Raw genomic sequence first — 288,358 nt, 5'->3', positions numbered from 1 at the left:
ATTAATTGTTAATCAAGTAAAAATATAATGCTGCTTGGAGCTTGAACTTAATTTTAAAATAGTAACTTAATTCCAAGTGTAAAAAAAACACTGTAAAAACCTATATTATGTATTATGAATTATGATTAACACTGTAGTATGTTTTCATTGTTTTCAGTTTCAACCATTTCGGCTGAATTTTTATGAATACCAACTTGCTGTCCAAATTTAATCTTTATCGTTAAGATGCCTACTGCGGACTGCGGTATTATATAAAGCGAGATGATATTGCTATACAGTCCGTTTTTATTATTAGTACAACTGGCATTGTTAATCCTACGTTTAATTATTTTTATTAATCTGTTAATATTTCAATCTTTGACATTCTACCCTGACGATATTTCCTATTTTTCGACACCTACTTCGACTGTCAGCATTTTACCCTGTTGGTATTATAACTTTCGACGTTTCGTAGATACCACACAAAATAAAGTATATTGTATATTTTTATATTTGAGTTATATATTAATAAATATTTCTATGTAATACCTATTGTAATATTAAATAATTATTCACCAGTTCTAATTTCTAATATTTCTATATAACTCTATGTAAGTATAAAGAAATTAAGTAATTATTACTTATTAGCTTGTATAGTTGTCTCGTATTTAAAAATGCATTATAGTATCTAAACATGCAAAAAATAACAAAAATATGCTATAAAAAACTAGGTAGGTATTATTCTAATTTAGCAACTTATTTTACGATACCCGGTTTTTTCAAAGTATGTTCTATAACGTATTATATAAGAATGTAAAAAAAAGTTCAACATAACTTCCAAAATAATAAATATGGTAACTATGCGAATAATTTTTATGTGCATTATGTAGTATCTAGTTAGCAGTATTTATATACTAAATTCTGATACCGTAAAATATTAAATTCAAGAATAAAGTTTATATTTGCGTTCTATATTAATAAATTGAATGTAAGTAGGTGATGGTGTGATACTAATATTAACTATACTTAAAATCGTAACTGCAGAGTACAGAGCTTTAGAAAAACATATTTTGCTGTGTGTATATGTATATATATATATATATAGTTTGTTATACCTTATACATAATAAATAAAATATAAAGTATAATAATTAAAAAAATGAAATGAAACCTGATAATGGACGAGAGGAAAGAGGAAATGAGAAAGGCTAAATTACAAGTTTATTATGAATATCTATATTAATTTAGATATTTCGTTGATAGTTGATACAGTAAAATATGGTTTAGTATTAATTAAATCTTGAGTTTCTTATTAAGTTTTTGAAAAAAAAAAAACGAAAATGCGACGTTCTTCTTTTTCCTTTTCCTTTTTTTACTTATACCCACTTAAAATGAAACGATAATATTTACGATGTTTTCGATGTTTTAACGTTTCATCGTTTCATCACAGATTATATAATCTGTGGTCTCATCGTTAATCGTTATCGCGGTAGTGAGGCCGCGGCGGCGGCGGCGGCACGTTCCAATTCCGACGCCCGAACGTCACTGATTATCAGCTGATGACCTTATTCGTATCATACGCAGTGACTTTTCCCTTATCACATAATGATTTCCATATCATTGGAAATCGTTCTAGTGTTTAATACATTTCATCATAGCGACTTGCGAGTAAGTTGCGACTCTCCATCGACGTTCTACTGAACGGCGTGTCGCCTGTAAACAACAAGCCAACAAACGACAATCACTTTTGTAGTGCAAGTCGTTTATTATTTTTATTTTTAATGTTTTTGTTTCAACAAATTATCTGCTTTTGTTATTATTTGTGTTTATTTTTTTGATTCTCAATACTTTCTAATGTGTTTGGGTTTACCTTGTAAATTCTTCGTTTACATGGCTGTCGTCTTGAAGGTTCCACAGACCAAGAGGTAGGTATAGACGCCAAAAAACGTTTTAGTTTTTCAGCTCACCATGAACGGCAACAGATTGCTGTGAACGCTTTAGTTATTATTGTGTCCTCATTTCAAATTAAAAAAAAAGAGTAATGGTTGTTGTTTTCTCGGTTGCTATTAACCCCATTCTACAACAATCATAGTTCTGTTTACAGTAAAATGTATTTACTAATGCCCAGTGTCCCTTAAATTATTCTACATAATATCTATACTTTATTACCCACTTGTTTACTTACATTGTTTCTATTTTTCGAAAATGTTATTTCAGTTCAATTGATTTTATTGCACGTTTATACGTATGTATTGATTTAAATTAAATACCTATATATATATTTTTTTTAAATTATGTATGCAAAATATTAGAAGGTATATTAACACATTTGTTTTCTCCTTACAATGACCTACCTAGTTGCGATTATTTTGGTGTTAGAATTACAGTTTTGCCTTTTTATAAATCTCTTTTTATTTGAACTTGAACATTCTTTCAAACACATATCATTTAACACATTTATTTGGTTCTTATATATTTAAAATCTCTTTTAATCAATTATAATTTTCTATTAGAACATATTAGAAAATAATATACATTACATATCAGATAATACCTAGGTAACCTCATGAATTTTTTTTAAAATTTTTATCTAATTGGTACTTATACAAATATTTTATACATAATGCTTACACATCTCTGTTAGATTTCAGTTTTTGGTATTGAAAGTATTTAAAAAGTTTAAATTGCCTGTTAAAATATAAACAATATTGATATTTAATGACCTAATTTTTTTCATTCTTCTCCAGCAATAATAAATAATATAGGTACCAAGTAAAATATTATTAATTTTTAATTTTACATAACCAATAATTAAATAATATATATATTTTTGATTTTACAGCTTATTATTTTAATATAAGGAACTTAAAAAAACAAATATTTAATGTTTTAATTGATTACACAATTATGAATATTGACGACATGATTGGCAATGACAAAATGCATTCCTTTTGTTTACCTGTTGAATCATGTGTGGTATGTGGAGATCGAGCATCAGGTGTGTTAACAAATTCAGTTAAGCTATATTGCTTAAAACAGTAAATATTTTGTGATATTAAAATTGTATTTATATGTTTAGGCCGACATTATGGAGCAATAAGTTGTGAAGGATGTAAAGGTTTCTTTAAAAGATCTATTCGTAAGCAACTAGGCTATCAATGTAGAGGTACTAAAATGTGTGAAGTAACAAAAAATCACCGTAACCGCTGTCAATATTGCAGACTTCAAAAATGCTTGTCTATGGGAATGAGAAGTGATTGTAAGAATACATTTTTATATTAGAGATTAAGAAATAGTCATCTAATATTTCTTTTCAATTTTCAATTTATAAACTATTATTTTTTAGAAGTTATTACTGGAGGTGTGTATTTAATGTCTTAAAAATGTCTAATTAGGGCACATAATTTATAATTCTGTGAAAATATCCACTTTAATGATACATAATATATGTGACAAGAGGTATATAATATCATATATAAATTACAATTGCATAAAAAACAGTCATATACAGTAAAAAAAAGTGTTTTAAATATTTCCATTAGTAAAAAAAATTATATTGTTTATGATTTAAAATAACTTTGTGTCACACTAGTTATGATATATCACTAAATTTCATCAATCATCAATGTAAAAAAAAAAAAAACATATTCACAGCTTAGAAATATTTGGTTTGTATTTTCCATGGTTATACAATATTACTTGATTATAGAATAGTGAACTGTATATTGATTGTTGAAACTAATGAAATAGGTATAATGTAAAAAATATAATTTGTATGTTTTTTTTTTAGCTGTGCAACATGAAAGGAAACCAGTTACAGATAGAATAGAAACCATTCATAATTTGTCAACTAGCCCGGACAATAATAACATTCCTACATTTTCATATGGAAATAATTCATTTATTAAAAATGAAATGCCATTTATTAAAAATGATATGCATTTTATCAAAACAGAAATTCCATATGCAGGAAATCGTTCCGTATATAATGATCAAACAGCATTGAATTTACTACAAACAACAAGTAATTTACTACCTATTAATAAAGTCAGTTAATCTCAGTATCCCTTTACTCATAGACCGGCCCATCCGATACCAAATATATTGATAGTTGCATGGTGCAGTGATGCATATATAGCTAATATATTTTCATTTATATTGTATTGTATCGGAGTAACTTTGTAAATAAAAAGCTCCATCTATCTTAACACAATGAAAACATGAAGAGAGCCAGTCTATTAGTAAAAGGTCTATGATTTAATAACTTAATATATTTATCAGTCTTACGCAAAATATTGAGGTTAATTTTACTGTTAAATCTCACTTACTAATAAAATTTTTTTTTAGATGAAAATGATTCTTCTATCAGAAATCAGAATTATATGGATTATTATATGGCTGAAGATGAAGATTCATCGGTTAGCCGTTCTCCAAATAACGAACAGGACATCAAACCATTTAATCAAGACAACAAAAGCCTATTAGTACTTACATTGGATTCTATGACAAATGTTACACAAGTAATGTATTTATAGCCACTTGTTATCTGGTTGGCTGATTAAAAAATAAATAAAACTATTTATTATTTAATTTAATAAAAATAATATTACTCTATTTAGCAAAACTCTAATGGTACTGATTCATCATATGAGGTTGAAGTGCAGAGTAACGTTTTAGATACTTCGGAAGACGTGATGCCAACTGTTAATGTTAACTTTCCATTTCAATCACCCAGTCCCAAATACGCATACTTAAATCTACATTTTATCTGCGAAAGTGCTTCAAGATTATTGTTTCTGTCAATAAATTGGGTTCAGAACCTTCCAGTTTTTCAGCTGCTAACGTAAGACTTATTATTATTGTTGTTGTCGTAAATAAAAATGTGCAAGAATTTATCAATTAATTTAAATAAATTTTTAGATTTGAAGTACAACTTAGTCTGCTGAAAAATTCCTGGTCACAACTGTTTATTTTGGGTTTAACTCAATGCGCACAAGCATTATCATTGATACCAGTACTTAGTTCTATGATAACTCATTTACAAAATGATGAAATTCACAACTCACCCAACTCCAGTAAAGCTAAAGAGGTAAATAAATAAATTTAATAATTAAAGTAGAACTTGGATAAAAAATACAAACTAATTAAATGGTTTTCCGAGTCACTATGTCACTATTGTTACCATGGTAACTACAGTGGACGCCGCTTATAAGACTCACTTTGGGACCTTCATAAATTGGGTCTTATAAAGTTATAATCAAATGATTCTTATAGGCGAAGTGGAAAAAAAATACAAAATACTTATTTATTTTATTTTATTACATATCTAGCTTTTATTTTAAACGACTTTAATGCATACATATTACTTATTAACTCGAAACTTTATGCGCTAAAAATTACTCAAATATGCGTTAAAATACATCAAAATATGCGGTATGATATGCAGTAAAAAAATAGAAAATATGCAATTTATTGAACGAAATACATTTTACATGCAAAATTTATAATTTAAATTAGGTAACTACTTGAGAAAAAACATTAAATGGGAAAGATATTAACACTGCATCCCTTATGTATAAATTGCTGTGTCATCCTGATGGTATACAATTTGTATCATCATTCATCAAAATTATTTCCTACTAAAAAAGTAAAATCAATTAATATTTAAACAATTAGAGAAGTTGTTTTATTTTTACCTGTGTTGCATTTAATTAAGAGGTGTTTTCTAATGTTCTCGAGTTTAAAAGATCTTCGATTGTCAGTCAAGAGATTTTTGTAAATCGATAAAGATCTCTCCACATCAACTGATGTAATTGGAGCATACTTGTAGAAACTTAGATCATTTGTGGTAAGATATTCAAGTAGACCATCAATATTCTCTACAAAGTATTTTTGATATCTGTTTAGTATTTTTAATCCGTTGTTTTTGTTTAAAACTGTTTTATATTTCTTAAATACTTTTTGCCCATCATTACCCTGAGCCAATTGTAACTGTACTTGAACTTTTTGGAGAATATCTAAAGATTCAAACAAAGGCATTTTTTTTTTTGTAATTTTAAAATCGAATCTGAAATTACTTTGAAATTTGATTTTATGTACACCAGATTATTTTTGATACTATTTTTTACCAAATTTTTTTTTGCTATTTTTATACATAATGCATCTTCTGAGTCTAACATTTCCACAATTTCACAAATTTGTTCTTAATATTCACAATAATAAATACTACCATTTAGCCACGTGCCCCAACGTGTAATGACTGGCTCTGGTGGTAAGGGGATATTCGGGGCATGTGTCATGAATTTATTTTGGTTGTTATATATCTAATATTTTTTTTTTAAACTATAAATTTCTAAAAAAAAAAATTGTTTTCGTTAAATCTATGAAATACGCATAAAAATGTTCTTAAACCTAAGCTATGCGTATTTGTACAATAAATAACGAAATATGCAAAATTATGCAACAAAAATTCTGTATTTAAATTATGCGTACGATGAATCGAATTTGCATTGAATCAGAATTTCAATATGCACTTTCTAGATAAATATGCAAATACCTAAAGTTCCGAGCCTTGCTTATTAGTGAATAAATGAAAAAATTATAATTAAAATTGTACATACACACATTTTAAAGCATAAATCGAAACCAGTAATAATCAACAAAAATATGTTATTTTTTAAAACAAATTTATTTCTAAATTTTTATCAAAAATATTTATTTTCTACATTTTTTTTTTTTACAAAATTTGAATCTTATAACTGAATTTGTTATAATGTTTTTGGATATGTCCGGACCGTTCTTGACGATTTTAAGTCAATTAAGTGACTAAACCTTATATCTGTGAGTCTTATAAGTGGTGTCCACTGTATTTCCATAAGTTTTCTGCATTTTCTATGACTAAATAAATAGGGTATTATTAAAACTGTGATCATACCAATTTTGTCATGTATTTTAGCGTTTTAGCAAAAATTCTACTACACATGATAATATTATGTATCTCATGAATTAGTCTTACAGACAAGTGATCGATTCAAGCAATTTGAAATATCTATAAAATCAATGATTGAGTTAAAAGTGGTACATTATAAATGTATAATTAAATTGAAATTAACATAAAACTTATAAGCTACTTAAATAATAGTACTTATTAGTTATTTATAAGGAGGTATTTGCAAAAAAAAAAATATATGTCACAAAACACTGACATGACTTGAATGCTTTTAGAAAGTTTTCAAATAAGTAATGACATATTAAAATTGAAAGTATAACTTTTTAGTTATATTTAAAAAATATTACTAATGCATATGTATTTTTAGCTCATTGATTACCTCAATAGAATACAAGATTATATTACTGAAATGGAAAATATTGAAGTGAATGAAGTGGAATATGCATATTTAAAATTAATATCTTTATTTAACAGTGGTAAATCCTAAATATTGAATTATAAATAAATAATCTTAAATTAAAATATTGCAGATAATATTGAATATCCATATTTTGTTTACAGATAATCCTTCTGAAAGACAACAGTTATACAAACTACAAGAAAAAGCTGTCAAAGAATTGAAACAACATTTAATTAAAGAATGTAACGATGAACACCGTATAGCCATATTACTGTTACGACTTCCAACTTTACGATCATTACAACCTAATATCATAGAAGAAATATTCTTTTCTAGTTTGTTGGGTAGTTTTCAAATTGATGCAGTTATACCTCAAATTTTAAAATTAAAATGTTCGACTACAGGTAAAATAATATAATATAATATTAAATTAAATTAAAATAATCATACATTTAATTTGTAAATTCCTAGAAATTAAAAATCTCGAATAATTATTGATGTAACATTTCATTATAATGTATTTTATGTTTTTTTTCAGAATATGAAGATTTTGTTTCAAAAAACTTTATATCATAATAATTATGCTTAATCATATATATGGTTAATATTTCCATTATATGTATTTAAATTTCAGTTTTATCTGGGCTAGTAAAATATTCATAAAATAGTTTTAGTAATGTCTCTATTTTCATGATTTTATTTTAAAGGAAATTAAGATTATAAATCTTTTGGTTTTTCTTAATACCTCACTATTTTATCTGAATTAATAACAGTAGTGAAAAACCAGACATTTGATAAAACATAAGTTTTTTAAATATTGTTTAATATCTAAAAAATAGTGTTTCAGATAATATGTCAACAATTATTCTCTACCTTGCTAATTGCTTTGAATATTAAATATTGTAATCGTTATAGGTTAAAAATAAAATATTAAAAATAGTTGGTAGAATGTTGTTTTCGTTTGTGTTGTCTTTGTCTTATAAACAGACCAAATAGTAAATTTGCATTCATGGTTCCAATTTTGTGATGTTAGCTTTAAACATTTATTCAATGATATTATATAACTATAATCATCTCATATTTTCTATTTTCTTAAAACTGTATATACTTAACTAATAGTTAAAAGTTAATAAATATAAATGTTTAAACTTTTCAATATACAAAAATAAATTAATGTTGTGTTAATTTTGACAGTTTAATATTAATTATTTAATAATTGTATTATGGATAATAAAATATACATAATATCTCTTGATACCGAACAAAAGATCCATTTTATTAGAAATTATTAAATTTGTAACGTATACAACAATAGATACAAAAATTGTTTTTACTAATAAAAAAAAAATGGCCTTTATTGTAAATTTACTGATAAATCTACTTATATTTTTTAAATGTAAATTCTCCATCTCTGTATTAAAACAAATTATGATTATTAATATAAAGTTTTTATATTTTATATTCACATCAAACATAACTGGCTTAAAAATTAAAATTTTATGAAAACAAGATAGATAATATAATTCTTATAAGCTAAAACCACATAATCATAACTGCTGGAATCAATCTTGCTATGTTGTGCATTTGTAAAATAAAAGACAACACACGAGTAGACGTTCTTTTAAATCAAAAATTATAATCATAGCACTTATTTCACACTATAAAAATAACTTTATTATTGTTTGAGAAATTTCTATTGTGATAATTAGGTATAGTTTATGAAGTGTAATTAGGTCTTAGGTCTTAGTAGACAATAGACATGGTGTGTCATGTTGGTAGGTGTTTATGAATATTCGCTCATCAGAAAACAAACATTAATTGGGAGGTTATTATACCATCACTAGTTACAATAATTGGTCTGTTTATTCTGCTGTCATAACTTCAAAATAATTGTCTGTGAGTAATTATGCATAATATTCTCTTTTAATTAATTATTCAGAAGAGAGGGGAGTAAACTGAATTTTTGTTTTAATAAGTTCTTTATGTTTATAAATAAGTTTTAATAGAATATCAATATTTATTTTATTTATATACATATAAAATAATTCTGGAATGATTAAAAGTAATTAAATAACTAGTTTAAATTTAAAAATGAACTAAAAATTACATGTGTACGAAAGTAAAATTGATAATTTATAAATAATAAACAGCAAAATGAAGTAGTAAGAGTAGTGGTATATCATGTATACTAGTAAATTTATTTAAGCTAAAAATATATTTTTAAATTCCTTTTAATAATTGAATTTTAATTTATAATTTGATGTATCAGTCTTCCAAAAAGTTGATGATTTCTTAATTCCAAATGTATATTTATTTTGGATATTATTATAAATAATTTATAAGTTTGTGGATATTTTGATTCATAATTCAATGTAGATAATATGTAAATATTTTAAAGGCGTGTAGAAATATATATTATAGATTATAGTTAATGTCTTTATCCAATTTTTGATACTAATACAGTAATATTTTAAGTTTATATTTTGATTATACTCACAATACTTGCTTTATTTTTTAAATCACAATAATGTTTAAATATAAATATTAAAGAAGCTTGTTTATTCAGATATACTAGATGTGTCAATGAAATTGTATCAAAGGAGTTAACAATATTGAAATATTAAACTGAAATATATTATGCTCATCATTTTGATATCAAAGATAATTATCAGATATTTTATCAAAATCTTTTTATACATTTCTTTAAGACTTCTTAAATAAAAAGCTTTTTTATATCAGCTTAAAAAAAATTTATCAAATTATAAATTCATTAAAAATGTAAATTTGGAAATTTTAAAGAATGAAAAATATTTTTCTGAATACCTTATTGGTCAAAAAAAAAAAAAAAAAAAAAAAATACTAAAGGCTTCAACAGATTTACTGTAATTTTTTTAGCTAAATCAATACATTTTTATTGTTACATATATACAATAAAATTACTTATCAGACTATATCTGGATATATACAAGTTTCTATATTAATAATAAAATAATAATATAATATTTGAAAAAATTGATCTTTGTTGAGGACTATTTTGTTTGTGCAATTAAGCTGGGTTAGCTATAAAAATAATGAAATTATACTTTTAGTTTTATATTTGTTTGATGTATTTATCAAATACTTGATACATCAAATATTGCAAGGAAATAAAAATAAAAATATTTTTTTAATTTTTTACTATTTCTATCAATATTATTTTAATTTAATTCTATATTTAAAAATTTGTTTTGCTTTTATTGGTTGGGCTTCCTCTAGAGTTAATATTTGACTTTCACATAATTCTACTAATTATTATATCAACATAATATTACAATAAACCGCGCTTTCTAAAAAATTTTTTTTTGTATGCAATTAAAATGGGTAATTTAATTCATTTTTTAATGTGTTTAAAAATAGCAATCATTAATTTATTGACAATAATTATATTTTCTTTTTAAATATCATATTGATTATAACTGTATAATTTTAACTTTTTTAAATATTCTTAACTTACTTTTCGTATTTAATTAATTACTTATATTGTTTGAGAAATTTGTTATTCTAGAGAAATAATTATTAGTACAAATTTTAAATAGCATACATTTGTATGTATAATACATTTTTAAAACTTCATATTTTAAATTGGTCTTTTTCACATTTCCTAGATTAGGAAGAATTTCCTATTATATAATATATTGATTTATAATATATGTATAATGTATATTGTTTATTTTTAGCTAATTATACCTAACAGTTTCATCAACTTTCATGTATACAATTTGGCTTGGGATTTTGTCATGATATTCATTAAAGTATTCTGAAAATATAAAAATAATTATGCTTATAATTATATATAAATTATAAGTAATTTACATATTATACTTTTTTTTACAGGGTAAAATACTCTTATAAAACCCTATAGGTCAATCAGTTCACTTTTATATTACCCCAGGGTTAGAAATCAAGACAATAAACATAACACTACATTTGTGTTGATATAATATTATTGGATTAAATAATAAATTAGATATCCAGTTTAAGTATTTTCTGTTAGTAATATATTATTATATTATACGAGTAAACTATACATTAAATTTAAAAAATGTATTGTTTTTTTTTTTTTTTTTTTTTGTAATATTAATTTTAAGCATAAGTACTATAAGTTAACTATATTTTAACTAAAGTACCTATGCATAGTGATAATCAATAACATTTGACAATAAAATGCTGTGTTTTAAAATATGTAATTAAAATTTAAGGTAACCATTGTATTATAATTTTACTCCACTGTTCTTTAAAATTAAAATAACTTCTTAGGTGTTTTATTAGATTTTAATAATTATATAAGATACTGTACATAGTGATTAGTGAGTATAGCACACAAAGTTATGTTCAAAATATGTTTTTAAATGGAGACAGTCCGACATAATTAACATTTCACTATTGCCGTTATATTGCAACTTTGAAATTGGTTTGTTTATTCACTACAAATGTGATATATTAGAGTATTATGCAAGGCAAAATAAGTTTGGCTAGAATATTATGAATATTTATGTTATTTTTATTTTGTCCTAATTATGGTGTAAAATCAGTGGCAAAGATGATAATTTTTTTTCTGATAGTGATTATTGATTATGTTATATATATATAATTATAAAATTACAATTATTATTCCTTCAGTTTAATAATACTTTACTTTAATAAATTATTTAAGTAGCAACATAAATTCTATTTTACCTATCCTGTTTACTTTGCCCAATGGAAGGAATCAACTTTAACATACTTATCAATTCTATCACCTATACTTATAATTCTCTTAGTTGCTGGTTTTGCTAATAGTGATATTCTAAGATTGTAATTTGTTACAACTTTACAAGAAATAGATATGGGAATAAATTACAGTAATCTTATTATAACATTCATTATAATAGTATGATTTAGATTTTAATTTTAAGTATCACAATCACTATTTTTATTATTATTTGTTGAAGTTTGTTTTGTTTTATTTTTATTTTGAATGAAAAAATTATTTTCGATTGTTACCATTGAGGTTTAATTTATACTTAGCAAAATGCAATCAATGTTGTTCTGATTTAAAATTTGCTTTATATTAATTAAGTAGTTTTTTTTTTTTATGAAACATTGAAGCCTATTATGTTTTATGTACCTTTACTACAGTTTTAGTCATATAAATAAAGTTACAACTATATAATTGTTTGTTAAATTGTTGATTCTCTTATGCTAACCAACAAAAATCCAATCTTATTCCAGACCCAAAACATGATTTTTTTTTGTTACTAAAACAATTAAACATATTTAGATCTTACTTAACTACTATTATAGGTGAAAGATTTTAGGTTACCTCACTACCAAAAATAATATAAACTGAATGTATAAATATATACCCAGAAAACTGCCTATATTTTTGAAAATTTAAAATTTATCGGGAACCTTAAACTAAATGTTAAAGGTTTATACTGTTATTATTTATAAAATTAAAAACATTAATAATAAAAAAAAAAAACTATATAATTTCAAATGTATTATAGCTCTAAAAGTGCTAAAATATTTTTTAAATTAATCCATGTCTAGAATAATTATATAAGGGTTTGATTAAATTTCTGAGTATCTACAGCTATTAAGGAAAAAACATACAAATTTGGAAGTATTTGAAAATATCTATAAAATACATATTTAAAGTATTTTTATTTATACTTGGATACTTTAAAAAAGTATATTTTACAAAATTGGATGCTCGTTATAAATAAATAACATCAGGTTAATACCTGAGGGCCCAGGCAGGAATTTTTTTGGCGGCCCAATAATTTAAAAAATGAAACCAAATATCAAAATAAGGAAAGAAAAGTGCCTATAATTTTTTTGGAATACATTTTTTAGTTCATGAAAATATTTAAATTTATCTTTATTAAAACTCAGTTTTTTAAATTTTGTATTATCAAGTAGATAATGTTAAATAGTAAAATGTATACTGATATATACATTAATAAATTATTGAAGTAGCCTTTTTAATTCCATTGATGATTTGGAAATTTCATTTATTATAATAATTATCTTCTTTATTTATTTTTTTAGTTAGATCTTTTTCTATGGGTAATAGCATTAATGGAGTAAGAATATTTTGAGAATGTGTTTATATCAGTCTATTATTAATAATTTTTAATTTAGAAAATACTCTTTCACATTTTACTTGTGTTAATGGTAATATTAAAGCACATTTGAAAACAATATATAAATTATTGAAAAGACCAGACTGTTTTTATAATTCCACTCTTAATATATGCACATATTACACTTATCACAATGAATGGATTCATAGTTAACTTCTGATTCAGATTCTGAATTAATCATTATTTCATTTTTTTCCCCTTGTTCCGATATATTAATCTGGTGTTCTGGAATAATGGTATACTATGATAGTAATTTGTAAATTATTTTAATACCAAGAGTACTGTGCTTCTTTCAACATAAGCTAATTTTTTTTTTTTTTGATTAAATACATTATCTGGAATTTCATTAATAGTTTGTAAATCACAATATTTTTTTGGATCCAACCAGCCACAGTCTTTCATTCATTGTTCATTTGGTATAAATCTTTCAGAAATAATAATTTCTAAATTATCAATGATGGAAAATACTATATATTTGAATTGATTAAATGATGTCATATTTCTTTACTCATCTGTTGCTGTTTGACCAGGAAGTATCTTTTTCTGTGAAACTCTTTTTTCAATAAAATCCTCATCAATATTTATTAATAATTCTTTAATTTTTTTAATATATTCTTGGGATCTTTTATATAAATATAAAACATGTTCATAATTTCTAAGTTTTTTTATTTTTATTTTTTACATTATACTAATCATTGATCATGCTTTTAGGTCATCCAAAGATTTTGATTGTAAATAAATTTATACTGGTGTGGCAATAGAATATATATCAAGAAGAACAAACGATATAAGTATAGTCATAAAAAGTGACAATTTTTCAATTAGAGTTCTTGCCATAAACTTGGTAGACAAATTGAAATTGCCGTTATTTATTTCTATTAAAAATTGTAATAATCTAATTAATTTACTTTCTTTCAACAGGTCAGTTTTAGTCGTGAATTCTTTATCTATGATAGAAGACAAGGCCTTTTCTTTACTCCACCATCTAGTTGTGCAAATTTTTTGGAGTCTATATAATTTATTACGTCCTGAATGGTTTTTTCCAGTTACAGATTTCCAAACTTCCATTCTTTTATAAGAATCTGATAAGAAAACTGCTGTTGTGATTTATTTAACTATGCTGTATAGTGTATTATGGGGCAACCGCAACACAGTACAAAGACCCACAAACTATAATACGGCAAGGGCCCAGGCAGGAATCCCGGCCCTCAGGCCCTGGTCAGACCGACCTTGAACATAATTAAGTAGGTATATTACATATATTGAGATAAGGGTGGTATTGGTATATCTAGATTCAAGAGTACCTGAATTGTATGGTTTTTAATTGACTAAATCCAGCATCTGCATTTCCTATGATTCTACTATAATTGCGGCGTTTAAACTTTAATTTCATAATGATTTCTGTTTATAATTTATTTTACCTCAGAATGAATAATAAATTGTTTGTTTTACAGAACACATGTACATATGTGTTTACAAAACTGAACATAATGTATTTCATTGATACAAATTGTTTTGAAAAAGCAATCAAAGTGCTTGTCATAATTCATCAGCATCAGCTATTTTTGAAAAAATTTAATTAATTTAAATATATTAATTACCTATTTGTTGACCAAATAATTTAAGCAGAATAACCTGAATAAGTTGATTAATTTTTATAAGTGAGGTATCACCGCCTTATCATGTCTCACTATAGTTATTTTGCAGTGTGAGAGCTGTAGGTGTGTTTACTGTAAACAATTGTAATAAGAAATTTGATTATAATAATTTATATTAAATAGGTAATAACAATGTTTTTTTAGTCTGTACTTATATAACAATTATATATATTAAGATTAGGCTAACCAGATTAAGTATAAAAATATACCTATTAAAGAATTCATACATACAGGGCTTGATCTATATTCAGTTGTAACTTGAGACAGTTTTCAAAAACTTTTATGTTTTTTTTTAATATACTAAGATTTGATTTTAAAATTCACATATTAAAACAATAAATTAATATAACATTGTAACTAGTAACTACTACTTAACTGTTAACTACACGAGTTGATGTTTACAAAGCATGTCTGTGCAACAATATCTTCTTTATTTTTAATTTGCATTTTATCATAGAAGAATTATAGCAAAGCGATTACAAAGTGCAACAATATCAATACAATTATTTTTAAAATTTAAATTGCTAAGAATTGAAACTTCAATAAGTACAAGATTTCACACAAGATATGTGATTGAAATTAAAATAACAACTTTCCTTATGTCAATATTTAATTTCTATTATTTAGTTAATTACTATTTTTGATATCAATTGTATGGATAGCAGCTATAGAGACGTACTAAAATGTGCTTTACCAATATTTCCATAAATTACCTACATCTACCTAGTACCTATTTATCATTAAAATAAATTTAAGAACACAAAATCAATTTTGTTAGGTTATTATAATGTTATATAACTATGGCTTTTGCCATCATTTATATAAGTATTATCCACATATTATGCCTATACCTACTCTAATAGTTTCAAGTACTCACTAAAATTGTTTTTAAAATAAATAACAAAAAAATACTTAAAATCATCATTCTTAGTTTTAGTATGTAATTTCATCCAATTTTAAAATAAAAATAATTTTAAAAAAACTTTGTTTGTATATTTTTATAGACCTTTTGATTACAGAAAGAACAACTTACTATAATATGTGTGGGAAATTGTTTCAATGTTTAATCCTTAGATGTACCTACACACTAAAAATGTTTTACCTTTTACACCAAAATAATTAAAATTTTGTTTTCTAACTTCAGATCTTCATAAAAAATTAATGTCGAAATGACTTATAAAAGGTCTATCGCAGCTACTTAAGGTCTAAGGATAATATAGAAGTATTATTTGATTTATTTTATTAGAATCAATTGTTTGATATTTTTATAATTGGTTCATTATCTGTTTTATTATTTATATAAGTATTTTCAGACGTTTTATCATGTAATAAAATATTTTCATTCATTTAATTTGTTTTATTCGCTGATTTAATGATTTGATTAGGTACCCAAAAATCCATGTTATGTGTAAAAAAAAAAACTAAAACTTATGAAAATGTGCTCATTCAGTTTGTCTTGAAGAATAAAGCAGTGTTTGCAATTAATTGACAATTGAGATACTGCATATTTTCTAAGTAAACGGTAAACTGATTTTTCTATGCATAAACTGCGTGTTCAACTATATAGGCTATAATCATCGGCTGACCCAGAAGACCAAAGAGGGGTTTGGGAAGTCAGAAGACATTTTTTTAAATGACAAATTACATTACATTTTTTATTTGAAAAAAAAATTAAAAATGTATTATAATGTAATATGTATAAACGTTAAAATGTTCATAAAGACGTGAAGACTGAGTGTTGGAAGTATAAATAACGCGTATGAAATCGTGCTTAAACTCGCGAACTTAAATAATACGTACCTATTTAAATTGAAAAACAAGTATATAATACGCTAATTATTAGCGTATACGGCTTATGACATATACGATGTGTGCGCTGGTTTTTATCAGCATTTTTATTCAAATAGGTACTATAGAAAAATATAAAATATGTGGTCTTAGAGAAACGTAACAATATGAATTAAGAAGAATTCAATTTAAAAACGACAAAACATTATTCAGGAAATAAGTAAAATTTATTTATGGAAACAACACACGGTGGGATTCCAAATTCAAATAGCTAATAGGGGATGCCGGATAGGCCTCTAAAACTAATAATTCTATTATATTTCAAACCATTTAACCAATTTTTAATAATAATTGAATATAGATTAAAATATATAGGCCTTATAACAATAATTTTACTTTCTTTACAATAAATAATAATAATACATTATTTAAAAATTGATTTGAATTTTGAATAACCTTTAAAAAGCTGAGGTTATAATCGTAAATATTGCTTCGAAAGTAATCTTTCCACTTGACTTATTTTATATAATATCACAGACGACAGTGTTGTAAGTCGTGGACGAAAACAGTATATTTTTAAATAATATAACAATAATAATATTATATCGTATAATATTATAAACAACACGGCGACGGCGGCCGGCAGACGGCAGCGTAGTAATTCCTATTTATATAAATACCTACTGTTCCGTATGTTTCTTAGAAAATCAAAATATAATTTTAGGTATGATTATTATCGTATTGACGTATTGTTTATGATATTTTCGGCCCCATAATTCGTTTGTTCGACCGGACCATCGGGAAATTTCCCGATCTTCCGATCTGCCAGTCAGCCCTTGTGTGTCCTTGCGGCTGGCGGCTCTGTCGCTCTGATACTAATAACCTGTAATGAATAATCTAAAATGCATAAACAAAAAAAAGAATGAAGTTTGTGATTTCAAGATGAATAACGAAGATAATAAATAAACAAAATAAATCGAAATAATTTTTCCCAACATTTCAATTTTTGGAGGGTACTGTATCTAAGTTTAAGGGTATCTAAGTTACTGCTCGTACTACTCGTTCCGGAGTGTGTTCCACTTACACTGGATTTACGCTACGGACTCCGTGTACCAGGGTCGGATGCATTCTCGCTACTATTCTTCGATCTCGGTGACGGCGCGGCGGCGGCAGTGGTCGTAGCCACTCATTCGGCGGCCATCACGTCACAGCATACACTCCTGGTACATGTGTTCTAGATCTACCTCCATCATGATTCCTACAATGTCCCTATAACATCTCTAAAACGTCTCTATAACGTTTCTACAACGTTGAATGACATACTTAACTGAGTAAAAAAACAGACGTTGTTTTTAGCAACTTTTATCATCCAAATTACGCTCATCATTACGATGTAAAATTATATAATATACCTTATTAAATGGTACTTTCAATTATTATAAATAATTTAATTTGCATATTATAAATCGTGGGAGTAATTATAGCCAAATCTACGTCTACTAGGTACCTAACTTATAGGTACATGCGAATACAATTCAAAAGTGGGTAATAACAATAAGCTCTGTTGTACAGTGGAGGAGTCACTTAAGGATGTGTTAACTTTTATTTATGATGAATTTTATAATACTATTATACATAAAAAATATTTATAAAAAAAAATAACGCGTATGTATTTCTAAATTATTTAGAATTGTATTATTATATTTAATATTATATATTATATTATTTTTATATTATATTTTATTATTTATTATTATATTTTATTATTTATTTTTATTTTTTCTTATTTTTAAATAATAATTTGTAACAACATAAAATGAAGAACCAATTATATTATTTTTTCAAGTATTTTGAGTTTTGTCAGAAAAAATTATATAACTTTTTAAGCATCTACGGTTATTCGTTTTAGAATAACAACAAAATAAGAAAATCGTTCCACTGCACTTATCATTTGGAAACGTCTCGTATGTTGGTGTCTTTATTATATTATTAACTAACATCATATAGACTATTGGTATCTTTTGTATAATGACAAGTAGACAAAAGAGCTATAGAGTATATACTCTGTTTGCCGAGAGACCAGGACCGTTTCACACATACGAGATACGACTGAGACTGACAGTGGCGGCAGGAACAGTTACGAGTTGTATTGGGTTTCTAATTGAATTTATAAAATATCCTCTAAGTTTGTTTCTTTTTGAAAGTGGAATTTTTGATTTTGCAGCATATCTTGGACTCATTTTAAAACAATAATTAAATAATGTTGTCTAAAAAAAACTAAACTTGACGGGATGTTTGTCGACTGTCGAATGATAATGCTAACATTCAATAGCAGAGGATAATAATATAGAAAAACAAATATTATACCTATCATACCTATATATCTAAGAAACATTAAGATATAATTAAATCTAAATATATGCATTTACTATTAGGTATTATTTTCAAATTACAAAATCGATGCGGTATCTGATATTTTCTAGGAACGCAACGGCGCGAGGCGCGACACGGCGGTAATATATATTTTGATACTTACGTAGAGATACCGACAATCTTGCACGCACTCGCACGCACATGTCAGAAATTAATTTTGTGATCGCGAAAAAATTCTGTTTTTTAATGCAAACAGACAATTCTAAATCCAATAATACGCCGAAACGACTAGGTACCTCAATTTGCATCCTGACAAAATATTCTTATATTCCAAAACATGTACGAGGGATCTATCGAGGCACATTTTTATGATTTTATTTAGTTGATTAAATATTGAAATTTGAAATTTTTCAACATTTCGAAAATTTCAACAGCGTTTATTGCAATCTAAATTAAAAAATTTTTAAATGTGGCCAGATCGATCTCTTCTACATATTATGGAGAATTCGAATATTTTTTCAAAATGAAAATCTTGATAAATGTTGATACGTATCGTTGGAATTAGAAACAGTAGTTTTTCACAAAGAAAATGCTCATTTATGAGGCCCCTTAATGGATATTAATTATTTATGTAGAAAAAAACATATTTTATTGTTTTAAATAAAAACGAAATTCATCTACATTATTATACCGATTAATTGCTACATTTTAGTGGTATCGAGTACTTTTTAGGAAATCGATTAGATATGGTATTGGATGGTCAACATTTGTGGTTCTTTGTATTTTAGAATACGTACAATTACGGGCAACGGTCCATATAAAAAAAAACCTTTATGATCATAAATAATTTAAATAAGTTTATTTAATTATTTAATTAAGTAAATAAAATTTATAATGTTTGTTGTTTTTTGGGTTGTAAAGTTTAACCACAAAAATTGGTGACATTTTAAAAAGAATTAAAAAGGTAATAAACAATAAGAATAGTGTATGGGATTTCTGTAGGAAAAAAAAAACATGAACAATTTTTCTTTATTAAGTAAAATTTTATTTTTTTATAGTTATAAACTTATTCCTTATAATGTGGTAATAATAATAACACGTTGGGTTGATTTTATGAAATAATTTAGTTATTTCGAATTGTTGAACCATATTAGTTTATAGTTAATGATAACCTATAGTGATTCGATGTTTGTTTTAAACTCAACAAGTAACCTAACCGTCACAATACATAGTTTTTTATATGGAAAAATACTTTGACGTGGCCTCCTTGGAATTTTTATACCTACTAATAGTCTGATGCACGCTGAACAGTGGACACTATTAATTGTGTCGATAGATGCCGATTTACGACAATTTCCAAAGACTATCGTTTTAATGGGCGACATGCTTAAGATGAAAATATTTTTTTACATTTTATTCATCTATACATACATAATAAAAAACCAGTCGGGGTTTGGACAATTTTGTTGTGTAAAACTGATGATAATGGAATATGTAATGATACCTAATAATAAAAAAATTAATGAATAACTTAAGGTTTTTCTATATAATGAAATTTGTAATGCCTACCTAAAGTAGATAATGTTTATTATTATTATGTTGAACTGAATTAATTTTAAGTGACGCCCATATTGCACTATTATACGCATACGCATAAAATATGGACTATGGACATTACGAGTGTGTATTACGTATATAGGTACCTATATTCTGAATTTAGATAATCTTAGTCTATAGGAAATTCATAATATTTTTATCAAAACTTGTTCATTTGATTAAGCGGTAATGGCTTTTTCACACTTTGAAATTACATTTTATTATATGAACGTTTTGTGACGTTATCACGAAGTGGGAGAAATAAATTTTATTTCAATTGGAATATTATCCCTCAATACTACTGTTTTATCCGAGATTCTTTGGTATCAGGTAATCGTACGATTTAAACCAAGTTTTTGTGGAATTATCTGAGTATCTATCGGTAATTGTGTATAAAAATAATATAAAAGTAGCTTGATATAATTTATAACTTGTACATTGTATTAATTGGTTTGTAAATCGAACAGGTAATTCAAGATAAAATATCAAATAATTTAATTTAATACTTAATTAAATAAATATTTAATTATATTATATTATATCATTTATACCAATCAACTATTGTATGTAACAATAGTATCACACAATGTAAAAAAATGAATTCCACCCATTTCATAAAAAGGTTAAAAAATTGTATAGTAAATATTTTTTATTACAAATTGAATAATACAAAAATATATACAGTATGATGCATACTATACGTCCAATTGTACATCATTAGTACAACTCCCCCCCCCCACATCATAATTTTGGCCCTGGTACAGAGCTTAATCCGGGGGCGTATATCGATTGTGTTGTGCCGAAACTACCTTTTTACCTTAAATTGTCCTGTATTGACTGTATTGTAAATTTTTACCTGTATTGATTCCGCCGGCTATCGACTCCGCCGAACTTAATTGCATATTTGCATCGGTTTTCATATAATATCTTAATCAATATAACCTATAAAATTGCAGATATATTTTGTTACACGTAGGTACATTTATATTATTAGAAATGCATAATATTAGGGAATGCTCAATTCAACAAAGCACATTCTAATATATTTTTATTTACGCATGTATTAAATTTAAAGATTAAAATCGATACATATATAACAATAAGAGGGTTCGATAATAATAATATAAGTAAAAATAAAAATAATGAAAGAAAAGATAAAGAACATTTTTGAAGAATATTTAAAAAAAAAATTGATAGATTTAAGTATATAAAACTTGCATCAAAGCACTATTCTGAAAAATAAATCAATTAATATAATTATTATTACATTTTAATTACTATTAACTATTATTTATTTTATTTGTACTAAATTATTTTTGCTGTTTTGGCGTTAGCTAAATAAATTTAAAAACAAATTATTATTTTACTATTTTAATAAATTTTACTTACGAGAATGTTTGAATTGTTTTTTGAAATGTTTATATTTAAATTTAAAAAAAATATGATAAACTGGGTGATCTTATGCCTACACTATTGATTAAAAAAAATACATTCAGTGGAATCAACATAAACAAATATCCACCGAAATTGATAGCCGGCGGAATCAATAAATAAAAATGCAAGTGTCCCGCTCAATGTAATAATAATAATATTATTATTATGTAATTTTTATATTTAAACTCAACCACCACTGTGAACCTGAATTGTCCTTGTACGTCTTGTTTCATATATACACTATTATTATACAGGTATGGCATATTATATTTGTATAGTCTAATATTAGATATAAGTCCATCGAATATGAGTTAAAATAATGTTCAACACGTTTTACGTGGAGTGCAACTACGTCACATTTTAGACAATATTTCCATATTATTAATTATTTAATTAATATATTTTAATATTGGGTGGTGTCCACGCGCATACAATATAAATACTAGCTTGTACCTATATCATGTCCGGCAACGCCTAATTTTGTGTCTGCGTTTTACAATCGTTATTATATTTTATTTATTTGCTTAAACAATATTATTAAACTGTTGTACAGTGTGACTGGTGCCCTCCTCGACCTATACGATCAATGTCCAAGGTCATTGTCATGTCATAAGCATAATATAAATATATAATGTGTATATTGTATAGGTATGCATGATCCGGATTTTGTCCTTTCGGCAGGCAACGCCCTGTGCATAGGTAGGAGCCGGAACACTCTGGATACCGGTAGATACCGGCAATTTACTTATAAAGACTGCCGTAATCGGCATCGGCATCACACTACATCTCCTCAAATCCCGAGTACACACATCGACCACAGGTTGAAGTTTGCAGATTCGTTGTAGACAACGTAAGAAGAAATCACCAAACACGAAATGGCTTCTTTCAAGTATCTGGTGAGTGACTTTAACAACACAATATTATATTATTATTAGGTACTACACCGCAGCTCAAAAATGTTATTGACTTATGATTGTATGCTTATTGTGCACTTATTGTACACTTGTACGTATACGCGGCTGTTAGATTTTTATTTTTGTACACCTACATACAATGTATACATACGATTTAATGGTTGTCGATCGATTATTTTTTATGCGAATTCCAATTCAATTTCAGTTATACCGATGCCATATTTTTCGTATAATACTCGATTCTTGGTCTTGATAGATTATTGGTATGATATAATTTCTCTTTGACGAACCCCGAATGTTTTGTTATAATATAAGCGTCTAAACAAGTCGGAGACCTTCAAATAAAATATTAAGTATTAGAAATCTTGTTGGTGTGATTATTGATTAGGTTAACCGTTAACAATACAATAACCGTCATTCTATGTTGTCCGAACATGATTAATCATAATTCATTACTATAATTGTAACTAGATTTCCTAGATCTTTACTATAGGAGTATGCTGTCCTTTTTGACAGGGTGGACCAAACCAATTATGATTTATATACTTAAAGAGACACTTTAAGATATATTCAATTTGAAATAATTCAATTTTTCAATGTATTCAATTAATTATTATCATTGAAGTATAACGAATAAATACAATTAGTATAATTGGTAATTTATTATTCAAGTTTCATGATAAAAAGTTATCAGGTCGCAATATGTATAACAAGTACAATACGGCTCTTAGGGTGGGCCATGGCCCACCTGACTCATTCCGTGCGCAAGCCTATGGTTTTAACTGTTTACTAAAATGTGTGTTCAATTTTGCCATTATAATATTATTATAATTTATAATGTGATTGCTTATAAAATGTACACGACTTGAACCAACTCGCTTCTATTATACTAAATCAATTATTGTCTAAAGAATGAAAAACATCAAAATATTATGTCACATACAAATATATATTATATTTGTGCTACAAAGACTTTCAAGTCGTGTACTTATATTTACCTTTAATTATTTTTTATCTAATATGATGATATCGGATATTCTTCTGCAGTTTTATTGTACTACACAGTTTGTAAGTTTACAATTTAATAGTTACATTTCACATTATGTGATTCGTCGTTAAAACATTTTACACTCTGTGCCAGCACCTATAAATTACGTCAAATATCATTATACTAAAATAATATTATATTAATATAAATTTTATTCATGACATCAAATACGAATTATTTTCAATTATTATTTCTGTTTTTTGTGCTAAATAGATATTCTTCGCCTTGGCCGTGTACTCAGTTTCCGCCGAAGAAGGAGTAAGAGCAAAAAAACACGCTTACATCGCCGCTGCTCCAGCTCGTGAGTGCTAATAATATACATTTTAATACAATAGAGCACCTATACGTATAGTACCTATGTCCTATATACACCGTCAAATTCAAATTAGTTTTTTTGTGAATTTAAAATTATTAAATAAAAATAAAATCTTATAAATATAATATTATAGCGACGTTAAAATGATTTTTTTTTTTGTCCTCAGCGATTTTGAGTTATTCCGCCTCAGCCCCTGGATCATTCTCATACGCTAGTTACACCAGTTACCCGTACAAATATCCTGCAACAGTAGCTGCATATCACGCACCCGCCACATACCCGGCAGCAACGTACCCAGCAACTGCTTATGTGGCCGCTGCATACCCGAGCTACCACGAAGACGACGGCCAATACTGGCCTGGCAAGTACGAAAAGTCTTACGTGCCAGCCTACAAGGCCGCATACCCGAGCTATCCCGAAGACGACGGCAAATACTGGCCTGGCAAATACGAAAAGACTTACGTGCCAGCCTACAAGACCGCATACCCGGTCGCCTACCACTATTGAAAACTCTCACAAAAATGATACTCAACCACCCTTCAAAACAATCGTAGTTCTTCGATAAGACTTTTAACAATAAAAAACGTGATCTTAATTTCGTCATCAATCGATTTTGTTGTTATTTATCAATCTCCATTCCTATCCTGCAGATATATAGCGTCATTCAGTATCATATAATATGATATTAACAACGCCTATTTGTACTATACTATATTGTCTATATTATATTATATACTATATATGTATATTAGCTTAAAATTTAAAAGCACTTTTAAATACGACACACACCTTAGACTTTAATAACTATATGTAGTACCTACTACTATTGTAGGTAGTAGCAGCTGCGTAATTGCAAATGTTTTATGAGAGGGGGTATGGATATTTTGGCGGCATACTTGCTGTCATAAGCTATATAATATTAAAATACATGATTGCAATTTTAAATGGTGCATGCCATTAGTCATTATGGGTAATCGTTTTAATATTGTAACACTTAATTAATTCGATTTCTATAGTTATCTGAAGAGTAAAAAAAAATATTATTAACACAAATCACAATACAATAATAGATTAATAGATATAATATATATTATATAGAAATATTATATTTTATAAATGTTAAATGTTTATACACATTATTATATTATTGTACGCGAGTATGGGGTAATAAAAAACAAAGTCATTTGGAAAGTTCCTTTTGAACTCAATTCCCGTTAACGACGATAGTCTGACGGCTAGTGTGCCAACGATATTATGTTTATATAATATTATTCACATAAATATACATTTCAATTAAAATTTAAACGCGACAATGCGGAGCTTCGTTGGCCGTTTTACGTAGGTATAGATAGATAGGTACCTACTCTTAAGTTATTCTTACTTGATATCGTCGAGTTCCACAATTAAACATATTATTACAATCATATACACTCCCTCTGTCGTTATCGATTATAGGTACCGGTCGCCTGCAAATAGCTTATCTATTCCACAGTACACAATTACCTACTTCGGTCGAACGGATTTAACTGATTTTAGACGGCAATAATTATTATACGTTCATTGCATTATTGTGGCGCTCGCAGTGTAGTTCGTTCTTCGATTGTTCAATCTCTAAGCATTTGAAATGTCCAATTATACTTGTAGCCGCAACAGCAGTACTCTATCGTCAGCCATATCGCGTAAGTTGTTCACGTAGAGCGTGTTGTATATTGTTATAATCACAAAATATCATGTCGTACGGTATTTTATACTAGGTATGTCTAGTACTAAGGCACTGAGAAGTAGACGCGACAATAAATTCAATCTTATTTTCGCCTTTGCTGTATGGTATACTTGTGACGCGACTTGACTTGCGCCGCTCGAGCGCAACAGTGTGTCTCGTGCATCGTCGGATCGGTATTATACGAGCTGTTGCGCGATACACTCATGATTTAAAGCCGTAGTCATAAGCGAAAATAGAAAATCGCATTAGGACACAGGCCAACAATGATAAATGTGAAGAAAAAAATTCCAATCACAAAATAATATAATAAGTTTTTAATTTTCTAACGTAACCATAAGCGTGCTCAGACATTACTGGCAGGGTAGTTCACACATAACATGTAAACACACAATACGTATATAATATCTATATATTCTTAATCGCCACTAAGGGCCCGTATTGCAATAGTTGAACTCCGGTTAAACCACGGGATTCGGCCGGTAAAATCAGCGGTTCAATCATAACAGAGGTTTAAACTATGATTGTAAAACGGGTCCTTATAGTTGTAAAAATGTATTTGTCTATGATTATTTCTTAGATACTGTGACGATATTGAATATTGAGGGGGAAATGTTCGTAGAGTAGTGATGCCTAGTGCCTACCCTGACTACTCCGTGTGTGCACGCTTGTGATTATAACTCTGCAGAATATTATCCAGTCAGTATTAGGTCAAGCCTTTTAGTTTTGCCTATGGTCTCAGAACAACGAGTTGTCCTCTGTGATTTTCCGTTCTTACATATTATTATTATAATATTATGATGTATGAATATAGTTGACGCTGGAAAACAATTACCTATTTACACGGCGCGGTCAATCTCCCGAAAATTATTATCATAGACGCCTGCTCAATGGTTGTGTTGGTAAAACGCGATTTTTGTACAAACGTGTAATGAACGAAATATTAACAGTCCACGTAAGGTTTATTTTTATAGGTAATTACGTAAATGCTGAATGTTTGATTTGTTTTTCTGTCATTCACTTACGTAATCAGATGTATCTCTATAGTCTATATGCGTTTTAATATTGTTACCCAAGTCCTAATTAATAAACGATAATGTTAGGTTAGAGTAAACTCATTAATAATAATATTGTTCAGGATTAACCGTTATTTATTAGCTGAGTTTATAAACCGCTAGGCACTATAAAACCAAGATTATTGTAGATTACATAATATTATATATAGACCGCGCTAATAACGAATATCGATTAAGCAATAATTATTTTATTTTTATATTAATATTTAATATGTGCAAGAAATATTATGTCTTCGTGCTTATTAATTTTAATGAGCATCTTTCTACCTTACTGCCTTCCTTTAATTATTTTTATATTTACCTATTTTAATTTTATTATATATTTTTGCCTTATTGATTTTAGCTACATAACGATGTTCATTTTTTATTCGACTCTTAAGTATTTTTTCGTATTTATTTAGCAGAAAGTTAAAACTAAAACATTTAACGGATAATTAATATTGTTATGGAGTATATTTATTTTTTTGATTTGCATATATCAGTTGTAATTTAAAATTATACGTGCCTAAACATATTAAATATATACACACACACACATAGTTTGATATTTGTTTATGATATAGTACAATAACTAAACAAAAACTTTTTTTTTAATGTATAGAGTTAAAAGCAAAGCCGACGGAAATGGAGAAGAAAATTATTGCGAAAATGTTAGATTATACCGACTTAACCTGCTCGATATGCTTCGAAATTTTTGAAAAGGTTAGTATGCAAGTAAAATTTGTATGAGTTTTATTTGGTTTCAATAAGTACCCGTATAAAATGTTTTTTATGATATCATATAACTCCGTGGTTCAAGGCGGTAATCATAGACGGAGACTTGATTGATTTATTTTTTTTTTGAGAGAGGGGTTTAAATCATTCTCTACAAAATAAGAAGTAAGGCTTTGCAAATGTTCAATAATTTTTGGGGGCTTCCATATGTTTATTCTTGTTTATGCTCTCTCAATCTAACCTAACCTAACCATGAACCCTTGCCGTTAAATATTTACCTAGGAGAAGTAGTAGATATAGCAATGGTTCTGGCTGAGCCACATCTAAAATTTTAGTGTTTTAAATAAATAAATAAATAAATAAAATTGCATTGTTATATCTTAAGAAATATTAATAAATAATGTTTTTTTTACAGGTAGGTATCTTTTAGGTATAAGTACCTTTTAGGTACAAAATATACTAAAAAAATTGTTTTTAATTTGCTAGATAATCATTTACATTCTTCACTGTATTTTCATGAAATATCAAAAATATATGTTTCAAAATAATTTGATCCCTCGCGTTTTTAAATTATTAAATTATTATCGTTTTTATATAATTTAAAATAAAAGATGATATTTAATCTAGTATAGGTACAAATAATAGTTTTAACTTCTTAATTGTTTTAAATGTAAAGTGTATTGAGTAGTTAATAGCACAACATAGATAAAATTTAAAAAAATAGCCCGGTTAGGTTGATACCGTAAAAGTTAACGCGTATGTCATATGAGCATCCCTGGTTAAATAATAATATTTTATTGTTAGGGAAACAATTTAAATGTGCATTTTTAAGCACCAATTTCAACGGTCAATTTCAAATTTAACCGAAATTGGGTAATTATAGATAAATATTGAAGATAAAATATTTTGTTGTATATTTTATTATTATCAACCTAAACTTAATAATTATGGCTCAAATATCAGTTTTGATAACATCGCGGAAACGTGAATTCGTTATAGCGTGAATGTTAAATGTTAGTTAATGCGTTTAGCGTAACAAATATATATGGATATTAAAATTGAAAAACGAAATAAAACAACGCATTATACGATTGAAAATTATGTTTTTAGTAAATCTAACCACTAAGAAGTGGCGCCGAACCGCCCGAACCCTATGCTAAGGTCGTGCCAAGGCAGTAAGGCACGACATATTTTGAAAATTTAGGATAGTGCCGCTTATTGACCACTTTCTTCTCCACGGTACGCTATTTTCGCCGATATTAAGGTATTGGGACTTTTAAAAAATTTTTCGTCCTATTAGATTTTTAAGACTTCGACGCCACTGCGGCACTAAAAACGAATCTTTTCGTTTTCGGTTGTGTGGTTATGACGGTTATGTCGTTTCAAAATCTGTCAAAATAAAAGGGTAATGGATTTAAAAAAAATACTGTTCAAACACATCACAAGTTATTGAAAAAGGCAAAAGGTTTCAAAAACCAATGGCGTATAGTATTTTTTAATCATGGAGGGGGGAACTTGAAAATTATATTTCAATTTTTATTTCATCCGGTCTTATAACTTCCGATATTTAGATAAGGTATTTAAAATGTTTGAATAACTTAAACTTCTGAAATTTTCATGTAGAAAAAATGTTCATGGTTATAAACTTTGATGGAAGATTTGGAAACTAATTTGTTAATCTGAAATATTCCGGAAAATAATTTAGTTAGGTTATTCTTTTTAGATCGCTTCGCATGTATTATATTTTCCATTTTAGATTTTTGTTCTAAAAGTTTTAACAAAAAATTATTCATTCGGGCAAAAAACTTAAAAATTTAATACAAGGTTCTAGGAACCTGGTTCCTCATAAGTTTAGAATTTAAGTTTAAGAATTTAAAGTTCAAATTTTGACAAAATCATAATTAATTTGTAGTTAACAATTTATGAAACATATAAACGTGTATAGCTAAAACTTGAAAATTGAATACAATGTCTTTCATACGTGAATTTCATACTTTTACCAAACAATTACTGATGATTTTAGGGAAATTGGTTTGCTGTGTATTACAATGTTTTTGTAAAAATTAATTTATCACCTACTTAGGTAAACTTTAAGAATTTTGTCTTATTTTTAAAATTATTTTTATGCAAATTTTTTGATATTATATAGCATTATGATTTATTATAATAGCTCGATAGATAAATAGAATCTTAAATATAAAACCATTGGAACAATTTTTTTATGCAATCACTGGCTTTGGAGATAACCACTAGATAGCGCGACACCTATCAATTTTGAAACGGTCTGTCATCAAAATTATAAAATTGATTAGCTATTTAGCTATAATTATTTATTATTTACTATAATTTATTATACTCTTCAATATAATTATAAAGGCACGTACACGTTTCAAGTTTCCACGAATAATACTTTTGGACGATAAAAAAATATCTCAAAACGATTTTCTATATTTAAATATCCATTTTTGTCAAAAGAGTATATTTTGTAACTGATAGGTGTATTTACTTAATAACATGTTTTAAAAAGTGTGATTTCTGTAGGTCGTATTATAATTGTCTAAAACGTAAAATATAAAATTAAGATATTCTTGTTAATTATTGAAGTAGTAGTCTTATAAATTATAATTATACCATATAGTTATATAATAATGTTCTAAATCAGACAAAAAATGTAAATCGTAGGTCATTTACAGAAATGTAGGCATACCTACTTGTAGTATAAAATAGTAAATTTCACACTTATACAAATATATTTTTAATATAAACTGTTATGTAAAACATCTAATTCAATACTAGTCTATTTTTTCGGTTGTTACCTATAGTAACAAGATGATATATGAATAATATTAATCATAAATTTCAGAAAGAAACAATAGAAATCAATAATTCATTTAAAATGTGATGCTCCGACACTACTGAAGTGATTTTAAACATTTCAAAGATAGCAGCAGATATTTGTTTATTATTTTGCATTACCTACCTAATTAAATTAAAAGCTAGTCTTTTATGGAGATAAAAATTATAAAATATAATATATAGTATATAGTACTTATATAAAATAAAATATAATGTTCGCTCCACTTATCGGCCAACTTATCGGTGTTAATAATAAATTCATTTTAGTAACATTTTCCGCAATATTTTTGTTTATGATGTTCTCACAATCAAAAAAATCTTAAATATTATCATATGTTTTCGTGATTTGTGAATATAAAATGTTTGTGCGTGTCTTTATGACAGTGTGCTAGCATGTTATTAAATACTGACTTTAAAATATGTAGTCTTTGACAAAACAAATATCATGTGTTTGCATAACTCCTATAAAAACTCCGGGAGTTCGGTATGAGTATACAGTATTATAATACACTGTGATATACTATACATAAGATATGAATTACGTAATTGCTTTAAACGATCCAAAGGTCTCGGTTGTGGTTGTTTTATTAAAATTATGAACTATGCATGATATCAGGATATCTAATATTATTAATTGTGTCGCGTAAGGTACTTAATATATATTTTTTTAAATGTACTTAACCATGTTATATTGATATATACACATACCTATATAGTATATACTATAATAATGTAGTGTACCTATTAAATCAGTTGTATCACGTATCGTTATAGCAAAATAGCGAATTAGTGAATTTACACTAACATCTCATTAAAAATAAATAATAATTATATTTCATATAATGTTCGGCTTCAAATATTTTATAAAATATCTGAAAATATATAGGTACCTGGATGGTAATACTGCTATTTATTATTATTTTAAAAAATTAAATGAAATAAGTACCAGTACCTATACTATTATACCATCTAGATTAATCTTATGTATAATAGTGATTCACCAAAAACATACTTACCCAGGGGTGTATATCGATTGTGCCGAAATTACTTTTTTACCTGTAAAAAATCTAATGATTTCGCCGGCTATCGACTCCACTGAACTTTTTTATATATTGATTCAGCCGCGGCTATCGACTCCACCGAACTTAATCGCATCGGTTTTCATATATATTAATCAATATAATCTATAAAATTGTAGACATATTTTGTTACACGTAGGTATATTGATTTTATTAGAAATAAAAGTAAATATAATTGTATTTATGAAACATCAAAATTTAATCCAAAAATCTAACAAACTACAACTTAATGCTCAATTCAATAAAGCACATATTAATATATTTTTGTTTCACATGTATTAAATTCAAAGATTCAAACTGATACATATATAATAATAAGAGGGCTCGATAATAATAAAATAAGTAAAAATAAAAATTACGAAAGAAAAAATAAATATATAGAATATAGAAATAATATTTGAAGACTATTTAAATAAAAAAAATGATAGATTTAAGTATATAAAACTGGCATCAAAGCACTATTCTGAAAAATAAATCAATTAATATAATTATTATAACATTTTAATTACTATTTACTATTATTTATTTTATTTGTACTATATTATTTTTGCTGTTTTGGCGTTAGCTAAATAAATTTTAAAATATATTATTTTACTATTTTAATACATTTTATTTACGAGAATGTTTGAATTGTTTTTTGAAATGTTTATATTTAAATTAAAAAAAAAACTATGATAAACTGGGTGATCTTATGCCTACACTATTGATTAAAAAAAAGACAGTCAATGGAATTATCATAAACAAATATCCGCCGAAATTGATAGCCGACGGAATCAATAAATAAAAAAGCTCGCTGAAATCGATAGCCGGCGGAATCAATATAAACAAATATCGGGCGGAATCGATAGCCAGCGGAATTGATATTAAATCGGCGGAATCGATAAAACCCCTTACCCTGTAGTAACAACCCAATCAATACTCAGTTTTGATTTTTTAAATGTAAGTAAGGTACTTAAAGACTAGATTTCTTGAAATTTTTTGTGGTACCTACTGAAGTCAACTCTGCAGTGATAAAAACTTCAAATGAGAACCCTTCTGCAATCTGCTTTTCTGAAAGTTATTAAAAATTTAATACATGCGATTAAAAATTCAAGCTAGTAGTTTTTCAGTTATTGAAATATTTATATTGAGGATAATTGCAGTTCTCAAAAATGGTTTTACAATAATACAAAATATATATAATATTGTATGTTGTATTTTCAAAAGGTTCTAAGACCATTTTTTACAAACTATTGATATTGCAGATAAATTAATATGAATCACAATATAGACTCATTATCTTCTATTATCTCTCATTGACATCAAACTATTATTCTTAGTACTCAAAGATAAATAACTCAAAAGCTACTCATTCAAAATTAAATTTTGATACATCTGAATTTTCAAAAAATTTGTCACTAAATAATTTGAAATAAACAGAGTTTTTATTTGAAAAACAGAAGCTTGTAATTGCAGGACTTCACTCTTTAAATAGTACAAAAAAATCCCAAGAATTTAAAAATGTGCTTTTTAAGTACACATATAAAAAATTAAAAATTAAAAAAATCAGAATTTTAATAAATTCATCATTAAATAGAAAGAGAGTGTGGGCCGTGGGCGGCGACTGGTGAGCATGCTTGCTAAATCTTCAGTGTATAAATTTATAAGCTACAAAATACAAATCAAGTTACTGAAAGAATATGATTTGATCATTAATTGTAGTTTATAAATCAATCATAATAAATAACAATAATATTTTTATTTTAACCATTTTTTACCTAACCAACTTTTTTAAATTTTTTTTTGCATATCTAGTAAAGAGTAGTGACTATACTGACGTTGGTATAACTTGAAAATGTTTCGTTATAATTTTAAAATATGTATAGGTATTTAAATTAATTTTAATCATTATTTTTTATTTATGATTTTATTAGCCATCAGAATTGAAATGCAGTCACGTTTTTTGTTTCAAATGCATTAAAAATTGGATGCGTAATAACAAGTCATGTCCCATGTGTCGGCGAAACACAATTGATCCGCCAGTTGTGTGCATAATGTTGGAAAAACTTATTTCAGAAATGCAGTCAGTTTCTGTACCTGTTGTAAATCGACGCTACACAAGTACGTTACACATTAGGCGTATAAAAATATTATATTCTAAAGAGTTCTAACTTTTCAGTATCTTTGAATCTTTGAATGATCGATTTAGATAATAATAATATGTTCACTAATATAATATCTTACTAGCAATCAGTGTGCATTTGATCGAAGACCTTATTTAATAACACATTTTTACTGACACATTATTACTAATTGCTAATAATATATTTTTTAATTTAAAACAAAAAAAAAACAGCATAACAAATAATACCAATATTGATACAATTATATTGGCAGTCCTAAGTCTGAAAAATGAGAAGGAAAATACTGATTTTAATATATTATTGATACAAAATATTTGGGTAGGTACATAGGCGCACATTCAGTCTTAAACTTGGGAGTACTAAAATCTTTTACCTCAAAGTGACTAGTGGGAGACTTTGCTCTCCACACACCACCCATACGGTTAAACTTACTATTTCAAAAAATTACCACATTTCTACATTAAAATTCTCAAATTAATGAATCTGATTTTCAATATATCCTATAACCGATTATTATAATATTATTAAATGAACAAGTGTTAATATTAGGGTTGTCTACATTTTCACTACTTTCATCATTTTTTATTTTTTTTTTATTTTACCCAATTTAAATGTATTGGAAATATTGAAACAAGTAATATAATGTGAATAATATAAAATATTACATTTATTACTTGACATTGAATTAATAAATTGTTATTACTGTATTACTTGTATACTTACTTAGTACTTGTATACTATCAAACTAAATAATTTTAGTTTATATCATTATTTTCATATTAATAAATCATCATTCCGATAGACATTGCAGTATACGAAAACAACATTTTTAGTAAAAATTATTGCATTACCAATATAAACTGGAAATAATACATTTTAAATGCAAAATTACACTTAAAACAAAACTTTTAATTCAAAATAATTTGGGGGTGCTAATTTAAGACTTAGGGGTGCTAAGCACCCCCTGGCACCCCCGTATGTGCGCCAATGGGTAGGTAATAAAAATTATACCCAGACCTCAATTTACGTATGTATAAAATATAGCCAGGCCGCAATTTACGTATGTGCAAAATATGCCCAGGCCGCAATTTTCAGCGACCCCTCTTATCGCCCGGGAATCAACTCAACGGGGGATTTATTGATTCCGCCGAAATTACCTGCTAAGGAAAAAAGTTTATATTGATTCCGCCGGCTACTGTTTATAATATCTACACATCGATTCCGCCGGACACTGTTCATCCTCCCCCTTCCCCATTCTATATGTATTTTAAAACGTATAGTCTATTTAGAAAGTTTCTAAGTTCACTTATTTAAAATACGTGGCCAAATATTATCAAAAGTAGTTACTTATATACTCGTACATTTTAATTTATACCTACATACAATTATTTCTATCAGTTTATTCAATTTAGACATGTGACCAAATTTGATCAAAAGTAGTAACATTTATATATTTTTATTTTGAACTATATAATTATTATCATTTTATAAAATTTAGATTATACATTTTATAATATATTCACATATTAATTAGATTATGCATTTTCATTTTGAATACTATAACTATAGTATAACTATAATATAACTCGTACGCAGCCATATGTATACATTTACTTTTATTGTTTGCCCTATTTCAGTAGGTACAGCTTATAAAGCGCACGAACCCTTAACCGCAACACGCCCAACCGGTAGAAAAGAACTTATTAGTGGTCGTCCACCATGGAGATAGAAAATGAAGAACAGTAATAACATTATATATATATAATAATCTATATTTATATGTTTTTAAAGTCAATAAGTTTGTAATTTTTATTATTTTAACTAAATTAGTAACTTTTTATATTATCATAGACTCTAGAACCTATAGATAAACACAGTCTTGAAGGCTAGTTATATAGAGTAGACTATAAATATTTTTATGTTTTAATGGCTTAATGGCTTAATAATTATAAGATAGGTAATATATTTTTAACTTTTGAATATTTTTATATAGCTTTTACAATGATTCTTGATTCTTTTTTATCAAATATAATATAATAATATATAGTTAGAGTATTGAAATGTTGCACATGTTTATTGAACTAAAATTACAAAAATCACAATTAACTATAAGAACTATATGTACCTAATGTTACCTTGCGTGTTACCCTAGCTGGAAATAGTACAATATATCCTACATATCTAGTACTTGTACCTAGTACCTACCTATACTATCTACTATTAAACAAAACATTCGATAAAACTGATAAAAGTGAATTTTAATTGTAATTCTGAATTTTTTTTTTGTTTCGCCATACAAATACAGGCAATGGCGTCGATCACATAATTTTTTTTATTAGAAATAAGCCTCGGCAGCGGAGGCCATTGGCTGACATAGTTTACATTGTTTAGGAATAAATAAGAATTATTATATACATAATTTACATACACATATTATAATATAATAAATTATAAGTTGATCACATAATTTATCTATGATTATATTAATATGTATAATCGTAGGGTACTGCAGGAATCCCGCTGCGTATCCCTGCAGATTTTATGTTAAGACGTACAAATAATAAAAGATTAAACGTCGCATTAGGTATGTGGTTTGTTTAGCATTTGATTGTTAAATTAAGAAATAGTAGAATGATGGAGAGTCCTTTTGTGTTTGATGTCATAGTATATTTTAAGCACTGCGGAGCCACAGCAAGTAAATTATAATTAATCCTCTTCTTGAGGATTTCATATGGTTTGACATGGATATGAACATAGACGAAAAGTATAGTTAGATGATATTTGGCAAAATGTTTTTGTCCTCATTCCTCGTATAAAGTTGTGAATAAGTAATGTTAAAGTCCAAAAGTCATTGTAATTTATGTCGTAACAGTTTTTAATAACATTTATTTAATTTATCAGGTAAAATAAAATATACTGAATAGTTATTCGGAAAGTTATTTAGTTATTAATGTTTTTTTTTTTTGTCAATTACCTATTTATTTTAGTATTATATTTAACTTTTAAACATTTTTAAAATGGGATTTTTTTTTGACTTGACCTATTTAATTATTTTTAGTACTATATATTAAAATATAAATAGAATTACGCTATAAAAATATATCGTATTAGCTATAAATGTGTTCAATTTTTAGTGTAAAGTATAGAAAATAAAATGAATAGGTATTTTAGAGCAATTTAAACGAGAAGCATACATTTTTGGTCACTATAGGTAGTATTTTTTTTATAGTGAAACCGATTTGCTTTGATCAGCATAAATCAAAATACAACTACTCTTTTCCTGGAATCAATTATTTTATAGTTTGAGAATAGATACCCGTTCTAATTTTATCTAGTTATACCGGCTAGTACTTATATTAGTCGTTTACCCATATTTTCTAAACTACCGCCTGCAGCATGTTTTTTTGGTTGAAATCTATACAGGTACCTACCTACTAATGCTAATACGTTCTAAATTAAAAACAACAAGTCATATTATAGTAATCTTATAAGAATTAATTAGAATCAGCAAATAATAAGCAATTGCTCTCCGTAGGCCGTAGCCCATAGGACGTGTTATTATTTATTATTTAATATTTAACAACGAGGTCATAAGAACATTAGGATTTCTCGTGTTTAAAAAAAAAATATATTATTCTATACCAAACTAGTGATATAATAAAGAAGAAAATTGTTTGTTTGTAGGTGTTAATCTCAGAAGTTAAAAACCGATTCTGAAAATATTTTTATGGTGAGGAACAGCTACGCTATCCCGGATTAGTATATTAGGTTATATTTTATAAAATAATGGTTTTAATAATAATAATATTGTTATAATAGCATGGCGCGAGGAACCGATGATGTCGATACGTATAGTCAACTGCTGTCGTTGTCACGGCTCAGTTTTGGTGCGAGAACCTACACATCCATGTCATAAACATGGTGGCACTTAAAGTGTTAATAAAACATTTAAGACATTTTAAGAATATTGAGAAAGCAAAACAATCGTTTCTGTCGTTTCTGAGTAAAGCAGACAAATATAATATTATATTAAGAGGATGTCAGCGCACTGTTTGGTTTCTCTCTCTGTCCCACGCGCAACACAGACAAAACGTATTTATGCAGAATCACTTTTTTATGTTATTGAATAATCTTAAAGTAAAATCACTTTTTATGAAATCGGTAGAGCATAATATTACCGAGAGTATGACATCGATTTGTCTAAATAATGTCTCAAAACAATTTAAATATCATTTAAATTTTAAATTCATAACATTCATTATTTATTTTGAAAACCGAATAACAAGTAGGTAAAATAAAAATAAACCGATATGTCATACCTAAAAAAATATTATCCTCTATAATTTCTTGTAAAAGGCGATTTTACTCTAAGGTTACTCAAAAATCCTAAAATAACGTATTTTAGGTGAAAGTCCGTGAGTCTGAGAAAGAAAACAAATATTGCATTGATATCATTTTAAAGGTTATGTTCATTACAGGAGAAAATATTGATCTACACCAATATTGTAAATAGACAAAATTGTTTTTATGGAGTAAAAAAAAAAAAAATATTATTATCTGTTACTAATACAACATTTTTATTTATTATTACAGATTTATAATACTAATATTCTATAATACGTATTAATTTATAAATTGTTGTTTGTAATGGATAAAATCAAAAGCCTGCACCGACCGATTTTTAACATATTTCGCTAATTCGCTTATATACAAAGCTAAATAATATAAAAGAAATATGCTATATTTTATTTTAAAAATTATGATCCTTATGAAAATAAAAAGAACACAGGGATATCGATATATTTAGATCACGAACAAATAATATGTTTTTGCTTAATATAATATGATTGCTATTATAGTTACAGAAAATGTATTATTGAATATAATTTTAGACCTGTATTATTGGCTGTTTTTTGGTAAATATTTGATGATAATATATTGCTCGCATAATAACAAGTAAGTCCCATGGGCGATGCCGGGGAAATAATTTAATCGACTGTGTCGTGACTTACTCACTATACTGCTAACGTACCTATATAGCCTAAACAAGTTTGACGCTTGCAATTTTCACGGCACCTTTTGTACCAGCATATAAGTGATGTGCATTAGGAAACCTTAGTTAAATATTAATACATGTGGGGTTCAATTTCAGAAATATTGTTAACCGAGGCCGCATTTTTATTTTTGCCAATACCTACTTTAAAATTATTATTTATCATATACATAATACGAAATTAAGGAAAAGACAAGTCACAAGTAAAAGAATTTAATATTTGCAATGAAAATAAATATTTGAGGTGTACGATGCTTAGACAAAACTTGTATTTAATATGTTTTTGTCATAATAAATTGAAACTCCGATTTCATTGATTTTGAATTAAACTTTTCTTAGACAAAAAAAATATTAATTAAATGTTAATATTATATTATACTATACGTTTTGAAAAATTATTGAAAATTGGAAAATTTACACCAAATTTGAAATAATTAACTTGTAATTTTCGTTCGACCGTTAAAGATAAGTAAAAAAATTTAAAAATTCCTTAAAACTTTTAAAAAATGATCTTAAAAGTTACAAAAAAAAAAAAAAAAAACTAATCTTATAGATTTGTTATCGTCACATATTTTAAGCTTGGAAAGTATCGTCTATTATGTTCCACAAAAAGACGCGAAAATACTTAAGACCCGGGAATTATCATATAGTTATATTATTTATTGTAAATTGTGGGACAAAAACACCGTACCACTGAGTCATCTAATCGTTATTTAAATCATAATATCGGAGGTTTGGTAAGACTAGTCGTAACTAGTAACTTTCCAGACGCGTGTCTTTTGGTGCAGAAGTTCTGAACACGACCGTGTGTGATCATAGAAAACCGAAGTGACCGGCGCCGTGCGTATCATTGCAGCCGCACATATACCACAACACTCGTAAATGGGTGAAAGCTAATTGCTATATTTTCCGATGAGGCGTTGACTGTTGGCTAAACTTGTATGAAAAGGGTCGTTTTCTCGGCATCCGTCATGCCGATTTTTGATCAAACCGTTTTCTCGTCGCAGTCCACGGGTGTGCGTATTCAAAGCGTAAGCGTTCTGTGTGCAATGTGACCACATTCCAGCGAAACGAGTTTTGTTCGTATAGAGGTTACCTGCGATTTTGAACCAAGCCACAAGCCATCATCACCTCTGATCCGACAAAACGCGGTGGCTCTGTTTTCCGAGGATTCGCGTATCCCGAGATGTTCAAGGATACGTACGCAGGACGGTGCACATTAGTCACGTATACGATATTTTATTACACGTGTACGTAAATTATTCACAGGTTCAAGAATAAGTGGCGATGGACTGATTCAGTAGTAATACGAACAGATTCAGTGCTTGAATTTAAAAAGAATTAAACGGAGGACACAAAAGTGTAAAACAAAATATGACATGCCTGAGGATTTAAACGTCTAATTGATAACAAGATATAACTAAATCAAGACAAGGAGTACCTACGCCAAAATATTTTTAAAAACAACGAACCACCGTGTATCTACACCCATTTTGAATAGGTGGTTTAAGTGCTGCTTATAGCTATCGATCGTTATTCATATTATAATTTGTGCATTTAATATATTATTGGTTTGTATAATCCTAGTAAAGCCTTGGTTTAATAATTAATATACAGATCACCTTATGCACCATTCGATTATTTTGAGTTATATAATCTATTATAAAATTCTAGATTATAATTGTTTAGATACTTCGCCAAATTTCTCAACAAAATGTAACACATATTATATCAATTAACTCGTTTATAGGATTTTGTATTTGTTAACCGTTTACCCATATTAATATAACTTATAATTTTTATAAAAGTAAAAATAATATAATTTCCACTGTTGTGATTAGGTCTGGACAGGAAAAAAATTCTTATAATTTCTTCGCAACATTTTATTTGATATTATATATTAATATTATAACTTATAATAATTTTTAATAAATACATTTTTTTTTATAATAAGGTTTATGGTTGGTTCTTCCCTCAAGTCTCTTAAGCCGCTACATTATAAATGTTTGGTGTTTACATAACTATATGTATAAAATATTATTTTATATTTAAAATTTTTATCATAGATTTTCTCTGCAAGTTTAGGGGTTAAAATTTATTACAATATATTTTACAAAGTTATATATTCTTGTGCATAACCTATTATGACAATTTGAATTCCAACAGTTAAAAAGGTATTCATTAAATTTATGTTCATTATTGATATTATGATATTATGCATAATATAATTTTATTATTTTACAACTTATACCTTCAGTACACACAAGGCCAAGACCAAACATTGATTTATGTTTTTAACATAGTTATCAGCTTTACTTACCTACTTCTAAACAATTACATGTTTTTACGCATGTAAGACCAGTTTACATAATATGTGTTATTGATATTTACAATTCAAATATCATATCAAATTCCATTAAATTTCTTTCCTGTAAATATAAGAATAGGTATTATAAAACATTTTATTTTTATACATTCATATACAGTTATGTTGTGTTACTGGTATCAGTGTATGACGTTTATTAAAAAAAAGTTGTTTATAAGTAGGTAGGTACTCTATACGAGTTTTATTTCTTTAATTCATGATATTATATTATTATGTTATTATTTATTATAAATTATAATGCATACCTATAAAGATAAAGAAATGAGTTTGAAATGTTTGAGTTAAAGTTTTATAATTAAGTATGCGAAATATTAATTTATCATTATTATGTAAAGACACGAACAACTCATAATAAGTGATGCAATGAATGCAACCTAACCTGGAAATTGGGATGCAGTTTGGTTACAAATTCGAAGAAGTCTATTTATTATAAGTGATGGGAACAATCGAGTGAAAATAATCGAGTAACTCGATTGTTAGGAAAAATAATCGAATGATTTGCTCGGTCTCGATTCTCGGAACCAACTGAAAAATTAAATGAAAACTTGTTTATTACTAATTTTAGTAGTAGTTATTCAAATTGTGATGAGTATAAAAATAATGAAATAAGTAGGTAATAACTACTAATAGTAATATGATACTTGAGTATTTTTATTCTATTAATCTAGTAATCTCTAAACAATCTCTTAACACTATTAACAGTCTTAATATAATTCATAAAATACACGAAAATAATAAAAAGGTATTTTGTTTTTATAATTTATAGTGATAAATGTAGTGTTATTTAAATTTTCAATTAAAAATATTACTACGAATTTTTATTAATAAGTTGATAGATTATTATTTATTAGTTTATAATATTTTGATTATTATAATCGAGTGAATCCAGTTATGAATTTAATTCAATTTATGATGGTTATGTAATAAATTGCATTCTATATAATATTTCGATTATTTTAATCGATTGAATAACTCGATTATGATGATATCTTGATTACTAATTTCTCGATTATCGAAATCATTCGATTATTCCCATCACTTACTATTTTTGTCGTATTTCGTCAGAGGGATATCCAACCTTTTGTAGTTAAAAATGTATGCATTTAAAAATTTGTGGAGACCACCAAAAGAAAATATATTTTTATTCATATCTTATTTTATTAAATTATAGATTAATACCTATTAATTTATCATTTTTATAAGTTGACGATCTGATTAACTGTTTCCCAATGTTTCCCACAGCCTCATTGTTGTTTAAAAAAATACATATTTATTATCATTATGTATTCTAATAAAGGGTTCGTAAAAAAGATTCTTAGGGCCACGAGTTGAATCATCCTATACTCCAGGCATATAAAACTGAGAGTATCAAGTGGGCCAAATATATTGAAAAGCTTAGTATGCGAGCCGCACATAAAAATTAAAAAAAAATTTATTCGATTAGTTTATCAGAAGATAAGACAGTATAATAATGTATACCAAAAAAGCCTTTATTTAAGAATCTAAGAAAGTTGTGACACGGCATTAATATTTTATTTTATTTTTTTATTATTTTATGTTTTTGTTCATCTATATTGGTAGCCGTGGGTCACAAAAAGCTCATGTTTGATAGGTCACGGGTTTGGTATGCCTGTTATACTCGATGATACTATAGTAACTAGAATATTAGTGCTTTCGTTTTTTGATAGAGTTTATAGACTATAAAGACTACACCTAGCTACCTAGGGTTATTATGGACTGCACGAATGGCAGGCGGTGTTGGACCTCACGACGAAGGCGTCGTAGACGAGGAGGATGATTGTAGGAGGTGTATAAATCGGTCAAAGCGCATGATCATGTCTTTTCACATAGCCCAAGCCTTATCAGGATATGGATGCTTCCAATACTATCTGCGAAGAGGGGTAAGGAAGCTGATCCTTACCGAAGGACATAGTGAAATATACTTTGATAAATTTGTACTGGGTGGATGGTAGTCGTATGATAAAGCTATGCGTCGGCCGGAAACTGCGGCTCGAGGATGTCTAGGATATCATTCTGGTCCCGGAGCAAAAACTTTCTCAGATGAGGGGTAGACAGATTGAAGCGTTTGGCAGGATGGTGGAGCGATACTCAGGCGGAAGGAGAAGGCTGCAGAGCGTGTTAGATAGGCAAGAGGTGGACGAGTAGGGTAAATGTGATGTAATTATGTGGGCTGAAGACCAGCTATTCAGGGTGATTATAGAGGCCCCCATCTATGTATAATATTCGAAGTAAAATAAATGGTACGGGGCCGGGTGGCAGTATTGTGATAAATAGGTTCCACCTAGTCCTTTTTTGGGGGAATCGTAAGTTCCTACACGAGAGTAACAGGTAGACAATTACATACGTTAATTCCTACATATGTGATGTGTAAGTTCCTACACGAAAAAAAAAGATACGTATGTTAGTTCCTACACGGCGGAAGACAGGTGCCTATGTTAGTTCGGAATAGTTCCTACACGACGAAAAACAGGTACATGTGTAAGTTCCTACACGGTAAAAAAAGGTACACGTGTAAGTTCCTACACTAGGAATATTATAAGTTATCAATCTAATAACAGTTATATCATTATTTTTAAAATTATTAAATATTATATAGAATGGATAATTTATATTTATATTTTTTTCAATAAATGACGAATTATTATTATATTATTACAATTATTATTTTTAAATTATTAAATTGATAATATTTATAAGGTAAATTATTAAATATTATAAAGAATTATATATTATATAGAATAAAATAAAGGGTTAAAATATATGATAGTATTAAAATATGATATATCATTATAACTAATATCATATTGATAACTTATAATATACTTAGTGTAGGAACTTACACATGTACCTAATTTTTACTGTGTAGGAACTTACACATGTACCTGCTTTTTACTGTGTAGGAACTTACACATGTACCTGGTTATTACTGTGTAAGAACTTACATATGTACCTTATTTTATCGTGTAGGAACTAACATATGTATCTTGTTTACCTGCTAGGTCTCGTGTAGGAACTTACATTCGCCCCTTTTTTGAACTGAAAAAAAGCTATATTATGGAATGAAATAATTTTGTTTGTATTTTTTTATATAATTGTATGGTTTTGAATTGCACTACAAAGTACTAATAATACAGCGTGTACGTTTATAGTAGTACATTAATCGTATATATGTATACCTTAAAAAGTTAAAACCGTTTCCCTGATATTCTTGTCATGCCTCGGGCGTGACTAATAATATTTACCGAAATGTAATCAGTAACTATAGCAGTGTTTTGGTGACCTAACCCAACCCAACACGACTGTTTCTTCGTTGACGGCCTGAAACGCGTTTCTATTTCGTTATAATACATGCAGTTTTATATGTAGTGCATTAAAACACGAGTCTATACTTCGCCTATTTGCTCTGTGCATAATAATATAATAGATAGTAGGTACAGTAAGTATGCGCGTACAAGGACACTCGTGGATAGAAATTCAAGATTAACTAGGTATATGTATGTGTGCATAATTGGTTTGGTTCAAACATAATATACTAAGTTATATAGTTAAATGTCTATTTATATATTTATGGTGCTTTCAAAACTACAGATTTATGTACTATAATATTAGCTAGGGGGAATTATCCACTTCTCTTAGGTATCTACAGTGTGAATTGCTATTTTGGATAACAGGTAGTTATAAAACAGATAATTCCAATTCCCCGAACTGCTGAACTCCTGTTTTCGTTTCGTGTACCTACGGGTATCAATTTTAATTTTATCCAATTTTTGAAAGTTGTTTAAGTAATTATTATTTTTATCAATCGTGTACCCCAAATGAAATACCACCATTAAGCTATTCACAATTCACATATCTATATAGCCTATAGGCTGTCATTGAGATAAACAAAAATAAACGTCCAACAATCTTAAATCTCGGGATGACTCCAAGGACGTTTATTAGCAATATACCGCAATATACCGCAGCATCTAATAATAATTTTTTTTCAAATATTTTTATTTTTATTTTTTGTGAAATCCGACCGGTTCGTCACACATATAATATTATGTTATGATTATAATGTTGTACACGTATCCAATTTTAACCGGTGTTAAAAACGAATAGAGAAAGAGAAAGAGAGTGAGTGAGAGAGATGTAGCCAGGGGGACCACAGGTACAAGATAATGTGTGTGTACACAAGGATTTGGCCGCGTACAGTACCTATTAGTAGCTATTTAAAACGAACGAATATCTTAACGAATTCTTTATTGACCCAGCGGTAGTGATATTATGTTGTCGGTGGCGTGGCATGAACTAAGACAACACTGCATTTATTGTCGTATCACCCAAAATGAGACTGCTCGGCATCTTCATATAACGTATAATCACACCGCACACTATTAAAATATGACTATAATATACAATTAACACATTAATGATATAATGGTCGAACATTTTTATTTCCCAATGATTTGATTGATGCAAGCATGGGACGTGGTTTAATTATTATTATGTTACGGAATACGCGTCATTCAAATGTCTTTTGTAAAACAATGAAAATTATAATATGGAGTCCATATTATGGACCACTATTTAAATATAATTTGTATCTTTATTTATTATGATTTAAGCGCGTGGTATAGTATTAAATCATGATTACTACATAATAGCTCGTTTCTGATCGAACGAGATACTGAAGTCAAAAATCGAAGCACTTTTACTGCCCCAAAACGTGGAGACAGACACAAGTGAGAAAAACACACATCATGGTAAAATCAATAAATTCATCGCTCCGCTCAGAATCTAAAAAATATCCGTAAAATAAATAAATTAAGTGTTACAATTATTATTTTGTGATATAACATGTAAAAAATTAAAGCATAGAACACATAAAAATATATTATGAATATTCAAAAAAGAAACGAAACCCACGATTTTCCCACTTTTACTCCGCAGTTAATCACAACAAATTAAATTGAAGTAAAATGAAAAACCGACTAACTTTTTAATGCTTAATCAAGAGCACCAAACAATTATTTTAACAATAATACTAAAATGTTAACAAAATATAAAAATAAATGTAAATTATTAATTTTACAATGATGCGTGTTTGTTAGGTAAAAACTTTATGACCTAATTAATGAAAAAAAATGCATTGTTTTATTATTTAATGGTATATTCACTTGATCCAAATTTTTAACTTGGAAATACTCAAATACAATCCAAATAAAACTATAAAAATGTTTTAAAATCATTACTAAAAGTTAGACACTATTAAGTGTAAAGTATACCTTGACAATTGACATTGAGTAAGTCAGTAGTTACTGTAATTATTAATTGTATGTTTAGTTTTTAAATTTCGAAAAAATAAAAAATAAATATATTGATATTTTATGTAATATCAAAAACAAATAATTGCAGATACATGAAATGTTAATATTATCATTTTCTATGTATGGTAAAAATTTTAAAATATTTAGAGACTTTTTTAGCGATGTACTCCTATATATACATTTATACTTTTAGATTTTTAAGTTTTAATCTAATTATTATGTCAGCTCGATTAAACAAATTGGGTTGTGTATGTGACACCTCATTAAGTCCACAACATTAAAACCTCCCTGCATTTGGAGTATCAGGTCCGTTAATGGGAAATATTTTATAATTATAAAATAATATAATATACCTATATTAAATATTTATAATTTTTTTTTTGTGTTTGTGTCATGGTCATGACTTTTAGAGTAGAAATTTGTCAAAATCATGAAAATATGCAAATTATTTTATACCATCAGGTAAACATTAATTAACAAAAATTTTAATATTCATACACCAGGATTGAAAACGTTACATAAATATACAATATGTTCCATATAAGTTTTTTTTACAAGAATTATAAAAGAAAGTTGAGTAGCATTACACAAATACTATTGCAACAGTCGTGACTTTTTTACAAAATTGGATGTTCATGCATACCTATAATAAAATCCATGATCAAATAATTTTACTTGTTTTGATGTATTTCAAAAAATGTTAGTCATAAAAGCTTGATACAATCGGATTACAATAAAAATATTAGATTTCTACTCGGGAGACTTAAATCACCAAATTTATCAACACAAATGGATACATATACTATATACAAAAATAATCAAAACATTAAATTAATGTACCTATATAATACTTATTAGTAACTATACTTAGTCCACCTTTATTTTAAGTACAGAATAATAAAAAAATACTAATAAATAGTACTTAAAAATCATAATATTATAGATAAATGTACTTTTACATTATATCATTGTTATTAATGATAATAGTAATCATAAATTGTATTGCACTTATCCCACATTAACATATTTAAACAGTACATAACGTTTAGGTACACTGGTCATTGTTCCACCATTTGCAACCAGTAAAGTTGTTATAATGTCTTTTAATATCTATAAATGAATCTTTGGATTTGGATTTCTTAAATGCATTAATTAAATTATGCATAATGTATATCGTATATGAATAAATAAATAATAAAATAGTACATAATATTATATCATTTATATCTAATCGACGCACAGAAAAAATAAAAACAGAATAAAATATATAAACAGTTATACCATCGGTTCATCGGTATTGTCAAATGTAAATTATAATTCTGTTGATAGATCAAACGACTTACAGGTATGACGTACCTATCAAAGTAAATAACATAAGCTACAAAATTAATTTTGTTGATCTAAATTATTCTGATATAATCAAATTTATATTAAAATAACACATACCTATAATGTGGCTGTTACAAAATAGAAAGTAAATATTCAATGTAAATAGGTACTGTGTAAACGTAAACAATATAATGTTTAAACTGGTATTTGTTTCTGTAAGGTTTTCTAGTATATACAAGTATAATATATACTATATAGACGCGACTAGTCACTGAATTATTTGTTATAATCATTCTAGTAGTAACTTTTGTTTCAACCAAGTTGCTTATTATCTGCATCTGACAATACTAGTGGACACAACAGCTATACAAATAATGTCAGTAACGGCTATACAGAATTTATTATTGTTATAACAACTCGTTTGATAACTGTAATCAAATACAGTTTATCAAAGGTGTATTGTAATTTTAACCATCTAACCACGCACTGTTGTTCACTTGTTCACAGTTGCAAATTAAAATTCTAGTAGTATTTAATATATGAATTATATACGGGCTATTTTTATAACTTAGCTAACCGTGTTTTTTTTTTTAATGGTATAAAGTATTAAAGTAGGTAACATTTAATTTACTACTAGTAATACATGCATTTGAAAATATCATTGCTGGTATAAAATAAATAATATAGGTGCCTGCGTTAAAAGGTTCAAGTCCTAACAATTAACATTTTTGAATTTAAAAAAAAACAATATAAATTGTCATTTTTCATTTAAATATCTAATTTCGTCTAAATTTGAAATTATAAAGTATCTACAAAAAACAAATTGTGCTCAGGTATATATTATTTTAGATTTTTTGATTTCGGAACAAAATACATATAAGGAACCTTATATAATTTATAATAATTATCAAGTTTAAGTCTTACCTATAAAAATTAAACAAAAACAAAAATTGTAAAATAATATTCAAACTGTCATAATTTTAACGAATTTCGTTAAAATTTGAACTAAAATGTGTATATGAAGGAAATATTTCTTATGTATTTATAATATTTTTAAATAGCTAAGATAAGAAACCTGCATGTACCAGGTACATTGTACCTGCTTTAAAATTATAAAAATTTTTTCAAGCAATTTTTTTATCGACTTTTACAGAACAAAAAAAAATGGAAAATGTCTATAATTACTCGTAGATCAAAAAGTGTATTAAAAAAATAATTTTAACACTATATCATATTCAGAAATTATAATATTATTATAAAAGTTTGGTAATAAATTCAAGTGTTTATATAGTTGTTAGTTTTTGAATTCTAATAAAGTTAGATAATTGTTTTATTTTAATCTATCTTATTTTAAAAAATAAATAAAACTATCTAATAAAAAAATAATCATTTTTATATTAGGTAAGTATAAAATATGTTCAAAATATTTAGAAACGTTTTAATTACTACTTGCAAATCTTTATACCTATTCCTACATAAACATTGTAAGAACAGATAGCACTATCCTACATATTTCTTAGGTAAAATATTTAATCACCTCATAATTATATTATCATTTATAAGTCCTACTATTACCCAGTCTAATGGCCTTCCTAAACTGTACCTGACCTATATAATAGAATGTGCATAAAAAATGTTAATACCTATAGGTATGAAAATACCTAAAAGGCTAAAACATACAGGGAAAATGCATTGATATCTGAGTCCTATTACTGTAATATTATCATTAAATACGCACATTGAGCATATACATAAATATGAAAGTTTTATTTTCACATTAATCTAGATTTTAACCAAGATGGGCTAAAAATTAAAAACGTTAAAGAGTTAATAGTCTAATTGTTTCAAATCCCCATAAAAAATATTTAAATTACATCAAAATAACTAAAAATGGTTATTCTTCATTTATTAATAATTTTGATTTTGAAATATGAATTTAAAATTCTTATAAAAAAACTCATGTCTATGACATAATATGTAGGTATCTTTATAATTGTTAAATAATTATAATCACAAATTATGATGCACTTAAAATTGTATTCTTAAGCTATTTGAGTGGGTGGAAATATTTTGTCGATATTATTAGAAAAAAAATTTTAAATAGTCTAAAAAATAAAAATAGTTAAAATATATTGAAAATGATTACATGTATAAGAAATGTTAATATTAGCGTTTGTTAAACATCTCAATAGTACCTACCTATCCATTATTATTCGGTTTTACAACAAACCAAGTACTTTAATTGATTTTGTCGAAAACTAGTCTTATGACATTTGTGAAAAGATTCCGTTTTCTTTATTTTTTTTTCTAAAAACTTGGATGCGTGTGATGTGCCATTGCATTTTTTTTACTCATCAGTTGAGTATTTACCTTACAAAAGATTCCGATTTCGATTTTATATACTCTTTAAATTACGATATAGGTAATTTTGTTGCAGTGAACTTTTCTGGTTATTATTATTATTATATGATTAAACTTCGTAAACTTGACAATTGAGTTAGTTTGAGTAAGTGTTAGTGATGCAATTAGTGTTGTGATTCTTGCAGATTTAATCCGATTTATAATGGAGCATTACTGTGGGATATTTTTCAAAGAATATAATTCTAGACGAATAACTTGTTTATAGTTTTTAAAATCGAAAATCTCACAATAACGATTTAATAATTATTGTACTAAAATAAGAAAGGAATCAAATGTCGAGGTTTTTTCAAAAAATATTTTAAAGAAAAATATAAAAAGGAATTCAGTTGGACAATTTAACTAAATTTAATTTAATCTTTTTGAATTAATGTAAAACAAAAAAAAATAGTTGTCAAAGCTAATCGATAAACATACATTTCTATATAAGTACAAGAAATCAATTTTTTTACTTATATTGACGTAAATGAAAAATGCAGTTGTCGTTTGAATTTGCAGTAGAATCGCTGAGCTATAGTGAAGTACTAGTTGTCTAGTTATTATAAATTCCAGCAATACTATCAAAAAAATTGACAAATATAAGTCACTTTTTTATTGTTGAGATATGAAAACGATGTTGTGCAAATAAATAACAATATCATTTGCGTATATAAAGCATCTGGAATTAAGAGAGTCCAATCACTTGACTATAAAGCACATGTAAATGCTGAAAATAATTGGGCTTAGATAACTACCTTGAGGTAGGCCGGTTTTGTGAAACGTATATTTGGAACGTATATTGGTAGAGTCAAAGGGGGTAATACAATTTTGAATTCTGTGAGAGATTTTAATCCACGCTATTTTAATTAATTATTGACTTATTTTATTCCTAATTTAACCACCAGGTGGTGGGCATTAAAGGCTCTTCATTTGTATTCAGACGTGGTAATATGATATTATTTATTATATTTATATATATTTGATATACAATGCTATCAACTCCTTTAGGCCTTTTTGTCTTAAATACTAGTGCAGTCACTAATCTAGGCTGACCTAACTGCTCCAATTACACTATTGATATTTCATGGCCAATCCACATAGTTGCGACCATTTCCCTATTTTAATTGCATTATCGCCAAACTGCCATAATCACTATCAACATCCCCAGTAACCCTTCTCCTAATGTCTGCTCTACGGCAACGTTGATCTTGCAATTTAACCTAAACAAAACTGATTGGAAATTATTCTCCGATATTATAAATTGCAACATTACTTCAATTGATAACATGTCCTGTCTGGTTGAAGTTTACAATCAGCTTACTCAAACCATCTTAGATCCTGCCAAACTATCAATTACAATCAAACAGCAAAATCTATCCTCCCTCGCCTTCTTGGTGGGACTCCACTTGCACCGAAGCTGTTAAAAGTCAGAAAAAACTATTACAAACATATCGCCACTCTGGTTCCATACATGATTTTTACAGATACAATAACGCTTGTTTCTATACGACTTGTCTACTTAAATCCAAAAAATTAAACGGCTGGAAAAAATTCTGTAATGACCTCTACCCTTCCTCTTCTATAACTTCACTTTGTCAAACCGCTAAACGTTTTCGCTATTGCATTCATCCTCCTTCTCACCCTTATAATGATGAGCAGTTAAACGATTTTTACTCAAAATTTGCACCTTGCTATGTTCCTTCGGAAGAAGTAACTAACACCAACCCCTCAACCACATATTCACAATTTTCTCCTACCCTCTGTTTAAATGTACCTTTAACTTTTTGTGAACTAAACAGCGCTATTTTCTCGTGTAAATACTAAATACGCTACCTCCGGCATTCATTGTAGCAATTAATTAAATATTAAATAATAACGATTCCATTACTTATAATAATTAAATATTAAACATTTTGATATTTATCAATAAAAAAATATAAATAATAATGTAATATTTTTCGGCTGCATCCGAATTGCATGCCAAAAAAAAAAAATGTCCGAATTGCATGCGATTTCTTAAAGGGGTCTGTCCGAATTGCATGCCACCTCATAAAGGGGTCTGTCCGAATTGCATGCCGTGTATCAGCAATAGTTTATTATACACTTATTCTATTAGGTATAACTTAAACTTTTTTTTGAACTTTTCTAATTTAAAAAAAACCGCATGTATAGAAACGCTCTGTGATATGGTTGTTACAACTGGTTAATTTCTAGATTGAAATATTTTAAACTTTAGTTTTATTTTGAACTATATTATTTATTTATTTATAATTTTGTGACTATTTCTTGGAAACTTATGTAATGTCTGACAGTTTATTTCCACCGTCTATTTGGGCTGAATTTTCTAATTCTACGATGCGAACGACTAATGCTTGCGAATCATTCCATTCCAAATTAAATAGCATTATATTATTATTTATTGAAAATAAACTAAATATAATAAAAGCCCGTTCTTTCAGTGGAAAGGTAAGTTAAATTAGAAAAGTTTTAAAAAAAGTTTAAGTTATACCTAATATAATAAGTGTATAATAAATAATAATCCATTAACCTGATAATCTGATGGCATGCAATTCGGACAAACCCCTCGATGAGGTGGCATGTAATTCGGACAGAACCTTTCAAGAGATGGCATGCAATTCGGACATCCCAATTTATGTTTTTTTTTTTGACATGCAATTCGGATGCACGCTATTTTTCGTCTTACCTTCAATTGTACAGTCACCTAAATGTCTGGGCTCTTTTAAATTTTTTTTTTATCAGTGATTTCGAAAAGTTCTTTTAGTAACTGTTTCTGATGGCATCTTAGCTCCAGTTTCATTATCCAAACTTTCAAGTTCTTCACAGTAAATCTCAATTGGATTTGTAGTCGTAGTTTTTAACATCAATTAAATCTTAAAAGACTTAAAGTTTTGACTAAATTGTGGGTAATTAAAACGTTGTCTAATTTTAACTCTGAAAAATATTTGAATTCAGTAGAAATTAGAAAAATATCTACAGATTGTATGAAAATCTTTTAAAAAATGATATAATATAATTTTCAACTGTAATTGAAATTTGAAAATACCTATTTATTTTGTTCAATCAAAAACTTACTAAAGTACAGTGTACAGTTAAGTATGATCTATAGAAACGAACCTTAATTTTGTCAAAACAAGTTGCCGTAAAATTTGTATGGTGTGAAATGTATTTTGTAAAGAGTTATAATAATTGACATATGCATATGCGTTCAAGAGTGTACAATGCCATCGCCGATATCTGCAATGAACCCATTTTTACACAATATTAATCAATCACGACTAACATATAAACTTCTATCGGCTACAACGAGATTAAAAACATCAGTATTGTTACCACTTAAATAAAAATCATGAGGAGGCCAATCAACGGTTACTCATAATCTTAAACTCGTCTTATGTTCGTCTTAGTACCAAACAAAATTGATTTTGCGTAAAAAATCCCATTTTTTTCCGAATAATTATTAAAAAAATCACCTTTTGACCTTGCTTAGTATCAATTAAATTCACTTTTCTACAACAGAAAATCTATTATAGAAGTTGAATAAGAAAGCATTTTTATTACTCCAAAAATTGACGTCGAATCTGAGCGTGTCAATATAAAATATATGTATAAGTATATTATATAAAATTAAAACACAGATAATATAAAATCTATGAGCTTCGTTTTCATTTTTCATTAATATAGATCAATGATAATCGATTGTAATTTGTAGTAGATTTCGACGATTATCCTTACGACCTTGCGTTATCATTTTTTTTATCGTCATACTAAAAAGTCACGACTTATGACACAATTTCCGTTTAAAATGTTTTTTGATATTATTAGGGTATTACAGCGGTTAGATAGATCTAAGCAGAATTTATATATAAATGTTTTTTTTTTTTTTAAATTTATTTATTTAACGAAGATATCTTTATGGAGTAAATTATTTTAAAACATGGGATTTGTTTATTTTACATAGACATTTGGATTGGAACATTTGGATTTTGTGAAGGCGTATGATATAGCTTGGCTGAATTCTTGTAAATTTAAAGATCACATGCCTTCAAAAGAAGTTTATGTGTGAAAATATTTACAACTGTAATAAATACGTAGGTATACCTGTACTACTATAGGTATATAAGTAAAGTTTATTTGATTATTAAATCTATAAATTCGATACATATTACATTATAATATTTATAATATAAGTAATTTATAATTTATAGTATTTGTTGTTAATGTATAGTATAAGTACTATATACATTATAATGCCACGTTTATGTATTTAATATTCAATTATGTAGAAAACTGGAAACAGAAAATAATATAATACTATAATTAATTAATTAGCAGTCAGAAACATATTTTACTCTTTATTAAAACGTTGTGGAACACTGAAAACAAATGTGGTTACACAGCATTTCGATCATCAGCTCAGTGTCCTAGTAAAATAACGTAGTTGTGACACATTGTCACTGCTGCGTGGCTTTGTCATACAGAAATTAAACGTTTAAAATAAATTAATTTAGCTTTACATTTTTGATAAATGTATTGAATATATAATAGAAATATATAATACATACTACTAGATAGTGAAATACTCAAATACCTACAGGCTACGATAAATTTATGTACCTATTTACACCGTTAAAAAACTCTGTAATTAAAATACTTAAAATAATTGAATGTGAAAATAACATTTACTATACTATATCAAAAAGTTATATAGTTGAATTAAATCCATACAATTAATGAGATGTAGGTTGAAGGTATGATTGCCGATAGATTTTTGTATTTTAACAATTGGATTTTTTTTTTAACATACGTACCAATTTATTATTCATATAATATTTGTAGTTTGTTATTAGTCATGTATGAATAATTATTATGAACTTTATAAATACACTTTCAATGTAAACTAATTCCGAATGCGTCAAGAACATTATTTCAATTAATTACCAAATAAAAATTTTAATAATTATATAGGTAGGTAATTTTATTATACTGCTTATATTTGACATTTATTCACTAAGTTACCCGGAGAGTTCATCAGTAACTTCTTATATATACTTAGGTCAAAAGTATTCTAATAGATATTTAATACACTAAAAAACATATAATATATTATCTATTATACCTATGTATTTGTTACACACGTTAAAATTTAATTTAGAAAATATATTCTAAAAAATTCAAAACATGAAGAAAACATTCAATTTAAAATTCTATAAATGTACGCATTCAAGCTAAGTTTTTTTTATTTAAACAAAAAATATAGGTAAAAAATAATATTATAACATTTTTGTTGAGGCTTTCTCAAGATTATGTTTTGTTGTTAAAACTTATTATAGGTGACTTTTTAAAAACATTCAAGATTTAGAAATCTATCAAGCTTTGTTTTTAAACTTTAATTTGTAAACCGACAAAAATTGAGCCTTAAATATAAAATGGAAAATTGCTCAGAATAGCACTGTAGTTTGATGTACATCATTATTGATCATTGTATTCAAAATTAAAAACAATAGTCATTTCTGTAACAAATTAGTTCACTTGATTGTACGTTCACTCGCAGTCAAAGGCCAGCTCTAAAATAATATCTTCACTTCTTTCGGTTAGGTTGTTTCGGTTAATTCATAATTCATAATTAGCTCTAATGAAGACACTGTTTGTTCTAAATCATTCTCAGAATTTAGTGTTCGAGTATATTCTCAGGGAGGGCACTAGAAGTGAAGCCAAGTTGTGCTTTTCTGCCTAATAATACCTTAAATGGTGGCTGTTTGAAACCAGAGTGATAGCTATAATATGTTAGATTGCACAAAAGTTTGGAAATAGAACTCATAAGAGTAGTAGTCGCGCCCACGTAGGGTGCCAAGTGATGCGATTGCACTGGTTTCTCGTAGGTCCCGGGGTCTACATACATTCGGGGGCCCCACTCTGGTCTCTTAATCAGACACTATAAATACATAACTATTCATCTGGTCCATCTGAATATTTAGATCGTTGAATAAAGCGTAAAGAGTTGGCAGTGCCAAATATGCAAACAAATAAATTTGGGGTCCTATAGTTATAACTGCACTGGTGCGTGGAAAACCTGTGGGTGCCACTGATAAGAGATAATAATATTAATACTGTTATTACAGTTTCACGTATTTTGTTTTATATCACAATAATACATGTGTACAATGATTATTGTGCACATCGCATAGGCGCACATAGTGTGTGAATTTAGGGGGTGCTGAAATAATTTATAGTACACAGACCCGTGGGGAGCGAAGCCCCCCACTACACCACCCTAATCCTATAATAATTGCATTGCAATAATTATAAATTTTATTAAAAATAAAAATAAATATTTTGTAATTATATTACAAGTTATAATAACATGTAATCATTAATTATTAATGTAAGACAAGATTTAATTTTCTGTTTGATATTGCAAATGTTTGCACAAACAAAATTTCCCCTTCTATTTTATTGGTAAGATCACTCTCAATGCTAAGCGTAGATAGCTTGGTAAATCTTTCTATCTTTCTTGGCCCATATTGTGCGTAACAAGTTTTTCAATCTACGCATAGCTGAGAAGGAGCGTTCACACGTTGACGAAGAAATTGGAATTGTTATTCCCAATAGCTTACAGACATTTGGAAACGAACTTTTATAACATTGATTTTTCATGCCTTCATATATAAAGCTGGCTGGTAGACTATTAATTAAAACCATCATTTCTGCTGATAAACTAACTGTTGATATTTTCAAAATATCCTGATATACATAAACAGATTTATATAATAATATTTCAAAAGATATGACTATGTAATAAATATTTTAAATAGTTTATGCGGTGCTAATTTTAAACCTGGGAGTGCTAAGCACCCCCAAGCACCCCCCTATGTGCGCCTATGGCACATCGCGAATAATTATATTGTGTATCTTGTACAATCTAGATATCTTTGTATAGCAACATTGTACCATTCACAATGTGTACAAAAATCACTGTACAAATTGCGAAACGCACAATTATTAGGACAATATTATTGATTGAATCATAATAATTATTGTTCTCCTTGAAGGCTGCGTAAATGAAACAAATCATTAATAAATTGTTATTTGCAACATTACACATTGCTTACCAGCCAAATAATAATAATTACAAGCCCGTAAATAAAAAAACTTAAATGCAGGCACGTAAATATCGTAGGTACATAATATATACACACACACACACACACATATATATATATATATATATATATATATATATATGTAGGTATATGTATAATAATATATTAATGTTATAAAAAGTGTGCAGTGTGTGTGTATGTGAGGCCGTGAGGGTATATATTATTATATATAAGTTCCTACGAAACATACGTTTTGCTATATTCGACGTTACACAACGGCAACAGGCTGCAGGACGCAGGTACACATAATTTACATAGCTGCAGTGCACGTTGTGAATAGTGCTCTCGAATTCTCGGAAACGTTTTGCTTCAACGTCTCGTCACGGCTATACATAGCCTGCGTCATTCATGATTTAACATTACTAGTTTCTTTAAAATAATTATAATATACGCATTAAACATGGGTAGTTCAGTAAGTTGGTGTATACCTTCTTAGTTTCTAAATTATATTATTCAATTATTGCTTAATAAAATAACCGATAATCGCGTTGGGTTATAACATGTAATTATAATAAAATATATTATATTATAGACTGCAAGCTAACTATAGCAATGTTCGTATATAATACCTATATTAAAATTTAAAATCGGATTTTAAGTTTCTAAAAGCTTAAAATATAATGCCAATATTATGTTTTAAATATTCCTTAATCTTGTATTTTTAATATGCAGTTATAACATGATTTTTTTTTAAATAGTTCAATAAAAACAATATGAGTAAATCATCACTATGCACTAATCCTTTAGTGACAGATGAATTATTTAACCATAACAAATGTTATTAATTGAGGGATTATTAATTTTAATCATTCTTAAGCCAAATTATTTTTTTGGCTAAGAAAAAAACGGTTGCTGGGAAAAAAATCAATTCGAGAAATTATCAAAATGTATAATTTTATATGAACAGTAATAATAAAATATATTCTAAAATATGAAAAATAGACTAAATATGATGTTCAAAATAATTTTTTTGAACTCTGTAATGGATAAATCGTACATATTTTTATGGGCGGATAGGCCTACCGGGCAAGCAGCCATTTCCCGGTGGCCCCCCTTCGTATTTCGGTAATGGGGCCTTTTAATAAAATGTATTATTAAATTTTTTTTCATGTGATGGTCCCTTTTTTAAATTTTCCGGTAGGCCAAAAATTGCCTATCCGCCCATGCACATTTTTCATCCTCGTAAAGTTGCATTAAGCCAGTCTAAATAGATAATAACCTTGAGATCCGCTCTCTATTTGTTATTGTATTATATCGTGTGTTTAGTTCGATAATAATATTATACATGAAAACAATATTAACAACTACACCCTCACGCGAGTTTAGATTTCGCGTTCGCGTGCAAGTCGTGTTCTTCGCGTCGCCAAATCGATGGATTTTGTTCCCGAAAAAAAAAAGGAAAATAAATTTAATTTGCAGCCACACACATACGCGTGTATACCGCATACCTGGTATCGATATTATAATGCGTGTCGGCGGAGCAGGAGTACGGCGGTCGCGCGTCGACAGCTTCCGCCGCCGATCACCTCAGTACCGGCGACGGCGGCGGAAATGCGCAAACCTCGCGCAGAGACTGCGGCGAATGCGAGAGCGCGCCGGCGGCCTGTGGGCGGGTGGACTCGACGGTGTGGGACTGGCCGGCGGACACTCCGACACGGCCGCCCCCCCGTTTCGGTTCGCGCGCGCATAACGCCTGGGCGAGTCGTCGTCACGGACCGGCACTGCGCGTGCGTGCGTCGGTGTATCGTATTCACGTCGTCGCGACCGGTGTGGTGGTCGACGCCGCCGCCGCCCGTCCACCGTCTGCTTCTCCGTCTCGCCGCTCTCGTCTGCGTATCGCCGCGCCACGAGCGCTTTTCCGCTCGTCGACCGTCTCGCTCGCACACAACCGCCGCCGCCGCCGCCGCCCGTTTTACGCGCACACGCACTACTTACTGCTTACCACTACTACAACAGTACTCTACTACAGTACTACTACTACAGTACTACTACTACTACTGCTGCTGCTGTTGCCGCCGCCGCCGAAGCTGCTTACTATACTACGACGACTCATTTCCGCGCGCGCGTTTCGTGATAACGCGACGACGAGACGACCACGACCACCGCCGCCGCCGCCACCGATGCCGCCGTCGGCTATGCACTCAGTACGCGTTTGATATCCGTCCCCGGTGCAACTGCAGCCGTTCCGTGTTCTCCACACGTGACCACGCGTTCGTTGCCAGACCGGCCGTGCGCACAATATTGTACACTTACAATATTAAAAATAATAATAAAAACAACCCGACGGTTTATATCATTAATTACACATGCGAACCATACGGTGCACTGTCGTTGTTTGGATTTTTTTTTAAAAAGAAAAATACCGCTGACGAAACGGACACCGTAAAATCACACGGCAGTGATACGTTATCATATTTTCATAACGATTAGCGATATTATTATTATTTTTTTTTTTTTAATTTAAATTTTTATCCGATCGCGATTTCCCTGACGGGAAATCCCGAAACGGCTACACGCTGCAGCCGTTGTCGCCACCGACGTCGCCTACTCCGCCTTCACCATTTCAACGTAGTAATTCACACGCTAAGGTAAAGAGGAATAAAAAAATTTCGGTTAAAGTTATTGAAAATCGATATATATTTTTCAAACGCGTTAATATTACCATTCGAAATATATTTTATGAATATTCGTTGGTAAAAATAATTAATTTCCTATCTGAGAATGTCATGATCGGGGTAAGCATTAAAGACTTATGTCATTTAAAAAAATAAATTTCGTTCAGTTTAAATAAAGTTTCTTTATATCGCAACAAAAAAATTTTTAGAAGTTTGTACTTTCTTAGCAGCGCTTACCATTTCGGATATCACATTATGTTTTCAGGTATAAAAGCGTTTTCTAATGATTTTTAATTGTTTATTAGTAGGTACTTAACGACAATAAATTTTTTTTTTTTAATTTTTTTTTTTTGTTAATATTATTATCAATAGTTTACTGTTTTATTGGAGTGATAAATATGTTAGAGCTAATTCAAAGACAAAATATTGTTGGTAAATTATGTCTGTGTTGTCAAATATTTTGACAGTAACATTATAATTTATTTTTCAGTATATTAGTATATAAAATAATTACATTTGCATATTTTGTTAAAAAAAAAACTCTACATAATAACTGTAAAATAAAATAAATTGTTATGCGTATAATTGATTAAATTCACATATTATGAGGTATAAAAACACATTTTATCTATAAAAATAAAATTATACAAGAAATAACATTTAAATAAGTAATTAAAAAAATTGTATAAATATTAAGTCAAAATTATTAATATATACCTAGGTATATTATATATAAGTCATAAAAATATTTTTTGCTTGACACAATCTAAATATATTTTAGCAGATATACCTAGTAGATACTCGGCTTATGTAATAATTTGTAACAATGTGTCTATTATAAAATAAAATAAAATGTATTAGTTATACATATTTGGGACCTACTTAAATGTACAATTCAACAATAATAGTTAATATTATAATAGTTTAAGACATTTTTAAGTTACTTACTAACAAAATTGATAACTATATGATTTAAGACTTAACAAAATAGAAGATTTTAACTGTCTTATAAAATTACTCGCAACACATAAATCATTGTTTATCTTGCTTTAATTAGATAAAAAGTTCCAATACATCTAGGCAGGTTATCAGACATGAATTCGTGATAATATTTGATATTTGAATTTGGAATTCATTTATTTTCTAAAACTACATTCAACTACTGTTGGTTGTAATTGAATTAACAAATAATTCTAACTATAATAGGTATTAATGTCCACTTTTATACTTTTTTCACAATTCACTTATGATTTATACCTAATTTCTATTATTTTTAGAAATATATTTTGTGTTTTTTTTCGTTCGTATAGAACGGATTGTTTTTATTGAAGAGTCTAGGTTTTTAATAACTAAAATATTTTTTTAAATTCTAATTTAAAATTGAAGAGTAATGAATAAGATAGTGTTATATACTAATACTCTAAAATGACATTATCGTCTACGTTTCAAAATTAGATAAGAAAAAAATCTGTCAAATGATTTCCGCTTGATTATTTGTTTAGTCTATATATTATATACATTTTTTTTAAATAATTATTTGTACGGAACAAATTCATCTTTATTCAAATTTAGAATTGTCTTAAATATTACCCAAACGCCTTATTGCAGTTAATGCTAGTAGATAAAAAAGCCTAATTTACTTAACGTTCTAATTTTCCAATAGTAATTATTATAGTAATACCATTACCACCTATCGGCGTTGAAACAAATTAAATTTATATTTGAATTTTGAATGTTTAGTTTAATAAACCTGTTTTTAGTTGTTCAGCATAATATCTATTTTGCATTATTCATAAGTAATTAATAAACAATATAATCAATGTAAATATTGTCGTGTAAACAGTCTTTTGAATACAATTAAGAAATTAAAAACTAATTAAGAATTGAAGTGTTTGATAAGGTCAAAAATAATAAATTTGAGTTTTTTTATGATTGGTACACTTGATTTAAGTTCTAATTAAAGACCCACTGAGTAAAATTTTGTAGGTATATGTATATTTAGCTAGTTCGTTAAGAAAATCAAAAATTAATATTTGATGACCGGATGCATAAGCGTCAAATTGACCATTTCAAGAATTATTTAGAAAATTTCGATTAGCCGCATTTCTTTTACATTATAATATATTAATATTATATTATTCAGGTTAATACACAACTATCTATATTACTCTCATCGAGTTACAATATGTTTAATATCTTGCAACAACAGAGAGTTAATTTTAATATAAAAGAAGAGGTAAAAATTAGTTAAATATATTATACTTTCTTATATTGCCTCATTAGTTTGTCGGTTGCTATTGGTCCACAACTCTTAACAACTCACAGTTGGCAATATATAAAATGTCATGTTTATAGATTCTGATCCAGAAATAATGACCCTGAAATATTTACACACCTTGAAAAACATCATCACTTCCGTTTTTAGAATTAGAGCACTGAAAAAAATGCACATGATATATTTACGAGTCAATGAAACCATAAACTGAGATTTTAACTACCACACATCTATGTAGTGTTGATATGCTTATATTTTGTTCTGTATTTTTTTTTCATACTACCATTATACTATTTTACACCGTGCAAACTTGACCGTGCAAGGGGCAAATAACGCGAATTGCTGCTTATTATATGATAGTTAGGTACAGCACTATTTTCTCTGCACCTACTTATTTAGACAATTATTTTTTTTACAATTTGTTTTTTATATCTTGGACATTTCAATTTCAGAGATTATTATCTGTGTTTTTAGATCTTTAAAATGTATACATTGTTACTTTATTTTTATGAGCAATTTTTGGCTATTGATAATTTATAAAAATTACTGTAGGTATTTACATAATCATCATCACATCATCATAATCATAATTTACATAATATTAAACAAATATATTCGTGTCAGGTGTAAGTATAAATAATAATAAAATACTAAAAATTAACAAGATGATAATACAATAAAATAATAAATATTAACAGGAAATATAAACATCGTATAAAATACAATAATATAAATCGCGGTTTGCTCTGGTGATATCGTATATAATATTATTATGTTAAACAGTCTTCGACTAGTATTGGGCTACGTCGATGAATTTTTATTTATTAAGCGATTAATATTGTGATATTATTTTCAGATGGAGCATTCGCCGTATTCGCAAAGTCCGAGTCCATCATCGTCATTGGTAAACTTTCCGACACCGACAAACTTACCAGATATCAGATTACACAGACCATTTAGTCAGGTAAATATTATAAAATTTTCAGTATAAACTAATTAATGATAACAAATGCTCTCTAGTAATAATATGCAATTTGTATAATAAAACCAAATTACAACACTACATAAGTGTACATCATAATATAGCTTATCTCTACTTTGAAGCTTAACAAATGGGAATGTCACCACTCTAAAATAAGTACTTAAGAACTTCTCGAGTTCGGAATCGATTTAAAAATTATGCAACGCGTTGATAACTAGTTAGATGTCGTATTTAAGCATCATAAAACATATTATTAATAAGATACAAAAAAAAGCAGGTATTTTCTTTAATGACATTATTACCTATACAAAAAAATAAACATTTAAAATTCAACAAACAATAAGATAGCATTAAGCAATTATTACTTTAGTCTTAAAATTTGAAATAGCACAGTTCATTATGTTATATTACTAAGTTATTAAATTTTATAATACTCTACGATTTACAAATGTAATTCATGATTTTACAACTACACATTTAATTCTATTCGGAAAACGGTTACATAGAGAACCACAATTAGGAATCAACATAACGTAGATATCATATTAATAAGACTATTTTTATGTTAAATTAAGGAACTATAAAATAAAGTATGTTATAATTAGTATAATTGATAAGCCACCGTAGTATTTTACTGTATTTTATATAGCTAACACGGAAAAACGAATTACCCACTCTTTTATGGAACACACAATTTATTGTTGATAATAATTTAAAATACCTATATCATATATAAATCAAAATCTTTATATATTTGTATTAATGAAAACTAAATATAATTAAATTATCTTATTAAACATAAATTATATTCAAGTTACAAAGGTACCATAAAGTATATTTGCTTTGGAAATCATACATTCAACATTATATGAATACAAACTATGGTCATTGAATTTGTTTCAATATTTTTCAAAATAAAATTTACATCAAATCATTCATAAAACATAATATTATAATCTAATTAAGTGATTGAATAACTAACTGATTTAAAGACATTTTTATATTCTGATTATATTATTTTTATGCTAAAAAGCTGATGTTTTCTTAGCTGACTTTGTTTATAAGTAACAATTTTTTGTGTGTACATTCGTATAAATACATAGCCATGTCAAGGTGTTTTTGGAGAAAATTACCTAATATAACTGTCAAGAATTTTATTTCTCAAGTAGGTACTAGGTACCTAAATGTTGTTCAACTTATCAAATCACTAGAATTATTAAGGCCTTAACCCTTGATAAGATAATTTAATATATTGGAAAAATATTATATTTTACGCATGCAGTTAAACTACTTACTTTTTATGAACATGTAAAACGTTTTATTTGCTTAAATTTATAATTATAATACGAAAATATTAATGTTCGATAAATAGTATAGGTACCTATAGGTACTTAATTTTACAAAAATAGTATAATATAACTTATAAGTGGATAAATAATAAGGAGTTTATACATTAATAAAATAATAACATTATGAAACATTTTAGATTCGTGTTCGAGATAAAAATATTTAAATAATGAATGATGTTAAAATCAATCATTACATTAACTAGATAGTAAAGTTTGTTATAAATATGATCGAATACGTGCTTATAATGTAATGTACCTAACTATTTTGTGAATCAACAACAATAATTATCATTAATATTTCATTAGGATAATATAATTAAATAAGACTACATAACATTACGAATCATTATACATTATTGTGATTTATGCCAAGTTAATAAATTCATTTCAGGTAAAAACAGTTTTTTTTTTAACGAATTATGACATAATCTATAAAACTATATTAGGCTTTCTGAAACTTTGAGACAACCCTCTTAGGTAGGTATTCAGTAAACCGCTGTACAAATCCACAAGGATTTATCCATTTACACAAAGCTACAATCATGTACATGTATGTTTTATGTAAACATTTGTGTTATTTCCATACAAATAGTATTTGGTTTGGTATGTGGCCATTTGTTCTGGCATTTTTATCTTGTCGACAATCCGTAAATCTTTCTAAAACTCCGTTCACTTTCGCCGTTGTTATCACTGGCACAACATCTTCCTTCTCGTTATTCTACACAATATTCGTGGTAATCAATCTTGTCCACTGCATATGACCCACCACCCTTTTTCTGTTCAAATAAAGCAACTACGAACGTTGATCATTCCCTTTAAATAGGAACTGTAGGTATGACACTAGTGGCGCGTTTATTCTTTTATAAAATATAAATATGTTAGTTTAAAACTAAAACGTAAAATAATAGGCAGATGTATCTCCTTCATGTGTTTTGCGCTAAATAATATTAAGAATTTACATAAATTATTGTTTTGAAAATTATACTAATAAATTGTTGTGTGCTCGTTTGACGTCATGTTAGTGTCATTAAGATAATTGAATTTTGTATTGCTTATAATAATAACAGTATTTTTATTTAAATTTACTACACACAATAATTGTTTTTGGTTTTGATTACAATATTTATGGACAAATTACGTTTATAAATTAATAATGAAAATAAAACTTATAGATTTTATAAGGTTGAGTTAGACAGTTAGTGTTGACAAATAGTATAGGCAACATTAAATTTTATCTTTATAATTTTATATCATCGTAGTTTATAGCTGATTAATCAAATGCTTGCATAAAACATAGCTTGTTTGCATGTTATGGTAGTTTTGTGGCTGGTTGTCAGTATAAAAACCTAGTAATAAAATTTACACATGATGACAAAATTTAAATTTCAAATGCTCATTGTAATGCATCATCGATACGTCGACAGAAGTTATATCAAATATATTACAATTACAATGCATATTAGCATTAATAATGTATTGATACTAAAAGTTAAATCCAATTCCGAACATGTGTATAGGCCAGTGGTAATAATCAACAAACGTTAAGTATAGAATACCTGATCTGTGTTATATGATTATTTGAATAATATACGATTAGTGCGATGTATGGTTATAATATTATGATTATTATGAGTACACTGAACTAATTAGTACTGTTGCAAATTTTGCAATTAAGTATTTAAATTAATTGTGATATGATGAGTATGTATATATTTTGTAGATATATAATTATATAAACACTAAATAAATAAAAATTATATAGTTTTAATACAATTATTGAATTTTAAAACTATTTACAAACGTTAAACCATGAATAGGTACGTCAATTGAATTTTAAAATACAATTTTTTGAGTACATATAACTGGTTTTTTGTGTGAACATTTTGAATTTAATACAACTTTAGACACACAAAAACTGTAAGTGTACACTCAACACTTTTTATTGATTTTAACAGACTATGATATAGTGAATAATACCTATATTTATTTTATAGTTAGATTTAGCATGTGATTCTTAGAAAATGATATGCAATTTAGTATAAACAATTACAACTACATTGTAGTATATCTATACTGTATATTATACTTACTATAGTAGCACGTAATGCATAAATGCATACCATAGAAAAATATTGTTTGTATGTATATTATTTATTTTTTATTATAATTTTATTGACAATAGCTATGACGCCATTGTAGGTAGCAAATAAAAGAAGTTTAAGCAATTGGATGTAAATTAAATTTCATTTTATATATTATTGTACAGGATACAGATTAGAAAGTTTGAAATATTTGAATAACTTAATTGAAGCAGTATGGTCCGGACTGATGGTTACTTGGAGGTGGGTGAAGGAAAGAGTTTCTTGCGATTATTGCTAGAAAATACGGCATTCATTTGATACGTATTTTACCGTGGATTTTTCACCACACGTGTTTTGAATTGTTGGATTGTCCCTTAAGATAGGCATCGGTAGGCTAACGTTTGTGTTATATTTTGAGTCGGTTGACCATTGTTTCTTAACTTCTGAAGAGATCGCTGTAAGAAGAATAAGGGATGATTGACATTTTATTTTGATATAGTTCGATGTATATAGTTTTAAGTGTTTTAACCAAATTCAGCAAAGAGTTGGAGTACCTATATAACTTTTTATAACTTTTTTAACGTCTATGTAGTAAAATATTTAAGTATAATAATAACTGTGGAGAAGGAACAAGTGAGTTTAGCAGGTTGTTAAGTTGTTCGACTCTAAGAGCCGGCCAGCGATATTAATGTGTCTAGGAATCTACAAAAAAGAGGTTGATTGAAATATGTAACAGTTTATATATATATATATATGTCATGCAATATTGGTTAGACTGTGTGCTGTGTTGTAAATATTAGTCAACGTAAGTATTAAGGAATTCGCTAAGTATGGTTCGATTGTCTTCCATTGATTTAATTGTATATTTTACAGTCACAAGTAATTATAAAATGCTTTTGCAATTATATGTATTGAACATTTATTTAATCATTTTAATTGAATTTCATTGTCCTAGCTATATATTATGATTACTGTTTCAACTCTATGGTCTATACATCTGTTAACTTCCGAGTGTTAAGTTAGACTTGAATTCTTCATTATAACCGTTATAAAGTTTTTGACTGGTAGATTTCTTAGGAAAGTTAGTAAAGTTTGAGATTAATTTCTGATTAAATTGGAATTGTCACAAAAATACTTATTTCCGATACTATTGCGTATTGAAGCTTAATTTTTTCATTTAGGTTTTCATTTAGGAAATGAGGAAATTGGTAACGGTAATTTCGACAGCAAGTATATAGGATGTTTGTTCTAACCATTGTATAAAGGGTTAGATAGGGTATTATTCTGAACGCTGTAAATCAGGATGCTCCCATTGAAAGACGTATGTCAGAATTTTGCATATTTTTAAAACAAAATGGTTAGCTGATGATATCGATCCATAATCTATAGTTTTGACGATACGAAGGTTATGTTTATTGTTTATTTTGAGAGGCACATTAGTAAGTTAGTAAGCTCCCTGTGATGCGTAGAATTGAATTTTTATTAAATTACGTTTGTAAATTGTATGCACCACACAAGATACTTTTGAGTTAGCCTAACCTTTTAAAAAGATATAACTATAAGAGTTAGTTTATCATGTATTGTAGAAAATGTTTTATAGTTATGTGGTTATTGATGTGATATATAGCATAGGATTATAAAATAATTTGAGTACAGAAAAGGAATAATTATTAGTTAGGCTTTGGTATTTGCTCAGATATATTGTTAATAGTTGATAAGAAAAGGGTTACGTACATTTTTAGCCTTAAGGAACTCTATTTTCTTTTATATAGGTACATTTGTCAATGGTTATCTTGACGTTTTTACTTGAAATGTGTGAACGTATGAAAATTGTGTGTGAAGTGAAACAAATCACCTTTTGGCTTTTTATACTATTTTATTTAGTATGTGATAATTATGTGTATTATTTTAAGTCTTCAATCCAGGTCAATTTTAACATTTCATACTGTATCACTACCATGCTGATCATACCCATATTTTTTATTCTCTTTTGGTGTTTCAATCTCTTTTTTTATTCTCATAAGATTCTTTTTCGGTGGCAGTCATTTTGTTTTATATGGTGAAGAGTTTTCTTATTTCATGAAACTAAATAAAACGAAGATTGATCATTTTATTTAGAAGTTTACATAAGTTATTGAGGAAGGTAGTAGGGCAATATCGTTCTATTGTAAATCCGTTCTTGCTTAGTTTGAGATTAGAGGTGGATATTAGAATTATTATTATTATCATTATTTTTGGATATTAGGCGACATGCATGTCCGTGTGTCTCCGATCTTTTGGTTAGATTAAAGTCCAAATCTTCGGAATTGCGATATCGTGTTTTTTTCTGTTTTTAAGATAAATTAAATTAAATTAAAAAATCTCATTAATTTTAAACACCTTTTAAAACAACAGAAGAACTGTTCAACACAAAAGACACTTTTTTAACTGTTATTAGTGTAATTATTCTACTATGCAAGTTTATGCCTTAAAATTGTAAAGAAAAAAAAATGATTGCATATTTAAACATATAAGATGTATTATATTGAAGTTAATAATTATTTTTTTAATTTTTAAAAGCATATTTGTAAGTTTTTTTTTAAGAATACGAGTGTTAGCATCATATTTCAGGCGTTTTAAGAGAATGTGAATATGGAGTATTACTTATTTCTTTATAATATTATAGTTTATACATAATAATTAACATATATATTTATATATATTACCATATTCAAATTTATATTTTAGATTCTGAGGTGAGCAAAGACTATTGATTTTTCAATAATGTGTAATTTTTTCGAGTCTATCATAACATTTTAGTATTTTGGGGCAGTTTATTGGTTTTTTCCTTCATATATTCGTCGTCGCTCGGCTTCAAATTATCTGTACACCACCAATGATCGTCCCTCAAATACCCAAGGTTGCACTTAACAGTAAAAAATGTCTTGAACAACAAATATTAAAAGAAAATGATTAGAGCTGCATGTAGGTACTTACATTATTTTCCGAGACGAATAGAGGGACACTACGAGATATTCATTGCAATTCAATGATTACTTCGTCAGTATTATATGAATAATGTATCGCATTTGTTTATGACGTGACCTACCCCTCTTATACAATATTATATATACATACATTGTTTTGGCTAAGGTGTTTTTCGCGATTTTGAAATAATACGCAAATGTCAAATCACTGTACCTGCCGTCACGATTACGTATTGTTGTTATGTGTGTCGACAGATGCACGACCTCAAGCACCTACACATCCCGTTCAATATGCGGTTCATGGAGAACTACCCGGCGCTGCCCGCGCACTTGCTGCACCATCTGCAGCCGCCGTTCTTGCATCCGGCGCTGGACCCGCGGGTGTCGTTTTCGCCGGCGGGCGTGTTCCAACCGCTCGGCTCGCCGAGTCCACACCACCAACACCCGCACCACCAACATCATTCGCATCACGCGGCCGCAGCGGCCGCGGCCAGCCTCAAGGGGTTCACTTCGGCGTTCGCACCGCCGTCCAAATGCTACAAAATGGACGACAAACAGACATCGCACGCCGAAGGAGCGGCGCAACAACAACAACAACAACAACAACAGCAGTCGGGTTCGCTCCAACAGCACCATCAACAACAGCAGCATAAACTCCAGCAGCAGCAGCAACAACAACAACAACAACAACAACAACAACAACCGGTGCCACCGTCGTTTCCTTATCCGCCGAGGAGGAGTCCTTGTTCACCGGGCAACATGCCCGTGTCGCCGCCGTCGTCCAGTGCAGCGGCGTCAATGCACCAGCAGCACAAGGACGAGTGCTCGGACAGGGACACGCCGAGTTCGGGTGCGGTCTCCGAAGACGGCAGGATGATCAGAAGTAAGTGCATTTTATTTTTTTAAATATAGTTTATAGTTACGTTCGTATGACCTCGCGCAGTCGGCATCGCGAATCAGCCGACTGGGATTTCTTAAATATTATTGATAGGTTAATTTGGTCAACGACGACGACGTGCCTTGCGCGAGGAGTAGGCACAAACTTTGCAGGCGTGTATAGATATTATTTGTATCACCTCGTAACGATATAATATATACCATGTCCGTCTTCCGTTTTGGACGCGATTTTTTTTATTTTGGTAAGTACCTATTACATAGTTACTTGACCTATTGATCATAGCGCGAAGAAGTCTGGTGCATTATGTGCACCTATGTGCAGGTTATACCGTTTCTAAACCGCCGCGGTCCCCTGCCCTCGCCCTGTCATATTTTCCACTGGACGTGAGTTTTCATCATCGTCAAGTACGTCATCTGTAGCAGTTATAGACGAACGGGTCAACAACCTTTATAATTATAATATGATATAAGCATTCGAAGGCGGTGACCGATAACTCGGAAGTAAACGTATGTTATATTATTTATGTGACAGATATTAGTCGCGAAATGTATAATATGAAGACTCGGCGGCGTACCGTTTTGTTTATATACAATATAACAATAATGATAATATTGTAACGACCGACCTCACGCGCGAAATTCTCCAGTAGAAAGCCGTTGCTCTGTTGTCCGCAGTCTCGTAGTACCTGTGTAGTACCAATAACGAATAGTGGTAGCAGTGGTAATGGGAAAACGATCGATATATTTCTTTTTGACCGTTGAAAAGCTTCTCCACAGTTTCGGTTATTGTTGTGATCTCATCATTGCAGGTGTATATGTATACGATTCGGTTTACTAGTATGCATATATATACCAGCCATATATACCTACTGGTCACTATAGTACACATCATGTATAAAGTACTACTCGGACATTTATGTGTCATCGTCAAATAACGTTTGTTATGTGCTGTTTAGATAACTCAGACACCAATACCTATTTTTATACACACTACGTGATTCTTGTTATTTTGCAATCACTTTTCGGGCGACAGTATCGTATCACATTGCATCGGATTACGGTACATAGATATCATGATATTATAATGTGGAAGCAAGGTGGATTTAAAAATAAAATCTACCTTGTGTGGAAGTATTTTAACGTTTAGCGATTGCAAGACAATTGATATACCTTACCTATGTATAACATAATATTATTATTATGTATTCCACGCGGAGATTGAGTTATGATATGGTATTATAATGTTGTCGATTGCGTGTTTGCAGTGCAACGTAAAAATTCTTTGCAAACATTTCGGAAAACAAATTGTTTTGATTTACTTCACGTGCTTAACAAATGCGTAGATATACATTTTTTATGATACAATAATAATCGTGTGTGTGTGATAAGTAAACCGATTCATTTATTATATTTGAGTAGGTATATATAAAATTCTATTTACGTATCATATTATTTACGTTTAGAGCAAAAATTATTTAATACTGGTAATCAAAACTCATACTAAGATTATAAGCAACAGTAATTTTTTTTCAACACAAAATTCAAATGTTAAATATACCTGACATGATTTCAGATGTATATTTCTTCACCATAAATATATATTATATTTATATGCATTACTAAGATAATTAAAAAATACGCATCATATTGCACTGCAGACTAAGACTAACTGATATAAATATTTGACTTATTCAGTTGTTACTTAATATATGGCATTAATGATATTATTAATAATGAATTTGTTTTTTAATCTAACGATATATTTGTTATTTAATAATATTTTACTTCGCGTAAAAATGTATGATAAATATTATTTAATAAAAACATATCCAATACCTAAGCCAATATAATAATTATATTAAACGTGAAAAGTAAAGAGCAATTATTACTTTAAAGATTTTGAATGTTTCACACATCATACTGGATTACAGAAAAAGTATGAATACGATGTGTGTGACGTAATATTACATATATAAACAACATTATGTCCTCCACTTGTGATCTCGTAGGTTTTCGCTTTTCTTTTCCCCAAACGTTTAGTCTGTTGTAGGTACCTATATAGAGTTTAATGGTTTGTCAGAGAAAACGCGTATCGTAGGAATTCACAGATAATCTTGTTGTTTTGTGTAAAAGTTTCCGGTAACGAGATTGAAGGGTGAACTGGTATAATATATAGAGCGACCTGAACGGTATAGAGGGGCGTCCACTAACAAGCGTGACATTACGTGCCTCATCAATAGCACATGTGTTGCCGGGAAACTTTATTATAGGTTAACATCAACTTTTCAACGTAAACTATTATACGGGTACAATTTACCCCTTTCTCGGTACAAAACTTCTGTATGCAACTGACTTCCGGTATCCCTTTACCGGTATACCGACACAAGTGGCTAATATTCCAGGTCGTTATGCATTGTAACAAACAAAAACTACCGCTGTCGGCCGTCTGTCTCTTGCAAACTGGACACGATAATAACGGTTTATAATGACCGTTTTGATAACCACATTTGGAATTTGACATAACTACTGCGCCACCGAATCGCGGAGCCTTTACTCGGTATAATATATTAAACGGTCTATTTTGTTCTTACGCAGTTGACGAAAACTTAACCTTACGTACGTTCAGCTGTTGCTGTTGTCGATGGGGAGCTTGTATAGTATTTTTTCTTAAATGGTTATTCGGGTGGGTCCATCACGAGGCCACGTGTAGCAAATTCCCATATCGCGGCACCTATTCACTCAAAAGGTACCCGACACATTAATTATATATAATAAAATATGTATAAAACGTATACAAGCCGACATATAATCATGCCGTTATAGGACATACATTGATATTCGTGTACACAAATAGTTCCTCTCGTTAACATGCAGTTATTAATAAGCTGTTTATGATACTTAACTTCCCATTGATGCAGCACATAACATAATATAAGTGTATATTTTATTGTACAGCCTAGTACTATGGTACTATAGCAGTACATCGATGCAGTTGAGATATCTAGTTATTATGATGGCTGTAGGTATAGTGACGATAATGGCTGATCTCATTCTGTATTTATCTGAATTTACAGGAGGTATATTATATAAGACTGCAGTAATCAAGAAATAAAATAATGTAACTTTAAGCTAAACATGCCATTATTGTAGTTTTTAATATTTTTATGATGGTTGTACATGGCAGTTTATTATTTGATATTCAAGTAAATTAAATATGGATTGACGTTTAAAATATATGCTTGATTGAATGAAATAAACACTGGGTATTAAATAATTTTCCGTTAATATCAAAATATTAAAATTAAATACATTTTAATTTATTTTAATTTATAATATATTCGATACATATAGAATATATATATAAACAAAACAATAATAAAAATATACATTTCAAATAAATGTTTATAAAAATCCTATTGGTAAGCTACTATAAATTAAAGTAATGCAAAAACATATAAAGTAAACTTTTAAGTTTTAATAAGAAATAAAATAAGTAGGTACGTATATATCACTATTATTTATTAATTTGTTACTAATATCAACCAGCAATCTAAAACTGTGTAAGCACAATGTACCGCGAAAAAACAACGAATTTGGTGATTTTAATATTAACTCTGCGCATTGTGCATAATAAACGTCTATCTAAACGCAAGAATTAGGTACTATACTTATGACATTATAGCAGGAATACAAGATTATCTAAAATAACAAGGAAAATCATAAATAACCTAATCCAGCTAATCCTCCTTATTATTTAAATAAGAGTCTTATCTTTTATTTATGCTATTTTCAGTAACTTGTAAATTATAGCTAGGTATAATATACTTAAACATAATATAATATCCTAAAATCAAATAAAAGACATCTTTTTACACAACGTCACTTAAAACTATAATCATGTAAAGCAGGTTACAAATTTGATAATTTTATTTAACAAGATTAACTCTTTGTGTTTATTGACTAAATCTACTTGTATAGCATAAACACTCAAGTTCGGATAATAAATATATTATGTAGTCATCAAATGTGTAGTTCTAGATATAGTACTTAAGATTTAGTATTCAATAATTTTCTTGTAAAAAAAAAAAAAAAAATGCTTTAATCTTATATTTAATCGTGTCACAGTTTTTTTCTATTTTGAGTGGCTATGAATAGATTATTGTTTTCTAGAAAGCTATTTGTTTTATGTCTTTGTATGTAAAACGTGCTCAAAAATTTTTATATAATTATTTGTAAAAGATACATTTTTCGAATTAATTCCTAGTGGTAAATGAAAAAATTTATTAAAAGATCTAAAAATTTTCAATTTAGTCATTTGATATGGCATTTGATTGTACGCATCGTTCGATGATCACAGAGATTTTAGCGGGCTAGAATTTTTGTTAAGTGGTTCACCAAATTATAAATAAATTTATTTTAAAATAACGTTTAAAAAATGCTGGCTATCCTTCAGTCCTGGACAAATTTGTTTTAGACAAATTGGATTCTTAGAATTTTTGCGAATTAATGATTTTAGTGATTAGCGTCTAGTTAATGCAATTTTAATCACATTCATTATTGGGCTTCGAAAACGTTAGAAGCTGTTACACTACAACGACAGTATACATCGAACTGCGAGCATAAAGTTTCTTTTGTGAATTAAAAACTTCTAGGTACCCATGTCATAATAACGTCCACTACGTGGTTTTCAAAATTCATTTTAGGTCGTTATATTATACGCTATTATTTATTACTACGACATTCGTAGCAATCGGAGTCCCTGTATCTATATATGATAAATAATGAAGGCAGGCATTGACCAGTTATCAAGTTAGCTTAATTAAATTTTCTTTTTTTAAACATTTTTACTTAATGAGTAAGTACGTTAAGCTTAAATCATCCTTATACGTACGTGGTACATATCTATAACTTATCAAGTACAATTGTCAATTAATTATGTATTTTTTATTCATGTATGCTATGGATGTATATAAAAAATGAAGAGTTATATATTAAATAACTATTTATTTATTCCTTGATTTAGACCCAAACGTTATATAGATTATATAATAGGGGGCTAGGGGGTACACAATATGATTTTTTTATGAAATCACTACACATCTATTTATTTAGAAGGAACTGTATATTATTCATACATAATAATTTAACAAATAATATACTACAATCGAACACAAATATATAACACAAAGTAATCATTTAATACCATAGGTATTTCACAACATTAATTATTATCATATTCTGTCAAAACACTGCTTTTACTGCAAACAGTAAAAAACTTAATATAATACTGAAGGAGTTGTGATCGAAATGTCAAATTGTATAATTTATAACAATAAACTGATTTTATTTTTCTGTTAATTCGTTCAATAATTTTTATGAAATGTCTAATATATATAGTTTATATTTTTTACTAGTATACTACCATTATGGTCGATCTATAAAGATAATTCTATACCAGCGGACAGTGGTTGTCATATATACCACGGAATAAGAAAGTTATTTTTTATTTAATATTTAAAAATTGTTAGTGTTGTACTATAGGAAGAAATTAAATAATAATTACGGTTAACTTGTTTCAAACAGAGTATAGGTAATCAGCATAATTTTTCTCTTCGTGTGTTAACATTACACTTTTAAAATAAAATGTATAGTTTTATTATCTGTTTACTGAAAATAGTCAAAATTTGACTCAACGATGCCTCACCTGGTCAAATTAATTTTGTTTGTAATCGTCTTCTTTGCAGTCAAACACCGCGAGATTTAAACGTCCATATCGATATCGCCTCCGCCGATCGTAATATTATTAAGTAGATATACGAAGTGGTGGATCGATTAAAAACCGTACGACGGCATAACTGCTATGCAACGTGTCCCTAAATAGGTCACAGGGCATATCGTTTAGTGTAATAAGCATAATAATTTTATAACAGTGATTAAAACATTATATTAATATCATTAAACGTTGTACGCACATTACATTTATGACGATAGTGACGACAATGGTGTAATAATAATAATAATAATAATAATATAACATAATAATAGTGTCTAGGGACTTATACGGCTGGTTTTCGGCATGACGGAACTTCGCTGCGACGACCACTTGTAGCGCATGGCACACATAATAATAATAATAATAATATTATCATATACCTAAGTATACCTACTGTTACAATACACGCGGTCGATAGCTGGAGCGTCGGCAGCGTTTGACGGACGGTCGTCGTAGTCTTCTCGTCGGTCGGCAGCGGCTGAACACGTCGCGTCCTGTCATTTCGAACCTCGTCCGCATAGACCGGGACAGGAGTCGTGTTGATAATAATAATTATTATGTTGTTTTGCGACGCGTTTTGCATGGCACTACTTATGTGTACCTACACGGTGTGTGTGTGTGTGTGTGTGTGTGTGTGGTACTTTAATGTAAGGCCGCTGCCGTTGTACCGTGGTCGTATATATGTATAATAACATGTTAGTCGTGTATATAATATATATTTATTATAATATATAAGTATTGAATATATGTATATAATAATATGTAAGTCGTGCGCATAGTGTTGGCTTGTTTCCTATGTATATACTCAATTGGGAGCAGTGTTTTATTCCACGTTTTGTTTTATTCACTGCGTTTGATTTTCTTTTTTTTTCGTCTTTTTATCCATTCGTTACGTTTGGTTTGTTGTCTTTTTTTTTTAAATAGTATTCGCGGCTCCGGTCTTACAATGGTTTTTAACAAGCTGTGGGTGATGGAGAGCTCTCCGCATGTCGTGGAATGTCGTAGAATGCTAAACGCCGCCGCCACCGCCACCACGACCACGGTCATGTGTGGTGTCGTGTACCTACCAACGTTTTATTATCGTGTTTTCTGTTATTGAATCGTATGCCGCGCGAACATCTCGATTTTCTTCAATGTTTTTATATTTTGACGTCTTCATATAATATTATTGTTGTGTGTACCCCTACCAACCCTCCCTCCCCCTCGCAATAGAATCGTTTTTATTGCACGGCTGAAATAATAATAATATGTAAATAACGTTAAATTACTCCCTAGCTCCTGCCTCTTTAAAGTTTCATTTATTTTGCACTTGCTATAGATACAGGGATCTTGAACTCTATAGCTAGAATACGTTTATTCTCTGTAGTAAAGATCTATTCTAATATCCCATGGTTTGACGTCAATAATTTTTAAAATGACAATTACATTATTCTATAATCTTTTATGTCTGATCTTATTTTCACGATAAAGGTGCCTTTTCGACAGTATACAAAATTAGGTATTAATAAGTGAGTTGGCTGAAACACTATAAGATCAAAAATGGCATTATATCCATTACCATACATCAAAACGTATTACTGGTCGTATATATATATAAATATAGGTAGGAACTCACTACTCACATTATGTTGGTCGCCATGAACGCAGCATATGCGTTTTAAAATAAGTATATACAAGTTGTATCATATTTATTATTTTGATCAGCCCAAAATTAAATAGATGACTGGTACCCTTTCATTTCAATACATTATAACGAGTTTGCCAATTAATCTTCTCACAATATTACATACTTTAAATAATTTATAATCAGCTATTACAAATATTACCTTAGCATATTTATTTTACTACCTACGTTTTTGAACAGTTAAATAGTTCCATTAACAGAATAAGGTATTGTTGACTTCAACAAATGAAATTATTATTTTAAGAGATGTATGTCAACCAAACTTAAAGATTCGATGATAATTATTACGAAAATAGTAATACCTAATTAATAAGTATTTGCAAATTTAAAAATATAACGACTATATTATCAAGTACCTATAAAATATTATAATATTATTTATGCTATACCTACACCGTTATTGTATAGTATATAATATATAGTCAAAAACTATTTTAATTATAATATTACTTGTATATGACATAATTTAAGAAAAGCTAATCAAATTAACTAATACTTTTAACTTATTAAGTTAATTTTTTATACAAATATGTGAGTTAAGCTTAAAATTAAAAACTTAGTCGGTTTGATTTTTTTTAACTGGATACAGAGCACAATTTGTGAATTTTATACCCATAGTATACCTCCCTAAGTCACAACAACATTAAAAATAATATATTCATATATTTAATAGTTTACAATAAAATAACAGCATTGTAGGCAATTAAATGAGATAAAACAGATTAGAACCATATATTTACTGTATAGTTATAAGTTAGTTGAGTTAGTTTCTGGTTAGTTAATTTATAAGACATCGTGGTATCAATGCATCTTTAAACGTCGAACCAAGTTACCTGGTGGTGTAAGATTTTAATTTCCTATAGACATTTCTATGGTTGTATTTATAAGTAAATTATTGTGAAGTAAGGCAATTTAATTCTTATCAAAATGTAGAAAGGCATTCAACTTGTTAACAGTCTACAATTCACCATTCATATCACATGTAATTTTAGAATATTTTTTTTCTATAAAAACAATAATTTATAAAAAAAAAAATATATGTCAAATCTATGACGTTCGTATCAAAAGAAAATAAATAAAAACTTAATTTGGTAATGACATTAGTTGATTGATCGGTAACTATATATATCATCGGACATTTTATTCGTAAATCAACAAAAAAAAAAAAATAATTATAATATCATCTCAGTTACAGCCATAAAAGTAAGTTTAGTTTTATTTTTTTACTCGTTTATTTCCAGCCTTGCAATTATGCATCTATGTTAAAAAAGATTCTATCAAATTTTACTATTTCATTATATGTTTTTGTATCAACAATTCCGGAACATACTACATAATATTACACAATTGTATTCTTTTACGTATGTTTTAGATTATTTTGAAACTTTTATTATACATTTACAACTGTGTTCACCTTAATTGGTGAAATGAGCCATTAAATTTCATGGCGTTTAATTAAGACCGGGGGATTATGGGTTAAACGAAACGGATTATGGGCTCTTTATAAAACAGGATTTATTTAGTGTTACCCTCTTCCTACCTTTCATTGCAATTTGGTACACCGTGTTTTGTGGACCAAGTATATATGTCTTGTCATCGGTTGTCTGCCAACCCTATGAATTATTCAAGGCGTGAAACAACATATAGTAGTTTATAAAACGAGGATTAATGTGTGATGGTGGTAGTCGGTGTTCAACTACTGGTCATTTGGGGACCCGCAGTACCACCGATAATAAGCGCCGTAATTCCTCGCGATTAACCGACCACAAGATTACTTCGACCCTTGTCGGGTAACGTCAAAAAGCTCCAGTGATCTGTGCCAAAACGCCCTTATTCCCTCTTAGTAAAGTATTACCTTTTTTTGGCATCCTACGTCATCAAGGTCATCAATAAATTATATGTCCCTCGGATGAACACACTCACATATATATATGTTACATACTCACACGTGGATCATGAATGTAGCTTGTTTATTCCTTCTATTGGATTTATAAAACTTAGTTATTAACATTTAGCCAAGTCTTCCGTTCCCGCTCCATATTCGTATAGATTATTCATTTAATTTAAAAAGTACTTATGTGGACCACGTTCAGTCATAGTATTTATTCTAAACCGTTAAATTTTAACTCGTTTCTTTTTATTGTAATTAAAAATTAATATTATCTACATTTTTTTTTTGAGATTTAAAAAAAACAATTAGATTATACTATTTTGTAATATATTGTCTATTATATAGATAGGTATATTAATAAATCCACTCATTGAAAAATAAATGAAACAAATAGTTTATATTTTAATTTTTTAAACGAAAATTGCTTATTATATTTTATATTTATATAAACGACTGTCGACTATATGTTGACTAAAATGCAATCAGAATAAAATATGAATACTTTTATGCTATAAGAAATATTTAAATATTTATTGGGATATCTTCAATGTACAATATAATATATTAATATGATTTGATATATCATAATACTAGCATAAAAATATTCATATCCATTAGCTTTAAGCGTAATATGAAAATTTAGAAATTTAGATATTCATTTATTAAAAAATTGATGCTATCTTAAAAGTTTAAAGTTTAAATTATAGGTACGTTATAACTAACAATTATGTAGACACTTACATATTTTGTTTTATATTATTGATGTTTACATAACATGTACCTATAACTAATATGTTGTTATTATGTTAGACATAAGACGTTAGTAAATAATAGACATAAATAATCTTGCCATTTGTAAGAACGAAAAAACAAAAATTGTTGAAACAATTAAAATGAATGTATAAAAAAAATATCATATTTTTAAGCACTCGGGTATTTAAAAAAATGATATATCTTATTGTTTTATTATAATTGCTGATATTTTACCATGATAATATTTCATTACCGTTAACAATATGATATGCTTTTAAAATTCACAATGATAACTGTCGAAAAGTAGGATTATGTCACTGTGAATCAGTCAATACTATAGAAATAGACACAGAATTGTGGCACAGTATTATGAAATGGAAAAATCAAATCTCATGGGTCTATTATAACAAACTGAAAAAAAAAAATTTATAATATAAAACGATTACGTGACATTATACTTGCTAAAGATATTAGATTAATTTCCCTAGTACTTGTTGAATATCAAATCACATATTATGGTACAATATTATAATAGGTTGAGATGGAGCCTATGATAATATTTTTAATCAAATATGAACTTGTTAAAACGCTCTGATTGGAATCATACGGTGAAAACAGACTAGAAATATCTAACCGAAACATTGTTTAACGTTTTAAATATTAAAGACATATTTCATAATAAGCACTATAAATATATAAAAAAAAATAAGTTTTTATATTATTATTTATTATCATTTAAAGCATAATGTTGATATTAGGTATGCATTAAACAAATACTACTGAATTTGGCGAAAAAACTACCTACTGAAAGATTTTTGATGTGTTTGGGATTATTATTTACAACTCTTTTCTATGATGACTAGCTACTTAATAAATATACAACTACCGCCATTTAAGAAGCAACATTTGACACTGGCTAATGCATCAATATGGTTATTTAATTATCAAATAAAACAAATATTAAAATTAATTGTTGAGGTGGTATATTTTGATTTTTGAATTCATCTATCAATTGTATTCATTACTGAGTACAAGATAACAGTGAACGATAATTTAAACTAGTGCAAGCTGCGCAATTGAGTTTTGTTATATAATATATATGATCTACCTAGTAACCGCTATTTATATTTAAAAAATGAACCTATACGTACAATGGACAAGTGTCCCTTTCTGCTAACCCTATATAGCTTACCTAGAGATTATAAATGTTTTTTAAGTATGTCTATTAAAAATTATTGGTAAACGTATTAAACTATAAAAGCTAACGATCCAAAATACAAATAAAAAATAATATAGTCAAAGTAATTGAAAATTACTTTTTATCGTGCTTATTGACACATTAAAAACGTCTGCGTAGTATTTGTTAAAATTCAATTAAATAAAACGCCATAAAAAAATATAACATGCCCATACTCATTCAGAATATATAAAATAACCAACACCAAAAACTAAAAATAATCGGATGATTAAAATAGACACAGACATGAAACAATATAGTAAGTATAGACACCTACATAATTACACAATTACCGTGTTGGATTATGAATATTTACTAACGTTTTCGCAGCTTAAAATCTTTAAACAATTTTAATATAATATAAGGTCTAAACATCTAAGATTATATTTAAAAAAATTATCATTGGAGAATATTCGTATATGTATCATGGTTAAACGTTTAAAATTTCAAGATTTCCGTACATTTTATTCATATTTATGTTTTGATTAATAATAATTTGATACGCACTTGAGTTGTTTTCCTGCACTGTGCTTTTTTCGGGCCTCCGATCAAATTCACAGAATACGACGCGTGGCTTGGAAAAGCAAAAGGGTACCGGGCCTTTTATGGTAAACTCGATATTAATATTGACGGGTCGGTTTGGCACTGTTTTGCGGAACACATCACCACCTCCGCCACAGATTTCTGCAGTGCACCAGAAGAGCTTTTTAGAGGCCACATTGGTTACCCGACTGGAACGATATGCCGGGAATGTATATCTAGGGGTGTTGCTATATTATTTTCATATTTCCAACAACGTTTTGTTATTATTCAATTTCCGAACACAGTCCCCATCGCGTTTTTACTCGACGTTGCACAAAGTGCATTCGACTGATAATTTCGCATCAAACGGTACATGTGCGTCATGTACATTTTGTACAATCGTTCTCGGTTCAATAAATATTTTGCTAACAAGCCGAGGCTAAATTGCAGGTTAACCAATTTCAACCTCGGTTTTAATTGTATCAATAATATAATCACCCGTGTTGTATGGAGTCGAGAGTGACTCGGTGTTCCTATACTTGGTTTAAAATATCGTGATGCCGTCTGTATCATGATACCTATGTATATGACGTCTCGATGGATCTATGATGCAGATTTCAGACGGACTTAACTGCGCGATTGACTGCAATTCTGCACAATATTTACAATACAATTCTCCTCGTGCATGGTATATGGTTGGTTATCCCGATATACCTGTTATATAATCTTCTTCACTTTTTCCCAGCACAAATTAGGTGACAATTATTAATAATTGTTACGGACTCTACGACGACCATCAAAGGGTTACCTGCTTGCTCACCTCATATTGTTTATTTATTATACACGTCATGTTTATACCATGTATATACACATTGCAGCTAGTGTGTAGGATGTCATCGTGATAATAACGACTAAATTTATATACGCGCACATAATAATATTGTGTTATGCAAAACACACCATCCCTACACGGTTCACGCGTCGTTGACCGTATCGGCAAAATTTCCTGTCGACCGTGCGGTGCAAACAATCGTTATTACCTCCTTAATCACAATCCCACTCCCACAATCATCGCTGATAATTAATAATAATTGGAGCTTAATCATATCACAGTGTCTTTGATGCCTTGGTTCCAATAAAGGTAATATAATATTACTGGTTACATAATATACATCATGCCGCCACGTTGTACACTAACATAAAATAATATATCAACTGTAGAATGTGAACGTCGAATTGACAAAACTATAAATTATCTAATACATAGCTATAACGCACTATAACTTCATATTTTTCGGAATTAATTAATTGAATGTCTCATCCGCATTCGCCAGACAGAAGTGTGTTTAGCCGTTTACTAAAATCCACTATAATAACAACATATTGATAATCTGTGATTTTATAGGTAATCACAATTTTATTGTAATTAACCTTTTATAATTAATAGGACTTTTATATTGAAATAAATACTGTTTGACTTGGACATAAGATTATCATCAAATACTTTTAGAGTATTATTATTATTTATTTTATTATTGTACATTTTAAATAGCTATAAAATGTACATTATGCATGTAATAATAATGATGCGCTAACAAAAAAAAAAGTGAATTAATTATTGGTTGACACAGTATTTCCTCACGATATTCTCCTCTTATATTTGTACAGGTATATTTAATGTTTAATGACTGGTTTTTATCATTATAGGTATTAATATTATAAAAATATATTACATCATTAATGTTTTATTGTTTTACCTATATAGTTTAAATTATTGTCTGTATTTTTCCCCCAAGGCTATTATTTTGGGATAAAATAAAATAAAGATGTGTGCTTAAATAATATTAGACAAATATTAATACCAGACAACAATGTTTAATTTTAAATACCTATACTTATTGAATGTTAACACTGTCGTCTGTATTCGTTCATCTATGTGTTATTTACTTATTTATTAATGGTTAAAGACTTTAAGTTATAGATATACCATGTCTATTATTTGCGAATGGCTAATATGTTATATATACTATTGTTATACGTGTTTAAGTAATAACTGATAAGTCCTGCACATACCTCAAATATCGTTTTTATAATAAAAAAAAAAATTGAACAATTAAAAACTTTTAATCCACATAAAATATTATATTTGTGACTTGTCTGTAGTTTAGTTGTTTAGTATGGTTAATGGTGGTATCAAAATGTTTCTCTCGTGGTATCGAATTCTAATTTATATTATTCACACTAATACTACCTATACCTAATATTTATACAGGTGATGCATTTATAGTTATCTATATTAAACTTTACGTGGGCATCTATGCCAAACACAGGGGAATTATATGATTTATGACAATGCATTGTTATTGTATTTTTTACGATATTAATTTACAACATTTCATGAAATAAACAAATATAGGTATATTTTATAAAATTAAAATGTTTATAAATGTATAGGTACTATAAAATTATACATGTAGTGAACTAAAAAACATCCCGATCAATATTCCGATCAATATTTCTCATTGAAAATTTCTATTTAGTATTTAGAAATGTAATTATTAGTACACATTTTTATATTCAGTACAATAGCACATTTAAAATAAATATAATTAATTCATAAAATAAGTTTTATATTTTTATGTTTTAAATTGTATATTGTTTATTGAAATTTTTAGAATAGAGCATAGCATAATTCAATTTAGTTGCATTTTAATTATTTTAAAACACTGTGGGTGATATAATATTGTAAGTCAATTAAGTAAGTTAATTTCATTAAAATATTTTCTATTTTATTGTACACGATCTACCTTTGTGATCTTTCCAAGTTAAATTGGTAAATCTTGATGTTCAGAAATTTAGACTTATTTTCAATAGACCACCTACGAAGTATATTACTTTACGTCTATTACTTCTAATAAAAACGTAATTTACCACTAAGTAATTCGCATTAAATAAAATCAATAAAAAACGCGATTATAAAAATCCTGTTTTTTTTTATCAGCTATAGAACAGGTTTTTAGGTATAACAAAAAGGAAATAAAATACTCAAAATTTAATTGTTTTATTCATATATAAACTTCAACAGTCATATACATGCGGATCAACAAAGAATTGAAAAAATTAAATGGGGCATAACTTGGTAGATTTTACTCTAAATATATTATACCTACCAAGAATCTAAATTTAATATAGTTATCTCAAAATAATATGGTTACATTTAATTTGATTCATTCGAAAACTAAATCTTTATAATTTACAGTAACAACGACCATAATATAATAATATAATTTTTTTATTATTATTATTACAGCATCAACATCAAGGTTATTTGTTTACAATTAGGCTAAATATTATTTTATATAATTGCTGGGCTTGAAAACTAAATCATCATAATATCTAAATGCATTTTTAACTATAGATGTAAGGTAGAGGATCTGGATATTTCAAAATTCATAAATTATACAATTAATATATATATATATATATATATACATACTTGGTTATATAACGAAAATTTTTTTACTCATAAACTTAACAATTTATGTTTAAAAAAACGTCATTGTATTATATTTTCTAAAGCGAATTGTATCTGAATACCTATGCAAATGTTATATATTGTATTATGTTTAATAATTTAACGCGTCTAAATTCAAATTTAAAAAAAATATACATAAAATATATTACCATAGATTTTCTATTATAGCTGTTACAATAATTGTTTTTTCTCTTCCTTTTCGTATTGTAACCGTTACGCGCCGCAGTTCCACAATATTACCCCTGCATATATTGTTACAAGTTACAATAAAATGTTAGCATGTGCAGTTAGTATGGGCTTACCGATTATTACTTGTAAAAAAAAAAGTCCAACGCGCTTGTATCTTCGTCGTATGAAATCCGCACTTGTTTACACATTGATTGGCGATAAATCCTCGGGACTTTCGAGACCGCATGAAAGGGGAGTAAAAAAAAAAAAAAAAACAGATCAAATTATACGCATAATACGAACGAACGGGCTTTGCGCGCTGGCGTAGGGCGGATGTGTTGCACCACTCGAGCGGGTGAGAGAAGACAAGATTTATTAACGGGCGACCGCTAAAGTTTAATAACGTGTGAAAACAGTTCCAACGGCGGACCCTTATTAAAAACCGAAATTTATAAGCGTATTATGCTAACGATTTATTGGAAACCAATAACTGACTGGGACGAGTGGTCGGAGTTGTAAGCCCGTCGAAACGTGCGGGGAAAAGAAAATCGTATACATATTATATTATTATGAACACAATATGTGTGCGTGTACAGTGTTTTTTTTTTTTTTTTTTTTTTTTTGTCGTTTTGCAATGCAACTTATTATTTGGCTGGATCCCAAAACCGCGGGTGTTGCAAACGTTGCACTGTCTTATTATAATTCAACGATCAAAATGCGAACAGCGCGAGTATAATATGCAACGACAAAACAAAAGTAGGTAGGTACAGATATATTATATTGCATTTGGCTCGACCATCACATACCGCCGGAAATAAGATAATATTTTAGAAATATCTAAGTAATTATTAAACCTACTAAAATACGTTATATTGTTATAAATATCTCCGAGAGTTATAAAAAAGCATTTGGATTTTATATGATTATTATTTATAATACTAACATTTTATAGCCATTGCATTCTATACGATGTTTTAAATACGATTAATTGAAACATTTCACAATAGGTACCTAATATGCTGCATCACACGTGTTGCCTTAATTTGAAATATTTAATTATAAATTATTTTTAGTGTTTCTATTTTATGTTAGGTACTAAGCTTTGTTTTGCAATTTATTATTAAATAATTTCCTTGTTTATATTATTAGCACTATAATAGGTTAGGTATCTACTCATATCTGCTAATATTACTTTGATTATAAATTGTATTTTAGACTTATAACCAAAATATTATACGAATAATTATTATATAATAATATATACCAATAAATATTGCAACTTTTATTAATACCTAGTCTTATTAAGATTTATTCATGCATTATCAAATATAAATCACTCAATATTAAATAAAAGCCAAACAGATGGTAAAAAATGTTTTTAAACTTCAAAAGAATAGTCTTTTACACATGAAGCAATAACTATTTAATATTTATATTAGAATGCATTCAAGCATAAAGTGCATGACAACTTTATATGTTTAAGTATTATAAGAAATAAATTGAAATAATTAAAATATTTCTTAAGTTAAGTATAGAACTTTGATTTTGGTTTTGAATAGTAAATTTTGTAAATTTAAAATATATTGTTTGTAGGTACCATACAACTATCAGTTGTTTATAAAATATAAATTGTTGAACTTTTTCAAAGAATGTTTTCATTCATCGTAACACTATTGTTTAATTTCTATACTTACTCATCTATACTCGTGTTGGTTGATTCTGTGAACGTAATATAAAACTAGCTGATATTATGTTCAGGAAGACACGGCTGACGACACCTTAAATCTTTACAACATCGATGAGGTAGGCATTTCAACGTTTGATTTGTAAGAGAAACCCGTTTCTGCGTCCTCTGATTGGTTAGGTTACACTGTTACGGGATGAATGCTCGTCGCCACAATTTTACGGCTCAACAGACACATTGGATGGCTTGGCAGCGACCGATGGTAAAAATGCATATAAATTGTGTTCGAATCATATAAATGCATTATTATTCTCTTTTTCTTTTTGTTACTTAAGTTCGGAATTTCGTCCACTCAGCTCGCTCAGCCAATTAGACAGACTTTCGCCACCCCAGCACGTGCCGCAATAAACTATATTATTGAGAAATATCAAAAGCATTGTGCCCATACCATAATATTGCGTCTAATGTTTAATAAGAGTGGGAGACTTACTTTAGAGCTACGTTGATTTTTTCGAGTGGATATAATAATATTATGTGCACGTAATACGTGTCAGCTATAAACCCGCCTTGTGTTGCACACGTTAATCTTTTTAATCGTCATTGATAATCGTTAAAGTAAATAATCTTTTACTAAAAATCGAGACTAATTACGTTTTTATTCAATTCAAGTTTAAACTTTATTCGATTAATTAATATAAAGAAATATCATAACTGTATTGAGCATATATAATTTTAGTAAGTAATTTAAAATATTATATCATATAAATGCGTAACGTGGATAGTGTTTTTGGCACACACGCATATAATATAATACCTACATTCCTGCATCAGAGTTTTATATTTTATGACATAATTAATTAAAATTATACTCAAATAACGAATACGTGTGAAAGTATGAATAATAATAATAATAATAATAATATTAAATGAGTGAGGGGTAGTTGTCATCATTGGTTTTTTCGACATCACAGGTTCCGACATTTTTTCACCCTATTTTCATGTTATACTTGCATGTAATAAAAATGTTAATTAATTTTGTACGAATGGACGTAAAATCGTCTACCGATTTAATGTTTCTATAATTGCGTGGCAGTCTGCGGTCCATAAACGAAATGGAAGTGTCACAAACACTAAACAAACGCATCAGAATTGATGGGACATTTGTATCTAAATAAGTTGAGAGGAACTCAATATAAGGGGGAAGAATGTTTTGATTTTGTTACTTTATGAATAATTAATGTAACGCGTGTACAATCGGTTTATAATACTGTTATGTTAAACAACTGATTAACATATTAATATATAACGTTACAATCCGTAAACTTAATTGATTTGACATCATGGATTGTAAAATTGTTTATTTCTATGAAACCTTTACATTAAAATTTTTAAATTACGTCCGTTCAATTAATGATTAGTGTTTCTTAACAGCTCTTTTTTTGTGTAAATTTAGAACCTAAAAAGCTCCTTATACTCTTATAATATTTGTACGTAATTTATATTTTATACATGTGAGAACATAATTATAAATTCCTATTATGAATCTATCGATTTCTCCATATTTCCCACAAAATTCAAATAATATGCTGTAGCGCGGTGAACTCAATTTAGGTTACTGAGTTTTAGAGTTTATAAAGTTTATTACCTAATGACGTCATTCGTACAATAGGATAGTACGAATTATTAATATTGATTTTTGTTTTTCAAACAAACGGAATATGTTATTCATTATCATAAATTATAATAAATATTTATTTTGAGGGGAAACATAATTGTCGATAATACCTAAATAGTATTAAATGCAGATATTTTATGAAAAATAAAAATAAATAGTTAACTAAAGTTAATTAATAGTAATTGTTCCAAATATTTAATAAGCCGTTCTTAAATTTAAGTGTTCAACCTTCATGTTATACATGTTTTGTATGTGTTATAAAAGTACTCAAAACGTATTACAACATTAAATGTTAATTAGTTTTGACATTATTTACTAGATAGATGCAAAAGTTTTAATAAATGTATAGAACAAGAAACGTAGTCATTTTCATTATTTCATTTTAGTTATGTTGTTTTTAAAGATTCATAGACATATATTAGTTGAATCGATGTACACTTGCATAGGTACTGCAGTATGATGCAGTACCTATATATATGTGTAAACCTTGTAAGAAATGAATAATATTTACTATACGTCCTACTTATTAAATTTTCAATATTTTAATCGAATAATTTCAGTTTAAATATTCTCGTTTACGACTAGGTACCTATAATAATATCGTGAAACGAATATCATTGGATCGTAAATGAAAAAATTTCATTTTAGCCATTCGACTATGATCGTAAAGCCGTAGATGAGTCGCCTACAGTAATGGCGTCAGATATAATATATATATATATATATATATAAAGATAGACGATACTATGAACATTATTTCTTCTTAAAAAGCTCTCGTGCGACAATGCACACACACACGTAAAAAAACACATACACACACAAGCCCCTGGAAGCATTACAATTCGTTACAATGTTTTTAATGTTCGACATAAACGAAATTTGCATGGCCTTTGAGCTATTAAAGCGTCGCGCGGGGACGTAAAAAAAAATATACATATATATACATATGATAAATATATACATAAACGCGTTTGTATTAAAAGTGTTATACGTTTGGCGTTTTAGTGGCGGCTCGTATAGGGACTGAAATGGAAATTGTCCCGTTTAAGTATTTATGTACGACGCATATATAATGATATATATTATAGTCTCGCTCTGAGCCGTATAAACCGCGTGCTGTGCGGACGCTGCAGAAAACGGTCGTTTTCGATTGGTCGTCCAAGGTGGTTGCCAACGGTTCTCGGACGGATATGACGTACCTATAACGCCGATTATGGTCCTCGACAGTAGGTATTTAAAGTTGTCTGCTGCAGCGATGTGAACGAGAAGGGAAGAAAAACGTGTGCACGCGGGCGTAGAAGGGTCATACGATTATAACTATGCGGAGCATACGCAATGAGGACGAGTGAGGCGTGCGTGTAGGTGTGTAATGTATATATACGCGTACAATACTATTATATATATATATATATATTAAAAGTGTGTGCGCTCAGCGTCGCGGCGACGAGCGTGGTGGTGGTGGTGGTGTGGGGGGGAGGGGTGGAGGGTGTGTTTATGACTCGTAAAAGTAAGCTCTATAAAAGTGAAAACATCTTGTCGTCGTCTTCTTCTTCCTCTTCTTCTCCTCGGCCTCCTCCTACCCCCCTCCTCCTCCTACCCCCCTCCTCCTCCTTCACCACTTCCAACTCCTTCTCATCATCCTGCACCATCACCGCCTTCCGCGGTTCTTGCACCGAGGAAATAATAACAATATATGTTGTGCGTTTGAAGGTTGTGTCGGAAAAGTTTTATTATATGTATACCTACATCACATACGCATATCATACTGCGCCGCGGTATACCGTTACCGCGGTAGCATGGTGCGTGGTGATAGGTGACGGATGTGGTACGCGGGGAGGTGGAATATTCGCTCAGGGTTTCGGGTCAACGAGAAAAACGACGACGATAATAATAATTTTCCCCGGAAGCCTCGGCGAGAAAATAATAGCGAAATACCCCCAAACACGTACTCCGCTGCAGCATCCGATCGTCGTCGTGCAGTCTGAGTGTGTACGTCGTGCACACGCCACGTGTATATCATAACCGTCACGACTGCATACGACGTCGACATCAACGCGATAAGAATATATATATTTTAAATATTATAATAATACCACGCGCTACATAAATGCAGTACAAACACGATTCCGTCGTATATTGTACACATCACATAGATATAATATACTGTCGAAAAAAAAAAAATTAATAATATTAAATTCTGTTCGTATATAATATCGTATTACTGCGGCATAAAGTCGAGTTGCTCGCGTGCATATACCTAGGTATATTATTATTATGGCGAAATAATCGCGCGTTTTTTTTTTTGCCATCGCAATTTCGTCGCGGTCCTGCAGACTATAATATATAACATATATATTATACGGAACCGATGGAATATATACCTGCTTGCAGCTCCTTACGGATGTTTTAATATTTTATTATAGACGACTCGTCGTAAGAAAACGACGTAGTGATCGTTGAACGCGCGTGTAATGCCGTCTACATCACGTACAACTGTATACCAGTGTAGTTGTATTTGATAATAATTGTTCAATTATTTGTTTAATTTAAATTAAGCCTCAACAACAAAAGTTATTGGCTATAAACATTAATATTTTTTTTAACACAAGTATGAAGCATTAATAATAATTATATACATAACAATAATAATAGTATAAAAAATGAGATTGATATATACCTAGATTATATTATAGTTTATATAGTTTAGTTAATTTTAAATAATTAATTAATTTTTCTATGTTGATTGGCTGCGGACTTAGAGCTTCTTCGGGGTTGTATTCTATATTGAGCTTAGATCTGATGTCGGTGAATTTACGGCAGTGATGGCATATTAGGTGTTCAACCGTGGAAGTTTCACCGCAAGTTTGGCGTTGGTCAGGTTCAGATCTGTTCATAAGGTGTTTATGAGTCACCCACATGTGACCTATCCGTAGTCTGTTTAAAATTACTTCTTGGCGTCTTGGTAATGAGAAGAATGCCCATGGGGAGACTGTGGATTTTATTTTATTGAGCTTGGTGTGCAGTGTTGACCACAAGATCTGCCATTGAGTTAAAATGTGGTTGTCAATGACGGATTTTAGATCCTGGAAAGTATAGATGTGAATTTGGTTAGAGAGGTGGGAGGAGATGGCTTCTTTTGCATACCTATCAGCCATGTTCAATTATTATCAGTAAATGTATAGTTTTTCCTACAGTATTAGGTATCACAATATTATCACTAAGCCTTATTGCATCTGATGCGTGTATATAGTAAATGGCGGTCTTAATAGACCCATCACTGAATTTAATATTTCTTATATACCCGTCATTGCCCTGGTGGATTTAACGTTGCCAGTCGATTTGAATTTTTATCCATCGATATATTATTTGAACGTTTTGAATTCATAGTTCATAAATCATTTTATAAATACTATATCATATTTTATCGCTGCAGTTATATTTTTCTATATGAACATCTCTGATGTTTAGATAGATTCTATTTAGTTATCTCGAGGATTGATCAACCACAAAATGCTTATGAAAATGTTTTTATAAAAAAAAAAGACGATTCATGACTTCACGTTTAGGAGCGGTGTGGATCAAACGAGTTATCGAAACACATTAAACATAACACCAAAATCGTACGTTGTTGTCCGATAATATAGAGTTGCAATGGCGTGTAATTGGTGTTGTGGTATTATTACGAAACTGCTGTAAGATATTTTTTTTATGAACGACTGGTGTTTTCTTCAACAATATTTTCTCTTGTCTTATTAGAAGCGTAGTTGTTTCAAAGGAATTCTAAATGTGATGTTTCTTTTATAAAATGTTTTCGTGACAGAAGTATGTTGGAAAAAAAAATTGTATTATCTATATGATTACCAAATGTGTTTCAATAGAATACTTTGATTGAGTAATGGTACCAATTATAATGAAGCATGATTATCATTAGTGTAGTTTTAGACTTTTTATAGCATATAACATTCAACAAAACGCAACTTAATAATCATTCACACGTGCACACGAACGTTCTCGCAATTTTTAACGTTAAAATTCATGAGTTTAACTATTTTTATATGTTTCGTGATATAATAAAAAAAAAACACTGCGAGTTTGAAAAATTATTTTTTCGTTAGTAGTACAATATACTTCCAATAGTTATAATAACGTAAATAACAATAATATATATATATATTGTGTACATATTACATAGTCAGGTATAATGCATATTTCAACATATTGTATTAGTATCATAAAGGATAGTTCAGTAGATAGACACCATGCCATTAAACAAAAAAAATCTTATCAAAAACTATCTACACAGTAGTAAACGAATAACATAAATAAATTGATAACCTATTGAATATATATATATATTGTACAGTATATTGTTTATAGTCATATAACACTTTTGTAGTTGCAGGGTTCAAAAATCTTAATTAGGTATAGGTATAAAAACGTAATAATAAATTAATATAGGTACGAACATTTTATAGTATTCGTTTAAGAGAGGTTTTGATATTACTACTATTGACCCGTTGACGAAAATTGTTTATCATAATAATCATAATGTGTTAGTATTTTTCTGTATTGATTAATAACAATTATTGTCGTCGCCCCCTACGCAAATGTATACAAGTGCTTCTTCCATCACAATATCATTATCTGACATTAGGTATTCGTTTAAGAGATCATAAATCCATAACTATTATAGACGTCAACAACCGTTAGTGATGTGTATATAAAACACAGATAAAACGTATTGTGTTAGTACCTATATAGTTTAGAACCACCAGGGTAATGCGTTTCGATCTCCACGATGATGGCCATACCATCCAATAGTACCGTTGTGTTTAACTCGAGATTATAATATTTATAGATTAGGACGTACAACAGACCGGGAGAAAGGAGGGGCGCAGTCAAATTGACACGATAAAATAATTATACTAAACTGTACAAACACACCTTGTACGCTTCATATAATCATATAATGTGTATTGTATATGTATATGATGGGTGTGTGTTTAGACGAAGACGGCGGGGCGCATCCGTATCGGATATCTTGAAATTTAGCGCTATCAATGTCGTCGATGTTATGAAACGCAATCGCGTGGCTGGCCGGGTGCAGTGAAAGCTTTATTTGTTTCTCAAATCTAAAGTATCATTGTGCGTGTGTGTGTGTGTGAGAGAGAGAGAAAAACTGAGTGACTAAGGAATGAGGAGTGTGTGCGCGCGCGCACGAGGGACCTATACAGTGTTTGGTGTAATATGTAGTGTAGGTATATAAGTTTTCGGTTAGTGTGGCCAACCGGTGTTGGTTGCACCGCACAGTGTTGCGGTTATTAAGCCTTGTAACCGATACAACCTTAGGACGAGTAGTCCGAACGCACACAGGTGGATGTGGTATGTTAGAGCGCCGCCGCGTATTCCTGCAGGTCGCATTGTGCTGCAGGAAGTCTCTCTCAGAAACACGAACGGCCTGGGAAACCGAACCGACGACGCCACTGCCAAACGGTAGGTAGGTAGGTCGTTTTTCGATGATATATATACAGCGAGGCGAAAAATAAGTGCCTCGGCCGAACACGATATGTCGGAGCAATCGTAAGGATTCGAAATGACACAATGGGTTTTATGACTGTATAAATCGAGTGGTGTATATACAGCAAATAATGGCCGAAACGTCGACTCGTAACAGTATGTAACAATAATAATAATAATTATTATTATAATATATACAGTATGCCTATCTACCACCTACTGTATAATGTTCACGGGCGTTTTTAAACCCATTACACATTCGATTTCACGTGCAGTGTGTGAATACATGTCATATAATATTCAATACCGAACCGGTGTGGAAATGTTCAGTACGTACCACGGCAGACGATGACTTCGTAATAATATTATGTATCTCTCGGGTTTTAAGCCAATATTATAGGTACGACACGTGATGCATTTATTTGCCTAAAATAAAATAATTTGGTACGTTTGGTGACGAAGAACCAAAACAAATCCGGTAAAAATATTTCAACTCCATCAAACGAAGTGGAACAAATTTTTTGCATACGTAAAAAATAAAAAAGCAAACACAATGAAAATAAAACATTTGTTCTTAACTTTCTTCGCATACTAGTATGGTAGACAATCATTGTTTGATATTATAGAAATATTATTAATCTCTATATAATTGTACAACCATAAAGATTTTAATTTGCCAACACGGACTGTACTGACAGTAATCTGCATACCATAATACTATTAAAATTTGGATACATACGTCATAATATGAAGAATGTTGAAAACTTAAGTTTTGTCGAGTAAAACTTTCATAATATTCAAGAGACTGAAACTAAATTACTAAATTAATTTAGAAAACTTATAACTACTTCAGAGTCCAGACTAACTCCCAAAATATTTTAGACCTCGTTCAAATAAGATTTTCATGTTATATAAAATATAATAAAACATTTGTAAATAAAGCAAGTTTAAGCAACTATATACTATAGGTAGGTACGTTTAAAGCGTATGGAAATGATTTGTTGACTTATTGACGTAATTTTTAATATTTAATTGATTATCCGTTGACTACCATGTGTATTGTAAAATTTTAAAATTCAACGCCTCCCCCTTGTGTTTAATCTTAGCCTTCCTTGAAAAAAAAATGTTCAATCATATTTAAATATTTTGTTTAGTTGGCACGAGTGTGTAATAAAAATTAAACTAAACAAATTAATCGTGACGAATGTGAATTACAATAAAATATAGGTAGCGGTTACAAAATGAAAGAATTGAAAAGTGATTTCATGCTCGAGAACTCGATCGGACAACCGTTTGTACCGCGGATAATAATATTATGTTAGAATATTATATTATTATCTTAATATCTACTTTTTATTACTATTTTCATTAGTATGGGATTTTATCACTTATTATCTCTTGTACATAGGTAGGCCACTTGGTTAGATATGTTTTTTTTATTGTCTCGAGTGAATTATATTGCGTGTACACATTTGTGAAAAAAAAAAAAAAAACTAAAAACACCAACACGCTGTTAAGTTATTTGCATGGTAAAATACCGATGACTGTCGGTGTGTGCAAGAAGACAATAAAATGTATTATAATAGCCGGTGGACAAACTCTCGACTCCCAACTCCTGTGGAACATGTGTAAAACCCGCTACTATACTATCTTCAAACGACCACATAAATTGTGTGCCCATTGTTAGTCCGTTGAATTGGAAGCCGACAGTAACAAAAGGTAGTTTCAATTATTTCGTTTGTTGTCGTTTTATTCTGCTCTCGTTTTTTTTTTTTTTTTATTCGTTTGTTTTTTTTTTCGCTTCTCTCTTTTGCTTTTTTGCCCTGGTGGACTTCAACCGATTTATTTTCAGTCCCGTGACCGTCTTTTATTATTTTTGTTCCTGCCACAATAACTGCCGTAGCTATCCAATAAAACGTTTTCGAGACAAACCTCGTACGCGCACGATAATAATTGTACTAACCCGCTGATAGCTGTCGACCCGCGTCATTCGATTGATGAACATTATCATTATCATTGCTATTGTATTATGTGTATTTTTCGATTTTTCACGCCGTGATTCAGATTGGTTTATTTTGGCTATTTTATTGCATATAGGTAATAGTATATAACGTGATAATAACTATATGTATATACCTATAATATGCTATAATATTATGCGAATTGCAAGCAACGATGCATTTTTAAACGTTAGGTTTATTGTATTATTCGTTACCAGTACCCGGGGATGCATTTATAGTGGGTAGGGATTAGAGGGCAATGGTAGCATGAGGGGAAATTAATAAACAATATTAAAAAAAATCACACATTATTGTGACAACTATAGATTATTGTCTTTTCTCAAAAACTAAGAAGAAAATAGCTAATATATAAATATATGTAATAAATATAAACTTATAAAAATGTTTAATATTTGAGTAGGTAATTATAATTATTAAAATATCGTTTTTTTAAATATCATTAGTAAATACTTGGTACATATACTTACTTATCAAATAATTGAAAGATTTTTCAAAGTATATATTATACTACAACGTTGATAAATGATCAGCAATGATATATTTTGCTAGAACTAAGATAGGTATTACAGTTTCAATTTTTTTAATAATTTTATAACAAACACCTAAATTATTGTAATTAAATATAATATATAATTCTTATATTAAGCTTCTATTACTCCCATTAAGTTCTTCAATTACATTCTCAGGAGCTAAAATTATTTCATTTCGATTGTCAAATTCATACTAAAAACCATTAGTTAGCCAATCCTATATATTATCTTCTGATAAAGTACTTCTAAACATTTTAATAATGATCGATAAAAACATTTTATACAATATATGTTAACACTGGAACACGGAATCCTGAATCGAATGCAACTCATTGGTTTTATTAATCTAAAACCCTATACCTAATATCATATTATAACAATATAAATTATAATATCGTATTCGAATGATATACTTGAAACTTATTGATGTAAAACTGTATTGTATGAGACCGAAATTTATGAAAAATAATGTAAATAATTATTAATTGTCGGACGAGTATAATATTTTAAACGTGTTATCATAATATTAGAGCAGTTTAATAAACCTTTATAAAAACATGAACCGACCGGCCTGACAAACGACCACCTATAGGTTATAATATTAAAATATTATCATGACATATTAGGTAAATAATTCAATAAGATGTTGTTATCAACAGTCTGTGTTTTACAGCCTTGAGCACGGAAAATAGCTTAGCTCAAACAAGTAGTGTCGTAGACCGGAAGACCGTATAGTTCTACTTATATATTTACGTCAAAGTTCATTGTATATATGTATATGTATATAAATATTCTGTTACTGCAATAAGTGATGTAAATTAAAGTGAAAGGAATTTTAGACAAATTGATAGCGCTTTTGAATCAACCGCATGTTTATGATAATATTTGTTTATAAAAACATTAAACAGCAAATAAGATAACTTACTGCGCAAACAGCAATAGTAATTATCATAATATTTTATAAAGTACAATGTACGTATCCATACCGATGATTTGTATAATAAGTTTTTATAATAGAGGACATCACCATATCTATAGATGTGTCTTATAAACATTATACGCATTTATTTATCCGTCCTCGTTAATTTGTATGCACACGTCTAAAATAATAATTCCAGAAATAAACGATTGCATTGTGTAGTAATAAAGATAAAAAAAAAATCGGAATATCATATTACCTAATGTTAAAATGTCAATATTATTTCAACTATACTAAAGGTGCTATTCCACTGCTTCCCTATTGTATATATTCACGTGCGACGTTTTTTGTGGTCCTATAATCGGGGTTTGGTATATACTAGGTTTGATACCGGTCACGGCGTTGTAGATTATATCCACACTAAAAATTAAATATTATCACGGACGCTGTAACCTGTACACGCCGATCGAGTTGGAGTATTTCAAGTTAACCTACAGTGCAGGTACATCAATTGCAGGGTTATTATTATCTACCGATCGTCCGATCAGGGAAACACTTAATTCAATTGGTCACCACGAACACGGTAGCGGTTGAATAGGACCTTTACTGAAACGTCAACAACTGTTACTTTTATTTTATAAACAGCACCACCGTCGCGTCCTTATATATCATGTGAACGTTGGACCAAGGAAAATGCGGGAGACGAAAAATAATTCGATTTTTAAAATGTACCTACACACACACACATTATACAATTTCGTTCGGTAGAAACGAGCACATTAATATAGACTTATTTTGTATTGCATTATAGTATAGTTTATTTATGTGTACACCGCAAAGGACATGTACGACGGTCGTAATATCCGGACGGTGACGTTATTATATAGAGTGTGCTGCGCGTGTTGACTATTCTTTGGCGCGCGTCAATTTAATTTATCACAACTCATCTAAGCATGTTATTATGTATATACGATTTTTATTTTACATATTTTTATGAGATTACCTTATGCGTAGAATCGCATTTCCCGACCTCAGACTCACTCATCGAGCGTCCGCGTAACACGTCGTCGTATTTTATACATTATATAATTTAATCATTATTCTATAATATAATTTTAATTTAATAATAATAATGCCGTATACAATTTATTTAATAGATTTTACTTTCAGATTATTTCCATAGTATAGCTAATAACCGATAAGTGTGTGTGTGTGTTTGCGCGCGCTCACATGTACACGTGTAGTATACCTACTTCCTTTTTTTTTTTTTTTAATGTCTGGTCAGATATTGTTCTAATGGTTATATTATAATGCTGACAGTATTATTTTTTCGCGTGCTCCATTTATGGGGATTTTAAATGTGCATATTTTTTGATGTCACAACGTATGAAATAAAATCGCATACACTTAAAAGGAATTCCGATATTAGCGTCGCATCAATATTGTTCGTTGTGACTGAGAAAATGTGTACGTATCGTAAATCTGTTATGGTAGGTATAATATGTGGGTAGTAGTTTTTTGTTGATCGACACTTCTTGTACTTAACAACACGATCGTTACGTTTTAAACGCCACAATAAAAGATAAAACTACTCGATAAACCCAACGTGTGGAAATATGAATAAATAAATAAATATCCGGACATCATAAAAAATAAAATTCAATAGGTAATTTCCTAACTGGAATATTCTGCAGACTGCATTCATCACATATGGAAATGAGTAGAATCGAAATGAATCGAGAGTTGTATTTCAAACTTTCAGACGTGATCAAAGCCAATAATCAACTGAAATTATAATTTTTTTTTTTTTTTGTTATCGCGAAAGTGGCGCGTCTTATTTAAACTAATTGTAGAATAAAAAAGTGCCATAAAAATACCGCGGAAGTATGCTAACTTGGTTGCAAAAATATAGTATTAGTATACCATTGTTTTATACGTAGTAATGATAGCATATAAAAGAAGTTTGTTAGGACAAAAAATATTTAAAGCTTCACAACATTTCGAAAATAAGGCCATCGCTTCTCGACACTTGAACAAAATGGTGTTTAAAAAAAGTATTTTCCGTCGAGAAATAGGGGTAAAACAGAAAATGTAATGAATAAGGGATCGACAACTTCTTTTCCCTTCAACGGTCATTGAGGAACGCGATTATAACGTAATTGCGTTGCTTGAAAAAAAATATATCACTGTAAATAAAATAAAAGTAATTTTAAATCATTATAACACCGTAGTTTTTTTTTTTTTGTAAAGTCACAAACAATTTTACTTCGGTGATGATATTAAATTAGTGTTACAGAACCTAAATTATGCAAAGTATTTAATAAGAATTCATATAACTGGGTACATACTATATAGAGGTACTGATAAAATGGATTTTTATAACTGTTTTTTTTTTTTTCATGATATGAATCAAACTAAAACTTAACTTAATCATATTGCCATTTAATTATAGTTATTTATTTTACAATCATATTTTTAAAAAAAAATAAGAAATTACATAGATAATACTCAAGTACAAAATAATTAATAACTGTAGATAATAATTGGATTTTAATTATGTTATTATAATATGGTAAATTACTACAAGAGTTGAATAATTACAGTGCTAAGTGAAAATCCATCGAAACAATAATATTAATTGTTATTCAAATAATCAGATTTAATCAGACACCTCACAACTCAAACAGTTTTATATAATAATATAATTTTTATAGGTATAAGTCTATATGTATTATCTACTATAGTATTTTATGTAGAAAATAGTGTTTCAATGGTTGTTATGTCAGTAGGATTTTTATAAAATCTTTAATTACTGCTTTAATGAGTTTAACATACACATCAATTTATATTTGCTCAATGATAACTTGCGGTTAAAATAGAAAATCTTACCTGATCAAATGTTAAATATAATTATTCAGTGAATTGTGAAATTGTACGCTTTATCAGTACCTAAAGTTCACACAGACAATCATCCGAACGTACATTATTGTTTGTGTATTATTATGTTGCTCGCGTTGTCGGACGACGAAATGTTATCGTAACTGAATTTTCATTGTCAAGCCGTATTGAAATATCGTCATATAAACACCGCCAGCGGCGTTCTTTATACCTAACTTTATTTTTAGTGCAGAGTTCAGAAAAATACTTAATTTATTGAGCACAAAATTGAATGGCTGGCGTTCATATCCAATGATTTACGAGCATGCGATTTTCGGACCGTCTGTCCGTTTACGGGTTACAGTAAAAGTCACTTATAAAACTTGAACGATGACTTTTTTTAGTATTTCATAGTTATGGGGAATAAAAACCAAAATGATTAAGTGCAGAACTGTAATCAGTTTATGTGTTGTGGTTTTTTTTCCTTTTGTAGAGTCAGCGAACTGCTAAGCTGCTAGCACAGAAAAGAGGCGGTGGGGACACTTTCGTTATTGCCAGTGAGTTATCATTCTTGCAATTTTTACAGACTTTTGTCAGTTTTTATGAAGGTATTCGGATGATAAATAATAGCGGAGACCTTATTGCGTGCGCGGTGAACGACAAAATAAAAGGCCTTTTTACAAATGTCTCTCCCCTATAGAGTCGCCTGGATATGGTGGCAGGGTTGCTGGCAGGCAGGCAGGCAGGCAGGCAGGTAGGCATATTTATGGGCGCTCCCGTTTCTTGGACCAAAGGATTTTCTACTCCTCTCGTCGTTACTCATTTTCGGTTAATTTATGTGGTCTCTAACCCAGCAAATATTAGGTACGGCGCGGGCTGTTATTAAAATCTCGACTTGATGGATGATGACACACGGGCCCACGTTATGAGTGTATGCATGTGTGTGTGTGTGTGTGTGTGTGTGCAAACTCGTGAGGCTTTGAGTGGTTGTAGTGGTGTTGGTGTCGGTGGGGCGGACGGTGGAGAAAAGCGTAGGGGGACTTTGGGAAAAACTCCCCTACGTCGTGTGACCCCGAGTCCGCTATTTTTATGGCCTATTTACCGTTTATTATTATTGGCCCTGTGTTATTATTGTTACCAAGTACTTTTTACCCCCCGACGTTCGCCACCGTCACCGCCACTGTGCCACCGTCGCCCTTTTCGCCTAATCGCCTACAATGTCGAGCTTTTTATTGCTCACCAACTATGTGTGTGGAACATTCCATCGGCAGTACTCTGCCGCACCCCACTCCCCGTGGTTGGTTATCATCAATACGACCGGGTTTTATAGCAGCCTACGCAGTACACTATAATAATATACGGTATTTCATTCATTTTTCATTGTATTTCACTAACCTATATAGGTATTATATAAATACATCATATTATTATGTATGCAATCTTTTTATTTATTATCAATTTAATTGTATTATTCGTTTGTTGTTTAATATAATTGAATTTAGCCGGCTACACGCATTATAAATTTATAAACTATAATCAATGTTCATATACCGACACAAGAGTTCAACTCCCATTGATCTTTTTATATCCATTACATACCTTTCGTTCTACCGCGAAGTTGCGCCAACTTCTCCAAAATGATGTTATAATTATTGCAACACTATACTATAGCAACACTCAAGTACACGACATCAACGAAAAAAGTCAGTATAGGATTTACTTCGGTACAGAAATAACCCGTCGTAAAAAAATAAAAATAATAAATTTTAATCACAATATATTTTGATTTAAAGCATGTTTATATATAGAGCGATATGTCGTAGGTACTTATGGTTGCATAACTAACGCCGGTTAAAATTAAAAACGTTGATTTATATGAATGCTAATTTTATAAGTCAAATATTTATTACAATTACATAAAAAATAATAGATTTTATCAGGATTTAAGCCAAATGAATAATCCAATATAATTACAATAATTATTGACTGTAAATATTTTTTGTTATTATGAATATCTAATTAATAAGAATGCAATTTCATCATCTTCATATTACATTTTCGAACCATAATGAAACTAAAAGTTAATATAAAAACTCGAAGAATCAAACTTTTCAACTATACTGGAGTAGTGAAATCAATAGTGATTAGCGAGTATGTAGCACATGTATTTATGATTTTTGTATTTCAATTCAAAATCCAGTTAAAATGGCACCGATATTGTAACAATTTTAGTGTAGATTTCCATAATTCATATTTCTATAAGTAATTTAACTTAAATTACTATATATTAATATATATATATATATATATATATATATATATATATATATATATATATATTAATTTTACGAAGTTTTAGTTTTTAAATTTGTTTTAATAGAATTAGTATCTATAGAGTATATGACCGTAAAAAGTAAGTAGATTAAAACTCGACATTTTATATTGTTAACATAATTTAACTCACCATATTATAAATTATAATTAACGGTGAACATATTTACTAATCGTTAATTTCTTAAATGAGATGCTCTATTATTTTTAAATATACCAAAAATCTGATCATCAGAAAATCGTATAACGCAAATTAGTTTTGAATTAATCATAATAATTACAATAGATAATATAATTCCAGGGCTTACAAATATTGACCTTTCTCCCCACATCGATAGTCATGTACTCATATATAATTTTCATGAAGTACAATAGTTGTTTATTCTTGCCAAAACGACAATATTATGAAATATTATATAATACATGCGATATAATATCTTCAATGACAATTACAATTTAAAGTTCGTGTGCACAACGTATATTTAAACAAGTGGTCCCAAAAGTGGTATTTTACTCGAAGAACATTATTATTATTAGCTATTAAATGTTGTCGCACGCTTTTGAAAGAAATTTTGTACCTATATCTCGATATGAATCACTCATAGTACCTGTCGGGAAAACAAGCATTTAAATATTTATGGTGAAATATTGAAATACATAATCGTGTTTTTAATAGATATTATTATTTCTTTATTAAAAAAGGTTATGTATCGAGTGATGTACCTAATTGTATCGAACATGTTGTTTTTTCCCACTAATATTTGTTAATAATATTTTTGTATTAAAGAAGTATTAGTTCTTATATTCACGGTACGCCAGTTAAACAATAAACGAATGATATCCCAATAATCACTAAGGTGCCAATAAGTATACTGCGGGAGTGCGGGCCCACAATGTATAATATATTACGTATGGCGGCGGCGTAGAGACTCGCTTTTGTATAACATACATATACGACTTAACACCAATCAATATATTATTATTATTATTATTATGTTATGACGATTATATGATACTACTACACTGCACACATACAAACACACACCTACACACATCAATATTATACTATATATCCGCTAATGCATGTAATTCAATATTCGGCTAGTACGCCACAATGCATGCCGCAGCAGTCTTAATAAACGTTATGAATACTTGTCAGAGTGCACACTCACTCACACGCTCGTACACCCGTATAAACTAACACACACACACACACACACAGATGCATACATATACATATATATTATAAACTAGCGTTTAGGATGAGGGACTCTGTGGGCGTACGATCCCTCGGGATTTCGAGTAATGTTTATATGCTCAATATTAAATCTGAACCCGCCAGTGACGTAATGCGTAACGTTTCGATTTTTTATTATTATTATTATACGATGAAGTGGAGCGGCGAAGAGGCGGAAAAAGAAGTTTTTGGGGAGCGAAAAGAGAGTGCGGCCATACGCGAAAGATGCGGTGGCGTCATGCGATTTAATATCACAATAACACCGTGTACGGCGCTGAAAGTAAGATAAAAATAAAAATAAAAATAAAAAATCTCGAGTTTAACCGCGTTTGAACCGTCAAATTAGTTTTCGAACATACGCGATGCTTTATATGACACGGACCAAGAGAGTTCGACTATACACGCCGCTTATAATATGAATTCGTGATTCAATTCGTTGTTCTTTTTGTGCACGGTGTAAGTAAATACATAGGTATATTTTATAAGTAGCAGCTGTTCGCGTTGATTAAGTTAATTTATATTACATAATATTATTATTATATAGGTAGTTTACACCAGTGGCGTATCCAGGATTTTTTTTCGGTGGGGGTTATTCAAAAAAAAAAATGTTGTATATGAAACGAAAAACTAGTTTAAATTAATACGTTAGTTTAACCTTTAAGAAAAATTAATTTTAGACCATATTTTCCTTTTTAAATTCTTTTTCCATTATTATTAATTAAATTCCACCAATTAACAGCTTTTTTTTTGTTTCACCCAATTTTAAAAATTTAAAAAAATGTTTCACGTGAAATTCAAATTTAATTGACATTTTTTTTTTAAATTAAATAAACACATTTTTATGCATGTAAAATGACAAAATGTAATTTACTAATGTATAATATCCTATGATATCGATATGACAATATAAATATAAAAATTAAATTAAAAATCATTTTAAGTGCATTTTATACTATTTCAATCACAATATAATAAGCCTATAATATTGTTTTATAATATTTTATTGATAAAAACAAAAAAATATTTAGAATTTTATGATAAAGTTACCAATGAATTTATAAAAAAAGATAGACGAATGGATATCTCATTGGTTGGTACAGCATCGACTTTAGATAGTTTTTTCTTTTTACTCGCGAAATAATTAAAAATATAGTTTTGAGATTTTAGACCCATTTTATATTAATCGTTCAAATAGAACAATAGCACGTACCACCGACTATTGAGTACTAAATAGTGAGTAAAATACTAAAATATAATAATAAACACACTGATCGTAATAAATAATAAGGATAAGATAATATGCTCGTCGGCCGTAGCGAAACACGGACGAAACGGGAAAATAAAATTTAGGTAATATTTACAGGTCACTGCTATGCCATAGATAGAGCTTTCATTATATAAAAACTACACTGGAATGCGTAATAACACTTTATTCTTTTTTCAAACTATTAGTATTTTTTTTTTCGAAAAAATTTCTTGTTATAACCCCCAAACTGCCCTCCTCCTGGATACGCCGCTGGTTTACACTGTCCATTGTTATTCACCGAGGTCCGTATTGTCCAGTGAGACGCCTAGGACTCATCTTGTCACCTCTAACTTTAAACTTAAATTATATATTATTTAAATGTAAAAATAATATTGGCATAATAGTAAAAATGTTACACCGCTTTTGTTTTCAGACTCTAATATAATATTTAACTGCCTGGTGTTTTCGTAAAAAAAATACATCACCACTGTGAAATTATTATCGTGCAGTATAATATCCATCTAAAATCAGTTTTTAAACATGTTTCATATATGCGATATATTATATGTTTTATACAATTTGTTTAGGATTTGTATATATGTTTATTTTAAACTCGTGTGAAAACACAACGCGTAAATCAAGGAGTATGCATAATAAATGAACATATTAAGAATACCTGATTGTTTAAAACATTACGTCGCGCCCGAAAATGTATTCATAACTCATACACGATGTATTAATCGTTTCCGCATTCTCTCCGATATTATTTATGTCCATTTGTTTGAACAAATCTTAAAACGAGATAATATTTAGGCGGACAAAGAACAAGGCTCATATTATATGGTATATTATGTGTTAGACATGCCACTCCGGTAAACATCGTATAATTTTAACCAAAACTTGTTAATGAAATTTTACATTTCACCATAAAACAATAACTTTTGTTATAATTGTTGGTGCAGAGGTTTTTTTTTTTTTTTACTTACATTTTCAATTATTAATATCACGATGTACAAATGTAACACAAATTAATATATTTATAAAAACATATTTTTTTAATTTATGCACAAACAATCAAAAGGTTCGAATGAACTAAATAGCCATTGTGTTCGAGTTTTAGACGGTCTGAACTCTGTTTTGAGTGATTGCAGTTGGTTAACCGGATAATGGTGTGCAATTTGTTTAACAAATGTGAAAAGGAAAAGGGTAAGGAGATGACGGGTTTTGGGGTGTTTATAAGGGTCGTTAAAAACTGGACCCAGACGCTTTTTTTTTTGTATTTTATTGTTATGATTTTAATTATTCGGTTAACGTTATCCTGTTGCCAGGATTTCCCAAACCGCTTCCCTCCTCCGGGCCACGCTCGGCGCTTGATTAATGGCTCCTCTCCGTCTGACCGGTGTGGTGACAAATTATTACCAGCAAAACACATCAATTACCGCAGAACCGAGGTCATCTTTCATTTTACAAACCTTTTAAACACGGACGATTTATACAGTTTTACACCTAAACCCTCTTCCCCCGGTCGAGTGGGTTTTAACGCGTTTTTGAACTGCGAATGTCCACTGTCTGCAGCTTGGACGGACGGGGTGAAACAAAAATAAATATAAATACATACCCACGACTGTATATCACTCCCTTACAATAATATAATGTACACATTCATGGCTTTTGCATCGTTTCAAAACGTACATTCCCAAAAACATAAATTTAATGATCAATATTTATATAACCTTTAACAGTTCTTCAGTGCACCACAAATATTCTAATAGTGAGTGATGTCACCATGATTACCATACACCAGAAATTCTCAAACTTTGGTACGCGTACGGCTTGAGGGTTACTCGAAATTTTTTAAGTCGTACGAGTCTGGCCAACAAACCTTTAAATTAAAATAGTTAATTATAATAAACAATAGGTATATATTTTAATTTAGTAATTAAGAAGGAGTACCCCCCCCCAAAAAAAAAAAAAAATATATATATATATTAGTAAAAAGGGGTTCAGCACTAATAACAGTTTAAGAGTCTCTGCGACACGCCATCGAAATGTGTTGAAAATCACAACACACTCGCATGCAATGGCCGACACTGCTCTTGATTATAATTATAACACTACACTAGGTTGTACACAACAATAATGCATACAGTGGTGAATTTAGGATTTTATCACGGGGAGGAATGTACAATTGTTGAGTACACATTATTTTATGTATATCCGTAGGTATACCTACCTGTTTATTATTAAAGATTTTAGTTTTTATTTGCAAAACGAAATTTAATTTCCTTGACTATCCTGCTATTTCGTTTAGCCCTCCGAGAACAATCTCTTTTCGTAGATCCTACCATGTACCATATTATTACTGTCTATGTTATGCATAGTTATTGTCACTGTGATAAAACCCAAAAGCGTAGTAAACATGATATGCAATATCCAGAATATCCCAAAGAATGCTTTTATATAGGTAACGTCACGAAAACAATGACGTCTAATCGCGTCTTTATCGTTTGGAATTTTCCAATCTCCGAATTCGTAAGGTATTCGTAAACTTTGAGAGGTTTGTTTCAAACAAGTTCGGTACAAGTGCGTATAACACACGTCGTCGTCGTACAATAATAATTGTATACGTCACATTATAATGTGTAATATAACAATCGAGAAAACTCAACGGTTTTCGGTGTATAAATAGCATAGACGTCTAAATGTGTACTGTGTACAGTGTACAGTCATCAAATGGCCATACGGTCGCGCGCTTTCGCTCGACTTACAATAATATAATATTATTATCGTTTATCGGGACGTTCGAACAGCAATATAATAGACGACTACCACACGATCGTCTCGACGATTTTACGACGGCATAGCAGCGAGCGTATATAAAATAATATAAATACCTATAAATATGTGTCTAATAATAATTGTCTATACAAACGCATCATACGTATAGTACCTAATAAACGCCCGCCCACCGCAGCATCAGCTTTTTCACGAGAGGATATTACATCGACGTATGTCTCAACTGCCAAAATAATGCTGTTTGTACACACAACACACAACTGCTATTATTGTGCAACGGAAATCACAATATCCCGGGGCATTGTAGGGATTTTTTGTTTTTCTTAGGCCGGGCGGGTTTGTGACCGGGGGGGGGGGGTTGTATATTTCTTTGGTCGGTCGTACGACAGGATTACGCCGTGAAATAAAATAAAATAAATAAATGTATAACGGGACGCGAAAAAATAACATTCCGCTAATGTCGCGCGCGTGTGCGTAAAATGATTTATCGGTATCTGTAGTATCGTACACATGATATATATATATATATATATATATGTGTGTGTGTGTAGTCGACTGGCAGGGGCAGTAGTGTGACACGATGCGGCGGAGGAGAGGATAACGGACGACGGTATCGGTGAGCTCTTATTCCGGGATGATGATCGTGTTTTTAACCGCACTGTTTGGAATTCTGAAAATGTCCCGCGCGGAAGCGACGACAGAGATAGGCCTCCCCGACGACCGGTCAATATCCAATATAATATGTGTATGTGTATAACACGCAGTGAGTGTGTGGATGCACGCGACTTTAGGGTAGGGTATTAGGTCACAGACGCAGTCGGCTCTCTGCTGTTAACACCTCTAATAACATATATACGATATATATATATGCGATGTGTGTGCGACGATACTCGTAGAATTTTTCAGCTATTCGCAAAACAGTGTAGTGTGTGCGTGTGGTGCGTCTAGCCGCCTCCTCGGACCCCATTTATTTACGCTGCAAATCCACCGACCCGCAATATTATTCCGTTCACCTCGTCGACCTGCACCACCACACCCACCCCGCTCTCTCGCTTCTTCCCGCGCGTGATAATATTAGTTTGGCTATTTTTTTTCTTCAATAGTTCGATACACACGCGCGCGCGGTTGTATTATATTATGGACAACTACCAATCGTATATCGTATATTATCGTTTATACGACACCACTATCATACTATATATAGTGATATATCATATGAAAGATTGTTTTTATTCGTATTTGTTTTGTTTGTGGTTGTGTTTTTTGATCAGCGTTTCGTTTTGAAGTCGTCAAGAAGACGATAAGATAATTATTATAATAATATAGTATAGTGCCTATACCTCTGATCTTAATAAATTTTAATTTTCAACAGACATTCAGATAAAATTATTGTTATTTCGTCGATGACTTTGCTGGAATTGATTGCACGTTAATAATTGTTGTTTTCAATAATATGCTTGGCGTGTATTTTAAATCGTCTAATCTTGTTCACTCGCGAGTTAAATTTAAATTTATGTTTTTTAATCATTATATGAACACCCAGTTATTTCTGCCGGAGTCAGACGTACCCGCGGAGTAGGTAAACACGCGATCACTTAATAGCAGTCGCAAAACCGTCGGGCCACCTTAGAGAAAATAAATATAATACTAAGAGTATATATATTATGTGCTTATTGCTTTCTCACGACGATTAAGTGCTTCGTCCGTTCTCTCCCTTCTCGGGCGAAAACAAATATATCGTATGCTTTCTTGTTAATTCGTTTCACTCCTGTATAGCTGCTCTATTATTTATCGCCTCGGCGCGCAAAAAAACAAAGCAACGTAGAGGGTTGAAATCTCGTAGAAGGGTAAGCAGAGTACAGTGCGCGTATACTTATTATACACTGATCTTGGGCGACGCGGTAAGCTGTATAGCAGTGCGCCCGCTCTCCTCCCCGCCGGCGCTGCTGCAGTAGTTTAGAAAAGTGTTTTCGCAGTTAGGTGTGAACTGAGCAACGTTGTACATGCACGGTAAACGTCAAACGCAATTAAACACGGTGTCCCTGCGAAATGGGTCGCTTAATTAAATTTTCGCCTTTTTATGTCTGACAACCTTATCGCAGTGCCCGTCTCCGCGCGCCTCCCTCCGACCCCCACACCATCGTCCGAGAAGGACCCTCTGCTGTGTCTGTCCTCTTCAAAGTTAAATGGCAAAAAAAAATGAACTTATATATATATATATATAAATACGCGTATATACTACACGAGGTCGTTTACATGACTGGTAGGGTCTAAACAGTTGAGTGCACATGACTAGAGAACACGCATAAGATACACTTTTAATTTCATTTCGTCGACGTTTTTATATATATATATATATATATTTTTTTTTTTACTACTACTTCCCCGCTTACAGGGTTTGCAGTTGTGTGTGTGTACGCCGCCAATAAAACGTTATGAGTGAAAGTCAACTGCCTTAAAATCCTTGTTACGTACTTTTTTTCACCCCCAACCCTGCGCCGGCCGCGTTCTCGCCGGATAGCGCGGGAATTCGAGAAATTCCGCTGGCTTTTCCCTTACCTTTTCCCTATACTTTTATCCATTATGCAGAGCAGACCGATTGCAGGGGGGGGATCGGTTATAGGTTAGGCAAGTTAAGGGATGGGGCGAGAGACCGAGTTGAGAAAAAAAAACCGTTTTTCGTGCACGCGTTTTATGCGTATATATTATATAGGTAGGAACACATAATAATATCATAATATTATACCTTTTGATCCTCTGCTGTAGCAGTGCCGATGTACGGCAGGTGGGTAATAAAAACGCGCCTTATTGCCGTCTTGCCGATATTTTTATTATTATATCAATTTATCACGACGTCATTTCACTGGACTATGATGAGCGGAGTGATCTGCGCCAATGTTTGAGGAGACATCATCCTGTGCCGCCGCCGTCTCGCCTGCCGGATAAAGCACGTGAGTATTTAGTATACCCATCTCGGGTTAGGGCTGTTGTTATTTTCGGTAATTACTGCCTAATGGTGTTGAGTAATCACCAGCATCCTGTATTACAGAATACCTGCCTAATACAGCATAGGTACCGTATTTCGGCATTTACCGTAATTACCGAAAGCACAGTATTATCAATAGTAGTTTCGTATAAAATCTCATGATAAAAACAACCTCATCAGACCACGGAATAAAATAAATTTGAATGAAATAAAATATCAGGAAAATTCTGACGATTGAAATAGTTGTATTTATTATACATATTTTTTTTTTTACATAATAATAATCAATCTCTTTATTTCGTTATTTTTTATTCATCACGAAAATAAAAATATAAACCTCTTAAACGACACGATGACTGTATCGTTGTCCTTGGCACCCCAAGTTAAAATATAATGCCGGCGTATCTTATTCAGCCATCAAATATTTCACTCCACATTTTTTTCCTTTTCGAATTAGTTTGCAGTCCAAAAGAAGTCTGATTAAAATAATATTGCAATAATACTGCTTTTAAGATTAAGTCACTTTGATATAATGGGTAAGAAAAAAAACCTCGGAAAATTCCGTCCATTTCACACGCCCCAAAAGCAAGAGAAATCTTTTTTAACTGCTCATTATTACTTAAATACAGTTTTTATTCATTGCCTCACTTTTTTCTTATTCATAATTAACAGAAGAAAAAAAGGTTTTTTCAGTCGTTTAATCGAATAACTTTTTCAATTATTGAAATCATTTGAACTTGCTGTTTTTAGTTGAAACTTTTGACTTCCCTAAAAAAAAAAAACATCTAAATGCAACATTATTTTTTTATGATGCTTGTACATTTAAATATAGGTACCTATGTAATGTTTGTATATAAAATCAGTCAAAGTGGAGAGTGGAGGTTAGATCCTCCAATGACTTTTTTCAATGTTTAATATTTAATTGCAATAAACTATATTTTTAATAATTAAATCCTGTTTGTTAAAAAAAACCAGCAATATCCACCATGATAAAATTATTTGGCGGTCACTATAAAATATCGCTTATTAATGAGTTATAATTATAGTTATCGAAAACATTTGAATAATGTAATTCTATATAATTCGTGTTAATTCCTACCTTCTATGAAATGTTTTTACTTATATAATATACTTATATTATGCAATTTTGTTGACATTTTATTTGGAATCTTATAATTAAAAACTATAATTTATTAATCACAAATAGCGATTTAATTACATATATAAATTTTTACCTGACAGAATTTTTAAATGAAATAAAACTAACATAATTATTTTCATTTCATTAACTCCTTTTTGTTTACTTTAATTAAAGTCCTTAATTATTATCCCTGAGATTTTTAGTCGAGATTGCACATTCAACAGAAATTTAGAAAGGAAACAAGACTTAATTAAACCGAATGGTGGTGATAGTAAAATACACGAGTACTTAATTTTTATTAATTCGACGGAAAACAGCAATAATACAGTAGTTATTACTTAATGTGAATATTATGTGTCACCCATTGGCCAATACATATTTTGTTTGTAATATTCACAAAATGTTGATCGCGTCGTAATTGGTACTAGAACTACACTCGTCCATCTAAACGTCGTCGAAATCAACCAAATTCGAAATAATATATCTATCACTAAAAAAACTGGTTGTAAAATTTCTAAGTGTTCAAACACAAACTCTTCACATTGTTATATTTTTTATTAAATATTGTAGCCTTTAATTAATTCTACCGCTGCTTTAATCTTGATATTATTTCGATTATAAATCAACAACTATTACAATATCATTATAAGTCAAAACAATTAGTACCCATACCTGCTACAACGAGTGACGGTGTTACTGATATTGGCTGTTTATTATTTTATAATACTTTCTGTACAAATCTGTTGCACATTCCTCTCGTCTGCGGTCAAGCGCTGCACTTGTCATATTATAGAGATTGCGCGTGTAATTAATTTCTCTACACTTACCGAACATGAAACAAATAGAAACACATATTATATATAGTACGTCTTAATAATTATTATTATAATTGGCAGTTATGAGCTGGTAACGTTTCGGTTTTCCTGCTGCTAGCACATATTATAATTGCGCTTAAAAACAAACGAAAAACAGTAGTCATATTAATAATATAATATAATGAATTGGACTCAATTCAAAACATTTAAGTCGTTCGCCTCTTGAGGATTTAGCGTTCAAAAGCTAAACGACATATGTGCGAGTGCCGGGCACTTGTGCAAAACTGCCATTGCGGAAACGTGTCGACATATATACGTGAATATATATATATATATATATATGTTATACTCGCAACGAGTCAGTAAGTTTGTATTAACTATTGTGGGGATAAACTAAACTGACATAAACGAGAGCCCCGCGAAGTCTTTGAGAGTTTTTTCTTTTTTCCCCATTATTGCGCTGCGGATAACAAAACTCTGAGTGCTTCAGTATTACGCTATCGCTTTGCGTTCAAACAAAATTATAATACGTAAGCAAACTAAAAATTAAATTACAAATGAACGCACACGTACGTAATAATATTATATCATTAGTATATACAACGGAATACTATAAAAGATACTATTATTCCTCTGCATTATTTTAAAGAGGCGTATTATGGAAACGTGTAATGCCAACATGTTTCACGTTTACGTAGTCAGACATGTTGACGACTATAATATGTCCCCGATTTCGATGATTCACTTCTTATATCTACGTTGCATTCGCAACAAATAATATAATACGATAAAAATGATTATATTATACATATAGTTGACGTGATGAACGATCCTATGGATATCCTGTAGATATATATACCTCTACACCAGCGTGCAGCGGTTCCCAACCCATGGGCTCGTATACCCACTTATGGATCACCAAGAATGTGGTTCTAGGCCGCGGACGATGGTCGATGCTAAGGGTCAGAAAATTGTAATTGATTATTTGATTTTATACACGTCATATTTTCCTCTATCGTCTTGTTTGTGTGTGCTTATGTTTTATACCCATGGTTTTCATATGTTTCTTTTTTTACATTATTGGTGTTACGCACAACTAAAAAAGTTGGAAACCGCTATACGATATAAAGGGATGCTGTTTAGATGAAGTGTCCGCGAGAATCGATACTAGAGAAATTTAAAGCTTTTTAACATTAAGCCTTATAGGAGTTATGAAGGTTCGAGAGTTTAAATTCTTTCTTTGTCATTGATTGATATATATATTTATATTTTATAGGAACAATTTTCGTTAGTATTTTCTGTTATTTACTTTACTCGCTCAGCATTATGATGATTTGGTTGAACTATATCGGCACTGCAAATATATCGATGAAATTATAATAATTGTGATCATTTATTTGGGATCAACCACCTGCGCCAGCGAGTTTCGGCACCTGGTTTTGTAAAGACGTTAAATTAATTATTGGCCATATCGTATTTTGAGCTAATGACTTAAACACGATAATTGGACGACTTGTATTTCAAAGCGCGTAAAATATTTATGTAAATCGTGTAATTAATGTTTTCTTAAATGGCATTAGAAGTCTGGGTTACCCGTATACGCACCAAGAATAATGACGTTCAACGGGTGTACAGTGCGACGGTTAGTGAGTGGTTTGTTGTAGCATTTTTTTTTTTTTTTTTTAAGTATCTTTAGGTAATACCTATACATAAGTGTATTTTTTATCCTATTAAACGTAAAACACGATTGGATCTCTAAAACAACACTTTGCATTAATGCATTATGTATATAAGTACAAGTGATCGAATATAATATAATATAAAATAAGCTCCATAGACTTTCCGAAAACTATTACATTTTTTTAATTACCATCGGTTCACCAATATAGTGATTGTGCTGTATTCACACATTTAAGAAAATAATAATTAAATATTTCGTTTTAAAATATCCTGTTTTATTCCTTGTTATGGCTGTAACAGCTTAGACAATTATATATTTGTGTCAGCATAATTATTAAACCGAGAAATATTTATTAATTTATTTTTATTTGACATCTATGCGTGTAATGTATGCTTTTTATATTATATATACACTATACAGAGTGATATATATATATCTATATATATCCTTACTAGAGTTATAAATTTTAAGGTTTTTTTTTTTTTTCAAAACGCTAATTTGTTGCAATAGATTCTTCAACTAGCAAACGTTAGAGTTCTAAGAAAAAAAAAATTTTTTCTGTCATGTATTATTATATACACATAATCTGTAAATATTATTTTATAATAAGCATATGTGATGGAGATGACAAGGTTTGAGTGTCAGGAAATAAGAAGCCGCTCATTGGAGGCACTTAAAGTTAGGATGTTAGGCTAGGATTTCAATGTGCGAGCAAGAGAGATTATACAAAATTAAGGGGAGGTAAAGGTATATACAATTTTAGATGTGTAAGTTACGACACCAGGTACGTTTAAAACGCCTTCTGGGGTCACCAGAAATAGCGTTGGTGGATAGCTCGGAAATTAAAAGGTTACGATGACTATATGGAACTTGGAGTGTATGCGTTTATAGAAAGTTTTTGCGACGTTTTGGACTGTTGGAATGGCTAGATCTCTAAGTAGATTGTCGTTAGATACATAGTAGGGGGATTTGGTTATTTGGTGGAGACATTTTGATTGGAAGACTTGGATTTTGTTTAAGTTGGACTTTTTGGCTGCACCCCAGAGTTGGATACCTTATGTCCAGATCGGTTTGAGTAGGATTTTATATACTATTAGCTTGTTTTTTAAGTTGATATGTTGAGATGTGAGGAGATAACTATATTAATTGGCGAAAGCGATTATTTAAGACAAGTCTTTTGTTTTGGGTGTGAGTTGCCCAAGTTAAACTGCGGTCTAGATGTAGACCAAGGAAAACAATTAACTTTCAACCTAACAATTCCCACATTTTTCTATAAGCTTAGACAACAATTTAATATTATATTATATTTCAAACAAAACTAAATTATTTCTTTTCTTATTTTCATCGATACTTCTTTATTATTACTCTAAATTATTACAGATGAAAATGCACTTGAAAGAAAAGACCTTCTTATATTTAAGTTGTGACTGGCAACAGCGATCAAAGATAGGTAATGTTATACACACAATATAATGTGTTTTAATTCAAAAAACGAAATTTTGGAAAAGTGAGTCTTGTAAAACGACGAGTATAAAGTACAATGATGATAGAAGATTAGTATAATGTTGAATGATGCATTATAATATCGACAAGTAGGATAGGTTAGGCGTAGGGAGACGTGTGGCGTAAATTACGGCATAAATTTAGAATTTAAATGCGCTTACAATGTATTGGTACTTGTTAGGTATAATAGGTACCTAAAGTGTTGTTATGTCGTAACAATATCTTTCGAAGTACCAGTAATTATTAATTCAACGAGTAAAGTGCTGAACGCTTAACTTCAAAAACTCAATGTCATGATCAAAAATACTTATAGCCGTTTATGTATATACTTATATACGTACATTGTCGATCATACAACGCGCGAACGGTTTCCTAGAGAAATATCATTATTTTGGTCCCCGGGCGATTTGTTACACAAAATATGGTATCTGCGGTCTTAACCCACCTGAGATGTGTTTGCATATATAACATCAGCTGTTGTACGTACGATAATCATAATAAATAATATAAAAATTAACAGCGCGGTTTGGAGTACGCGTTCGGCGGGCGGCCGTACGCAACCGGGCGAGTTGGACCGTAGGTTATGGTAATAGATTTATGTCGGTAATTTGTTTTTACGAGTTAAACTGTTTTCGCAGTTATCCACCATATTAAATTCATATTTGCCGAACGCGATTGGGTAACGCGTTGATTAAAAAAAAATATATATATTTAATTATACACATTTCGCGTTTAGTTATTATGTTCGGTGCGATTCGTCCATGTAATAACATGATGTTAATATATTATTATATAAGGTATTATAGTTATAGGACTCCGCCCCAGGTCACAATGTAGTGATGTATTCATTATTTTCGCCACTTGACCATTTGAATATCACAATATTACTGACATAAAAGTGTGTGTGTGTGTGTGTGTGTACAAGATCAATCGAGATAGAGGTCATTTTTTAGGAGTCCCTTAAAAAAATCTATATGGACTTGTATATTGAACAGATTATAATATATAGGTACGATTCTCATCATTATAAAAAATCTTTTTCTTTGTGAAATATCAATTCCTAGTAATTTTTTTTCATTTTTGTATATTTGTGATTGCATCGAAGATTAATGTATATACTAAATAGTATAAATATTTAAATTTTTCGTAGAAATTCAATATTTCTATAATTACACAATAAAAGAGGCGAGTGGTAATCATACAGTTAAAGTTATTTCCTCACTTTAGTTTCATACTGTCGAAAAATTGTGAGACTTGCGGTGTGTGTCGATCACCGAAGACCTATAGTTTTATTTTTTAATTTTATCTATAATACCTAACCAGATATTTTTTCACGTGGTTATCCGAAAACAACTATTTTGTCAAATATACCTTTGCTTGTATTTATTTTTTTGTCTTTAGTGATGGTTATTTATAATTTTATTACATTTCAAATTATACTTACTGTAAACAGTTGTACTTTTTGCGATGTACTATCAACGTTTAGCTGTATATTATTATTTATTACCAAAATGATAGGTAGATTACTCATGTTGGTATATAATTATTGCTGCCACATTGGTTACTGGTAAAGTGGTAAGTTGATATATAAATTATTGTCAGCAATTATTTCCATTGCACTGGACAGATTTTAATGAGCATTTCTTATTCGGCTTCTAAAAATGTTAAGTACTAAGAAGTAATTATAAGTTATAACCCTAAATTATGGGATATGAAAATACCCCCATCACTCGTTCATCATTAACGTTCGTTACAATTAGGTCGTTAAATGAATATTTAACAAAATATGATTGTTATTTTTTATTTCTTTCGTACGTTTAATTTAATACTCGACACTAGACAATACTCACCACACTTCTAAGCCCGTGGACATATTTTGTATGCGAATAATATTTATTTATATTACTTAAATCATAATTTACTATATAATATTATTATAATTAATATAATCTCTTCAAATAGTTGTAGTGGAGTGGATACTCTCACATAATTTACACACAGTTTAAACGCCAACTATTATCAGGTATATTCGAATAATAGCGCATGAATTGGAAAGCTGTTATGTATAAGAAAAGAAATTTAAAAAAATTATTCGGCTTCATTCGGCCACAAAATGTACTAAAATTATCTTTTCAATTTAATATGACGCCACGTATTCATATAGCAATATAGCATATACGCTGAATAATATAAAAAAACTAACAAAATAACACTTATCGCAAGACTAACAACCCTAGTGTGTTCAATGGATATTTATAATATATATATATATTGGAAAAAACAAAATACATAGCGGTTTATTAATAGAGTTAAGCGATGAGCTTTTTATACGTCAGAAAAATTATTATGTCTTGCTTTGAATCTAAAATCGAAAGATGGCTCCCAAATGTTAGCACACAGAACTCATCAACTCATTTGATATAGTTAAATTAATTCTTGTGTATCCGCAATTTCGGTCTTACGAAAAGTAAATATGTCATAAAATATGCAGCACATTAAGTTACGGAGAATCCTTAAAATCCTCATGTGACCGTCCGACCATCCTTAGAGCTCATTGCCGAAAGGTAATTTGGAATTTCGTCCCTAGTACATAAAAAAAAACAGGAATGAGTCTCATTTATTCATAGGTAGTAGATACTAGATTTGAATTATAGATAAAAGTTTGGCCAAAATATTATCAAATTTTATCGCGTCTATGAAATACTGATATAAATATTTGGCAGAGTTCAAAGGATCTATTCCATCACTTATAATTTTTTAAATAGCTAGCAACAAAAAACATCAGAAAACTGGCGATGCGTAAATATTCCAAATTTCCAGTACATTTTTAAAAGCACTGATCATTTTCAACTTTTGACTTCCACTCCACACGCTCAGAGTACCGACAACTTAAGATCCAAGTGGCAATCAGATTAAACACTCGACGTTGACTAATGAGAAATCTGCTCCAAAACATGAGCATATATTATTCCCGTACATACCTACCTAAACAACAATGGTACACAATAGGTACACAAATTGTAAAGGTTAAATAGCGATGTATCCTATATAAATAATTAATATCAACCAATGCCGAAGATAAGAGTGTCAAAAAGATCAGAATTTCAAATAATTTAAACATAAACACAATATGGGTAGGGTATGTATGGTTGCCACTAAACATTACGTTTTCATTAATTACTTCAATTCTACCAAGCTAAGCGAGTGTGTAACGTGTACGATATTATATGATATACGATGCGTGCAATGTACATTTTGGTTAATTCTAACCGTTGTAATAATATAATATGATATGGCGCCACATCGCATATATAATAATAATAATAATATTGCGAAAAATTGATTATGCCGTAGGCGATTCGCGGAATAACTGCGGCGTAGTGCGGAAGAGGGTCTGTCCGGCCAAAGTCTAGTCGCGCTGCAATAACACACGTCCGGCGGCGGTGGTGGCGCACGCCCGGAAGTTTACGATACTTTGATGTTTCGTGCGGTTACTTAGGGTTTTGTTTACTATGTATCGCAGACCGCACTTTTGTTGACTGGTCGAGCACGTATAGATTTGTTAATAAAGAACGGACAGACCCTTCTCGGGATTTGTATGCGAAGCGGATTATGTACGGCGTCGGCCGACATGACGCTTCTATCCGCGCGCGCCAACGATAGTTCCGGTACGTAGTTTCGTAACGAATATCTACGGCGGCCGAGGGTTAACGAGTATATAACTCGTCCGAAACTAAAAATCACATCATAATTCACGATAGTAATAATAATAATAATAATAATAATAATATATTGGACACGCGTTTGACCGCTGAACACAGCGGACTCTGCTGAGATTATATAAGGCACGATGCACGTCCCCCGGGCGGCGGTGTCAAAAATATTTAAGTAAAATCGGTGTGTAAAATGCTCACACTGTTTTAAATGTACGATTTAAACGATTAATATCGCTTGATCCGGACATGTCGCAGCTGACGAACGATTTTCTCGAATGTTGTTCGCGATACTATAATAATAAAAATCGTCTGCGGTTCAAATCGTTCACATCTAACTGCAGGTTAGTAATAAACCATAATTTTAAATTTATAACCCTCGATTATGATACCTTATTATTATTTGATTGAAAAAAAAAAATTAAAATCCCGTCGACGATAATACATCTAATGAGTAATTAAAATACATCAGTCAGAATTCAACAGCGGTCATTAACAAAAGTAAAATATTTTAAATATCTTCTTATTGACGACGACGGCGGTGACGTGTGATGATGACGCTTATCGTTAAATTGAACCCATTGAAATCATTTCACTCTGAACTGCAGTTAACATATAAAGTGGGCCAATGTAAAATATATTATTTTGGTCGTATAATAAACGATAGGTATCTTGTTGCCAATTACACTGACCAATTAATTGTGGATCGGCATTGTGGTAGCGGTCAATGCGGAATTTGTGATTTATACCAACTATATATATACAACAATATCCGTATACATTTTGTCTGACCATATAATAGTGTATTTGTAGTAAATCTCTGATTTTTAACTAGAAAAAAATTTATATTTTTCATTTCAACTTCATCTACCAATTTAATATTAATATATTGTGATGAATGATTATACTCAGTATCAGTATAATAATTATTGTGACGGGTCTCGCTTACAGTTTTATCAAAATATTATTAAAAAAAATAAAAATAAAAATATATTATCCACTGACGCGGAACAAATACGGTTCGACACCGACATCCCGCGACATAATATAATATATTAATACGTACACCTCCGTGTAAACAGAAAGAGAGAGAGAGAGAGATATAGAGGGAGATAGTGAGAGACATGAGAAGTGAGAAAAACATTTAAATATATAACGTTAAATTCGTCGCGTCCTCTCCGCTCGCCCGAGCGATACTAAATCTCTAAACGAAAACAAAAATGTCGGTCCAGCTGTCGGCGTGTTATTGCGTGTGTTTACGCGCATAATGTTTAGTCGACTGGCATTACTATCGACACGGTCGTATACATATACACAAGCCTGTATAACAGCAATTGGGCGAATCGGCCGTGTACGCGTAAACCGTCGGGTTTACGACTCTCGCGGGGAACTGGTCGCGATCGACGACGACGACGCCACCCTGTCCACCCCGCGCGTGTCGACTGATACCACTCTAAACTTAATACTAGTGGTGTGTGTGTGTGTGTGTGTGAGAACCGACTACCCGAGTTTTATTTTCTTCCCATCATTTTCACCACTATTATATTATATCACCGCTGTTGTTATACCTATTCGGTAATAAACAACCGACGCTCTGGCCTCGATCTTATAATATAGACGTATTGTGTATAAGGTACCTACACGCGTTGTTCGCTCGCGGGTGACGTTACTCGTGTACTAATATAAGCTCTGTGTAATCGAATAATTAATCCGAGATCGAAATGTCCCTGCAGCAATTTATATAGACGTGCGGACGACCGTGCGGTTTCCGCGAGTAGTCGCCTCGAGGATTGATTTTACTATAAATTGGCCATATCGCATCGAAAATGTTTGGTATTATCCGTAGCGTTAGTCCCGTTCGAAACGATCATTATTGTAACGTCATAATATTGGTATAACCTATACGTCACCAAGACTTTTCATTTGGACGAATTCTATGCATATTATAGATTTAACCGAACCTGCAAACATTTAAAGAGATTAAAAATGTTTATGTACACGATACTCGATCTACACAATTTATATTTATTTTTGTAATTTCTTTAACACGAGATACAACTATACGTTTAATTTCAATGCATCACAATACATTATAAAAAAAACAATAATATATAATTAATTAATGTAACTATAAATCAATTATAAATTCGAATGGTTTTTAGACACCAGTGATCACTATTATTAATATTATTAGTCATCACCGCGGTTAAAAAATATTATACTGGTTATCTAACGACAGTGGAGATTTTCAACGAGCGCTTTGTATAGGTATAAGTACCTATCAAAAAAAAGTCGTAGGTATCTCCTGCGTGCTAACACGATGATAAGTTATGGAGATACGATGACCATTACGGGTTAAGGAATTCGACCGACAAAATATTTAAAACGTTTTCTTCCCTCTCCTGTAAAATTTTCCATTTCAGACTAATCAACCTTTATACGACTCAGGCCGACTAGTATTATTGTTTCTCACGGGCACCGCTTATTGTTTTGTGGTTCACGAGCGTATACGAATGAAAATTGAAAAATGTTCTCCTGATATATTATATACACCTGTATAATGTATAAAATGTCATAACATGCATGTTCGGTGTGATGGTATATATAGACCGACGTCGATTTAAACTTTCCGCCCCGGTGCAGCTGCGAATTCACCAGTGCGGTTTATATATATATATATAAGTGTGTGTGTGTGCGTTTTGCTGTAAAAAAAAGTTGAAACGTTCCACCACCGACGGTGAGAGAGGGGGGGGGAGAGCTAATAACATCAAATCGCATCGGCCATCGACAAAGTGATTTTCCTCATCCGACTATTATATACATATATACAGAACGTGCAGTAGGTGTAGGTACCTACCCATATTATATTCACTGCACCTTTTGAAACACATCAAAAAAGTTTGGTAATAAGTTTTACGCAGGGCCCGTCCTGTGCAGCGGTCAATCGCGACGTAACAAGGGTATAGTATTATATAGCAGCTGCAGTAGTAAGAACCGTATAATGTTGTCATATCGATCTCAGTCTCGAACGACATTTACTGCACTATAAACGACGGACGACCGCGAATGGCGAAATCATAGGATTTCGATTTACACGTCGCGCGCGTGTCAAAGCGATCAGAGCCGTACACGATATTATATTATAGTGTGCAGTAGAGGATATATATCATATTATACGCTTTGACTTTTGATGCCTTTGCCAATTATAAAACGGTCCAATAAAAAAATAATATCGTTTCAATCCCACAAAAAATATCACCCGTCAAAGTACCTTTGTAACTGTCGTTATATTATTATAACACTGATACCTTTTTTTCGTGATTTTCCACTCAACCTACTAAACCTACTATACATCGCAAAAAAATATTATATCGAAATATTACACTTTTGTAGTTCTTTGGCTCATCGCAGGATATATTTTCAACTACGCCTATACATATACATATAAAATGTTTGAGTTAAATTTACTTTATATTTTAAACATTGTACACCAGTGAGCACTCTTTTACGTAACAATAGAATATGATATTAAATATTTATAGAAATCATAAGGATTACGCATGCTCTACTGACCTAATTTTACCACTAAATATACTAATATACACTTGGATTTTTACTCATAATAAAAAATTATTTACAATTTAACTTTTACTCCGATACTATAATATTGCTTCAATATTTATTTATGTTCATCAATTGTTTATTATTAAGCTTCTATTTTATCGCCAAACTTAAATGTTATTGTATTTAAGTAAATCAATTATTTGACATCTCGCGCATGCACATCAACTAAAAGAAATGTGTAATAAATATTGGAATCCGATCAATTTTTACACCTTAAGCCTTTTCAGCTAATACAAATCAAGATCACACCTACCAAACTGTATTTTAACTAGGACGGTGAAACTATGTATATGTAATGACTAAACTTATATATTATAATATTATTGTAACAATAGTTATTTTAACCCCCTCAATTTCATTTTGCCTGAAACGCTTCATCACCGCATAGTTTCACCGATTTTATAAATGCACAAAACAATAATATTATATTTGTATAATATTTTAATAGAGCTATATTTATAATACGCAAATATTTACAAATATGTAAAAAAAAACAACCTAAAACTATAAACTGTTAATTGCTTACCTATATGTTTTGTTAGGTATTTTTTTTTTATACATGCGTAGTGATTAATATAAAACCTGTGTATGATTAAATATTAATTTCTAATTAGTAGTTTTATGGATATTATGACATTAGCGAGCATAAAAATAGATTATGCTGTTCTAAATAATGCTTTTACACAAGCTCGACGTTTATGGTTTCATTATAATAAAAACCTCCCAATATTTTATACCTAGGTCCTAGTTACGCCACCGGAGGTGTGATTATCTTTCAAATCTACCAAGACGTGGTCTGCTCGTATATTATTTTATACGGCTCTTAGCAATGACATAATAGTATAATATTATATAGTATTTTAACGTTGTTTTGGACTATTTTACGGACAATGGTACAGTGTATATACATTATTTATTAATGTAAATGATAAGCAATATTATATTGTTTTAGATAATGTTCTAGGCTTATTTTATCTATTCTCGTATATTAAGTTGATTTATGCTGAGTAGTATGATATCGTGAATGTAGTATCGGTGAAAACGGTGTGTTCTAAAACGTTAATACACTTAACACTAACTATACCTATTGAATGTGTAATAATATTATATTGTTACGTACATCGCCTAATATCTAAGTTTGAGTTTACTAAACTTTGTCGTTTACATAATATCGATTACGCATGGATAAGATAATATGGGAATAATACTCAAATAGATTCATCACGAATAACACAATAGATTGTTCTACATAATATTGTTTACCGTCAACGATTGAACGATAACGCCAATGTCGCCTGTAACGCCCACGAATCTATCAATAGAAACAAATTATAATTTTCAATTACATGAACCGCGAATTGCGACAGTTTGCTTTGTCGTAACAGCTGCTATCACTCCTATTGGAATGGTTCTTCGGGTAACATCCGTTTTAATTTCAATCGGCTGGATTTTGTCACATTATTCTCACGACGGTTGTCTGGACACGAACTGCGAAGTCGTCGCTATTTGTCGTTCGTGGAACTAGGAATACTCCGATCCCTTTCGTCGCGCACGATTCATCGTTGTTGCCTCGCATAAAAATTCTGCATAGGAAATCATCAGCGACGCCACCCTCGCCAAAAAAGTTAAGTCTTTCGACTTTTGTTCTTGATGTTATTTACGTATATGCATCACAGAATCAAATACCTATGCATTATGACGGTGTACCTCGAATACGCTGTGCGCAGTATGCACTTTGTACCAATATATATAATGGTTTGTGATATTGATTGGGGATTAAAAATTTAGAAGTGATTTTGGGTATCGTCTAAGTTTTGCAGCTCGAAACAAATTCGTACGTGAAAAAGACTTTTTCGTTAAATAATTATAGTATATTGTACTCCATACTGCTTTGTTTTCTTCAAGCGTTAATGACGTTTTGATGTGGAAACGCTAAATTAATGGACGTCTAGACATGCATCTATAGGCGTCTATAATACACGATTAATAGTTATATATGTCATCGATGGCGTTTTCCCTGAATAGTTTTGACTCTTGACATCGTAATATGCCAACGATTCGTTTCGATAATGTTAGGTTTTGAACAAAGCAAATGTATATCGTTGGTATTTTTTTAATGTCGAGTTCTTTTTCACTAATTATATTGTAGACTATTATGCCAGCCATATCTTCGATATTTAATATATATTAGTATGGACAACAATGATGAGTAATTAAAATTAGTTAGTAACACCATGTGCACATGTTGTTAATATCAGTGAAATTGAATAAATCGTGCATCAGAAATAAATTAAATGTAAGTGTTTATACAAACCAAAATAGATAGGAAAATAAAGAACTTAACTTAATATGACGTTACCTATACTAAAAAATGTTTGAATTAGAATGTATATATACTTTTCAGTTTTTTCTGTAAATACTAAATCTGTTATTGGTTATTGTAATGTTTTCAATAAATAAATAATCTTTTTAGAATTTTATTACTCAATTAATTTTCAAATAAAACCATTCGATCTCAGCTCAGAATCGTTTTCTCGATATTTAAACAGACACATAACCAACTCTCGTTATATTCGTCCGACTTTTTGGTTTCTCGTGGTCCTTATTCATATAGATAAGAATTTTTATTTTTATTTTAGTTCTCAGTATCCTTTAATATTGTTGTGCATATAAAATAAGAAATATCTTAAAAATTTGAATTCGTTTGCCATGGCTCAAGGGGGTTGAACATTGAGATATAAGGGTAAATTTTTCATTTTTCGTTTATTTTTTTAGTTATATAATTTTAGTAAAAATTAAAACTATAAAAAATATCATTGAATATAAATTTTAGGTTCTACGATTCTACATAAAAAAGATTGTATAATTTAAACCAATCTATTAGTTTCACAATAAAATAAATAATACAATATATTATAATGTTAATAAATTAATCTCTATGTAAAGGTGAAGTCTTTTGCAATTACATTTTTCTTACAGCTGAGGTATTCTTTACGATAGTCTTGGACGACCTGCACAAATAATTAATTAATTATTTAGAACAATTTACTTTTTACGAACTGTAGCCTTTAATAAATATAATGTTTTGTATTTGATTCAATTCAGCAACTTATATAACATACTTTTAGTAAATAATGTTTCTGATGCTCATGTTTTATAAATTTAGAATTGTACTCTTCCATCAGCTTAACTTCTCGTTCAGCTGCATCATTGACAACTTTGATTTGATCGAACGACATCTTTGTTGATAACTTTTATTGTTTATTTTAATTTTTATAATAATTCATTGGGTCAATATATAAAAATTCTGAGTTCAATTGGAATCGTCGAAAAATATTTTTTGACTAAGACGATATTAATTCAATAGATAGATCTTTTTTCTAAAACTGTGATACATCATAATCATTTGAATGAAAACAACATGATTTCTTTCTCAAAGTACCATAAATTATTCACAAATTATGTATATAGTATATATATATATTAGTATATTAATTATATTTAAATGTACTTTTTCGTTTTTAAGATATTCATCAAACGCCACTTGTTTGTTTCCTTGATTACGCAATAATGCTCATTGTTTGCGATCGTAAATCGAATTCAGTCCTGCAGCAGTATGATGTCGTGTGCATAATATGATATTATGACGACGGTATAAACGAGAAACTGAACACAATCCTAATTTATATATACGCCGGCCACGGGGCCGAGTACTGCGCGGGTGACTTTATGCATTATACTATACGCCTAGACACTATATATGCGCTCTTGTCAGCAGAGTTGGACTTTGGAGGAGGCGGTGGCGATAACAGCGTCGCGCTTTTGTCACGTCACTGGCATATTACAGATACACACGACGGACGAGCACTAACACACACACACACACGCACAGACCTAAAGTATTATGTTTATAATATAAACGAGTGCTCACACGGTCACACACACATACATAATATGAATAGGACACAATAGTGTGTATGGTGAAGATAAAACGCGCGCCAAACAACAACACGCATAGTCGATCGGGACGGGTCGCACTTGTCCGTCCGGCAAAGGTCTCTCGCGGGCTCGCCAACAGCTGCGTGCTCGGTATTACGGTCCGGAGTATGGCGTGTCTATATGATGAATGCGAAGATAGCGGCGGCGGGACACACGAGGGCTTTGGGTTCCGGTCACGCGGTATAACCTTACCCCGCAGTACGGCGGCGGCCTTTCCCCGCTAAACCGCTTTGACCCCTTTATCGCCCACCAACACACACACACACACACACACACACACACACACACACACACACTATATTATACTGATCTGCTGGCCGACGCCGCACCGTCGTCGTCGTTTTCTTCTCCAGAAAGGACACAAATATACACACACACGCACGCGCGCACACACCCACACACATACGCTCGCCCGAGCACACACCGACACAACCACAGAAACTGCTCGTCTGTCGTCGAAGTCGTCGCCGCCGCCGCCACTCCGTTGTTTTCATCCCTCGGGCGACATGGCAAAAATATGTTTCACGGTCGTACTTACGACAATAATAATAGTAGTAATCATTTTCCCCTTTTCAGACAACCGCAACAAAATACTAAACTCAATGCCGCCGCCGCCGACCCGCCGTCACCCATAAATAATTTAACGCATCCTCGCCCTGGTATAATCGTGTCGCCGTTACAATGTGTGTATATATATGCAAGTATAATATAATATATACGCACGTATTATGTGTGTATGTTTATATTATATATACATTTTATGTGTACACTGCGTCACCCTCGCGCAAAGTCCCTAAACACGACGTTTGGACATTTAAAACGGATATAGTGGGCCAAACAGATGTTTGAATTTTTTTTTTTTCCATCACCCTAATAGCTGTTGGTTTTGTCTCAATACACGCGCCTGCCTACCATGTTATACATACACATAATAATATATTTTATTATTATATTTACACACCGGAACCGAACAGCTATTCAACAAGTCATATCGCGACGATATTGTTTTCGTTTTCTACTTTAAAATTTGCATTGATTGATATTTACCAGCGTACATCATGGAACAATAACATATCGTATAGAGGTAACATTACGTATATAATACGTGTGGAAGTCGACGAATTCGCGTTGCGTGTGCCCACTCAATACACTGTGACATAATAATATGTTTGCCGTACTCTAAATATATTACCTATATATTATAATTTCTGTTTTTCGATCACGTGCCCAGCGTTCGAACACGACCCTCGGCCACAGGTTGAATGTATGTACATTAAACTATCTATCGTATTTTTACACTACACTATCTACAACCGTTTAACATAAAAACAATTTATACTTAAAACTCTTACACAACCTAACCTTGAATATCGAGGGACTATAACCTGCAGTACGACGGAACTATATTTGATTTATATTCTTATTCTAATATGCATATGATATACCAATATATAATATCATATATATTATCAATCTGTCAATCTGTATACCGAATCGCATGTGCAGTGATCTAAATATTTGTCAATATCAAAACGGTCACTTACATATCATATCTTTTTTTTTTTTAATGTTTTTTAATAAGCGTTCATAACTATTAAATGCACTTCGTATATATATATATATATATATATAAAGAAGACGTTGGTATATATTAATATCACGTCTATTGTATGGTAAATAACGAATTGCATTTGTGCGATCCCGTGAAAATAAACAAGAGAAAAATAAATTCTAGAACCCAAGCAGGTGAATAAACCGCTGTCTGACGAATGCGTACGGTGGTGTAAAAGTGTATTATGTACAACAGACAGGACGAGATGGCGTATATCAATTGTCGCGCAATTTAAGTTGTAAATAAGGCCGCAGACATTCATTTAGAAAATACCGTGTACCGTAAATATCGCTGGGGCTAATCAAATTCTTTTACGCTTCTTTACACACTTATACGCCGCGTTCACTGCAGCGTTTGCATAAAGAGTTTGCGAGATGAACGGTTTCTTCTGCAGAAAGTCCAGGCTTTTTAAAATGAGAGGGTGTGAAAAAAAATATAGAATAATAATAATAACGATAATAATAAAAAGGGGTGTCGCTCGACCGCCGTGACTCCTGCTCCTCTTATATGTTGATTGTTGCGAGCAGTATATATTATTTAATTTAAATGTTTCTCTCTCCGCTGCAAAAGACTTTTCTTCCGCGTGAAAAATATAGAAAGCTGTAGTCACCCTCTAACGTAGAAATAACAAACGGTCGCCTTAGTAATTGAAACCGAAAATCTTTCAGTGACTTGACTAAGCCGACCTCGAGCGTAAAAACTCTAAATGAAATATAAATGAAAAAAAAATCCAACAGACAAGTTTTGTGGCATTTTATTCCCCACTAGACTGATGATAAGCCAGACGGGAAAAGACATCGAGAAGTATTTTTTATGTTGGATGTATATAAATTACTTTAACCCTTCAAAAAATCCCTAAATGACGAGGAAATACTGACAGTTAGAAAAATATTTAATTGGTTCCAATTTCAACTGTTTTTGACATTTTTTATTTTTGTTTCTTAACTTTCTGTATACGTCTATTTCAACAAAGTCCATCTAACACGGTATCTAAAATCTATAAAAGTTTTTATCAGACATTTTTCAAATTATTATTTTTTTTTTTTAATATTAAAAATTAATTATTATAAAAAAAGAAGGCGCAATAGCATTAATAGTATTATATATTTAAAGTGTACCTTGTCAATCGTCACTGCAGAGTAGGATAATACTGTACTAATAACTGTAGCCTGTATTGGATGTATTGAATTTGATTTCAATAATGTAACACACCAATCACCAATTGATCACCATCTGTATCTTAGAATATTTCGTATAGTTTATTTATATTACTTTAAATAATTTATGTTTCTAAATTCGCTTAGAAGGGGGTGTGACATTTTTAAAAAGGAAAGCGTGGAATAGAAAAATTTAGGAAACATTGAATTAAATTAATTACTAGTTAGTAATGCTTTGCATTTTTAAATATAGGTTATAAATTTAAAAACTCAGATTAGATCAAACGTAAACGTAAACGAATAACTGAGTTGAGTTAGAGTTAGAGTTACTTTATTTATTGACATAAAAATATTCATGTTAAGAATTATTATTCAGTATTAACAATATGCATTTAACATGCAATGTTAACTAATATGTTACTATTCATGTTATTTAGGGTTTTAAGATTTTCTTCATAAAATATAGTGTTGGTAGGATTGCTATTGAATTTTTTTTCATAATTTCAATTTAATTGTATTATTTAATTTAATTGTCTTATTCTGTGATTTCATAGCAAGGTATTTGATATTTTATATCAATATCGGCGCGTAAATTCAAATCATGTAAATAATAACTTGGTATAAATAGTTCAAAATTAATCGTAAAGTAAAATTACTAATGAAAATATAATTTTTCAAACTTTTGACTCATTAAGAAATATTACCGGTGTAAATAAAAAAACTAAAAAATGTTAAATATCAATAAATATCTAAAAAAAGAGTCTAAATATTTTTTAAATTATATCAATTAATATACATTCATAAAATGCTAGGTAATAAAAACATTTTGTGAGTATTTTATGTATCTAGAGCTTGTTTTTGAATTATAACAAAATAAGAGATGTTATTGAATTGATGTAAAATTGTTATATTACGAGTTACAAATTCACTAAAAAAGTACCATTAAAATCATCAGTAACATTGAAAAATGTGTTTATTTGTTATTATAATTATGAAAATCTTATTCTTCTTAATTTTGAGTATGGTTTTATATTCATCTTCTTTTATATTCTTTTTACCCTTAAAATCGAAACGGTAAAAACATAATAAGAATACGTAAATAATATTTGACTTAATTATTTTGTATTTTAACTAAATTTTTATCTCCATATTCTTAAACAATAATGACTTAAAATATAATAACGCTCTAAAAGTGTCAAAAATACTCTAGAATATAAAAATGTGTTTTGAAAATGCAAAATAAAAGTACCTTATATTTTTTAATTTCTTGATATATAAAAATAGCTTTGTGTTTGGAAAATAATCCAGAAAAATGCAATTTGCATTCAAATTCATTCCATATATGACAAACTCTTTGTTTTAATTCAAGTAACTTATAACAGTTTACGAGGAACGTTGTTTTAAAATTTTAATTCTTAGGTTGGTATATATATGGTTTTATGAATTTTCAAATATAAAATAATTGATGAAAAAAGTTGACAAAAGCAAGAGGAACCTGCATTTATAAAGTTTTTTGATTAAACGAAAAATTTTATCAGCTATTATTGAATAAAAATCATTAAATTTCATAAGCCTATACTTATACATTATTCAAAAAAGTCAAACTATTTTTAAAACATACCACGGATAAATAGAATTGTAATACAAACATTTCAAGTATCCTAGGTTATATCAGTTTTTGACTTGGCCGAACCATGAAGCGAAATATTTTTATTGTATAGTATTAGTGTAGAGTGTATACAAATATAATTTTTTTATTTTATAAAAAATTGCCAATAATTTTTTGATCCCTTGTTATTTGATTTTTATTTCTGAAGTGACGTTTGAGATTTTATTCTGACGGTATATTTGAATGCATAAGTCCATTGATTTTATCCTGAAATTAAGCGCGGTCACATGGTTGTTTCGCTAAAAATCATGTTTGCACTGCATGTCGTGGTATTTGATACATCTACAAATTGTAATATATATCCAATAAAATTATAGTTGAGACGAACTAGTAACATTATATGTTATGTGTTTTTCGAATACCTAGATTTTAGGTACAAAATGTGTGATGCTGTACCTTGTACACTATTCAGAAGTTCTCGGACGGACAACGCGGTGCTGCGATATTGTCGTTACGGTGATTAACAGTTAGTATATAGTTGATGCAATTGTGTGCGATTACGTGCTGGTATTTTTTCGAGGTTTTTTCCTCTTGCTCATTAATCGCGATGGTCCGGAAAAAAAGACCATCATTAGGAGGAGTTAAAGGAGGTGATTTGAAAAAAAAAAAATAATAATAATAATAATAAATAAAGCACCCGCCCGAAGCTTAACTGTCGCGCGCCTAGGGTTAGGGAAAAAACCAAATAAACGGCCTAAATATTATAACACGTATATATATATATATATAATACACCGCTTAGTTCGTCGTCCATCGTCGTCGGTCGTCGTCGTCGTCATCGTTTACACTACCCTTGTAAAATTGCGAGAGCGTATATTTACAGCACCGATGATCGCGGGCACAGTTGCCAGTTATAAATCATGGTAATCCCATATTTAAATAAAGCACTGGCGCGCGGTGAGAGACGAAAAATAATAAATAAAAATAATGTCGTCGCCGAGTCGGGCCGCGGCCGGGTCGGGTCGGCGGCGGGTCGTTACCCCGCCGGATGGGGCGCGCCGAGAGCGAAATGAACGGATTTCGGCGCCGCCCGGGGGACGTTGTGCCGGGCCGGCGGGCGGGTGGTCGCGTTAAGGTTGCCGAAAGTATAAGTCCGGCTGTAATTGGTTCAGCTGGCGCGCGAAAAACTCCACTTATCAATACCTCATCACGGCCGCTAGACAACCTGCGGCCCCGCGCCGCCGACCGATCCCGACCGCGCGCGTACGTCTGCCGCCTGTTCGGCGTTTATTGTACGTGCGTCGCACTTTTCGCCGCACCGCGCCCGTTATTGTTGTACACGGTAAGCCGCGAATATGGTCCAGTGGTGTCCAAACTGTTTTTTTACCGTCACGAAGGGCCAAAGTATATACAAAACTCCGACATCGCACCTCGCTGATGGTTATCGTTTGCGCATCACTATTGTTAATTTTAACCTTTTTTTGTAAGACATTTGCGCATCGTTCGATTTTTGGTTATACATTGTTTGCGCATTGACCGTTTAAAAGGTCCTACATCGTTTTGCACATCAAAATTATTCAACAATTGAAATGAAAGAAAAAATGTGTACCCCAAGTGCAAATTGTTTTCTAACTTTGGTCCTAAACTTTGCTCGTCTGTAAATTTACTCACGTAATGTTAAATTTTCAAATATTGCATAATATGTATAAGGTGATATATACTAAGTAAAAATGTAATTTTGTTACAGTATTTAGTTTTTGATGTATTTTGTCAAAATTTGAACAAAAAAATGTTTATGTATATATTTTTTTTTAATTTTAAAAATCTTAAATTATTTTTCATCTATATATAATATTATACAACATATACATAACACTATTCGTTATACCCTTCTATTGTTTAGAATATTTATGCACGTTTGATGTACGATAATTTGGTACAGGTAAACAGACGATGCGAAAATGATATACGGCCATCGCACCTATATATATATATATATATATATATATATATATATATATGTATTACCCATAGGTACCGCCGCCGCCGTTATGCGTCTGTAACCTATATGTTATTTTTTCACTGTTCTTACTGCGCCGCCTATATGGACATTTTTTTCACTCGAGCTACTTAGGTAGATATTATAAATAAAATATATATTAAATAGGTTAATTTAAGATATTAAATAGGTAGGTACGCAGCCGACGCCGTCTTATTATAATTAATAATAATTAATAATAATTTTTATAGACAGAAAAAAACATAGTTAATACATCATTGAATTAAAGATAAAAAGGTATATTATGCATTAAAAAGATAAAATATATCAATATAAGATATTATTTTTATTCACACTTTTTTTTTTTATTCATAATAATGTATTTAAAACAATTTTTGGGTAATATTTGTTATTATTTGTTAAATTAATATAATAAGACATTATATATTCATATTCCTTAATATGTACTTATATTATACGTGTATATGTAACTTAAAATATTAATTTAAATAACATGTACCTATAACTGTTTTGTACCTATAGGTAGTTACTAGTTAATAAATAGTATGTAATTTGAAAATTTTTCCTATAATAAGCAGTATAATTAATGTTCTATTTAAATTTAAAAATTTAAAATTCAAAATTAAATGTAATATTTTAGATTACTTTTTTTTTTACGATGATAAAAATAAAAATAATAAAAATTAAAAAATTAAATAAAAAATCAAATACGAACCTTTAAAGTTACCTATGTCATTCACACATGTGAACATGAATGTTGTATTTCTTCGTAACGTAGGTACCTAATCTCAAAAATACGCAATAATGCTGTATGAATGCACACACGACGCTAAATCAAAATATCGCGTAAATATTATATAATAGGTACATAATATCGAATTTACACTTTGCACAAAAATTCGTATTCTCGAAGATTGTGCTAAATACTGTACTCAAATAAATACACGTAATAAAAAAAAATAAATACTTGAGGTAAGTACCAAAACATAAATATATGCACGAAAAAGCTAAATTTAGTGAACATACACATAAATGTTGAGTCAAAAATATCGTCTAGGTATATATAACACACAAGCTGTGGAAAGGTTGAGGTAGGTACCAAATCACGCATAAATTCACGTAAATTCGAAAATCCGTGTACACACATAGGTACACAAATCTTGAATCAAATATAACGTGTATATAAAACACACACACAAGCAGTGCCAAGGTTGAGGTAATGAGGTACCAAGTCACGCAAAAATTCTCAAAAAAAAACGTGTATACACATATACACAAACACAGGTCGTAGAATCACGAGCCACGAGTTGGGCGCCACTTTGTCGTATACGCCGATCACTGGCATACACAAATAAACAAACAAATTAATTATAAGCACTTTTATTGAACACTTTGACGTCCAGTGGCGATCGAGTCACACGATCACCACCTGGCTCTGACACTGGTGGTCAGTGGTAATCGAGTCACACGACTACCGCCAACTGAACCCTTTTCTGTCATCACATATCCCTTAAATATAAATTTTATAATCGAAACACTACCGGTAATATCGATGTTGAATTTAACCTAGTTACATTATACTTACTGACTAAGCTTAAAATTATACTAATTGTTATTGTATTACGCCATTACTTAATTGTTTTTTGGTATACCAGTTACATATGATTGTTTACTTAACCTAGTTATAATAGTTCTATAATTGTATTATTTCTTATATATTATATTATTATGCATGACACAACAATAATATAGAATTGTATCGTTTTAGATCGGTCATTTTGTCGAACAAGTGTACCAATAATTCTTTTGGATCATTCGTTGCGTGATTAAAACCTAAAATCTCGTTAAACAAAATCATCATCGTATTATTATTGTTATTATTATTATTATTATACACTTCTCGGAGAAATATTTTGGATACCCCTGGGCACCGTATGACAACACTGCAGTACAGCACGGCTACTTATTCGGAAGAGACTCGGTCACCCCTGCAACTGTCGTATGCGTTGTATTTTATATTATGTCGGACCAAACTCGACCGCCACCGCATCATTGTCGTTTGCACACACATACAGACGGCGAGAGTATTATACAGCTTAAACTTTTCTAATATGCCAACTCGTACGTACACACGCGCACACGTTGCACCGACGCACACCTCACACACACCACACCGTCGAGAGTAAATTCTTCGGTGCGATGTACAACAATAATAATATACAACACGATGTAGATTTCGTACCCATTTATTATCAGGTAATATGTCGTGAATCGAACCCTCGAAGAACTGCATCCGTGATGGGGTGTTATTTCTTTCGAGTTAGCAGCTGTGGATTTCTCACCGGTCACCTCGACATACCTATGTAATATTTTGAATTTCAGTTATTTGATAATTGAAGTTTTCAATTTCTTAGCTTTTCTATTTCACTACATTTACGTTTTTGCTTTGTTTTCATTTTCAAGTAACTTTTTATCTATACCAATCAAGACAACCAATTCGACCAGTCGTGTATTTGATTAATTTAAAACTGTTTGTCATTTTCAATTTTCATTATATTTAAAGCATTAACATGTGCAATATCAAATAAATTGTTCAGTTTGTTTATGAATTCTGTTTCTTTTAATTTAAACGAATCGAAAACCTTTTGTAAATTTGTTTGTAGAGCACGCCATTCTTTGAACACATTTAAAAGTTTATTAATACAATGTTGGACTGCTTGGACAGGATATTCGAGCTTTTTCCCAAAAAATATACCTAACCTATCCAAGCACTTTCTCTGGTATTAAGTTTTACTGTTCCCACATTATAAAAAAATACTGAAAACACTTGTACAATCGACACGAGTTTTGAGTCTAGTATTTGGGTAGATGGTGACCCAATCAAAAATATTTGTTCATCAGCTCGTAATTTTCTAGACACATTTGCAAAACAGTTAGGTACCAAAAAAAAAAAAAAACGTAACAACAAACGATGTACTCAACTATATCACGCACCGTAACGAAGACGACTACACGATATTATTAATAAAAATCTATTAGACTCGTGGATCGTAATCCATACCATTCTTATCTAGAAAAAATACGATAGTATTCAACACAACTATGTTAGTACTTTCATACACAAATTTCTTGTAAATTATAATAAATAAGAATTATGTAAGAACACGATTTACAGACAATTTTATTATAATATTTAAAACATATTATATAGCAAATTTTAATTTTTAATCGTAAATGAGTTATATATGAAAATGTAAAATATATCATTAAATTATGAATTAATTAATATACTCAAATTTCAAATTCAAGTCGGCACGGGTTAACCTTAATAGATTGACTTGAAACTTTTTGTAGTTAATTTTTTTTAGACATCTACACAAATGAAGTGGGTATATATAATAAAATATATATATATAAAATGCAAAAAAAAATTTAAGGGACACCCTATATACAATGTGTTTGTGATGATATAGTATCACCGCGACACGATTCCTCGAGAAAAAAATAAGTATTCGATACATTGTTTTATCGAATAATTATATTATCAGCGTGTTAGTTTCAACGAGGTTTGCTTGTTATAAAACAAAATTATACTTTCGGTACGGGCAAAAAAGGTTTGTAGGTACTTTTAATAACTGCAATTCACCGCATCAGTATTTAAGATGTAAAAACTTATAAAGATACCTATTGAACTATTTTTGATTTCCGCCGCCGCGTATTCACGGCGATATCGATATCGGCGAAGTCGAATAAATATATTTTATTCACTTCCGTACGCAACTTCAACGTTTGGTAGCACATATTGTTGTATTGCCGATGACGAATATTTATTATATAACGTGCATGTGATGGTTTTATTATGTGCGTGTCACTGTATTTTGACGCGTCAATCGTGCATATTAAATATTTAGTGCGGGGAGTCGAATGCGGGGCAACGATAAAAGGACCACTCATCGACCCGAGATCGTAGAAAACTCGATGTCGAAATGGGATCAGTGCGAATTCACCCGCATATCATGTGAAATATAAATATATACGTCGTACGACGTGCGTATGTCTGTTTTTTTTATATATATTTTTTTTTATTATTTCGCCGTGTTGGTTTGCGGACGGCCACCGAATCGGCGCCGCCGGGGGAGCTGTGGAAATGCAATATTGTCGCCTCGTCCCCCCGCCCCGAAAAAATTCTAGTTGATGCCGAATGTCTTGCACAACAGGGCTTTTCGATGACAAAATAAGATGGTGAGATGGTTGCCGAGTGAGGTGTTAGTGTCATATTTGTTTTTTTTCCTCTTTCTCTTTTCCCTTCTTTATTATTATTATCATCGTGTCTGGGCATGGCTTGTGGATATTATGCATATATATGAAAGGAACACTCTATGTAATGCCGCAGACAACAGGAGATATCCGCCCTTCTTCGGCTGAAAGGCTTGGGAAAAGCCCGGATATCGTATCCTTATGCATGCGAAAAGATCGAAATAAGTTTTTATACTCCAGCAAACATAATAAAACGAGTGTGTATCCATCGGAAAAGTGAATTTTTTTTATCTCTTGTAAATGTGTGTGTGGTTTTTCTTCTTTTTCTTCTTCTTCTCTTCCTTGTTCTTTTTTGGTTTATGCCATACGCGAGCATATGGGCGGGCCATGGGTCACTGCCAAGCGCTATTTTCAATAACATAAATGGCTTCTTTTCCACAAGGGGCTGACGTCTTTTACCGGATTTAATTTTATACGCCGGATGTAAATTGAAACAAAACCCTCTTGGCTTTTGTCGTTCAAATGTTCTGTGAATCCAAAATGCAATCAGCCATTGTGTGTTCGCACATAATCATGTCAACAGCTTTTATGGGAAATATGAAAATTTCAAAATTATTTTCCGTTCGGCTAAAGCCGTGTATATAGAGATGATTCGAAAATATACGTTTACATACAATCTTAATAAAAGAATATTTGATATTCATATTGTATTATAAAACATGTATATATCATAGAGTATAGACCCTGAGCTTATTTCAGACAAGGATTTAATAATGTTAAAAGAAAAATATAATAAAAGAAAAACACTACACGCTTATCGAAAATATTTGTATCCTAAATACCTATATACAAATGTCGGAAATAGCTATTTATGGGTAGTACCTAAATTATTTTTTATTTTATCAAAATCATAGTTAATTGTTCGTACTATTTGCATACTAACTCTTGTTTAATAATATTGTGTTATTGTTGAACCTGTGACGTCATGAAATTTATTTACGAATCAAGCTATTGAACACCGCCACAGTCGCATTAGGTCAGGATCCATGACGTGAACCCGGGTATAAACTCGTCTTCAGTGAAAAACCGGGTATTTGCCTATATTATTATGTTAAACGCCACTTATACTCGGTCACACGTTAATATATCATAATATTAAAACGTCACGTGCACTTGTTATTATTATTATTGTATTGCGTATATATAGATATTTGTGTTTTTGTGTGTTTGCGCGTACGTATGTAAATATAATATGTTAACCGCTTTCCCTCGACTCTTTTGTTATGGCAAACAAAAACCCTCCATCTCGCGCCGGCAGGTACTTGCTGCCTCTGCTCAGATCGCCCGAAAAGATGAATCTGAAGTTGTTTAAACACGTGGATGTTTAGCATTACCCACCGAAGTAGGAAGAGAGGGGAATGCGGGGAGCGACGGATTATAATTCTTTTTATGACTCGGCTAATAAAGTATTTCAAAGCCTCTTTCAGCACCACCACGCGATATCATTACCATACCACCACTATCACCACCACCACTGCCGCACCCCCTCCCAAGGTCCAAAAGAAATTTCCTCCGTATATACTTATAAATAATGCTTCCGACAAAGCCGGGTGCAGTCGCCTTTATACACACACAACGGCCGGGGAAAACGATAATATCGAGTGAAAAGTAGCTTTAGCGCGGTAGCGGGAAAGTAAAAACCTATTCCGGTCGAGTTTCGTGGTCGTGATGTCAGACAAAGGATGTCGTCCACCCCCGCGTCCATCCCCGTCACACTATCGACGACCCTCTCCTCCGTCTGGTACCACCACACGGCATATAAAACATGTAATCAAGTGTATATTATTATATTATATAGAAAGTTTCTCTCGTGTGTCTGAAGGGTCTCGGGACGGTGCAGAATGCGGTGGCGGGCGAAACGATAAGGGGGAAAAACAGCTCGTCCCGGCGACAATATTATAACCGCTTAAGCCAGACCCTCCTCTCGCAAGTTATGAAAATTTTTCCATCCTAAACACGTAGAGCTCCGGTTTGACGACAACGCGCGCGTCGCGAGAACGATATCGCGTGTGTATGTGTGCGTGTGATGTTGGTTGGTGTATGTGTAAGCGAGTGTGTGTGTCGCAGTCGCCGCCGCTTGATCGAATCACGTAACAATCATGTTTTAAGTCGACGACCGTTCGGTGACTACGCGCAACTATATAATAATATAGGCAGCTTGTCGAGGGTTTAATATAATAACAATATTATTAAATAGGCTGTTGCGGATAACTTAGAGATACGCGCGTTGTACGGTTTACCCCTTAAAAAAAAAAAAAAGCGAATATATTATATACTCCAATACTACCCACTGTTATCATATTGTATTTTATCGGAGTACCCGTAGTTAACGCGGAAGTCGATTTGCCTTGCCGTGAGTATATTATCATAATAGCAAAATGTGCCACAGAAGCAAATTGCCCAAATTATCTGAGAGAGCTTGATCCCGAGCACCACCGCGTAATACCGCAAATAATAAAAAATAATATCAAATTTTGTTTACGTATTTGAACTGCGATTTTTTTTTATGTGAAGGGGGAATAATAGTGACTTTAAACTCACCTATACTTAAGTTCGATAACTGTTCGTTCGTGGATTCGCATTAATGTACATTGACACGTCTGTTGTAATCCTGTGTTCAATTTTCCACAAAGATTAGTTTTCAATAAATATATTAAAAATTTCAAACGTACAATTTTTCTGATTTTTAGCATCGAGATATTTATATTTGCAAGTACATGCAAATTTGTAATCATTTATCATAATACTATGATTATCACATTAACTAAAATTGGTTCATTATAGGGTAAAGGCGCATTCATCACAATATCAGCTCTACGTCGTGTGTAGTGTTGTGATTGGACGTTACTTTTTTCATTTTTTGGTATCATGTAATACAATAATGTTGCAACCGAATATAAAAAAAAAATTACAATGGCTCAACTTTTAAACCAACAGGGTTACCGATTATAACCTTATAGTTACCACGCTTATACGACAAGGCTGTGAATCCGGTTTAAAGTCTTTAAATTTTAACCGATAACCAACGTATGTTTTTAAACGATAATATTAATTTTTTGTAAATTTTAATTATACATATAATGCAAAAATTCTTAGGCAATCTATAAAATGATAAGACGTAATTATTAATTATAAATAAAATTACGATTGGATATATCATATTATTCATATATTATAGCAATCGGTGGTTCCTTAAGCTTATCCATGTCTAACCTTATTTGTTGTAGATAGATTTAATATATTAATTTAACTGTCATTTAAAATTATAATTATACAAAATATGTTGTTTTGTTCGCCAGCGACTACTGTGACTCTGATTGAACAAGAATATTTGATTTGCAAATTTATCATTTCATGCAATATTAACATGATGTAAATATTTAAGTATTTCACCTGGCGTGATGCTAACTTAATTCGAAAGTAATAAGATAACAATAGCAATGCACCAACGACAAGTTCTAAAAGGTTCTAACCTTGATTATTTGGGTTCAACAGGACGTACCACTGGCATTTGGGCATTTGGACATTTTGTCTCTCCGTCACACAAATTCGTAAAATAGCAATATTACACTCAGAAGACCACGTGTAGAACTTCGTTAGTTAGAAAAATTTTAGTGAATCGACCTATTATAAAACATGATGGTAAGAATATTATCTGTGTTTGAATGTGAGTTTTTTTTTACGATAGTTCAATTTATTTTTAGCAAGTTTTTCGTGTATAATATAGCATAAATTGAAAATGCTCATAACACACTTTAAAACTGAATAATCGTAAAAAAAAACTACACACAATCACAGATAATGTCCATGCCATCAAGTTTCATAAGAGATCGATTCACTCAAATGTTTGAACTACCTAACGAAGTTCTACACGTGGTCTGCTGAGTGTAAATTTGTCGTGCCACGCACTTAAGACAGGGACAACAACTACGTCCTCTTAATATCGGTCGATTATTATATATTATTAATCAATACGTATTATACGATAATAGAATAGCAGCGGGTATAGTATAAACTATATTAGGCGATGTTCATATTATTATAAAGTTGCTTTGTTGTTGTACATATTATATAGGTAGGTATTACCCAATTATTTCGTATCGTTACGTTATAATTGCAATATTATATTGCCGGTGCAGTATACACCTATATATGTCGTATACAATACATCGATGTCAAAGACCAACGTGTCTGTTAAGAAGGAAAATTATTCAATATAACGGAAACTGAACTTGGAATATGTTCCTTTGTAGGGTAGTAGTGAAGTGTGTATATTAAATTGTATGCATACCTACGTATTACGCACCAACCGTACGCATACGAGCACATTGCACAATCCCCGTGTGTGGGTGTCTAATATAAATTATTTATTACGGTCTGGGGTGTTGATGGCATAAAAAATGTAAAATGTATGCCATAAAATAAATTCGAAAATTACATAAAACACAAGTCTCCGAAAAATTATCAACAAAAATGCATTAAAATTTATTGACTCAGTAAAAACAATTACATAACAAAAATGTATACCTATACTTATTTCGTTTATATTCGTTTTACAATGTTTCATTTTTTCTTGATATCACCATTTGGAGCTGTGGAAATGTTCAAATCTTTAAGGATGTTTATCGCTAAAAATCGGATCTAGAGAGCACTTTTTATTTTTTGTGTGGGATGAGTGAGAGAGAGGATTGAAATTAAAAAATAATGTTTGGCTTCTATTGAAAAGTAAATTATTGACATCGTCAATATAATACGGTATAATTTTTAAGATAGATTCTTTGATTGTAGGTGCTATTATATGTATATAATATTCAAAAATGTTTGAAATATTTTAGTATTTTTTTTCGATTTATGTATGATTACATTTTTCTCAAAATACATAAGATTTCTCATGAGTTGTTCTTAGATTCTTACAGTAATACAAAAATATCAAAACGCCTTAGCATAATTTTAATAGAAATCGATGTTTGAACTCAATAGACAACAATCGATTCCATAATCGTTAAGAATTGAAACTTTTTTAAGTTACGTGCATTATACTCTACAGGCATCACAACGCGATATCGTAAAAATACTCAGATTGATTCTAAACTGTTTAAATCGTGAACCTCTATTTACACAGTTTTGCTGTATAAAAAAATATAACTGGATCGAACTGCCAGTCAGCCCTTTTGGTTGTCTACTAACACGAGTAGGTAATATTCTATATTATTGTAATCGTTGCTCTATCGTTTTGAAACGGATATAGTGAAATTAATGCGGAAATCCTATTTTAAGAGTTTGACGATAATAATAATAATTAATCAACACCGCGCGCAAAAACGACCGTTTAATCCTAGTCATCATCAGATTGTTACACAGTTGTGGTGTACTGGTGTTGCCGTTTGGACCTGAAGTAGTTGTGTTTGGTGCATATATAGTAAGCCTGTCAGTCGACGCTGCGTATTTCAGACATTATACTTATTAATATTATTATAACCGCGACGGACTAACGCGAATTAAAAATATACGCCACCGTCCATATCACAGGTGGAACTTGAGATGGAAAAATGATTTCTATAATTTCGTCGGGCTTAACGTGGCGCGAGGGTGCGAGACCCGACCCCGGCCGAGTAATTTAATGGAAATACGGATGACTAACGGCGGCGGCGGATTCAAAAACTTTTGCCAAGCCCATTAAACGTGACAAACTCGACGAGATATTTCAAGCTCAAAAGCTCGCGGGCTCTTGAACGACTAGTCCAATGAATTGTTATTATATATAATAGGTAGGTCTTGTATGATATATCTATATATATATACCATGCTAGTCTCGCTGCGTATAATGCCTGCAGCACTGCCCATATATATATATTTATAAAACATAGGGTAGGTAGTAGGTACGTCTCATACTACGTACATAATATTGTACGATGTTACATTATTAGAGCGCGTGTGCATATTATATCGTATAATATTATTTAAACCATACTCGACGACAATCCTCAAAAACTTGTTAATTGCCGGCCAAGATATTATGCGCTCGCGATGACAGGTATACTGCAGCGACCCTGTAAATCAGGCCCGGGGATTACGTGCATAAGCTTTTAGTATTGTGTGCACGACGCGTTTATTACGCTCGACCCCGTGTGGCAAGGCTTTATCAAGCGCGTACACATTTATTATAATACCGTCCAAAAATTAACGTATCGCCCACCCTGCTCCCTCCATGACCCTGCCGCACAAGTACACACCCCGCGTCGACCGCACTTCATCGCGAACCCCGCGATATATATACATAGATACCTGAAGAGCGTGAAAGTATAACCCCTGACCGACCTCGGTAAATACGAGCGACTTCCGATATTGTGTGTGTGTGTTTGTATTCCGCAAAATCCGGATAGGACTTAACCATAGAGACACGGGTCGAAGTATTACACGACGCATATTATTACATTATATACGGTTAACGAGGTGTGCCTCCCGAAAAACATTTCGAATAAACCGTAATTGCTGCAGCTATATAAAATATACATACTATATAATATTATATATATATATATAACTGCAGCAGTATTATCATAATAATATTTTACACTTACTTGACTTTCATTTTTTTCCTGCACATTAAAGTAATATTATGTTTACACATAGGTGAGTATAAACGCGTTATAGTTTTTTTTGCTAAAACAGACAGTATTATTATTAACATTGGCGGCGTGATAGGGTGTTTCATGAGGCAATTGCCTCACGACCGATTAGGTGGTGGTACTTCCTTGAATGGATATTAAAATACACATATTATGGTCAAGTGGTCAACTAATATTATAATTATACTAATTATATAATAATTAGGATAATTTGTACCTCACGCGCGGTTACTGGAAATACACTATGTGTAGCGTGTACAATAATGTGGTATCGTGGTAACTGCACGAAACTGGAAACACTATAAAGTTGTATCGTTATTATTTATTAATATATTATAAAATATAACTTATGAAGCGTCTGTGTGATAATATTTAGGTGGTGGTGGTCGAGCATCTATACTTGCGTCATGAAATAAAATAGTTCACGCCGCCACTGCTGACTTATTAACGTATAAATTATACGTATAATATTACTATAATATATATAGATATAAACCTTCGACGGCTTTTTACACGTAAATAAATTTACGAAAGTTAATTTTTTTCCTCTGATAGTCTAGTGCGAACGCCTATGGGTACGAACTGTTATCAAAAACGAAGAACACCGTAAATTTTGCATCCACAGAATAATATATAATATTAGGCGGGATTAAATCTAAAATTTTGTTTTCTACCGAAATATATAGGTCAGTGCAGACGTAGTGCGCGTAATATACACTGCCGCTGAAGTGCTGATCGCTATTGTGATGCTGAAAGTATATATTGTGAAACGTAGTCTCTATCGTTCGAACGAATAGCTGTAAAATAATGTGCTTCTATAATATTATATATATATATATATATATATATATATATATATATATATATATAAAAGATCACGTGGCCGTTTTTATTGTGATATGCGGATTTATTTTTATGGACGTTGCGTTGCAATTACTTCAATTACTTACAGTATACAACAGAATGCATGCTGACGCGCCGATTAAGTCCCGTGACAAATCGTTATGAGTGCCGACTGCAGTCTGACACACATATACACAGAAGCGCACCAGCGAGGGGATGGTCGGCGGCGAGGTGGAAACGGCAGAGATAATCTTATTCATTGCTGCCGCCGTCGAGACATCGTCTCCCTCCAGCTGAAAAGAGACCCTTTGATCTTGGGTTCATTTTAATATGAATTAATTTGAATTTAAATCGTGATCTTTCTATAAAAGACAATATTATTACTGAGGTGGTATAACTACGATACCTATACAATATATATATATTGAGTTTGAGTGATGTTCTGTACTGTTGCAGTGGGTGATCTTTGATTTACATATTATTATTATACAAGGCTAAAATCTATGTTTTTGATGTTGTCAATCGTTTGTAACAATATTTGTATATTAGGCTTATTACTGCACTAAATCGTTTTATACGAGTACAAGCTGCATTGTATTATGTATAAATAATTATTATGTATTATACGTCATAATAATATGTCAAATGATTTTCTGATTTACCTACTTATATATTTTATTTTTTGACGAACCTATTCGAAGAATGTTCGTTTATGATAAATTATAAAACCAATATAAAAATCGGCATCGTTAAATTAGGTTTTTTAATAACTTCACTTTCTCAACTCTCACCGGTGTTTTTAAAAAGCATTTAAAAAATAATTAAATTTCTGATTGCTATAATCACATTTTAATTTAAATAAAACATACTTCAAAAGTTATTACTACTTAGCCGTGTTTTAATTTTAAAAAAAATCAAACGACAATCGACAATAATCGACGTGACACAACATTTTATTTAAAAGTGCAAACGTTATTATATATTTTATTGTTCGTGAAATTGACTTACGAGTATCTATTTATATTATAATTCTCATACCGTCTCAGTTAATTCAATACCGATTTAATTTAAATTTGTGCATTTATGACCTGCTCTGCAACAAAAAAATTAGGCTGAGCGTCAAAGGATTAGTTTTATTTTTTTAGTTTCACATTACACATTCATACGAGTACAATGGTACATATTTAGGCGCTACCTTTAACGACAATAATTAGGTGAAGGTGATATTTTAAAACGATAATAATAATGTCTAGACTCGAGACATTATATTTCTTTATACCCGACGAAAGCGAACGATGTTTTTAAAATATTAAAATTGACTGTGTATTTTTACTTTTTATATTATTGACTGCTTAATATATTGAAGTGAGTACCCATACCTCTGTTATGTTATCTAAATACTTATCATACGGAATGACAAAACCATGTGGGCATATTTATTATTTGTATTGAATGATTTAGGTAGATAAAACATTATCAATTTGACTGATTTCGACGAGACAAGTTATGATGGCATTCCGAGATGCGTCATCCACCTCTATAATACGATATTGGACATCATAATAGATCAATATTTTATTCAACTATAACCAGAGTTCGGATTCGTATACATTTGCATATTTTTACTGGTTGATCACATCTTTATGCTAACCAGGAAAAGAATATTTTTAGTAAAAGAATGTGATTGAAAACAGAAATTCTTCCAAACCATATATTTTTAACATTTAACTATAGTTTTTAGATACACATTTTACAATTTTAAGGTTACACTAATTTTTTTTATCACGCTTAAATTAATTACAATATTTTTTAAGTTAAGTAAAAACATTACCTTAAATTTTGTAAAAATAATAAATATTAAAATTCTAATAATATAAACTGATTATTTTAATAGAAGCAAAAAGAACGTTTAAAAATGTACCGTATTATTTTGTTTTTATACACTTCAGTGATTTCACCTTGATATCCAAATTATTTATTTATTTTGTTTTTTTAGAAATAATAAATGAATAAACAAATATTACCACAACTTCTATTTAAAACCAAAATCATACTTTTTTATAAGAATATGATTTGTAAGAGCACATTTCACTGCTTTCACCGAACATATTTTGTGATAGTTTTATAAACTTGAGTTAGATTAGGCTAGGTATGGTTTAGATTAAATACTAGCCTTATTATTAGGTGGTGAATATAATATAAAACGAAGTACATACGTAAGTCTCGTCTCATATATGTGATATACATATTAGATAAGTATCAATCTGTGATGATTTGAAGAGACAGAGGAAAATCGCGTGATTAAAAAAAAAAAAAAAACATTGGGGTGAGTGGGTGTCCCGTACTCCCGTGTCAGGGTAGGCGATAAACCCAATTAATTATTATGATATCTGCATGATTAAATAGTTATTTACAGTTGACTAAATTGAATATAGCAATCAAATGAATAGCATGATTTTAGGTATAATAATTAATAACACTGGCTATATACTTGCTACAGCTATAATAGCCGTAAAAGGGAACGTCAAATGTGCAAACAATAAAATATTGAAACAGAAAAAACTATGTGGTCCGCCATAAAATTACAAACGATTAACAACTATAACAACAATTATTAATATTTCAATTTTAATTTTATAAATATCAAATGTTATGGAACTATATCATAAGATTTTGAGTTTGTATTATTACTTACTATAAAGTATAACAATTTTATAAACAGTACACACTTCTCAGATTTTATCTACGCACAAAGAATAACTCCGAGCCCAAAAACTGTACATATAAGACATTCTGTGGCACATAATAATAATTTTAATTATAATATTCGGATTTGCAAAACATTCTTTTAATTTCGAATCGAAAGAAATTGTTTCGGTGACTGGTATACCATATTAGTGTAACTAATAAATACGCGAGTTTAGGCGACGAAAGATCGGAACTCCATTATTGATTACAAATTTTAATAAATTAATAATGTCATAATTTACTCATATCAAACTATCATTTATTCATTTATCGATACATTTTATAATCAATAACGAGACGTTGTGTCGGGTTTGCATAACAGCTTTATGACATATTATATTATCTAAAGAGTACCTACTCTGCACACGGTTTTATCGCCAGTATAAATAATAATAGTAATTATATAGTATAGTTAGATTAATTGAAAAATTGAAGGAGAAATACAACAACTGACCCCGTTCACAATCGTATAGCCAAATTTTCAGGCGTTACACACCAAAACAAGTGCACTCGTCCACAAACATAGGTGCACGATAATAATAATATGACGTATATATACATATATTGTGATGTTGCGTGATCCGAGGAAATCGTTTTATACCCTTTTTGTTTAGCCGAAAACCGCAACGTACACATCACCATAATATACGAGTAGGCACTTGCCGTATCTTCGATCGTCGTCAGTGCACTAGGCACATGAAATGAATTAAAATCGACATTTTACTGGTAAACTCGGAGATAGTAATACGCGCTGCAGTAGTTGTTCGCAGAATTGCAAATCTGCTTCGAGCACGTCTACTACAACTGCCGTACGTGTTTTTGACAGGCCTCTCGCTGATAAAAGTTTTCCGCATTATTATTATTGCCACCACACAAGCGCGTCATGTTTTGGTGTACACAGTACCTTATTTACTTTATTAGTAGTTAAAGCATTATTATAGTATAGTTGTACAATAATACCTAACGGCCATGTAGTACCTATATAATAACTAGCCAACTAGGGTTCGGAAGTTATAGGAGCAAAAAAAGGCAAAATATGCATGAAAAAATGTGAAATATGCCAAAAAAATGTTTTTATTTACCTATTAAAAGTGTGTTACTTATTTATTAATATACACGAAAAAAAGTTCTAAATACATCTATTTAAAAAAAAAATTAAAAATATGGTGCGTTACCGATTGGCGTTTGAGATTTTATTGAACTGAAAAATAGCTAAATAAATATATTTTCATTATTTATGAAATATCAAATAAATATATATTGTTGAATAAATACCTGTTAAGTTGTTTTTCACTTTACTAGCGTTGTGTTATGTGACATTATTTAAAATAAATTGGTTAAGAACGAAAAAAAAATTAATTTTTGTAGAAAATATTAAATATGCATACAAATATGCGAAAATCAATGAAAATCGACGAAATATGCACTTTTTCTCTAAAATTATCGAAATATGCAAAATAAGCATTTTTAATTTTCAATTTTTAAACTCAACATTGTATACCTCAGATTTCTAGCTTGGTCTGCTATAATTTGAAAGCATACAGAACAATATGCAACTCCTATAACTTCCGAAGCCTAATAATAACATTATTGTTATTCGGTTCGGTCCGGGACGGTTTGCATAATATGGGCCGAGATATAATACACAGTGTACGGAACGCCAACATTATTATTCTGTTAATAATATTACTGATGCCAATGTTACACGAGTATAATATACTAGTATATTATGTTAAGTATAATGTACTTTCTCATCGTTAAATTTTTTTTTTTTTTTTGAAAATGAGTGCTAATTTAATAATATTGGTTAAATTTTTATTAGTGTCCTTTGTGCTCTAATTATTACGGTCGCAAACCGTGTACAACAACACCGAGAGTGTACTTGTCTACCGTTAACAACAGTTATTTGTTGTACCTGTAAAGACGGTTTTCCATCAGTCGGTAGATTTATTTTTAAATTTCGAAGGCACCAAGCATATAACACCGATTCACGTTAATTATTGTACATTTAATATTAGAGTAATGTTGCCGTGGATCTCTGGATCTCGTCTAAGTAGTAAAATCGAATAGTTTTAGAAACATATTTATTTTTTGAGTATGGTATGTAACTGGAATAAAATTTTCTGGTTGCTATATATAATCTAAGTTCGGTCATGTATAATTATTTTATAAGAATCAAACCATAATATTCAAATTGACCCCTATAGTATTATCTGTATGGGTGTATCGACCGTTTACGTGTAAGTATATAATTCAACAAACTTAATATTATAATATATTAATATGTCATTTTGTACATATTATGTATAATATATTATATTTAATCGGGTACCTAACTTACCCATACGAATGTTATGCCACTTCTTATAGGTCAACGCAATAATATTAATCTAAAATAAGACAGCTATAGTTAAGTACCTTGGTACCTACCTACAACGTGGTAAATGGTAATATTATATCGCACTTTTTTTTCTTACCTTGTGGTTTTGTGTATAAAATATCACCATCACGTTATTTTATATTTATAATATTATTATTATTACGATTATTGTATAATATTGCAAATTCCATATAGGGTGATTCATTTAATGGTTAATACTAAGCATTATCCCGAAATTTTTTTGAAAATATTGGTATAATTTTTTTATGTAATAAATAAGCCTCTGCGTCTATGGCCATTGGATATAAGGAGTTTTTAAATTAAAAATGTCTTAAGATATAGCATTTATATAAACAATTTACAGATTATAAGCTATTGATAAGATTTGTCTTGATTAAAACGATCAAATTATAATTTTATTATAGATTATAGATTATTGTAAAACAAAATTTTGGTGAAGAATTACATTTTGTTTTATATCATCATATTCCAAAGGAAGACAATTTTTATGAGAATGTTGATGTATACAAATCGAATTTTCAGCGTGTAGCTAATTATTTATATTATGTATTTTCTTGTTTTAAGTTTTGATGACATGTTAAAAATAAGATGAGTTACTGCTAATCAGTTACCTACTCGTTTGAAATTCGATTTATTCTGCTTCAGAATATTGAAATTCAAAATGTGAAGTACTTAAAAACGTTAAATAGCAATAAAATACTTAATATAAAAAATATACAATGTTTTAGTTTTTTTTTTCGAAAATGCTGTTTTTTTATGACTTCAAATTATCATTACCTTATATACATAGAAAAAATATTTTCAGAAATTATGTTATTTTTCGAAATAATGAGTGTGTTTACTGTTGAATGAATTACGTTGTATAGGTATATATTTGTATTTTTTTGTTAAATTATAACGGTGTGCTTAAAGTTTAAACGCTAATATCCGTGACGTTATTACGTTAATGGTGAATGTGCCCGTGTTTTTGCATCCAAAGACAGATGTACTTAAAACCCCTCGACGGCATCGGCATTGGCACTGGAGGCGGTGGTGGCAAAGGGATGAAAATAAAACTAAAACTTTCCCTCCCGCCGTTTCACTTCGCGGTAAATGAATTAATAATTGCCAAACCGGGTGCAAGTTATATACACGCGGGTATAAAAGTTGTTGAATAATTAGCGTGGTTTTTGATTTTTCTTTTCGCATGCAATAACATCGGGTAAAACAAAATATGTATATATATAATAGTAATAATAATAAGCAATAAATATGAGAGGGAGAAAATGTCAGCAGAGAGTTCTTTTTTTTTTTATAAAATATAATCGCAGTATAATAGCTATCCCAAGACGTGTTTTTTGGGATATTTTTATACTTTTTTTTTTACAAATAAACAAGAACTCATTTGTACGGAAACTGCTTTTAATGGGATCGTTAAACGAAAAAAAAATGTGTTCTCGATGACTGCGGGGCGTAATAGTAAGCCGATTAGTCCGATTAACATATTTTAATCACATTGTAATTTGTACCCACCTAGCTATAATATATATATATATTGTCTACGATATACAAAACGATGGCACACTCAAAAACTTGAGTAAAATCGTGTTATTCCAAAGTTCTCGACCCATACAAGAGTTTATTTTAAGCTTCAACACAAGTACATTCATACATTGTAAAACACACTGTTTGTGCAGCCAATTGTATCATCGAGTGACCTATCATCAATCAATAATTCATATTTAGTTGTATGGGATCCATGTATACCAACAATGACACTCAAATTTTCGAGAGAGTCCAACGAAAATTCTCGCAGTTCACCACTTATTATATGCTTAGCAAGTTAGAACTGACTACCCTCCACATGATCACACTTCAACAAGTCAAAAAAATGTCAAATTTGTCTTCCGTTTCAGACCGTATAGACAATAAGCCACTGGTTTGAAAATTTGAACAAAGTTTCATGCCGATAAGATTGACCCCTTTACACTGTTTTTCAAAATGTATTTTAGAGTTCGCCAGACGTCGGAGACGATAACCATTTTTCCATTCGATAATCCTATTTTCCTCTATAGCTAAATACCACAATCTCCGTCAACACGTATTATTCAAATGTGTGCTCCCAATAATTTTAACAAGTTGAAAGTCTTATGATACACGTCTAGCTTTCAATTATTACACTTCATATTTTACCTGCACATAATTGCCAATTCCCTATTGAGTACCATATATTATGATACATATTATTGTTCCATTGGGGTTCGACATGTGCAGTAATAATATACTAATAATAAATAAATAGATAAATAATATTCGTATTGCTGATACTTATTTCGTCGTCACTTTATCACCAAATATAATATCGTTTAAGCTCACGTACGTAACGTGAGGCGCAAAAATATCATAGCGTCAGAACAGTCAAACCTACAAAAAAATGTTTTTAAAACCTAAGTTCTCTAACCCTCTAAATAAATTAGATTACCTATAGTATACAATAAATTAAAAATATATTTAATTTCGACACTTTCATCGTTAAATCATCAATCAATTTCAGTAGGTAAGTACATATTATATTACGCTAGAATAGCCCCAAGAAGCAAAATTCAGTTTCCAAAAACAATTGATCATTGATTTGTGGGTCAAAAGTTGTTCCAGCACAATAATGCAATACGCTCCTCGTCGCATACATTGGTAATAAACTAAAAAAAAAAAATATACAAAAGTGGGTATACGATTCGTTTGGTTTTCTCGATCGATTGATTATATAATATTGTTTAATATATTATTATTATTATTATTATTACTGTTATGCGACTGCAGCGTTCCGTCAGGCCGTTGTTATAATGATATGTATATATTATGTTGTACATGCACACATATATACATAGGTATAATATATGATATATAACACACGCGACATTATACGACTGTTGTCGGATTTATTTCTTTTTATTTTTATTTTTACCAGTTCATATTTAATTTTTTCTACACCGATATTTACAGGCGCGTAAACTTATCGTATCATCTCAGTCAACGTCAACGCGTGTCGCGCACGCCGCAGTGCGCATTAATCGCGTGCGCGCAATGTTATATTATGTGTGTTTATATATCGTACTATCCAGTTTTGTGCCAGTGCCGTGAGCGCGCATGCGCGTGCGTGTGTGTGTCTTACTCGCAATTTTTTAACGGATTAAACTACTCATATTTTTTTTTTTTTTTGTTCTCTCCTTAACGTGTATATTACGATATTCGTATGAGGGCATAATAAATATAAGCTGATGGCGTACACGATTAGGCGAGTCCGTTTTTTTACGCGTGCGCGCCCGACGGTGTTGCAGCGCACATATTATTATTATTATTATTATTATTACATATTACCTATGCTCGCCAACCTGCGTATATGATATTTGTGTGTCGTACCAACGTGTATATTCGTGTATGGTGTGTATAAATATACTTTTGTGCACGTATAAATATATTACATCTGAGAAGACATTGTGCAACGATAACATGATAATAATAATGTACCGGAGGAGTGACAACGAAGAGATCAGTTAAAAAAAATAATAATCAGTCGACGATCGCCGCCACCGCGTTAGAACACAATAATAATAATAATAATAATAACAATAATTTACCGTCTTGTATTTAGAAAGCGACCGGTGCATAGGTTTTTTTTTTTTTTTTTAATTTTGGTATGTTCGAGAAACCCTGCATTTCTCCGTACTGCTCTGCACGTGCGCCCTTCGCGCGAAAAATCTTCTAACTGAGGCTTGTGTCTTGTGTAACCGCTTCCCAGCAACAAGTCATCGTTAATGAGACGATGTCCGTCTGCGGCGGTGGCGAACCGATTGGTATAAAAAAAAAAAAAAAACCATTCGCATTCTTCGGCAGACGAAACAAGTGTGCGGCGTGTGTGCACCGAGTGACAACACTATTAGCGGTTAAACACAGCCGAAGCGACCGGTCACCTCCAATCGATATGACGCCGCGGCGCGTATACCCGTATATCCTTTGACCGCGGTAACGATGACGTTGATGATGATGATGGGTAATAATAATAACACGCATACCTACATAACGCTGGCGACGGGAAAGGAGCGGACAAAAAATCGGAAAATTACGAAAAGAAAAAACCGAATTACAGTTGTATTATATATACAGTGCAGAAGCTTAAGGAAATCATAACACAAACTCGTCGTATAAAGACGACCATAAAGTATACACTATGGCTATAATTTATATAATATATTATATTATATTGGACACGTACAAATACGACATGCGATAGCGATAGCATCTTGAAAACCAGTCGGGTTGTTTGTCTGTTCGATTTTTAATGTGCTTGCCTCCACCCCTTTGCTGTAGCTTCTTCTTTGTTACTATACAATACACATCGTAATATTATTATTAGGTATGGTGAGTACGTGACTGTCAACTGATAATTGTACCAATGTACATATCATATATTAATTGTCGTACATAACGTGATTATAAATGTCTATTATTAAATATAATATTATATGGGAAACGATTTTATTGACTAGCAGTTGACGCCATTTCGATGGGTTATGGCTGCTTAAGGGCAAAATAATATCACTTATTCCGGTATTTTATTAAACACTATTCAGATTTTTAAATAATATAAAATTAAAATTGTATAATAGATAATAATCGGTATTGCATTAAAATACAATACATTTCTATTACTCGTTTTAGTAATCGTATATTATGCTAAAAAATTTAATTAGATTTATTTCTTGATTTAATCAAAATCCCTACAAATAGTCTTAGTTGCTTGTCGTGTTATTAGTAATTTAAATGTGAGAATAAAAAAAAAAACGATTGTCTATAAAGTTGATCATTACAGTTCAAAACGTATTGCTATGATACTAAATACACATTATAGTTTCGTCGACGTTATAATATTCTATGGGTATATTATTATGGGCATAGCCGTTTTCGACCAAAAACGTACCCTTCCCTTTTCGGCCGTAGTGAATCGGCCGAAAAGGGAAGGGTACAATTTTGGTCGAAAAGGGAATAGACTTTTTTTAAATTTGGTCGAAAAGTGAATCGGCCGAAAAGGGAAGGGTACGTTTTTGGTCGAAAACGGTCTCGCCCATTATTATATTTTATAATAATAAAGTATATATCGGCAAAATGACACTATAATAGCAATAGGGCGGATGGCATACGTACCGGGGTGGCGAAAACATCCCAAATACGTCACTGCCAGTAATGATGCCTATACAAACACCCCGAAAAAACGATACGATGCGTACTGTATAACAACGTTTTATCTGTCGAAGGTACTGGTACATTATAAACATTGATTGTTCTTATCGTAATTATTTAATATTATTACCGTTTTCATTGGAAAAGTATTTTAATATTATTCAACGATTGCATTTCGACAATAACCGTATAATATTAATATTATTTTAATTACAATAATATATGACACAATCGCGTATCTTGTGGGTCCGTGCGGATTGCAATAGTTTACAACGGCTTATTAAATTAAAACAGTAATGACAATCAATCTTGACGCGTGCTGGAAGGAACTCACGTCATATCGATGTAAAATGTTGAAAATCTCACTCTGAATAATATTGTGTGTAACTTTTTACACGAGGTGATGTTAACCTAATATTATGACCATTGACCACACGTTTGAGGAACCCGCAAATGTCATTGTGTAGTCGACCGCCGAGTGATGGTGGGTGCAGTCACCCTCGACAATATATTACGTATATATAAGCGTTTGGTACATAATATGATTTCGGCCGTTATTATAAAGGATTTAATTTTTAAGTATTCGCAGAACTCGAGATTCTCCGAATTCGAATTCGTAATATAGTTTGTGCTGCACGTATATAAATACGTTCGTAATTTATTGTGCACATCCGATGACGAATATATCACAGGACCGCCACACCTCACCTAAATTGTTATTGCGATGACCACGATAAACACAATAATAATAATAATAATAATACGTAATAACGTTTATCGATTACAATTATTGTCATTTACGTAATTGTGTGATGATTATAATATAATATATATATATATATATATATACCTAACAGTAAATTACCGACGCTCAGGCTCTCTGTAATTTAAAATTTAAAATCAATTCAGTTATGACATTAACGCGGGGCACATGTTGCATATTAAATTATACGGTTTATCTTTACGACGTACCAAATATTCAACAGTGCTTGGTTTTTCAAATATCCCAATTATAGTTATCTTAGGAAGTTAGGAAGAATCGCCAAATGTAAGCTGCAGCTCTGTTATTAGTATCATCTTGCAGGCTACTATAACTGTGATAATATATGCGTACCAAAATTGTAAAAGCTGATAAAATATTTCAATTCCATTATAATATTTTTATATTCGTAAAATAACCAATCTTTTTTTTGTATTGAAGTAATCTACAATCTAGCTATACATTGTTTGTATAATGAGTAGGTTTGATAATAAATTGACAAATACAATTAACATGAATAATTAGAATAGGGAGGAAACCCAGTGGTAACACCCTATGAATAGACAGTAGTAATGGAAACAATTTTTTTTTTAAGTTTTAAATTTAGAGGTATTACCTGATAGCAACATCCAGCACTTATTTGGATTGCTCACTGTTGAATTTAGGTCTCTATACACCATTGCCTTTTAAGTCTTCGGCGTGGGTTATCGGGGAGTGTTTTTGTTGATTGTTTAGATATTAGTGGATTTGTGTGTTGTTGAAGTTTGTTGTGAAATCTGGTGTAATATAATTTGGATTTTAAGATCTTTGTGAAGGAAAATAATCAATATCTGGAATATTTTATTGAATTTTTACGGAGCAAATGTTGTAAAGTTCAGACACGGGAATCTTCGTTACAAAAATCTGCTCTAAATACATTTATCAATGATACAAACAATTACCTACCTGTTGGATGATTTGTTTCATTCTATCACGTAGGTACAAATGTAATACACTACCTTTATATATTCGAACAAACGTAGTGAAGCGAAGAACCAATTCATTTTTTTTATCTAACCGTGAGAAGCCATTTGAACGTACTGAAATTAGTCCACGCGTTCGCAATTTTCGGAGAATTACACCTAATACATACGGTAGAAGGCCTATATTTATATGACAATAATATATGTTTGAGTGTTTGGTTATTTGCATATCAATGGTCTCTCTAATAATCAAAAAATAATGTTCAAAAATAGAAAATAAATATGTAGAAAATCTTTTATATCATATTATATAATTTAAATTCTTTTTTATCAACGTCTATAGAAAATACTAAAAAAATTGAAAAATGTACAGATGCATAAAATAATAGTATAACATTTGGTGAAAGACTTCCAAGTATTACCGATTATTCGTTTTTGAGTTACACCAAAAAACTAAAATTGATTTTTTTCAAAGCTGTAACTTTTACTTTTGACCCCCCCCCCCCCCCCCCCCCCGAAGTACTTACTAGATCCATATGTCTAATCAAAATTTTAAATCCAAGTATTTTTTTACTGCAGAAAAAGTATTTTCATTTACATAAAAAAAGAAAAAAAACTTAATAGTAAAATCAATACATTCATTGTTCCGCTAAGTATCTATCACCAGAAAACATCTTTCGATTCAGTTAAATTTTTATATTATTTACACACTTAATTAAATGCATTTTTAGTGGTCGATCGAATTTTAATTTACGTATAATGAATGTTCATAATATACCTACGATAAATACCGTTGATAGTTTTTCGTATTATATATTGTTAATCGAAAAATATACTTTAAATCGGTTTCAACGTGTAATATAGCCATATAAGTGCTGTATGCCTGTATACCATGTACATATACAGGGTGATTCTTTTATCAAACAACACTCATTAGTTCAAAAACTATTGACTCTTTTCAATTTTTTTTTTTTTTCAAAATTTTAGATCTATCTTGTTCTAGAACTATACATTTTGTTTTTAATATTTTCGCCCTTATATTTATTAGGTAAACCATTATCAACTTTTGATTTTAAAGTGACAATCTATACTTAAAATTTCATAAACTAAAAAGGCTATTTTTTCAATGAATTTTCACGTTTAAATTTTCATTTTTTTTTTTAATCCGTTTACAAGATATAGCCTCCCAAAGTTGGGTGGTGTTTTTGTGTTATAGGTGTATGTTAGGCGGTATTTACACACTAACACCATTTGAGTGTTGTTTGATAAAAGAATCCCCTGCATATATATTTATATATTATATAATATATTATATTGGCGCTATTATCTGCTACGGCCTATGTATTTACTATTTTTATTGTTATGGGTATAAATTATAATAATAATAATCGTCGTCGTCGTCGTTGTCGTAGTTGTTTGCGTACCGACGTCGGCAGTTCCAGAAATAATAATAATTGATTAACGGGACAAAATGTTGTGTTGGGTTATTGCATCGTCCCCGTCTCCCCTTGCCACGACGTTTGTTCCTGGCACAAAGTGATTTAATAAAAATAATAATAAACGAACGAACACGCTGAACTGAAAACGTAGGTGCGGGTGATAATATATTACCTAGCTATAGGTAATATTATTATTATTATTATTATTTTTATTAATAAAAATTCGCACTGTGGCATAAGCCATTGGGATATAACCATTATTTACAAAACTACACTGAAAACTTCATTCTAATGATATCAAAGTAAATTTGTGTACTTACTCGTTTTTATAACAGTTTTTTCTTCGTAGTTTATATTCATAGGCGCAAATAGTGTTTGAAATTTGAGGGAGGTCTGATATCTTATTTTGTACGAATTCTTGTTAGACACGTTTCAATTTACCCTTTGTTAACCGATGCACCTATCGAATCATTTGTGATGCGCGAAAAGTGATATTTCTTTCCGATGTATTATATGTTATATGATTATAAGAATTGTTTTTTATTTTATTTATTCATTTATTTATTTGGGTGGGGGGAGGGGGGGGGGGTATAACAGTTTTAAAGGGAGCTACGCCACTCTCCTCTACTTGCTATTTATATTGAAGATTTGCGTTTTTATTATAAATTCGATGGTGGCTCTGAGTAAGAATCTGTTGTGATCGAGAGATTCTGTAAGGTGTTCGGTGTTCGGGAAGTTTTGTTGTTAAATTCCAGGTTAGGACTGTTAGGAGTAAGAACGATATATTCTGTCATTATGTGTTTGGTTGTGATAATCATTATTATTATTATTATTATTATTATTATTACGACAACGATTTCGCGGACAGCCGCAACACTCTACTTATAGCTGCAAGTCAAAGTAATTGCGACTTCTTCGCGCACACATTCGTAACATCATAATCATTATTTTTTATTACGTATTATAATATGTTATTATATTGCGTGCGATTCGCCCCGTTCGGTAGTACCACGAAACGGCAATAAAGTTGTGTCGGCGGCCTATATGGTTGCGGTCGTCGCGTACATATCGTTTAATAATTTATTATTATGATTATTATTATTATTATGTTGTGCTCGTCCCTCGTGTAATGCGAATAATAAAATGCGAATAAATCGCTCGACTGATTTTAAACGCTCGAGTGTATGTGTGTGCGCGCACGCGAGACAACATCATAATAATATAATATTGTAATCAATTTCGTGTACACGGGCATAATAATAATAATTTATTGTTTTATCGTCAATCGGCGGCGGCTAACAATATGTTGTTGTTTTTTTTTTTTGTATATATATATTAATATATTCTATTCTAGCCCCTCGAAACTTCAATCCGACGGATTTTCATAATGTGCGCGTTTGAGATGCGTTCACGAAGAGCGAAAACCAACTATTATTATTGTTATTATTAATATAATAATATATCTTCCCGGCTGTTTGCCCCTCGCCGAAAAAAATAATCACATAATATGTTCGCATCATTTTGTTCGTTTCTTGTCGGCGTCAATCCCTCGCCGTTTACTTAGATATTCCACCAATGTTTGATAAAAAAAAAAAAAAAACAATTCTTCAGTCTATATATGTTATAAAATCATTATAAAATTAATAACACCTAACTGCGTATAACGTGTTATACGTCATGCGTTTCCGGCTGCATTGAATTTCCAATATTTTTGTGGACGAAAAACGCAAAGAAGGATCCGTGGTAGGTAATGGAACTCGGACTTTCGAGTGACCCGGCATTCATGCAAATAATCACTTCAATATATATTAAAAAATGTTTCTAAATTAATTGCTATTTAAGAGGGGCTTGGATTTAGTTCAGTACCAGGCACCAGCGCCAAAAATATGCTGTGGGGCCGTGGGGGGGGCGGAGGTATAGATGTATTGGGTGCAGTGTGTATTTCGCAATATTGTTTTCGGATAACGTATAATTGTAATAGTTTCCTTAAAATTTACATTTTGCTTCTTTACCGTCGGATGTACCTAAAAAGCTTCGGGCTATAAATGGATTGCAAACATGATAAATGTTTTATAATGACACAAAAAAAATGTAAAAACCGCGTCATTCGATGGCAGCTGTACTGACTACAAAACTATTTCGTTTTATATTATTTATTATTGCGTGCGACCGTCGGACGACGAATGACGTGCAGTTATGCGGTGGTATACTGGCAGTGCATATTATATTATATACCTACATACACACTTATAACGATGTAACACACTATATACTATTATAATACGACTGCAACCAGCATCGCTGCGCGCCGAGACTATTATTGTAAATTGCATATAGGTACTCGTAAAAAACGGCGTGGCTTGTCCCGGGGGCCGTCCGGTCCAAGGTGAAATGCGATATTATAAACGGATGAATTTTTTTTTTTAAATTTTTTTATCACCGTGGTCGTCACTGCGCGTCGTCGCCTGAGCTTTGTACGACGGTGTTACCCTTCCTAGAATAACGACAATACTCCCGAGGCCCGACGAAGACGATGGTGACTGATATAATACATATCATAAACATATCATGAAGTATATATAATATATACCTATATCTAAATTTAATATGAATACTTCGCTTACCGCAGCACTATAAAATAAATCTTATCATTGATAAGTATACATATAGGCTATGCGCTCAACTGGCGTGGTGCAACAGGATGAATTCAGCACCGTCAAAAGTCTGATAATTTAAGTCTTAAACCGCCGAATATTGTAGGTTTCCACACATACTTTGTATTTATTTATAATTAAATAATTCTTGAGATTGTATACTATAGTCCGTAAAGTTTATACGAACCAATAAATGAACAACGTTGATAATATATATATAGATACATTCTTGTCAATTATTGCTTTGACATTTTTATTATAATTCTAAAAACTTGGTTTTAATATAATAAATAATAATATTATTGTATTTTGTAATTTTATCTAGCAGTTAGCACCATAATACTCTACGTTAATCACATTTTTATCAAAAGTATTAAATGTCGTCACTTATTATTTTCACTTTTTTAAATGCCTACATACAAACGTAATTTCATCTTCTGAAGCAGAATATTTTTCTTGTAATTTCAATACTCAGAAATCGGAGTTTTAATTTATAACTTATACAGTAGAAATAGTACCTAGGTATATAAAGTTTTGATGAACGTTAAGCGGAATATTGAACCAAATAATTTTTGCAGGACACTCCATGAGTATAATTCCATTCCGTTAACTCATAATATTGTGACTAAAAATTTGATGCTAGCATTTAAAATACTTAAATTTAAATAGCGATAATAATCAAAAAATTTACAAATAATTTTGTGTTATAAATCGCTTCTAATGATTCGAATTTAAAAGTGACTACGTCTTATTACAACAATTATTCTTTGCCACGATATTTATGTAGGTAACTATGTGTGTGTGTGTGTGTGTGTGTAGTTTGTTGTTAAGTCTCGGCTGAACTGTAAGGTTTTCGGGAGACCGACCGAGTGGTTATTAGGTCGGGCACGGGCGAGGGGTCTGTGGGACACTGCGGTCGTAACTCAATTCATAAACAATAGGTTTCTGTACACACATATATATATTAAATATTATATATATTTGCGTGTGTGTTTGAGTGCATGCTCCCTCGACCGCGCGCGCCGTCCCTCACGCGTTCCAAATGACATACCACGCGCAGCTTCTGGTTACGATGATAATATGATAATAATAATAATAACAACAACAACAATAATAATAATAATAATAATAGTAATATATTACTATAGTAATGTATACGTTTTCACCGATCGTTTGTGCAGATTTATGGCGCGAATTTCGAGTAAAAGGTTTTTGTTATTGATATATATATATATCACATACATACACACACACACACGTCCAACACACATTTAGGTATATACACGGATCGTATACATATATTCCTACATAATATTTCACGACGCGTTGTTTTCTGTGTAACGATTAGTGCATCACTACTATATACACGTACAATACGCATATATATCACCTACATTTACAATATATATATATATATATTACGCACCTATACACACGCATGCTGATCGAATAGTATATACAAGGATACGTGTGTCGAATATTTTGGTAGGTTATACCTACGTATTATTGTACGATTATAGTACCTAGGTATAGGTATAACGCAGCGTTTCCCAAACCATGGGTCGCGAAATTTTTTTGATGGGTCGCGACTCGCGGTTACGATTACAGTTATTTTAGTCGTAAATTGATAAATAGTATAAATAACTAGTATTGTAGAATAAATGACGTAAAGTTATTATGATTATGGAATTTTTTTTATCTGTAGTATGTATAATATTTTTTAAATGTGCTATAATGACTAGTGACTAGTAGATATTCACACTAAATTTTCTATTATACTAATTTTTTTGTATTTTTTTATAATTTATTTATTAATTAAGTTATTATTATTCAGTATATTGTATTCGTATTGTATTTTATAAAAAAACAATGATAAAATTGATTATAGTAAAAATCTTATTTATTTAAGGCATACTTTTTTTTAAGGGAGGGGGTCGCGTACCTAATAAAGATTAAATGTATGGGTCGCCATTGCAAAAAGGTTGGGAAACGCTGGTATAACGAATACTATTATTGTCCAATCGCAATATTAAAAAACAAAACAATACTCGTTATATATAGCTAGATAGTATACTAGAGTAAAAAAATAATAAAGCATGTATATATAATATATATATGTGTATCATATATTTAATATTGTTCAGCCGTATAGACGTAAACGGATATATTGTAATAGAGAGACACTATATCAAGTGCGTTAAATAATTTTGAAACCCTTTCCACGGAAAATATCGATAATAATAATCATATTGATAATAATATACGCCACTGATGAACATAATGATTATGTAGCACGCTTATATAATATATTTATCCATCGCAACGTATGCCGTGTTCCCGGAGTGGAGAGACTGCTGTCTGACTTTGGAGCTGTCAGCACTCTCTACTGCAGTGTGGAGATTAAAATCGTATTTCTTATCGACCGGAAATCTCGTTGGGTTGGGAAAGTATTAGTGGGGTTGGGGGGAAGGGTCAGAAAGCGACCGTGTATATATAATACGAGAAGCGTCAAAGCGAAGTCGACAAACGAGACGGTGGGACTCTTACAAAGCCATCAGAGCCAATTACGTAAGTACATTTTGTCGCCGTCGAAAAGCATGAAAATATGACGACGGAGGAGGTGACGGCCACGGCCCGCGGACCGTAACCAAACCCGACGTGACAAGTTCCGCCCGAATTCATTGTCCGACCCGGCCGAGACGATAATATCATCGCCCCCTCCCCTCTCACTGCCCCACCCCTGAACACCCCTGCCCACCCGCATCGCTGCAGTACAACCGTGTGGGACAGTTGGTCTTTTCGATCCGATACGATGCGATGACGATGATGACAACAGACTCGAAAGACGTCGCTGATGGAAATTAATTCACATTCACTGTATGCGTACACACAGTGTGTTCTGTTTAGCGATATATTATGATACACATCACTCGCAAAATTTTGCGCGCTGTTTAACTCGGACGCATCGTGTTTAGTGTTCGACGTCGTTTCGATTCAGACGAGACTGTCTGCAAATTACATTCATGAGACGATATGCATATATGTATAATGTAAGTGACTTTCCTCATAAACTGTGTACAAACCTGCCTAGCACGAGTAGCATCATCCAATCATTCCAACCAGTGCAGGCATACTGACATACACAGAAATATTTCCAATGGTGTCGAGGAGGGGGTATATATGCACATGACATAATATTAATATAATATAAATGTGTTTTATAAAACTATTTTAATATTTATATAAGGACGTATACACATCATAAGCATATTATAAATAGAGAAGAAATCCGCGGGGTGGGAGTTATACACACCCCCTCCGTACTTCACCTAACACCAATGATTCCAATGTATAAGTATTTAAAAAAAATTCGAATAGGTACATCGCAATAAAATACTTAAAAAAAAAAAAAACAAAATGACGGTTATAGGTACACGCCATACGTCCATTATGAGTTAAACGAAATTTAGACAATCAAATAGATATTTTTAATTTGGTTCAATTATTGAATCTTTAATGAATTATGTTCAGATAGGTACATATAAGTATAATACAATATTATAGTATCATAAAATGGTCGAGTAACTCAACTCGTAAATTTTTATCAAGCCATAAGTCTCAGCTGTGCTGTTTATATTGTACTATCGTCATATTATTATAAAATTCACATATTATTACCTATCTAAATTATAAATGTACTATTGTGTACTACTGCAGGGCCTGATTTAATAAAATTAGGGCCAAGTGCACAGGTTTTTTCCCCCATTCAAAAAAATGTTCTAGAAAAAATCTACAAAGTAAGGGGGGGGGGGAAATGTTAATAGTAAAAAAAAATATTTATATTTTAAAAGTGTTAAGTACCTATCTCAAAATTCATAAAATATTTGTACATTATTTTATGTATTATGAATAAAATTAAGTTACTTGCTAACGGGTACCGGAAATTGGGGGCCAAGCTGCAAGCTACTTCATCAGCACTTCTGTAAATCAGGGCTCGGGTATACTAGCCAATTACAATAAAATAAATGCATTTATAATCTGTAATCATCACTGACTTCATGGACCCTATATTGGGTACCTATACTACCCATACTTGCATAGATAAGCTGAACAACGTTTATACATTATAATCAAACACTATAGGTTGACTAACCCTCGGAACAAATCTCTACTATAGAAATACGCATATCAGTCGCTAAAATATCCGAATTTTCGTACTACACACGCATAGTCCCGAATCAGTCAAATCTAAATTAAACATAGTACCTATCAATTAATAATAGATATTTACAATAACTGATTATTATTAAAATAAAGTAGAACCTCTATTTAAAAAATTTGAATAATTTATAAAACTCATTTTTAGTGTACAAAATGCATGAAAATAATAACACATAATATCAGTAAATAAATAAAAATCAAATTAAATTAAATTACTTGTATTAAGTAATTCTAGTTTTTTTTTAATTCTTTGTGACCAAAAAACTTTCTGATATCCTGTATTAATATTTGTATATCAAAGTTGTATATAATATTATCATAAAGGTTTAATGTGAATAACAACTGCAATTTTCGTACCACACACAATTTTAGGGACTGACGCATATTATTATATTATTTTATGCAGCACATTATATCTAATGGAGATAAATTTGAATATATATTTATAATTAACGTCCACGAGTGAACATTTCGTCGAAATCAGGTACCGCGGTTCAAAGTAAATCGTATATATATATATATATATATATATATATATATATATATATATATATATATTATGTTGGGCATCGGCATTAGTATACATGGTATACGCGGTATTCTACACCCGTTAGGTATATATAATTATCCGGTAACTAAAATCGAATTCGAATCGGTCGTACAAAGGATGACGTTTAAAGTTTTAAAATATCAATATATACGTAATCAAAACACACCAGCCGTTACGTTGGTATGTAAATAAAATAGGATCTGTTGGATACGTATTATCCGCAAACAAACTTATGAACAGACCAAAATTATAACCACGCCACGATAACCGCCGAAAGGACGTGATTCATATCACGGTAAACCTAATATTAAAATTATGAGGACGCTACACACACATAATTATATTTGTCGTCTCCGTCTTAAAAGTGCGTAACATAGGAAATTTACGCTTAGCAGATCACGTTTAACACGTTGATGGACAATCTCGTTAGGTTAGGTGTGAGTTTTTTTGTACAATAAGTCAGTTTTTAAGTGAGCTATATGAGCATTTTTAATTTACGCTTTTTTATATACGCATAACTTACCGCAAAATTGAACTATCGTAAAAAACCCACATACAAACACAGATAACGTTCTTACCATCAAGTTTCATAATATAGGTCGATTCACTTTAATTTTTAAACTGATGGAGCTAAACGTGATCTGCTGAACGTAAATTTTCCATGTTATGCACTTGTAAGACGAAAACAACAAATGGTCGTGTAGGGTGTAGCGTCCTTATAAGGTTGGGGCTATACACGGCGATATTCGACGCGAAATCCGCCCAACGAATTTCGCGGTGATTTCCGCTGTCGTCGAAAACCTATATGTTTAAATCGGAGAGGCTATACGATTTCGCCGCGAATTAATCCGCCGCGATATTCGTCGTCGGCCGACGATTTTTTTTAAAACCGCCCAATCCATAAAACCGCTATCTATGTCTATTTACTTTTTTTACTGTCTATTTCCACAACTTTTAATGTTAGTGGCTATACAAGTATTTTTATTCAACGAATTTCGCGGCGATTATTACCATAGTACGGTATTTTAATACAATATTATTGTGGATAATATTGTAAATATCATAAACATAATATATCTAAACAAATTATTTCACTGGTACAAAAAAAGTATATATTATATAAAATAAACGAAAATGACTGAAAAATGAACAGGTAGGTACCGTACGTGCTCACACATGCAATGTGAATGTTCTTGACTTCTTGAACTAAGCCCACCAGATGGGTGTAGAATTTGTATTATAGAATTATATTAATGACTTCGGAACTGAATTATGGTAGAAATATTTTGAAAATCGCGGCGAAAATATTGAACGAATCAGTCATGCGAATTCGCTGTGTATAGCCCCGCAGAGCGATATTCGCCGTGTATAGCCCCAGCCTTAGGATAACATCAAGACATCAAACCTGCGATTGAATTACACACGTGTGTAATATTTTAGTCTATTACTGTAATCACGAGAAATAATTATTGCGAAATTATGATATTGGAATCGGATCCTTTGATATATCGTCGCCATCGAAATTATTACCAAGAACTTAGTGTGGTTGTATCTTGTATATGAGCCGGTATAACTGTAGACCACCGATCTATGGACCTCGAATAATGAGTGAATTTCAGGAAAGCGATAACTATCAAACTAATTCGCTTTCATCGTAATTACATATTATATTCATCCCGAGTTCGGCTGATTACTTATTGATTTACTTTGTACTTATTGCAGCGTACGCAATTCAGATTAAACAGCTTATACGTTTTGTAGCATATAAATAATTATATTTACTGAGAATTGATATGAGTTTTATAGTCAGATAACAAAACAACTGTTTAGCCAATATGGCAATACGTGTCATGTATATCTAAATAGTTATTAAAATATGAACTTTAAAAATAAAAACAACACACACACACACACACTATACGTATTGTACTATTTAAAATGAACTTTTTTTTATATAATAATATATAAATTTGCATGTTTAGTTTGATGATTTGATACTAAATAGTACAATATGACTGTGTTGTACTTTTTAATGTTAAAAAAAATTATATTCATAATTAAATCAAAGGAGAGATTATGGGGATGTTTGGATTTGGCCTAGTCAATATTTTCATATACTAGACCATCGTCCCATTTTATATTAAATAGTCTTGTTCGCAGTGGATATGATATAATATTCAGCAGTTTAGCAGTTCAATGCCTACATTGTTAACTGGAGCTAATTGTTGCTGTGATGGTTTAGTGAAAGCTTCGAATCGTCGTTTATACTCCAATGATAATATTCGAACAAAATATGGCATGATGCGTAATTATATTATATAATATAGGCAATACAGACGCAGTTATAGGTATTGTTTGAACAAAAACAAAATGATATTATAATTTGTTTTGTTGTGTTTATTTCAACGATACTTAAAAATAAAATAAAAGTGCTAGTCTTGAAAAATTATGTATAAATATATACCATAATATTATGATGTAGGTAAACGTAATAATTACGACGACATTGTAATGAGGACGACGAAGACGATGAGCACTCGAGTTGCCGCGCGGACGACAAAGGAATCCCCGCGTCCCGCCGCAATAACGTCTCATTATAGACGCGTGTCCGCCGCGAAAAATGTTCTTCAATATCAATACACGACGTGTATCCCAACAATATTAATAATATTATAATCGTAATCGTAATCATAATAATTATTGTAACAGCGCGCTGTTATATAACAATAATAATAATAAGGAGACGACGACGATGCCGCGGTGCACTTTTAGAGGAGACGGTATTTCAAGTGTTTTAAGTGCGTTTGTGTAAGACTGCGTGGTGCCGTTCGACAGTTAGCTACACCAGCAGCCGATCCCATAATGTTCGTATATACATACATCGAGCACGGACGAAGAAAAGTTATGCTCGGTGGCGATGGCGGGCGGCGGCAAACCGCTTTTGTGCGGCGTATATTTAATTTAATAATTTAATCCTTCGGCGCTGTCTGCAATTACCCCCATTGTTCGCGGCGGGCCCTCCACCCCCCTCCCCTCACCCGTCGCCCACGAACCCCCTCCTACCCCTGGCCTAACTAACCGCGGAACTTTCTAATAATAACAACACCATAACGACCCTATATATCTCTTTAACAGTGGCTACCGCGAAAGTGACTTGATACCTACCACCCCGTCTGCCCACCCACTCACCGTAACTCTGTTCTATAATGTTGGCGGGTGGCCGAAAAATAAGGATAAGATGTGGGGTGACCCCACTCTAACCACTAAACATACCATTCCACCCCGAAGCCAATGCGGTGGCCGTCGAAACGATATTACCTAATTCATTTTTATTTTAATATATACATAATAAGTATACAATATTATCGTACACTTGATGGAATGCGTTTACTTTTAAAATATTTCATCAACTCTTCACATTTTTTCTTATCATTCATATCTTAATATTATGAACCCTCTCTAAATTGACTCTAATATAATACACCTACCTATGATTATAGTAATAACTATATAAGCAAAAGCGAAACATTTCAAAAACATCAATTTCGAAAAAATCATTCCGTGCGTAAAATGGCGCGCATAATAATGTTATATCGCTGTGGCGTCGACGGTCCGTAAGTCGTAACAATTTTTCAGTAATTTTATTTAGTAATTATATCGATTCCCATTTTTTGTGCATAGTGCTTGAATTGTTCTCCACGATTAACCTCGCAGACGTCGAGTGGTTGTATCACACTGGTGAATGTATCACGACTTGCAATCGACGACGGGAAGATTTTGGTGAACAGATTTTGACACACCTCAGAGATAGGGCGGCGGATGACCGCAACAGGAGGCGTCGCGACTTGTTGCTATATATATATACGTCTCGATTTTTGCCCTCGCCTGCGCCATAGTTTATAATAATATATTATTAATATAATACGCGTATCGTCGCGCGCAATTGACCGTGAAACCTACCCCTCTTTTGGTGGTTTCTCGCTGTTCGTTATCCGTGGCCAATCACTCAGAGCTCGGTTTTTTGTTACCAATATCTTTTTATTTTCCTGGTGGAGAAATGAATGATTTTACCACAGACATCCATCGTGATGGATCTTTTCACACGGATTTGAAGTCTCGTGACACAACTACCACCAGATATATTAATATGTATAATTATACAATAGGATACGATTAATGTGTATAATATTTAAAACGATTTATAATGAAATCGGATTAAAGGGACATATATTATAGTACAATTCCAGTTGTAGATATATACCTTTACTATATAAATTATACAAATACATATAATGTAGGTATACCTTCACGGCTACAACCTATGCGCATACCCGAGGACGTAAATTAGGGGGTCCAATGGAGACGTACGCACAGGTCGTATTTTTATTTTTTTAAACGTCGGTTCAATATTTTTAATTTATGTTATTGAGGTATGGAGTCAGCACCGTAAATAAGCCACGCGCGTGTTGTGCGTATAAAAGGTGTTAGCTAACATAGACGCAATCCGAGTGTACCACACCCAAATTCGTGTTTTATGATTGATAAAAATTCGATATTATTTATTTCTATCACATAACTTTGTATAGCGGAGAACAACTGTGTCAACTTTTTAACGATTCTTCTTTACCTCTACCGGCTCCATCTCCGCAAATCACTCCTCGTACAAAAATAAATATACATATGACGTACTTATATACGATAACCGTCAATTTTTTGTGCGGGTTGCAGTGCTCGCCTGCACTTTGTATATATATATACAATATACATATTAGACTCTCGTGTACACACAGAGCACCCTTCGCCCCTATAGGATCTGGTGAGCGAACGAAAAACATTAAAAATAAAAAAAATAATATATTTTCGGCAGTATATACCGCGCCCTCGCCCATCGCTGATTTCCTCGCCAGAACACAATGGACAAGAGTGAGGCAGGAGAGATGGGCTCGCGGTGAGTGTGTGTGCCTTTTTTCCCACTAAGAGTAGGGAAAACATATGACCGTTTCATCCCCGTGCCAGTATGTATATACATACGCGTATATTATAATTTTACACTTCATCTATTTATTTGAAAAAGGGACCTTTTTTTTTTGTACCATCAGTAGCATTGTCGTTTGTCGCCGCCCGTGTTCTCGCGTGCACTATAATACTATACACACCCTTTGCCGCTGTACTGTCACACGCTGTAAAAATGTCAACGGTCGGTCGCCGTGTGAGGATAATTACGTAATAAAAAGAATACAAATATAAAATACAAAAAAAAAAAAAAAACCAACACGTCATATTATACCATAAATAACAATAACAATGTAAGTTATATTATATACATAGTGTTAATAATATTCGATGCGGTGCTCGTCCATATAGTCCATATATTATAGTATAATATGCTTACGGCTACGGGTAAAACAATCGTTCCGTCGCAAATATATACTATCATCGTTACTGCCCGAGATCCGTCATTACTCATTAGTCATTACTCAATGCGGATACTATGTGCACCTGTATGGCTGCATTTTATTTTGTGTTCTACTCGTTCACATATTTAAATAATTTCCAAAGCGTATATAGCGAGATAAAAATATTAAATGTTAACAGATTACCAACCGAGCGCTTACGATTCCAAAAAAAAAATCGCATGCAATACTCGTATTGTAGTGATCTAGTGCTTTACGTATTATACTCAACAAACAATGATGCGACAACGCGTCGCGTCGTAATAAAGGTAGGTACAGACATAATAATAATGTTTCGTCGTACAAGTACCTACGATTTATATTTGTATTATATTCGTTTATCGAATTTCATCGGAAGGTATATTCGTCCTGTAATAAATATTTTCATTATTTTTTTTTTTAACCCGTAATGTACATTTTTATCGATCGCTGGTTTCCGTCTTTTTTTCTGATAATAGAAATTATAGTAGGTATATATTATTATAGCTTCCGGCGGCTGCATTAATAAAGGTCGTGTGAATCGCAGCTCTCCTTTTCGGCGGAAGACGATTCGGTCGTCCGACGAACGACGACGACGATGATGATGTGCGCAACAATCACACACGCGCCCTGTTCTCTGCACGACACTGATGCGGTTCTTACGGAAACACAAACACGTTGTATATCATAAATCCGTACGGATACAATATTATACGAAAAAGCAGCGCCCCGTGGTAACATATGACGTTATAATTTCGTATGCGTTGTCGCGATAAAGATCTGATATAATATAACAACAACAACAACAATAATAATAATAATAAGACGTATACAAGGTGGGAAACGCGCGTACGACGACGACGACGACGACGACAATAATATTATAATGTGCAGGCGGTTCAAACGTATCCGATTCTTTATGTTTTTATTACTCGTAGCCACGCACACACTCGCACCCTTCATCGTGACGTGTCGGCCGACCAGTGCAAGTCGTACGACGACGACGACAACGCTCCTCCGCTGCAACTGTATAGTTTCCTATCATTATGCTTAGTATATTATATTCCTATTATATACAACATGAGCGGCGTTTCCGAATCTCGTTTCGAGTATATGATGGTTGTGCTCGATAAATCACATTTACTATCCTACGGTCGCCACTATTATTATTATTATATAGATCTCGAGGAGACAAAAACCGTGTAAAGATCTGAGATTATAGGCTGCTGCATACATATATTAATAGACCGTTGTGGACCGCGATGGATGACCTGTATAATATGCAGTCCGAAAATCCCTCGCCGCCGCCGCTGCTCCTGCAGCAGATGGTGTATCATAATAATTTTATAATTTTATTACATTATTATTATGTACCACCTATGGCCGCGCTGGTATTATGTGGAAACGGCGGCGTAGAAATCTTCTTTTCGGAACCGGCGGCGGCGGCGGAGACGATAACCCGCTCGTCGTCACGTCTTGTTTAAATATAATACTTATAATATTATGATCACAATGAATAGGTGCGTGGCTATGATTTATTCGTCCGCCACCAAGTCGGTCACGTGCTCGGCAGTTCAGTAGGTATATTAATTATTATATTTAATGACGCTGTATCATATAGTAATACGGTAAAATGCGCGCCGCCGTATGCGCTTAAGCAGTTCGAGCTGGATCGCAGCTAGTGGCATTGCCATATTATGTTGTTACTATTATTATTATTATTATTATTATTATTATTACTATATATACGCGACAGTCGGCAACCTATTCAATTGGTGGTGTTATAATAATCTGAACCAGTCGACTTACGCTCCAGTGTCAGCCCACTCGATTACCCGGTGTGGTTGCCTGATCCCTTGGATATTTTTCAATATTGGCCGTCGATTCGAATGTGAAAACAAAACATACATCACTGATGAGTTATATGAGTCGGGAGTGGGACATTTCAATTTATTTTGAACTAACGGCTACATATTCTGCAGTTTAATCCCAACACTCGCATTTTAAGTTTTAACATTCGAATATATATATAATATATATAATATAATATAATATCTATATAATACCAAACTTTGATCTCCAACACAATATAGGCAGTTCTATAGCAGCGTGTTACTCGTGTTAATATATTATTATTATAATAATTTGTAGTTGACCGCAGTGGCGGTCCTTGACCAATTCCAGGGGGGGGGGGAGCGAAATATTTTTCACATTAAATACAATAATAGTATTCAAAAATAGAAATCATAAAAAAATTTATTTCATGTAATAATTTTATATTTTGTATTTAACCAAGGGGGGGCGATCCACCCATCCACCCGTAGGACCACCGTTGGTTGACCGACGACCGATAATAACTGAAACGAATACATTTTTGGAAATTGATTCCTATGCGTATCGTCGCGTCCATTTATACATATATGTATATTATATATAGATCACTTTAACTACCTACTTTGACATAATCGTGATTTTTAACTCCAGTATAATAGAACAGCCATGGCTGAATTATGCTGTGGCGTTTCAAGTATAAAAAGAAAATTCATTGCTATATTTTTTTTTTATTTTTTTTTTTTATTGTTGAAAATATTATTGTACTTATGATGGTTTTTTAAATACATATTATTGACTAGCTGTTGCACAAATCAAAATTATAAATTGTAATTATGGATCACAAATAGTCGTACTTCTTGAGTCTTTTGGTGTATTAAGGTATAGAAAAAAATATATTTCGTCTTATTATTATAAATATTTATTTGAATTTTTTTTAAATTCAAATAAAAAAATAGTTTTCAGATTATAAGACTATAATTATTATATTATACAAAATTAATTATTTCTATAAGAAATCTATCTTTTGATTATAAAATAAAAACCATTATATGCAAACAGCGAGGCAACATTTTGCATAAAATTATTATATAACAGTCAACATACAATCGATGGCAGTGAATGTAAAATTACACATGATTTATACAGTAGTTTATCTAATATTATATTAAAGATAAAATCTTATATTATCATACATTATTATGCAGACACGTAGTCGGAGAACTAGTATTTTTTTGGAATAATCGTAGGTGTTTGGGCCATGTTAAATGGATAGTATTGGCAAAATAGCAAACCGCGATAAAATGCAAAATGCCACTTGACGAAATCTATATTTTGAATTTTATTCTTTATATTTTTGCCACTGAAACAGCAATCGTCCGGACGTCACGGTAAACGACGACAATATACTTTTCCCCGTTCCTGAAGCATTAACAATTTGCACGTTTACGTCGTCCCGGAAGTGTCGGAACAAATGACGAGCTATTATATATACGTGATTTATGTAAATGTGTGCGCGTGTTCAGCGCGGTATATATGTAGAACAAAAGTACAAACACGCTCGCAGGTTTTACGGGAAAAATTGAATAAAATCACTCACAGTGGTTAGTGGTGTATGTCATAATAGAAGGGGGAGACGAAAACACATAATCCTTCGACGATGTGGGCCAGCGATGAGAAACGATACAACCATTTTTCACCAATACCCGTCGCCTAAGCTTTAGTTTTCATGTCATGATTATTATTATTAGTATTTTTTTTCATCCCCGTAGTTTCATACCTCTCAGTCCGTCCATTGCCACCATCGACATCATATCAACTCTTTCTGCAAACGTTTTAACCAGACAGCGGCCGACGGCCGAAAGCGTTCGAAAATCGATGTATATATAGCGTAAACATACATTGTGTATATTATTATACGTATCTATACTATATCTGTATAGGTATACATTTATTAATAATTCCAAAATCGACAAAACGTGTTAGAAAATACGTATTTCGCTGTTAAATTGTTTATCAAATATTTTTACCTGAAAATAACCTGCTCAGATAAACAATCACTACGACATACGACATACGACATAAAATACGTATTATTCTGGCCATATAATACATATTACATATATTATGTATTAATACCTTTATAGTATGAATGGTATTTAGTAATTTATACCAAGGAAATGCGGAATGAACATTAGTTCATTAATTCATTTGTTGAACATTTTAAATATATCCAAACCAACATTTTATGATGTTTTGATGAACTTGAACTTTTTTTGGTATCTTCAAGTTAATTTTGTCTTAAATTTCATATTACGCTCCACAATAGAAATGTATATATTCATTTAGAATATCAAATATCAACAATTTTTAGTAAAAATATTTTTAATATTTTTTTGGCGCGTGCCTTATGCGTGGACAAAAGTGATTTAATAAAAATAATAAATAACAATTTGATATTTAAATATTAATCATAACGCCGTGACTAAAAAATTGAAGTATAAGTATTTCAAATTAATCAGTTAATAATAAGTTTTTAGTTTTGTTCCTTTATTATTGCAGTATGAGTTCTTAATTAAAACTATATTTAATTATGAGGTATATACCTACAATAATTACGAGTTACGATGTTATTTGGTATAGAATCATTGAAACGAGGAAGATTTATTTGATATGATTTAAAAAAAGAAATCAATAAAAATTACTCTTCCCATAATATAAATAATAGGTAACGAAATAAAATTCTCTGTATTTTTTTGATTACGATAAGGAATACATATTGGTCGAGACAAATTTAGGCAACTATTATTGTGCACACATTAATAAGTAATTACACATTCGTGATTCTGTCTTGCGCCTGGCACGTGCACCGATTACGATTTTGTAATTATATCAAACCTTGAAGTATTAGTTTTTCTCACTTCGAAGGCGAAACGTCCTCTTAATTTATAAATTATTTAGACCTACTGTGGACGCGGTGGTGGTGGCGGTATCGTATCTATAATATAATATTATGTTGTAATAGTTTTTGACAAGTCTTATTCAGTCGATCAGTCGAATCGTTGTCGGCTCACCGCGTGCACATTTTCCGACCTAATTTTGGGGTGGACTAATGCGGGACAACTCACTCGCGTGAATTACATAAAATAATAATATAACAATCGTGTACTACTCGATGTCATAATGTCGTTACGCCCGACGTACCCCCTCGACAATAATTACATCACTGCAGACGTAAACGATATTTGCAAATTACGTTGTTCTACATCATGATCATAAAACATCGTTTCCTTATCCATACAATGTGAATAAACGTTGAGATGAAGTTTTATTCTGCACTTCTGCAGGTATTATACCATTATTGTATCGTATACAATATAAGTAGGTATTATTGTAAAATATTTGTGTCAAATATATGCCATACTTTCAAAACGATTTTTGTTTACATCTCGGCACGACGGCGCCTATGTATGTTTTTGGTAATTTTTATTATTATCTACGTTTAATTTTAATGTTTATAAGTATGTCTAAGAGACATATCCAAATAAGTGATGACTAGGACTGAGATTTTAAGTACCTACAAAATTTGAACGATTAAAACCTTACAATGATTATATTTTCTTACACACTGCCTGCAGTTTCATGTACATTATATTATTATTTTTTATTTAAGCAAGAAAACATAAAAATTGTAATGTAACGTAACGTTGACAGACGTTGATATCGAGGGCAGCTTACAGAGAGTGTGAGTACGAAGCAAGTGAGTAGATTTTCTATTGTGCTGTCTATTGACGTATAGCTGCTGTGAAAACACAAAAGCTTATACAAAATAATGTTTTGGTTTCAACGGTTTAAAAAACATTTCAAAGAATAAATAAATGTTTTTAGTGACCCATAATAATTAAATTATACCCCTCTCTTCGACAAAAAAAAAACAAGTTTATCTCTTAAAAGTTAAAACAACAATAACAAAGTATAATATAATAAATTATGATTTTCGTATCTTTCATTTTTATTTAAAATTTCACCGTTATAAATCTGTTTACCATGAATATAATGTGTAGTGATGTACTGACAAGTGACAATACCGTTGACAGCTATATACTGTCGATTAGTTCGGTTTCAAATTTCGAATTACTACGACTGTATACTGTCAACTCCAACTCCCAAGGTACATAATATAAGGCTATTGACAATAGATAACAATAATATGAATGATGATACGAGTTATAAATTATAACTAAATACTACTATTGACGTTATCGCATCATAACTATAATAATATCATCATATAAACAGAACAACAAACTGTTGACAGATACAATACGAGTGGGTTATATTTCAAATATATTTTTAAATAATTTGCTTTATAATTTAAAAAACTTAAGAATTCGTTTGATTTTTATCGGGTCTTGTTTATCATATTATAGCATCAAAGCAGTGTGAATGCAATGTAAAGTGTTGTTTTGAAATATTATTTGATGCAAGTTTAAGACGATAATTTAAAAAACGCGTTATATATACAATGTAGTGTAATAACACAGAACATAATAACAAACTCAAATATATTTAATCACGTAAAACATGATAATTGTATATTGTTATGTAATAATAATTTAAAACCTAATGTTACCGTACAGCAGTGTTGGTATCTACACCTACTAAGTCAATAAGTCGTGTCATGGCACTAGTTTGCGGCTTCCCGTCGCGCTGTGTCTGTAAAATTTGATCTTAAAAACTAAAGCCGATCGATCTAGCTTCTCATCCCTTCTCTAGTACAATCATAACCGACAATTCAATACATTGCATATTACTATACCCGACCTGTACATTATATTATTTTATACCGTATTTATATATTAGATAGGTAGGTATAGGTATGCAGAGATCGAGCAGTATACATGGCCGGCACTTACCCGCATATTATTATAATATATACCTGGCTGTATACTGTATATTGTGTTTCACCTGCAGCGGCCGCCGCGGTATTATATTTTTATAATATATATGTGATATTATATTATATCGTGGGGACATGGCTGGAAACGGCGGGCGAGATGAAATAATAGCATTAATATTATTATTATTTTAATACACGCGCGCAAACGTAACATTAATACGCGAATGATGTTTGGGTTTCGCGGCCCCGACGTGTTAATAACTCACGCGGCGGGAAGTGCCTACATAATAATATAATATTATAATAAAATATATACAATATACACGAGCGTTCCCGAGTCTGCGGATTTATTCGATTACACCGCTCGTATATTTATTCCGGTGCGGTTATTATTTTTTTTCTCCTCCCGTCGTCTTATATCCACTCGTCGGGCGAGTTTGTGGGTGAGGGCACGTATCGAATACGAGTTTTGCGCGGACGTCTGCGGTGGAGAAAATGTCCGGAAAGTGCCTGTACATATAATATTATTATCATATAACCGCGAACCCGCGTGTAAATAATATATAATAATATAATGATGTAATATTTTAATATACATATTATTATTATTTAGGTGTGCAAGTATACGCCGTACATAATACAATATAATAATATGTGTACAAGATGACGTATCACGGGGATCTGACAGTTTCGCGTATATAGAGTATAATAGTGTATACGGAACCTACGCTTTACAACCTCGAAAATGTCAAATCCTCGTGCGATACATTCCTGGCTGCATCGTATAGTACAATAACAGCTGTGTCCCGCTTGACGTTTTGCGACGAACTAGATTATATTATTATTATACCTACACGTTAAGATACCGCATATACCTAATGTGACACGCTCGGCCGTTTTTAATAACCTATAATATGTCATCATGTACCCGCTCTAAACTGTTTATCCGCTCCTCGATCACTTATACTTGCGAGCGAGATGGATATTATATAATATTATATAGTATATGCCCGTACACTGCAGTCGTCTTTGAATAGCTGTATGTATAATACCTGAATCAGAATTCGATTTGTAAAAAATGTCTGAGATATTAATCTGTTTACCTACTGTTAACACAAGCAAAGGCGACGTTCGTGTGTTCGATGCTTTGGAATCGTTCGGTTCGTTCGATAAAACAGTCAAACGACGACAAACAACAATCATCGTCATTATTTACTATATTTTTTTTCTTTTCGTGACGATTTTTATTAATTTGTATCTTAATACTATCATCGCGCCAACAACCCGCGAGATGTTGAATCATTAATTTATTTGATAAAAAAATAAATAACATAAAATTGATACCTACGTGACCGAGCTATATGCACAGCTTGCTCTCTACTTTTCTCATATAATATAGGCGGGTATATGATGTAGACAATATAACACTAGCGTTATTTATAATATGATACAAACGCACTGCGCATAAATATGATACGACTAGGTTTCAATTATACCACTAATGATTTGTATGGGTACCTTGGAAAATCGTCTGGGATTCTTAAACATCGTAAACACTTGACGCGTGGGTAGGCATAGCTACCTGTGCGTCCGACACAACTTTACCACGCCGACATTCGGTGTTTGAAATAATTTTTTAGTGGCGAGTCGGTGGGCTGCAGATGATTTAAGCGGAGCAATTGAATTGGCTCCCCAATACAGGTAGTCAATATTTTACCCTTACTAAGTACCTTTGAATTGGCTCCCAAGAATTTACTGTTGAATTGGCTTCCTACCGTTTTTTTTTTTTCAAAAATTTATTGATTGCCAATATGTTAATAATTTAAAGTACGTATAATTCGTAATTCGTTACACAAAATTATATTAAAAAGTTTGAAAAACAGAAAATATTTTACCGAAGTGCGTCATTATAAAATTTATGTATATTATATAAATTTAAAAATTAAAAAAACAGACAGTATTTTAGCAAAGTGCGTCATTATAAAATGTATCCATAAAAATCAATAAGTTAAACAAAAACATTATATTAGACTATTTTTCGGGGTCTATCCTTATAATAATTTTTGTATCAGATTGAGTACTATATAATATATATAAAAAGTTGAATATATTTGGATTTTACATCGTAAAAGTAAACGCCTATAATATGAGAATCCCTGGTTAAAAAATAATATTTAACAATTTAAGGAGCCAATTTAAATATAAATTTTTCAGGAGCCAATTCAAGGATCGAATTTATATTTACCCAAAATTGGGAGCCAATTCAATGGTAGCCGATTTAAGACCGACAACGGAAAAATTCGTCAGAGGGTCGTCTGCACGTATGGACCGGGATGGGGAAAAAAAAATTAAAACCCCCTCAGCCCGGACCGAATTCGACCATCAGTCGAGTGTCACGCTCGATGCGGTTACGGTGGTTTTAATTTCCGACCCGACACATCGACCTGACCGGTCTCGAACCGCTCGCGGCTCGCGGCAAGAACACATACCGCGTGCCGCACAATAATATTATTATGTATATACTCGACGACGGGGCAAACACAATAATAATAACGTTTGGAATAAAATAATATTATATGACATTAGTATGCGCGTACGCGACGACGTAATTCCCCGTATACGCGTATGCATCTGCGGCCGGCCCACTCGGATTTTAATCCCGAGACCTTTTTTCCCGTCCTGCCGTACACGCTCGTATCCTTCTACGCCTCCTCCTCCTCCTCGTCGTCGTCCTTATCCTGCAACGCACGCGGCGCCCGAGTTCCTCAGTCGGCACGCTGTGGATTTTAAATCTGACGGCCCCGGAAACCATTAAAGCAGCCATCACGTAGATACGATATTATGATGCGTTTCGTAATAATATATAATACGCGCACACCGACAAATGTCTCCGTTGCTGCCGGGGACGACTGCAATGGGGTGTGTTGTTGTTGGTGGCGGGTGAGTGGGTGGGTGTAGTATGTGTGTGCGTTGTGTTTGTGCGGCGAGTAGGTACGCCGCGCCGCAAACCCTTTAGCTAATTGAGGCCGTTACGCGACGGTTTTTCATTCGGCATCCGTTTAATGATGTCGTATCATAATTATTATATTATAACGCGTCCCGTCCGTCCCTACTCTTTCCTTCGGGAACATCTGTGACGCGGACGCCTATTTAGACCCAAAGCGGTCGTCGCAGTCGTCGTATATGGCTGCAGTCGTCGGTGCCGTTCAAATCCGCATTAGCCGTCGCGCAAGCAGCTACCGCGCGCCAGCCCGCTGCCAAACTTTGGCCCTATACGTGCGACTACGGCAAATTACATCACCGCCGCCGCCGCCGCTGATATTGAGATTACGCGTCCTCGAAATTATTATTATTATTATTATTATTGTTGTTGTTGTTGTTGTTGTTGTTATGTAATAGTCGTGTTATGTAGTGTAACTGTTTCGGGGTTTTAAAAGATTAATATTGTTTGAATTACATCAATCCTCTGCAGAGGAGAAATCTAGACATACATTCGAATATCTAATTTCGTCAACTTTTGAACTTCAAACGCTCTAAAAAACGAATGTGACTTGGGGCTAATTTTTTTTTTTCAAAGCCATAATTGAAAAATGTTGTGACTTACGATGTGTAATCTTGTAACCATGTTTTTCAAGCCGTATACACACTTATTATAACAAACAACCTTTTTTAAACTTTTGTGATATTATCCATAACTTCAAACGCCAATAAAAATAAATTTTAACTACGTATTTTCGATATTTTTATCATTTTAGCGATGGCTGGCCTAAGCACACAACTTATAAAATTCATTGTTGTAAATGTTAAAGCTTTTTGACTTAAAAAAAAATACGCCTGTAAAAAAACTAGGCTAAACTTTAAAATGCCCGTTTAAGTGTAACTAACTCAAAATAGCCATAATATTTAGAAAATCATAACATGTCTATAAATAAGAAATTTAAATATTAGAATTTTCAGTAATTGAGATTAGGTATTCCTGCTGGAATTGCCAACACGAAATAAATAAAATCGATTATGATATCGAAAAATAATTAGTTAACTAATAAATTTTTCGATTAGTTTGTATAGTTCTGTGAATGATCTTTTTTGATTCTCTAAAACACCAAATATATAACTACTATCCATCAGAAACTACGGTCAACGATGACTCAATTCTACTGCTCCAAAATGTGATGATGGGAAAAAATTTGGTTGATTAACGCTCATATATATAGGTGTTTAATTGTACAACCAGAATGATATTCATGGCTCCGATAGTCCATATAGGTACTCTGAATTTCTAATAATTTCACACTGTTCAGTCTGCGGACACTGTATCTAAAGCTGGAGAATCGAGTTCAAATTATTAACACATTTTTATGAGAAAGTAAATCTAGTGGTTGCCAAACAGTGAAATTGCAGACAATGAAATAAACGACGCTTGCAACGACGTCAAAAATGGTAACCTAACCGTATAAAGTTTAAATATATATATATACAAAGATGTAATTTCTATGTAAGACAAAGTTAGGTACAATACGTGTGAGTACATATTGTCCTCCGTGTAAATATATATATATAAATGATACGATATGCGTTTTACCGTCGTCGCCCGGGAAATTACGTTGTTACCGCAACTTTCAGCTTGCCGGGGGGCGGCGGCGGCGGTGGGTCGGAGCAGGCGCCCCCGACGACGACGCCCACGTAAAACAAAAGCCGTTGGCACATTGGTTGACGCGGCGCGGGAGGGGTGGAACCCGACGCCTCCGCGGCTCGCAGCGAGCCGGACGCGCGGGCCCAGGTGGCGACGGAGGAGAGTCCCCATGCGTCGGGTTGCCGCCGAAAACGAATTCGTTCGATTCGATCCCCCGCGAGTGTGTGCAGGGTGGGAGGGCGACTTGAGGCCGTCCGCATCCGCGGTAGCGACGCCGCGTTGTTCACTTCCGTTCGCACCTGCACTGTGCGCGGAAGTCCCAGCAGCGACTATATATAGATACTTATACATATATATATATATATATATATCTTTGTTTTAACCGCGTTTATGTATTTTAGTATTATATGTATATTGTATAATATATGTATTTGATATTGCTCGAGTACACCCCCATTCCTCACCGCCAACCACCCTTAACGCCTACCGCACCCCCAACTCCTATTCCCTCTCCCCTTCACCCCAACGAAAACTGTACAGATTTACGAAAACATTTGAAACTGTTTCACATCTCCCACGCCCGCCGCCGACGTAAACAGCAATGACGTGTAACATATATATTATTTAGGTATAGGTACACATGTGTGTATGCATATAATATATATATATATATATATATATATATGTGGACCCCCGCAGACGTGACGGCCGCGGCGTTATACGTATATATAATCATAAGTATATATATATATATATATATACTTGAGCGAATTTGTTTTTTCGCGCGATCGGTGTCCGCCGAGCGGGGAGAGTAGACCGGATAAAAGTATAAGACCACATTTTTCCCCATTCCGACATCCACGACGACGTGTAAATCCGTTACTCGTAATAGTTATATGAGGGAGGAAACTTATTATACAACGTCGTTTCGTCGTTCCGTACTTGTCCGTGTTACACGTTTTTGGGTGTGTGTGTGTACTGTATGTGTCTATATATAGGTATATGGAATAAATTGAAATGCATTCGCCCCCTCCCCCTGACCTTAACCACGGCAACCGTCAGAAAATCCCTTTTGCGGATTCGACGCGCGAAGGCGGGCAATCCAAGTCACCGCAGCCACATCAATTCAAAAGTTATTTCGGAAGACCGCAATCGCGCTCAGTGATCATCGATTCCTGATTGTAAGGCTGTAGGGAACCCTCACGCTCGATCATAATTTAATAGTTATTAAAAATTGTAAGATTAAAACGAGGCACAATTACTATTTTAAACAAGTGTTTTTTTTTTTTTTTAATTATTATTATTATTTATAAAGTTTTCCTGACAAAGTCATCTAAACTTAGGTATAATGTACTTACAACATTTTTTAGCTATTTATAAAAACGATATTAACATAATATGTAGTAAATAACTAGGTTAACGAATTAGCGTTATACATTAATAAATTTAGGATAGTGTTACAAGCAATGGACAAGCATAGAATTTTCATTGAAGCTAATCTAATTTAGGACGTCATGAGGACGACCATGTTTCAGTCTTCGATTGATGGGGCTGACATTTAACCAGAAATGTTGTGGACCGCTTGCTTTGCGTAGATAACAGAAGAAGCTTACCGATAGATCCTTTATGTAGTTCTTAATTGTTGGTAAATTGAAGTCGGTGTGCAGCGCATCGTTTCGAACAAACCATGGGGAATTTGAAATCACACGGAGGACTTTGGATTGAAGTACTTGTATTTTATTTATGTGGGTTGAAGTACATTGACCCCAGACAGGGACAGCGTATAGTAATAGAGGACGAATGATTTGTTTGTATAGAAGTAATGAACACTTCCAGCTCAATGATGTGGGTTTCAGGTAAGTTTTTTGTCCAAAATGCCTCCAAGATATTTTATGTTATGAGACCATGGTATATTTTGTACGTTGATTTTTAAAGAATTAAAATTAGTGGGTCTACGAAGTGTGAAAATAACTGCAGTGCTTTTAGTCGGATTGAGAATGATTTTCCATTTTTTGCCCATTTTTGTATTTCGTCAAGATTATTTTGGATGTTTTCCGTTACATTTTCGATTCTAGAGTAGGTAAATGACACTATCATATATAGGGCTATTTAAAAAAAGTGTTATGATATATTATATTGTATTCGTTGAACGTATTTCAAGATTGAAAACTGATTGCGCAGTAACGGCTCGATACTTTGACATTTGTTTCGACAACTTAAAATAATGGTAATGGTTACCACATAACACGCGCTATGTGCCAGTAATGATTGCAGTTTGGCTTCCTACATAATTGACACCAAAAACCAACAGTTGCAGTTATGCGATAGCTTATTTCAGATCCATAAATTATTTAATAGTGAAAGGTCTTTAAAGGGTCTAGGGAGTGCTTACTTAGGGCATTGGGATGTGACTAATTTGGCGTGGGCAGCTGTCCGTCCTGTCCGTGCACAACTATTTGCAAGAAAGGAGGACTTGGTCGATTTCCCAACGTCACCCACACATTTGCGACATAACTACTAAAATACAACGGTTTTTCGCTGCACGTCCGTTCTATCGGGAACGACATTAAGCGCGTTCTCTTGAAGCAGCTGCCTCGCTCCAAAATTGGGGTTCTAGGGGTTAGGTACTTTTTGGAGCAAACGACTGCGTACCTTGAGTTATTACAATTTATTTTTACAATTTTATTCATTCATTTATTCATTTTTTTTAGAACGTAAAATTTACATAATGTGGGGGTATAAAACATGTGGACAATATCCCCAGTCCAAAAATAAAAATCACTTATCCGGGTGGAAAATAATAATTCACGTCACAATGATGACCACAGATACAAGCATTAGATATACCGTATATACGGGATACACACTTATACATATTTACTAACTTACCTATTCAATTATACTATTACTATTGTTTAATATTACTAGAGCAGAAATAATCTGATATTGATGTGTGGTTTGAAAAAATAAATAATATAATATGTTGTCACTGCAGTACAAATTTAATTATGACATTAACTTCACAAAAATAATAATAATTATAATAAATTATTAACATATTATGTAGAATATATTGTTAAAAAAAAATATAATACAATGATAAAAGTAATAAAATAATTATGGTGATTTTTTTTTTAAATCGTATAGCGAAAACCCAGCTTTGCAGCCGCGTTCTTATGTGCAACTGTTTTTATATTTTACAAGTTATAATAATGATATGTTAAGAGGATGCCATACCCGCATGAGTTGTTTCCGTCTTACAAATGCGTAACTTAACAAATTTTAAGCTCAGCAGTTCTTCCAATTATCCAGAATATTTTTAAAATTGCAAATTATTTATATATCTCAAAATACTCATAACTCGCTAGAAGATAAAAATATAATAAAAAGCCTCTGTGATAACCTAGTTAATAATGTTACCTTTAATTTTTATAAGAGGTCCATTCCCTCTAAATTCTAAACCAACGGAGCTAAATTTGAACTGCTGAGCGTAAAATTTGCTATGTTATACGCACTTGTAAGAATGAGACAGCGCATGCGTCCTCTTAAGATTTAAACGTATTATTATAACGTTTATAGTACAGGACGATACGATTATATACATAGCTTTGGATTATACACTTTGTCGGATAATTATATTATATAAGTGGCTTAGGATTTTATTTTTTGTGATTGGGGGGGGGGGGGGGGAGCTCTAGTCCTATATAATTGTTGAACATGCCCCAGTGGACTTGATAAACATTCGTATTCAACTCTACCTAGCTATAAATTACAATATAAACTTTTAATATTTCGCGTCTTTTTTTTTTAGCCTCATGATGGAGGGTGCGGATAAAGCAGTATAGAAGCTGGTACTTAACTGAAAATAAATTGTTTAACTGAAAACTGGTTTGGAAACGGGAGGGTTAATTCGCATCATAATGTATTGTGGGACTTTACCTTTATTATTACGCTCCTTACCTCCGAGGTCGCTTAATACGATGTTACATATTATTAAATATAAATACCTTTATTATTTATGCGTATGCGTGTGTATCGTATATAGAGTCTAGTACACGTATGTGAAACTGCGGCGACAAATGACATATGAAAAAAATAAATGAAACACCCGCCCCGCCTCATCCCGATACCGCGTTTAGACCCAACGAGTCGGTGTGATATTGCGAGCGGAGTCGCGTCGGCTATTGTATACGATGGGCCCGATCGAAAAGGTCGTTCGAACATTAGTGTCACTGAAGCGACTACCCTCCTAGTTAACGAACAAAACACCTTTGCCCGATTGTATATATACATATATATTATATTATTATCTATTCTCGCGCGTGCGTTTCGACTACTCTGCGACGGGGTGCGAGCTGTATACAATATATACCCCATGACCGGTTCCGTGTATACAGGGTGTATATTTTGCAGGGTTCGACGATTTGAATAACCATCCAACCGGACGGCGATTGTCAAATTCTCCGGATACGATCCTATGTAATATAGAACATATACCCACCACCAGTCTATATAATATATGTAGGTACTTACCTATGCATATAGTGTGTAATACAAGTACGATGGTAATACGATAATGTATGGTTACAGGCATCACAATACATAGTGTAGCGCGTACCGTGGTATTTCGGACGAACTGCAGTAATATTTAGATTTTGGGTATAACATATATATATATATATATATATATTATATATATATATATTTTTAAACATCATATAATTATTACAACAAGGTACATAATGTAAACAACGACTACGAAGTGGTTGTGAGACAATTCGCCGAGTCTTGAGTCCGGTAACCGGAAAAGGCTGCGAGTGAAATTTTAAGTTGTATAACCTAACACTGATGACAGAAAATCAGTACACTGCGCGCATCGGCCTTGAGGGAAAAATATGTGTAAGTTCACTTTTTTGTGCAACGTTTTTGGACGCACACGATTTTTTTCGATGTTTTGAGACATTTTCTATTTGTTTTTAATTTTATACAAAGTATATGATATTAATAATAATATACGTTTTTAATCAGAGTTATTGAGCTCAAATTCTGCGTGGTGTTGGGTTGAGGCATGTATATATATATCGAATATACCAAGGTACCTCGAGGGGCTGATAAAAATACATAAATAAAATACCAGAAAAATTGTACTTCTTGTAGTTATTGTATACAAAAAAATGTATTACTAAACAAATAAATACCTAATAATTTGAAGGTGTTAATTTTTTCCACTGTTGGCAAATTTATTGAAAACAACATCGTCTGAATTTTAATACTAAATATACCTACTGTTCTGTATTATTCATCATCTTTTCAAAATCGCGACACGCCGACACGCATGTATCCGCTTTAAATGCACCGATTACTATCTATTTCGGAGGCTGTCACAAATCAATAACACTAAAAAAAACGTCACATGATCTAACCTGGTATATTATCTAACTTAATTATAGGCAATAAAGTCATAGCTAGTCATTTCGTGATATACACATAATATTATAAACATTTTTATAAGAATTCGTTTTTATATAGCACATTGTATTTTTAATACTCTCACAATGTCAACATTGTTATTTAAATAAATAGAACATGATATAAGTAACACATTATTCTATATATCAGATCAGTATGTGGTTGACTGTTAAAAAAATGTATCACTGACGGGTATTATTTTTTGTCTACAATCGACAAATATTAGCGAGCTATTTCCGCAAGTGAACTCTGACAAAATGTATATTGATTCGCTTCCGACAAAGCTGAGTAATACCTACGTCCTACACTACACATAAAAATATAATATTCTCAACCAAACCACTGCCACCTGTAGTAAGACTACTTCTCACATTTTTAAACATATTTTACGTCCGTTTTTTCATCATGTTTTGTATTTTTGTCGCGGTTCGTGGATCTTGGGTGCTCGCTCCACATGTGCTCACGTGCAGGTGCATATGTCATATAATAATACAAGGTATATGTATAATACGATATATTGACATTGTGTATAAAAATATAATGGGAGCCAATATCATATGCGGTGCGAGTGCAGTTTTCCAATACACGACGAAAGTAATAATCCCTTTTCGGAATGTGTCGGCGCGACTGCTCGTCGTGTGTGGGGTCCCGGGCGAAATTCGCACAACCCGAGAAAATATTTTTACAACTGCCTGGCGTAATATAAAAGATCAATAATTATTGTAAACTGCCATCGATGATGTTAACTCGGCCCGGAAATTGTAGGTACCAACCTATAGTAAATAAAAAGTCGATTGTAAACTCGACCCGATAACTTTCGACGATAAAACATGATTGCACCACATCATTCAATCTGAAAACAATTAATAACTTATAAAATGTACATAATACAATAAACTATGTATATATACACTTGTATAATTTAATTGTGTTGCATACTTTTCAATAACACGAAAGTGAAAATAAAACGAGCATCGCCTCGTCGTGATGGTATCCTCTGCACGCAGGTTAATGCCTTTATTTTGTATCTCAAAAATTGTATTTAAGATAAATCATTAATTAGACACGAGGAGATCTGAGAATATTAGTTTTATTCGTGCCGAGTTTACAATAGATGCTTTGAACATTTATGTCCTCGAGTTGAATTTAAAGATCAGTGCAGTTTCGGGTCGTGGAACGCAGTCAAATCGCGACGTCGACATCCGCTGCCACAGCCGACCGGTACCTGCCCGCGATAGCCTACTATGTAGTACTATAACTATATATATATATATATATATATATATATGTACATTTAGGACACTATATTATTATATATACATAATTCCAATTTACAATATATGTATAATGTATATACAGTACAAACGTGAGACACCTGGTCGGTTGGCGTCACAACGGCTGGTACGAGGGTTCGGCGACGGAATTTCCTCTCGCGCCGAATATGCCCGCGGGTATTATCCTCGCCTTTATATTATAACCCATCGCATATATACATGTGTGTATGTGTGTGTGTGTGTGTGTGTCTACCGTATACACTTCGAGATCATCCTTTGTCGTCATTCATTTCTTATAAAAATTATTGTGTGTGTGCGTTTGTATAAAATACGTATAATATTCTACGACTTATACCGCCAATATGTATGATATATACATATACTATGATACACATAAAAGGTACTAGGTACATATATATATATTACATATATACACGTGCGTATTATATGATACGCAGACAAACGTGTATAAGAGTATATATAATATGGTGTATGATTATATATATATATAGAACGATAATCGCGCGCGTACACGACGGGGGGAAGATAAAAACCCAGGATGGAGTTTGACGGCGGACAACAATGGGGATGACGTTGTGTGACTTTCCGACGGGACCACTGCCACCGCCCTGACGATCCCGCCCGAGAAGAGTGGGAAGGGGGTTGGCGAGGGGGGCGGTAGTGAGGTAGGTTAGGTCACCCGGGTGCATTGTCGCGAGCGTACATATTATTATTATATCGTCCAGAGCGTTTAATACCCGTCCTCGTAACACGCATTTATAATATATATATATATTATCGTCGCCGTATATATGCCTACAATATGGTTACACCTATATGTTATACAGTGCGTTAAAATCTCGTATCGCTACACTATCGGGCGTGTCTCATCAATTTTTTCGCTGCAGTAGTACAAAATCGTTGACATATATAGGCACCATATTCGTCATATATTTTACTAGGCAGTTGTATAAATATACTCAGCTAGTTTACACGAGATTTTCAAAACCTGCAGATGAACTTTTGTTCGATATACTCGTATATATAATAGAAACTATTTATTATAGATACCAAAAAATTGAATATAATTAACGCGGCATTACGCCTTTCCGACTGGTTGCACATCGTGATCGGATATTATTACCATATGCAATATTTGCACCCCTCTAAAAAAACGCACAATATATGTTATATGGCGACGGATGGAATAATATTGTTCCGGTGGAGATCTAGAACAGTGTATAGGTACATCTATATGTATATAAAATGTGCCTATAATAGAGGTATACCTATACTGGTAATACAGCAGTTAATTTGAGCCACCACCCCTGCAGCAACTGATCTGCCGCTGCAGTATACACGCACGCCGACAAACACTCTGTACATACGACCGTCGTCAGAGGGTTGTGCGTGATGAGGTTTGGGGTGGCGGAGGGTGTGTGGCGTGCGTGCGTGCGTGCGCGCGTTACCGCGTATTGTCGTCGGCGCGCGTCCAGAGTCAGTTAGTCGCCGTCAGTGTCCGCCGCGCGATGACCGATTTCACTAGCGCTAGACAGCAGCAGCCGCAACAGCCACCACCGCAGCCGCAACAGCTGCGAGTGGTACCGGCCGCGGTGGCCAGACCGCCGTATTTCGATTTTAACGACATTTTTGGTTGTTCCGCAGGGAAAAAACTGTCGCCGCCCATGACGACAGCCGCGCCGTCGACGACACCGGGACCGGCCAACGGAAGTGGCTCCACGGCGGCCACCGCGACGACGGCCACCGTCAACAACAACAACAACCACAGCAACAACAACAACAACGGGTCGTCATCGATCAAACAGCAGCAGCAGCAGCAGCAGCAGCAGTCATCGGCCGGTGGCCAACAGTTGATGTCCGCGGCCGCGGCGGGTTGCTGTCCCGTGTGCGGTACGGCGCTCCGCACGGCCCACGAGCTCGAGTCACACTTTATATGGGAACTGGAACGGCTGTACAAGCAGGCAGCCGTGGCAGGACGACGGCACCGGAGAGGCACGCCCGACAAGTTGAGCGACAGCCACCACATGCACGGTCTCATGGTATGTCCAAGGGATGGCGGCCGACTGTCGCCAGTGGCCGGCGGCAGCAGCAGAGACGCGACGTTGCACGGCCGATGGGAGGTGCGTGTGACACAATTATTATATTGCATGACGTTATAATTTGTAAGACGTTGCCCGTGACCGATTAATTAATAATGAATGGTGGACTTACCCTCCCTTAAGCTCCCACTAAATCACACAGACATTATTTTGGTGGTTTCGACCAAATCATAAAATACAGCTGATCTGAAATCATAACCAATATTATAATAACTAATTACCAATTTATTTTCAGTAACTACTCAATAATCCGGCATTATATATAAAAGAAAAAATATTCGTTTTTCGTGAGCCATTAAATCTCCGCGTGAACTACCTACTCATAAGTGTAACCATAGAGCCCACGGTAAAATTCTCACACCCATCGAACCTATAAATTATACAAATAAACCAACGTGAACTTTTTTGGGTGGAAATCCACTCTAGCCCCCTCCTATAGTTGCGCCACTGAAGCTTCTCTCGAAAACGCGAATTCTACAAAGTCGTTTCTCAGTGCCTACACGCATTCGCTTAAAATCTCAAATCAATCGGTCCAGTTTTTTTAGCTGTACGTTGATTATATGACTATGTTTCGGGCAAAGTATACAATTTGGGCGTTTTATACATTGTCCGGACATTTTATACAATGCCCTTCGTATATTGGGCAATATAGATAACGGATGAGATGATTTAATGAAATATGATAAATCGTAAAACATAGTTAAAATAAAGTCAAATTATTATCTAAAAATTATTATATGTCACTAGTCTGTTTGTTCTTATGGTATTTTTACAATGGGGATGTCCGCTTGTCCGCATATTATACGCGTGTACGTGACATAATATATTATAACTATATTTACTGATTTATAAATTATATGATATGTACATCAAAATGTCACGGAAGCAGTACATGTGTCAATAAGTGATAATAAAATTTTAAAAAACTTATTATATTTTTTAATAATTTAAATACATGTTATTATTCATTAAATCTTCTCATCCGTTATCTATATTTCCCAATATACGAAGGGCATTGTACAAAATGTCCGGACAATGTATAAAATGCTCAAATTGTATATACTTTTCCCGTATAACAACTACTCGTATATGTCATTTGAGACTAATTCTCGCATAACATTAACTTATTATTGATGTACTGTATAATAAACCAGCTGTCCTGGCAATGCTTTGCTATTTCTATATATAAATCAAATTTTTTCGCATTGTGATTATAGCCTATATATATGTTACTAAGGGATAATTATGTATCGTTGATGAAAAAAATTTTGAAATTGGTCCAGTAGTTTATGAGTTTATTCGTTATACGAACGTACTAAAATACAAGTATTTTCTATTTATGTTGTTAAAACAAAATATATATAATATATATAAGTAATAAACATTGCATGTATATGTTCGTATTTGGATGCGAAAGATTTTCAGTAAAAGTTTGAATTCGTTTGTATTTTTTACTTTCGACCATTCCCAACCCTTTTCACTACCCCCATACCGTTTACATATACGTATCTACAGGCCGAGAATATTACTTTTATCACTAAATTTAATTCGAAGCCACATTTTTGCATCGTCGGAAGTGCGGTTACCTGTGATTTGTTTCGCCACCCGGCTCTATTTCATTACTTATTACGAGTGCGCAGAGTGACTAATCTATTGCTTTTCACAACAGTATAATATTAATAATAATCGTTGTTGATGTTGTTTCTATCCGTACAGACTTATCAAAAAGTCAAAGCTAATCGACACAACCGGTTGAGGATCAAAAATCGGAAACGAAAACCCGACGAGATGCTGCTGACGCCGTCACCGGCGACCTGCTGCTGTCCCGTTTGTAGCGAGCCCGTGGCCGCGGCCACCCAGGAACAGATGAACGCTCACGTGGAAATGTGCCTCAGGAACAAAGTATGTAAAAAAAAAAAAATACATTGGTCAAGTACTAGTTGTGAGTTGTGGCCTGAGAACTTGCTGGTTCGGAAAATGGTCACGAACGAAAACTGCATTAAATCGCAAGTTCCGATAACGCGTGGTTAATATTTATTCACAAAACATAAATGTTTTTCCGGAACTTATTTCAATCCAATTTTCAATTTTAACTTCGACTACCCAAACACATGTTGCTGCAATACCAACAACAGTATTAACTATTGTTACCTGCACATAAGTACTAAATGTTGTCACATCCAATACATTATTGTTTTATAGTCATTAATTATTTTATAAAAGATGTCTTTGTTCAAAATGTCGTTTGCGAGCGTAACATAATAGTTTATCTTCGTGCAAACAGGATGTGAGACAGGTATTGATGCGAATTCAGGAATCCGTTCATTTAGGAAGCGCAGATTAACGAATTTAATTAATGCTATATATACTTACTTAAAAACAATATGACCATGCATGTCATTCTAATCACAATTAAAATTGAGCTTCACGTGTTCGTTATCGTTTTGGAAATTCTTGTGGCTTATAAATTTGACAAAATATGTCCAAGACTCGGCCTCGACTACACCCTATCTCGCTTACCGTCAAGGCGTGTTTTCAACCAAACGTTTGATACCACATTAAATAATCCCGTTGCGCTGACATACCATACTATTATGGTTATTGGCTTCGACAGTTTTCTCGAGTGTTTTTACTTATATGTTCCGCACGCCGACGCTATTTTCCAGGGACATCCATCAGTGGCGACAGCTGGTAACGACGACGAAGACGAGAACGTGGACGTGGAAGGCGACGCCGAGACGACGATGTACGACATCGTATACGGCGGCGGAAGTAGCGTATGGCACGGCCAACAGCCGCACAGCAGGATGAGACAGCAGCCGATGCTCATGCACGGTGGCGGATACAACAGAGGTGAGACTTGATCAGTAGTGTTTGCATGCTCATACCACGAGTATTATTGCTATCGGTTTTTCTATAATTTTCACTTTCTCTATCTTTGTAAAAAGCCATATAATTCCGTATTTATAGGTAAAGTTCACTCCGTGAATGGTATTTATATAATTATTTACAATTATGTTTACCGCATACCTATTACCACATTATGCATACCTATATACTCACCGCGCGCATGTACCATTTAAGGAAGAATTAATATTTTACAATTGATCGGCAATTCTTCCTTGAAGAGTGCTTACATTCTATGAATAAAAAATTATTTTTTTTACTATTAAAAATGCTGCTTTATATAAATATACTATATTATCGTTCTTGTGGTTTCAACAAAACGTGTAACGAAATATTATGATGAATTAATTTTAAAAACGTCTTTGGAGGTGTACATTGATATAACCATATCATCAATTCATAATACATTGAAGACAATTTTGGTTTGTAAAGCTTTGTATTTATTTGCAATAAAAATACATTCAAACCTACCATACATCTTAATTTCACAACTTTTATCGATGTTCAATTTGAAGATAATAATATTTGTTAAATTGAAACTACTTATATAATGCATTTTTTTATTCAGAGATTATAAAATATAATTTTTTCTATAATTTTTATAAATATTAATAATGGCTCGGAACAATTTTTCAACGTTTATGAAGACGAATATTGAGTATTTTATATTAACCCAAATAATTAAATCAATTGGATAATTTATTAATCTTTACTAAGTACTAGCAATATTGATTGTGGTCTTAAATTATATTAGAAATAAGTTGTTTATAAACATTTATATGGTTATATGAATATATTAACCATACTACATTTATGAAAATGATGTTATAAAGTTCAATTACATCAAATCCTTTTGTCATAATCTGTTTAATTCTATACTTAAATCATAATTGTTAATTGTCTGCATAATAGATCTTACAAGTATCAGTAAAATAATCTATATGTAATAAATATAATATGTTTATTTGTTTTTGTATTTTTAATCAGCAATAATTGACTGCAAAATCAAATCGATGAATATTTTCTATCAAACAATCCACACAAGAGTTCAAATAACAACTTTTTACTTTACTCCCGATCCTTTTAATTAAAATACTTTTACAAGTATAATCTTGACGTAACACGAACAGTTCACGGATGACATAAAATTTTAAAACAAAATATAAATCATACGTTTTTGTAGAACGTTCATATGCAGATATATTATGCAGATCCTACAGATTCACCCCGTTTTATAAACGTATTAAACTCCAAATCTTAGATCATATCGTAGGCTAACTTAAAATATTTCCACAACTATATAGATATAATGATATAAATCGTTTGGCGACGGTGAAGCTATTGCTTTTAGAAACCACTTAACTGCCACAACATAAACCTTAGAAGTTACAAACCGCCAGCCAACCGCCACGGTTTTACGCGAAATCCTCTAAATAATTTATTCATAGAAAATAAAGCAACGGATAGACGACAACAGTATAAATAAGGGGCAGCCCTCGAAGCGAAACATAAAATAAATATCATATAGATCGTGTGATTATGTTTTATAAACACTATTATTTACATTATATTTCATACTTATTTTTCTTTTTAATAGCCACATGAATTTTCCCATCAAATATAATATGAATTATTCACAAAAACATAATCAGCTAGACGGCCCATGTGGTTGACTATTACATTACATTAGATGTATGTGATAAGTATATACAATGATTATTTATGTGTTGCGATGGTTATTTTTTTAAATTTATGGATTTCTTTTTAACGAGACTTTGAACGTTGTAAAGTTTATCTGACCGATGAGCAACATTTTTTCCTTCAAATGCAAACCATTTCATATGGACAAGTGGTCAACTGAACTACTCGAGTTTAAAAAATAGTCGCCTTCTGTTTTTATTTACTTAAAAAAATTACAATTCACGATTTTAGTTTTGAAGATAATACAATTTAATAAAATATTACCTAATTTTAAGTCACTCTAAGAGTAGAGTATATTTCAAACGCTTCAGATTATTCATTAATCATTATAGGACACTATTATTATTATGTTGCATTTTTCGACGTGTTTCATAGGCAATATAAGAATTATTATCAACTAATTTTAGACATAATATATAGTTCCTCTTTTGGTTAACATATAGTTTTTTATTTATTTACTCAGACAAAGCAGAGAGTTCATGTGTTAAAATTTCGATTAACTTTGACTACTTGTGTTGGAAAAGAGTTATTATAATTACAAAAATACTAAACTTAATAAAATATAGCACGGCATCTAAAAATAAATAAACAGAGAAAAACAAAACAGACTTTTTTATTTGTAGAGGTTCTTCAAAAGTCGTTTTTTATCCAATTCTAGAAATAAATATTTATATACTACACATTTAATATTTATAGTATCGCTTATTGTATATTATTTTATATTTAATTAAAATGGTTTAGAATTAAAAAATAATAATATACCTACAATGAATTTTATTAACATATAATCACACATTCATAACTTTACTGTAATGAGTGTACTGTATGAGGTACTTGGTTCATCGTTACTACAGAATTAGGTAATAAAATAATTTTATACATAAATATGCAAATTAAATTGTACATATCATTATATTATTTAGTTACTTATTTTATGTTCCGTACCGAGTAAGGTACTTTAAAGTTGAATCGCTAAAATTTAGCAGAGTTATAAACGAGAAAATAAACATATTTCACATCACCAATCATTTTTACTACATAGTACCTATTTTTAAAATCTTTGATTTTTCATGTCGTTATTACAACTATAGATTTCAAAATCCCAAAAATCATAATGATAATATCATTTGCGTTATTTTAAAAGTAGGTGAGTGACGCTTGGTAATAGCGAATCATCCTGTCTGTTTATTATGCAATCTACGCCTCCACCCAAAACCGGTTATTAGGGCTGTAATTGTTTTTACAAGATCATTTTCTTATACTTAACCTTTTATTTACATATAACAATATAATATTATCATTTGATGACTACCTCATATGAAAAATCATTTTTCTAAAAAAACTTCCGTTTCCTTTATTTGCGTGTAGGTGCCGCAGCCGTGGCGATCAACTGCACCGGAAATCTGGCGCAGCAGCCGCCGCCTAGACAATCAGCGACCGTTGGCGAAGACTCGACCGGTGGTGCCGAAGACGCAGTGTTGGTGGTCGACGACAACGAAAACGAAAACGGCGGCAGCTTATACAACAAGTACGGCCCTAACCAGTACGCCGAACGTGACGTAATAGTCCCGTCACGTCCTCCTACCGCTTCTTCGGAGAGCCGCCGACTTACACCCGCCGAGTAAGCGTCGTCGCTCGAAATTTCCCGAAACCTCCAACGAACGAGTACCCGTTTAGGTTTTATGATTTTTTTTTTTTTTTAGTTTTGTTTTCCATTCTACTAACCTCCCACCCCTCACCCACGACCCCTCCACAACTCATCCTCTCATCACACGGCCACCGTCCACCGACACCCGCCGACTTGTAATATGTTTTGTCCGGCGCGGCGTCCATCACTACACCGTTATTTTTGATGCGCTTATTTCGGGGTTTTTTAGTTTTTATTATCATCATTTCACAACCTTACTTTATACATACATTTTACCTTTTGAACCAAACCTCAGCAATACTCCTTCCGATCGTCCAGCTAATCGTCGTAATAACATAATTATAGTGTTGTCTACAGAGGAATAACAAAAAAACAATAAAAAAAAAATACCTGCTTAATATAATTGTGTTATGAGACGATGAGCAGTTAATAATAATAAGTGTGATATATAAGATTATTGCGTTTACGAGTACGCATTTGTGACGACGCGTCTCGAAAATAATATTTACTTACCAATAAATTATAATCATATTGAACATTATCATCGTAATAATGATTAATAATATCTTGATCGTTGGTTGCTGTTCAGGCTGAACGATCCGAACGCGATGGAGGCAATGGACTCGTGCGAAAACGTCGGACCGCTGGACGTGTCGATCAAAAAGGAAAACACACAAGACGAAGGGACAGTGAAACCCAAAATGGACGTTGACAAGTACTGCGCACAGTTCAACAACAACGGTCAGGTCGTCGAAGCGCTAAAAGCTCGGATCCGGGAACTGGAGTCGATGTCCAAAACCGGAAGCGACAAGTTTACTTGTCTGTTGTGCAAAGTAAATACCGATGAAATCCTTATTTTCGTGACACTACGACCTAAGTCACTTAGGCTAAAGTATAATACGTATTATCCTATATCAGTGTGTGTATCAAGAATAGGACGTTTTTCATGTGATACGATGGTCACCCGTCGTATGTATAGGTACAATTCACATATTATGTCCACTTCGCAAAATTACTGATGCCCATCAAATGCAAAGTTGCCTTCCACGCCCCGACAAATAAAAATAAAAGACCACGGCGATATAGGTATCGGTGAATGCGCGCGGGTATCTCGACCTTTCAGTGCATGAGTTTTGACATCAAAAATTAAATTTTACAAAACCCATACCTATATATTATGCATACCTACTCAGTGTGGGTGCACGGAATCAACATATAGGGTTAATAAAGTTCAAATTCTAGATACTATTTGCTTAAGTATATATATATTAATAATGAAATTTAGTCATAATTTATATTTATATTGCAGAATATAGTTAAGACACCGTTCTTATAAGTGATTTTTCATTTTTCCAGGGAAATTTCAAAGATCCCGTCGTGTCGACGTCGTGCTGGCACGTGTACTGTGAAGTATGCTGGCTACAGATACTGGTGAGTGTATGGTGTTTACTATTCGCCGACGTATTAAAATAATATAAGACATATACAGACCCGACCATAGGTGCTGACTTTTAGATTCCAACACGAGGGTAAACAAAAACCTTAAACATCTGTCCATGGATATTGTTTCAGTTCTCTTTATACGGGGTTCAGTTAAAACTAAAAAAAAAAAAAACATTTATGATTGAAAATATTTTCCAAAATTGTATTCATCACAGTGCAAGAATATATGTTCTGTCATCGATCACTTGTTGATAAACATATGTTTTCTACGTTGAAAAATTCCAAAGACTCTAAAACCGTTTTGTGACAAATTAGAACTGCGAATTCATTCAATCGTGGTTCCTTATCATAGTACTTCTTGTATTTTTTAAAAATCTATATTCATGGTAAAGGATCTTTATTCAGCATACTGTATGTAGTATAACATAAGCACCCGAAAAAATGCTTCCTGTTAAGCAGGGGGAGGAGGGCAATGTTATAATTTTTTAATTTCTTCGGATTTCCTCAATTTAAAAAAAAAAATTTAAATACTTGGGTGCGGGTGAATTCCCCAAATTTTAAATTACCCTCTTCCATACGCACCTCTCCAGACGCTTATGAGTATCACATAATATATGGTACTGTTGATGTGACTCCGCGAAGTCAGCGCCCATGGACCTGAGTGGTGCGCCCAACGTCTTGCCCGTCACCAAAATACGAAGCTTTATCGAGATACTGTAATGTCTTCTCATATGTTTCAGGGTGCTAAAAAGCTGTGTCCGCAGTGTTACGTGATAACGCTTCCGTCCAACTTGCGTCGTGTTTACCTGTAAATCGGTCGGAGGGCATTTGCAAGACGAGCCGACGGCGGAGGACGTGGCTGAAAATGTCTCGGGTGGGCTCACCAAAGCGTCCTCGCGTCATGATATTGTATATTTATTTGTAAATTATTTCATTGTGATTTTTATTTTACCCGGTTTTCCGTGTGTTCTCTTTCCGGTTTCGTTTCCAAATTATTATTACTGTGTACAAACATCGCAACGATGTACTTATTATATACTTTACACCCACGTCCCACACTATATCCTACGTGGTTGACGCGCGGCCTTAGGTCGCACCTAATCGCCGCACAGCGAACGATGTGCCCCTCTGTACATAATGTAATATAATTTAATATGTGCACGTGACATTTACGCGTTTTCCGTTTACCACCGTGCCTCCAAACCCACCCCGCCGACGGCACTGCAGACATCCGTCCCATGCTCCCCCGCAGCCGTAAAATCCATAAATCCACGCAATAACGTCGACATGTCAATAGTATAGGTACTCAATCTATACAATAAACCGAAGTCGCCGGTCTGCCAAAACCAAATATGTACGCGTAAAATATATACATAATATATTACCTATTTGTATTTGATATTCCTTTTGATGATGTATGTACTATGTATGTATACTCACGCACAACCATTATTACAACGATGTCTCGCGCGCTATATGTTATGAATAGGACGCGATGTATATATATATATGTTTTCTGCGTCACCATATAATGTCACACTGTGGCTGGCCATAGTCCGATGTCGATGGTTTGCGACCGTTATGTAGCGGTGGCGTATTTACGATGTAGCTGCGGCGATGTGGAAGATAGATCCCCCTTGGTCTGTTGTTCGTTACTTATTATTTACCTAACCTAGCGATGTCGACGGTAAGTGAACTTCCCACTCCCCTTTGGGAAATCAAACGTTTGCTAACGTATATCCCCTACCCTTGACGAAATCCTAAATACGCCACTGCAGCTATTGAAAATGTTGTACATTATATCAAGCCCACGTGTTGCATAGTTGCACACTCTTCCGCGGTGGCTGTCGCACCGGACTTAATATTACACTCGCCTCGCCATCCGAAGGTATATCGTGATGTTTGCGAAACATCAAAAGTCTCAATCCCCATCCCACAACAAGTTTTATCGCTTCAATATAACGTGCAGTTCAGCGGCCGTTTGCACCCGGAAATATGCGTGCGCGTGTGTGTATGTGTGTAGTTACGTTCACTCTTCACTGGCACGTGTGCTAACAATTTTGTACATTATTTATACATAATATTATAACAATAATATACTTATGTTATGTTTTTTTTTTCTTCTTAGTGAAAGTATAGATGTTTAATACTATTATAATATAGGGGTAATCGCTTTGTGGTTTGACGTTAGCAAAAAAAAAAAAAAAAAATAATTAAAAACGTCATAATATTATGTGCTATGACAGCGAATCTCCATTAGTCTTATTAGAAATAATAAGTATATATATATATATATATGTATTATACGATACATAAATTATTATAATTTTACGTATAATAGTTTACATTTAAAAATAACATTATTATTATTATAAATAGGTACTGTTAATCTAACGATATAATGTTATATATAAATATATTATTAAACCCCTAGGCCAAAATGATATTACTAAAAATCATCGAAACGTGCCGTGTAAACGATCGCGAAAATGAAAATCTTAAAACATTGTTATATTGGTAGTTCCCCGAATATAGAAGAACGCGTCGTTCGCGAGCGTTAAAGTCACAACCGAAAAGTTTTTAAATGACCGTCAACTTCGACTGTAACGGTTTTAAACCACGATATACCTAAATAATGATAATATCTTATAATGATAGAAAAAAATAACGCACGTAGAAAAACACGAAAATAAAAAACGCGACTGATTCGGACAAGTCGTACATAATATATTTAGCCGGAACGTAAAAAACTCTAAATCTGACAAAACGTATAAAAAAAAAAATTTAAAAACGGCCATGCTCCAAGAACAACAAAGTGATCGCAATAATAGATACACAGACTTCGCGGTAAATCGTAAAATATTTCAAGTTTTTTCCTTTTCGTATTTTTTAACGATCAAGTTTTCGCGAAATTTGATACCCCGTTGCGTCTGTAACAGTACGTTTAGACAACTCATCGCGATTGCAGAATAATATTATTATTTAAATTCTAGCTGTAGAAGAACACTACATAATGTAGACGACTTAATCTTGTGCGCCGCGTTTTGATGCCAAAACAATTTTATTTAAAGAATCTATACAATCTACCTAATAACTAAACTACCAACAACTACCTACATATTATTATAACCAATAAAATTATAAAACTTTTATTATATTTCATTATTATATTCATTAGTATTCAACTCTGTTACTCTGTATTATATATTGTGCTTCGTCTCCTATATAATATATCAGGCGTTTATCATAAAGGGAAAACGTGTTATTATATTATATTATTATTATTATTATTATTGTAATTATTATTATTATTATTATTACTATTATCATTATTATTATTACTATTATTATTATTATTATTATTATTATTATTATTATTATTATTATTATTAATTATGAATTAATTATTATACTTGATGTTTCTTCACAAATATTGTGGACTGTTGTTTGTTTAACTTTGTTCATTAATCGATTAAAAACGGCTGACAGAAATATCTAATATAATATACTAACACATGTACATATATATAACACTCAGTGTGGAGTATCCAGGTTTTTTTTTTTGGGGGGGGGGAGTAATTAGTTTTTGACAAATTTTATCCAAAAATAATTTATTAATGAAAATTTATTTTTTTTTATAAAAAATGGTTTATTTACCCAGCATCCTCACTCACATTTTTCGTTTGATAACGAATTTATTTGAAAAATAATTAAAAATTTTAATGTATACCTACAACGGGGCATATTAATATATGATCAAATACTTCGATTTTTAAATACCATTTTAAAGAGTGTCTTAAAGTTACAAAAATTTATATTTTTCAAATTAAAATGGACCAATTTAATCTATTTTCCAGTAAACTGTGAAACAGTGAATTGTTTAAAAATATTTATGTATCCTAATTAAATTTCAAGAAATTAATTTCTGAGTAATGAAAAGTATGTACTAAGGATAATACATACCTATAGGTGTCATTTAAAACAATTTTACAAAAATAGCGTATTAATTTTAATCTATAGTGTTTATTGTTTCATTATAGGTATGGATTTGTTTATTCAATTTTTATGATTTTTTCCAATAACAAAATGTCAATAGATTAATATTAATTTATAATTAAATACATTAATTTTTTAGTCATCATATATTTCAAATCTAATGTAATGGATCTACATATATTATTATTACTATTATTAGGTACTATAATAGTTTAATATCTCAAAAACTATTTATTCGAATTTTGATACATGGACATTTTCAAAAAACCCAACGACTTAACAATTTACAGGAAAAAAGGTGATTATAATTTAATGAAAAAGAGTACGTGAAACTTCTTTCTGAGTGGTTGAATTAGTGAAATCCAGCCTTTACATAGGTACCTATAAAAAATAAGAGGGTAAGAGGTTAATAATAAGAACATTTTGCGTAAATAGTTTTGGTATGACTTAAGTTGATGGTTTATAATGTTCTGAAAACTGTGATTGCCTTGGGATATAGGATGTTACGCGTGACCCAATTGTCTTGTTTTAGAAAATTTGTATAAAAATAATATTTAAAATCAAGGCTGGGCAAGTTAATGATTTTTTTTAACTCAGTTAATTTAAATTAAAATCTAAATCAAGTTAAAAGTTAATTCAAAATGTTCTATCAATTGAATTAAGTTAAGAGTTCACCAAAATTTAATATGAACTTTTTAACTCAAGTTAAGTTAAAAAAAGTTTCTTGTTTTCTTATAGGTAAAGTTAAAATAATCGGTACCTAAAATTGTTCATGTTATTAGACCAAAGAACTATTACTATTTTATGTGTGCAAAAGCTAACAGTACACATTTTGTTAGCATACTTATAACCTTATAAAATGTGTACCTACCAGCAATTTGTATTCCTACAATAGTTCACAAAATTTTATTTAATTAACTTAACTTTTTTAAATGTAAAATTAACTCAAGTTAATTAAAAGTTAATTCAAAAGCTTCTAAAGTTATTAATTAAGTTAATAAACATAAAAAAAATAACTTATTAAGTTAAAAAGTAAATTAACTTAACTTTAACTTATTAACGCGTTAATGCCCAGCCTTGTTTAAAATTGTTGGTTAAAATACACATCGGTCATCGGTATTATAAAGATTTTCAGGTATAAAGTTATAAACATACTAATAACACACTTCTCTCTCTTATCTCGCCTCTCTCACACTTGTTACACTTATAGTCTACGTCTACGTTAATATTATGTATAGCATACTTATCACTTGAATTTTCCTTCAGAAATAATTATTTGTAAGTACATATCAACATAGGTATCTGTTTAATATTTAATAGTACCTACCTACTTCTAACTAAAATTCTTTATATACTTGTTGAAATTCGCCAAAAGTTTGACCCACATAAAGTTAGAAGCACAGCCATAACATACACTTATGAAATACATCAAACATTAAAATAGGTTAAATATTTACCATAAGTACTTACTAATTATGAAATTAGAATTTTAATTGAAAATGTATTCACATAAATACTCGTACAGAAATTACGTACTTCATTGACTGAGTATTTTATATACATGTGGGTTTCATTTTAAAATGAAGTTTTACCAACCCACTAATAAAGAAGTTCCATACCTTCATAGGTACTTCCGGGAAATCCACAACGCAGACTCGAAAGGAAATAGTTCTGTGACCATTTAAATTAAAAAATGTCTCTCCTCAGTTGATAATATTATATATGCCAAGCTACAAGTGTCACTACTAATGTATGGCTTCTTTTTTAAAATAATTCATGTTGTTTAGTCTCTCATCTTATATACGCTTAACGTGCAAAATTTTTTACAGATTGTGTATGTAGTATTGTCCTGTTATAAAATGCTAATAAAATAAAAATGTGGCTAGCATAACCTACGAGAAACAAAGTAAGGCAAAGTAATTGTTATTTTAATATTCGTATGCAATACGCATGAATATTTACGTTTTAGTCGTTTTACGTTAGCTTTTTCCCAATTATTAAAAAGATTCCTACATAAATATATGACTTTTTGAGTGATGAACGTTAATTTTTAGATTCTGAACGAAGTGATGAATGTATTGATTTTACAATGATGTATGTTTTTTTTTTTTTTTTGTGTCTGTGTAATGTGTTTGTGTCTATCTGTTCAATTTCAAACTTTGGGGGTGATTTCCAATGTAAAAGTGAATATCCTTGGTGCATTATAGAGGTCAAAAGTAAATATTTTCCAAGTTTTCAAAAAAATCGAGAAAAACAACAAAAAAATGACAGAAAAACGAGAATTTTCACGCAAAACCAGTTTTCGACCAAATTAATTTTTTGTATGGTTGTAATTCAAAAACTAATCACTGTAAATACTATGTTAATGTTATCTATATACAGTTTAATTTTCAAAAATTTTCGACTTTTTTTGAGTTATTTATAGACCACTAAAATTTTCGATTTTTTTGAAGTGTCGGTAAAAAGTTTTAAATGACCAAAAAAACTTGAAAATTTAATACAAGATTCCTTATGATTTGTTCTTATTGTAGCTAAAAAAAATTAAAAATCGTTAGTCACAATTTTTTTTTATAAGCGTTTATAGTTCAATTTTTTACGAAATCTGTCGAAAACGCAAAAATTTGCAAGTCATTTTTTGTGTTTATAACTAAGGATTAAAAATACAACACTAAGTTTTCCATAAGTTTTCCTTTAAAGTAGCTATAGAGAAAACTCAAAGCATTATTATAGGAACAATTTTAAGTGCGTTTGAATTTTAAATTTTTACGAAATAGCATAACAATAACGATTTATCCTCAAACGATTTTTAATATTTGTTATTATTCAACAAGTATATTAAGTCGCAGATACTTGAAAATTTTACCAGTTATTTAGATTGTCATTTTCTTTATATGATTTAATTTTCAAAATATATTTTTTTGAAGTGTCGATAAAATTTTTTTGGCCCCATCAAAATACTTGAAAATATAATACAAAGTTCCTCATAAGTTATCCTTATAGTGATTAAAAAATTATAAGAATACATATGTAAATTGTTTTTAATAAGCATTTGAAGTTCAAATATTGAATTAATACGTAAAAATTACGGCAATTTTCAAATTATCTTAGATAGAAATTCATAAAAGTTTTAGATTCTGAACGAAGTCATGAATGTATTGATTTTACAATGATGTGTGTTTTTTTTTTTTTTTTGTGTCTGTGTACAGCAGAACTAGTCGAAATAATGCTTCGATTTCAAACTTTGGAGGTGGTTTCCGATGTAAAATTGAAGATCCTTGGTGCATTATAGAGGTCAAAAGTAAATATTTTCCAATAGTTTTCAAAAAACTCGAGAAAAACAAAAAAAAAAATGACAGAAAAACGGGAATTTTTACGCAAAATCAGTTTTCGACCAAATCAATTTTTTTATATGGTTGTAATTCAAAAACTAATTACTTTAAATACTTGAAATTTTCACCAAATGTTTATGTTAGTGATATCTATATACAGTTTAATTTTCAAACATTTTCGACTTTTTTTGAGTTATTTATAAACCACTGAAATTTTTGATTTTTTTGAGAATTTTTTTTTGAAGTGTCAATAAAAAAAATGTTGAACGACCAAAAAAACTTGAAAATTTAATACACGGTTCCTTATGAGTTGTTCTTATTGTAACTAAAAAAAATTAAAAATCGTAAGGCACAATTTTTTTTTAATAAGCGTTTACAGTTCAAAATTTTACGAAATCTGTCGAAAACGCGAAATTTGCAAGTAATTTTGAAGTTGAAAAATCATAAAATTTTTTGCGTTTATAACTAAGGATTGAAAATTCAACACTAAGTTTTCTATAAGTTTTCCTTCAAATACTATAGAGAAAACTCGAAGCATCATTATAGAAATAATTTTAAGTGCGTTTGAATTTTAAATTTTTACGAAATAGCCTAATAACGATTTATCCTCAAACGATTTTAAACATTTGTTATTATTCAAAAAGTATAAGTCATAGATACTTGAAAAATTTTACCAGTTATTTAGATTGGCATTTTCTTTACATGATTTAATTTTAAAAATATTTTGACTTTTTTTGAGATATTTATAGACTACTGAAATTTTCAATTTTTCTGAAAAATTTTTTTTGAAGTGTCGATAAAATTTTTTTGGCCCAATCAAAATACTTGAAAATTTAATACAAAGTTCCCCATAAGTTATTCTTATAGTGATTAAAAAATTATAAGAATACATAGGCACAATTTTATTTTTTTAGTATTTGAAGTTCAAATATTGACTTAATACGTAAAAATTACGGCAATGTTCAAATTATCTTAGATAGAAATTCATCAAGTAATTTCCTTTTATACCTAAGATTTGAAAATTTAATACAAGGCTCCTAACATATTTTTACAATAGCAGTTGAAAAATAAAAGAAATATATAGTCACAAATTTTTTTTATAAGAATTTACAGTTCAAAATTTGATTAAATACATAAAAAATACGGCAATGTTCAAATTATCTTAGATAGAAATTCATAAAAGTTTTCTTTTTAATTCTAAGATTTGAGAATTTAATACAAGGCTCATAATATAGTTTTGCAATAGCAGTTGAAAAATAAAAGAAATATATAACCACATTTTTTTTTTTACATGCATTCAAATTTTAATTTTAACAACATACGTAAAAATCACGAAAATTCGTAAATTATTTTATTCTAGAAATTCATAAAAAATTTTCCTTTTATACCTAAGATTTGAAAATTTAATACAAGATTCCTTACAAATTTTTCAATCTTTATCACAAAAAAAATGTCCACCGGAAATTCAAATTAAATTTTTATTAGCATTTGAATTTCAAATATTGACAAAAATTCGTCAAAACCATGAATATTTGTAAATTATTTTGTAGTTCAAAATTCATAATATTGTTTGTATTTATATCTAAGGTTATAAAATTTAACACCAAGTTTTCTATAAGTTTTGCTTCAAATAGCTTTAGAGAAAATTTGAAGTGTCATTATAGGAAAAATGTTTTGAGCGTTTGAGTTTTAAATTTTTATGAAATCGCGTAATGATAACGATTTATCCTCAAACCAGGTATTCGTATATCTATGATAATATAAGGTATTATGAATTATGATAACTACATGATAACTACACTAATTGAGTACTAAAAATAAAATATTTGTTTCAAAATAGAATATATGACAATATTTAAATATAATATATCCTAGACCGACAAATCATCTCCGTTCAGAATCGTTTTTCGTATACAATGATACCTATCATTGCATTCAAATTTAATCCCATCCATTACAGTAACCTACAGTACAGCAAAGCGACATCCACGACTTATCCGCTTTTTCTTTTTAGATCTAAGATTTTAAAATTTAATACAAGGCTCCTATCATATTTTTACAATAGCAGTTGAAAAATAAAAGAAATATATATGAATAATTTTTTTTAAAAGCATTCAAAGTTTGAATTTTGACAAAATACATAAAAATCACGAAAATTCGCAAATTATTTTAAACTAGAAATTCATAAAGTATTTTCCTTTTATATCTAAGATTTGAAAATGTAATACAATGCTCATAATATATTTTTACAATAGCAGTTGAAAAATAAAAGAATTATATAGCCACAATTTTTTTTTACATGCATTCAAATTTTAATTTTGACAACATACCTAAAAATCATGAAAATTCGCAAATTATTTTAAGCTAGAAATTCATAAAAAATCTTCTTTTTAAATCTAGGATTTGAAAATTTTTAATAATCTATAATATATCCTAGACAGATAACCGTCTCCGTTCAGAATCGTTTTTCGTATACAATGATACCTATCATTGCATTCAAATTTAACCTACCTTAGTCAGAGGTCCACCCCCACCCCCAATGTACAGCAGAGCGATACCCACTTACCCGCTTTTTTAATTTTTACAATATAATTTACAATCTATTAGTAATTAGAACAATAATTAAAATAGTCGGAAAAGTTTATGACTTGAATAAAAACGGATTAAAGAAGACTTATTCCATTAAAGGTATACTTTGTCGATTATCTACTCGTGCACATATGCATTTACAATTACATTATATTAGATTTGTATTTGCCAGATTAGTATGGGTCCCGCCACCACCGCCGTTTTAACCTTTTTCTGGGGTTGCCTGATGGTATACTTTCTGACGCAAGTCCTTTGATTAAGGGATTGATGTGTAGTTTTGGACATTTATGTCGAATCGCTTGTAAAATGTTTTAGCTACATCGTGAACGGGCAGCGAGATGGTAAAATCTTTATGTAAGGTCAGCTGGTTGGATAGAGAGAATGGCGCTTTTGTTATAGCACGGAAGGTTTTGGATTGAAAGTACTAAATACGGTTTATGTTTGAGACTTTTGCAGAACCCCATAATTGGATACCGTACTTCCACTTTAAGATAAATTTTTTATATTGAACGACAGAATAAATCGAAAGAATCTAACAGAAACCAGTAAACCACCCATGATGTTGAATTGTTGATAATAGTCGATTGAAGCAAATCATTCTGCTCAAAAACGTGCCCAAAACATAAAACTCGCAATATAATTGTTAACAAATATGAATCGCCCACTCCGCTCTGGATCTGAAATAAATTGTGAAAACTTGTTTGTCGTCGCTTTAAAAGTTTATTTATTATCACATTAAAACTTGAATCAAAACGTCAAGTACGGGTATCCGTTTTCCATTATATCATGTTAATAATGACAAATAAATATATAGGTACAACAAATAAATATGTGTTTAAAAAATTTAAAAACAAACATTTATTTTAGGTATAATATGATGTATAAGAGTAATAATATAGGAGGTGTGTGGTGCAGTCAAACTACGAAAAAAAAATTAAATAAATAGAAAACCTAAGCTATAACCGATCGCGGTACGCAGTCAGTCGTGCCTGTGATTCGTCGTAATAGTATACAGAGTTACGAGATCACGGACAAGTATCGCAATTTCCGGTGGTCGGCGAGGCGGCAAACGGTAGGTACAGTAAAAAAAACGCTACGAGTAAAAATGAGCGAAAAAAAATAACGAATATAAAATATATAATATGGATGCGGATACCACCGACGAGATTACATCTGGTATTCGTCGCCCGCAGTGATCAACTGAAGTCCAGCGAAGTCTTCGCCCTGCCGCGCTTCCGGCGGAACTGGTGGACGGGGCTGTCGTCGCTACTGTCCGTACTTCGCGGCGACAATACTATGCGCTTCCGCTTCCGTGACGGCCGTTCGTCCGACGTCCGATGCTCGCTCGTGTTGGTCGTCGACAACGTGCTGTTCAGGTCCGACGCGTCTTCCACACAAAACGAATCCTGTATAGACCGAGATAACGGATATTGATTAACACGATTACATTGAGTTAAAATAATAACAGGTCTCATAAACCAACGCTGAACATAATGATAATAATACGTATTTTAATGGATATAATGGCTAACGGCGGTCCATTAAACGCCACGATTTATATAGCGACCAATTAATCTTGATCATTTATCATACACATTGATATTATTTTATGTCAATTAAACTAATCAATATTCATGTGTAAGTATGAAACTATAATTTACACTCAATTACTACGTTCATATGATGGCGTTAATACGGTTTGAAATTAAATCGGTTTTAAATTCTGAAACTACATAGTGCGACCGTTTTGACTATTAAATCAAACGGTTTACATTTTAGATTTTGAGCGAAGCGATGAATGCATTGATTTTACACTGCTTTGTTATTTTTTTGTGTCAGTTTACATGATAAGTTGTCGAAATAATGGTTCGATTTTAAACTTCAGTATCTTTTCCGGTTGGAAAGTGAATCTATTTGCTGCGTTGAGGCGGTCAAATTTTGAAATTCCAAGTAGTTTTCAAAAGCACAGGGGAAAACAAAAAAAAATTCTGAAACGAAAGTAGACACATTGAAATTTTCACTGAATTTTTATATTGGCATTTTCTATACTTGATAAATTTTTTTAAATATTTCAAATTTTTTAATGTTATTTAAAATATGTCAAATTTTCAATCTTTTTAGTCTTTTTATTTTAGTCTAATATTAATTAACGCTTCAGAGATTAAATAAGTGTTTTGCTTTACATCGAAAACAACAATTAAATGCGATATTTTTTAATACAGAAAAATAAATCTTTTTATACAAATAAAACAAAATGGTTTTAAGTAAGTATAGGTAATCCGAATATTTTGACATGGTTTTATGTGTAAAATTATATGCGTAAGCAAATAAATCATCTTAAGTGTAAACTATCAGTTACCTCTTCGTAATTATTATCCACGTTCCTGTCGTCCATCTGAGAATAAACGTCGATGTTAAAATGCTGTCTCGTTAGCTGAGGTATCTTAAAAACTCCGCGAGTATTGGCCTGGCTCCTAAACGATAAATATTCAATTTATTTTAAACAAATGACTACTTATTTCTAATGGTTTGTATGTAGTGTTATTCGATATTTATAAACAGTGCGTTCTGATCGATTTATTAATTTATACGATTTAAACCCAAGAACACTATCTAGCGTAAATTTGGCTGACATAACTCGCTAAAAATTATTAAAAACCCCATCAGAAAAATAAATAAATAATAATCAACTTAAAATAATGAATTTTTTATGAAAAATCGTATAACAAGTATTTAAATAAAATCTTAGGACAAAAATCAAAAATTTTAAATGCTTACGAATAACTGAAAAAGGGACAAAATATTTTGAAAATGATAAAATGTTTAGAACATTTTAATATATAAATTATTATAATGTATTTGGTCAATTTTAAGAAACTAAAATTATTCATATTTAAATTAATCACATTTTTACTACCACACTGACAACACATTATATTAAAATGTATGTTTATTTGTACCTACGCCATACACCCTATATTATATCACGGCTTATAATAATATTAAATATAGTAAACACTGAGTGACGCATACTTGACCGATTGTAAATACTGTTTGGTCATACTCTTCGAGGGATCGGACTTTTCATGATCATCATCAATGAAACTGGAATCGAAATCGTTTTGGTCATCGTCATCATCATCGTCGTTGTCTGAGCTAGTCTTGCTGAAATTGGTACCGTCGCCGTAGCAATTGCTGACATCGGCTTCGTCATCGATAAACAAGAGTTTCTACGTCAAATTAAATAGACACGAAATGGAAAGTCAATAATTAATTTATTATAAACATATTTTCCATATTCACCAGGAGAGAGATGATAAAAGGTATAGGCTAGTAGGTAGTAGACAATAATAAGTTCCTATAATGAATATTATATACAAAGTGTAATTTAATCAATAAAAAAGAAACGATTTTTGATTTATTTTCCTGTCAGTTAAAATTTAAGTAGGTCATTATTAAAGTTTTCTTAATTTATTTAATTATTTTAATCTACTTCTGTAGGTTAAAAAAATGCATACTAAAAGTATAACATCTAAGATATAATTTAAATTATAGTGCCCATCCATATACAGTGGACACTGCTTATAAGACTCACGGATATACGTAAGGTTCAGTCGCTTATTAGACTCAAAATCGTCTGAAACGGCTCGGGCGTATCCAAATACATTATAAAAAATTTGGTTGTAAGACTCAAATTTCGTAAAAAAAAATGATAACATTTTTGATTAAAATTTAGAAATAAATTAGTTTTCATGCTTTATAATGTGTGTAATGTGTATGTACAATAAATTTTATTGCATTTCACATTTTTCGCAATTATTGTTATTGTAGTGTGTTATAAATACACTCACGATTACCTGGCACAGTTATCGTAATCGATAAGGTTATGGTATAAGGAGAGCTGTTCATTACCAAGGTAATAATTTTAATATACAATATGAGTACGAGCAATATATTTTCGGAATATTAGTTTATAACTCAAAACCAACCAAAATTACAAATTTTTTTCACAAATAAATACATTTTATGCATCTTTTATACTTTTTTATTGATGTATGTAATAATTTTTATAATATGTATAATAATTTAATTTTTTTTATCAGAATTTACAAATTTATTCAAATAATAAGTATGTAATATGTAGTAAAATATTAAAATTAAAGCGAAATATGTAGTAAGATAAAATTTATAAATATGTAATTAAAATTTTTTTTCCCACTTCGCCTATAAGATTCATTCGGTTATAAGACTCAGTTTGTACTGGTCCCAAAGTGAGTCATAAAAGCGGCGTCCAATGTAGTAAGTTTTAAGTTATTACCAACGCATCGTAGGTTAGGTTTATATTTTATTTTCAAGTATTTGTACAGAAAATTAAATATTTTATCAACATAAATCTAAGAAAAAACATCGAAAATTGTAATATATATATAATATATATAATATAATATAAATGGTTTTAAACATGTCCTAAAGTACTTTTTACTAAAAATGTATGTTAGCGAATAGCAAATATTATAGATTATAAATTATTATATTTATTATATATATATTATTACTAAGGCCAGATTAAAATGCAAAATGCATGATTGTTCGTGAAGGCCCAGGCAATTCTATCAAGTACAAAATTCGTATCTACATCATAGAATAAAAAAACTTTTATTTTTCATTTTTTATAATAATTTTTAGATAATTTTGTTGATTTTTAGCACATATTCATACATTATATGTATTTATAAATTAAAGGAGATTATTCTGGTTGAATACATTCATTGCTATTTTTAGAGAAATTTTAGTTAGTTATTAGGACATTCAAATCAAGGCTCTACTCGTCTACTCATTGTAATATATTTAGCCTTACACGGGAATCTCCCAATTTAATCGAAGCGACTGCTAACGATGAAGCCAGTCAAATAATAATCATTAATTATTAGTATACTGACCTTTTTCGGTTTCCTTCGGCGTTTTTTCTTCATACGGCGGCGCGGGCTGGTAGTATTTTCGACGCACCCGTAGCCGACGAAAGCGTCAGAGTCACTGCTAGACGTCAACAAAGAGTTGACCTTTCTAGTGGTAGTGACTGTGGTGGCCAAGGTGGTGACGGCTTCTTGTCGTCGTTGTTTCGGGTTCACGGAAACTTTAGGAGTAGACTGCGAAAACTGAGGACGCTGCCGCTGACGATTCGGAGGATGTATGGGCGACATGTCGGCTGGACTTCGGCCGGTTTTTCTTTTCAACTCCAACGCCGTCATCGAACCGCTGTCAAATCGTCGTTTGTTCCCTGTCACCGGTGAGCCGTTTTCGACTTTTCGTTTGAACATCGACACTGGCGAGGCGATATTGACCTGTCGTTTATGCGCAACCAACGGCGAGCCGTTGTCGTTCTGTCGTTTGAACTCCCCCGAGGTGCATTCTTTGTCAACTTGTCGTTTCAGTGCAACCACCGGAGAGCCGTTGTCGACCTTTCGCTTAGATGCCGCCGCGGTGCATCCTTTGTCAACTTGTCGTTTCAGTGCAACCCCCGGCGAGCCGCTGTCGCTTTTTCGTTTAGACGCAGTCATGTTCCTCTTCATGCTCAAACCCGGCTTAAGCAAATCAACTAATCGTGCAGCTTTCATGATGTTGAATGGCATCATGCCGTTGTCGTATGATTGTGTGGAGTTACTGGCGCGCTTGGTCACGTCACCCTTAAGCGCCGGTTTCGTTGCAGAAACGTGGGAGGATAATGGAAGACTGACCGCGGCCGTCGTCCCGCTGCCGTCCCGTTGATTCTTAGTGAACAAATCCACTTTACTGTTGTCCCGGTGTTTTTGCGTGAAAACGTCTGCATCACCATCATCCGGCTGTTTCTGAGTGAAAATGTCTGCATCACCGCTTTCCGGCTGTTTCTGAGTGAAAATTTCTGCATCACCACCGTTCCTGTGTTTCTGCGTAAAAACGTCTACAGCAGCATCACCGTCATTGTTGTAATCGATGAACATAAAATCCATGTCTTCGTCGTCGTTCAACTGCAGCAGACCATTGACGCCAGCACCTGATTTCGAGACGCTGCCAGTCGGAATCATGTCTTTTGCAATTGAACCACTGATGGCGGATGCGGTTGCGGTACACGATGAGCTTAGTGGCGGCGATGACAAGTCGATGATTTCGATGGGGCGGTCAACACGAACATGACCCGTCAGTTTCGTCTGGGTAGTCTTCTTCGGCGGTCTGCAACTGAAAAATTCTTGAGAACTGTTTAAGAAAATAACGTCGTCATCGTCGTCGTCAACCCAAGCATCCGAGCCAGGCAAACCATCCGTCACTCCGGCTTCTTTTGCTACAGTCTTATCAGTGTTGTCTTTGATGTATTCGTCGGCCCGTTGGCTCTTGAACAGTGCATCGTAGTCGACTTTACCCAACGTTCCACCACATACGACTGGACTTTTCCGGCCACCGTTTATGATCGATCGATTGACGTTCGATAGTTTTGAGGATGATTTGGTGCTTTTTTCCTTGCAGAGTTTTTCGGAATCAATGTTCTCCATCAATTTGCCATTTTTATCTTGGTCATCATCGACGTCGAGTAATACGCGATCGACTGTATTCGACGGCCGAACTCTGGGTGCTATTTTTCTCACCATGAAGTCTTCAATGTACCCATCAGATCTTTGGTTCTTGTACAATACACTGAAATCCATTTTTCCGGTTGACTGATGACCGGATTTAACAGCCTTTTTCTTCCCACAACATACGACAGGACTCTTTCGGCCATCGATGGCAATCGATCGATCAACGTTCTGTCGTCCGACGGAAATGTTCTTTTCCATACAATTATTGGATCTCTGAATCTCTGTAATCTCAAACATTACTTCGTCGTCAATTTTTCCCTCATGGCACGTTTCAATTTTTTTAGCACCGCCACTAATGACTGCTGCCGAATGATCCATTTTAGGTCGTTCAGAGACGATTTCTTCGGTGTACTTTTCGATGAGCCTATCGGTCCTCTGACTCTTGAATAATTCTTCGAAATCAAGTTCTCCCGTGACTTCATCATCTTCATCTAGGTTATCGTCACGTATAACAGTTCCAGTCTCAATATCTAATGAGGAATTGTCGTCATCTACGTAGTTTACGACAAGATCGTTCGAACGACTGCCATCGTCGTTATCTACAGAGGGCGGCCGTACTGAGAAACTCGTATTCTTATTCATGAAATCGTCGGTTTCAGCCAGTTGACTTTTGAATAGATCAATGAAATTGAGTTTTCTCGTATGAATGTTTTGGTCGGGTTTCGTATCGTGACTGTCACCACAAATTGCCGATGTTTGTTTACCAATCGGTCGCATGACAGTCGAGTGGTCTATGTATCCATCGAACATGTCTTCGGAGTCTGTATTTTCCGAATAATTGTTTATTTCACGAGCTGCAGATGTGCTGGCTACCTGTGAACTACCTTGTCGGACATCAACACTAAATCGGAACGAACGATCGGCGTTTTTCTTTGGCTGATCGTTTTCATGGACCGTGCGCTCAGTACTGACCGACGGACCTTTAAATATTTTACAAACGCCAGTTTGCTCCATAAACATGCCTTCTGTCGGTTTGTCGTTGAAAAGTTCAACATCACATGTGCCACGGTCAGTAAAAAAATTTAAAAGTTCTAAAAATGAGCTATTCAACACAATAGCATTGGTCTGCATGCACGACTTAAGCCATTTGTTAAACGCTTTTTCTTCGTCGACAAAGCGTTCCAAAGTCTTGTCGGTTACACCATGCGAGTTGATTTCGGGTGCGTTATAATAGCAATCATTTGAATTATGTTCGAAATCTAGGTCGGTATTTTTTTGTTTGAGTTGTCCGATTCCTGTACAGCCATTTTCGTTTGTATCAAACTCGACGGTTTTTCGTTTTTTAGATCTCTTTTTCGGTTTATCTAAAACAAGTATTCAATTTTACATACAACAATATATTTTTCTTTTTAATTACTAATTTTGTTAGAAAAATTATTAGTAAATATAATGTATAGCCTAATATTGTGGACTGATTCTCTAAATGGAACATACGTTAGAGCCAACGAATGGTGAACAAATGTTATATCGAAGTACAAAAACACACCAAGTTATACAGCGCAACTAATTAATACTCTGCTGATTTTTGAATAGTGAATACTACATATCAAAATAACACTAAGGTAGAAGAAATACAAATTTTTCATTAGAAAATATAGTCACCTATTTGTTGTTTAGTACTATCAAAATTAATTATCTACACATATCTCAATAGCTCATATGCAAAAAATAAGTATGGGTCATAATAAAACAACAATGTAATACCCAGAACCGATTAGATTATTAAGTATCAATAACCATTCAGAGATAGTGAGAGTAAAGATTAGGCTGTTATTATATTAATATGAAAAGTTTTAATGTTACTATAAGTTGTTAATAAATACAATACTACTTTTCATTTGATTTATATTCTGAAACAATAAGATCTTATTGTCCAACAATTATTAACGTATAATAATTATATATACAAGGTATTCAAAAAAATTAGAAATGCTTTCATGACTATTTGCATATTTTTATACCTACATGACTACATATAGCAATAATAGATGAAACTGCTGAAAATTTATTAGGTAAAATATTTAACCACAGTATTAATTATATCATATCATTTACCACCCCTAATAATCCTAATGACTTTTTCCAAACTTTTTGAACACTATATAAAATGTTTTAAGATCAAAATTAAGTCATTACATTTGACATTTATTAACATTCACACGTGAAACAAATAACAAAATTTCTTTAAAAAATAAGTTAAATTATTTTTGTATAACTTATTTAATTGACAAAATTTTATAATAAAGAGTTACTTATGTTTTTTATAGTAAAAATTATATATGTTTATATTTTTAAGATATTACTTCTAATTTCATAACCATGGTCCATAACATATTATACTACAAGAAAATGTACACTAATATATCCTATATTGTAAGAAATTTAATTTGAAATATATCAAGTATCTTAAAATAAATTGTTGAATGTATGTAGAAAAACAAATAAATTTAGCACAAGAGTAACAGGGTTTAGCCTTCAGCCTTTAGCCTGCTACTTAGTAATGGGCCTAACTACAAGAGATATACAGTGTACAGGATGAAGAGTAATGTGGTACATCATGTATGTAGATGATAATAAGGAAAAATATGTTGAAATAGTTTGATCATGTTGGATGGGTAATGAGAGTGGCTATAAATGAATGTAGAAGCAAGCAGAAGGAGAATAATATTGAAAAAGATATGGATAGATAGAAAATAGAATGACATAAAAATAGATGATGTGAGTTAAGAAGAGCTAAAGGACAGAGGGTCAGAACCTTATGGAGATGTAAGACTATGGTGGCTCACCAAATATAATTTGTATTGAAGGGTAAAAAAAGAGAAGATGAAGAAGATTTCAAGTATATTAATGATACTTATAGTTATATATGATAATAATTAAAAACTTGTTACGGAACTTTGTTTGGAGACCCTTAATTATTAAATAATAAATAATAATATTGCAATTATTCTATTATTTATAACGTAGGGCTCGGAAGTTATTGCAATTGCATATTTTTTTGTAGGGTATTACATTTATTGCTAAATAAGCTTGAAGTTAGTTTCAGAACACCATGAATAAAATATTTAAAGTTTATAGTGCATATTTTAGCATATTTAGTGATTCAGAAGTTTTAAAAGTATAGGTATTTCTTAATTTGATTACTTTTTAAAGCATATTTTATCATTAATGAAAAATAATTAATTGATAATTTGAAAATTTTAAGTTTTCATTAGGTATTAGGTATTATTATATCAGTATTTTTAAATTTCTAGTACGATATAATTTATTAATATGTGTACACTAGAAATAGTAGAAATATCTTCTTCAAAAATACGATTAATTCTATTTGTATACTATAACTACCATTTATTCATTTTAATTAATGTATATAATACCTGGAAATAGTGTTTAAAAATTGAAAATAAATATTTACTAATATTTGTATTATTTTAACATTTTTGTACTTTTTAGTACAAAAGGTACATACAATTCAGCAACCTAAGAGTATTAACTATGAGTGTAGTTATTATTATTAATTACTTATTAATATGTTACATTAAAAAAAGTGTATATTTTTAAAGCATATTTGTACTTTTTAAGCACATAAAGTCTACGCATAACTCTTATATTCAAGATGTAATTGTAATTTAATAAAATAACTGATGATTTATGGCATGCTGTCCACGACTTATACCTATATGGTTTTGAAAAACATCGAGTCCATCTTCATTTACTTCATTTTGACCATCATTAGGTTCTACATAGTTCATAAGATTTTCAACTGCTTTTCTCTTCCCTTTATTTTTTTTCTTTTCTGGAAAAAGCTCTTCTGGTTCTTTTACATGAATCATTAAACATTGTGGATGGATATCTAAGAACATTGAACTTATTTTAATTAATAAACCACAGAGTGTACTTATTTACAAACAGTAAGTATTATTGGTTTTAGGCTTTAGCACATTTTTTAATGATTATTGTTTAAAGTATAAAACACTCACGTTTTGGCACCAATCTTGGTCCTTCAGGAGCTAACTTAGAAAGTATTGCTTTGTTTTTCAACATTTTGATTACAAGTGTTTTACTCGAAGAAACACTAGAATTGTATTTCTAAACATAAAAATATAATACATTTATTTAGATAATCATTCTTTCATATGTTTTATACTCATTATAGTAATATTTTAGCTTAGGTATTATCTAAATTATTAGCACATAAGGAAATTGGTAGACAACTACTGGCTTCCAAAATTTAACAATTTATTTTACATGCAATTAGTAGTCAGTAACTGCACACAAAGTAAATCAATTAATCAATAACATAAGCATAATATTGTATAAAATATTTACAATTTGTTCTTTTCCTTCAGTCAGTAAAGTAATACATTTTCCAGATCGTTTACGTCCAGTTCGGCCGAGTCGTTGTACAAATTTTATTGGAGATTTGTTAGCTTCCAAACAAATTATCAAGTCGACTTCTCCAATATCCAGACCTTCTTCAGCAACACTTGTAGCAATTAATACATTGAAATCTCCGTTTTTAAACCGACTCATCACCTGTTCCAAAATATTAGAATAAGTAGTATTTTATACAATGACTATAAACTATATTATGATAAAATAATTTTTTATCTTCATTTACCTCCAATTGTTTTTTTTGTGGCAGACCACCTTTTTCTTTAGCAGATTGACCAACAAACATAACAGGTTTAACAGACGAACCAAATGTCTTTAAAAGTTCAAATACTTCTACTACAACCAACCGATACTAATTGAATAATAACAAAAATAATTTTAATAGGTAACATAATAATGCAAACTTATTTATAGCATATTATATAAAAAGGGTGCTGTATAATAAACACATTTTGGATTCTGAGCGAAACGATGAATATATTAACAATAATTTGCGTTTTTTTTTTTTTTTTTTGTCGGTCATTGAATAGTAAAAATGCTTTGATTTTCTTCAACAATAACTTTTCTGGAAGAAAAGTGAATCAAGTTGGTACTCAGGAAGGTTAAAAGTCAAAAATATCAAATAGTTTTCAAAATCAGCAGGAAATACAAATAAAATATTAAGGAAAAATATGAATTTTTACACAAAATCGATTTTGGTTTTTGGTGTAATTCTATAACAAATGACCATAGATACAAAAAATTATCTTTTACACTGGCACTTTCTATATACCATAAAATTTTCAAAATATTTTGAATTGTTTTTAACTGTGTATAAACATTTTTAGTTTCCAAATATTCTAGTTTTTTTTTTCTATAAGTGTTAATAAAATTTATTCATTGGGTAAAAATATTACGAATTTAATAAAAAGCTTCTAAAATATTGTCACATTATCAGTTAAAAAATATTGAAAATATAGTCACAATATTTTTTTTATAAACATTGAAAACTTGAATTTTGACAAAATATGTAAAAACCATGAAAAATTGTAAATTATTTTAAGAAATTCATAAAAAATGTATCTAATTAAATCTATGATTTGAAAATTCAATACAAATTTCTTCATAAGTCTTCAAATTCATTCACCTTCATAAAATGATATATGTTTACTGGAAAACCAAATAAAATGCTTGAAGTTCAAATGTTTACATTGGATATTTACTCAATTTCTTATACAACAATTTTCTTATTTTGCTGTTAAACAGATTAACTGTGAGTACTTGAAATTTTCATCAAATGTTTATTTTATAATTTTCTATGTATGATAAAATTTTCAAATTATTTCAACTCTTTTTTAGATATTTATTGACATTTTCAATTTTCAATTTTATTTAGTTTTTTATTCAATAAATGTAAATAAAATTGTGTTCGTATATTATATTACACTATAGTATAATGTCAGGGCTCAGATTTTATAGTACTAAAATAACTGAAATATGTGCTTTATGCCTGAAAGACCTGAAAAACACCAAAAAAATTTTATTCTGTTCACAATTTTAAAATAATACCTACAATTCAACGATTGAGCTAAAATATATAAGTACAACCGGTACCACCAATAAAGAATCATAATTACTTAGGGTTTGATAAGTCAATTGACTGGACTACAATATAGATTTTATATAAATAAAAATGTGGGTATTTCCTACGGAATCAAGTAAAATAAATTAAAATATATGAGTAACTTTTTATATTTTTCATACCATATTATATAAAATAGATTCATGTAAGTACGAAATAAAACGTTGTATTATGCGAATTATCAAAAAATAGAATCTAAACTTGAAAAATAGCACTAAAAACCTAAAATGCTTCAAATATGTAAAAAAAAATATAATAAAATTTCATATTTGGAGTCTCTGATACATAAAACAAATGTATTGCTCACTCTGCTATTTTTATCTGTCCTATAACAATTAGCAAATGCTATAAAATCCGAGCCCTGATAATAGCAATTGGAAAATATTAAAAATACAGTCTTTTTTTATAACCGTTTAAAGTTCAAATTTTTACAAATTTACTAAATTTAAAATTTAAAAATTATGAAGTTGTTAATAATTTATAAAATATTTAACATTTATAGTTAAGGATTGAAAATTTTAAACAAGGTTTCACCTACGTAGTCCATTCTGGAATAAAACAATCTAAATTTAAACAAACACAATTTTTTTTACAATGTAACTAAATTTTTTTTTCGATACAATAACGATATAATTAATATAGAATAAAATATTCTTAACTGACAAACCATCTCTGCTCAGAATCATTTTTCGTATACAATGATTATAATATTATATCATTGAATTTAAATTTAATACCATCCATTACCTACTGTAACCTGCTATACAACAGAACTATATCCACTTAACCACTTTTTAATTTTAATAATTTACCTGACAGAATATTATTATCTTGCTACTTGCTTCTACATTTTCGCTTCCAAAATAGTTTTGAACAATTTTTTTCAATTCTAATAGTTTGGGGTGACTCCAAGTCAAGTCCTATAAAATAATTTTACTTGAAAAATAATCTAAAAAATTTTAATGATTTATTATAACTAAATTACCTGAGAATTTAATTCTTTGTTAATACCGTGCAATAGATTTTGAAAGTCAGCATCATTTGATAAACATTTATGATTTTCTTTCATTTCTAAGTAAAATACAAAAATCAAACATAAAATATCATTAAAACATATTATACAACATTCAATGCTTTAATTACCTAACGATTGTAAATAAAATACTTTGACACCATAAATTATCAATAATTCTAAAGCATATGCCAGTGACATGCATATAGTAAAATCATTTATTAAACTACCAGTAAGAGATTTTGGCATATCACGGGCATTATTAGTGGTCAAAAATTTTTGCTTGGCACTGAATATCTGGAAAAAAAATACAACTTGCGTTAAACTAAAAAATGATTAAAATATTATTATTATTATAAATATTAAACATACTTTGATTTTAATATTACAGTGATATAATCACCATACTTACTTGAAATTTTGTTAAATTAGCAACATTTCCATTTAGGGCACGGTACTGTTTTAAACGTCTTAAGTATTTATCATAAATCTGAAATAAATTTTATTAAAACAATACACTATAATACGTGGTTTTATAAAAACAAAACTGTAAAATTATATTTTTTTTTTCATGATTTCTATGTCTATTTCTATTTTGTATAATATCATAAAATTATAGTCTAATATTACTCTAACCATTAAAAATTTAGTTCGTATATCCAAGATAGTATTTGTAAGTTTCACTGATATACATTCAACATCCTTTTTATTTGTATATTTTGCTACATCAGGAGATTCATCTGTTCGAAACTCTAACTTTGATATATTTAGATTTTGTATCACCTCAGTGACCGCTTCTACATTAGTTCCAGGAGTAGCTGATAATCCGACAATTCTAATTACTCGGTTTTCTTCAGCTAAACGTTTTAAGACCTGTAAGAATACAAAACAATAATCAAGCTGATGTTATGATTATTTCAATTTATTAACAGTATTTATAATATTTAATAACCTGAACATAAGCATAATCTTTGGTAGCTCGATGTGCTTCGTCCACAATAATACATCTAAATGTATCTGATGGACATTTATTAAGGCTCAAATCATTGGCCAAAACTTGAGGTGTCAGAAAAAAAACTCTATATTTATTCCACGCTAAATATCTTTGTTCAGGTGGGATATTACCTAGAATTGAATTAAGTTTTATTAAAGTTTTTAATATTTTTATAAAAATATAATTACAGTTGGTAAACGTCTTAAATGAGATTTCAATTAACTAAAACAATATCATGAATAACCAAAATAAATTACCTCTAAAGATTCTTAAAAATGTTATGATTTCAATTAATTAATCATTTTATTTTTATAACTAATAATAAAATACCCTGGATCGAACATAACTAACCAGTCATTTCGAATGTTGTTTCCCTAGGAATACCCATTATTGAGTGGCAAGCTTCGATTTGTTGAGCAACTAATGGTCTTGTCGGTGCCATAAATATAATTTTACTCATTGGATACCATCGGTAAAAATTGTACATGACCACCGCAGCTATAAATGTTTTTCCCATGCCTAAAGTAATATTTAAAATAAATAAAATAAAACTCAATAATTTAATAATTTACTAAATAAAAATATATTACACATAAAAAAATACCTGTAGGCAAGCTGACAAGAGTATTATGAAATAAAGCTGTTTTGATGATTCCCATTTGATAATCTCTGACTGGAAAATTTGAAGGATACACATAATGTGAACCTGAGGATAAATGAAACCCATTTGCATCTGGTTCTTTATAGAAAATTGGTGGTCTAAAGAATGAATCAAGTTTTTTTTAACTAATATATTGATAATATAAAATTAAAATAATTAAGAAAATGAATGTTAAGGTTTTTAGTAACTTACGAACTGGTAATGCTGACATTATTCTGTACTGGTGATGAATTTATTTCAGCGCTTAATTTATCTGTTTGATTTTCTAGTTCACTATTAGTTTCTTTCTTATTGCATACTTTATCACTTTTAGGTTTCGTAAAAAAATGTGATAATCTACTTTGGACAGTTGAACATTTCTTAGGCGATTGGCACAAGTCTATTACTACTGGTGGTTCAACACTACTTAGTTTAGGTACAGAATTTGAGCAAATAGACTGTTGTGGCACTTTGTAATCTACAGCTGTTAGTTCATCCTCAACAATAGAGTTTACAGGAGATACTTCATTCTCAGCAATAGACCGTAATGGTACTTCCACTTCATTGTAATGTCTAAAAGACAAAAATGTGTTAATGAAAAAACAAATTAATTTTTTTATTTTGATATTTAAGTATTTAACTTAAGAGGACGCTACAAAACCATTTGTTGTCTCCGTCTTACAGGTGCATAACATAACAAATTTATGCTCAACAGATCCCGTTTAGCTCAATTAGTTTAAAAATTAAAATGAACCGATCTATTATGAAACTTGATGCTAAGAACATTATCTATGTTTGTACATGGGTTTTTTACAATAATTTAATTTTGTATCAAGTTATGCGTAAATAAAAAAGCATAAATTAAAAATTCTCATAACTCATTTAAAAACTAAGTTATCATAAAAGAACCCACATAAAAATACAGATAATGTTCTTACCATCAAGTTTCATAAACGGTCAATTTACTCTAATTTTAAAGCTAACGTGAGTTAAACGTGATCTACTAAGCCAACCTGCAGCCTACCAATGGTTTATACGTGGCCAAACAGAACTTATTGAATTGATAAAAAAATTTCAAAATTAATATAATTATTAAATAGGTATAACAAAACAATCAAAGTGTGTCCTATACATTGAGATAAGGATGATTATGTTTTTGATATTTTCACTATTTAAGTATATTTTATAAAAATTTTGATATATTTTATATTATCACATTTTAAACAATATATAAATGTATTTTTACATTTTTTTAATCCCTGTTCCATTCATTTCAAATTGCGGCCTGCTTAATAGTTTAAAATATTTTATGTGGCCCAAATAAAAAAAAGATTGAGTATGACTGTACTAGTGTACTAAGCATAAATTTACCATGTTACACACTTGCAGTGTTTGAAAAGAACGTCGTTCATGAACGCACGTTCACGCGTTCACGTTCATATATAGTGAACGATACGTGAACGTCACTCGTTTTTTGCAAATAGAACGTGAACGTGGAACGACGTTTATATTTTTAATGAATTTGATCAATTTTTAAGACGTTCAATTTATTGACCATTTAATAAATATTATATGTATAAAATAATTAATTATATTATAATAATAATATCTTCATTTTTCCCATTATAATTCCTACAATATTTGTTTAATTGCAAAATATATTCCAATGTCCCCGGCTAGAAATACAACAATAATATTATGATTTCCACGAATTTGTAATAAACCTAATCGATTTATCATGAATAGGTGAAGTGTATATCTATTATGGTGGACGGGGATCGTGTATAGGCATGGGCTTTATCGTTGTTTATCATCTGCATCGTCGACTATTGAAAGTTAATTACTGGGAATCACAAAACGACAGTGACTTGTATATTTCAAAAATGTGTCAGATATTAAAAATTAATTCAAATACTTTATAAATTGTATATTATGCTCTAAAGTCAAAATTATGTTTATTTTTTGGTTAAGCGTATACGTTTATGGGTTTTTAATTTTTATATTGACTGCAGACTAACGATTCATAAAAAAAAAAAATTTAATGAACGCGACCCCAATAACGCGTTCGTTTTTTAAATGAACGTGAACGTGAACGCGTTCGTTTGAAAAAACACGAACGTGAACGTGAACGAGTTCCTTTTTTAAGGACTGAACGTGAACGTGAACGAGCTCATTTTTTTGGTGAACGTTCCGAACACTGCACACTTGCAAGACAGAGACAACAAATATGTGTGTAGCGTCCTCTAAAATGGGAATTAGCCCAATAGTGCAATATATAACACATATAATATAGATAAATAATTATTTGTATGTATTTCATGGAATGGAAAAAATATAATTAATAATTATAAGATTTCACAAATTAAACTTATATAACTGACATTAATCTATGGTATAAAATATTAATGATCACTAAAATAGGTGGAATGCCTAGAGAAACACTGACTAAGTGACAATTTCCATTTAAAACCCCTTAAAAGTAAAAACAAATTTAAAATAAATATTTTTTTACATTTTGATTTAGGGTGGAGCTATGAACAATATATTATTTGTATAATATATATTTTTTGTATGTTATATTCATTACCTTATGGAACAGTAGGTAAAAAGTAAAAACTATAATAACCTACTCAATGATTTGGTACACTCGACAGCTACTACCTATTCTGTAGAGCAAGTACCCCAGTATTTTCATTTGTGCAACTCAATTATATATTAACTGCTAAATTTAATACATTATACTAATATATGAATACATAATACGTTACTAAAAAAATATGGGTAACAATAATAAAGAGATATTAATTAACAAACTATTATTTCAATTATCAACCTAACAATTATATAATATATTTAATAAATGATGACGTTTACATTTACCTTAAACTTTCTTCTAATATAGAAGCTAATATTTCATCATCTTCGTCTAAAAATTGGTCATTTGTGTCAGTCATAACAATGTTCAGTTCTCTGCAAAGAAAAAAATTTAATTTAAAATTTATAATTATTTTTAGTAATCTAGATAAATAAAATTATAAATTCACAAAAGGCTAAAAAAAAAAATATATCATCATTTTGATCACTTTACAGAAAATATAATCATGTCATCAGATTTGATTTAATTTTTTAATTTAATAGAATATGAATTTTAAATATTTATCCATAAGAAAAAAAGACATTTTAAAAATATGTTTATTCAATATACGACATAACTTATAGATAATAGATATTATATTATATAATTATAAAATAATATTTAAAAATACTATATAGATTATGTGTATAAGAATAAATACCTATAATATTATATATATATATATATATGTGTGTGTGTGTGTGTGTGTGTGTGTGTGTTATCAATCCCATCCCATGCATTTGAGGATTAGGGAAGGGTAACAGAGAAATTCCTCTACCTCAGAATTTTTTTATAAAACTTTATTAACATACATACCTTTCTTAAGTCATATACGAGTATTACATAAAAAATCTAATGACTATTAGATTGGTATAAAGAATTGAATATTATACTTTCATAAATTTGAATCTAATTAATAAAATTTAATAAATCTCTATTTTCCCCCAAAGACAATTTTACTCACTCACCACAGACCCCAACTTTAGAAAATTGTCGTATATGTTGTAGATGTGTATCAATCAATCAATTAGTTTTTAATTGTTATTAGTAGTTTCAAAATTTCATTTTAAATAAGCTTTCACACTTCATGAAATGAAAAGTTTCAAAAATAAATTATTTTTATTTGAAACACACTTTTAACAAGTTGAGATTGGATTTTGATTTCCAATATAAAATTTCGGGGTCTGTACTAAATGTATGAATATAAAATGTTGTTATTTATTTTTCTTGCATTATTCAAGTTCAATTGAAAATTAGAATCCAATACAACGTTAAATTAGGCCATGATAATATATTGGATAGCGTCAATTACAATATGTGTCAATGTGTAAAGGAGTGTCTCCACAGAAACGCACAGCCGTACGAACGGATTCATACGTCGTTTGGTCGTATTTACCGTACGTTCAAAGCCATGCAGTAAAATCAAAATTCCTTTGATGTACCGCTAGCCGAGCGAATAAGTCCACATACGTACAAATGGTGTTTATATGCAAACGGGACTTGTCTCGACCAGTTCGTATAGTCGTTCGTTCAAACATACAAAGCCGTTTGTTGCCATGCGTTTCTGTGGAGCACCTTAAGACAATAATTTGTAATGAAAAGTAATGATAATAATAATCTAATCCCAGCAATCCCTATTAAATATATATGTACTAATAAGTAATAATTACCAAATATGCATTTAGAGTTGTTAAATATACAACACTGAAAAATTGTTCAAAAATATAAACCTATTACTTAGTCAATAGAATATAACTAAAACAATTTACCAAACTATATACTTTTTTTATAAATATAAATTATCAAGTATTAAGGAATAAAAAACAATTATCTAAAAATCAGTAAGTTGTTAAAAATTGTACACATAAATACTTATCTATGTAAAAAATGAACAATGAACATTTATAACCTAGTGCACTAATGTCGCATAAACACGATAATTTAAACAGGGCAATCCTATCAAATTCTAAAACAATTTGGATTAAATTTTAATTAAATTCATAAGCATGAAAAAAAAATTAATTTATTATATTATTAGCATTGTTTTTATTATTTTATACAACACGTAATAAAAAGACCTGAAAATGAAATAACTTATTTTAATTAATATTTTTTATATATTTAACTTATAGCCACTTGCACTACCTGTATAATAATATATCATTTATTATTTTTATTATTTAATACAATAATACTAAAAATAAAAAACAAAAATCTTGTCATTTTTGAAAAATTCAAAATAACCAATTTGTAAATATAGTTTTTAGAAAAATGTTTATTGTAAAAACATTAATTATTTAAGTCATATTGTAATGATTTCTTTATTGAAATGTCGTTATTTTTGTTAAATGAAATGGATCCAGTTGTAAAAAACATTTTAAACTCAAAAAGTATATACTTTTTATAATAATTTTAAAGTAGGCACTTGTAAAAATCTAATATTTTTCAGTTTGTCCCCCAGTTGTATTAGAATACAAAAAACTTTAAATGGATAAATATTTCTTTTAATTACTAGTAAATAAATACATATAAGAAAAATAATTTACAAAATATGCATTGTTATTCTTAACACTAGATTCAGTCACATAATTTAACAATATCCACAATTAATTTTAGATAAATAAATAAAGTGGAAGTCAATAAAACATTAAAAAATTCTAATGTTCTCAATTTTTAGTTTTAAATCTCAGTACATACATGTAAGTTGTGTTACAAAACAAAAGAATTATGATTTCTAAGATATTCAAATTCATATCTATAGTAACAAATTTAAATATTTTGATTTGATTAAGATATATTTATTAAATCATTTTAACGACAGTTAAAATAAAATATTATAAAATGGTTATAATAAAATGTTTTCTTTAAATGAGTGAATGAGGTTTCTTAAGAATCTTTTTTTTTTCTGATAATACTGCTTATTAGAGGACGAGTAGAATCGGTCAATGGGACTTGCTTTAATCCATACTTAGAGATTCCATCACGGATTTCATACTCATTCAGGTCATTTGTTGAAGTGTCCTAAAAACAATATATATATTTTATATAAAATTGAATACAAAAATGTATTATGATTAATTAAATTATTAAATTTAAAATATTAAAGATAATTTTAAATGGATTAAAATGCCATTATAAGACACTTAGCGAACTTCCAAAAAAAGGTCTACCACTATTTTGCATTTTACATAACTATATAGCTATATAGTATATAGTATACATATATGAGTATACAATGAAACAGAGTATTGTATTTCACTATAGCTGGGATATTTATGATTTATATTATATAATTATGTTTATAATTATGATCATTAAGTGTTAATGTAATAAAATCAATATTTTTATAGCATATAGGTAAGAAAGAAAGTTGGTTGAATGTTTATGGTGTATCGGAATAACTTCAACTAGTTTAGTGCAACTACCACAGTTTATTTGTAGACTATGGGCCACATTTTCTAAGACAATTTTATTGATTTTATTTATCTTATAACTAAAATGTACTTAAACCTTTTCAATGACTCCAAATCTTGTATGTAATATCTTTTAAATTGGAAATCAATATTGTCACATTAAAATTATTTTCTGATTATTTATTCAATTACTTTTTAACTATTTTTTATGTTTATTTAATTTATAAAACATAAATATCAAATGAATTTTTCAGTAAAGATATTTTGGAAAAACATAAATACATTAAAGTAAAAATAACAGTTTTTATGAAATCTTAGTCATTCATTTTTAATCAAAGCTATAAAGACAATTAATTAAACTTAAAACATAAGTACTTTATTAATATACTTCACAACTACAGTGCAATCACAAGTTAATGAAAGGATTTGCCTAAATCTCTGACTAAGTCGAGTGTACAAAAGACAGGTATGATAGTATAAGGTCTATTCTTATTGTTTAATATACAAACAATACATATTATTTCCACAACGGACCTAAAATGTATATATAATGAAAAAGTGCAGACAATATTATGACATAAATAAATATGTTTTTGGAAATATATTCAATAATACAATGTTATAAGGTAATATTCAAAATATCTATGTATATTAAGATTTGCATAATAGTGATTAAATAGTAACTTAAAACATAAAATAATAATTTTAAAATTAATAATTTGTAAGGAAATATATTTACCATTGATTCACAGCCAAGACTTGTCAATTGATTGTTTTGTTCCTTTTTTGAATCCTTTTCTAATTTCAAGAGTTTCTTAAGCAGAAGATTTCGAGTTGTATTTGTAATTGGCTGATTTATACCAAAGTGAGCTAGTCTAGATTTTAAATCAGCATCATTTAATGCATTGCTTGATGACATGATTGTATAATCGTTTGTCTATTAAAAATGAATATATTAATCATATATAATAGTTGCATAAATTAAATATTTAGTTACTTACATAAATTTGTTCATTATAATTAATTAAGTTTTTGGAATTTATCAAAATGAATACCTATTTATGTGAATAAAAAACACAATCTAATTTGACAATGGAAGAATACAAAATATTGATGGTTATCACAAACCAAATTATGTTGAATCAATTAAAATAATTTAAACTACTTAAAAGGTACATATTTCAGTTAAACCGTATTCAATTTGTTGACACAAAAATTAGTTTAATATAATTACAGGTTAAAAGAATGAACGATTATTGTACTCACTCACTTAAAAGTTAATCTCATTTGTATTTAAACCACATATTAGTGCAAAAAATCAATCATAAAATCGCGGGATGACCATATTTGAAATAATACAGGACAAACAATTTTGAATTAACTCTAAAAAAATACTCTTTTTATAAAATTTTTTAAGGAGAACTCCCACTCAAACCAAAAGACTAGGATATATAATAACATTAAAAAGTAGGTGCAGTTTCAGTGAAGATCTTTGAATGCATGATCACTACCTGTTGTTTAAATACTACTTAATAAACCACAAACAAAATAAATTTGTATTATAAATTAGTAAATTACATACCTAATCTAAAACAAGAAGGTATCGCCAATTTTTTTTTTTAGTACCTACCGTAAATTTTTCTGGATCCACACCTATCTTTAAGTATTATTTTGTTTATGAATTATGATGTGCAAATATATCAAGAAACCCAATGAACACTAGTGATAAACATTTCACATTTTGAGTATTAAAAGATAAACATATACCTGCACCAGACATTTTCATAATATTTTTTAATTCCATTAAACCTATTTAAACTAAAATTCATAAATGTTATGAACTTGCAATGTAAAAATTGTTAAAGGTAGGTATGTGACATAGTGATAAGTGAGAACTAACACGTCGGATTTTAACACACACCAAACGATTTTGATGAAATCGCTATTGAATGACAAAACGTTTGAATAGCAAGCATACATACAATCATGATTTATAAGTCAAAGTAACTTACTTTTCAAAGAGCAATATTGACACAAAATAATTCAATAAAACATCTAACGTGATAAATAATAGGTAAACGACGTCATGAACATAGTATTGATATTATCCAGTATGTGGTGAAAACAACTTGAATTTTAACTATCTAGTATCAATAATAGACTATGGTATTATACACAATCCGATTTTGTGTATAGAAACAACAAAAACAAAATTCCACGTAAAAAATCAAAAATACATTTTACCGCGATTCACGAACGCCATATAAACGACTAAACAAACATTTAAATTTGACGTAATGAATGATAAACAATTGTTTCTTATCAGTTTATCACACTAAAGTACTTATGGTTCAAACACATGATAATATAATAATATAACGATCTTGGTTCAACTGTTCAACAGCAGTCAGCAATCCTGTTAAGTATTTGAGTAAAAGTATTCAAAATTTTTTTTAAGTACTGAATAACTTTTTAAATACTTACAGCATACAGTATTTTGAATGGTATTATAAATACATTTTTTTGTATTTAATACTTATTTAGTTATTTGTAAACAAAAAATTATCTTTCTAACTTTAACATCTAGCAGCGTGATTATTGCGTAAAAAGTAAATTTTGTAAAAATAAGGCCTTTCTTTTACAGATTTTTGCAAAAAGCATTAATTTCGGAAATATATTCACAAAGTATAGATGAATAAAAAAGATTTTTTTAATGTTTTTAAACCGATATTTTTGGACAAAACGTTTTCCAATTTTTAGTAAATCTTTTTTCCTGGATCACCTTGAAGGCTTGAAAGGGTTTAATTGTGTTTGGACATGTCTACATTCATAGGTGTCACCTGGAAGGGTGGCAAGGGGGACACTTAAAATTTAAATGAGCAATGCCCTCTTGGTATTTTGTAGAAAACTTTGAAAATTACAATCGAAAAAGCATTTTAGATTTCTTAGAACTGTGCTATTAATTAAGTAAATTTTAAATGATTAATTATAGATAAAAAATCAAAATCAAAATTTATTTGTTCATTGCCAATAATTCATAATAATTGCCATTACAATAGGTACATCATGTCAACAGTATTCAGTTCGAGAATGACATAAATCAATTATTTTATGAAAATAATAATAAGTGTATTTGTATAAAAAAAATACATGATAGTGAAACTACTGCATTCTTCACTACACTTATATTCGATAAGGTATATTATGTATTTAAGTATTACTGGTATTAACTATTAAGTATACATAAAAAATTTATTTATATTAAATCAAATATTACATAATTATAGTAGGTATATTTATTATTAATTCTACAGAAAACCTTAATGTAGGTTAATTGATATTTTAAAAATAATAAAATAAAAAAAGTGAATAGATTCATTAGATTCACTTTCCAACCGGAAAAGCTACTGAAGTTGAAAATCGAAGCATTATTTTGACAACTTATAGTGTACGCTGACACAAAAAAAAAACGCACAACATTGTAAAATCGATACAATCATCGCTCCGCTCAGAATCTAAAATCAAAATTTTCACACATACATAACTGTTCATGAACAGTTATTCGTTTTCTCAATTCTAGTATTACAATGCATGTTTCGTAACAAATTAAAACCAAAAATTATAACAATAATTTTATTAATATAATTATTTTTTCATCACCAAACTTAGTAACAATCTACCCCCCTAGGATTTTACCACTCGGAGCCCAAGCCCTCCCTGCCCCATGCTATCCTAAATACATCACTGATTTTATATAATAGTAATTAAACACAAAATTAAATTTTAATAATAATTTTAAAATTATCAATTTGTATTGAAATGTATTTAACATTGACTTTTAGACAAAGTCGATCAATAAATAGTTTTGTTCCCATTTAAAGTCCATTTCCAATTTCAATAGTTTCTTAAGCAGAACATTTCTAGTTGTATTTGTAATCGGAATATTTATACCAAAACTTGCTAGTCTAGATTTTATATCTGCATCACAAAATTTATTGCTTGATGACATAACTGTATATTTGTTTGTCTGTTAATATTAAAATCAATACTTACATTAATTATGTACATTTACATCATAAAATTTTAAAATTCAAAAACTCATAAAATTAACGTAAATTGCCAGTAAACATTTTTATTATTTAAAAAAGAATAATTTATGAGATTCTTACGTTAGAACTTCTAATGTTGACTATAGAAAAACCAAAATAAAAATGTTAACACTTCTCAATTTCTGTGTATTTTACGATTTGTATAATAGTAATTACATATTAACTTAAAACGGTTAAAACATAATATTTAATAATAACTTTAAAATTATTTATTTATATAGAAATCTATTTACCATTGATTCATAGTCAAGTTTTGTCGATTCATTGTTTTGTTCTTTTTTAAAATCCTTTTCTAATTTCAAGAGTTTCTTAAGCAGAAGATTTCGAGTTGTATTTGTAATTGGCTGATTTATACCAAAACGTGCCAGTTTAAATTTTAAATCTGCGTCACAAAATGTATTGCCTGATAACATAACTGTATATTTGTTTGTCTGTTAATATTAAAATGAATACATTAATGATGTACAGAGAGTAAACATTAAACGTTGTTTGAGATTATTCAATATTCTTTCTCAGAGTCCCACAATTTAAATTATATTATTAAATAGTTAAATTCTGTTGGTTATTATGACATAAAAATACACATTTTTATGGCGTTTAAATTTGTTGAACTTGATAGACATGAGCTGAATAACTTTTTTCGAACAGCAACTACTTATTTTAACTACTTACTATTTTTCATCTAATATTTTAATGAATTTTTAAATTTTAACCATCTTTCTAAGTCAAATATTGTATTGACCAATTTACAATAACTTAACTAAAAACTGCAAAATACGATTTTCAATTTTTTGACTCTAAAAATAACTATTCTAGGATTGATGTGGCTTGACATTTTAACCCTTACTCATTTAGGTGATACTTCCACGTTATTATATAATTTTAACTATTGTATAATTTTCACTTTAATTTGCGTATAACTTAAAACTAGCAGAAAAAACGTAAATATGTATGTTATTTATTTTGTTGACTGGGCCCTAGCCCTGGATCCCCACTACATGTCTAAGTCCGGTGTAAAGCACTTTTATTATGACATAAAAAAAAACTAGTAAAATATTTATTTTAATTAAATAAAAGCTTAAAAAGCTAATTTTTAAATATAAAATTATGTATTGTTTTAAAAATGTATGGGGTAGACCCATTATTGTTTTTATTATTATTGTTTCTAGAGAACAGGCTTTTTCTAACATCAATATTTAATAATTTAACTTCTGTGTTAAAAAGGGCCTCTATCTTCCGAAGGCACTGAGTTTCACGCTACGCCACTTTGTAGTACATATTATTATAAATTGGTTCTCTTAGAATCTTAAAAAAAAAATAACATATTAAGTACCTAATATTTATGACTTATGTTCTTTGAAATTAATGATTAGGCAATGGTAATAGGCAACCATTTATGCATGTGGGTTGTCAGTACTGTTGCCTATAGCCCGAAGCCTCATAGAAAAAGGTCCAGAAATATTCACGATTTTTCTAAACTTGCTTATAGAGCACGGTTGTAGATATACAAGTCATACTGGTTGGCGGTTGCACAACTTTATGAAATAAATGAAACCTCTCTGATAGTTGCATTTTCATGAAAAAGAAGAAGAAGTACTGAGCACTCCCTTTCTGAAATATTTTTTGAAACATTAACTTAAGGAATCATGATCTGTACGACAGTTTAAAACTTATAATTTATAAAAATTATAGTTTGCAGTTATGGTTCATTCTTCATTACAATCTAGTTCTTCGGGCCTTATCGGCTATCGCATGACATACCACATATTGAACGGTTTATGTCTTTTAAGCAATTTAATATTAGAGTAACCAATAGTTTAAAAAGTAATAAGTTTAAAAATATTGAATATGTATACAAGTTTCTTATAAGTTCTTATCATAGCTATTTAAAAATAATAACGTTATATAAGCACAATTGTTTGATATTATTAATATTATTGTTATAAAGTAAATTAGCCTGTACGGCTGTATAAATCAAAATGTATATTGCATATTTATTACAAATATATCATTATATCTGTATTTAGTGGCCAGTACCTATTATTTTTTATTTGTATAGTACTATAGTTGTTTTTCACAAGTACCTATTGAGTTTGCCAGTACAATCAGAAACAAAATTCTAGAAAAATTTAACTTGTATTACAATTACAGCTACATAATGTGCAAATTTTACTTTGAATGTTAAACATAATCATGTCAACAACACCATTAGTTTTCTTAATTTATTTTTTTTTTTTTTGAATAAACCCAGCCTCTAGAAGCATGTGTTAAAAAGATACAGTTTTCTACCCTTTAATTTATTTACCTACTCATTAATATAATTCAACTTTGTACTTGCAAATTGAGTAATTAATGTTTGTAACATACTTTAATGAGGCTAGGGGCCTAATGAGGCTTAAGAATTTTTAAAAAAAATTTCTAAAATGTTTACTACAACTTAAATTTCAATATTTGATGATATGAAAATTTCTGTTACCAGTCCTATTAATATGAATTGATATTATTTTATTCATCATCATTTGTGATCAAATTGATCAAAATTTAAGAAAATTTCTTAATGTCATTTAATGTCTTCCGAGTTCTGACTATATAAATAGCTCAAAACGATTAAATAAGAAAATATTTCAAAAAATTTACCTTATTATATGGAAAATGCTTATATAAATATTGGTGAAAGTATCTACAATTATTAGTTATTGGTACATACGAAATAAATAAAATCTATTTTTGCAAAAATTGGTCTTGCGTAAGAATTACCATTTTATTTTCCAGATTCTATCAAAAATTACTTGAAATTTTCAATTTAGACCTCTCAAAAGTACCTACTAGATTCACTTTTCTAAAGATGCTGATGTTGAAAATTAGAGCATTTTTACCAAATTCTAATGGCAACAGAAAAAAATACACACAACATTATAAAATCAATGCATTAATTTGCTAGACTCAGAACCTAATATAATAATTTTAAAATTATTAATTTGTATTGAAATATATTTACCATCGATTCACAGCCAAGGCTCGTCAATTGATTGTTTTGTTCCTTTTTAAAATCCATTTCTAATTTCAAGACTTTCTTAAGCAGAACATTTCTCGTTATATCTGTAATTGGCTGATCTATACCAAAGCGAGCCAGTCTAGATTTTAAATCAGCATCATCTAATGCATTGCTTGATATCATGATTATATGTCTGTTAAAATGAACACACTAATGATATTAAATAATTGTATAAAATAAATATTTGGTCACTTACATAATTTTGTTCGTTATAAATTATAATTAAAATTTTTAGTCTCTTAAAATCAAAACAAACCTAGGTTTCCGTGGAAATAATGCACACAGTTTTTTGGACAGCGGAATAATACAAAATAGAACTTTTGGGTGTGGAAAAAAATACAAAAACATCAAAAAAGTCTCGAAAATTTTCATTTGTATAACGTCATGGAAGAATGTCATAGAGTCGAAATGTCCTACTAACCCAATAATTTTTTTTTTTTAATTTTTACTTTTTTTGATGACTACTTTTTTGCATCGTAGAACGAGGGTAATTATATAAAAAAAAATTAATTGAAAGAATCTGCTTGTAAATAAAAAGTTCAGGTAGATATTAAGATGTGTTATGTAACGCACAGTTGTATTAATAAAACATTAAATGTGTTTTAACAGAATCTTTTAAATTGTTAAAAAGTATGTATATAATAAAATTTAATGTGTGGTACCGTGGTATATGTTAGTGTTAAAAGTGTATTCATTATATTAAGAACATTGCAATGTTAAAAGTTAATAGTGAGGCACTATGTTACTTTGAATGTTATACGAGTACGAAGAGTTTTGACATAATTTAATAGAATAAAATAAATTCTGAGATTTTTAAATATGATTATGGTTTGGGAATTCTTTATTTTTTATTTCTATGCATGTGTCATGTTTAAATGTCAGAATTGTATAATATATGCTGCAATTATTTGTTTTATAGAATATTAATTCTGAGGCAATTAAAGAGGGTGTGTTAAATGGAGCATTAAAATTTTTAATGTTTTGATTAAATGCATATTATTTACAAGCTCTAATTAAGTGGAGGCGCAGTTAACGAATTGTGTCCTATCTTGTTTTATTAAGTTTTATACATGTCTGATAAATTTGATAAATTAAAATCGAGAAATTTATCCATTGAAATATTATATAATAAATACCAACATATCAATAGTAAGCCATCACCTATAAATGCTTATTCTTATGAGCATATGCAGTATAGTAATTTGCTCTCCGAAACTATAATATAAGAGGGATTTCTGATAGGCACATCAAAATAGCCAAAATGTAAGTAGTTCCATCTATTATTGTAATAATATGATCTAAGGTTCATTTACTATATAGTCACACATAGACATTACCAAAATGCACATTTAAATGAATTACCTAAATATTATGATATTAACATCGTGGGATATCGCATAAGCTTTAGCCTCGCGGAGAATAGATCAAGAAGCTGGTATTTTGAGCATTATTTATGTTTTGTTGATTACAACCGAGGCTCCCGCAAAAATCGTTTTGTGAAAAAACGGTGAAACGTGAGTATATTAAAAAGTATCATAATTATTAATTTGGACCTTGAATTTTTATAGTGTACTAGTGTATACTGCAGATACATTTGACATTGTATAGCTAGTAAGTTTAATAAAGACGCTACCTATACCTGCAGTCTGAAATAACCATTAGTAGTACATCAATCAATTCAATCGCTACCGGAAAAAAAATGTAAATAATTACTGATGTCATTATTCAATGGACATGTACTAGATGGCCTAGGTGGTAGGTATTACCACTGAGTGCCTATATTACATATTATATATTACGTATTATACTGTACAACATATTATACTTAGCAATGGTATTACTCACAACCCATCATAGTCTATAGAGTGTATAGACATTACATATTATTACAGAGTATCATAAATTGTCTTATGCCAGTTGGATTTAATTAAATAAATAAAAAAATCTTTATTTATTTTTATTAATTTCATTTAAATCCACCTTAGTTTTATGATGTCAAATCATCACTAATGTATCCATTCCGTGTGGTATAAGTACTATAAATGTGTAGTTCAACATAGATATACGTACATTTTATCGGTAAAATCACTGAATTGTTAATTGTGATAAATGTAGTACACATTCGTAAACGTTAAAACTGCAATATATATATATATATATTAATTTCGATTGAACCTAAATATTCAAATTGTTATAACTTAAATAATATTATAATATATCATACTGTTATCATACATGATAAATACATTTTCAGCATTTTGTTGGTTTAATATTTTGCATGGAACACGTCTTGTTTATTTTATGTTCCAGCTCCACAGTATGAAGATTGAAGAAGGAAGAGTAGGTATTTCTTGTATTTTGCAGTATTCCGTGTTCTTCGTGTCTACACTTTACGTTGGCATAAATGCATAAATTAAATACATCAGTACATTACTGTTGTAATATAATAATTGTAGGTATATATTTGTATGTTCTGAGCACCCCTTTACAGTGAGATTTCATAAATATAATGGGACATTTCTACATGTTCTTTGAGTTCTTTCATGTAACGCACAATCATAATTTTTTTTTTTTTTTTAATGGTAGAAATTTGTTATAAATGTATTACTTACACATTTTGACTATGCACTGAACTTTTTATTCAGTCGTAACCAGAGTTATTTACAGAATTGCCGTCCTTAAGCAAATTTTATTTTATTTTTCATTTATATTATACTCGTATAGTTACATAAAAAAATTGTCGATAGAAAATTGACAGGGGGTGCGCGCTCTTGTGCTCCTCCCCTGAATCCACCACTGTATCTAAATCAAAATTCAAGCTAGTAGTATTTAAGTTATGTAACATTGTGTTATAAGGATTATATTTCTATGCCGATAAAGGATTAAGATATAGGGGACATAAATGATTTGAAAAAATTTGCAATTGCCAATTACTATTGATTAATTTATCAATATAAATAATTTGTAAAAATGATCTAAGTATAATAAATTCTACATATAACATTTCATATAGTTTTTATTTTTATAAAACCATTTGTAAGGATTATTATCCTTAATAAAAACATTTTATTAACTTAAAAACTACTCATTAGAATTTTGATTTAGATACCTAAATACTTACATCAAAATTTTCAAAACAAAAAATATCCACTTAAAAATTTTCAGTAAAAAGGAGAAAGTTCTCATTTGAAAAATAGAAGCTGGTATCACTATATCCTACAAAAGTACAAAAAATATCAGAAATTTGAAAATATGGTCATTAAGTCTACTTAAAAATTCTAAAAATCAAAATTTTAATAAATGTTCTATTAAAAGCGAAAATGAGGGTGAGTACATTTAAAAAAATCAACCTGTATATCTTCTATATAGTGCAGTATAAAATAAATTTCCGCAGTTTGTATAATTTATTTTATCGGTATAATCGCAAAATGTTAAATATTTTTTTGCCGCAGTTTACATAATATCAACTTTTAGAAAAAGGTTTATTTTATCACACTTTACCATCTTTCAAAAAACTTTAAAAAGCTGGATAAGTATAGTAGTTTCTTGTATAAAATTATAGATACCTAAATAATTAATGTATCAAACAAATATAATAATACATACAACTTATGATTATTTTGAGTAAAAATAAATAAATACCTAAATTAGCCACTTCCCACTTACGTACTTATCTTATGATAAAAAAGAGATATTATATAATGTGCTTATTGCGAAATATTTTCCTAAAATTAAATTAAGACAATGTGTCTATTCTCAATAGTACCTTCTGAATTAATAAATTTAATTTTTTAAAAACATTGTATAATATTGATAATATTAAACAAGTTAGGAAAACTCACTTTGCAAGCGTTTTAAACTATCGATTTCTATACATATAAATAAATTATAATTCCAACCATCAACAATTTAAAAAGAATTTAGTGACCTTAAAATATTAATTTTTAATATTTTGGATAGCTTAAATCTATATTAAATACTTATCATAAAATTAGTAATTACTTAAAATCAACAATCATTATTAAATTTAAAATCTTATTATATTATATAAACAATCGCAACTAGATATGTAGATTGTGAATAAAAAAAAAAAAAAATATAATAATAAAAAAAAAAATAATAAAATAAATATCTTTAAAAATATAGACGTGTGCGTATTGGTAGTTGGTACCTAACAACAGATGGACAGACACAACGGGGATATACGTTTATAATCCTAAAAAGCAGTATAATATAAACAACATAGTATAATAAATATTAGTTTTTGGCTTTAGTTAAAACTAAAGGCTTAAAAATATTTATAAAATGTGCATAAGACTATGTCTTATCCAGTTTTATACACAAACATAATTTAAAAAAAAAACAAATATGTTGTGAATATGTATATATTTATATCATTATTATTTATATTACCCAATTTATTTTGTATTAGAATGAATTTCAAATCTTTATTTTTACGAAAAACTAATAACTAATAGACAATAAATAATACTTATACAAAAATATTCAAAACACTGTTTGGATCATTTTCGAATATTTTCACAAAAGTTATAAAAAATCAATGTTCATCTTCTCAGTTCTCTTCTTAAATGAACTGTATTGAACCCAAACTCCGTACATTAGAACTTAGAAGTAGGAATAGTTGGTTAACCCCGAAGACTTCCGCGGCACATATTATTGTATATTCCTAAGTAAATTATCTAACTGTACCTACTTGACGCAAATCTACGATATCACTCGGACCAACATACTATTTTATAATAAAGAAAAGCGGGTAAGTCGTGGATGTCACTCTGCTGTACAGTAGGTTACTGTAATGGATGGGATTACATTTGAATGCAATGATAGGTATCATTGTATACGAAAAACGATTTTGAACGGAGATGATTTGTCAGTCTAGGATATATTATATTTAAATATTGTCATATATTCTATTTTGAAATAAATATTTTATTTTTCAATTAAGTCGCATTTTGCATAAGGCATGGTTAATCAATAAGTGTAGTTATCATGTAGTTATCATAATTCATAATACCTTATATTATCATAGATATACGTATACCTGGTTTGAGGATAAATCGTTATCATTACGCGATTTCATAAAAAATTAAAACTCAAACGCTCAAAACATTTTTCCTATAATGACACTTCAAATTTTCTCTATAGCTATTTGAAGCAAAACTTATGGAAAACTTGGTGTTAAATTTTATAACCTTAGATATAATTAATACAAACAATATTATGGATTTTGAACTACAAAATAATTTGCAAATATTCATGGTTTTGACGAATTTTTGTCAATATTTGAAATTCAAATGTTAATAAAAATTTAATTTGAATTTCCGGTGGAAATTTTTTTTGTGATAAAGATTGACAAATTTGTAAGGAATCTTGTATTAAATTTTCAAATCTTAGATTTAAAAAGAACATTTTTTATGAATTTCTAGCTTATAATAATTTGCGAATTTTCGTGATTTTTACGTATGTTGTCAAAATTAAAATTTGAATACATGTAAAAAAAAAATTGTGGCTATACATTTATTTTATTTTTCAACTGCTATTGTAAAAATATATTATGATCCTTGTATTAAATTCTCAAATCTTAGAATTAAAAAGAAAAACTTTTATGAATTTCGATCTAAGATAATTTGAAAATTGCCGTAATTTTGACGTATTAAATCAATATTTGAACTTCAAATACTAATTTAAAAAAAATGTGTCTATGTATTCTTATAATTTTTTAATCACTATAAGAATAACTTATGGGGAACTTTGTATTAAATTTTCAAGTATTTTGATTGGGCCAAAAAAATTTTATCGACACTTCAAAAAAAATTTTTCAGAAAAATTGAAAATTTCAGTGGTCTATAAATATCTCAAAAAAAAAAATCAAAATATTTTGAAAATTAAATCATGTAAAGAAAACGCCAATCTAAATAACTGATAAAATTTTCAAGTATCTACGACTTATACTTTTTGAATAATAACAAATATTTAAAATCGTTTGAGGATAAATCGTTATCATTACGCTATTTCGTAAAAATTTAAAATTCAAACGCACTTAAAATTTTTCCTATAATGATAATTCAAGTTTTCTCTATAGCTCCTTGAAGGAAGACTTAAAGAAAACTTAGTGTTGTATTTTAAATCCTTAGTTATACACGTAAAACATTTTATGATTTTTCAACTTCAAAATTACTTGCAAATATTCGCGTTTTCGACAGATTTTGTAAAATGTTGAACTGTAAACGCTTATTAAAAAAAAATTGTGATTTACGATTTTTAATTTTTTTTAGCTACAATAAGAACAACTCATAAGGAACCGTGTATTAAATTTTAAAGTTTTTTTGGTCGTCCAACATTTTTTTATTGACACTTCAAAAAAAAAATTCTCAAAAAAATCGAAAATTTCAGTGGTCTATAAATAACTCAAAAAAAGTCGAAAATGTTTGAAAATTAAACTGTATATAGATATCACTAACATTAACATTTGGTTTAAATTTCAAGTATTTACAGTGATTATTTTTTGAATAACAACCATATAAAAATATCGATTTGGTCGAAAACGGGTTTTGCGTAAAAATTCCAGTTTTTCTGTCATTTTTTTTTTGTTTTTCTCGATTTTTTGAAAACTGTTGGAAAATGTTTACTTTTGACCTCTATAATGCACCAAGGATCTTCAATTTTACATCGGAAAACACCCCCAAAGTTTGAAATCGAAGCATTATTTCGACTAGTTATGCTGAACACAGACACACAAAAAAAAAAAACACACATCATTGTAAAATCAATACAATCACTTCGTTCAGAATCTAAAATGTTGGCGGCTACAGGGATACACATACGCACGTTATCGGAGTCTGAGTACCAGGGTCACAGGGATTAGTCGCGTTTCTTCTTCAGTTTTGACGGCGGTGGCATCGGTGCTTGTGAATGCGACGGCGATAGATTTAGTTGTATAGTTTACCCACTCAACGCCCATAACGATTACTGCATACGTTCCTGTTACATGTATTCTCATCGTTCGTCGTCACAATGGTTTGTAACGTTTCCGAAATGTCACAACGACACAACGTCACATGTGAACCAACTGGGTAAAAATCGTTACTCGACGTATATTAAAAATATGGGCAAGTGGGTACCGCTTTGCTGTACATTACTACATTTCTTGTCGCGTGAGTCACTGAACATTTTAATGGATGTGTTATTAAATAATTAAATTTGAATTTATTCTGTTACGAGTTTACGTGATTTATATAGGTAGAAAGATAAAACGACTCATGTTAATTTGCTGGGGGCAATCCTCAAGGTAGTGATGAACTGATGACGTGAGGGGTGTACACGAAATGTGACCGCACAAGGCCTCGCGCTTAGTGTGACGAAAAAGGGCCTCACGATTTTTTATTGGTGATTTAGGTATTTATTTCTTATTACTATCATAACTTATTTTGAAATACACCACGCGTTGAAAATATAGACAGATAGAATAATAATTATTGTCTATAACAGGCGGGTGGCCAACATGAATATACGCCCACTAGCCACACGGATAAATACAATTACATCAAGAGCCAAAATGTTTGTAAATACATTTTATAATTTTTATAATTTTATCGTTAGTAAGTAAATATTGGTTTTATCTTAATGAGACTTGAGCAGCCAGTTAGCCACTCCTGGTCTAATATTCATATGCTATATATTATAATCTAAATTACTGAAACGAAAAATAAACATTAATTGATAAATATTTTGGTCCATACAAAACTATGACAGTATCTACCTACGTTAATACGATACATAATCACGAACATTAATTGAGAGTGCTGATTTTGAAATTGGGGCGCTATTACCCCCTAAGCCAGGGAGCTTATAGGGGGATTTGCGCCTATGGTAAATCGAAATGAAATAAAATCGTATTTTGTATAAGAATATTATCTTTTTGTAATTTTCCAAAATAGCATTTGTTTTTAAGTCTAAACCCCTTTTATAAATTATATTTAAAAATATTTATTGCATGTTGCAAATCGACATATACCTATATTGTACGATTTCTTTGAACTGAATGTTGGCCCTTGCCCAATAAATTTTCTATGATTTTGAAATTAAACCAGATACAAATTAATGAAAAATAAAAATAATTTACGATTGGTAAGAGAATATTATAGTCCGGCCTTGTAATAATTAACCACAATATGTGTATTTGTTAACTTATGATATTGATATTAATGTGTAAATATATAACGAAGTTATTAATGATGAATATACTGATATGCCTACTGTTAATTTTCTACTATACCTAATATATGGTATAAGTATATATTTTCATTATTGTTCTGTGTTCACTTCACACAACCACACTCATATAACTACACGGTGCAGAATATTAAAATTAAGGTAGGTATTATGTAAGTTTTCAAAACTGGAAAAAAAAGGAGTGTAGACTGTAAGCAAAACATTCGGTTCATTGCATGCAATGTCTCCATGGAACAACGGGAGGAACATATTTTTAATGATAATATTTTAACTTATTGAACGCATATTTAAAAAAAAAAGGTGGTAGGTTTGTGGTGTATTAATGAAATACAAAATTGTAGTCATTTAAAATTAATTCAGCTCTATAACTTAATCACACGATCGAAACGATGAAGAAGGAAGAGGCTTTGGTCGTTGATAGTTATGGCTAGCATTTTAATGAAAATAATCATATGATAAATATGATGTAAATCAAATTAGTATTCGAAACCTGTGTATTTGTGACTTGTGAGTTGTGAGTGTGAACTGTGAAACACCGCGGCCCGAATACGAGTAACGTCTAGAGGCTATTCTCAATTTGCCCACATCTCATCAAATAACAATTTCATTTAAACCATAGGAATGTCGGGAATGTCGGATGGGCGATGGCAGATAAATTAAGTTGATATTTATTAGTGGTATTTAAAAAAATAACTATTTTATTAGCAGCCTTGCGACGGACGTAATAGGTATCTACTATTTACTAGAAGCTTAAAACGATGTTTTCGAATTTGTAATTCATAACGATAATCGCTAAACAAACATGAAACGTCATTAGAACGCCGCTTCAAGATATTGTTATGAAAAAACTCTTTAAACTTAAAATGCATTTATCGATTAGAGCGAGCACTATACTTACTAAAGCATGAGTTCAGTGTTTACCTACTGCAGATTAAGTATCTACACTATACTGGTACCTACCGACCTACCGTAACATGAACAACCCTGTGCAATGATGAAATGCATAGGCGGTAGATCACTCACTTTACTGTTTCAATAAAAACTCAAAATTACTTTTTAGGTACAAAGTATCTACAACTTAACAAATAACAGTCCGTGGTATTGTGGTTACGAGAGAATCTTTTCATATAAGTAGATTTTTTTAGGCTGTCTACGGATGCGGAATCATTGTCCATTATATAATGCCATTTTGGTATGGTGGTTGACTTGAGAATAAAGTAGTAGAGGACAGACGTACTCTTACTCTAGCTACTTTAAAAAAGTAGCGTCCTTAGAATTTTAATCAAACTCACATAACTATGAGGTGGGTGGGTCACCCCAACGCCACCCTTTAGAGTCCTTTAAGAAACATAATAAAAATGAAGAAACACGTATCAATGAATCATAACATATAAATAATATCATAATTTATAAGGTATAACTTTAGGTATTTTTTTTTACTAGAAATATACAAAACAAAAAGATTTCACAGTTCAAAATAATTAATATCACTGTGATTTACTCGTCTTTTTGGACGACATAGGTACCTCATTTGCATCACTTCTTGCATTGAGGATCCATGACTTTACTTAATTGGCTGGATTTAAAGCTATTACTGGGGAACCAACACATAGTATGAAAAAGAGTGAAGAGTTGATTAACAAGTGTTTTATAGTTAATTAGCCAACCCATCCCATACGTTACGATTTAAAAAAGAAGTAGGGGTATACGCTTGAGTAGTTGAGTATCCTAAAAATAGTCGAAGTACTCAGTCCTCCCATCCCCTCTGAGTCACCTCAATCAGGTTTAAATGTATAATTTATACATTTAAACGTAATATTTAAAATTCATTAAAATTTAAAACCAATGAATCTTTACTAATTTTATTTGTTGTGTTTATTATTACCTATTAGTATAACCGTATGTATATGACATATGGGCATTGGCCAGATCTATGTATAAAATTAATTATATTAATTATTAATTAATATTATTATATTATTATTTTAATTATATTCATTTTTGGTCTATGCCTAACATAGTAATAACTAATATGGCATATTTATCGTATAATATCATAATAATATCTTATTATGGTAACCATATCGAATATGATAAGAACCATAGTGATAGTAAAACGTAAACTCACAACACTGCGCTTGGTAATGTTTAATGTTTTTTTTTTTTTAAATTATTATTTCTTTCATTACCATAGTTTTCACTTTTCATTATTATTTCCAAATGGTGACGCTATGATAACATTATTGTTTGTTAGATAAAAAATATATAATACACATACACAAATTACTTGTCTCAATGTTAGATCAATGTGATTTTACATTAGTACCTGCAATAAAATTATTTCACAAAAATTAATCAATTATTCATGACTGTTTAGATTATTGTGTAGATTTGCTATATCGTATTGTGATTTAGTTCTTTTACTTAATGCATAATGAACAACACTACTAAGGGTGGGAAAAATAACAACGATTACACAAAGTATATTTTCAATAATTCTTCAAATGGTAACAAAACATGTGTTTTTTATCCGTCAGCGTTGGACCAACCATTGGATGACGTCCCTTGGAAATTGGTCAACATGTCATTTAAGTTATTAAATGTTGACTCAAAATTGGTGTTAACTTTACTCGCAAACCATGGATTTCGTGAGGTGAGAAACTATAACCATAATATTCAGTTTATGTAAAGTATTAAACCATTAAAAACAAATTGCGTACCTTTTCCAATCAAATTTAAAAATACCTATGTATTATATTTCCAGTAACATTATTTTATGTGGTTACAGCAGTATGGTCTGTAGTAGGTACATATTTATTACATTGATAATTTTGTTAGTTATAATAATATTAGTATAACTAGACTGGTAGTACTTAATATTTAGTAGAGATTTATATATATATATATATATATATATATATATATATATATATAGGATGTGTCTGTATATTTTGTTTTGGTACAATCAGACAATTTTTTTCGACTTGCAGGTCACATTCAAAATGTATGAATTATTGTGTGTGTTTTATATTGAAATTGTCCAACTTGAACTTATTAATCTAAAAACAAATAATTATTTTAAATATCTGTATAAAGAAATCATAGATAAATATACAAATGTAATACACTTTTTAAGACTTTTCCTGATGATTTTCCAAAATTAAAAAAATAATCAATATGTACCTATTCATATTATTTGCTTCTACTTATATATGTGAACTATTATTTTCCCACATAAAATACTCAAAATGTTCAAAAAGATATGTTTGACTAATGACAATCCTTACTAAGAATTGGTGTTGCATATTTTACTTTGAATATTTCAAGATTGTTTAAAGAAAAACAAGTCTAAATCTTACACTATTTTATTTCTATTAAATATTCTAAAATCTAAAATATTTTTTTTTATTTATAATACCTATAAAAATTTCCATCTAGGTATATAATTTTTTTGGGCTGGTTGAAATACTTTTGTGGGCCGAATTTGAATGATGTACAATGTACATTATACTACACAAATTTCCATACTCTCCTCCTATATTCCTGTCTAAACTTTAGTATATTAATTATTGATTATTTGTATACTAGATATAAACCGAGATATAAACTAATATATTAACTGATAAAATATTTCCCTAAATGGTATCTTGGATTTTTAAAATACAAAACCAAAACTGTTTATGTATATTATGGCTTTTTCTTACAGTAAAAATTTTAAAAAGTTAAAAATAAAAAAAAGGATAAGAAGTAGTTTACTAGTCTATGAAATATCATGAATAATATGTATAATTTAATATTGATATTTGAGGTTGACTATTAAGTATTAATATGATTAATATACATTTGACTCTTAATTACTTAAAAATATCGATAGCTCAATTTTTTTCTCCTGAGGTTTTATAATTCTTAATTGAATTATATTACTTGAAAAATTATGTTATTTAAATGTATTTCTATCTTTCTATCTTTATTCTTTATGTTATTGAGACTATTGTAATTATTAATTTGGAAGTTTAAAATAATTACTATTAAGTAAGCGAGGAACAAATGTATCTATTACTCCAATAATATTATACTGTATCAGGATAATTTTTTAAGCATGCTCACCCCCAATTTTCCTTTTTAGATTTATTAAGTAGACCATATTTCCAAATTTCTGATATTTTTTGTACTACTTAAGAAGTATCCTGTGGTACTACCAATATCTATTATTCAAATGAGAACCCCCTTTTTACTGAAAATTATTTAGCTGATAATTTTTTTGAAAATTTTGATGTATCTAAATCAAAATTCTAACGAATTTGTATACTAAAGATAATAATCCTTAAAAACGATTTTATAAAAATAAAAACTGTAATAACTGTATTCTGTAATAAATCCTTAAATGGTATAAAAAATGGTCTTCAAGCATATTTAAAAGTTCCAAAAATCTGAATTTTAATATCTGCATAATTTAATCATAAAAATGGGATGAGCATGCTTAAAAAATCACTTATATAACCATTGAATAATTTCTTTAGACCAAACTTTAAACCTATAAAATATATATTATATATATGAAACCACAAAATATAAAATGTTTTGCTTTTGAAAAAGTTCCTGTTTAATATGTTGTTCATTAAATATTTTATGATAGTCTTGGTGTTAACCGTCATCTTCAAAAGGTAATCACTTAAGAAAAATATTATAACCAAATTAATTGTGCCTATCCGAATGGAAAATTTCAATACCTACAGTTAGAACATTCATCTTTAGGTAATAAAAATGTAGAAAATATTCTATTCAGTTTAAATTAAAATTGTATATACTTTAAGTTAAAAATAATGATGTTTAAACAATTAAAAGTTACATAATCATCTTTACTTTGAAGAAATGTACTCATTATTTTTTTTAAAGATATATTCAATTTATATTAACCACAATAATTAGAATATGTAGTAGGCAAATGAATAAATATATACAGTTGGGTCTCGATAATCCGAACACAGGCTAATCCGAAAGACGCGGTAATCCGAACGGGCTTGAGAATTATCTTATCGTCATAATATGCACATATGTATGTATTTATAAATAATATTTTCCGGTAATACAATTTTTTCAATTATACAAGGCATACCAATCCATAATGGGAATCAATGAACAAAAAAAAAAAAAATAAATCGATATTTTAAATATTAAAGTTCATAATTATACTCTTAATAATTATATTATATTTATATATATATTCATTGTCTTTTGAAATAACGAGCTTTTACACGATTAATAAAAATAAAAATAAAATTTCATATCTTAAATTACAATAAAATTTATGGTTTTTTTAAGCCATAGGTAATCCGGATAAATCGCTAATCCGAACGATCCCTTTCCCTAACCTCGTTCGGATTATCGAGACCCTACTGTATACATATATACATATAAACATATATACATAGGCATGTCTAGACCTTTGACGCAGAGGGTGCAATCTGGTGCGTACCCAAGGGGCTAATGGGCCCTAGCCCCCTTTTTTGAACAATTTTATCTTAATTCATGGTGCCACTTGAAATCGCAGAGGATGCAGGTGCATACTCTGCACCCCCGTGGATATGTCTATGTATATATACATATATAGTATATACACAGTCTCCTGCCAGGATTTACCCATTGCGATATCTCTTGTTTTGTTGGAAATATTTTTACGATAATTCCAACAAAACACAGATAATGTTCTTACCATCAAGTTTTATAATAGATCTATTCACTCTAATTTTTAAGTTAACGGAGTAAAATGTAAATTGCTGAGCGTAAATTTGATGTGTTACACATTTGTAAGACTTAGACAACAAATACGAAGAATAGAAATTTTATTTAACAAATTTTTCTATTTTACAACATTTTTTTTGCCTCTATGTAAATTTGTTATATTATGAAGGTTTCACTGTATATAAAAAAATAATGTTAAAATGAAAGTCCCACCCCTCGGTGTTGTGTCTGTCTTACTAGTGTAAAATGTTTTTGTTGAGTTTTGTAAATTTACATTTAATAGTTTTCATTAAGCTTTGTTAATGTTAATATAAGAGTGATTTTACTATTGGCAAAATCATTGATGGCAATATATTCTGTTATTTGTTGCGACAGTTTTTCTCGATATTTTAATTTTGATGTGGGCTATGAGCATTTTAATATTGTTATATTTTAAATGTTTATAACTTGTTTTGAAATTAAAATTTCTAATAAACTACAGGTTATATGTTTCATTCAAATTTATTAGTAGCTGAATTCACTGTAATATTTAAACTAAAAAAGCTACTCATAATACTCAAAATTCACTTTAAAAGTAAAATACAATTAACAGCCTATGAAATGTCCTAGATAATAATCTTACTTTTACATTTTATGTAAGATTATATCATTCTAATTTTTAAGACATTGTGAATATAAAATGTACTATGTTACACATGGGTCAGTGAGAAAAAATGTTCTGACATCCTCTTAGAGCCGCTTTCACCAAATACTTTAAACGTTGATTACGCTTAATCGACTGATAACAGTTATTTAACCGGCTAAATTCGGCCGATTAAATCCCGGTTTACCTTAATCGTAGTTTAAAGTAGTGGTGAAACCGGCCCTTAATATACTATTGTCTATTAACCATGAATAAATATATATTTTTTTTATATTCATATTTTTAATAGATATTATAAAATAATAACTACCAAGATAGTATCTACATATTCTACATTTTACAACTTAAATGCGATATTATGTAAACAGGGATCATTTTTATCCTCTACTTCCCTTTCCACAACTGTTTCTACATTATTTGTAAACTATGCTATTATTTTTTTACAAGTTTTTTTATGAATAATATTTATGATTTAATTTATGGTTTATTTTCAAATATATTGTATACAATATGATAATATAACATACCTTATTGGGTTACATTGTATAAGTAGGTACAAATTCAAATAGTTTTGGTGATGTTTGTTTTTTATCTTAAACGTATAATACAAAAACAAATTCAATAATTTTTTGTTTATATAAAATGTGCTGTTGGAAACGTGACAAATATGTAAATACCTTTTACCTACTATGATGTATTGCATGGTAAAAGAAGGTTAAAAAACAGATTACAGAATAATGTATGTACTTGGTACTAGTTGGTGACTTGTAACATTATATTTTTGATCAAACAAATAAAACAGTAACATATTACTTTCACAGAAAACAATGAAAAAGCTATTGTTACTTTTTAAGTATGTGTACAAACAATACATTGTTCAGTTCTAAAAGTCATTTAAAGCTGTAATTATGACTTAAAATTTTTATATTATTTAAAATTATCATTATAATTATTTGCATATTTTGATAATTTGTTTTAAGATAAAATAAAATTGTTAATTAGAGGTAGATTATACATTATAAATCGATGTGTATTTTTTTAAATATTTTTATCTGCTTGCTCGGAGTACAGTATTTTGTTTACATTTTATCACCAAGGTTATTGGGCCACAAACGGCACAAACGTGTATGTATATTTAAAGGATGTCAACAATTTGGCCACTTTTATATAATATTGCAGGGGTGGCCACTAACCTTAACTTTGGGAGCCTCAAATTTATAAAGTTAATTCGAGGTGAGCCACACATTGTAAAGCAATGTTTACAAAATAAAGATACATTTTTCATTTTAAAACAAATGCAGGAACATTTATTTACTTTTAATTTTAGTCTAAGTTTGGTTCAAGAGCCTCACAAAATTGATTTAAGAGCTGCATGTGGCTCGTGAGCCTCGTTGTGGCCACCTCTGTAATATTGTATTAACAATATAAAATATAAATAAAAGAATATTTCTCAAAAATAAAGAAAAAAACTATATAAGTTGTCAATAGCCATAGTAAATTTATATTATAGTCAAATAATTATAAATCAATAGTCAAAAACAACTTTTTTTTCAATAATCTGATACAGATTTTACAAATTTGATTTTTTCTCTTTCATTGTAGTATACTAGTATACTAATTTTGATATTAGTATTAATCATTAAAAATCTATAAGACTAATTATTAATCACTATATATTATCTATATAGTATATATTATATGCATATTTTGATATAACTGCCAAATAGTTTTCACAATGTCTAATATATTTATACATATTATAAAACAATATTTAAATATTTAATAAATTATTATGTTATAAAATATCATAAAATAGGAAAACATTCTGAACAGAACCAATGAGAATTTGCATGCAATTCTAATTTAAAATTATTTTGATGTTTCCACATATTCAATTCTTTTATCTCTTCTTGACTAATGTCCCAATTACTAATATTGCCAATTTTATCTATTTCAGGACACAGATCTATAATATATTTAACCGTGTTGATATTTCCATGTTGCAAATCATTAATATATAGGCAATTTAAACTTTTTGAAATTTGTTTTGCTGGAATAATCTCTTTAGGATTAAGTAATTCCATAAAATTTAAGCTGTTTAATCCCAAACAAGTATAGACATGTAATACTCTCAGTTCTGGTGTACATTCTATTAGTCGTTGCAGAGTATTAGGATGGTCGACTTTACTGAGTTGGATTTTCTCAAGTTTTCTTAATTTGATATTTGATGAACTTGAATATAATGATGATTCCACTCCATCAATTGATAATGTTTTGAGATTTGCCAGTTGAGGTAAGAAAACACTCAAATCAATTGTTAGTGAAACTTCATCTCTTCGAAATTTCAAAAACAACTCGCGAAGAATTTGCGATTGTGGCCCTAAAAGAAATGTGTACAAGCCATCTAACCATGCGTGCTCAGTAGGAACATTTTGTAAATTTATGATTGTTAGTGTTTTGGGGAGTTGACTTAGCATGAGTGGTGAATGCAATGGTTCAGTGATAGTCAGTCTGTTTAGTTTTGTACATGTATTGCAAAGTACTTGTAGTCTTGACGAAGTTGTACGACATGCATTAGCCATTGTCAGTTGAAGTTTAGTTGACGGTATTGTAGCTTTATCCAATAATTCTAAAGCTTTACCAATATGACAGTATTCGCCTAAAGTTTCTAAATTTGGTATATTCTGTAAAGCTATTAGGATTCCATTACTAGTGACACTAGTATTGGCAATGTTTAACGTGTTTAATGTAGAACACAGCTTCGTTGGTTTTTGATAATATTCCAAGAGAAACGAAAAATCATTTATTTTATTTCGTCGACCAGTTTTAACTCTAATTTTCCTGAAAATATAACATTGTTTTATTTAAAAATTGAATATTAGATTTGATTAAATTCTACTGGTGTAAATTACTTTGATAGTGATTTTATCACGTGCCACCAAGATATTTTTGTTGTTGAATGAATGTTATGTTTGTTGAAATTGTTTGATTTGTCTTTAATTTCAATTTGTAGTAAAAGGTGTTTTATGCCGTTATCAGTTACTTGACTTGAATGAGATATATCTAGTATTTCTAGCTGAAAGCACGATTGTCCAATAGTTTTAAGAATTTTATCGCAAGCTATATTTTTTAAAACTAAACGTTTCAAATTACTCATTGATAACAATACCGACTGAAATAATTGTGAATCTGAAAAATGCCAATAATTTATATTAAAAAATAAATATTAGTTTTGGCATGCATTATGATTATGATTTATTAATCTATTGTGGTTTTTTTTTTCGAAAACAAATTGGTCCACATTACTGTTCTCATCAAACATTTTTAAATACTTAATGTTTTTGTGTTATGATTGCTATGATATGATTTATGAACTTCATTACTAGTAATATATGTACCTAAAAATACCTTATGATTTATGAATTGTACAAATGTACAATATATACTATACATAATATATTGATATTTTTTTATTATTTTATTACAAATTATTATAATATAAGAAGCTTGCTGTTATTAAAATAGGAACGTAATTCATCATATACATATATTGGTTTACCTTTACTGATAGTCAATTTATGTAAATATTTTCAAAGTTTAATGAATGAATTGAGAATTTAATGAAATCAGAAATATTGAAAGAGTTTTCAACGTCTTAAAGTTTATAGTTTAATACTCAATACGAATTTATACACAAAATGTAATGGGTAGCACTTTCGTACTGGTATAGCCTATAGTGGTATGTAGTGTGTATTGTTCTCAGTTCAGTTTTATTATCCATTTTAAATAGTTGACAACGAAACGATCGTCGTCGTTGATCGCCGCCGCCCCATAATAAGAACAAAACTAGTAGTTGGTCACCTTCATGAATGTGCGTTGATTTTATAAAATAATGAAATTCAATGTTTTGTTTTATTCATCTGATTAAATGCTAACCTGGAATCTGGATACACATTTGATTAAAGTTTTAGTGAATCAAATGATATCATATTTTTATTTTGCATATAACTAAATATTTGTTGATTATTAATTATCATATGATACATGCATATTATTGGAATTTATCATAATATAAATTTATATTAGTATATTACAATATAAGTGTAATATAAATTAAATTTTAGTAGTCTTTACTTTGAATTAAAGTATAATATGTAGCTAAGTTATTTATAGCCAAGTTATATAAGTTATTAAATATATTTTTGTCAGTGCATTCGAATTGCGTTCTAAATATTTTGTCCGAGTTGCGTTCGTGGTTACTGGTTTGACACATCCAAGTGTGCGTCCGCAGTTTTCTCATGACATGTACGAGTTGCGCCGGTTGCGGCCACAGGCTTTTTAGCGACTGAGAATAATATTTGGTGATAAACTCGTAGATATCTCAATTATCGATATCTTATCTGTAAATAACCTCTGATAATTGATTGTTGGAAATTAATTTTGTTCATGTTAGTAATTTATTATCAATCACACACTCACACTACGACATTCCATGTTCGATAAATCAACAACAATTTAACACGTTTTAGTTCGTTCAAAAACTGGTATAGGTACACAAATTTACTCATTTTTAAAATAATATACAATTACAATTTTTAACTACACCATTTCATAAAATTAACATTTCATTTTAAAGCAATAAATAATTTATAATATATAATTATTGATTACTAGGGCTAGGGAAATGAAGCACTAAAAACCTACAATAAAGGAATTAAAAAATTGCCAATAATGCCACAAAAAAAAGCATTTAACCAGGAAAATGCAACTAAAAAAGACTTAAACATTTTTAAGTTAAGCTGATTAGTTTAGTTATGATTGTCGGCTTAACGTATTGTCGATTACTGATATCGTGGTTTCGCGAATCGCGACAATACTCCATACGCTAGCACTCGGATATAAACCCCCATAGAAATTCCTATAATTAGGAAATGCTAAATAATATTATTGTAAATTTAGATATAGTAAACAAGTCAATAAATATCGTTCTCATTGCGTCTGAAGTCCAGACATAATATTACGACGATATTACAGACGTCGTTTTACGTAACCACTACTCCCCACTCGGTAATCAGTAATCACAAAATCTAAGAATCTATTTTCAGAAATATTTTCCGATAAGGATAATATTTCACTACGAATTCACAAAATATATATAATTATACAATTAAAATAAATGAAAAAATAATAATTTAGATAAATATTATGTACGTAAATGTTAAAATATGCGTATAATTAACAAAAACCAATTAAAAAGCTAATAAACTGACAAAAAAGTACCAATAAAGCATTTATTTACGAATATCACAAGAAAAAGCAAAAAAAGCAAAAACAAAATTGCATATTTGAACTCTGTGATGAATGAATCGAATTTTGTTTTTGATTAGCCATGTCCTGGAGTACTACGAAAGAAAATGCAAATGCTACAAAATCCTAGCCCTATTGATTACAATACATTTTCAAGTTTCAACCACACCATTTATCCAAATGACAGTCCTCATTAGTCTGTAAAAGTGGGAAGGAAAATATGTATACTATTAAAGTATTAACCAATATTAATCAATTATTAACCAGGACGCAACTCATACCTATACATATGATGCGAAAAATCACGGACGCAACTCGGATACGCAATGCATATTTTCGTATTTTGGGACGCAATTCGTATGCAGCCATTTTTTTTGACTGTACATATTATTTTAGATTACTTTTTGATTTTAAATCATAGGTTAAAAATTGATTTGACTTATATTATTAAGTGCACTAACACCCGGTCCGTTGTAAAATAATACCATTTAGGTATAAACAGTGGTTGGTACGTAATAAAATAATAGTATAATATTGATATACCTAAACGTAATAGCGTCGGCCTAACCAGCTCTAGAGACTCCAGGCCCCTGGCCTCTTGCGCCAGCAGCTTGAGTAGAGCGGTCTGGTGGCTACACCCGTAGTAACAGCATAGTTGGACGCGCAGTTGCCTGACTTCGCCGTCCAGCATGACGCCAAGCAGGTACAGCGGTACGTTGTCCGCCGCGGCGCTCACGGAGTGGCCCTCGCGGATCGCATCCGCCAGCACGGCCATGCACTTGGTCAACAACTGGTGGCGGACGAGCGCGGGGACGGCGGCGGCCCAAAACGGCCGGATCCGGTGTCGGGCGAACGCGAACGTCTGCGACGGCGACGCAAACCCGTTTTGACGGGCCAGCTCGTGCATCTGGTAGCATGTCTGCACCAGATCGGACACGACTCTGTCCTCAGATAGGCTCAACAGGCTTCCCGGTTGGTAACGACAGGGCATTTTTCTTTTCGTTGTTCGATCACTGAATTTTCGACCTGTAATCACATGCCATTATTATAATAATAATATTGTATAGTTATCAATGATATGATTTAATCGTCCGGTCGACTGCGGTGTTGATTAAATAATAGTCCACAGGTAACGCTTTTCGACTTTATCGAGGCGAAAAATATGTTTGTAATTTATATATATATATATAGTAGGATAACAAATTATATATAATCCATAATTTTCGAGTTGGAACACATGAATTTAAATTCAAATTATAATACCGCATTTTTACAAAAATACTAAATTACTATTATATAGGTCGTGTGTCGTGTAATTCGTAGCCATAATAGTGAAACAATAGGTAATTCCTCGTTTTTGATGGCTGAACCTAGTCTATAAAATGTGACGTTTGGATCGCATATTAAATTTACCGAAAAACGGTTCTACGACAGTACAAACATTAGTTTTTCTTAAAGGAAATCAAATTATATAACTTAATTTAGCCTTTATTAAATGTTAAATATAAATTAAAAAAAAAAAATGTTATCTACAACTAATGGCCCAGTAGCCGATGTTTATACGTTCAATAAAAAAATAAAAAAGTATATATATATATATTAGTTTGTCATTATTTAGGTTTGATGATTTAAATATTGTTTGAAGCAACTGTCGGAAACCAAAAAATGTAAGGTAAACCAACAGTCGCCTATTGTCCTACAGGAAAATGGAGAATTGTTGATTATAGCTACCAACGTAGATTATTTTTATTTATGCTCAATATTGGTATTATAAACCATAAAATATTTAAATGTTACTAACTAGCCTAGAGTACATAAAAACAAAAATAATCGATCAAACCCAATATTTAAATTTTCGTGAAAAATACATATTGAAAATTTTAAATACCGTACGTACCCGTATCCTGTATGATGGCTATAATAATACATTTTATTATAATTTTGGTTATTGACAGTAATTTTGCTAAAAGCTTTTGTTAAAATGTTCGTATAAAAGTTGATTAGTCCTTGATTAAATAGTTATTTATATATTATGATTATGGTTTTATGTAGCTTGTGTTTTTAAATGTTTATTTACGGTCTATATTGTACGAAAATATTATTAATATTAATTAATAATGATACGATATAACGACAAGTCTTTTCGAATGACAATCACCATTTTCATATAAAGCATAAATATTTATATTTAGATAACGTAAATAACGTACTGAAATGTCTGAAATTTATTGTACCAATAAATAATAATGGCATCCGAGTTTTGGGAAGTGGTAATTGTTTTATATTTTTCAGAAAATAATTAATTGTACGTAAATAGTAAATACGTACAAAATAGATACTTAATAATTTTAAATAAAATATTCACTCGTGCTTATGCGTGATATAGATAAACGGTCTCTGGAATTGTTGTGGTACCTAAAACTAATCAAAATCATTGATAAAATAAAATATCACAATTTTTCAATTCGGGATTGTAAACTTTAAATCGTTCCCTCCGATGGTGTTTTCGGGCTCAAAAACTAGTTTATATCATATATTAATTTTCACTGCAGTAGTCGAAATCTATTAAGTTCTATGCCTCTATACACTTTTTACAAGTCCCGTAAAATTTGATGTGTGGTAAAAACTGTAACAATCGTCAACACTTGAGCTACACTCGTTAATTATGTATTTTAAAATATATTATAATATCTCGTACACAGAAGTTGGCTGGTTACAAGCGCAATAGCTAAAAAAATAATTTAAATGACTGTTTACCAAAATTATGTGCACAGTGTCACGGTACACGGTGTACCGTACACCAATCATATCATAAATTCAAATATTGTCAAACACCGAATAGTATTGTTCAACATCTAAATTCTACGCAATAATATTATAATAGCAATAGGGAAAATGTAATATTCATTAGCACAATGTAACTATATTAATAATGCTGAAATGTCTGTATAATTGTATTGTTTATACGCGTGTGTGGCGTACCTACACATTTTAATTTTTGGCGTACGTGTGCGTTATAGTAATTTACACAGAGCAGAATAGAAAAACCAAAAAGAAAAAACATCATCTCTCTTGTCGCAATACACATATTGCGTGCGATGCACACATAATATTATATTAGTAAGGCGGACATTATATTTTATTATCATTTTACGTAGGCTATATTATTATTATACCTAACATCGGAACAATAAAAACTCATTTGCACAAAAAAATACTTCCGTGATATTTATTTATCATTTTAATATTTAATACGATTCCGGATATGTGTTCAGACTTCTAAATTTATTATTATAAGTAGATGTACATTTATATAATATATTATGTTCCGCGAAGACATATTGTAATCATTTTTTATCTGTATACTGTACAGGTCAGGTTCACGAGTTGTCCGTTCAATGTTAATAATTCTGAGCTCAGTGACGCCGTTTAATGTTTCATTACAGATAACGTCCAAGGTTTATTGATATACTTTGACGGCCCACACTTGTTGTGGTATTACACTTTTATGTTTCAAAATTGTAAAATATGTTTAATGCGTGCTATATTTTTCAAATATGTCTAAACTTGTTGGCCTCGTCACACCAGCGTTACGTTTATTTATTATTATCTTTTTATTTAATAGTAGGTACGCATCGTTGTTTTCGTATTATACAATATTTATTTACATTTTTGATCTAATTGAAATCGAATCAAAATTATATTTCCCTAATATTATAACTTGTATATTATTAGACAATAGTCGATGTGAGTACTGTGATAAAATCGTCTACGCTAGCAAGACGGAAAACTTGACTGTCCACTCTATTTTTAGGCACCCGTGTCTTGCGAGTCGTATTCATAATTTCATTTCATTATATTTATAGAAAAGGCAAATGACAATATTATTTTACACAAATATTGATTTAAGAAAATCCTTTAAAATAATATCATTTTATAAAATGTGATTTTATTCACTAATTTTAATGCTATTCCTTAGACTACAATACTGAATCATTACCTATTGAGTTACTTTACAACTTTCATGTATTAAAATAAAATCATAAACACATTTTTAATAGATATTTTAAAATCGAATACAATGTTCTAGCAGTTTTATAAATTCCTATTTGTGGTACTAAACGTCTAAACAGTTAATTAAATGCATACAATTGTCTAGAAAATAGAGTAATTTTAATCTTAACTTTTAATGGCTTACGTATCTTTATACTTAAAAGCGCTTATGATTTTACAAAATTACATATTATATAACATATTTTGATGTATTGTTATATATTATATATATATATTTTTTTTTAAATTAAATTTTAAGTTAAATAAATGATAAATGTTGTGGTTATATGTATAAAATCTACCTCTCCATGTACATAATATAAAAATCAATCCAGTAGTGACAACGGAAGACATTTCAAATTTAAATTTATAATTTTTGTTGATGTCATATTAACAATTAATTTACGCTTCGTTATAATATGTTATAAATTTATAATACCTATACATTTTTAATACAATAAATTATTGTTTGTAACTTTGTAAAAACATAAGGTATGTTGCCACAAGTAATTTAAAAAAATCAAAATCATTCAGATAATAGATATTTAGATTACGATATACTTTTTCATATCTAAAGATATTTTTATACTTTTATAGACACTTATCAGCCATCTTATCTTATTACTTAATAATACGATTAATACTGCTATCAACAACAATGCGATATAGAGTATCAACACGAACACGAAAGTCAAGGTTTTTTTATTATATTGTATATTGTATATAATTTGTAAATGTAACTATTGTAATATTCTTATTTTCATATTTTCTTATACCCAAACTACTCATTGATGCACTTTACGCAGCATGCAACAGCCATTTAATAATATGAATAACTGATTGTAATATGATTTAGTGCATGGTTTTATAATCATAGTATGAACCTTTGAGTAAATAATTAATTTTAAATATTTATATGGTTAAATTTAAATTTAAAATGCATATTTAAAACTGGTATAGTGGTATATTAAATATTCGATAGTAATTTATTAGTTTATTACTATTGAATTAGTTCAGTTGTTTGTATTTGATAAAGGTACAAGTTTCATAACTGGTTTGTTGACTAATGTCCATCGTACGGCCCTGGCAAAACGTAAAAATTTAAAGAAAATATATACAGTATGTAGCAGAAAGAAAAACCTAAAAATAAAAACAAAAATGTATACTAGTTAGTAGTTAGAAAACTTTATACTTATGACCTGAAATTCCCAAAAAAATAAATATTTTAAAGAGTTGTAAAAAATTAACTACTTAGGTTAAATAAACGTTTTACCATCAAAATTTGTTTAACAATTATATTTACAAGTTGTTAGATCATGCTATATAAATATATATATATATATATATATCATGATTATATATAATTTGTAATTTTGTCAAATACAATAACACAAATTATGATAAACCCATTTAAATTTAATATATGTGACTTATATATTTTATATGATTAAAAATGGTTACACTAATTCATAACCAATAATGAACATATATATCTAATAAATTACTAATGTAAGTAGACTAAAATAAAGACATTTATAATAAATTATTATTATTATTTTGTTAAAAATATTAACTTCCGTAATTTTGCATCATTTTTATAAAAACTACATGTTAAACCACACAAATTACAGACAAGTTCAAGTTTGAAAATACAAGGACTCTGGTTATGTGGTCAATGTCTCTACACTATAAAAAAATTATAAATCCTTTACATAAAAATTGATTCATATTAAAAGTACATAGCAGATGAAAAAAAATCAGAATTCAGTTAAAAGTATATTTTTAGTTTTCAAATCATTGTAATTATTTAATTATCTCTATAAGGTACTATTCATTTTCCAGTGAACATAATAAAATGCATGACAATTTTTACTGCTTCGAAAAATGATGAATAATGAATAAAAAAAACAAAATCTAAAATCTATATAATTTTGTTTTTGTATTTTTTTTTTTTGTGTTTATATTTAATAGGTACTATATAATTTATAATTATATAATATTGATGTTCCTAATACAGTTTATACAATGTAATGATAATTTTGAAAAGAATTTATTGCAATCGCATTTTGTTTTTATCACTAGAAATTATTTATAATGTATTAAATATTTTTTAAAATATGTTTCATACGTGTTACTTGCAGTACCTTTAACTGCGATAAATTGTTTCATTTTTATATCGTAGGTTTGGTATAATTTTAGTTTATTTCGAATTTAAAACACGTGTTATATTTTATTTGTTTTAAAATTTCTGTATTATTTAATGCATATTTATTTAGTTATATAATCGGAGTAAATTAACATGTCATTTTGTTGATGCAATTATCATAAATATTTATAAAAAAAATATTGGAATTTAAATTGTAATTATTAAATATTCAATTTAACTAGATTTGATATTTATTGTAAAAACCATAAAAAATAAATATAAAAATGTATTTTGTTAACACAATAATACGCGGTAAATATAATTTTATCTTAGGTATATAACTACTTGGATAGGTACTACATTAATTGTTCATTTTCGTATAGAGTACATTCTTATTAGTTATTACTATAATAATATATTAATATGAACTGGCGAATACTGGTGATATTTTATTTTGAATTTTTGTATCTTTGATATTAAACTACATGTTATTCGATATTATGGAACAATAATCAAACGTGTATTAATTATCCAGGTAGTAGCTGATGTTGTTAATTAACCCCTTATAAGATGCACCCGGTGTTTTGCTCAATTCGACTACGTTGCTTTCGGACTTATTATTAATATTATTACTTATTGTGAATAAATTGATTATTCTGATATTATACTCTCCGCTAAGTGCTAAGTACTTACCAATTACTACCCAAATCAAGATCAATACTAGACCATACCCCTGACAGTTTGACACACCTCAATACAACCAAATTTCTAAATTATATGTCAAGAAAGTTTTAAATGTTCTAATACTTTATAAATTAAGCAGTGATACCCTATAAACATACATAATAATTCAAGCAAGCGTACGCTATCTAATTAAAAGATATTTTTTACAATTATTATTATACTGTTTTATTATAATTAAAAATAAACTAGTTAAATTTAAATAGGTAGGTATTATTACTTTTTTACATCACATCTATAACACGTACATTGGCTTTAAGTCTGTATTCATTTTTAAAACTTAAACATGGCAATTAATCGTAATTATTTGTATTTGAATTAATTAATAATAATAGTTATTATAATTAAAAATTAGGTATGTATATATTTTTTTTTAATCGTATTTAATATAATGTTAACTTACTAATGAAATCACCGTCATGTATTGATTCTGATTCAACAATACAAAATGTTAATACTGATTTTATTTATCTTCCTGACTTCGAACAAATTAAAAGAAACTACCGAGTTATTTACGAATTCGACGCACAGACATATCACGGGACCACCTTATTGACTAATACTAATGTCTGTTGAACCTATGTCTAATTCAAGTTCATGATTGTTGTACCACAGGTTGTACGTATTACCACTACTCTTATAAAAAGTATGTTGCACGTAACAAGTAACAAATTCAACAATTATAGTTGTCAATAATATAATAAATATATTAGGCCCTGCGAATCGTAATTCTATTTTACTTCGGATAAAATGGTACATAAAAATAACGAAAAATCAATCTATTGACGTAGATATCTAAAGAATAAAGTTCAAACAAATCCAATTTAAAATGAATTATACATGAAACAAAATAAATATTTATCTCGATTTAAATAAAGGAAATTATCATACGATATTACGATAAGTGATAATTCAATAATGTTCATTACATTGTTGTCTTTCAACAAACAAAATGAGCGGTCTCGAAAACAGATAAATAAAATAAACAATTATATTATAATATTATAGTCAATACACATGGACCTAGTAATGTTGCCTTTTAAATTAAAATAAGTCTACATACTCTATATTTAGAATTTTAAATTCATTCTAAATCCCAACAAAGCCGCCTTTGTTGACACGGTCAACTTGTTTTTATTATTATTATTTATTATTATTTATCACTATTTGATATAATTTAGCATTTATGGTTTATTGTTTGCGTGTCGTAGCTCGTAAGTATAGTATAGTATAACATAGCAATAATATTCAATTGTCTTCGATAATAATATAATTTTCATTGGTATTCACTGTCTCACTAGTCACCGAGTGAAATAAAATTATCATTTTATGGATTTTCCAGTTTCGGAACTGAAATCATTTATGTTTATAAGAATAGAATACATGTGACTGTGTGAGTGAAATACGTATTTACTGTATTAGTCATAGCACCAGTACCTACATGTCGAAGTGTGGTATATTATACTACATAATTATATTATTATTATTATACTTATTAGTAATGTGTACAAAAATGTGAAATTGTATAAGCGTGTAACTTATCTTTATATTGTGTTAGTCATTTTTAATGTATACATTATTTTGTTCGAAATTTTCCAAAATTGTATATTATTACATTTTTAAATTTACATCTTTTACAATACAATCAAGAGGATTTTAAATATTTTTTATGCTAACTTAAAAAGAAGTCAATCTTAAGAAGACTTGTGAAAAACTCTAAACAAACATTGAGCTGAAATCCTCTTAACATATTGAATACAATTATTTTACTATCAACGTTTATTATATAATTAATGATTATCACTTAATTAGTTTAATACTCTGTACTTATAAAGTAGTACAGAATCAAAATCATTAAGAAAAATAAAATGAAAACATTTTAAGTTTAGAACATAATATATATTTACTTTATAACTTTTTTTTGTATAACAGGTAAATTCTGATTCAAATGACTTCAATTTATTATGGTCAAATAACCATGTTAATACAAAAGTCATCAGTTCATTGAGGTCCTATCAACGCATCAATCACTTCCCTAGGTAACTATTAATTTTACTACAAAGACATTAATAATCAAATTATATTTTATTTATGATAACAAATTAGAATAAAATGAAATTTAGAGGGAAAAATGAAATCTTTTCGGTTCGATAAGAATCGTTTACTATAGTCATGTTTTTATGAATTTATGTTACATAATTAAATAATCAAAAATTGGTTCACCTTCATAAAATAATGTTGAAAATTGAAATTGAACTAGAACAAGTGAATAACTGCTTTCTTAAATATAAACTAAGTGACCTTATGTCAAAATTTCACTTTAAAACAAGTTAATGTTTATAGTTAGTTGTACCCATGTCCCATATTATATAGTATGTTCTAATATTCTATATTATACATAGTTTGCTTAACTATTAGCGTATATATAAAACAATAATTCTAGGCGTAAGAATTATATTTTGACTTCTTTTGAGCTATTCATAGATGCTTGAAATTTTTTTATCCATAAATGTCTACAAAAATGGAAAATTAACACAGGTTGCTTAATAATTATTCATGTAATAATTAAAAACTATATAGTCGCATCATATTTTTTTGAAATTATAAATGTTTACTGCATAATTATAAAGTGAATAATATACTGCGAGTTCACAATGCTTTAATGTAATTTCGATAATAATAATAAATATATTTTTTTTTTTTATGGTTAGGGCTTCGACAACTGAGGTCATTAGCCTGGGGAACTGTAGGGGAAGGAACTGTAAGGTTAATAAATATTTTATAATTATAATTTTATAAATTTCTGAGATATTTTTGAAATCAAAACTTATTTTAATTGTTTAATTGTGATCATAATGGCTATTAAAATTAAATATAAAACACCAGTTTTCATAATTTTATTTATATAATCGGCTACCAGTCGGACTCCAACGTTTATTTTTTGATTTTCGAATATCATACAACCTTCACAAATTATATTACGCATATTAATTGTATTTATGTAGGTAATAATATTATGTTACAGTTACGCTCTATAATATAGTATTATAGTATTTAATATAAATTTAATGTTGACAATATTGTTCCTGTCGCAGTTTAGCCGGCCAATAGTAAGTTATAGCTGGCGAGTTCATTTTCAAAATGGCTATGCATAGTGCAAAGTGTGTAATAAATAATAATAAAAAATAAATAATATAATATAAATAATATTAAATAATTAATTGAATTATAATAATACATGTACAATGTCCATTAAATACCGCATAACAAGATTTTACTATTAAGAGTACCACGCATGTTTTGTCTCCGTCTTACAAATGCGTAAGATTGCAAAAACTGTTTAGCACAGGATGTAACCACTCTGTCTGTTCCTCAAGTACACCAAAAGTTAACAAAATATAGAAGATAATATTTTCTGTGTCGTAGCGTTTTTATTTTTGTTTGATATCTTTAATAAGAAAAAAGTTATAATACTTTTAAAAATCTGATATTTTTAAGTTTTTCAAACTTCAATAACTTTTAATAAATCGGTCTTATCGGAAAATTAAAAACGCTGTGACATGATTGAAATTCTCCTTTTTCACGGTGAAAATTGGGTTTCTTAGTTATAACTGTAGACTTTTCGGTGCTTTCCCGCGCGAAACAGTTTTTGCCATGTTACGCACTTGTAAGACGGATACAACAAATGCGAATATCACGCATTTAAATAAAATAATATTCATACTGTAAAACAATAAAATGTGTTTTTAACTATAATTGAATTAATCAAAATTCTAATCTATACTGAATTAATATTATAATTCAAAAATATTTCTATTAGATCGTGTGAATTGACTCGAAAAGATAAATTGTACAAAAATATCGAGACTATGAGCCATCGCAATGGAATTAAAAAGTTCTCTTTTGTTCCTGAAACATACATCATGCCGAAAGATTACAATAGATTTATTTCGAACCAATATCGACATCGAGGTTTATGGATTGTAAAGCCTTTCGATTTATCTCGCGGAAGAGGAATAACAATAATTGATTATGTAATTTATAAAAACCGTTGCTGTTTTATTAGTTTTGTTATTACACGCCTAAATAATAATATTTTGATACTGTTCGCAGTCATTTAAGGACACTCAATCGGTGTTGAAGGAAAATGTCGTTGTTGCCAAGTATATTGACAATCCGCTGTTGGTGAATGGATATAAGTGGGATTTACGTTTGTACGTATTAGTTACATCATTCAATCCACTCGTTGTATACCTGTACGAAGAAGGTTTAGTTAGATTTGCAACTGTTAAATATGTATGTGATAGAAGTCGAATTAATAATCGACGAATGCATCTTTGCAACTATAGTGTCAACAAAAGCAGTCCAAGCTATATTAGGTAAGTCACTTGCTGTATTAAATATTTTTATCAAGAGCATTATTGCTCCTTTTAATTTTAAGGTTCAAATTAATTATTTTATGTTTTGTTGTTGAGAGGACGTCGTGTCTGCATGTGTCTTTGTCACTCTCGTTGAAAGCCACGACTCGTGTAGCTAGGATGCAACTCCGGCGACATCATAAATCATAATTAGGGATTGTCAAGTATATTTTATATTATCTCAGAATCCTACGCCACTCGTATACCTCGTTTAATTTCTTTGATTTGATATAATTAAATAAACCACGAGTCACTCGGCAAGTAAAAATAAACAATATGCTTCCCATACAAAATACAATAAATTATTACGACGATTGACAAATATTCGCGGAATACCAGCTCAAAATAAATAGAGGTACATTAAATAAACCTTCCACACGACTGCACATGACTAAAGTCAATATTTTCCCTATAAATTCGGTAATTACGTCTAAGTCATAACTCATAAGCCATAAGTTAATTTGATCTAATATTAACCACAAATTTACCGAACTCAGATATATTATTTTCAACACATGTGGGTACGACGACTACGACGTAATGGTGTTTTGGTGGACAATAATAAATTATTATTAGTCAAATTAAATGTTACACATTTTAACTCTAATGTAAAATATAAATTGTAATTTGTATATTATGATTTACAGTATTAATCTATTATACATTATATTATTCAAGGTGATTTGTTCGAAAGTAAAATCTCATTTTCTTAGTTTTTGGAAATATTTTGAAAACATAACAAATCAACATTTTATAACAAAAAATTCAATTATTAGCTATTTTTACCATTTTAGATTTATGTCGCTCCTTTTTTTTTTTTGACAACATATTTTATTTTTAAATTCACATTAAACGATTAAACAATCGTTAAAGTTCAAAATAATATTATACATTTATCAACATTTTAAGTAATAATAAGTCGCAATAGTAAGTTAACGGTGATGAAGCGTATTGCGTAGATAAACCATAGGCGGGTAAACAAATTATAATAATAACGAAAAACCGTATATTATAATTAAATTTAAAAAGGACGTTGTTCTTTTCCTTGTAACCTCTAGTCAATTTAAGTATACTCAATGTGCATTATATGAATAATTTATTATGATAGTTATGAAAAGATCAACGGATGACAAACACTACAAACAAGTAAATTAAAAATAGCCATCGATAAGTGCGAGATATGGATGAGAACTGAAATTATAAATTATAGTATAAAATAATAGTATACAAATTATAAATATTAAAATACACGGCGTATAATTATTTTGCACGCGTACATCAGCTTTCTGTGTGGGGCTCCGACGACGTATTCCGCCAGTCCGCCTCCTAAATATAATATGTAATTTTACGTTAATATAATATAAACGCAGCGTTTTTCGTCACCGCCTCGGCCGTTCCGGTATAATAGTCCATTGGACATTCTCATTTAAAAATGTGTAAAATTATTAAGATTTTTCGTCATGGCATTCTGATGGGAATATGTGTTGGATCAAAACCACTCAAATATAAAACAATGAATATTGAATCCGACCGAAAACGATGCAGAACAAAATATTACGGCGCGTATTCCGAAATAGTATATTATTATTATCTATTATTGTCATTTGTCGTTGATCAGCACCTACTGACTTCAAAGTTGTTTTATCCGTCCATGAAAATCTACTAAACGTTTCCAATATTAAACAGTTATCACAATATTACACGAACTGGATGAACTATTTTAATTAATTCATAATTCATTTAAATGTACACCCACCAAGTCTCACCTCTAATATGCATACGTATTATGTAAATCCGGATTCCGGAGTCAGCGTAAATAATAATTCTATTCAGTTTAAAAGGTTGCCTTAATCTAAGAAAAAATGAAATTCCCCATTGGACGGGCGTGATTCAACCTATAAATTCCACGAAAATTAAATTAAATTAAATTATATAATATATATATAAATAAATAATAATTCATGCTAGGTGTTGCCTATATGCGGCTTTTTAATCAATTTCTCACGTCCTGTCTTCTCTTAGCACATAAGCTTAATTGTACATACTTGTATAGATTGTTTATTTGTAATAAAAAAAATTTCCACCTGTGCTTACTATACTAAATACTAGATAAGTTCTCCGCTAAAATTCTAAAACAACACTTTTCGAGAAAATGAGGGTTTATCTTTAAAAGAATCACATAACACTATTAAGTAATTATTTTAATAATAATATTATATCATAAGGTATCTACTTTTACTAACTATTATGATTTAGGAACTCGGATCCTGAACGAGAAAATGTTGGCCATAAGTGGTCTATGAGCGCTCTTTTGAACCATCTTAGAGAAGAGTATCTAATTAATACTGAAACTTTAATGACTGAGATTGAAGACATTGTAATTAAAACAATAATGAGTGCAACTGCACAAATGTTACCAGCAATAAATTGCTTTGTACCTCACAATCAAAACTGTTTTGGTAATTCATTTTTTTTATGGCTGATAATGATTCTAGAACTGACTAAAAACTGAGGGGCTAAAATAAAATTCTGAATTTTTAACTCGTTAAAGTCAGAGTTGTTTACCTATTGATGTAGGTACATGAAGACATTGTAGAGGCAGGGACCCATATTGACAGTATTTATTTTAGCCTATATCATAATATTATATTAAAACAATGATTTAATAAAAAGTGGAAGTGAAGGAAAGTTTTATGGAGATTTTTTTAGTAGGATTTAGCCCACCAGCCACCTCCCACTATACAAAGCAACTCCGGTTACGATATTGGGAATTTGTATAATAAATATTGTATATTATATATATTTTAGTACCTACCTGTATAATATATAATATATATTACTTGTGTTGTTTTTGTTATTATGTTTTTTCAAATTGTTAATATTTTACATTTTTGTTTTGAGAACCACGGTTTTTATTATTTAAGTATTTTTAGTTGCTTAACTGAGGATAAAAATATGAGTTTACCTATGGTTTATTTTTCAAAGTAAATCTATAAAGAATGTCTCTATTCTTAACTATGTATAATTTATAAACTGCCTTAGCTATTCAATTAGTTATGATAGTTTTTAGAGTATTGATGGGAGGCTTGTAAAAATGTGTTGAGTAATATAATAATAATTAATACCTAATCATGATTCATGATGTCATCATAAGACATTGTGTATGGTGGATCAAAAAATTATTGGTTGAAATTAATTTAGTCTATATTCTCCTCTAAATAGATTTCCTATTTTACATTGTAATTGACTTACTTTTTACATTCTCTTCTAATATTATTATAGAATTATACGGGTTTGATATTTTGGTGGACGATAAGTTAAAACCATGGTTACTTGAAGTTAACCTATCTCCATCATTAGGAATAGATTCTGGACTTGATTCTCGTATAAAGAGTTCAATGCTATGTGATTTATTTACTTTAATTGGAATACCAATTGTTGATCCTACTGTCTTCAATTTTAACAGGTAATATTTAAGTTCCTTGGTTTTTAATTATAAATATTTGCTATTATGTAATGTAACGATGATTTTTGTAGAAATGTTCGAAGACCAAAATCTGATATTCCAAGGAACAGAAATTCAAATATTAATACTTATAGTCTTAGTAGTGATGAAAAACGATTATTGAAAAACACAATTGATCAAAATCAAAGGAGCAGAGGGTTCATACGAATTTTTCCCACATACCTATCATGGAAAAAATATTCCTCTTACCTAGGTATGATTGTTATATTTTACTGAAATAAATGCCATCCCAAACTATTTAATTTTTTGTTCATAGATAATATCAATGGCATTCCTAGGGGATCCACTATACCACCATTTTATGTAAAACTAATAAGGAATTATAATTATTTTTTGAATGATCATTTATTCAGTGAAAACTCTTCGTTTTATATGGATATTAGTAGACAAGATCGCTATGAAAGGTCTTTAAAAGATTTTAAGCGGAGCAGCTTGAATGGTTATAACAATATACAATTAGTTATAATATCACTTACCAGTGAGTTAAAAAAGTAAATTAAAATAACATTAATATTTCAGATAGTAAAGATGGGGATCAAACAACTGATATGTTAAAGTTAAAAAAAGCAATTGTAAAATATTTAAATGATGGATATGTATTCAGGTAAACATTTAAACAAAACATATTATTCTATAAATTGTATTGATTATATTTGAACAATATGCACATGTTATACTAATGAATTAACAATTAGTTATAATATGCTACTTATTAATCATTATATTTAATTTTATTATATAAATACAGAGTGATCATTTTATTATAATAGATAGGCACATTCATGGGCGGATAGGCTTTTTTTGGCCTACCGGAAAATTTTAAAAAGGGGCCCCACATGAAAAAGAATTTAATAATATATGATATTAAAGGGCCCCATTACCGAAATATGAAGGGGGGCCTACCGAGAAATGCCCGGTTGCCCGATAGGCCTATCCGCCCATGGGCACATTCTGTAGTCTATAAGTAATTATATAATTACATATCAATTTGTATTATATTTACATATTAATATTACTATTCACTAATAATAATATAATATATAGTATGTATGATCATTTATCATAATATTATCATATTTTGAAAAGCACTTTTCTTAATTTTTAAGAGCATATAAGTTTTATCCCTTTTAAGTACATTGTATGTGGATTAATTTATAAATAATAAATATAGAAAAACTAAAAACTTTAATGTTCAAAAATTGTATATTGTAATGATCTCAAATTATGTAAATATAAGATAATGAATGAAAAGAATCACCTTATATTTAAGGTATTATTTATTATTAGTTCTTACTGTACTCGTATGTCCTAAAACTACACTAATTTATTAAAATAAAAATAGTTGTAGGAAAATTATATTTGCTTTAGGTATGTTTTTCAGTGCAGTATACTATTTTTAACAAAATTTAAATACACTTATTCTATACTAACATTTTAAATAAAAAAATATGGGTTAATTATTTAGAAACTATAAATAATAATAATTACATAATTTACAATTAATATATTATATATTTAATAAAAATAAATAAATAAATAGATTATCTGAATTTAAAATAACCGATATTTTATCAGTAGCATACTCAGAATTTTTCAATGAGAAGGGGGAGCCGAAGGAGGCTAAACATAGTAAATCTGAATTTGATATACTGATTACTAGGTCGTAATTACTAATTACTATATCCCGTAATCGTACAGAATGTTTCTTTAAGGCCGTTTTCAGGAGTATCATTGTTTGTTTTTTGCTTTATATTATATAAGATTAATACCATAACACGGCCAATAGGAGGAAGACTGAACCTTCTTTAGCCCCCCTCCCACCTAAGGCATGCCACTCTAGTGTTATATTATGATGCTTATAAATGATCACTCTGATTTAATTTGCTTTACTGAATATTTCCTCATAATAATGCTAAATTTGTTAGCTCTTGTTAAAATTGTATATTTCAATTTCATATTAGCTATTACCTACCGTAAATTTTCTACCTTTCTTTGCTTACATTTCAGTAATCTACAGGCTCGGCAAACATTTGCTTTATACTTGACTTACATTTCTGCTTTATTAAAAAAATGTGCTTTGGAGAAAAATTTTGACGATCCATCAAGTAATCTTGTATTGATGTTTTTAATAAAAGCTTCAAAGAACCTCAGTGTTCCTTTAAAAATTGAGGTTAGTTATTTAGTATATTAAATAAAATAATTTGTTTTATAAGTTATTATGTACAGCGGCGGTTTGGCCTACCAAGATACCAGAAAAGTTTCTGGTGGGCCGTTTCTCGTATTAATACTCTGGGCCAATTTACTTGGGTTATTAATTATTTGATTATATCTAACTGTTTGTTTATGTTGTTTGTTATATTGTGATTTTGTATAAGTATACATGAGTTAATTTATATTTTATTTTAAAATTGTTAACATTTTTGTAACATTTTTGTAAATATTATATTTTCTGAGTGAAGCGATGAAAAATTTAATTTAATAATGACTTTCTGAGGTAGTAAAATGTTTCGATTTTCTATTTCATTATCATCTTTTCTAGTAGGAAAGTGAATCTAGTTCAGGGCCGTGTTAAGATTTTTAGTGCCCGGAGGCATAATATATAAGTTGAGGATTCATCAACAGCGGTTTCTCAAGCTTGAGGTGCCCTTTGATTTTATCAAGTTGTAGCGCCTGGGTGCAATGCCCCCTTTGCCCACAGGCAGCCATATTACTGATGAAAAATCCAAAAATGTGAAGAAAAAATATAAAATTGCATACAACTCTGTGCTCTAACTATAAATTATAAGTGTTATAACAATAATACATTAACAAACAATTTGTACATAAAATAATTCCAATTAACACCCTACTGTTAAAACTATTAGAATATTAGTTTACCACTACAGTTAAATGAAGCTTTTAATTCAATTTATTGTATTTGATTTCAGCTTATATAGAATAATATTATAATATATAAAGTAATGTTACATTTATACGCAGTCCTCAACCCATACTAATAATTTTCATTGGCTATCTTCCATAGATGAGATACTTTATTTTTGATTAAAGTAATACATACTTCCATCATTTTGTAATTTTCATTTCATAGAATTGTATTGAATGAGATACTCAAATAACAGTTTATGAATTATTCAGCTTATTATTATGCTACTGCCTAACAGCTATGGAATGTAAATCAATAATTTTAAGTAATTCCAATTCTTTTAAGTTACCTTTTTTATTTTTCCAATTTAAGCACTGGATAGATGTATAGATTATACAATTTTTAAATGAAAATGTGGTGAGTTTTTCATTTATAAGTTAAATCATACAATAATAAATGTAAAATGCATAGCAATTCTTCTGCTAATTATGTTAATATTATTATTTATTTCTAATATGTTTGTGATTATCCATCACTTAGTCTACTACAACTGATCAGCTTGTAATAAATTGATAAATTAGTATCAAAATATGTTTGAAAAGTAACTGAATTGAAATATTTGAAATACAAATTACTTAATATATATTTTATATTTTATAGGTTTCTAAATCTTCATTATCAAACAAAAAAGCAATGGAAATACTTCAATTATTGGAAAGGTTTTTATCGAAATACAACTATGATACTTTAATGTATTTGACTCCAGAAACTACAAAAAATTGTTTGCCGCAAAAATTGTTTAATTTATTTCTCACACACGCCGGGTAATTTTTGAATTTTTATTACAAATAATCTTATAATTCATTTATTTATGTATTAATTTAAACAGTTAACAGTCATTATTCATTAAATTAATGTCTTTATTTGTATCTTTTTGTTATAAAAATCGCGGAAGTCTAAGATCTTATACTAGTTATACACTTATACTATATTGTTACTCCTTATATCTTATATTCTTATAGCTTTAATGTATTTTATGTGTTTTTTTTTTTATATATGTATGCTATACACACTACACAATGAGTAGTGAAAATAATAATTTTAAATTTTAGTATCTTTTCTAGTGAAAAATTAATCTAGTTGTAGAATTCGAGAGATGAAAATTCCTAGTGATTTTACTATTTTAGTAAGCATTGGGAAAATCAAACAAAAAATGAAGCACAATTTTACGTAAAATTGATTTTGTTTTTGGCGTAAATAAAAATTATGACAAATCATATAGATACTTAAATTTTCATTTATATGATTTTCACCAGATGTTTATATGACAATTTTCCATAGATGATGAAATTTAAAAAATATTTGACTCGATTTTTGAACTATTTGTATTTTATAGGAGTAAGAACTATAAATCTAAAGTTAACTATTTTTATTAAATTATCATCAATATTAAAATTTAAAAAAGAATTGAGCGTAAATATATCATAATTTTGTACAAACTTCTGAACATTTAAAAATAATTTTGAGTTGGAATTTCACAATATAATTTTTATTTATATCTAAAATTTGAAAATTTAAGATTCCTTTTAAGTTAAGATTGCTTTTTATGAAAGGAAAAGTTTACTGCAAGCTTAAATTAATTTTTTATCAGCGTTTGAGCACAAATATTTTAAACATACGATATTCATTCAAAATTTAATGAATTCTCATCGAACGAATTTCTCGTCTGGTCATTCAAAAACGAATAACCATAGATAATTGAAATTTTCACCAAATTTTAATTCTACGATTTCCTAACTTTTGTACGTCATTAAGAGGACGCCACACCCGCATGTGTTGTCTTCGTCGTACAAGTGCGTAGCATAGCAAATTTTACGCTCAGCAGATCACGTTTATCTCCGTTATTTTAAAATTTAGAGTGAATTGACTTATTATAAAAATTAAAGGCAAGATTATTACCGAGTGCATCTCATAGGCTTTTTATTATATTTTAATTTTAAGCCGAGTTATGAGTATTTTTAGATATAAAAATTATTTACAATTTTAAAATATTCATTACTCGCTTTAAAATTAAAACATAATAAAAAGCCTATATTTTTTAAATATAAAAACTCTTTTTGCACTATTTATACTTTATAGGCATGAAACAGTTTTTATTTTTTGTTTTTAAATGTTCATAAAAAACATTCGTAGGACCAAAAAGTTTGAAAATTGTACACAAGTTACCTCAAAAGTAACTATAAATTAATTAGAAAAATATTTAAGATACGATCTTGACCTATTAACCTATTAACACCAATTTTACGGATCACCGGTATTAAAATATAAATTAAAAGTTACATCTGACATTTTCTTCAATAATTTAGTTAATCTACCAAATACTTTAGTAAATACTTAATGTGTTTATTTATTAATGACGAATATTATTTTAAATGCTTAGACGAGGCTAATAAGTTGTGGTGTAATAATGTACTATACATTTTTAGGCTGAGGTAGTGGGTAATGGGTATCCTTTATATTTACCACTTCACTTCTCTAGTCATCGTAATATGTATCATGTATATTATAATGTTAACTTTCATTGATATTCGATAATATATCTAAAACAGTTACTAATATCATTTATTTTTTAGGAAAGAAGATATTGAAGAAATAATTAATGACTCGAAACACAATTGTTTGTCATCTGCTATACACCCAGTGAATGATGTTAAAAATTCTAAATCATTTGAATCAAAAGTTTGGAAATAATAATATGTACAATGCTGTCGAGATGTTGAAATTTATAACTTACCGAACTTTTTATGATTAACGTCTAAGAACTACCTATTATTGAATGTAGATGTACATCCTTATATTATGCATGAATTTATCACGACATTTGTCTCATTATACTAGCTATTAGTGTTACTAATTAGTAATATTATTAATTACCATAGGCGTGGGGCGATACCCGTTTGCGCACATTTATCCTTTTTTGCGACTCGTTTGCGTACAAATGTATAACTCGATTGCGCACACGAGTTTTTAATACCCGTGATAAATGACCCAAAACGTAGGACTCGTTTGCGTACATAAAGTATAGTAAAAGTCTACTAAAACCCTTAACAAAAATAATGTTTAAGATTGTTTTCAAACATTTTCCTTCTCACTTTTACAGGCTTAGGACTGTCTGTTTACAACGGGCGTGATTAAAAAATGTCTTTTTTTTTGTTAATTTAGTTTAAATTAAATTTGTCATGTTTTTTCAATGTTATGTTTGTATTTACTATTTTATTAATTTTAATGTAATACTTCTTTAGAACCACACACTAGTTAATCAATTACGTGTATCTTATCGAAATTTGTTCACACGTAACAATATAAGTCTAATTTAATAACTGTACGCAAACGAGTAGTCATTTTCAGGTCAAAATTAGTATTAACCGGGTTTTCACGTTTTTCGATGTACGCAAACGAGTTGTCAGTTTACAGGTATAAAATTGTGTACTGTGCGCAATGAGTATCACCGTAGGCGTGCACAGACTTTATCCGCAGGGGAGGCGCACATTAAATCATTAAAAAGGTCTGAACAAATTATCAAAGATTCTTGTACTAATGACTACTAGTATAGTTAAATATTAAATTTTAAATTGTATAAAGTATCCATTTATTTAATCCAATATAAAAATAACCTGCTGTAGTATACATATCAGATATCTATGCATTTCTTAAAGAAAAAGCCAGTGGCCGCAGGAAGGGCTTTAGCCTATCCCCCTTCCCCGTGCGCATGCCTATGGTACTACTTATTTATTACTCTTAGATAGTTAGATATAGTAAATTTAACATAATATCTTATAAATTTGACATTTTTTTTATTGTTAATATAGATCATAAAATGTAAGCGTTATGCGTTTTGGTAGGACTGGGTAAAACGCATTAAAAGCAAATTACATTATTTGTTATTGTTTAAAGAGGACTGTGCGTTGTTTCCGTCTAAGAAGTGCATAACTAGCAAATTTTATAATCATCAGATATTCAAATCACTTTAGCTCCGTTAGTTGAGAATTGAAGTGAATTGACTTCTTATAAAATGTAAAAGGAAAAATAATCATAATATGTTCATTCTCATAAGCCTTTTATCATACTTAAATTTAAAAACGAGTTATTAGTATTACTCTTTAAAATTGTAAATTGTTTGTGTATCTTAAAATTACTCATAACTCGAGTTCACTAAAAATTTCAAACTAACGCGGAGCTAAATGTGAACTGCTGAGCGTAAAATTTGCCATGTTACGCATCTGTAGGACGAAGACAACACATGCGGGTATCACTTACTTTTTTTTATATTCATGTTTTTTTATTTTATGTCATACCGGAAAGGGCAATTTGAACGCAATCACGCTACGACTACACGCCAGCATTTCAATCACGTTTTCATCAATTTCCAGTGACGTACGCAGGAGTAGGGTTCTGAGCCCCTTGAAATTTCTTCCTTTTACAAAAAAATCTTATTTGCCTCCATTTCATCACACAAAGTCGATCAATTTATGGTAATTTTTTATATAGATATAAAATCATTTGTTAATTATTAATTATTATTTGTTATAACCATAGTCTATAATTATTTAAAAACTATGTAGTATGTAAATTATTAATTCGTGTAAAACCCTAAGCGAACTAAAGTCCTGTATACGCTGCTACTGTCACAACTCCCAATTTCTTATATTTCACGATATTTATTATGGACGCACCTACAAGCGTTTTAAATGTTTCGTGTGAATGTATCATATAATATATTGGAAATGTTTGGTATAATTTTATCGTTCGGACGCGATCTACCGCGCTAAAATTATTAAAGAGCCACTATTTTGCGTAATATGCTTTCGACCGAGGCCGTCCGTTTATTCCCGGCTTGATTATCGACATTCGTGGACGTGTTCTATTTTGGGTGAATATTATTATTGTTGTCGTTATTATTATCTTCGGTAACGCGAACGCGTGTGTTCGAATCGCCCCGTGTAGGTTAGATGTACCAACTACTAGCAGCATGTCAATTCCTGCCGATAACCGATCGGAACACGAATACACGATTATGATCGGACGGGAGTGCAGGACGTTCGTTTTACTCGACCCACCAAAACGCACTCGATAGTTTCTATAAATAAATATTGTATTCATTGTAAACATAGACCTTATACTAAGTCTATGTTTGTAAATTATTATCGATGTTATAATATTATTAAATATATTCGTATGTTCTAAGAAGACTGGATAAATCAAAATACGCCAATTTCAAAATAATTATGTGATGAAAATATATTCTAATAATATTTTTAAGAACCATTTATCTTTAACTGATTAACTGTTCAAGCTGTTGCGTTTTGCAAACCCAAAAATCAAACATAATTTAAAATGTTTTCTTCCATTAAGCTTACAAAAATTATGCTGACCAGATGCATTTTTTTATTGCATTATTCTAGTGTCCTCAACAACAATAGTGCTCAGCATAGGTACATGAAATTGTACTCTCTCATGATATATAATATCACAAGCTAATATTTCTTTTCGTAATTGATATTTTTCATGATTCGGCCTAATGCATTAATGCATAATAGGTATTATAAGTAATTTAATGTGATGTTACTATATTATTAATACAGAACTAGGTACGACGACAAATTTTTCCTCTTTAAATTGTACATTGTATAATGTGTAATGTTGAAACATAATATTATAATATAATATTAGTTATTACATAACATTTTTTTGATGCATGAGATGTTTTTAAATGTTCATATCTGGCCACCATAATTCAAGTAAACTTATATTTATATATATTCATCATTTAAATTTAAGACATAGTGTCTACTATGTAGTATAAATTATAAAGTTTATAAAAATTTCATTTTACAGACATATTATAAATATATTGTACTTTTTTTTAAAATGTTTTACATACAGTAGTCAGTAATACACGATGAGTAAAACTAAAACTAATGTTCATGATGTAGGCGTATTATTGTACACAAACATAACATACTTGATATTTAGCAAAACTTTAATATTATTGTAATAATTTGAAAATTACGAGATGCCAACATTTTCATTGTTCCAGAAATACAAAATAATTGTATTTGTATTTGCTAATTTTACACCAAGTCACCAAACATATTTGCCAAAGAATTTAATTTAATGAATAATATATCATAATAATAATATTTTATTTTATATTATATAATCAATTATAGGTACTTTATAAATATAAATTACAATCAGGTAATAATACTAGCATCAGAACTCGGTACCAAGTACATTAACAATTTAATTTAAATTTGATACGTATTATTTTTCTGTTATTATTGTTATAATATTTTGATACAGTGTTTAATTTACTCATATTTTTAAATTGTTTTTAAAAAAAATTCGTTTATAATAATTATAACAATATAAATCACAATATATTTAAATTAAAATGTAAATGTAAATGAAATTCGTTCAATAATTTTAGGAATCGTTCAAATATTTTTGATAGATAATTAAAACTATTTTTTATCTGGCTTAAGGTTTCCTGTTAAATTATCTATTTTGTTCAACCGAATGCATTTACTAAAAGGTTTTTATGTCTTATAATATTCTAATGTCTAATATATTTTGTATTTGTATTTGTATTTTTTTAGTTTGTGTACTAATAATAGTATTTATGTTCATAATTCATGTAATTAAATGTTAATATCTGTACTTAAATTGTAAAGCAATATTTTTTCTATACATTACACGTCATGTACTTATTATAGAGAATATGGAAAACTAATTAGGAGTAAGCGTTGAGATATAATTATATAAATGTAAATTTACGTCCTTAATATAACATCGTTTAATAATAATTTGTTAATTTCAATCACAAAATATGTCAATGTCATATTAAAAATAGTTTCATCATAGCTGCTCCGTTAAACTAGTATTACTAAGAATCAAAAAAATATTTTCATTCAATTCTAGCTTTTGTGAATTTGTATTGAATATTTAAGTATATTAAAACATTACTTTAAGAAAATCATAATTTAATTAAATCGGAATAGGTGTTTATATGAAGTAGACTCATAGTCGTAAATATTATGATGATAATCAAAAACCTACTATATATTGTATTTTAATTTTAATTACATTTTTATATATTATGATATTTGTATTTAAATAATATTTTTCTAGTCTAATTGCTGTGATTCTAGATACATTTACTTTTTTTTGCATATTTTTATTTTTAAATATTAAACGCGTAACACATATTTTAAGAGATCTGTAATTAAGATAATTAAATATAATTTTAATTAAATTTCTCATGAGAAATATCACGATTACCATCTTCATTATGATTGTTATGAACGTTAGCTACGTAGTCGAAAATTTTCACAAATGTATTAAAAAATATTAAATTTAGCTTTTGTTTGAAAGTTTCACTTTTCGGCTTCATTATATAATTATATTATACATTTTAATTTTATACAAATAGTGTAATATAAAAATTATTATATTACACTAGTACACTAGGTAATCATTACAATTTAAAACGTCACATTTTAATTCATGCATTTTAGAACTATTGCAAATGCATCTTTCATTATATTATTATTATATTTATTTATGTTATACACTTAACATATTTTATTATATTATAAATATTAAGCAATAAGATATTTTCTAAATTATTACTAGTTTCGAAATACTTGTTAAATATTACTTATAAATTATCAAAACTTATGTGTTATGATTTATGATTTAACCATATAATGGCTTTATGTTTTTAATATTGGTGCCTGTTGATTGCTTATTATTATAAATTGTTCCTGATAAAATTACAGAATAAGATTAAGTTGTACAATTATACTTTAAGAAACGTCCATTATTTTTAAATTTAAAATTTAGTATTTTTGGTATTTAAAATAATCAAATTTGATTAACATTTATGAAAGTAGTGATAATTTCGAATTTTTTATCATATATATCGCTTTTATTTTACATTATACATTTATATATCATTTAATTGTATGAAATCACGTAGTATATTAGTATATTACCTATATTATTTTGTTTTATTTCCATTTTGTGCAATGTTTTTTTTTATACACACAAATATAAGGTCAAATATATTATGTTTCAATTTTATTATGTTGTTGGTTTTTATTTCATTTTTATTTTTTAAAATAAAAATATTTAATCATGTAACAAATTACAAAATGCAAAGGTATACTGTAACATTACCGCAGTAGAGTGTAGAGTGCATCTATGAATTATATTATTATTTATAATTATTATAAATTATTATAAACATTTAACATACGACAAGTCTATCAAGTTAACATTGAAATTTTGTCATATTACTCATATTAACTATATTATGTAGGTACTATAGTTATTACGTCAATAGTGTAAAAAAATAATAATAAAATAAATGAAACAAGAAAAATATCAAATTTACTATCAGTTATATAAACAATAGTGCAGTAGCTTTATAATAGTATAATCATATTATATAGATCTTGGAATTAACAGCTTAAAGATGAAAACTTATGAAATAAAATCAATTAGGTAAGTTCACACCTATTCCTTTGAATATAACTGATTTTGAAATTAGTTTATCATTTTGAGGGCATTTATTTAAAAAAAAATTAACTTCGTTTCAAATTCCATTCAATATTATCCACTTCTTATTATATTTTACTCCAGTAGATATATTATACGATTTTAAAAATAAATTATCTTTATTATCAACCATCTTATATTTGGCTATCGGTTACAATATTGTAATGGTAATAATTTTATATTTATTTTATTCCCGAAGTCTGAGCTATTTCGAGTTGTTATTGTCTATTCGTAAACGTTGGCTGGCTGGTGGTTATTATTATTATCATCGAATCGCTGTATCGTTACATGTTATTGCTATTAGTCGTATTCCATTTTAGTAGTTATAGAAAACAGAACTATTAATAGTATCTCATTTACGCAGAATAATATTATTGCCGAACCAAACGTGCCGACCACGACCGGTCGTTTATCGAAAACAAAAATACCGATAAATATATACTCATATTATTATTATTAACTATTATAAAAATAATTTATCATATTATTATGCGTGACTATTTTAGTTACATTATTCGTGTAATCTCCCGACTCTCCCGTAAACTTGTTTTTTTTTTTCGATTCATTTTGATTAGTTTCATTTTAGATTCATTTAGATTCATTTTGATCATTTTGATAGTTTTTATTGGCAAGATAATTTACCGAAAATCTAACGAAGAAAAATAACTAACATTCCTCTAAGGTCTTTCTTGCAAATTTAAGAAAAAAATATATTAAAAATTCATTGTCACATTTTTATAATGAGCATTAATATACAAATGTTGACCAAATTAATTAAATCACGAAGATTTTCAAACATGTAATTTTAAATTTATAATGTAATAGTTTGAACTTCAAAATTCAAAAATTACAATAGTATTTAATATCTATAATTATTACTATTATGATATTACTTTCCTTAGACAATTAAATTACTAAAACATTTGGTGAAATTTTAAGCTATGTGTTAAATTATTTTATACAATGGTGTGAATCATTTTACGTCGCCACGTCATTTTTTACTTATAACTTTATAAGTTACATGTTAATAGTTACCTGCAATGTGGAATTTTTCGATGTCCAACACTCAATAGCATACTGTATTTAATTAAACGATAAAATATAAGTAGGGTCAACTGGATACAATCCAGTATCTACCAAAATCGTATTATTGTAAATCGGTGTATTTTATTTAAGACCCGAGAATAACAAATAAAATATAAAAATACAAAAAAAGATATTGCGATTTCAAGCAATCGAACCTCGATGCATTATAATATTCTAAACAATCTAAACATTTTCACTATTTTCAGTTTGTCTTATCTTTTTTAGGAAAATTTTTTTCCTAAAACACATAAAGTGTAATAAATCTTATCCTTAGGAACGTTTTACATATTCCAAAGCTATAATAGAAGATAAAATGGTAATAAATTCAAAACTAGTGGTTAACACAGCAGAAAACAATTTTTATTTTAATAAGCTATTTACTAAACACGATAAACAAAACAAAATCAAATTAAACTTGGACAAATAATAACTGAATGACGTGATGTGAATATATCATATGAGATGAATGAATAATTATCAAATATCGGGTTTCAAACGATCAGTGCCTAGTTGTTCGATTTTGATTATACGGAAATCGGATAATCAGTACATCTGCAAATGTAAGTTCACATGCATAAAGCATAATTATATAACGTGAATACAATATCGTTAATAAAAGACATTTTACAAAAAACTTATGATAATATTCACTCTACTTAAATTCATCACTAACCATTGGATCAAAACAGTAATCAATATTGGCAATATCATTCATAGCGTTATTTAATGTGATCTTGCAATCGATATAGATGATTAAAGCACTTGCTTCATTTGCGTCATGAGTTGTTTTTGTTTTTATGAAAATAGTTACTGGACATTGGTAAAGCGTGTGATCTACCGAGGAAACAGTAAAAACAAGTAAAATAAAAATTATAAATAAATATTTAGTTATCTAATATTATCTGATAAAAATGTAATTCAATTGAAAAAATAACTAATATATTTAAGGTTCTTTGTGTCTACAAAACAAATGATATAATTATTAGTATATTAGTCAAAAGTCTTATGAAACATAAACTTTTTTATATCTTCCAAAAATGTACCTATTTAAAAATTATTCAGATAGTTTATTAAACGGTATTTAACATTCAATTAAATAGCGTGGTAATAGATTTTCATTAGCCCCGAGTATTTTTCTTAAGATTTTAGATTTTAATATTGACCATAAACTTTCT

The 288,358-nt window shown here is 30.0% G+C and overlaps 9 protein-coding genes and 1 long non-coding RNA gene across 14 annotated transcripts; 5 read left to right on the top strand and 5 right to left on the bottom strand.

The window, feature by feature from the left end:
- The first annotated feature begins 1,614 nt into the window (after positions 1-1,614).
- Hr78 (Hormone-receptor-like in 78) lies at positions 1,615-12,530 on the top strand. 2 transcript variants are annotated; one of them, XR_016189566.1, is made up of 11 exons: positions 1,615-1,903; positions 2,821-2,976; positions 3,058-3,237; positions 3,769-4,002; positions 4,326-4,498; positions 4,598-4,821; positions 4,899-5,067; positions 7,295-7,403; positions 7,489-7,731; positions 7,866-11,118; positions 11,201-12,530. XR_016189566.1 is itself a non-coding variant. In XM_015524134.2 (10 exons), exons 2-10 carry the CDS (start codon positions 2,886-2,888, stop codon positions 7,901-7,903), a joined length of 1,461 nt encoding a protein of 486 aa, XP_015379620.2. In that variant the 5' UTR covers positions 1,615-1,903; positions 2,821-2,885; the 3' UTR covers positions 7,904-12,530. The 2 variants fall into 2 exon arrangements, 1 of the variants encoding a protein (XP_015379620.2); XM_015524134.2 differs by having other exon boundaries at positions 7,866-12,530.
- LOC107173553 (uncharacterized) lies at positions 5,643-6,174 on the bottom strand. The gene has a single exon (XM_015524135.2). It carries the CDS (start codon positions 6,015-6,017, stop codon positions 5,643-5,645), a length of 375 nt encoding a protein of 124 aa, XP_015379621.2. The 5' UTR covers positions 6,018-6,174.
- Positions 12,531-17,635: 5,105 nt separating the features above from the next.
- LOC149060384 (uncharacterized) lies at positions 17,636-22,406 on the bottom strand. Its single transcript, XR_016189980.1, has 3 exons — positions 22,299-22,406; positions 21,766-21,851; positions 17,636-17,823 (listed from the first exon to the last, which is right to left on the bottom strand). It is a non-coding gene; the product is annotated as an uncharacterized LOC149060384 (long non-coding RNA).
- Positions 22,407-23,082: 676 nt separating this feature from the next.
- On the top strand, positions 23,083-25,228 carry LOC149060383 (uncharacterized). The gene is made up of 3 exons (XM_089217383.1): positions 23,083-23,239; positions 24,519-24,606; positions 24,788-25,228. The coding sequence occupies exons 1-3, from the start codon at positions 23,219-23,221 to the stop codon at positions 25,126-25,128; spliced, it is 450 nt and encodes a 149-aa protein (XP_089073509.1). The 5' UTR covers positions 23,083-23,218; the 3' UTR covers positions 25,129-25,228.
- Positions 25,229-26,118: 890 nt separating this feature from the next.
- Positions 26,119-36,142, top strand: LOC149060382 (E3 ubiquitin-protein ligase rnf8-B-like). The gene is made up of 4 exons (XM_089217036.1): positions 26,119-26,300; positions 28,019-28,119; positions 33,980-34,166; positions 35,827-36,142. The coding sequence occupies exons 1-4, from the start codon at positions 26,246-26,248 to the stop codon at positions 35,916-35,918; spliced, it is 435 nt and encodes a 144-aa protein (XP_089073162.1). The 5' UTR covers positions 26,119-26,245; the 3' UTR covers positions 35,919-36,142.
- A 23,737-nt stretch (positions 36,143-59,879) lies between these two features.
- On the top strand, positions 59,880-202,553 carry LOC107173558 (uncharacterized). 2 transcript variants are annotated; one of them, XM_089216256.1, is made up of 10 exons: positions 59,880-60,456; positions 63,615-63,722; positions 70,392-71,019; positions 193,234-193,709; positions 195,405-195,590; positions 196,355-196,541; positions 199,665-199,917; positions 200,534-200,777; positions 201,301-201,375; positions 202,128-202,553. In XM_089216256.1, the coding sequence occupies exons 2-10, from the start codon at positions 63,615-63,617 to the stop codon at positions 202,197-202,199; spliced, it is 2,229 nt and encodes a 742-aa protein (XP_089072382.1). In that variant the 5' UTR covers positions 59,880-60,456; the 3' UTR covers positions 202,200-202,553. The 2 variants fall into 2 exon arrangements, with proteins under 2 accessions (XP_089072382.1, XP_015379628.1); XM_015524142.2 differs by having other exon boundaries at positions 59,888-60,456; positions 199,665-199,824.
- A 9,582-nt stretch (positions 202,554-212,135) lies between these two features.
- Positions 212,136-234,932, bottom strand: Fancm (FA complementation group M). The gene is made up of 19 exons (XM_089215734.1): positions 234,632-234,932; positions 229,452-229,541; positions 226,785-227,144; positions 226,536-226,690; positions 226,283-226,450; positions 225,890-226,062; positions 225,574-225,810; positions 225,350-225,427; positions 225,069-225,234; positions 224,911-224,996; positions 224,738-224,845; positions 222,531-222,656; positions 222,239-222,445; positions 221,890-221,998; positions 221,586-221,762; positions 216,242-219,213; positions 214,335-214,531; positions 213,661-213,775; positions 212,136-212,707 (listed from the first exon to the last, which is right to left on the bottom strand). Exons 2-19 carry the CDS (start codon positions 229,523-229,525, stop codon positions 212,498-212,500), a joined length of 5,718 nt encoding a protein of 1,905 aa, XP_089071860.1. The 5' UTR covers positions 229,526-229,541; positions 234,632-234,932; the 3' UTR covers positions 212,136-212,497.
- LOC149060381 (uncharacterized) lies at positions 231,695-239,921 on the bottom strand. Its single transcript, XM_089215735.1, has 4 exons — positions 239,727-239,921; positions 236,962-237,159; positions 233,359-233,556; positions 231,695-232,227 (listed from the first exon to the last, which is right to left on the bottom strand). The coding sequence occupies exons 1-4, from the start codon at positions 239,904-239,906 to the stop codon at positions 232,093-232,095; spliced, it is 711 nt and encodes a 236-aa protein (XP_089071861.1). The 5' UTR covers positions 239,907-239,921; the 3' UTR covers positions 231,695-232,092.
- Positions 239,922-250,163: 10,242 nt separating this feature from the next.
- TTLL5 (Tubulin tyrosine ligase-like 5) lies at positions 250,164-285,563 on the top strand. Of its 2 annotated transcripts, XM_089215843.1 has the most exons (12): positions 250,164-250,689; positions 268,601-268,707; positions 270,489-270,702; positions 270,782-271,047; positions 273,343-273,545; positions 274,369-274,552; positions 274,624-274,805; positions 274,869-275,051; positions 275,132-275,216; positions 276,620-276,782; positions 278,136-278,299; positions 280,109-285,563. In XM_089215843.1, exons 1-12 carry the CDS (start codon positions 250,471-250,473, stop codon positions 280,224-280,226), a joined length of 2,088 nt encoding a protein of 695 aa, XP_089071969.1. In that variant the 5' UTR covers positions 250,164-250,470; the 3' UTR covers positions 280,227-285,563. The 2 variants fall into 2 exon arrangements, 1 of the variants encoding a protein (XP_089071969.1); XR_016189376.1 differs by lacking the exon at positions 276,620-276,782.
- LOC107173559 (uncharacterized) lies at positions 254,991-267,285 on the bottom strand. 2 transcript variants are annotated; one of them, XM_015524143.2, is made up of 4 exons: positions 267,072-267,285; positions 260,272-260,754; positions 257,334-257,610; positions 254,991-257,262 (listed from the first exon to the last, which is right to left on the bottom strand). In XM_015524143.2, the coding sequence occupies exons 2-4, from the start codon at positions 260,717-260,719 to the stop codon at positions 256,227-256,229; spliced, it is 1,761 nt and encodes a 586-aa protein (XP_015379629.2). In that variant the 5' UTR covers positions 260,720-260,754; positions 267,072-267,285; the 3' UTR covers positions 254,991-256,226. The 2 variants fall into 2 exon arrangements, with proteins under 2 accessions (XP_015379629.2, XP_089072335.1); XM_089216209.1 differs by lacking the exon at positions 267,072-267,285 and adding an exon at positions 261,626-261,642.
- Positions 285,564-288,358: the final 2,795 nt, after the last annotated feature.

Source organism: Diuraphis noxia, unplaced genomic scaffold (assembly GCF_037042655.1).
Source record: "Diuraphis noxia isolate RWA-SAM2 unplaced genomic scaffold, SU_Dnox_SAM2 contig0001, whole genome shotgun sequence".
Classification (NCBI taxonomy): Eukaryota; Metazoa; Arthropoda; class Insecta; order Hemiptera; family Aphididae; genus Diuraphis; species Diuraphis noxia.
This window is presented reverse-complemented; position numbering and strand designations above follow the sequence as displayed.

Excerpts from the sequence above, each read along its gene's own strand:
- Hr78 (XM_015524134.2), top strand. The coding sequence starts at position 2,886 with ATGAATATTGACGACATGATTGGCAATGACAAAATGCATTCCTTTTGT. Across the intron at positions 4,003-4,325 it reads GAATTTACTACAAACAACAA|ATGAAAATGATTCTTCTATC; the intron begins GTAATTTACTAC and ends ATTTTTTTTTAG. Across the intron at positions 5,068-7,294 it reads ACTCCAGTAAAGCTAAAGAG|CTCATTGATTACCTCAATAG; the intron begins GTAAATAAATAA and ends ATGTATTTTTAG.
- LOC107173553 (XM_015524135.2), bottom strand. The coding sequence starts at position 6,017 with ATGCCTTTGTTTGAATCTTTAGATATTCTCCAAAAAGTTCAAGTACAG.
- LOC149060383 (XM_089217383.1), top strand. The coding sequence starts at position 23,219 with ATGGCTTCTTTCAAGTATCTG. Across the intron at positions 23,240-24,518 it reads TGGCTTCTTTCAAGTATCTG|ATATTCTTCGCCTTGGCCGT; the intron begins GTGAGTGACTTT and ends TGTGCTAAATAG. Across the intron at positions 24,607-24,787 it reads CATCGCCGCTGCTCCAGCTC|CGATTTTGAGTTATTCCGCC; the intron begins GTGAGTGCTAAT and ends TTTTGTCCTCAG.
- LOC149060382 (XM_089217036.1), top strand. The coding sequence starts at position 26,246 with ATGTCCAATTATACTTGTAGCCGCAACAGCAGTACTCTATCGTCAGCC. Across the intron at positions 26,301-28,018 it reads TCTATCGTCAGCCATATCGC|AGTTAAAAGCAAAGCCGACG; the intron begins GTAAGTTGTTCA and ends TTTAATGTATAG. Across the intron at positions 34,167-35,826 it reads TGTAAATCGACGCTACACAA|TAGGTACAGCTTATAAAGCG; the intron begins GTACGTTACACA and ends GCCCTATTTCAG.
- LOC107173558 (XM_089216256.1), top strand. The coding sequence starts at position 63,615 with ATGGAGCATTCGCCGTATTCGCAAAGTCCGAGTCCATCATCGTCATTG. Across the intron at positions 63,723-70,391 it reads TACACAGACCATTTAGTCAG|ATGCACGACCTCAAGCACCT; the intron begins GTAAATATTATA and ends GTGTGTCGACAG. Across the intron at positions 201,376-202,127 it reads TATGCTGGCTACAGATACTG|GGTGCTAAAAAGCTGTGTCC; the intron begins GTGAGTGTATGG and ends CATATGTTTCAG.
- Fancm (XM_089215734.1), bottom strand. The coding sequence starts at position 229,525 with ATGACTGACACAAATGACCAATTTTTAGACGAAGATGATGAAATATTA. Across the intron at positions 225,235-225,349 it reads CTAATTTAACAAAATTTCAA|ATATTCAGTGCCAAGCAAAA; the intron begins GTAAGTATGGTG and ends TTTTTTTTCCAG. Across the intron at positions 222,446-222,530 it reads CACAAAAAAAACAATTGGAG|GTGATGAGTCGGTTTAAAAA; the intron begins GTAAATGAAGAT and ends ATTTTGGAACAG.
- LOC149060381 (XM_089215735.1), bottom strand. The coding sequence starts at position 239,906 with ATGATATCAAGCAATGCATTAGATGATGCTGATTTAAAATCTAGACTG. Across the intron at positions 237,160-239,726 it reads GCCTTGGCTGTGAATCGATG|ACAAACAAATATACAGTTAT; the intron begins GTAAATATATTT and ends TAATATTAACAG. Across the intron at positions 232,228-233,358 it reads GTCTTGGCTGTGAATCAATG|GACACTTCAACAAATGACCT; the intron begins GTAAATATATTT and ends TATTGTTTTTAG.
- TTLL5 (XM_089215843.1), top strand. The coding sequence starts at position 250,471 with ATGAACAACACTACTAAGGGTGGGAAAAATAACAACGATTACACAAAG. Across the intron at positions 275,217-276,619 it reads AATGATGGATATGTATTCAG|TAATCTACAGGCTCGGCAAA; the intron begins GTAAACATTTAA and ends CTTACATTTCAG. Across the intron at positions 278,300-280,108 it reads TTATTTCTCACACACGCCGG|GAAAGAAGATATTGAAGAAA; the intron begins GTAATTTTTGAA and ends TTTATTTTTTAG.
- LOC107173559 (XM_015524143.2), bottom strand. The coding sequence starts at position 260,719 with ATGCCCTGTCGTTACCAACCGGGAAGCCTGTTGAGCCTATCTGAGGAC. Across the intron at positions 257,611-260,271 it reads GCCGACGCTATTACGTTTAG|ATTCACAATTATTTCAGTCG; the intron begins GTATATCAATAT and ends GGCATTTTTCAG. Across the intron at positions 257,263-257,333 it reads GTGATAAAATCACTATCAAA|GAAAATTAGAGTTAAAACTG; the intron begins GTAATTTACACC and ends TTATATTTTCAG.